A 243793-nucleotide genomic window follows, 5' to 3' on the forward strand; every position below is an offset into this window, starting at 1 on the left:
GACTATTTCATGGTACTTGGTGGTATAGAAGTTGTTTCATACATTTTTTGGCCCTTGCCCAAACACTTTCTGACGTTCAGTAAGAACTCAATAAACCTTTGTCACTGGGGGCTATCCTGCTGCCTCACGTACATTGGCTCCTTTCAGTATCATTTCTATCTTCAACAAAAAATTCTACCTATGATGTTAGCCAGGACATCAGGAAGTAATACATATGAACTATAGCAACAAAAATCTTTTGAACCCCAGACACACCTATTGTATTCATCTTAAAAGACATACCTATATTATGTAATCCATTGCCAAAAAATCTATATGTTGCAGTGAATTGCCTATAAAGGTAAATGATATTTTAAACAGTGATCATTGAAAAAAATTTTAGAATAAATTCATTTGTAAAGGAAATAACCATCTCTCATTCACTTCCTTGTAGATTTGTAGTGTCTCTTTAGCAGGTTTGCAGAAAGGCAACAGCACAGCAGAGTGAGAAAAAACTATGGGTTTAAAATAAAAAAGACTGGGGCACCTGGGTGGCTCAGCCCATTAAGCATCTGCCTTCAGCTCGGGTCATGATCGCAGGGTCCTGGGATCGAGACCTGCCTCAGGCTCCCTGCTCAGCAGGAATCCTACTTCTCTCTCTCTTTCACTCCCCCTGCTTGTGTTCCCTCTCTCACTGTGTTTCTCTCTGTCAGATAAATAAAATCTTTTAAAAAAATAAATAAATAAACAATAAAATCAAATAAAAAAGACTAATAAATAAGTAAGTAAATGAATAAATCAAACAAAATCAAAAAGACTAAGAATCCATCTTTATCTCCATTAACTAGCTGTGCGACCTTAAACTGCTTTCTTAGATTTGTTAAGCCTTAGTTTCCTATCTGTAAAGAAGGGCCATTGCTGATCTCACAACTTACTCTGAGGAACCATGTAAAGAACTTGTACATAACAGCTGCTCATAAACAATATGGTATGCTTTTATGTGTGTGTAGGTACACATACACACACATATTACTAAACTTACATACTATACATATATGTGTATGATACCCACATTTTTTTTTGTTTCTGAAGGAAATAGTATTTCTAGAATTCTTAAAGTATATATAGAAAATCAAAAGTTAGAGAAATTTGTAACAAGGTAAGCAATTACAACTCTTCAATGTTCTGGATAAGAACTATGAAATTTACACTTTTAAATTTTACTGAAATTAACATGTTGGTATATTATTTTATTACTGCTAGATAAAGTTGACTGTTTCACCTCAGTTCCTACTAAATGAAAAAATAAGTGAATGAGATGACCTTTTCTATATTTGTTGCCTCCATCTGTATGAAAACCCCAGCCAACTGATCAGTCAGTACCTGCCTTGGGCATAGGACTGTATCCAGGTAAGATCTTACTAAGTACTCTCTTACCATTGGAATGATGCACCTGGCATCCCCCCAAATCTTATTTTTTTAAAAGATTTTATTTATTTGTCATAAAGAAAGCACAAACAGGCAAAGTGGCAGGCAGAGGCAGAGAGAGAAGCAGGCTTCCCTCTGAGCAAGGAGTCCAATGCGGAACTCGATCCCAGAGCCCTGGGATCATGACCTGAATCGAAGGTAGCCATTAACTGACTGAGCCACCCAGGCATCCCTCAAAATCTTATTTTTGATAATTTCATTGCTCCTTTAAAATTTTGGAAAAATAGCAATGAATTCCAAGAGTCAACCTCAGGTAGTTTTTCTTCTTTTGTAACAGACATAGTCACAGAGATATCATGACCATTAGTTGCTGTTCGAGTTTCAATATTTGTATATTACAGTTGCAAAATGGGCCTCAAATATGTTCAAAACCAATGTGTTTCAATTGAAAGGTTTTCCCAAGAGAAAAATTAGAATAAATTTTGTATGGTAAAATCATTGCTTTGCATTCTGCAACCTTAGCTGATTTGTACACTAATGTGAAAGAATTATAGGAATCATTTCTGCAACACATCCGTCATTAAGTTTGCTGGAAGATATCTGTTTGAGGGCTTACAAGGCCAAAACAAGAGTTGGAATGATATGGGCCTCAGTGTTGGGAACTCTTTGTGTCAAACAAATCTATCAGTGTGTTTATTTCCACATAGGACATTAGCTCTTATTTTTAGATTCTCATTAAACCCAGTAAAGCAGGTGTCTGCATAAACTGAAATTTCATTGATATGTTTGTTCTGCATATAGATAGAAATTACATTGCTCCTTATTATTGGTAATGCTTGCCTTAAAAGCAGAATCTTAAAAAAGTATTTTAATAACTAGATTTTAAAAGCTCTTTAATTTCACTATAACTCACTTGGTCAAACCTTGTTATCACAAATGTAGCTTCAAAGAAAAAGAAATCACTATTTAGCAAAATGTTGGCTTAGCACCAGCCAGTGTGCTATGACTGATCTTAAGTGCTTCAAATCAAGTAATAAAATTTGAGATTTGGAAATGACCTTGGCCGATTATCATATTGCCCAACCTATGTATTTTATGTATTTGAATTAATGCCCAGAACTCTCTCACAGATCTTGTAGTATCAAATGTTGACATACTCAGGTTTGTGAGCAGTCTCAACTCACACGATATAAACGTGAAAGGTTTTTTTTTAATCCCGATAACCAATACTAATTGTGCTCTCATGAACACCCCACACGATTTTCCAGTCCTGGCCATTTCCCAGGCAGGGTAGTAGGCTCCCTTAAGGTAATTTATTCAGACCCCATAGCTTTGTAGCCACTTGCAGTTATTAAAAAAAAAAAAATCACCTTTTGGATCTTAACACAGTGCTATTCATTAGCTTCAGTCTCAAAGTTGATTCAAAGCCCTCCTTCTTTTCTCCCTAGCACAAGCTAAACTCATGACTCCAGAAGCTTGAGAGGAGGCTGAGGACAACAGGGGTATTGACTCCTCCCCTCTTCACCTTTCCCCATCCTATCTCCTAGTTCTCCTGTAGTGTTGACGCAGGGAGGAGGAAAGGGAGAATAAACTGTGTTTTCTTCTGTATCTGCCTTTGATGAGGTTGCCATCCCTTTCCTATGGTGGCATATCCTTTCCAGCCGAACATGCCAGCAAACCTTTCAGTGTGGTTGACACTCAAATAACACTGGACCTCTTTTTTTTATTCACACTTGATTCCTTATTGACCTCACCTAGTCTGGTAGATTTTAGTGATTTCTCTATGCCAAGAATTCCCAGTATCCAACTGCCTAACCATTGTTTCTATTTGGACAGTCCGTCGTCATCCCAAACTTCATATGTCCAAAAAACCTGCTCCAATCTTCCCCATCTCAACTAACAGCAACTTCTTCTTTCTCATTCCTCAAGCCAAAACTTGCAACCATATGATTCCTTCCTCTCTAATCCCACATCCAATCTTTCCACAGATTCCATCTCCTCTACCACCAAAATTGTATCAAAGATCCAAATCCATTTTACCATCTCCACTGCCACCCCCCATCCAAGCCATCATGAGCTCTAACCCAGATCATTGCAATGCTCTTCAAATGGATCTGCCTGCTTTCCAGTCTTCCTCAACATGGCAACCAGAGTGATCCGGTTAAAACCTGTTTCAGATTGTATCATGCCTCTGTTCAAAATCTGACAGATGGTCCCTATTTCATTTAGAATGAAAGCCAGGGGTCTTACCATGGCCTAGCTGGATTTATATGATTAATTTCATCCCCCATTCTACTTCAGCCTCCTCTGCTGCTACAGTCCTCTTCACTCACTCCACACCAACACCCTGATTCCCTGCTTGTCCTTAACAAACACTCTTGGCACATTTTTTGTTAATTGAAATATAACTTATGTACTACAGAATGTGTAAAACTTAAGTGTTCAGTTCATGGGGTTTTGAGAGTTATATTTACCCATGTAAACACCACACAAAACAAGATCTAGAACTTTTCTATCTCCTCAGAAAGTTTCCTCATGTTTTTTCCAGTCAATTCTTACCCATGCCCTTAAGAAACACTTTAATTTCTGTCACCATAGGTTTAGTTTTACCTGTTCTTGGAATTGATATAAATAGAATCAAAGGGAGGAGCAGGATGGCAGAGGAGCAGGAGACCTAAATATCATTGGGTCTCGGGAGTTCAGCTCGATAGTTATCAAATCATTATGAACACACACCTACAAACTCAACAGGAGATTGAAGAGAAGAAGAGCAGCAGTTCTAGGAACAGAAAAGTGACCACTTTCTGGAAGGTAGGACGTGCAGAGAAGTGAATCCAAAGGGACTGGAAGATAGAGCATGGGGGAAGGGGCTGGCTCCAAGTAAGCAGTAGAGCAGCAAAGCACAAAATTGGAACTTTTAGAAGTCTTCTCCATTGAGGGACATTGCTCCAGGGGCTAAGCAGGGGTGGAGTCCTTGCAGGAAGGACAATGTGGTCTCAGGACCCACAGGGTCACAAAAAGACTAGGGGTGTCTGAGTGTGGCAGAGTTCCCAGGTATCTGAGTGGGGAAGCCAACTGTAGAGACAGAGCTGAAGCATGTGCTCTGAGCTCGGGGTTTCCTTAAATCCTGATCCAAGGCACGGTTGGGCCACTGGTCTCCAAGCAGGGACCCCACAAGTGGCAGATCCAGGGAGACTCACCTTCCTCCCTGGGGAGGAGCAACGCCAGAGCATGCTGTAGGAATCTGCTGGGTTTGGAGACCCCAAACAGGACCATGCACCAGAGATAGAAATGCTTGACCACAGGCGGGATGAGCTTGGAGTGCAGCCGGAGACCAATGAGATGGGAGGAATTGACTGCTTTTCTCTGAGGGAACACTAAGGAGTGGGGCCCTGAGCTCTCGGCTACTCTGAGCCCAAGATTGGGAGGCCACCGTCTTTACTCTCTGCATCCAAAACTGTACGGAAAGCATTCAGGGAAGCTCCCAAGATTGAACTCAAGCAGATTACTTAGCCTGGCCCCTGGCAAGGGTGGTGCAATTCTGCCTCAGGCAACGACATTTGAGAATCATAGTAACAGGCTCCTCTCTCAAAAGACTAACAAGAACATCCAGCCAAGATCAAGTTCACCCATCTTTAAGAACTACAGAACCCCAGAACTAGGGGAATGCAACACATAGAATTCATGGCTTTTTTCCCCATGATTCCTTTGTCTTTCAAAGTTAAATTTTTTAATTTTATATTTTCTTATTCTATTTTTTAAATTTTTCCTCTTTCCTATTTTAACCTTTTTTAACTATTTTATCAAATCAATACCTTTTTAAAAAATCTTTTTTTAATTTTCATTGTTACAGTCATATTCTATCCCTTCATTGTATTTAACCTTAATTATTGTATACATATAGGTTTTTCTTTCTTTAAAATTTTGGATCCTATTAGCTAGGATCTTCTTGAGAATCTTGGCATCCATATTTATCAGGGATATTGGTCTGAAATTCTCCTTTTTGTTGGGGTCTTTGTCTGTTTGGGGGATCAGGGTAATGCTGGCTTCATAGAAAGAGTATAGAAGTTTTCCTTCTGTTTCTATTTTTTGAAACAACTTCAGGAGAATAGGTATTATTTCTTCTTTGAATGTTTGGTAGAATTCCCCAGGTTATCTGTCAGGTCCTGTGCTCTTGTTTGTTGGGAGGTTTTTGATCACTGCTTTTAAGCCAAAGACTATAATAAGAGATGAGAAAGGACACTATATCATACTTAAAGGGTCTGTCCAACAAGAAGATCTAACAATTTTAAATATCTATGCCCCTAACATGGAAGCAGCCAATTATATAAATCAATTAAACAAAATCAAAGAAACACATCAACAATAATACAATAATAGTAGGAGACTTTAACACCCCCTCACTGAAAGGGACAGATTATCTAAACAAAAGATCAACAAGGAAATAAAGGCTTTAAATGACACACTGAACCAGATGGACATCACAGATACATTCAGAACATTCCATCCCAAAGCAGCGGAATACACATTCTTCTCTAGTGCACCTGGAACACTCTCCAGAACAGATCACATCCTGGGTCACAAATCAGGTCTCAACCAATACCAAAAGATCAGGATCATCCCCTGCATATTTTCAGACCACAGAGCTTTGAAACCAGAACTCAACCACAAGCGGAAAGTTGGAAAGAACTCAAATACACAGAGGCTAAAGAGCATCTTACTAAAGAATGAATGGGTCAATCAGGAAATTAAAGGAGAATTGAAAAAATTCATGGAAACAAATGAAGGGGTGCCTGGGTAGTTCAGTGGGTTAAGCCTCTGCCTTCAGCTCAGGTCATGATCTCAGGGTCTTGAAACTGAGCCCCACATCAGGCTCTCTGCTCAGCAGGGAACCTGCTTCCCCCCTCTCTCTGCCTGCCTCTCTGCCTACTTGTTATCTCTCTGTGTGTGCATCAAATAAATAAATAAAATCTTTTAAAAAAAAAGAGAGGGGCTCCTGGGTTGCTCAGTGGGTTAAAGCCTCTGCCTTTGGCTCAGGTCATGATCCCAGAGTCCTGGGATTGAGCCCCACATCGGGCTCTCTGCTTAGCAGGGAGCCTGCTTCCTCCTCTCTCTCTCTCTCTGCCTGCCTTTCTGCCTACTTGTGATCTCTGTCAAATAAATAAATAAAATCTTAAAAAAAAAAAGAGAGAAACAAATGAAAATGAAACACAACTGTTCAAAATCTGAGAGGAAAGTATACACAATACAAGCCTTTCTCAAGAAACAAGAAATGTCTCAAGTACACAACCTAACCCTACACTTAAAGGAGCTGGAGAAAGAACAGCAAAGAAAGCCTAGACACGGCAGGAGAAGAGAAAAAATAAAGATCATACCAGAAATCAAAGATATAGAAACCAAAAGAACAGTAGAACAGATCAATGAAAGTAGGAGCTGATTCTTTGAAAGAATTAATATGGGTGATAAACCCCTGGTCAGATGTATCAAAAAGAAAGGAGAAAGGACCCAAATTCATAAATTCATGAATGGAAGAGGAGAGATCACAACCAACACCAAAGAAGTACAAAAAATTTTAAGAACATTTTATGAGCAGCTATACACCAGCAAATTTGACAATCTGGAAGAAATGGATGCATTCCTAGAGACATATAAACTACCAAAACTGAACCAGGAAGAAATAGAAAATCTGGACATACTCATAACCAGTAAGGAGATTGAAGCAGTCATCAAAAAATCTCCCAAGATAAAAAAGCCCAGGGCCAGACAGCTTCCTAGGGGAATTCTACCAAACAGTTAAAGAAGAATTAATACCTATTCTCCTGAAACTGTTCCAAAAAGAGAAATGGAAGGAAAACTTCCAAACTCATTTTATGAGGCCAGCATTACCTTGATCCCAAAACCAGACAAAGTCTCCATCAAAAAAGGAGAATTACAGACCAATATCCTTGATGAACATGGATGCAAAAATTCTCACCAAAATACTAGCCAATAGGATCCAACAGTGCATTAAAAGAAATAATCACCAGGACCAAGTGGGATCTATTCCTGGGCTGCAAGGATGGTTCAACATCCACAAATCAATCAATATGATACAATACTTTAATAAAAGAAAGAACAAGAACCATCTGATACTCTCAGTAGATGCTGAAAAAGCATCTTTGTACTTTGTACTTTGACAAAGTACAGCATCCTTTCTTGATCAAAACTCTTCAAAGTGTAAGGATAGGGGGTACATACCTCAATATCATAAAAGCCATCAAAGAAAAACCCACAGCAAATATCATTCTCAATGGGGAGAAACAGAGAGCTTTTCCCCTAGGGTCAGGAACATGGCAGAGCTGTCCATTATCAACACTGCTATTCAATATAGTACTAGAAGTCCTAGCCTCAGCAATCAGACAACAAAAAGAAATAAAAAGCATCCAAATCAGCAAAGAAGACATCAAACTCTACAATCTGATACTTTATATGGAAAATCCAAAAGACTCCACTCCAAAATTGCTAGAACTCATACAGGAATTCAGTAAATTGTCAGGATATAAAATCAATGCACAGCGATCAGTTGCATTTCTATATGCCAACAGCAAGACAGAAAAAAAAAAAATTAAGGAGTCTCTCCCATTTACAATTGCACCCCAAACCATAAGATACCTAGGAACAAACCTAACAAAAGATGCAAAGAATCTGTACTCAGAAACTATAAAGTACTCATGAAAGAAATCGAGGAAGATGCAAAGAGATGGAAAAGCTTTCCATGCTCATGGATTAGAAGAACAAATATTGTGAAAATGTCTATTCTACCCAAAGCAATCTACACATTTAAATCAGTCCCTATCAAAATACCATCAATTTTTTTCAAAGGAATGGAACAAATAATCCTAAAATTTATATGGAACCAGAAAAGACCCTGAATAGCCAGAGGAATGTTGAAAAAGAAAACCAAAGTTGGCGGCATCACAATTCCAGACTTCAACCTCTATTACAAAGCTGTAATTGTCAAGACAGTATGGTACTGGCACAAAAACAGACACATAGATCAGTAGAACAGAATAGAGAGCCCAGAAATGGACCCTCAACTCTATGGTCAACTGATCTTTGATAAAGTAAAGAATGTCCAATGGAAAAAGGACAGTCTTTTCAACAAATGGTGTTGGGAAGATTGGATAGCCACATGTGGAAGAATGAAACTGGACCATTTCCTTACACCACACACAAAAATAGACTCAAAATGGATGAAATACCTCAATCTGAGACAGGAATCCATCAAAATCCTTGAGAACACAGGCAGCAACCTCTTTGACCTCAGCAGTATCAACTTTTTCCTGGAAACATTGCCAAAGGCCAGGGAAGCAAGGGTAAATGAACTATTGGGACTTCATCAACATCAAAAGGTTTTACATAGCAAAGGAAACAGTCAATAAAACCAAATGGCAACCAACAGAATGAGAGAAGATATTTGCAAATGACATATCAGATAAAGGGCTAGTATCCAAAATCTAAAGAACTTACCAAACTCAACACCCAAAGAACAAATAATCCAATCAAGAAATGGGCAGAGGACATGAACAGACATTTCTACAAAGAAGACATCCAAATGGCCAACAGACACATGAAAAAGTGCACCACATCACTTGGCATCAGGGAAATGCAAATCAAAACCACAGTGAGATACCACCTCACACCAGTCAGAATGGCTAAAATTAACAAGTCAAGAAACGACAGATATTGGCAAGGATACAGAGAAAGGGGAACCCTCCTACACTGTTGGTGGGAATGCAAGCTGGTTCAGCCACTCTGGAAAACACTATGGAAGTTCCTCAAAAAGTGGAAAATAGAGCTACCCTATGACCCAGCAATTGCAATACTGGGTATTTACCCTAAAGATACAAATGTAGTGATCTGAAATGGCACGTGCACCTGAATGTTTATAGCAGCAATGTCCACAATAGCCAAACTATGGAAAGAGCCTAGATATCCATCAACAGATGAATGGATAAAGAAGATATGGTACACACACACACACACACACACACACACAATGGGATACTGTGCAGCCATCAAAAAATGAAATCTTGCCTTTTGCAACAACATGGATGGAACTAGAGGGTATTACACTAAGCAAAATAAGTCAATCAGAGAAAGATAATTATCATATGATCTCTCTGATATGAGGAATTTGAGAGGCAGTGTAGGGGGTTATGGGGGTAAGGGAGGGGGAAAAATGAAATAAGATGGAGCCAGAGAGGGAGACAACCATAAGAGATTCTTAATCATGGGAAACACAGGGTTGCTGTGAGGTAAGGGAGGGTGGCTGGATTATGGACATTGGGGAGGGTATGTGCTATGGTGAGTGTGTGAATTGTATAAGACTGAGGATTCACAGACCTGTACCCCTGAAGCAAATAATATGTTAATAAAAGTTTTTAAAAAAGAATAACTAGCCCTTAAAATGGAAGTAAGCTGTTGAAGGTATTATCAATAGATATGTTAAAAGGATTTAAATTCCCTGGTTAGTTTTCTATAAAAGACCAAGCCTAAAGACCCTCTTGGCAACCCTGTGGGGACCCCTCTCACTCTTGAGAGTTTTTCTGTATCTTCACTTAATAAACTTCTATTGCTTTACTCACTGTATAAATAAATAAATAGAATCAAATGGGATATATTCTTTTGTGTCTGGCTTCTTGGATTCAACACAACATTTTCGAGATTAATTCCTGTTGTAGCATGTATTCATAATTCTTTTTTTTTTTTAGTTGATGAGTAGTATTCTATTTAATCCATTGTATGAATATACCACAACTCATTCTCCTCTTGGATATAAGTGATGTTTTCCATTTGGGGCTAATATGAATAAAGCTGATATAAATACAAACATTAGTACACAGTCTTTGTCTGAATATTTGTTTTGTTTTGTTTTTTTTCTTTTGAGTGAATACCTAGGAGTGGGATTAGTGGGTCATAAGGTAAATATATATTTAACTTTATTGAGACAACTCTTACCTTCTGGCCTTTGATCTTACTGTTCCCTTTACCTAGAACACTCTTCCTTCAGGTATCTAATGACTCACTCCTTCACTTCCTCAAGTGGTGGGGAAGGTGAATTCATCATGGAAGAAGTGTTTAAAGGCCCATAGTTGCTATATGCTCTTCTAGGCACTTGAAATACATTAAGGAATAAACAAAGATCTCTGTCTTTGTGAGGGAGACAGACAAAAAATAAGAAGTACAACAAAGAAGCAAACTATATTATGTGTTAAGTGACAACTATGAGAGATTTAAAAATGTACTGTAGAGGGGCACCTGGGTGGCTCAGCTGGCTAAGCGTCTGATTTTGGCTCAGATCACAATCTCAGGGTCCTGGGATGGAGTCCTGCATCTGGCTCGCCACTCAGTGGGGAGCCTACTTCTCCCTCCCCCTCTGTCCCTCCACCTGCTCATGCTCTCTCAAATAATAAATAAAATCTTTTTTTTAAAAAGGCACTGTAGCACAGAGTCAACAAGATGAAACCTGCTGAGTCGGGATTGAGGAGAAGGGTAGAAGGTTTTCCCCTGACTTCTCAACAGTTGGTGAAGACATATACCTTTTCCTCTGGAACGGGGCTTCATACTGGCAAATAATAGCTTTGTTCTCTTCCCATTCAAGCAAGTAATAGAATTTTGCATGGTCACTTTGACTCTTTTAATTTCCAGATTGGATTTAGCAGAATGACATACTAGGATACCCTGGTTTCTATATCCATTATATTTCATTAGAACTAATTTGGCTTCCTCTATCTCTAAGTACTCAATCTTTCCATCTTCCCCTCACAAATAGAATAATTATTGGTTCATGTCCTTTGACGTCAAAATAGTCCAACCACTGTCAGAGCTCTACCAATTCAATCCTAAAACTTTCATTTGACTCCCTGGACCTCATGTGAACTTCCATGGGTACAAGCCTATCTTAATAAAAGACATAACCACTCTGGGCAAAGTAGTGAAGCAAGGAATGACTGGGAGGGAACTCTTCCATAACTCACTTCTGAGACTCTTAACCCATTTATTACCACACTTCTCTTCTTCTCTTCCCTTGCAATGTACAAGGCTCTGATGGAGGCTCTGACCTGCGCATATTTCCCCTGTCCAAAGCTTACCTCCTGTGTGGCATTACCTTGAAGACTTTCCATATAACAGACAAAACAATGGTTAGTAATTCACACACAGTTACTTAATCCAGGAGACTTTTTTTTTTTAAAGGGGGTGGAATTGGTTTGGCTTCATCTTATTCAGTGTTGTATCTCCATACATACATCTCAATACATATTAGTATTCAACATATTTTTAGTGAATGAATGAATGAATGAAAGAAACACATTAATACCTGAAAATGTAATCTGACAAGAAAAAAAATGTGAATTTTGTTTAAGTGGTTGAAATTGAGGCCATATTTCTCCTATAACCTTCTGTTTTATCCCTTCCTCATGTATATATACTTTCATCTCACCCTGTTTCATATGTCTGTGTGTCTGCCTGTCTCTTCCACTGAACCCTGAGCTCCTTGAAGGATGTGTTTAGCTGTTTTATATCCTGTCACTAACAACAAGGGTGGGAGAACATTTATTCCCCCACTTGTTTCCAGCCAGAGAGGAACAGGAATGTCTACTCCCTTCCTCAGAAGAGGAAAACATGGAGGAACTGATGCTGGATGGGCTAAGGCCCTGAGAGGGAGGGCCTCAGGCCCATCACTGAGAAGTTCTTAGCTTTGTGCAAGAATGAATTCAAGAGCAAGCCATTTAGAAAAAGGGACACAGGGCACCTGGGTGACTCAGTTGGTTAAGCGTCTGACTTCAGCTCGGGTCATGATCTCTAGGTCTTGGGATCAAGCCCCAAGTCTGGCTCCCTACTCAGCAGGGAGTATGCTTGTCCCTCTTCCCCTCCCCCTGTTCAGGTTCTCGCTCTCAAATAAGTAAAATCTTAAAAATCTCAAATAAGTAAAATCTTAAAAAAAAAAAAAAAAGGAAAGGAAAGGGGACAAAGATTTATTAAGTGTAGAAGTAAGAAGAGAACCACTTCATAGACAAAGTAGCAGTCTCTCCTCTCAGGTAAGGAGAAGGACCCCTTTGCCTCTTGCAAGCGTTTTATAAGTGTTTTTGTTGGTTTTTGTTTGCTTGTTTGTTTGTTTTTACTTTAGCTAACCATATAGGGAGGGACTTACTCTTGAATTTTGGGTGTGTCACTTACATTGGAAGGTTAGTTTTTCCATGGCCTAAGGTTAAGGAATTACCCACAGGGAACAATTTTAAGAACATCCAGGCTTAATGACTTTTACTGCAGGAGGAAGTGGGGTCTTGTGGTCATCCATGAGCTGGATCTTCTGACTCCTTTTAGGACCTGCTGACTTTTAGATTAAGGTTCAGCCTAAGACCAAAATGGCTTTACTTTGGTCAACTTGACTACTGAACTTTCCTTCCCTCAGAACTTCCAATGTCTGGCAAAGCCTTCTTTCACCCCTTTCTGGGATGCTTATTTAATTGGGAAATGTGGGGGAAGAAATCACACATCCCTTTCTGTCTGGCCTGCCCTCAGGATGCCCAGATGTACTGCCACCGTCATGGGGTAAGAGTATGGGGTAGGAAGCAGAGTGAGGGAGTTTTAATGCTTTTCCAGGGCCTGGGTGGGTAAGTCTGCCTAATTCATAAGTAAAGTCTTAGATGACCCATTACAGATGCCATTTCTAAACCACAGTGCGTAGTCAGCCTTCCCAACAAAGCCCGTTTTGCCTCTCTGTTAGATTCCTGCACTTATGCCTGAATCGTCTCTGAATGCCACAGCTAAGCAGAGGGCCTGGCTCATGCTATGCACTCAGAAGTGAGTAAGCTTACTGAACTAACATTGTCAGGGATTTTGTGATGCTTGAATAGAAATGCGAAGAATGACCTAGATAAGCACGAGGCAATTCTTTTTTTTTTTTTTTTTTTTTTTTTTTTTTTTTGCACAAGGCAATTCTAATGCTCAGGAAAGTGGGGAGTCAGCTCTCACTCAAAAGTCCAGTAGTCATTACTTTATTTAGAACTCTAGGGAATAGGATCAGGCTAGGGTGAGTTGAAAAATGCCTAATGTTGGCTCTGTGTTTCTTTGATTCCACTCTATCATTTAAGGGTACAAGAATGTGCCCTGAGCTGGGGAACATCCCAGCAACACCTAGGTATCTTTATCCTAGAAATGCCCTTCTCAAAGTGTGATCTATGGGATTCCGTCTGAGCAAGATACTCTCTAGAAAAATAAAAAATGAAAAAGGGAGAAAATAGAGCATTATGATCAAGAGTATGGATTCTGCAGCCAAACTGCTTTAGTTCAAATCCCAGCAAAGTCGCTTGCTCATTATGACCTCAGCAAAGTTTTTTGATCACTCCAGGTCATTGTTCCAGAAAAATAAAGATGCATCATAGAATAGTTATATGGATTAAATGAAGTAATCTATGTACAATATTTAGTGTGTATTATATTTAACATACTAAATACAGGGGTGCCTGGGTGACTCAGTGGGTTAAAGCCTCTGCCTTTGGCTCAGTTCATGATCCCAGGGTCCTGGGATCGAGCCCCACATCGGGCTCTCTGCTCAGCAAGGAGCCTGCTTCTTCCTCTCTCTCTGCCTGCCTCTCCGCCTACTTGTGATCTCTGTCAAATAAATAAATAAAATCTTTTTAAAAAAACATACTAAATACATAGTTGCTCGAAAAATTCTGGCTTCCTTATGAACATTTGACAATTGTATTACCTCCTACTCTTTGATATTTTCTTTTTTTTTATGTTCTTTTTTCAGTGTTCCAAGAATCATTGTTTATGCACCACACCCAGATTTTCAACGCACACATGTATACTTGGGGCTCTGCACTAAAGAAACACATGAATATGTTCAATACAGGACTTCCTAAGTCTATTTCACCATGAACTCTTTTCTTGATGGGTTTTAAAATTATTCTTAACATCCCATGCAAAAACTTTAGGCAACGTTGCCATAGGACTGCGAATATAGCCAGTGGCCACACACACACCCCTGGTGACCATTAAACCCTAAAAAAAGTAGATGTAATTCAGAAATACCCCCCATTTGGCCAGTGAGTCATTTCCAAAGCCTAACAGTATAGCTTCCCTTTGCCATCTGCCTCTTCATGACCAGCGCTGTGCACAGGCTTTAGTTAATTGAACATGCAAAGAGCCACCCGCAGGCAGTGATCTCAGTATATATTTTGACTCATCATCCACCAAAATCAGAGATGAAAGCAACATCTAATGGCTGAGAATACATAAATAGCCATTTCCATTCACTTTCAATTACCCTGCAGAGGAATCTGGTCACAGATGAGCTCAGTAAATTCACAATATGTTATTCTCAATAGCCAAGCTGAGCAAAATCACCTAATTTGTTAGAACATTAATCCTCTAAAAGTGTGCCAACCCTAATCATTTTATGGCTTCAGATTGCTTAATGGCAAAGCTAAGAGGACCCCCAGGGATGCCCAGGTGTGACCTTCAGTTAGTCAAGTGCAGACAGTCTCCTGAAAACATGGACACATGAGTGTGGCAGGTGCCCTTCACCAAGTTATCTTGGAAAAATGTCCAGTCTTTCGAGAGCGAGGATTACATTGTGTTTATTTTTGAATCCCCAGTGATGGGCATATTATCAGGCACATAGAGGTTGCTTGACATATATCCATTAAACAAAAGATAAAAAAGTGATTGGCAGTTAGCTCCAGTGAAGAAGAGAGAGAGAGAGAGAGACCGAGAAAGATGGAGAAAGGTTTGTTCGTTTGTTTGTTTGTTGTTTGTTTGTTTTACACTTCTCAATCTGAAGATGGAGGTGAAGGCTCTCTTTGCTTGAAGGTATTTGTGAGGAAGAACTCTGAAATGCTGATAACTTCAGAGCACAACTGGTAGAATATCCTAACAATTGAAAGCACGCATTCTGCACCATCCTCTATGGGATTAAATCTTGGATCTGCCTCTTAGTAGCTGTGTGACCTTAGGCTAGTTAGCTAACCTCTCTGTGTCTTAATTACTAAATTATGAGACAGGGATAATAATGAAGATTGTCACAAGTAAATAGATTTTATATATCTATATCTACCTATCTCTGTATCCTTATCTATTTACCTACCTACCTATCAAAGTTCTGGTACACAGTAAACACTATGCAAACTTGCACCATTACTATTTGGGGGTGCCGAGGTGACTAAGTCAGTTAAATATCTGACCATTGATTTCTGCTCAGGTCATGATCCCAGCGTCATGAGATCAAGCCCCACATCAGGCTCCATGTTGGGCGTGGAATCTGCTTGAGATTCTCTCTCTCCCTCTCCCTCTGCCCTTAGTCTCTCCTCCTCCCTCTCCCTCTCTAAAAACAAAAACAAACACCTGTGCCATGACTATGTGAAGGACAAGTAGTAGAGCAGTACCAAGTTTATGAACACTTTCTCCCATGTAAATTGCCCTTTCTTAACCTTTTCTGCATCTCTTAGTATCCATTTCTCACAAGGCTGATACAGCATGAAAGCCCAAAAGCCTGGAAAGGAATAGTATATATTTCTTTGGCCTTGCTCCCTATTCAGATCTCTCTCTGGAACCTAGTTGAAGGGATGTCAAGGACACCATTAATCACATGGCAGCCTTGTGCACTTTAGTCTTCCCTGTTCTTTGCCTTGGTGTCTTTCCCTCTTACCTTCCACCATCCAGATCTCATGATAAATTTCAGCCATGCAAAACCCCATAGCTGTACCAAGGGAGCTATATCCACATTCTAGCTTGGATGTCGAGTCAGTGTAAACTGGCTGACCAGCGGTCATCTCGAAGAATCATGCTTCATCATGGCCTTCCCTTTTCCCAACGATGCCTTTTTAAAAGTCAACTGAATTGAGGTATAAATTACATATAATAAAATGCTCCCATTTTTAAGTCTTCAGTTTAGTGAGATTTGAAAAATGGACACACCTATACAACTACCACCTCTTCAATACATTTCTGTCACCCCCAAAATCTCCCTTGTGCCCTTTGGTGATAATTTACCCCTACCCCAGTCCTAGGCAACAACTCGTCTACCACTGTAGGTGAGTTTTGCCATTACAAGAATTTTCTATAAATTTGCTGTGTATTTTCTTGTATGCAACGTGTTTTTAAGGGCTATCCATATTGTTGCATGTTCCAGTTTTCTTTTTTTTTCTTTTTTTTGTGCTAAGTAGTATTCCAATGTATGAATAATTGCTTTATTCATTCGTCTGTTGATGGACATTTGAACTGTTTTCATTTTTTTTTTACCATTATGATAAAGCTTCTATGAACATTTATGGACAGCTTTTCATGTAGACGTATGTTTTTATTTCTTTTAAGTAGATTTTCTGGGCATGATTGCTGGTCCAATGGGAATTTAGTGTTTAACTCTGTAAGAATCTGCCAGACTGTTTTCCAAAGTGTTTTACCATTTTATATCCTCACAAATAATTTACAAGGGTTTCAATTATTCCACCTTCTTGCCAATACTTGATATTGCCAATCATTCTAATTTTAGTAAGACTAGTGAGTGTGTGATTATATCTCATTGTATTTTAATTTTCACTCCCTGATGATTAGTGATGTTGAGCATCTGTTCCTGTGTTTATTGGTTATATGTCTTCTTTGGAGGAATATCTGTTCAAATCTTTTGCCTATTTTCAGCTTGGCTTTCTTTATCTTATTATTGAATTCTGAGAGTTCTTTATGTGTTTAGGATAGATACCCAGTTTCTTGTAGTGTCTTAGTCTGGTTTTGTCATTGGAGTAAGACTGGCTTCATAAAATGAGAGTAAGAAGTATGTCCTCCTCTACAGTTTTCAAAAAATGTTCATGTAGAATTTGTATTATTTCTTCCATAAGCATTCAGTGGAATTCACCACTGAAGCAGTCTAGAAAATACGTAGCTTTCTTTGTGACAGATCTTTTAACTTTATACACAATATATTTTGTAGATATAGGGCTATTTAAATATTCTATTTTTACCTATGTTAGTTTTGATAATTTGTGCTATTCAAGAAATGCTTATTTCATCCAAGTTCTCAATTTTTTTAGCATTAAGTTGTTCATAATATTTCCTTTTTTTCTTTTTAATTTATGGTGCTAAATCCTGTTTTGTTCTTGATATTTGTAAGTTGTGTGTTCTTTTTTTTTTTTTTTTTTTTTCTGATCAGCCTGACTACAGGCTTACCAATTTTAGCCATCTTTTTAAAAAATCAGCTTTGGGGCGCCTGCGTGGCTCAGTGACCTGCCTTCGGCTCAGGTCATGATCCCGGGATCCTGGGATCGAGCCCCACATCAGGCTTTCTGCTCAGCGGGGAGCCTGCTTCCCCCTCTCTCTCTGCCTGCCTCTCTGCCTACTTGTGATCTCTGTCTGTTAAATAAATAAATGTTTAAAAAAAATCAGCTTTTTGTTTTATTGATTTTTCTGTTGGTCCACTTTCTATTTAATTACTTTCATTCCTTTCTTTTTAAAAACCAATTAATTAACATATAATTTATTATTGGTTTCAGAGGTAGACCGCAGATGTCCACTGACAGATGAATGGGTAAAGATGATGTGGTATGTATGTATGTATATATACATACATACAGTGGAGTATTACTCAGCCATAAAAAATTCCCTCTTATCTATTATTTTCTTTGTTTATGTGGGGGTTATTTCCTCTGTGGTATACAATAGTATCTTCTTAATGTGGAAGCCTAGATAATGTCCGTGTTCATTGTGGAGTATTCCTTGTTCTCAGTCTAATAGAGCCACTCTTTCTTTTGATTTTTTTTTTTCTTGGTAGTTTTTCATGCTTTTACTTTTAGCCTAGGTCTTGATATTTAAGGTAGATTTCTTGTTGAGTTGAGCATTGCTTTTTTTAAATCCAATTTGACTGTCTTGGTCTTTTGTTTAGTGACTTTAGTCCATCTACATATCATGAATTATTGACGCAACTGGCTTTAAATACACAATATGAAATGTGCTGTTTGTGTTTGAATAAATCTTTTTCTCACCTTCATTTCTGAAAAATATTTTTGTTTATTATAGAATTCTAGGTTAACGGGTTTTTTTTTTCTTTTTTTTTGGTAGCTTAAATCTATTTTCCTAGTATGCATTGGCTTATATTGTTTTGGAAAGACGTTTGACATTTTTATCTGTGTTCTCTTTTATGCAAAATGATAATTTTCTTTTCCTTTAGCTGTTTTAGGATCATTGATTTTCAGCACTTTGTTTAAAAGATACCTTGGTGGGGTTTTTTAATTGTTTATCTGATAATTTTGGGTTGCCTTTTTTTTTTTTTTCAGTGTCTCTCCAGACTTTATTCTATGCAAATACAAATACATATATTTTAAAATGAGATCATGATACAAATTCTGTTCATTTTTACAAAAGAAAGTAGCTACATAGTTTATTTTTTTTATTTTAGAAGTAATACCTGTTCACTTTACATCATTAGAAAGATATATCTGTTTGTTACTTTTGGTTGGCATTAGTTGAGTTTCTTGGATTTATAATTTTGTGGATTTTATCAAATCTAGAAGTGTTTTTCCTTTATTTCATCAAATACTTATCCTACCGCCTTTCTTTCTTCTTGGATTCCAATTATATGTATGTGGACTACTTGAAATCTTTACAAAGATTGCTGAAGCTGTGTTCATTTATTGTAGTCTTTTTTGATCTCTCTGTTTCCACTTGGATAGTTTCTATTCCTATATCTTCAACTTCATTAATCTTCCCTTCTACACTATCTACTCTCCCGTTATCTTCATCCTGTAACATGTTTATTTTATTATTTTTTAAGATTTTATTTATTTATTTAACAGAGACAGAAAGAGCATGAGTAAGGGGAAGACAAAGAGGGAAAAGTAGACTCCCTGCTGGGCAGGAAGCCAGGTGTGGGACTCGATCCCAGGACCCTGGGATCATGACCTGAGCCAAAGGCAGACTCGCATTACCTGAGCTGAAGACAGATGCTTAACCCATTGAGCCACCCAAGTGCCTAACATGTTTATTTCAGATATTGATTTTTCATTCTTGGAAATCCCATTTGTTTTCTTTGAAATATTTTTTACTTTTTTCCTCACTAATTTCATCTTTTTTTAAAAATAATTCCTTGAGCATATTTGTTAGAGCAATTTTAAAACTATTATATGTCAATTCCTATCTTCTTTGTCATTTCTAGGTGTTACTATCGACTTTTCTTTTTCCTGGTTATGCCTCACATTTTCTTGTTTCCTTACATGTCCAGTAATTTTTATTGGATACTAGAAATTGTGATTTGTTACTTTCTGCATGCCTAAATTTTGTTGTCTTCCATGAAAGTGTGTTTTGTTCATTTTAGCAAGTAATTAAATATGAGCTTGACCATTATGAGGTTTGCTTTTATGTGTTTAGGAATGTATAGAGTAGCTTTTACTCTAGGGTTAGTTTAGCCCTACTACTAAAGTGAGAATGTTCTGGGGTCCCTTTTTAATGTTAAATGAGACCTCACTACTTTGGTTAGTTACAACTCAAATAACTTTCAGTCAAGTATGATCTTGAAATAGTATGATCTTGAAATGAAAATTGCTGATTTTATAGCTCACTAGTGGGTCTTTACTTGGCTAGGAGGAGTTTTCATGCTCTGCATGGATTAGTATTTAGCAATGGACTCAAGTGGACCTCTATGCAAGTTTCTGGTGTCCTTTCTCTGCATGGCTTCCTACTCTCCGGTTCATTGACCTACAAATTCCAACTACCTAAGCCTCCTCAACTTCAGATTTCTGTGTCCTCAACACAACAAGACCTCTGAGTTCTGCTCGGGTTCTCCCTCTATGAGCTTCCATCCAGAAAGTACAGAATACTGGAATAGTTGAAAGAGTGACCTCACATTGCTTTTTTTAAACTTTCTCTCAAGAATCATAATCCTGCACTATCTGTTGTCCAAAGTTTGAAGACAGTTTATTGTATTTTTGTCCAATTTTCTAGTGTTTATAGTGGGAGAGCGAGTCTTGTCTCAGTTACTTCATCATATTTGGAAGTGGAAGTCAAACATTGTGTTTTAAATGCTGTTATACTGTAGCCAAAATGGTTTTCCGATTTAAGTAAAATTCACATTAACCTATAAAAGACTTAACCGTCCCTTTCAAAGACCACAGTAATCCCTTTTCATCATCAAACAGATTTAAGGAAAAGCAAAGAATAAACGGTCAAAGAAATCCTCCGTTGGTTATGTTGGCAGGATTTCCATTAAAAATGTTATGTAGCCTTTTCACTTAGCAACACCTCTCTGTCTCTCCACTTTCCCTCATCTACATTCTTGGTTCTGGATTCCCCATGCAGAACATCATGCCCCTCATTCTTTCCAAAATGTCTCTCGACAGAATTTCCTGCCTAATTAGCCATCTGTTCAGAGCCCTACTCCCCATTCAGGGACCATATTTTTAGGCCACACTTCAGTGATGGTGGGAGACTAGCTCAAGGTTTATTGCTTTTGACCAAGGTAACATCTGTTCTTTTTAGCAGACCCCTTCTGGAGACAACAGTTCTGCCTTTGTTGTTTAACCCAAAAGAGTACATCTAATCAGCCTAGGTAGGAGCAAAGGCCTCTTGGCCAGTCATTGGGAGTGAACATCTTAATTAGATCAGGTCTTTAAATAATCTCCAGGTAGATAGTTAATAAAACTGGGGAACTTTTAATAACACTAAATCAAAATATATCTCCCAATTTCCAGTTTCCAGAAGAGCAATAGAGGGAAGCATTCAAAACTCTTCCGACTTAATTGACTTCCATGGGATAATACAGTTACACCTGGCAAGTATTTATATGTTAGCTTATTGTTGTTATTTTATCTTGTTTTATTTTTAATTATTTTTTTAATTATTTTAAGTAATGTGTTAAATAATATGTTTGGAGTAATTTACCTATTAATTCAGAAACACGTATGCCCTGTGTTAGCCATTCTCTAGGGTTGAGTGGATATAGTTACCATTCCCAAGGAACACACAGTCTTCTGGAAGAGCAAGATGTGTAACTAGATCATTATAATATAGGTACAATATAGATCGTTATAGATACAACTTGGATAGAGACATGCTCAGAGTGCTATAAGGACACAGAAGAGGGCATGATTCTCCATGCCTTGGGAAAAGCTACCCAGAGCAGATACCATTTCAGTAGTAGAGCATCTCAGAATCAAGAGAGTTTTGAACTAGAAACATCTAGATATACAAAGAGCATTAAGTTAAATATTACAAAACAAAATAACTTTTTCTGGGGCTGCTAATTCTGGGCTGAGTGAGGATATCCTCATGTTCAATGCATAGATCATTATCAGAGAGAAGGAGCGAAAGCAAGAGACCAGCTCTGATGTAGTTAATTGCTTGAAAAAAGAAGCCAGAACTGTGTTCGAAGGCTGGGTAATGACAGCAAATGACTGACTAACAAGCATGTTCTTCTTATAGGAGCCATGAACTTCTCCATCCCTGAAAATTCTTACATTGCTGGTTGTGTGCACATACACATTTTTCTGAGAAGAGGTTTGTTGTTTTGTTTTGTTTTTTTTTTTTCAGATTTGATCAGGTTATCAAAGTATCACCATAACCTCTAAGTGTTATGAACCACTGCTGCATAGTAAACTTTCATCTAATGACAACAAGTTATGAAGCCAGAACCTCAAGTTTAAGAGTAGGGTCCCCCATACAGTACCTGTGCGACCTTCAATATATCCCTGTATCTCCCTATAACCAAGTTCACCATTCAGCCTACCTTGTGGAATTGTTGCTAAAGTCAAAGGGTTTCATAAAATATAAAGTGCTACACTATTGTTATCTATAAAAATAAAAGTTAACATAAGTAAATGCAAATTTAGTTTATTAGAAGTTCCCGTTCTCTTTTAAATAAGACAAATCCAGGTGTGCCTGGCTGGCTCAGTTGATGAAGCATGCAACTCTTGATCTCGGGGTTGTAATTTCAAGCCCCATGTTGGGTATGGAGATTGCTTAAAAGTAAAATCTTTTAAGGGCACCTGGAGGACTCAGTCAGTTAAGTGTCTGCCTTCAGCTCAGGTCATGATCAGCAGAGAAGTCTGCTTCTCCATCTCCCTCTGCCCCTCCCTCTGCTCGTACTCTCCCTCTCTTCCCCCCCTTCTCTCTAACAAATAAATAAAATCTTTAAAATAAAATAAAATAAAATCTTTTAAATAAATAAATAAGGCAAATCTACTTTAGAGGTTAATTCCTATTTGTATGTGTATGTGCTACATACATGTGTATGTGTAAATTAAAAAAAAATTTTCAGGGCGAAAATTTTCAACCATATGCAAAAGAAAAGGAAATAGTAAAACAAACCCCCATGTACTCATTTCTGTAATTACTTAGCCAGTCTTGTTTGATCTATACTCCCATAGCCCCCTCCATTCCTTAATGGGTTATTTTGAAGTAAATCCAGTATTTCATATTATTTTATCCATATTTACATTAGCACATTTGTTAAAAAATAAGGCAACTTTTTTTAAACACAATGACATTTTAACATAACAATAATATCATTATCATACCCCAAAATTACAGTAAACCTTCAGTATTGACAATGTTCAAATTTCCCCCGTTATCTTCCTGAGTCAGGATCCAAATAAGGTCCACACTGAGCCTTGCCTTGATAGGGCTCCAGAGGTTCACCCCACACGCACCTTTCCTGATCCTTGTCTCTGGGGCCCCAGATGCCCTTCCCTTGAACCTTATGAGCCAGAGTTGATCAAGCCAGGAATGGTAGTAGCAGCTTCAGGCACCACCAGGTGGATTGGGAAATTATTTTTATTGCCATAATCCTTACCAACCAGGGCTTAGTCTGATTTGAATTTGGGCTTCTACTTTGATTTCCCTGATAAGCTACTGACTACTTGCCTACTGCTTTCATGGTTATGTGTGGTGGTTTTAAAACTTAGCAACAAAGTCTTTGACGCTCCTTCTCTTGAGATATTATGTCTACGCCCACTTGGATCTGGGGGAGTTTTGACTGCTTTGACAAATAAAGTACAGAAGAAGTGATACGATGTGACTTATAAAGCTGGGTCGTAAATGCCCAGGGAGTCTCTGTCGTTTTTTGCTGGACCAGTCCACCATGGTGTTAGGAAACTCAGTCCACATGGAGACTGCATGTGGACATTCTAGCTGACAATCCCAGTTGAGCCCAGTCCCACCATCCCACCAAGCACCATACCCAAGGTTGAAGACCTTTCTAGATGATTCCAGTCAATGGTCATTTGGGTCCCTCCAGACTTTTGAGAGTTCCCAGTTGAGACTCTGAGGTGTTATAAAGCAGAGAAACCACCACCACTTAAGTTTTATTAGAGAATACCCTATCGGAAATCCTGACCACAGAATCATTGTAAAACAAATGGTTTATGTTTTATGCCACTAAATTTTGTAGTGGTTTGTTATATATAACATTAATAATCACCCCAGGTCTCATCATGCTTGTTTCCTTTAGAGAGCTAAATTCTCCCAAACTCCTACCTCAGGGCCATACACTGACTGTCCGTGATTTGGGAGACCAGCTAAAGAAACAGACGGAAATCTTACCATCTGTTGTGAAGAATTTTATAGAATCGCTATTGCTAGAAAAGTGACCCTCTCTGACCCCAGGCTATACCTGTCGTCATTAAGTCCAGAGTGTCTTGGTTCCAATTTTTCTGGAAAATAAACCTCTAGGTGCCAGGTTTTGTGAAGATGGGAGAAGGGTTCAAGTAGCCTAAATTTCAATCTATCTTCATTAAGCTGTTCCCACCCTGCCTTCAGGTCCCCAGCCTATCCTGGATCCTGCAGAGTGAAGCCTCGTTGTTGGCACCCTGTTTTCAGGCACATCCATTTCCCCTATTGTCTCTTGGCTATGTCGGCAACCACCAGCTTTCTCCCATCTAGAGTATCTGATATGCCAACATATTACACCTGCTGTGGTTTCCTAGCCCCTTTTGTCTCTCTCGTTTTATTCATTCTCAGGCTCTGATATCCTAGAAGCAGGACAGGGAGAGTGGCTGGAAGGGAGTAGCTAGATTTTCTGAACGTGTACTCTCCCTCACTCCCTGCTTTCTTATCCATCTCTCACCCTAGCTATACACGATGTCGGATATGGCTGAGTTCTCAACTCAAATTTTCTTTTCTTGGCTAGAGACCTTCAACAGTCTTCTTATTCTCAGCCCTGTGCCTCATTCCCAACCTCCCCAGTACCTGACGTCTCCAAGTTCCGAGCCTGGTAAGATCTCTGTGGGGTGGACCCACTCAGTATTGGTGAGTATCTTCTTTTGCAGGCTCAACTCTGGTAAAATTCTGTATGGGTCTTATATAGATCTTCATTTTAGCCAGTGAAAAATGATTGGGAAAATTTGAACACGGATACTAATCACACTAAGAAGTTATAAACTTTTAATGAAAATGACATTAAGAGTTATGTTTTTCAAATCTTTTTCATTGAGAGATACATACTAAAATATTTATAAATGAAATTACATGATGATTAGGATTTGAGATTCAAGGTAATTGGGGAGAATTGGGTATAGATAGAGACAAAATAAGATTGACCTTAAACTTGAGTGAAACAGCTGGTTTCCTTTCCTTCTCCAGACTTTTCCTTTCCATGTAGCCTTTCCACATGGTCTCCTTAGCAGCATAAATAGCCTTCTTACAGAAAGGACTCCCTGAGAACACAACACTGGAAACTGCCAGAAATTCTTAAAGCTTAGGCCCAGAACTGGGAAAGAATCACTGCCTTTGCATTCTGTTACTTAAAGGGAGACATCGAACCCTCCCATAATCAGTGTAGGAGGGGAATACCCAAGGATGTGAATGCTGGAAGGTGTGATTCATGGGTTAATTTTTGGAGACAACTATCACACCTATATATATTAATGAAAACTATACAATTTTAAAGTTAACATGTCTTTTCTTCTCCAGCTGCAGACTGCTGTGGGCTAGCCATTTGCAGTCAGTAGAGAGATCATGATCCTTCTTTCCACCCTACTTAGCATTTGTCCTCTTCTGCAGCTTGCCGGGGTTTCTGACCCAGCCAGTATCCAAGCAGGGAGATACAAGGGCAATAAGCAAAGTGGGAGTTTTTAGTGTCAGCATTGTAAGACAGTCTCACTCTCTGGGCCTGGCAAATGTTTAGAGCTGATGTCTTCTTTTATAATGGGATGGGTAGCTGTGGCCAAGTTGGTGCTCTCATTAAAGTTCTTTTGAGATATCCTTCCGTGTCACTGGAACTTTTCATTGTACTTTCCACGATCTGGGCAAGGTATTTTCCTGTGGTTCACTGTGTGTCCTCAAAGATCAGGTTTTTCTTTTGACTGTTCAATGAAGAGTCTTTGCAGTCACTGCTCATCCTCCACCTACCCAAAGCAGCTCTTGTGGGCAAAATTTGGAACAGCGCCAAGCTGGCTGAATCACATTTCCCACAACTGAAAATACTACTCATACATCCTTGACCCAAGAATCTCTGAGAATGGAAATTAATCTTGATATAGCAACATTTCCTTTGTTGGTGCCATCAGAGAAGCTAGCCAAGCCAGCCATGGCTACCAGGTGTTGGAAGTCAGGCACAGATCCATTTTGTCCCCACCATGGCAGGGAACATGTCAAGCTCTTCACGTGAACTCACTAAGGATCCTCTTTTTGGGGAATTGCACACTAAAGCCCTTCCCTGGATGAAGATGAAGGGCTTTTAGCTCAGCTGTCTCCAAACAAATCTTCTTCTAGGTACTATCCTCAACCTTTCTAGACCTTCAGTGTTGGCGAGAGGTTTAAGAATTGTGTCCTGGGTTTCCAGTTATGTCCTTTTCACAAGTCCCCAAGGGTGGCCCATCTCGGTCTAGAATCTGCTATCTATCACGTCTTCATGTCTCAGTTGTGATTTTCGATCTCATGTGCTATCACAAATGATCTGTGTGCACAAGCTGAATTCATCACCCAATTCCGAATTCAAATGTTTGCATTGAGTTCCTTTGCAAATGCTTCCAAAAGGTACTTTGAGACATGTGGATTGAGAACAGTTATTTAAAGAACACACAAAACATAGAGTGCTTTACATTTTAAAAATAATTTGTATCACAATATCCTCCTATTTCTTTACTTAAAGGAGAGACTAAATACTGACAAATGCCCTTTCCTCCCTTTACTCTGTACAGCTACACAGATATTTATAGTCTAGGAACCAGGCCACTTCACCGACATAGATGATCGGGCATCGTGGGCCCATCTTGGTAACCATAGGAGCAGGCAGCCAATGACAACAGAGGCTTATATGTGGCTCCTGTTTGCTCAGTGCTATTATGTTTCAAGGAATCACAAGGTGATAAAAAGAAACATTATATAAAACGCCTTTCAGTCCTTTTAAGAAGTACTTGGGAATGATTTCTAAAAGAAGTATCTGAATTCCTACAGCCATTTTTGAGCCATCAACTTACAGTAATGAAATTTATCTTAGAAAAGAACTTAAGATAATGTGAAAATGATGTAAAGTAATAATGTAGATTCCATTAGCAGTTTAGTTGGTTGTTTTCTAGGCAAAGGAGAAATGATTTTTTTTGCTGCCTTGACAATTAAGAGTATAAAAAGAGGAGCTTTCAGTAGCTCAGCTCATATAGCCCAGCTCATATAGGTTCCTGATCACCCTTTCAAAGAAAAATCCATGTCACATGAAATGTGCAAAAATGAGCAAAATCTACAAAGAAATGATCATTTTGGAGCTATTCAACACCTGTAACAGCTCGACTTAGAGAGTCTACCATTCCAGCCCTGGGGGTACTCCAAATCCCAGCCCATCATTCACCATTGCATGGAGCCCAGAACGCTGCTGACATTGACATAGCCAAGACCATCTCCTCCGTGTCCCTGTCAAACCTCTCAGAGACACAGCTTCGTTGGTGACAGTGGGCTTTTGACTTAGAAGTTACTTTATACTGAGTGCAGGAACTTCCTTACAAGTAGGAGGAGGAAGGGCCAAACATATGTTGTGCTTAGTGCAAAAGTGGGACTGGATTTAAAGAGAAAGAGAAATGTGCACAAAAATTCAAGACAGAAATCTTTAAGCAACTCTTCTAAAAATAATACTTCTGAATTCAAAAACAGCCTGTCTAAAGACAATTTTAAACTCCTTTTGTGTGTGCGTGAGCTAATCCACTGACTGAATTAAAGAATTGTACGGTGGAATTGTGAAAAACAATTGCCTCTTATCGTATATAACAAAACTTCTTACAAAGGGTAGTTAAGGAATAATGCTTGCTCTTATCACAGGGACTCCCACCGCCTTTCCGCAATTGCGCTGTGGTATTATTTAGCAGTGAAGTGCTCCACCTAGTGGTCATAAGTAGGAATTTATTTAAGCAGAAACGGTAAAATCCTTAGTATATTTCAGTTCTTCTTTAATATTTAATTCATGGAATTAAAGAAGTAGTAACAGCTGCTTTCACTGGTGGGCGATAAAAGCTGTACTGTAGCAGAAAGACTTGTGTTAAGGTCAAAGCTTTTTAGGCCACTGTAAGAGTAGAGATGTAAAAACCATTTTAGGCTTTTGAGTGGCCCACATTTTCTCAACCTCAGTATTACTGGCATTTTAGGCTGGATAATTCTTTGTGTGTTGGGGGGGGTGATGTTCTGTGCATTGTAGGATGTTTAGCAGCATCTCTGACCTCCACTTAGTTGACATCAGGGGCACCCAACCCCACTCCCCACCACTAACCACCGGTCCTGATGATGAAAAATGTCTACAGACATTGCTAAATGTCCCCAAGGAAGCAAAACAGCACCCAGTTGAGAACCGTTGAATAGCTGACCTGACAATGACATGACATCATTTACTAGGATCGCTCTTGGCTTCTCTGTTGAGACAGGCCTGTGGGCAACAGAGACACCCAGTAGGGATGGAGATAATGAAAAGTGGTCAAATTCTCAACATACTTCAAAGTTAAAAGCTGACCAAAAGTTTGAAGGAATGGATATGGAGTGAGAGGAAAGTCAGAGGTGACATCAAGGCTTTTAGCCTGAACAACTAGAATCGAGTTGCCATGAACAGAGATGGGAAGACAGCAAGAGCAGCTGGCTGGGGATTTGTTTGGACTTAGGAGTGTAGATCAGGAACACACAATTTGGGCATGTTACATTCTTGAGAGGCTTTTTAGATACCTGAATGAGATGCCAAGCTGCGTTGGATATATATAGTCTGGGAAGTTAGGAGAGAGACCCAGGCTGTTCATATGGATTTGGGAGTCATTAGCTTATAAATAGTATTCTATGTGCTTATCTAGGAAGTGAAGGGTGGAAACAGGAATCAAAATTATATTGTAGGGGCGCCTGGGTGGCTCAGTGGGTTAAAGCCTCTGCCTTCGGCTCAGGTCATGATCCCAGGGTCCTGAGATCGAGCCCCGCATCGGGCTCTCTGCTCAGCAGGGAGCCTGCTTCCCCCCTCTCTCTCTGCCTGCCTCTCTGCCTACTTGTGATCTCTGTCTGTCAAATAAATAAAATCTTTAAAAAAATTATATTGTAAAGTGATAGTAGCCATTACTCATGAATAATGCCAAAAGAAATGTACAAAAGAGAATTCGGTAGAATTGTGAGTGGGTGGTCTTTTTTCCCCTTTATTTCTACTCTTTTTTTGTACCGCCCCTATTTTTTTCTTTTTCTAGTGAGCAGTATACATATGTTTTAAAGATTTTATTTATTTAACACAGAGAGAGAGAACAAGCAGGGAGAGTGGTAGGCAGAGGGAGAGGAAAAAGCAGGCTTCCCGCTGAGCGGGGATCATGACCTGAGTCACCCAGGCACCCATAGTGAGCCTGTGTTTTTAAGGTGAGCTATAATTTGGCAGGGGTGATGGTGTTGGAGATGTTACTTTTCATTATGAAAAGAACTTACATAAAGTTGAACTGAATAGTGTAATGAACTGCCATATACTGATTCCTCAGTTCCAATAACCACTCACAGCCAATCCTGTTTCATTTATAGTCCCAACCACCTTCCTCCCTATATTATTTTGAATAATATCGACATCACGATATTCCATTGTATTTTCGTAGGTGTCTCTAGGACTGCTTAAACAATTAAACATATTTGCAATTATACAAATATCAAATTATGTTGTATAACAGAAACTGGTATTATATGCTAATTATATGTCAATAAAAAATTATACATAGCTACACCACCATTATTCAAAAGTTAGTAATTCCTTAATGTCATTAAAGAAACAGCATTTAAATTTCCAGTTGCGTCATAAATGATTAAAAATATTTTTCTTCTGTTTTCAAATTTCTTCGATTCAAGGTCCACACATTGAGAATGGTCGGCAGCCCCTAAGTCCCTCTTGCTCCATCACTTTTTTCCCCCTTGCAACTTACTGAAGAAACAATATGCCAAATTGCGTGCCTTTGGTGTCATTCATCATGATCTCTGTCCTATTTCCTGTAAACTGGTACATGTTTGATCAGATCTAGGTTTGATTTTTTCCTGGAAAAGAATATGGGTAGCAGTAGTTCCTCGATCAGAAAGCATGGGATATTAAGAATGCGTCTGTGTATTTTTAGCAGCTGCCCTAAGCATGGGCAATGCTTATTATTCCATCAACTCATTAGAAGTTGCACAATGGAGATATTGTAATTTCACCATTCCTTTTTCACTTATTAGCTGGGAATGCTTTTTCAGAGCGATTGTATCTCTCATTTACTGCTCACTTACCCAGAGATACAGTTTGTATGAAAACCATAGGAAATACTGATTCTTCTCTGTTTATTTACCAATTTTTAAAATAACGAGTTAGCTCACTAGCATCCTCTAATGGTGAGCAATTAGTGCTTTGTTTTTCATGTGGTGTATTTGTCTATTAAGTAACATTTTGAGTTCAGGTATTTAAAACATATTCAATGTTTCAATGCATTGCAGTTAGGATTTTCTATACTGACGTTCAAACTGTACAATCTTCCAATTGCCTTATGGGTCTTTTTGAGAGCGTACTAAATAGTCCTTGAAAGCTTTCTTACTATCTGGCATAAGATGGTACATACTTTTCCCACTAAATATGTACATTTTTTTTTCTTAGAGAAAATATCTTGAGTTTATACTGATAACTCTAATTAAGAACATGACACAGATTTTACTAAATGTACCTCTTTTCTCTTTAGCCAAGAATCCCAGGCCTGAGTGACAAATGAAATAATAGAATATCACATAATATCACCTAACTTTTCACTTGCTTTATCCCACACCATAATTACAGAATAACAATATTGACACTGCCACCAACACTGTGATTATTGTCAACAGTATAAGATTATTCTTGCAGGGTTTTTTTTTTTTTTTTTTAAACCTTAGAACATATCCCACTAAGGAGGTACAAACTATTGCATTTTATGGCAATTAGAATAATCCTCTTTGTGGTTATGGCACCAATTGGCTGCCTTAGGTACATTTGTTTCATTTCTTTCTTTCTTTCTTTTTTTTTTTTTTTTTTTTTTTTTAAGATTTTTACTTCATGAGTGAAGGGAAGGAGAGGATACAGGTTTCCAGTTCTGGAATGAGTAAGTCATGGAACTAAAAGGCACAGCATGGGGAATATAGTCCATGATATTGTGATAGTGTTGGATGGTGACAGATGGTAGCTACAGTTGTGGCGAGGATAGATAGCATAATGCATAAACTTTTCAAACTACTATGCCATATACCTGAAACTAATGTAACATCGTGTCAACTATACTCAAATAGAAAAAAATAAATTTAAAGATTGTTTTATTTTATAATTTTTAACATAGCTCAATGACTTCAAAGTCAAATCAATAAAACATATGTTCAAAGATCTCTAATTTCTAAGTGTCCCCTCCAACATATTTTCTCCCTCACCCTTTATTGGTAACCATTTTTAAACAATTATGGTTGAGTTTTCAATTTTTAAAAACTATAAGCAGATACTTTTGTGTACGTAAGTGGGTGTAGCCCTCCCCTTAACATGCTATGGCATACTTTCTTCTCCTTTGCTTTTCTCATTTCAACAAATGTACTGTGAGGAGTAGCTGAGTCAATTCTATGGCTAAATAGATTCATTATATGGATGTCCCAAAGTTTTTTTGCCAACCCCTTAATCTCAACTGTTTTGTTTCTGCTATTCCAAATAATTTTGAGTTGTGCATATGTCCTTGCATTTTTGTTAAGAGTATGTTTGGGACAAATTCCTAGACATTGGATTGCTAGATCAAAGCATAAATGTATATGTAATGCTGTCAGTTATTAAAACTCCACAGGACTATTTGGCAATGGCCATCAGGAATGTCAGAGAGTGTCTGTTTCCCCACAACTGTGTCAACAAAGTATGTTGTCAGATTTGGAATATTGCAAACGTATAGGTGACAAATAGTTAACTCCATACACTTTTAATTTTTTCTTAATTTTCTTTTATTATGAGTAAGGTCATTTTTTCACATGGTTAAAAACCATCTGCACTTACCCTATGAATGATCTACTTATTCCTCTGGCCCAGTTTCTTTAGTTGTTGGTTTTTTCTTATTTTAGAAACAAGTCAATCATTTTAGTCAAAATACAGTTTTCAACACTCTAATCATTTAACTTCTCAGATTGCATTTTTCTTGAGAAGTGGTGACTAGCACAACAATTTCAAATGCAGTCATGGCAGCATCAAACATGAGAGAAAAACCACAGGGCTTGTCATCTACTATCCCCTTGTCAATTAAAAAACAAATTCTGCACCTTATATACTAAGACATTGTTTAGAATGGAAGTTTTTCTCGGCCCATAAGCTTGTCCTATCCAATTGACAACCAATTGATGATTCTCATCATCCTCAACCTCTTGGCTACGTCTGAGAGGACGACTATACACACACACCTCCTTAATACTGATTTTGTGTGGCAATCTATCTAGGCACAAGTCACTTGAACCAAGGTACCTCAATTCTTTTTGGAAAATGGCAGGGCGTTAATAAAAGTCAATACTCATTTACCACTTCCAGCTCTACTTCCTTGGCTACAAAATAAAGCAGTTGGAGAAAATGGCCTGTAGTGCTCTTCTCAACATGTTCAGTATTTGGTCTTACATCATTTCCTTTTCAAAACTCTAGTAGTCTACCCAAACTGCCTTTAAAATATAGCTCCAAATAATTTTTCCAAGTTCACTCCCCAGTTCTTCTCAAAATAGCCTCTACTCTTTAGCCCTTCAGTCTTTCATGCCTTTTTTTATATCCCACTTGTTCTCAGAGTATGTGCTTTGGGCCAGAAGCAATAGCATTACCTGGGAAATGAGAGATGCAGATTCTTGGGACCAATTCCAAACTCATGCACTCAAGACATTGGGGCAGAGGCCCAGTTACATGTGCCTCATGAGATCCTCCATAACGCCCTATGACTGATGCATGCTCAAGTTTGAGAAAGCAATGACTTAGACTAACATTTCCCACAATTCTTAGGATGCCCTTGCTAAAAGCTATCAGCTTCTTATTGCACTTTTTAATACCAAAGTTCCAGATATTTTTTCATGTATATGGTCTCCCCAACTAGACTATAAAGGTCTAGGTCTATAGACCATAAAGGTCTATAAATCAGGTCTTTAACTCATTTTATCAAACAACATAGTATTTAGTCATGTTCCAAAGTTTGTAAAAACAAAACTACATCTAGATTGATTTGCTTTATTATTGCTTTGAAATATCTCAATAGCTCATGAAAGCAGTCTTAATGAACACGTAGTAAAACGGAATGTGTTTGCCAAATCTGTTAACTTCAAAGCCTCATACTGGGAAAATGTAGATGAAGCTTATGAGAGGCTCAGTAATGGTCCCCCAAAATGTCCACGTTCTAATCTCTATGAATAGGTTACCTTATGTGACAACAGATGTGACTAAGAATTTGAGATATGAGGACTCCTGATCATCCAGGTGGGCCCAATAACGTCCTTATTAGAGGGAGCAGAGGGAGATACCATGACCAAAGAGAGAAGACCATATGATTACAGAGCTAGAGAGACTTGAAGATGCTACATTTTTTTTAGCTCTGAAGATGGAGGAAGGGGCAAGGAGCTAAAGAATGCAAGGAATGCAGCTCCAAAAGCTGGAAAAGGCAAGAAAGCAGATTCTCCCCAGAGCCTCCAGAAGGAACCAGCTCTGCCAACTTTGACATTAGCTTAGTAAAACTGACTTTGGACTTCTGGTCTCCAGAACTATCAGAGAATTAACCTATGCTGTTTTAAGCCACTAAGCTTATGGAATTTGTTGCAGAAGCAATAGAAAACTAGTAGAAAAATTTTGACAAGTTTTTATTGTGAAATACTGGATTTAGAAAAAAGTACAAAATGTCAACAGTCAGATGTGTACAAGTACAGTATTTCAATAGTCTATACATGTGAACAGCTTACCAGGTTCACCAGAAAATGCATATTTAGACCAATACAATCTAAAAAGAACTGCAATATTCACAGGCTATTAATACATAAATAACTTGAGCCAAAATGACCCTCACTGGTAAATGCTAATTAATAGCTGAAAACGGGCTAAAAAGCACAATACGGCACACCATAGTATCTCCTTACAGGTCCACATTTAAATATCAGCTCATTATGTCAATACACTACAGATCCAGGACTGGGACTCAATTACTAGTTTATACAATTGCAAAAAAATTAAGTTATAAAATAAGGTCATGGAATAACGAGAGGGCATTTAATTAGGACTAAATACTGTGAAGCCCCTAAAAAGTTTTAGTCTTAGAATTTACAAAGCTTAATGACTGAGACTGAGTTTTCAATTTTTAATCTGTTTCCTAAAAAAGGGGGAAGGGGCACCTTGGTTTTTAGTAGCAGCTCCAACATGTTATAAGAACTATTACACAATTTATTTTAAAACTATAATGAGCACTGTGGATTGATAAATGGTTATGAAACCAGAATATAAAACTATAAATTTCAAAGAAAGGTAATGACTACCTTACGAATTTAGCAAATCCTGCAAACATTAAAATCTGTGTTAAGAAGGCATTATCTATCATTGTTGAGAGTACTAAATTTAGGAAGATTATTGCATGAAGAGCTCATAAAAATAAACTGGTTTAATTTTTCCAAGTCAAGTATGATTAATTCAATCTTTTGCTATATTACTTCAAAATTACCCTAGATAATGTTTTCAAATTGGACAAAGAATTATTTGATATCAACATATAATGAAAAACTGCAGGAATCATCTCCTGAAACATCGATTATATTAAAAACAATTATTGTAACCATCCTGTGTTGAGAAAAGATGATCTTTGACCTGACATTTATAATCAGTTTAAAAACAACTTAAAAACTAATAAATTTATCAACAGTTTACTTAAATTTAATCCTTGCCCATAAATTCCTAAGAGAAGGAAATCTCTCCCACTCTATACAGTGTATCTAGCATTGCCTGATGCTTTACAATTGAACTGAAAGTTTGAACTTGCATTTATTAAGGAGATCAATTGCATTAAAGGCTGAAAACCAATGGATCAGAAAATAATTAGTCAATAACTTTACATAACTTATCCCAACCTACTTAACCTTTTATAGACAATTTTAAAGACTCTGATATAATTTTCTTATAAATAGTGCCTGTATCTTACAGTAGATTCCAATTTATTCAAAGATACTCATGGATTGATTTAAGTTATTTAAATTTTTCCAGATTTGCTTTAAAATTACAAATCAAATATGGTGTACATAAATATTAACTTAGATAACCACATATTATAGGGAAAGCAGATATATGGACCACTGCAGAAAAATTATAAATTTTTAAAAACTTCTATAAAAGAAAAATAAAGAACATGTAACTCACGAAATATGAACATGAAGCCATATGACATAAAAAATAAAATTACTCTATCAGAAATGATTTAAAATTAAATCTTTGGGGAAGTATTTTTACATAATTCAATGAATTCAGTGACCAACAGCTTCTCATATCACACAGAAACAAACCACAAAATCATCTAGAGTCTATATGCATTATCAGTTCTTAATGGAATCTCAAACATTTTACTAACAACTTTGATTTCCTTTTGAAATAGGCTTCTGTACATATGCATTTATATACAAACATTTATTAAACATGATTTTAAAACAAACTGTATGTACAAAAGATTGGCATTCCTATAAATAAAAACATTAGGTGGCAAAAAGGCACTTGTAAGTAAAAATCTACAGTAGTTTGTACAAAACAGAACACATTTTACCTTGGATACTGTACAATAAACATTAATTCCTATACCAATAATGAAAATACTAGTTTACTAACTAATGTTAATGATGTAACTTTTAAAAACATATTTACATATACTCTGAAGTTCATTTAGTAAAAGCACCATGATTTTCTCCTATATTCATGTTGATGCAAAGTAAAAACAATTACCAAAAAAAAACCAGTGTTTACCATTTTCCTTGTTTAAAAGTTTTTGTATTTCTAAATTGAAAACTGTTTATCTGAAATCCGCATAGTGTAAAAACAAAACCAAAACAAACCGAAAGCCCTGCTTCTCTGACTTCTGAACACCATCATCCACTCTATTATTGCATGTTGCATTTTATAAAGGGCACGATTCATGCACTCCTTTACAAGTGTTTAATACTATTGCTGGCAGAAAAGTTCCTGGATATCAAATCATTAAAAAGTAACTTCAAGCCAGTTGAAGTTTTATTTGAATGTTTTACAACTTAAAAAATGCTGTATATCAGTTACAAAAGTGAATAGGAAACACGCCAATTCATTTGGTGTGCAAAAATATTTCTCCACTACACAGAATTTAAGGGCTTCACAGAATTTTTCTCAAATTTACATTTTCAGCAGAAACACTACATGAATAACTACTTTCTCAAGGGGATGTTAGTATGCTTCCACTTTTGTCAAACTTTTTACCCTTTGACAATGCTGCGACCTGTTTGAGTAGTTCTCTGTTTTTGGCCTGTGGGAGACAAAAACATTTAAAATGAAAAATGCTTGAAATACCAGGTCATGTTGAAGAATACTACTCATTTAATGCTGTTCTCTCCACTTACACAACAAGATTTCATTGAAACCCTAAGACCAGATGAGTTGGTATATTAAGGTTTATCTTTTTAATGCTGTATATGGAGAAGGAAAATTCTAGATTGGTTTATCAGCCCCCTTTGTAGATGCTGATATTAATGTAACTGTTGTCCAAAGATACAATCAATGAGAAAAAAGGCAACTTAGGCAATCCATTTAAGAATGGGTCAAATTTTAAATAAGCAAAAAAAAAAAAATCTGGCTCTTTAACTTAAAAACATAAAATGAAAATAAGTTTTCTAACTAATGACCCAAATGATGATTTGGGAGGAATACTGCCCAACAAAATGTACAAAGTCTTCTATTTGATATTTACCTATTTATAGAATAAGCAAAAGAGGCCTGTTTTGTAAAAATATTCACACTTTATCACTTTGCCAAAGGGACCCTGTCAATTTAATGTTATTCAACTAATTGTTTTTGAAGCCCCCATCAGAAATGTCCTTCCTCTCTGATTGTATTTTTGTTTAATTGCCACAGCAGTCATAAGGTACTGCCTTTGATGTAATTTGAACATCTACACATCATCGTTTTCAGATCTGTGAAAGGATGAAATTATTTTTCAAAGATTCCAAGTTTCACTTTGCCATTGATCTGAACTGAATGTCTCCTTCATTCAAATGTTCCACCTGCCAAAGACACTGTCTTTGAGCCAAAGCACTAGGACAATCACCAGTGTTTAGTGAAAAGGAAGGTGTAAAGAGGGACCTTCAAGTGAGTACTTTCATATTTTGACTGCCTTTGTCTCCCTATGTGATCTCTTAACTGTGGAAACCCAGGTAATAAGAACCCTCCATATATACAAAAATATTAATGACCAAACACTTCTGTTGGAGTTTTTGAGCCAAAATGGGGAAAGTATTGAGAACAGACTAGAATCTGAGTGCTACTAAAAGGAACAAATTTTTTTCCTCTTGTTTATGTAGGAAAACCATTTATTTTCCTTCACAAGTTTCAACATTTTTTATTATCTAGATAATACTTTTTTTTTTTTTTTTTAACCTCAGTGTTTCATCTTCTATTCTAATTTTGGCCTTTGTATGGCAAGATAACACCCTGCCTTCTCTGTACAACATCTTAAACAGTTTCATGAAACATAAACCTTTTTTCAAAGCTTTGTACTTCTACTCCCCTACCTTTCTTCAACCAAACTCTCCCCAATACCCATACCTCCTAAATGCAAATATTCTTAGAACAATTTCACATTTGCAAACCTAAGCATGTTTATGTTTGTCTGCCTGATTAACAGCATTTCTTTATTCAATAGTCGTTAAATAAGGGGGTAATTAAAAGTTTCAATTTCAGGGGTTGCTTGGATGGTTTAGTCACTTAAGTGTCCGACTCTTAATTTCAGTTCAGGTCATGATCTCGGGGTCATGAGATACAGCCCCATGTCGGACTCTGCTGGGCATGGAGCCTGCTTATGGTTCTCGTCACCCTCTCCCTCTGTCTCTCTGTCCCCAGCCCTCTTTAAAAAAAAAAAAAAAATTTTTAATTTCAAATTTGATTTCAATTTTAAATCTAGAAAATCACAAAGAATTTAACAGGATTTTGTTTTCCTTTAAAAATTAAAAAGTCCGAAAACCCAGAAGACAAATAATGTGAATGCCGGCAGTTAGTATTAAGTCAAGTGAGTGCACTTATGATCAACTGGTTTATTACTCAGCTGACCAATCCTAGTCAGTGTAATAGTTTTAAATTGTTTTCTTTTTATTGTTAGCTCCATTAGCTCCATGTTATTTAATTTATAACTACCATAGACTCTCTTTGCCAAAAACAAATCTTAACAGAAATTTTAAAATATAGATTAATGAAGGGCATAAAAAAATGGTATCTTTGCAAATGTGCCTCAAAGAGATTGTCATCGGATCTGTAAATTATATTTATTCAAAACCTTTTATATTGATAACATTCAAATTATCTTTTCTCAGTCATCAATAAGAAGCAACCATAAAAATCAAAGTTTATAATTTTCATAGTCTAAGTATGAAACACAAGAACTCAAACATTCGGTGTTGAGAGCAGTTTCCCCTTTATTTAGCAGCTAATTTTCAATCTGCATTTATATATTCTCTCCTAACTGCAACACTAATAAATTTATTTGCTGATAAATTATGTAAGAAAAAAGCCCTTACGAAAAACAAATGTATCAGCTGTTAAATGGAGATAAGTCCAAATGTGTGTTACTCTAATTTAGGTACATTAAAAATGTATTTTACAATGCAATACTTAAATACGTATGTACTTAAAATTTTTATCCTAATGTTACTTCTTTATTACACACCCTGCAAAAATCAAATAATTTAAAACTCTTAACAAGTTAAGCTAAAAATGTTTAGAAACAGTGACCTAAAGGAAAGACTACCTGGAGTAACACAGATCCTGCTGTGCAACCTGGAGTCTATGTTCTCATACGTAAGACAGAAACCTCACCACCACCTCAAAAGGAGTTGAAAGAACTAATCAAATAAATAGAACACTTAGCCTAACACAGAGGCTGATTCATAGCAGGCACTCAAATCTTAATCCCCTCTCCCCCTTCATTAACTTCACTCCTAAAAAAAAAAAAGTAGACTTTTTATTTGGTGTTCTTGTTAGACAACTTAAGTTGTTTGTTTACTTTGGTATTTTGCACAATTTTTTCTTGTGATGCTCACTGCTTATTTCTCAGGTTTAACAGTTTAAAATGTTTTGAGAACTATTAGAACATAGTAAATTTTCTGCTACAGGGTTGTTTGTTATAACAAAAAGGTAAGAAAAATAGTTAACTGTTTACTCAACTAAATGGAAAACCCTACTAGTATATGGTTGAAGGGACTACAGTTAAAAGAGGATATACAACTATAACAGAATGTCTCCCACTATTAACACAAAAGATATAGGGAAGTGGTCTGATAACAAGGAACAGAAACCTGAGTGACCTGAGGTGGTGGGAACACAAGAGAAAGTACAGTTTAATGAGTCACAAGATGTAGGTTTCTATGTCAGTTCTGATTAATTATGTGACCACCATTTCATCTGTAAAATGGGAACTCAAAGTTATCGTAAAGAACAAATAAGACAGCCTACGTAAAATCATGTTAGAAATGTCATACTTCTATCTAAACATTAGTTGCTATTCTATTACATGGAAGTTCAGCTACTGACCAAGAGTTATTAGGCTAAGATACCAATCAGGATAAGATGTCAAAGAGAAGGTCCCCAACAAAATAAAACACACTGCTCTTTTCGACAGTGAGTCATACTAAGTTTTATCATAAACTTCAGTATTGCTCACAGTTTTTCTGTTACCTCGATTCTGGATTTACTCCAGAGTTTTGGTTACACCACTCTAAATCAGAGATCATGAGGCAGAAGATTCTGTTGCCAGGTAATCATTCAGCAATAATAATTGAATGAGAAAAATGAGAAAATCATAAAGCAAATATATACTGGTAGATGATAATGTCCAAGAACGACAATTATATGGGCAATTTCTCAGGACAGAAGGCAGATGGACACTTCCATAAATCAACACTCATTCAACAAATTATTTGAGTGCTTACTATGTGCCAGGTTCTACACAAAGTTTCTCTTTAAAACTCTTTGTAAGACCAATGTTAAGACTTGGGCTGTAACTGAAATTCAGGTTCCTAAATCCATTTTACAATTTCATGCAATTTAAGCTACCTTCAAAGATGTATGAGTAATACAAACCAAAAGGCAGGAATAGCACATATACCCTGGTTTTACAATGAAAAAAACAAACAAAAACTCAGGGCAGTATTACTCCCTTCCTTCCCAAGCTACACTCCCCCATGAAGTCTAAACTCTATGTGCTGGTACGCACCCTCTATGCCTTTAAGACTTAAAATTACTAAAGTTTAAAAGCCCTATTACCCAAAGATTAATTCCTCAGATGTGAGAATGTGTATCGACAGAACATGTAATTAATTTAGTGTGGTTTGATTTCTAAATTTATGAAACCGAGGTGGAAAAGGCTTAAATAAGGGAGTAATGTCTATCCCTGCTGGATGCTCTCCATCTCTGCATGCCGGACATCAGATACTGCCCTCTCTGTCACTATGGTGACTCTTGGCTTCACCATTCAGTTGTTCTGTATATTGGAATCCTCCTGAGTATACCTTGCAGTACTCTTGGGAGACTGGCCTTGGCCTTGATCACTAGAGGCTCCCTGCTGCAGCACACAGAATCCTATTTGGCACCTTGAAAATCACAGTACAAAGGTTAAAGTGCACTCCTTTGCCTTTCATCACTGCATGTAGCATAAATTTCCTCCACTTGAGGTCCCTGAGAATTGGCTTTGTACACCCACCTCCCTTCCCATAATCTGGAAAGAAACAAGAATGACTGTACAATGTACTAAAGACCTTATTTTCATTAGTTTCATGAATCCGATCTTTAATTTTTTGTTTTTCATGCAATGATCAACCAAATGTACTCCACTGGTATCCTCCTCTGAAAACCCCATAACAAGTTTAGGCAAAAGTTTTCAGAATATACTCAATTCCCTTACCAAGTGATTTCAAGCATTAACTCTTAATGGGAAAAGGATTAAGAAATGGTAAAAAATCAAAATCGGGGTGGCCTGGTGGCTCAGCAGGTTAAGTGTCTCCCTCCAGCTCAGGTCATGATCTCAGGGTCCTGGGATCAAGCCCAGCAATGGGCTCCCCACTCAGCAGGGAGTCTGCTTCTCCCCATGCCCCTGGTTCCTGCTTTCCCTCTCTCAAATGAATAAAAAAAAAAATCTTTAAAAAGTCAAAATTAAAGCTGAAAATGCACCAAATACACATAAAATAGAGATACCAATACCAGTCTAAGACAGTATTATTTACAATTAAGCAAGGTTAGCTTTCCTTGCATAACAGTACATGTAAACAATGTCATTTACCTGAAGTTGTTCCACAGTTTCTTTGTGAGCTTTTTCCATACTGTTCATCTTTGTTCTCAAATTTGACTCTTGGTACTGAAAGTCCGCCTTTAGTTCAGTTAGCTAAGGAACAGAAAAATAAGCATATAAATTTACATATGTGCATATGTAAAAAAACACATGCACAAACATCATTTTAAACATCCTTCATTATAAATTCACAATTCATAATAGAAGTGGAAGATGTTAGCAGCTTCCTGAGTTTTACAACTTATTTAGAATTTGTTTTTTGAAATGAAATTCTATTTTATTATAGTATATTTTATTTTATTTTATTTTATTTTATTTTTTTTTAAGATTTTATTTATTTATTTGACAGAGAGAGATCACAAATAGGCAGAGAGGCAGGCAGAGAGAGAGAGGAGGAAGCAGGCTCCCTGCTGAGCAGATAGCCTGATGCGGGGCTCGATCCCAGGACCCTGAGATCATGACCTGAGCTGAAGGCAGAGGCTTTACCCACTGAGCCATCCAGGTGCCCCTATTATAGTATATTTTAAAGTTAAGATAATACTGAACTGTCAGTAAAACTTTTGAGAAGATGCCTTTTTTTGCTTCAATTTAAAAATGGCTTTGCTGGACACAGAGTTTGGCAACTGGTATGCCAACAGGAAAGTTTAATGGCTTATACCACAGAAAAATGCTTCATTTACAATATACTTCACATTATATATAAACAAAGTAAATGTTAACGGTGATTTCAGGTTAAAATAATCTTTTAATGACAAAAGAGGAAAATGTCATAATGGGAAAGTACAAAGAGGAGTGGTTTTATCAACCATGAGCTACAATGCTTTTACTTTAAAATTTACATCCAGTATTATGTATCCGGTATCACCTAAGACTTGAGGTAAAATGGAGAACAAAGTACAGAAATAAAACTAACATGGAATGAGAAAGAAAAGGGAGTTAATTTAAAATTTTTGCTAACTTAGACAAATGTAAGGAAAAAAAATCAGTGGTTTGAGGAAGCTACATTTTCTTCTTAAATATCAGTGACATAGAGGCGCCTGGGTGGCTCAGTGGGTTAAAGCCTCTGCCTTCGGCCCGGGTCATGATCCCAGGGTCCTGGGATCGAGCCCCTGCATCGGGCTCTCTGCTCAGCAGGGAGCCTGCTTCCTTCCCTCTCTCTGCCTGTCTCTCTGCCTACTTGTGATAAATAATAAAATCTTTATAAAAAAAAAATCAATGACATACATAAAAATACAAAATCCTTATGACCTTGAACTAAAAAATAAGTTGATATTATATAATTTCATTATCAGAACCATGGAGAAAAAAGCTTCTGGTTATTTTTAAATGGTTTTCATTACATATAAACTTTAAAGGTTTGTTCGTTTTTTGTTTTGTTTTAAGATTTTATTTATTCATTTGAGAGAGATACAGAGATAGAGAAAGAGCACAAGCAGGGGGAGAGGCAGAGGGAGAGGGAGAAGCATACTCCCCACTGTGCTGGGAGCCTGACATGGGGCTCAATCCCAGGACCTGGAGATCATGACCTGAGCTGGAGGCAGATGCTTAACCATCTGAGCCACCCAGGCGCCCCTGCATGTTCTTTTTGTATAGATATATAACAGCAAAAAGAGAAAGGAAGTCATGGTGTATTATATTCTTATTGTCCAAATAAAAGTCCTTTCTTTTGCCAAATTCAAAGAATAACTGAATTCTCTGTTTATTACAATACAAAGGAATTCCTGTTCTGAAATGTCAATTCACATCAGATCAACTAAGATAATTATTCTTGTCACTCCACTGTGTGTTGCCTTCAGATTATGAATTTCTGGAAGATAAGGATCGTGTCCAATTTATTTACTCATTTTTGTATCCTCATGATCACTAGAGGATACATGGCTAGCTCTAGAAGTCACTGAATAAAGTGAAATAAATTTAAAAAAATATCTTGGATGCCTTAGATTTACATTATAAGAAAAAATAGCAAATATGTAGCATTTTAGGCTTAGAATTATTATTTTTCTTACAACACTGCTTATTTCCAGCCCCATTACTTTTTTTTTAAAGGAACACTAACAAAAGTAGAAAACTTTCAACAAACTGCACCATAACAGATGAGTCATGCTATAAAAAAAAACCCAAAAAACTAATAAAGTTAAAATTCCACAATGCATTACTATTTGGTTTTGGAATTACTACTTTATAGCAAATTTACTATGTTATTCCATTTTACCTAGATTTCCTAGGCTAATATAGGTAAATCTTTGTGCAATAGATATGTCTCGAAAATTTTGTGCATAAAACAAATTTCCATAAAAGTTCATTAATTCAAAAAATTCTGCTAATCAAAAAGAACCATAAAAAGTAAGATGCTCCTAACTATTCTATTTTTATGTCAATCCTCAATTTCATATACTGAATTTGCTTAAACTAAGATACAAATGTATTAAAATAAATTTAAATCTATTTAAATCATCAAGGCACGGGAAAATTTAACACAAAAGTTGTTAAATGCCAAGCTCAGATTCAAGCACCACTATGGATACTCAGAAACAGAGATAATTCATTATAATAAAGTCTTATTCATAGTTTTAAAAGGAATATTTTTAATGTTTTCCTACTGCAGAAGGCATTTAAAATAAATCAAATTAGAATAGTTTATAGTCTAAGACTATAAACAAGTACAAAAGTTGGCTCTACCCTCAAAGATGACCCAACATCAGAAATAGCAGCTATGAGCACTATATACATGGGAGGAGCTGTAGTAAGTACTTTATATTTCATGTAATCCTAATAACCACCTCCTGAGATGGTATTAATTCTTCCATTTTTAAAAAACTAAGGACCAAATATGTGAAAACATTCTGCTCCAGTTTACACAGAAAGTGTTAGAACTTTTCACTAAATTGACAACATATTTGACACTCCTAATCTAACTGACAAAGTCCTCAGAAGTATACTTGGTTCCTACAAAATGATCTTAGACACCTACTGCTAATCACAGACTACCACACAGGAAATTCCCATAACACTACTTTTCACCAGTTATTTGATCTGGATTGAAATACACGATTGGCATGTCAAAGACTAAATTCAACTATTTTCTCAAATCTCAAGAATTTACATAGTGGATATTCCGTTTATATGTCATTTTTAAATTAAGACATTAGGCTTATTTTTAAGCTACAGGTTTGCTGAAAACTAATGTTCAGAAATTATTACAATTCTAATTAGCTCTCAGTTAATTCTTAAAACTAAAATTCTGAAAGACTATTTTCACCTATAATGTGTCTTGTCTTATATGAATTACCCACAAAATTACCAAATTACTGAAGTCTAATAAAACTTGCATTTTCAAGCATAACTTAAGATGTAAATCTTAGCAGGCTTCAATGAACCATGTTCTTACCTTTTTATCTTTTTCTAAAATGGTCTGGTCTCTCTGCTGTAAGAGACGTTTAAGTGACATCACTTCTTCTTTCAGTTGACTTATAAGGACAAAATTGTCTGTTCCCCCACTATCTGCTGACTGATTTATAGAGCTACTAAAAAGAAAAAAGTAAAACACAGTTAAATGAAGTAGAAGGAAAATTAGCAGGTGTTCAAATTGCATAAATTAGACAATTCCACAAACATCCTTAAGGCTAATGCAAAAAAATATGTACCTGACAGAAATGGATGCAACTGGCAAATTACCTTACTAATGGCACACATTACATACACCTGCAGAAATATAATTCAGTATTAGCTTTTAGGGGGTCAATACTTCTAGTGTAAAGCAATAGGCAGCCAATTTGTACAGTAACATCAGCAAACTTTTGGCTAATGAACTAAAAACAAACTCACGCTCATAATACTTTAAATACATTTTCCAAGCAGGTCAATTTAAAACATAACAATTAGATTTTTAGATTTGTGTTTCACTGAAGAATAATTAAGATCAAGAGAATGTTCTATTCAGATTTGTTCTCCTTTTTTCAAAACCCAATGTATTCCCCAAATAGAACAACAGTTCAGTGCCACTTGCTCATTGCCAAAATTAAGTTAAAACTGTTAACTAATTATGGTTACTCTTCTAGGTGACTCAAAAAGGTCAATGCAGAAGATAAATGTTTCTATTCTTTTACCTAGCCATAACTGGCAATCAACTGTAACTATTCAACTAACTTGAATTTTCGTAGCGCTAAAGGAATTCATTTTTACCTATCTCCATTAGATGGCTTAGATTCCAATTTGGGCTTTTTCTTTGGAGTTTCATTCTGAATTGCTGCAGAGGATTTATGGCTGAAACCAAACATTAATAAGAATAATTAGAGTAAAAAGGGCAGAGCCACCAAGTGATAAGTTATTCTTTTTCCCCTAAAATATTACTGAATATCACTGATTTTTTAAAAGCCTAAGTAATAAAGTTAAAGGGATGGCACATTAAAAGAATATATATGTATCAAAATACTTCGGAAAATATGTTAACATATTTACCTCTGTTTCCACAGTCCCTGCTCTTGTTCTGGACTCAGATTGCTGATTCTGAAAAATATATAAATGACATCTAACAACAACATTTATTTAATACATATGTTTAACAACATTCTTTCCAATGGACTCAAATTGCATAGAGAATGAATATTCAATTAAGTGTTTGAACTAAGCTAACATATTCTAAAGAAATCACATTGTATGGAGATAAATTCAAATCAAGTAAGTGCTAGGCAATTGCTACTAAGTTCTTTAACAAAGGTATAGTGATAGAGATCAAATTCTCTCTTTTATCAGATCATTTTCCAAAAGCCAATTTAATATCATACTAAAAGTTGGGGTATATAAGCACGAAACCCACCAGGCTCTACTAATTATGAAGTATGACAATCTTCATATTTAGGCTGCCCCTACTATTTCAGACAGAAAATGTTTGATCTTTAAAGGCCTTCCTAATAATCCTCCTTTAGAGTAATTCCAGTTGCTCAGAATAGTGTGTCAAGTTGAACCAGGAAATAATCTTGTTTCTTTCCTAGTTTTCCTAAGAACCCTCTCCAAAGTCTCTTGATGTTTCTTGAGTCAGGACTATAGAAGAGACATACTGAAAATACTGGGAATTTTATAGTAAGAACTGATTTTACTTTTACTTATAATTAAATGCTTTATCACTAATTCTTTTCCATTATGCCATAACACTAATAATGACTTTATAATTTACTATGAACCCTACAAGTTTTCCTGCAGTTACATATCAGCCAATCCTGCATTAACCCCTAATTTATTGATTCAACATGTACAGAGCATCTTCCACGTACCAGGCGCCACATATTTATACAATAAAAGATGTTAAAAGACCTAAGCTGTGTGACCTTTTTGCCAGTTACTCTTAAAATTCCTGAGCTTTAGTTCCCTCATCTGTGAAATGGGTATAATTTATACCTTATAGGAATATCAAACTTAAGTTGAGTTCATATACATAAAAACACATCATACATTACTAGTAGCATACACAATAAATAAAAATACATACATACAGTTGCAAGAATAAAATTTACTATTGTAGCTTTGAAATTTTCAAGCAAAAAAAACAAAACAAAACAATCAGATCATGTTCTTAAAAATCAGCTGTAAATAAATACCTAGTTGGGGGAAAATGCTGTAATTCTATAAACCTGAGTTATTCTCTATTTATGGCAATAAATTGCAACATGACTGCGGAATTCAGTTGCTCTTTCTTTTACAAATTTCATCATAACCATCAGCAAGCCATATAATCACACATGAATTAACAGCACTATCCGGCTCTCAAAGTGAGAACAATCACATTTTAAAGGCTTAACAAAAACGCTTGGAATTCACATCTTTGCTTTCTGAGGTGGCCATTCCTGGATCCAGATTGACTTGCTTTTGCTCTCCTCCACCCCACCCACCACTATGTATCATAGTATGTACACTCCTCCTAACTGTTCTAACCTACTAAAATTAAAATAGAACTTCACAAATGGGTTGCCTACTCACTAAATGGTCTATATCCATCAAATACAAAACAGTATTTCTATTTCTTAAGCAATAAAAAGGAAAAAAAATTAAGGGTCAATACCATCCTTATTCCTTTTACTTTTGACACCTGTTATTCTAAAGATGAAGTTACTGTCACAGAATTTGATCTTTATAAACATACTCCGTGTCCTATCACACACTAACAAAAATTTGTAAAGGACAGGAGAAAAGGACACTTCAGTTGAGTTTCAGGAATAGGTCTGTGATAGTTACTTAGTCAGTTTTTCTTAAAAAGGCAAAAACAAGAAAGATTTATGTTCTTCTGTTCCTTGGGATATTGACAGAAGCACCACAAGATTTCTTCACAAGAGCCAGATTAGAAGTCACTATGCACTCCACAACTACGGCATGCAGAAAGTACAACAGGGTAAGGCAAGTGGAAAAATTGCTAAGTGAACATCACTACCTCAATAAAACTTCATAATATGTGCTTGCCTATAATTTAGAATCAGATCTTATTAGCACTACATTATATTCTAAAAACCTGTTCTTAATATTATAGGCATCAATTTTCTATAAATGAAATTATGTTTTATCTACCTAAAATATTAAAGACTCAGAGAAATTTGGGGAAAAAACAAATTCTTCTGAAAACTGGTTATCATGTCCCTGGTTTTGTCCATTTTGTGTTTAATATATTCTTGATTTTTCCATGAAGACTAAAACCACAATTCAAAAACTTGATATCACACACATACTACCACTATATAACTTTTTCCTCCCAAGGCACTTTAAAAATCAAGTAATTGTTTAGATTTGAATAGAATTCCTGTCTATGTATTTTAAAATAAGTAGCAAAATACTGCTAGTTTAAAAGATTATTTTTCACACTTTTGGAAACTTCAAAATTTAAAATACTTCTATTATGAGCTACAAAAACACTGAATGTATATACCCTAGTCACTAGTAAATATAACTATGCATATGACTATAATTTGTATTTCTAACTGTAAATATAACTTTTATAAGTAAAATCCTACCGATTATTTAAACAAAAGAAGAATATTGAGGCCTTTAATAACATAAAACCAATGAAGTATTAACTCTGGTGTACTTGTATTTTTACTTCATATGATCATAATTTTATGTAATTCCCTAAAGGTCCTATCTTTATTTTTGTGGTAAACAGCTAAACACACTCCAGGTGTATAATTTTATACAGGCTTACCTCAAAGACACTTTGGGTTGGGTTCTAGACCACGTAATAAAAATAATACTGCAATAAAGCAAGTCAAATACATTTCTGGTTTCCCAGTGCACCTAACTTATATTTATACTATACTATAGTCTACTAAAGTGTGCAAAAGCATTATACCTAAAACAACTAGATACCTTAACAAAGTAATTAAAAAATTGCTAAAAAAATGTTCATGTCATCCGAGCTTTCAGCAAGTCATGAATCACTGATCACAGATCACCATAACAAATTTAATAAAGAAAAAGTTTGAAATATTGTTGAGAATCACCAAAACGTGATACAGAAATGTGAAGTGAGTAAATGCTGTTGGAAAATGGTGCCCGCAGGGGCGGCTGGGTGACTCAATCGGTTAAGTGGCTGCCTTCAGCTCACCTCATGATCTCAGGGTTCTGGGATTGAGTCCTGCATCGGGCTCTCTGCTCAGCAGGTAGCCTGCTTCCCCCACTCTCTCTGCCTGCCTCTCTGCCTACTTGTGATCTCTGTCTGTATCTCTCTCTCTGTCAAATAAATACATAAATAATATTTTAAAAAAATGGTGCCCACAGACTTGCTCAACACAGGGTTACCAAAACCCTTCAATTTGTTAAAAAATGAGTATCTGTGAAGCACAATAAAGGAAAAAAATGTGATAAAATAAGGCGCACCTGTATACTGAATAAAGTAGGGAAAAGGCCCCTAACACTCAAGATGCTTACCATGTACAACAGAAACCAGACTTGTACAAAAGTAGTATTTGCAAAAAGTTAAACATCAATACATGGCATTAAGTGCCAAGAGGATTTTAGAAAACCTGATTTGGAAGTACTTACTTGTGATGGCTACTGCTGTGACGATGGTGATGGTGATGATGGTGGTGGTGATGTTTTGAATGATGCTGGTCTTTCTCGGTAAGAGATGAAGAAGATGAGTTTGAATGTGAAGATCCCAGGCTCTTCCTTTGTTCTTTTGTCTTCTGCAAAACTCTCTTGTATGATAAAGTACAGAGCCAGCATAATAACTTTCCGTCAACCTTTTTAAAGAAAATATTTGTATTAGATTCAATGTACCTATAAACTGAGTTTAAGTGAAAAATAAACTATTCAAGTTCTAGCGCAGACGCAGACTCGTGCACGCTCTCTCACACACACATGCACACACACACACAGATCATTACAAAATAGAAATAAAATAAGACTTTCATGAAACTTGGGAAAATGCTCATCTGGTCATAAAATTGGTGAGGATGATCTATGGACTTCCATTAGTTTTGAGGTTTTTTTTAATTTTGAGAGAAAAGTTTATTTTCTTATTACAGGGAATTAAGCATAAATTGACATATTTCAAAGAATCTTACCTAAGCACCGGCCTGAATTCTTAAGTCACTGTGTAATTACTAAAATGACAAAGTAATTCCCACTACAGTGAAAATTGTTAGAAATAAGGAGAGCTTGAGTAACATATATACATATGTTTCAAATATATACATTTGATTCTCATTATTCCCAGGTTTCCCATTTGCAAATTCACCACCTTCTTGCTAAAATTTATCTGTAACCCCTAAATCAACTTGCAGCACTTTCATGATCATTCACGAACATGCACGCGGCAGCAAAACATTTCTGTAGATGGACAGCAGACATTCCCTGCAGAGGTTTAACAAGGTGACACTGTGGTCTTCTTCTTTCAGCTCTTACACCATAAACAAGTGTTCTTTTCACAGTCTATTTAGTGCCATGTTTTCTACATTTGTGCTTTCTTAACGGTGATTCCACTGCTTATAACAGTCCCCAAGTGTACTGCTGAAGTGATGTATAGTGTTCTTTAGCACAAGAAAGCTGTGATATACCTTATGCAGAAAATACATATCTCAGGTAAGTTCCGTCAGGCATATAGTGCTGTTTGCCATGACTTCAATGGAACTGAACAATTTATGTTACGTAAGATGTCTCTGAAGAGAAACATGCACAAAACAAGATTAAGTATTGATCAAATGATTACCATGTTGTGACCAGAGCAAGAATCTAATCCTATAGTGCCCCTTTAGAAGCAATACTTCAATATTCACTAATTCAGTGTTCACTGCAACTTTATAGAACCTATCCACCACGAATAATGAGGATCAATTGTACATTTGTCAAGAGGAAGGAAAAGAGCCTTCCTTCCAGAATTAAGACTAAGCCCTAAAAAAATAAAACAAAGTTTCTTTCTTCTACTTGTTCACACAAGAACTGCTGGAGGGACATGTCTCACAACTAGGGTACATATACTGCTGTTGAAGAACCTGGGGAGCTTCTCAAAGAGACAGTCATCCTCCAACTCAACAGAACTGACAGACAACAGGAGGCTTATATGAATGCCGACCAGCAGAGGAATGCCACAGACACACACATACTTTTTAAGTCACTGTAGGCAGAGAAAAACAAACAATGGTTGAAAACATGAGCCCCAAGTCAAAAGGCACAAGACTAACTTTGAATTATACGTGTTAATGTGCCATCAGGTATTTTTTCACACCAGCGACTTCAAGTAACGAGCAAAAGGGTAAGTAGCTGAAAGGATTTAAAAGCAGTTAGTAATTTTCCTGAACAAAATGTTAGATTTTGTTCTAACAATGGTTAGAACAAATGGTGCGGAATAGCTACCACAGAGTATTTTTTTAAAATATAATAATCTCAATTGATCAACGTAAATCTATGTATGATGCAAACATGGAGAAAATGCACTGTTCCTGCACTTCCATCTAACCATTTTCAGGGACCCAAAGGATACATCATGTAGCATTAGTGTAGTCATTAAAGTAACTCTCAACCTGTGTGTTTCATTTAATTTCCAGAAGATATCATAATATAAATACCTTTCTTCTTCCTTCCTCCTTTCGATCAAAAGCACATTGTTGTTTGCACTGTTCACAGGTCTGAGGTGGTCCGTATTTTTTTTCTGAATTTGTACAACGCTGACACTTTGTACCAATAAATGCAGCAATTATGTTACAGTACTGACAAGGCTTAGGCTGAAAAGCAGATACACATTTTAACTGAGACATTTAAAAATTAATTAAAAATTTGCTGCATAAAACATATACCTGTATACAGACATATTTCTAGGACTAATTAAGGAGATAAAAAAGCTTTCTGTTAAATATGTTACCCTGTCACATTTAATGACATTCTTCATGTTCCTATTCATTTACTAACATTTATTTCTAGAGTCATGCAACTTTTTGTTAACTCTCTTAAATAACGTCATGAGAAACGTATTTATGATTGGATAGTATGTTATATAAAAGCTATATGTGAAAAAGTTCTCAAAGGATTAAAATAAAGGTACACACTGATAGAAAAGTTTCATGCATCCAGTATTTAGGAGCATGAACTAATTTAATAACCTAGTTACTCTTATTACTGTTTCATTTATTAAAAAAACATTTAACAGTTTTTTTTTTTTATCACATACAGGTATCGATGATGAAATGAATATACATTACCCGTGAGCTTTCACCTTAAGAATTGCCACAAGCATATTCAACCTAAACTATAACAAACATACCTTGATTTTCTTTGATACTCAAAAGACAATTCAGGATTTTACAGAACCTTAAGGCCAGCACTTTGACCAATCATAACAGTACTATACCAATAATGACTGTCCTATACATGTGAGAAAAAAATTATACTAGCATAATGTCCTGACTTTTAAGAATAAGTGCCTGAACTGTGCTACTACATAAAAGCTGTTAGAGGTTCTGAAGGGGGGGGGGGGAGTGTGATTATGCAAATTTTATAGATAAGGAGGTTCTCCATAACCAGGAGTTTGTTATATTTGAGCCTTTGAAGAATAAAATCATACACTTCACACTGAAATTCAATATACACAAAACATGCGCATAATAGTACTGTTTTTAAACGTTGTCATCCTCTGACTGGACTGTCATCCAATCAGACAGTCTACAGAAAATTTCTTTCCTGGAATATTTTAACATCTTAACTATTTAAGGACATAACCATATATATTTTTTACAAAGTCCATTTTGTGAAAAACACTAGTAACAATAACATGAAATAAAAATGTAAAACATACTTACCGTGCCAAATTGCTTCACATTTTGAGCACACTTCTTACAAATTGTATTAGTTTTGCTGAAAAGGAAATTGAATATAGATGATCAAATTTACATAGCTTTCTGAGGTAATTAGCACACTGTCGAACTAAAGCAAATACAGTTTATATTTGACATTTGCTTTAGTAGTTCCTAAAACTTCCTCTAATACAGACCAAGGATCTTCTTAGGGATGTGTATTGTATACATTTTCTCCTCTTTCATTAACTTTAAATATATGATAAATGTTTTTACACATTTTTATTGTGTATCTTTTAGTAAAGGAAAAAAAAAAAACCAAAGGGGAAAAAAATCCTAATGTTTCCTATCTAGTTCCAAAATCTTCACATTTACCATTGTTTATGCACAGCCTTATATCTCAGTGCCTACCTAACCTTCCTCTGGGCCTTCCCCACTATTATGATGCCAGTAATCTACTTATGAAGAAATACTTTGTTCTTCTCCTTAGGCTACTCTCTTATAAGAGCTCTGATCCTTTAACAAGAAATCACCCTGTTAAAAAGTATGTGCTCTTCTTCCACTGGTAACAAGTTACTAGATTTCACCTTGGAAGATAATTGGTAACAATACAGACCTTTCTTGAGGTCCATGTCAGCACTAATGTTTTGTCATTTTTACAGCTTAACAGTAACTTTATGTCTGCGTTTTTAGTCCACAAGACTAAACTGGTCTAATTGTAAAACAGCCACTAATTTTGTGTCAACATAGTCTCTCCCAGCACATATAAAAGGTTTACAACTTAAAATTTAAGAGAATAAACCATATTTATGAATATTTCACCACAAATACGGGATGACAACCCCCCAGTATTCCTTACAGACAACTGTGTCTTTAACAATCAAAAACTGTTCAGTATACAAACCTCTCTTGTTGAAATTCTGATCTGCAGTAAGTACATTTTACAATAGGATGCGCAATCCGACATTCCTGTAATAAGACAATATATTAGTATCTATCTCAAAGTCCCCAATTTCACTTTTCTGGTAGAAAACTATTACACAACCTAGTCAAATTCCTAAAACATCAGTAGTACCTATCCCCCAACGTACACAATTGAGTAATTTATCATATAAGTGGCCAATTACAGCATATTTCCTTAGGGAAAGCATAGGTGTCTTTGTCTTTACTTGATGTGGGGGGTATGCTACAAATTAAGAAAGCTGTCAGGGCCGATTTCAAGGGTTGGTTAAATGCGAAACTACTTAAAATTTTGCACCGTTGTTCACAGACAGCATCCTGGCTTTAATAGGATGGGAGGAGCTCCAAATCATAGAGCATTCTGTCCCCAAACCAGTCGCTTCGCTTTCCTGGACAGGGAAGAAGGATGCCATCAGCTTTGCGGCTTCAGGTTCCTAGCAAGAAAGTGCAAAAACCGTCCCCTGCCTCCCGGTGGAAGGAGAGGACAGTCCAGGCAGAAAACCGAGGTGAAAACATCTCCACCCCAGGGTTTCTGCGGCATAGACAGGTGGCTGCCGCCTCACTCAGCCCCACCCCTGAGACCCCTGAATGTTGGTGGGGCCCGGCCCCCTCCTGGGCCGCCTGGAAGAGGGCAGAATCTTGTCTTCTCTCAGGGGCCCCTCCCATCTGATGCCCACGTCCTCGATAAAGGGGTCCCGAGTGAGGAGGCAAGAAAGAGCTCCAAGCGCCCAAGGCGCGGGCGAAGAGAGCCGGGCTGCAGCGCAGCAGACACCCAGCTTCCCTCGGGCTCCGGCCGAGGAAACCCCGCCCGCCCGCCGCCCAGCGCCCACGGACCTTGCAGAGCTGCTGGCCCTGGGAGAGCTCCTCGAAGGGATAGCGCTGGGTACACTTGGTGCAGGCGTACAGGGCCGAGGCCGCCATCCTGCTCTTCAGTCTCCTCCTCCACCGCCGCCCGCTCCGAGGCGGGGCCCTACGGGGAACTCGGGCGCCGCCGCCGCCGCCGCCGCCGCCCGGGCCGCGGGCTCCTCCCCCTCCCCTGCCTCGCGCCCACCAGAACCTCGCCGCTAAGGCCCAAAGGCCCTGCGGTCTGCACCGTCTCCCTCCGCCTCCACTTCCGCCCCCAGCCCTCCCGGCTGACGCCGTCCCAGCCGCTCCCGCTTAGGCCCCTATAGCGGCGGAGGGAGACGAAGAGGATAGCTCGATGCGGTTTAGCTGCGCGGCAGTGGATCCGCTTCCTTCTCGGCCTCGCTTCCCCATCTCTGATTGGCTGGGATGGCTACTGCGTCAGTCAGTCGCTCCTCCCAACCCCTAACGCCGACTATGCTGGGAGCTCCCACAAAGGGAGGAAGTTGCTGGCCAATGAAGGACCGACGCTCTCTGCGCGCGAAATCCGCTTCAAACTCGCCCCGCCCAAAGGCGCCAGTAGCGCCTGTGTGTAGCAGCCAGTCTTAGGTTTCACTGAGAACGCCCCAATCCAATTGGGCAAGTGTTCGTGAAGGTTTACTCTCTGCCTCCACTCTTTTTTTCCCCTTGACTGCTATTGGACCAAATCACTAAAGTCCCTCCTGATTCTATTTGTTATTGGTCAAAAGCTAAGTACTTCACCTGGAGAGGCGTCTCCGACTCCAGCTGACGCTCTCTCCGGCGTCTAGTCCAAGGGAACGGATGGAGTGTTGGAACTTCTCATTTTATTCTGTTTCAGTCATTCTATTCAATTGCCACTGGAGACAACACAACCCGTGGCCCACGTTTCCTCCTCGATGTGGCCCGCCCTTTTGTAGAGTACCCTCAGAGCCGTGGGGTAGCCCTCAGCGTTAGCTTCGCCCGCGGTTTCAGCGATGCGCTACCTTGTGACGTCAGCGAGGGAAGAGGCGGAATCTCTCCTACTACCGGAAGACGTCCGCTTTTTTGATTGGCTACTCAAGACGTCCGTTAGGACGTGTTGCTTTTTCCGTGTGCACTCTGAGCGTGGGTGTCCCTGTGGGGGTGTGTGCAGGGGTTTCTAGACCGGGCACCAGGACCCCAACCCCTTCCATCAGGGGTTCGGCTTAGGGTCGCCCCTGGTGGGCGGCTCTCGAATCTGAAGGAAGAGCTCGAGAACCCGGACCCCCCCAGGGCTGCGGAGGTCCTCTCGGTAGGCAGGAAGATGGCGGCAGCATCGGTCTCTGCGACCTCTGGTTCTCAAATCTCGGTAAGAAGTGGCTCAGGTTCGAATAGGCTCGGTCCTGGCGCCTCTCTGCTTTTCCTCACCCTTCAAAGCACTCTGCGCCCAGAGTCTCACCCCATCCTGGGGAATGGCCGGGGATGCGTGGTCGCCCTGTGCTCTCCAGACGCCCCGTGCTCCCCTGTCGAGGCTGCACCCTTACCTCGAAACAGGCCTGGCCCGCCTCCATCCCCTGTTCATTCACCTTCCGGCCTAGAAGCGCAGGTTACCGAACTTTGCCAGGATTCGCTAGGGTGTCTACCCACGCCCTGGCCTTGCGAAAACATTGCAGCTTTGGTCACGTGTGTGTAACGGCCCCTCTTGGAAACTTGCCGAGACCAGGTGGGCTCAAGAGTTGGCTTAATTGGCAGCTGTTGAATAGTCCTCAGTCTGAAGCGCTTACTAGTTGCTGCTTGTGCTGATTCCATTGCGTACAGGGCCTCCCCTCGCGTATTCCCAGGGACTTTGTTCTTGCTTGTACCCAGAGCGCGCGCTTTCCACCTTCGGTATTACTTTGCAACGTGTACATGCCGTTCTAGAGAGGCGACAGGGACAATTGAACCTAAACATTGTTTTCGCCTCTCCTAGGGCCCCCAGCCAGTTCAGTCACTATTATTTGTCGAATGTCGGTGCTTAGTATTTGGGGATCCGGCACTTTGGGAATACGCAGAAAATGGGAGGAGTCTCAAGTAAGAGCCATTATAGCCTTTTTTTCCCCCCAGATAAAGCGGAGTGCCTGCATACTTCGAGGATCTAAGATGACACAGGTGAATGAGGTAGAATCCCTGCGCTGAAGACACTGAGGAGAAACTGCATGTAATCAGGCTGTTACAGAGTTCAGATTGCTAAATGTTGCTCTCCTAGCATAACCAAGGCATGAGTGGCTAGCAGTTCTTGATAGGCTAGAAACAGTTTCCTGGTAGGGAAGATGGAGCTAGCTAGGTGAGCTGTATGGGGAAGGAGTTGTAAATGCTTGTCACAAGAACTGAAAAGAAGAAAAAGGCACCAATGGCATTTCTAGGTATATGCCAAGACAAGAGGAGCTTTCAGGAAACTAGGAATGAGCAAAAGTCGTGTGGTGGTAAGGTTGGGTTAGATAAATTGTGGAAGTAGGTAAAAACGTGAAAAAAGAGCGATCGGGAAGAAAACAGGGAACTATCAGGGTAAAGTTATGTTGTAGACACTAAGAGGGAGAAGTTTAGGGAGCATTAAGAACAGAGTCACCTCGGGAAGACAGTTTTCCTCAGTTTCAGCTTTTGGTGACTTAAGGTTTATGATAATGAGGCCCGAAATAACTCGGAGTTTCTGCAGAATGGGAGTAGAGTTTGCAGAGCAGTCATGGAAGATGGAGGAGAAGGAATGAATGAAGCACATAGAGTTTATTCCGGAATTAGGTCAGTGAAAGGGAATATAAAAAGAGGAACTATTAGGAGGAAGTGTCTCTAAGTAGATGGTTGAGATTATATAGGAGTTGAGATTAATTAAATTTAATGGGAGAAGAAGGCTTTTCACTGCTTTCAAAACTTAGCACTTGGAGACTGAGGAGACTGAGCAAGAAGTACTCCTACAAATGTTAATTGAGCTATACTCTGCCAAGTCCACTTAGCTGAGCACTGGTACTGGGATGTGCTGTCAACCCTTATTTTGTGAGATAGCCAGATCATAAATTTCCTGGAGTGTTTAATAGGAAAGCATATATATTTGTATATACTAAGCTCAGCTTTAATTGGATTCTAAATATCAAGAATACACTTTTCAAATATCTAAGATCTTTGGGAAATCAAAAGTATAACGATCTTCTTAATTTGACTTGCTACATCAAACTGTCTAATTTGGAAGTCAGTTTCAAAGCAAAAATGACTAAATTTAGATTATTAGTGTATCAGAAATGACCCTCCTCAAACAGTTTAACTGTCCTGTCAGAAATAAGGCTGACATTTCCAACAAAATGTAAAACATTCAGCTTAGCAAATAGCCAATCATAAAATAACACATGCACACACACACACAAAACCCTTTGAAAACTACAGCATAAACTCGGAGCCTACTCATACTCAGATTTTAGGATTGTATTAACTATTCATATAAAAAAAACAATTCCTATTTATTCAATACTCATAAACCCAGCTTGGAGCATGCTATATAAATAGAGATGCTTTTACTAGGTAAGGATTTTTAACAGGTAAATTCACAAATAGCATTTTTGAGAAAGCAGCTATTATGTAAATCTCAAATGTGAATAAGATGGAAGCAGGTGATACATTCAGGTTTTTTTGTTTTGTTTTGTTTTTTAAGTATTTTTTGAAACAGCAGTAAGAAGAGTAACAACAGCAGGTAACATGTAACATGATTGCTATGTATCTTTTCCGTAGTGGCTGCCTCAGGAAAGCAGCTATGACTGGGCACAGTGACATTAAGTAGAAGTATAGGCAGCATAGTATTGAAATAGAGGAGTATCTTTCCTGTCAGTCCTTTTTTATTTTCCCAGTATCCATAGTCAGAACTCTTATGTCACTTTGGACTTAATAAACTAATCTAACTGGTCTCTGTGCCTTTTTAACCAGACCCTGTAATTAACATGCTCCGTATTTTTTTCTCTTAAGTTTTATGAATATATCATAGATTTTTTAATACTAAATATATAAAAGATTTATCTTTGAGATTAATAAAATGAACCCTTTTATGTTTCTTCATGCATCTTCCTGCTTTGCTCTCACATACATACCACCAGCATATGTTTTGAGATTATAAAATATATAGTATTATATGGCAGTCGTGGTTTTAAGTGCTTTTCATATATTAACTAATTAGTATTTCCATTTTTGAATGAGCCAGATGAGGCACAGAGGTTAAATCAAGTTTACACAACTAGTAAATGGCAGAGCCAGTTTTGTTACTCACTAGTTTGCCAGCCATTCAAAAATAGTTCTCTTATGATCATCCTTAGATGTTCTACAAGTGAAAGAATTTCTCTAAAGTAGCAGTTTTCAGAGCATGGTCTGAAGACCTTTGGGGGTCCCTGAGGCCCTCCCAAGAGGGTCTACAGTTATCTTCCTTACCTAGCCACTTTGTGGGAGACCAGATTTTCTTGTGTGTCAGCCAAAATAGTGTATTCAGTAGAGTGAATGCAGAAGCAAATATACGAATCCAGCAGCCTTCTTTTAAATTAAGAATTAAAGAGATCTGTAAAAATGTGTAAAAAATTCTTCATTAAATATTTTGGGTGGCTGTTAGTTTTCATTCAAGAATTATATTTATGGTAACATCATGGGTGTATTATTTTTAAATTAGTAAGTATGTTAACATCTAGATATAACCCACATGAACAAAAAGCTCTTTGGGATCTTCAGTAATTTTTAAGAGTATAAAGGAGCCCCCAAACCCAAAATGTTTGAGAGGGGCAACAGTGGTTTAACCTGCCAGTTGGGCTGTGGGTTCCACTCGGTGGTGGGTTGTGGAATATGTTTAGTGACTAAGGACATAATCATTAAAAAAAAAAGAAGAAGAAGAAGAAAGAGAAAATAGTTCAGCAAATAGAGTTGTGATTGAAATGGCAGGATCATAGAGGGTGATCTTTGGCTTTCTTTGATAATGCTGAATTGTTTTCCAAAGCAGTTGTACCAATATGTTCCCACCAACTATTCCCTTTAATCCATGTCCTCTTGAACATGTAGTATTGTCTCACTTTTGAATTTTTGCCAGGAAGGGAGTGTGAAATGCTATCCTGTTCTTGTTCTCACTTGTGTTCCTCTTATCGATGTAGACGATGCACCTTTTATTTTTTCATAACTTTACTCGTAGTTTTTTTCTTGTATGAAATGCTTGTCTTTTGCCTTTCTTTAATTGGTTTGTCTTTTTCTGTTGATTTATACTCATTTATGCATTGTGGAAGTTAATGCTTGCCTGTTTAGCTTTATTCTAATTACTCTTCAACTTGTCTAAGATACCTTTTGATGGGAGTTCCTGATGTTCATGGATAAAATTTATTAGTCTTTCCTTTTTATGTTTAGTGCTTTTTGGTTAAGAAATTCTTGAAGCAAAGGACATTAATGACATTCTTATGTGTTTTTCTATACAGGTTTTAAAGTTGGGGCCTTTTAAGTCCTTAATATGCTTGAAGTTAATTTGTGTGCTGTGAGGTAGGGATCTAGTTTAACCTTTCTACTTAAGATACACAATTTCTCAGGGCACCTGGCTGGCTCAGTGGGTTAAAGCCTCTGTCTTCAGCTCAGGTCATGATCACAGGGTCCTGGGATGGAGCCCCACATAGGGGTCTGGAGCCTGCTTCCCTCCCCCACCCTCCCCCGCTTCTCTGCCTACTTGTGATCTCTGTCTGTCAAATAAATAAATAAAATCTTAAAAAAAAAAAAGATGCACAATTTCTTCAACATTGCTTATTAGATATATCTTTCCCCAATGGTTTGCATTTGTAGCTATCAGTATATTTCCATCTGTGTATGTTTGTTTTCCTGGGCTCTTTGTTCCATGATTGTATTTGTCTCTCCCTATATACTCACTGTATTAATGATTCTCCTTTATATATTTCTGAGAGAGTACCTTCCTGTCTTCCTTGTTCCTTCAAGAGAAATGTTAGCTATCCTTGGTCCTTCACTGTTCTTTAATAGAAATTATAAATTATATATTATAAATTATATCAGCTATTGAAATTTCAATTGAAACTGCTTTGAATTTCTAGTTTAATTTGGGAGTAACCAATGTCTTTAAGATAGTCTTCTGTTTGTGTCTTCTTACTCTAGTTTTTTTTTAACTTTAACATTTTTCCGTAAAATTTTATAATTTCAGGTCTTGTACATCATTTATTAAATTTATTTTTAGCTTATTTTTATATATTTTCACAAGTTGTATTTTCTGATATACAGAACTGTTATATACATTTTTTCATATCAATTTTTTCAACAGTTTTTCCTAAACTCTAATTCTTATAATTGAGGTTTTTTTGGTATTTTCTGTTTAGATGATCTTAACCTGTGAAATTTTGATTCTTTGTTTTCAGTCTTAATGTTTATTATTTCCTTTCCTTATCTTAATATGCAGGCTAGGAAATGCAGCACATTTACTAGTTGCCTTGTAGATATCTTTGACTTGCTCCTGAATTTAAAAGGAATGTTTTAAATTTTGTACCATTAAAAATGTTGTCATGGTTTTTTGTAAACTTGCTTACTACTGTAAGAAAATAGTTCTTTAGTAATGGCTGGGTATTGAATTTTATTGATTACTTTACAGATGATCATACGGATTTTCACATTAAAGTGAAATGGATATTCTAATGTTCACTCATTCATAAACATTCCTGGAATGATCCCATTTTGATCATACTGTATTTTTTTGTTTAGTTGAGTATGATTTGCTAAATTGTATTTAAGTTTTTTGTACCTGATTTCTTCCAGCTCATTTCTTCCTGCACATTCCATTTGAAAAGAAGGCAAATAATACACATTTCTTACCATCTTTCATACTTAATGCAGTGCCATAAATACTTGAATCATAAGTGTTCCTAAGTAGGAGCTAAAGTTACCAAGCAAGAAAGTGGTCAGGTTAAACATTTTGCCTTTAATCCTGAAAGTTTCTCTTAGAATCCTGTCATTTTAGTTGGAAAAATATTTATTGAATGCTTGGGGTCTTGGAAAGCATACTGATTAGGAGTAAGACTCAGGCTCCTTAGTAGCTGTGTGTGGTTTAACTTTTCTTAACCTGTTTTTTTTTTTTTTACCTGCAGTGGGGACCATAATATTTGCTACTTTCAGGGGTTCTTGTAATAACTACAGGATAATATGAATGTGCTTGGAAAAAATATGTGACAAATCTAAGATTCTATGTTCAGTGTCCTGAAAAATCCCAAATACATTTTTCTGAACTCTAAAGTGAAGATACTTTCTTACTTGTCAGGATTGTTATGAGGATCAACGAAGATAATGGAAACGTAAATTTTAAAGTACCACGCAAGTTTGAGGTTTGTGTTGTTTTTATTTTACATATGTAGGTGTATGTTACATGTATATGTAATATATATGGGGGAGCCTAATTCAACTTGAAAGATCCTTTGCCTTTCAGTAGTTCTCAGTTATGCATGGTCAAGTGGCATGTGGCACTGAAAGCAAGAAGAATTCACTTGAAATCTTCTATCATCTCAGATCAATCTGCTATCTTTAGAAAGGTCTATTGGCAGGGTTAGTTCTTGGTAGGCAGCTGTGGACTTAAATGGTAAACAATTTCATACACTAACATAAAACTTTAAATGATGAGTACTTCACCCTGCCTAAACTGTTTGTACAGACAGTGTGGTTTATGCTGAACACCTGCTTTCTTTCTGGGAGTAAGGAATGTTAACAGCCCCAGTGAAAACCTTGGCCACTGAGTCTAAGGGGCCTTGGTGAAAAAACACTTCACAGAAGTTGTCACTATTAGTTGCTGGAGGAATTAAGCACATCCTTTAAGCAGCTAGAGAGGGATTTTGAAAGCTTGTGCCTGGTATCTTACAGACTTCACCCCCATGGGTCTTTTGCTGATTTTGCTTATGAATCCTTTTGCTATAATAAATCCTAGTGATGAGTATAACTATAAGCTGAGTCCTTTCAGTCCATCTAGCAAATCACTGAACCTTGGGCTGGTCCTGGGGACTGCTGACAATCATGGCGACAGTAGTTGGAACCTTCCCAAAATTCAGGTTCCCAGGTACCAGCCAAAAACCACCTCATAAGCAGACATCTTTAAGTACAGCAGTCTCATGTCTGCTATGTTAATCCTTTCTGCACAGTCTTTCTATGATATTTGTGCTCTCTGTTGTTTTGCATAAAGGAAATTATATTTTGTAATTTATATTTTATAAATATATATAATACTATAATTTATATACTTGAGTAGAATAGTTTAGTTTTATGGACAGTGAAGTTTTCCTGTTTTGCAGGGGAATTATATAATGAATTCATTCAACAGATTTATTAAATACCTTTATCGGGTGTTTTTATTGGAACTCAAACTTTATTCCCACTTAAACAGTGGGAATGACTGTGTTTTTCCAACATCAGTTCTCCTTTGTCAACTGGGTGTCCTACAGTCAATTCAGTTCTGCTGCTAACTAGCTGGAGATAGTGTAGGCCCCATAGGTTAAGGAACTAACACCCACATGACTGCCCCTACTTCAGTCCCAGGTGTGCTGAAGGTAGGTTTTTGCACTTCTGCCCAGTCAACTACAAATGAAGGAGTTCTACTGATTTCATCATACATACATATTAGTCTACTAATACCATATTAGTATATAAATCATATAAAATTTAGTCAGTCATTGGCCATTAGTAATTGAACTCAGTCTCCAGCCTCTCCCTTCTTCTGAGGTCAGGGTGTGGGGCTGAAATTTCTAATGCTAGTCACTTGGTTGGGTTTCTGGCTACTAGCTCTCATCCCGAAGCTGTCTAGAGGGTCCCACTCTTTGTATAACAAAGACAGCCACCACTTAAGAAATTCCCAGAGTTTTTGAATCTCTGTGTTAGGAACCAAAGACAAAAACTTTTTTTTTTTTTTTAATTCCACAGGGCATAGAAATACTAAATATATCAAGTAGGGATAAGCATTTTTTAAAAAGAATAAAGGCAGCAGACAGAGTGACAGAATGGTGCTACCTTAGGTACAATAGTCAGGGAAAGCCTTTTTGACAAGACTTTTGAGCAGATGACTGAGTGGCATGAGAAAGGGAGCTTTCCAGGCAGGTAAACTTAGAAAAGAAAACAGTGTGCTGTGCCTTTTAGAAATCCAAAAGTAGGTCAGTATAGCTGGGAAATAATGAGGGGACAGAAGGGTGTGGAGAAAGAGTGGGAGGGAATGAAGTCAGAGTTAGCCTGAGATATGTGCGTGGGGCCATAAAAGCCATGGTAAGGAGACATCTGGGTGGCTCAGTCAGTTGAGCTTCTGACTCTTGATTTCATCTCAGGTCATGATCTCCGGTAGTGAGATGGAGCCCCATGTCAGGCTGTGCACAGAGTCTGCTGGAGGTTCTCCCTCTGCCCCTTCCCCTGCTCGTGTGCCTGCACATGCACTCTTACACTCATTCACTCACTCTCAAATAAGCAAACCATGGTGAGAATTTTGGATTTTATTCTGTGATGGAAATCTGTTGGCGGGTTTTAATTAGAGGTATTACTCTAATATACTTTTTTTTTTAAGCAATCATAATGATTACTACTTGGAGACAGGCTAAGGGGATGTGGACAGGAGTGATTAGGAGGCTATTAATGCAGTCCAGACAACAGATCACAGTGGTGTCAACCAGGACATTAGTAGTGGAATTAGTGAGAAATTGGAGAGTTTCTGGACATATTTTGAAGACAGAGACCCAACAAGATATAGTGAAAAATTGGATATGGAGTGTATGAGAAATGACTTCATCCAAGGGTTTTGACCTGAGCAGCTAGCTGGGTGCATAGTGGTGCCAGTTTTTGTGGTATGCTGGGAGAGGAACAGGTTTGGGGAGTTAGCTCAAGAATTTGTTATAGGCATGTAAAATTTGAGGTGCCCATCCAAGTGGAAATAATGAGTAGGAAGGTTAATGTGAATATAAAATTTGAGAGTGAGAGAGCCCTGGATTCCATATTTAAATTTGAAAGTCTCAGCTTTTCAAAGGGCTTTTCAAAGCCCTACAAGTAGAAAAGAAAACAGTGTACTTTGATGAGATCAAAGGAATTCATGTAGAAGAAAACCAGAAGTAGAAGGACTAAGCTTTGGAGCACTTCAGCATTTAGGAAGAGAAAAGAAGAGAGTCAAGGAGATTCTTAGGAAGAGGCTTGTGTTGATAGGAAAACCAGAGTGTGGTCCATCTTCTAAGTAAAGTGTTGGGATGAAGTGATCTGTTTCCCATGTTTTTGGGAGGTCTTGAAAGTCAGGAATGTAAAAGTCCCTGGTGAGCTTGCTGAGCTGTTTGTGTGAACTGGTGAAGACTCAAGTCTGATTGGAGAGGGTAAGAGGTGGGGTGATTAAGAGATTGCAGCAACTACAAACAATTATTTTAAGGGCCTTTGTTGTAAGGGCAGGGAAATGAGGCAGGAGCTGGAGGAGAGTCCTAAAGTTCAGGAAAGCTTTTGTTTATTTTGTCCTTAATGACAATGTGAGAGATCTAGTAGAGAGACATAGTGTCAGGAGGGGAAGGGGTTTTATAGGAACCAAGGCTTTGAACAGGTAGGAGGAGATAGGTCCATTAAACAAACCCTGTTCCTTGTTTCAGCGCAGGGAAGGTGAAATGTATGAACAGGTGTAGATAAGCTGGTGGTTCTCTTTTGAGAACTAGATACTTGTTCAGTTAACCACCTCTGATTCTATAGGGAATGGAGATTGGCTTGGGAGTGGGATAGGCAAGTCTACTGTTTTGAACCTCCTTTTTTCTTTTATAAAACAAGGAGAGTATACTAGATTGTTTCTGTGGTTCTTCTCAACCCTGAAGTTTCTAACTTATCCCCAATTGTTTTTCTCGCTTAGAAGGACCTGACTATTGAGAACACATACTGTTTTTTTCTTTCTGTATTATTCTTCTTAGGTGTTTACCTAACACTTTTCCATCTTAACCATTTTTAAATATATGGTTCAGTAATGTTAAGTATAATAATACATACTGTGGTGAAACATCTTTAGACTTTTCATCTTACAGAACTCTGTCCATTTAACAGCGCTCCTTTGCAATCTCCCTCATCCTGGTAACCAACATTCTACTTTCAGTTTCTATGAATTTGACTACTTTAGACACTATATAAGTAGAATCGTAAAGTATTTCTTTTTTTGACTAGCTTATTTCACCGACCATAAGTCCTCAGGTTTATCCATTATGTCACATGTAATGGGATTTCCCTCCTTAAGGCTGAATAATACTATATGTATATACAATATTTTATCCTCTACTGTTTTTATTATATACATTTGTGTGTATATGTTAAGAGTTGCCAGTTTTGTATTTCTTGGTTTAATTTTATTTCAAAATAGTTCTTGTAAATAATTTTTATAGGCCATTTTATTTTCTGTTTTGCTTTTGATTTATGTATTCTTCCTATGATTTAAACTGCTGGTAGCAAATGAGGACACTGACTCAACACATTTGAAATAACAATGACTTTCATTGCTTAAACCCAAAAATTCAAAATGATATGGCTGACTTGAAAAATGGACTACATTTAGAAAAGCTTTTTTTAAAAAAATCTCATTGTATGCTTAGATTTTTACGTAGAGTTTCATAATTTGTCTGCTGACTCAACCTAAGCAATATTTTGGTGATATATATGTGACAAATTTTGTTGAAAGATAAATCTCTCCCCCTGCCCAGTTTTATTGAGAAATAATTGACATATATCACCATCCAGATTTGAGGCATACAGCATGATGGTTTGATTTACATATATTATGAATCAGTTACCAAAATAGGTTTAGCTAACATTCATCTTCTCATATGAACACAAAGAAAAGAACTTTTTTCCTTATGATGAAAACCTGTAGGATATCCTGCCTTCACAACTCCCCTATATATCATACAGTAGTGTTGGCTGTAGTTGTCATGTTGTACATTACATCCCTACTAATTATTTATTTTATAACTGGAAGTTTGTGCCTTTTGACCACCTTCCTCCAACTCCCTTTTCCCCCCATTTTTCAACTCTGGTAACCACAAGTCTGATCTTTTTCCATAGAGTATGGTTTTTTGTTTTAGATTCCACATGTGAGTGAGTTCATATGGTGACTTCATTTAATATAATGCCTTCAGGGTCCAGCTGTGCTTTTGTAAATGGTGGGATTTTCTTTTTCTTTTTCTTTTTTTTTTTAAATGGCTGAATTAATACTCCATTGTATATGTCACAACTTCTTTACCCATTCCTCTATCTACAGACACACATTGCTTCCATGTCTTGGCTCTTATAAGTAATGCTGCTATGATCTGAACACGGAGATGCTAATAACTCTTCAAGTTAGTGTTTTCATTTCTTTTGTATATACACCCATTGCTGGATTATGTCGTAGTTCTATTTGTAATTTTTTGAGGATCCTCCATACTGTTTTCTGTAGTGGCTCTATCAGTTTACAGTTCCACAAACAGTGCCCAAAGGGTTCCCTTTTCTCTGTATCTATGACAGCTTTTGTAATCTCTTGTCTTTTTGATGATGGTTAGTCTTAACAGGTGTGAGATGATCTCTCATTGTGGTTTTAAAGCAATTTTTTTAAAAATTTACCTATTTAACAGAGAGAAAGAGTGCCCACAAGCAGGGGGAACAGTGGGTAGAGGGAGAGGGAAAAGCAGGCTCCCCGCTGAGCAGAGATCCCAATGTGGGGCAGGATCCCAAGATTCTGAGATCATGACCTGAGCCAGAAAGCATGCGTTTAACCAGCTGAGCCACCCAGGTGCCCCTCTCATTGTGGTTTTAATTTGCATTTTCCTAATGACTAATGAATATTGAGCATCTTTTCAATGTACCTGTTGGCTTTGGAAAAATGTTTCAAAAAGGATAAATTTTGAACTGGTAGTTTTTATAGGAGCTAGCAAGCAGTGAGTTTAATGAAGATGGTTTCTTTTCTTTTCTTTTCTTTTTTTTTTTTCTTTTTTTGGTTTGGGTTTTTCGAAGGTAAATTATTTATGCATAGCCCTGTTAGTATCTGTGCAGTATTCAGTAATTCTAATAAAAATTGTTTTTAAAATCTTAGGTAAATTTACAGGCATTTTATGTTCGTACATATATATTGATAAGGAATATTCCTGGCCAGTTACTTTGAATGGTAGCTGTTAAATGATAGGATTCTAGTAGGTTGTATGAAAACCTAAGGTTCTCTGGGAAGAATCATATTTGAAATTAAGCTAAGTGATAATTCATGGTGCTTTGTAAGAGCTTTGGCAGTATAATATATTTTAAGAATTGAAAACTCACCCTGTTTTCTAGCCACCTCCAAAAACCTGATGTCAGTTTGCCAGAAAGTTTGAAAAATGTCAATTCAGTCCTGTTGCATGTGAACACACTTTTTACTGTTGATTTAACATCAGTTTACTTGAGTACCACTTTCAGACTTACCTCTATCTTTTCCAAGTCTTTACTCTCTTCTTTAGTTTTCATAGCCATAATTTAGTTTTGTATTTGCTTTCTTAAATCGATTGGAAAATTATATGGTTTTACATGGAAACAGTCTTTGATTTTTAATAAGATTTAGATACTGTGTGGTTTTCTCGATTGCCTTCATTTATTCCAGGAGGTTGTTTACCATTATTGTTCTTTATGTACAATAAAGTACAGTACACTATTATACTGTCCCTTTCTGCTTTTCTGGACACAGATTGTTCTGTGCTGTCTAGTGTAGTTCTCCAGAGGTAAGAGTTGAGAACTGATTTTGCTGTGGTTATTTGAATAAGAAAAATAAATGAGAATTTTGAGCAGCGAGCAGTTGTATCTTCCACCTTAGCTTTCAGTTTCTCCATTACTTTCCCCACTTTAGGTCTCTCTACCAATAGGAAATCATCTACAACTAACAATATACTACAGTTAGCATCCCTGAAACTGAAATCATGTGGAACATAATCCCTAATTGAACAGAATCTCATTCATAGTAGTGTTTGTTTGGAATTAAAATTTATATTTGGAGGGCGCCTGGGTGTCTCAGTTGGTTGGGCGACTGCCTTCAGCTCAGGTCATGATCCCGGAGTTCTGGGATCGAGTTCCACGTCAGGCTCCCAGCTCCATGGGGAGTCTGCTTTTCCCTCTGACCTTTTCCCCCCTCATGCTCTCTCTCAAATAAATAAAGCAAATCTTTAAAAAAAAAAAATTATACTTGGGTATTTGGTATTTCTAATCTCCCCCACCTCTAAATATAAATTTTTTGGAGCAAGAACATGCCTTTCTTTCTGTATACCACAGAGTCTTGGACATTTGATAAATATTCAAGAATTACTTACTTGATTGGAGAGAGGTTAACTCAGTCATTTTTTAGCAGTTTCATATACTGTAGAAAGACAGTATTTACTTTTCTGAATGTATATTTTACACTACATATTTTTAAGTAAAACATTACATTTATTATGAGTATCATATTCAAGTGTTTCTGTCCAGCATTTCTATTCAGGTTGTTTGAACATTGTTTCCTTTTTACAGTGTTTGTCATATGGCTATATTTAGGCACATAAGAAACACTGAAAAGTTTTATTATTTTAAAATAATGATTTAATTCTGTTGTGTATGGTCAGTGGGCTCTCTTTTTTCTGTTGTCTCCATCGATGGAACATGGGCTGTACAGTTCTCAGGAACAAATTGTGTGTGTGTGTGTATGTGTGTATTTACATCCTATTTGCAGTGTAAATTTTTGAAAGGTAATTTCTATATTTTATTTTTCAGAACATCGTAGTCGAACCCTCAAGGTCTGATGGAAGTATGGTTCGCCATTCCTCATCTCCGTATGTAGTATATCCACCTGATAAGCCTTTCCTTAATAGTGATCTACGACGCTCCCCAAATAAGCCTACATTTGCCTATCCAGAAAGTAACAGCAGAGGTAATAGAGCCTGACAAAATAGATGTTTTTTTTTTGGTTTGTTCATCCACTGCTTTAAAACTTTTGTGTCTTCTAGGTATTTTAAAATTAGAAGAGTGGCACATGGGTGGCTCAGTCAGTTAAGCATCCAAATCCTGATTTTGGCTCAGGTCATGATCTCCCAACCGCCCCCCCCCACCCCCCCCACAACATACACGTCCTCACTTTCTCTCAAAAAAAAAAAAAAAATGAGTATCTCTTTTCCCTTTTCCTATTTTTAACCTTGTCAAAATATAGTGCTTTTCTTTTGTTAACTGATTAAACAGTATTGTCCACCAAATCATCAAGGCTAAATACTTTGAGAAATCCAGGACTGTTCTGTCATATGCAGTATGAGTCACGAACCAAAAATCAGTATTTATGCCTCTGAAATATCCCAAAGATGTATTGGTTATATCTCTTCATTCTTACTGCTTTGGCTCAGACTTTCATCATCTATTGCATAGATAATTGTGATATACTCCTAAATAAGTGCTTTACCTGTGGTTTCTCTCTCATCCCCATTTAAACAACATTCTGTCATCATCTCTCCTACTTTAAACAGATTTTAACACCTCTCCATGGCTTATATAACAAAGTCCTAGGGTTTTTTTGGTTTGTTTGTTTGTTTTTTTTTTTTAATCTGGACTCTACCTGCCTTACCAATTTCATCCCTATCTTCTCTTCTGTTTTTCCTTACCCACACATCCTTTGCTCTGGCTACTTAGAAATATATCTGTTCCCAGAACTTGCCATCTTTATTAGCTTTCTTACTGTTTTAACAAATTACCGCAGCTCAGCAACTTTAACACAACTTTAAATTGCCATCACAGTTGCTATAGAGCAGAAATCTGGATGGGCTTAGCAGGGTCTTCTGTTTAGTGTTTGAGGCTGAAATCAAGGTGTTGACTGGGCTCTGTTCCTTACTAGAGAGTCTAGGGAAGAATCTGTTAGCTCATTCAGATTTTTGGCCGCATTCAGTTACCTGTGGTGATAGAGCTGAGGTTCCATTGTCTTGCTAACTTTTAGTCAGGGCCATCTTTCTTCCTAGAGGCTGTCTGCATTCCTTCCTTTGCTTTCTTTATGGCTCCCTTCAGGAGTCCTGGGTCACGGGTCTGTCATGCTTCATATCTCTCTGTTTAGGGTCCTTTCCCAAAGTCCTTTTTGCGATGTAACAGGTATTCAAGAGTTTGAAGGATTAGGACATAGGTGTTCTCAGGTGTCCATTCTGGCTATCACACCAGCCATGTCAAGCTTATAAGTCTTTCTCTTGCTGTGCCCTCTTACTGAAATCTTTCTGTTATGGAATTATACTCTTTAAAACCCACATTATGTATTACTTATTTTGAGACGTCTTCTTCTCTACCAGCTTCCCCAACACATAACCTCTTCCTGCTCTTCTCAGATATCTCTTCTAAATTCTGTTGGTCCTTTACCCACCATCCAGAGCCTTCATTTTTTTGTCATGGGAAAGCAGGTAGTGGTTTCCTTATCTGGCCATCCCATACTGAAAGTAGATATCATTGGATTGATATTAAAAATACTATAAAAGCATAATGGATCATAATGAATGTCCTGAGGCATTGCTTAAACAGTTCACAACACCATGCTCTAAAGGGATAAGAGATCTGATTTACTGTTTACACATTATTTTTTCTTTTGCTTACTTTCCTCTTCATCTCCTTTTTCCCTCTTCTCTCACAGGTTCTTTAAAACCATTAGTGACACACAAGCAGAATGTAGCATTATCACTCACACACTGGGCTAAACATTTGCTGACTTTCTCCTCTATGAATAAATCTGCCCCATTTCACTTTTCTTATTCTTTTCATTCTTTAGTAATTACTTTTCTCTGAACTTTTTTTTAAGTTTCTTTCGATAGAGTTGAAGATCAGAACTAGATGTAATATTGCAGTGGAAGGATTGATATCTGATTCCTAGACCTTGTATTCCTGCTAGAACATTGTTGCATGATTATTTTTGTGTGTGCTTATTTTTTAAATAATAATTACTAAATCTTAACAGATTTTTATCCACTGTGGGCTTCAGTTATTTATTCTTTGCTTTTTTACCATATGTTGTTTGTATGTTACACAGCTTGTATTTTTCTAAATCACCAAAAACTTTAGCTGCTATGTTCAGATGAGTAGCATTTTATTACTTGTTTTATTAACCATTTAATTAATTAACATTTTCTTTATTATCTTCATCTTTGAGACACTATATCCTGTAAGAGGTTTTTAGTTAGTAAGTTGAGCATTGAAGAAAGATATTTGTGCAAAACACCAGACTTCTGTTTGAATGACTGAAGTCTTAATTTGAATAGATACTCTGTATGATAAACTTTTCTTTACATGTAATAAATGCTTTTTTTGTACTAATACAATAAAGACTTATTCTTCTTTAGTTCTAGTTTAATATACTTTCATTTGATAAATTACCATTTAACTTGGCTATCTAATAATCACATTGAAAACATAGCCTGATTAATGCCATTGAAAGATAATAAAATTATGTTTTTTGTAATTCTCATTTTCATATTCATTTTGAGTTTTAGAAAAGAGATGAGCAAGAAATTGGAAGTTATTACTACCTTCAAAAAAGTGTATTGTCCTTGGAACCACTTTTTTTCCCTGCCCCTTGGAGCCCTTTAAAAAAAAATGGTAACTAATGTCAATCCAAAGAAGTTTAACCCATTATTCATGTTATTTAATACATTTCAAATGACAGTAGTGTGCAGAATGGCTTGAACACTTGAAGCAAGGTAACTATGAGGCAATTCTGTTAGGCCAGTGCTTTCTAAACCTTTCACTTAGCCTAGTCCGTGTGGAAAATGAAATTGTAACACATGTACAGCACATGGAGATAAACCGATGGGGCTGCTGGGAACTAGTCTGGGTGTTTCCACTGTGCCAGGCCACTCATGGCCCCTATAAAAGCTAAGAGATGGATCTATTACAAATTTGTATCACACCTGTTGGAAAAAGCTCAGCATTATTGTGACCAGTGAGAGAAGTCAAGTTATAGCTAGTGTGCTAGGTAGGTGTTGATAACAATTTACTGCCCATCTGTTCTTCTAAAGCACTGGTTCTCCAATTTTTTAAATTCAGGGAACCCTAATTAACCTACTGCATATTTATATAATATGTTAATGAAGAATAACTGTTTTCCAGATTTAAAAAATATACTACAAAGAGTGACATTGTTTTATTTTATACTTTGTAAATCCCTTATTTCTAGCTTAATAGAAAACTGCTTGATTCTCATCTATTTTTGCATTCCATTTGTGTTTGTTTTGATAATTGTTTTGATTGTTTTGATTGAAGTATGTGAAAAAAACCTGGCCTTACATGGATATGTAGATGGAAAAGAAGTAATACTTTAGTATTCTTTCCAGCAATTTGTGGATATTTTTATTTGATATTACACCAAAACTTAGCAAGTGGTTTCTTAAAATTCAGTTGTGTTGTGGAATCTGAAAGCATTATCGAATATTTCATATTCTGGGACCTCAGGACCACCTACATGGTGGAAGATTAACTAGAGGATTCACAAGTTTCAGAAGTGGTTGTGATTATGACTGAGGCTGAATACAGTAGAATCTAGAGAAACCAAGATGCAGGCTTCCAAATTTCTCCCTCATGAAGGTCACACAGAAAAACACTTCTTCCTCCAGCAATAAACTGCATGACATGTGTAGTGTTTCTGCTCAGGAAAGCCCACTTAAGTGTCAGACACTATGGCTTTTATTTGGGCTGGTCACACAAAACACTTTGTGCCTGCACAGTCATGATATTCACCATAAAACACTTTTGTTTATGCAATCAAAGCAGACTTGTGCAGCAGGATATAGTGCCTTAGGCATACAAAACCTTATTGATTAGTAACTTAGGGAACATTTCAAGAGCCTAGTTTCCAGAGGGTAGACAAGGTTCAGGCCTGCTGTATAAACTTCTTTGGTAAGAATTAATCAATTTGTTTATTTTTATTTATTCATTTGAGAGAGACAGTGAGAGCGGGGGGGGAACATAAGCAGGGAGAGGGGAGAGAGAGAAGCAGGCTTCCTGATGAGCAGGGAGCCCAATGAGGGGCTCCATCCCAAATCATGACCCGAGCCGGAGGCAGCCACTTAACCAACTGAGCCACCCAGGTGCCCCAAGGACTTATTTTTTTTTGAAGGATAGTTGACATACACTGTTACATTAGTTTCAGGTATACAGCATAGTGATTTGACAATCCTATATATTATACTCTTCTCACCACAATAAATGTAGTCTACTGTCACCATTCAGTGTTATTGCGGTATTATTGGCTGTGTTGCCAGTGTTGTACTTTTTATCCCTGTGACTTATTATAACTGGAGTTTGTACCTCTTAATCCCCTTCACATATTCTGCCTATCTCCCACTCTCCTCCCTTCTGGCAACCACCAGTTCCCTGTGTTTATGAGTCTGTTTCTGTTTTGTTTGTTTATTAGGGTTTGTTTTTGTTTTGACTCCATATACAAGTGAAATCATGTGGTATCTGTCTTTCTCTGGCTTATGCATTTAGCATAAAACCCTCTAAGTTGACCCATCTTGTCATGTATGGCAAGATTTCGTTCTTTTTTATGGCTGAGTAATATTCCATTGTGTATATATGTGTGGCATATCTAATACTCCATTATATATATCATATCTTTATCTGTGGATGTGCGCTTAGATTGGTTATTATAAATAATGCTGCAATAAACATAGGAGTGCATGTGTCTTTTCAAATTAGTGTATTTTCTTTGGGTAATCAGTAGTGGAATTACTATTGCTGGATCATATGGTATTCCCTTTCCTTTTTTTTTTTTTTTTGAGGAATCTCCTTAATGTTTCCACAGTGACTTCCCCAGTTTATACTTTCACCAACAGTGCATAAGCGATCCTTTTTTACATCCTTGTCAACACTTGTCATTTCTTATCTTTTTGATACTAGCTGTTCTTACTAGTGTGAAGTGATAACTCATAGTGGTTTTGACTTGCATATCCTGGTGATTAGCGTGTTGAACATCTGTTCATGTGTCTTTTGGCCATCTAGATACATCTTCTTTGGAAAAATGTCTATTCATGTCTTCTCCGTTTGATTGGATTATTTGTGGATTTTTTTGGTGTTATGTTTTAGGAGTTCTTTGTCTGTTTTGGACATTAACCCCTTATCAGCATACATGATTTGTTTTTTTTTTTTAATTAATTAATTTATTTATTTATTTTTAGCATACATGATTTGTAAATATTCTGCCATTCAGTAGGTTGCCTTTTTGTTTTGTTGATGTCTTCATTTGCTGTGTAAAAGCTTTTTAGTTTGATACAGTCCCAGTAGTTTATTTCTGCTTTTGTTTCCCTGGCATAAGGAGACATATCTATAAAAGTGTTGCTAAGGCCAATGTCCAAGAGATTACTGCTTATATTTTCTTTTAGGAATTTTATGGGTTCATGTTTCACATTTAGGTCTTTAATCCATTTTGAGTTTATTTTTGTGTATGGTGTAAGAAAGTGGTCCAATTTCATTCTTTTGCATATAGCTGTCTAGTTTTCCCAATACCACTTATTAAAGAGTCTGTCTTTTCCCCAGTGTATGTTCTCACCTCCTTTGTCACAGATTAACTGATCATATAAGTTTATTTCTGGGCTTTCCATCCTGTTGCATTGATCTTTGTGTTTATGTGCCAGTACCATACTGTTTTGATTATGGTAGCTTTGCTGCAGTCTTGGAATCTGGGATTGTGATACCTTAGGGTCTTTTATGGTTCCTCTTTGGAGCCTATAACATTCTAGGCTCTAAAAATTTGGCAAATGAATGAATTACATTAATAAACAGAAAAGTGTGCCTTGTTTTGAGTAAGGAGCCTCGATTTTTACAAGATGACAGTTATTCCTATGTATTATATGGTTTACATAACGTTTCATGTAAGTCATTGTTTAGGCGAAATGTTTCTGAATATGTTAATTGTTAGAATAAATTTGAAATGTTTTAAGGATTTCTGTAATGTGGGAGACTGGCAGTATCAATGTTTATAAAGTTTTAATAGTTAAAATACTAGAATAATAATAACGAAATCAGAATAAAAGTCCTGAAACTGTGGTTTCCGGTATGTGTGTGTGAAACTGAGTGGGTACATGTGTGTGAGTAGTAATTACATCATATATATATTGGTACCTGTGTGAATTTAGTGTATGATACAGATGCCATTTAAAGTTCTTCCTTCAATGCAAAAGTAACTTTTATTTCACTTAAAGAATTAAATGTAAACATATGTGAAACTACACGTACAATAAAGGAAAATATAAAGTTTATATATTCTTGAAGTTACAGAAGAATGTTCTTCCTATATAAAGAACTTGATATTAAAGTTGTTATTATATGAAAAATCAGAACATCTTTATGCCAAAACTAACAACATCTAAACTGGCAGGTATATTTTCTGGAATTAAGGACCAATAATAAAGTGATAGAGGGGACTTCAGAAGAAAATTGGCCAGTTTTATTTATATATATATATACACATATACACACACACACACACACACACACACATATATATTATATATATAAATACATTTGTAATAGAAATCCAAAGTGAAATAACCAGAAGGAGCTTTTGTTTCTTAATCAAAATAACAGAAATACTGTAATTAATTGTGGTATGTGTTGCCAAAGACACATACATCTGATGAAAGTATAAATTGATACAGCCTTTTATGAAGGTACTATATTTCAAAAATCTTTCAAATATGGATTTTTTGACCCAGCAACTTAATTTTTCAATTTTTAGTTATCGACTATGAGGAAGTAATCTTTTAAGATTATCTGATTGTATGAGGGAATGCTCACAGTTTCATAGTGCTAACGTCAAAAAGAAAACATAAATTTTGATTTAAATTTATTTTATTCATATCAAAAAAGATTGAAAGCAATAACCAAAAGTGATAGTCATTACCTCTTCGTAGTAAGAGTATAAGTTCTTTTTGTTGTATTTTCCTGTGCCTTCTATAGAGACCATGTATTACTTTTATAATCAGAAACTTTTGGTGGGGGGACAGTTTAAAGAATGAATAGAATTTTTCCTATATAATGAACAATTGAGATTTTAAAAAATAGTCCTTTTGTGCTTGAGTTCTGTAACTCAACAGTTGGAATCTGCATGTGATCCTATTAATAAAACAGAAAGCAGATTGGTAGTTAATGTACTTTTGGACAGTTAATGAATTTTATATGATTAGCTAAATATTTTTACCATTTTGTAAAATCTTCAAAATGTTTTACCGTAATTTGGTTTTTGAGTATCTAGTGTATTTCAGAGACTCAGAGTATGTCTTTAAATGGATTTTTTAAAATGGATTTTTTTAAAAAACAATTATGTGGCAGTAATAAGCATTTCATTTTTCCCAAAGAGTGTGTCTCCCCTGGGCCCACCCATGTTTTACTTTTTATTTAGATGAGTTGTTTTTTTTTTTTTTTTCATAGAACTTTCTCTGTATATTTATATTATGCATGTTTGGATTTGGCAGCTATATTTTCTGCTCTGAAGAATCTTCAAGATAAGATTCGACGCTTAGAACTTGAAAGAATTCAGGCAGAAGAAAGTGTGAAAACCTTGTCTAGAGAAACAATTGAGTATAAGAAAGTATTGGATGAACAGATACAAGAAAGAGAGAATTCAAAGAATGAAGAGTCAAAGCACAATCAAGGTTTGTTTAATTATGAAGGAAATAAAACCTGCAAATACACAAAATACATAATGAAATACACAAAATGTCTTGTAAAATTATTCTGAAAGCAATTTCACATTAGTATTTTCTATTAGTCAGTGTCTTTGGGCACTCCAGAATTGCATTATACTCAGGTGCATTTCGAAGAGCACATGCTGATGGTCCTGCATTATATTTACTGATTGAATTCAAGACAGATTGGACTAGCATATAGAAAGAGAATGACTTAAGTCATCTGAATAGGCTTCTAGAGCTACTGGAAAGTGTTCGTTGTATACATAGTAGAATTAATTCCCATTAAATAGCTTGTTAAAACTTCCCATGAGTGAGCTAATTTCTCCTTTTGTTACGTATTCTTTTTAGAACTGACATCTCAGTTGTTAGCTGCAGAAAATAAGTGTAATCTTTTAGAAAAACAGTTGGAATACATGCGCAATATGATAAAGCATGCAGAAATGGAAAGGACATCTGTCTTAGAAAAACAGGTATGGTGTATCACAGATTCGTTTTCAAGAATGTTAGTTATGGGGAAAATTAGACTGACCTAAAGATCTTTTTTCTCAGGAAAGACTAACAGTTCTGTTATGAAAATCATTTCTCCTTTTATCCTAATCACTGATAGTAGTACAAGTAGTTCATCTTGAGAATCAGCTCAGGTAGGCTTTGGGGGAAAATGTGATTTGTTTTTTCAGCATAGCTATAAAGAGGTTTCCTTTTTCCATGACCCTCACACACCCTGCCATATCCTCTGCTTACAACTTCGATAGCTTCTGGCTTTTGAACAGTATAACAGCCCAAGACTGAAATTACTTGAATCGTTTATACATAGGGGAAAGGGGTGGTCAGTTCAATCTGCCACATGATTGGAAATGGGAAACATTATATATAGTAATATAGCAGTTCTTTCATTTGGGGTATTCCAGTTCTTAGGTTAGAAAGAATCTTTAAGAGAAGAGTAAAATGTTTTGATTAGTATATCTATTAGGCATATATAATAAATGTCTTTGAATTAATAACCTTTTTTCATTAGTAAATTTCAAAAATAGACCATTTCTTAAGATTGGTACTGGAAATAAAATATGATTTATGCCAGTTTTTAACAGTGTATTTTTTAAGGGCATTAACTGTCCACTAGCCTAGCCTAGTTTAATGGTTTACTCTGTGACTGTCAGATGGTAGTCTTTTCAACACCTTGACACTAAACCTAAAAATATAATACTAGATATTTTGCATAGAATTCAGAGACAGTATAAACGATAGATACAAAAAACATAATTATTGCCTTAATTAAGAGATTAACTGTGTAAGTGAACCAGACTCATTGAAAGTATTAGTCTGTGTGTATCTAATAAATCCCCGCTACCCCAGAGTATAATGAAAGTCTCAGTATATGGAACCAAATGTTGTAATAGTATATGGTGAAAACAGGATTCCACTTGTTTTCCCTCTGTGGTTTGATTTTAATATGTTCTCCTAGAATTTCTCTGTAGTATTTAAGTAGTTCTATGAAAGGCCAGACAAATATAGTATGTAGTATATGCCCAGTTGTCAGTTGCTTTTTGTTTCGTCAAATTATCGTGCTGTTTATTCCTGTTCCCTAGGTTTCCCTCGAAAGAGAACGACAACATGATCAAACACATGTGCAGAGCCAGCTTGAAAAGTTGGATCTTCTGGAGCAGGAGTATAACAAACTTACCACAATGCAGGCCCTGGCAGAAGTCAGTGAATGTTTCTTTCACTCCTCAGTGCATAATATTGGTTCTTTTGTAAAACTGATCATTTTATAATACTGGATATTCATAGGAAGAAAAGTGACCTTGTAGCAAAGAACCAGGAATTTTTAAAGGGCAAAAGTGTAAATTTGGAGAAAGTGTTCACATTTTATAATCTTGATGTACATAAGGAAATGGTTCTTTTTGAAAATGTTGGAAGTATAAATGTTTTTGATCATCCTTAAGGCTTGTATTACTTGGTTTAAGCTGTTCTCTTTAGTTTTAATTGGTTCACTTGGGAAATATTTTTACTACTGAGATTAAGTTCCCAGTTTAGCTTCCGTGTACCCTATATGCCCTCGTTCAGAGCTGTGCGCTTTGGCCATAGATTTTACCCATAATTCTGTTCAACTGCCTCACAGCTACTTCACAAATGACTAATCACAAAGAGTGTCATGGTTACTGGCAACCACAGTCCCATTACTAGAGTGAACTAACAAGCATATATTTACTGTGCTAAAATTTTATAGTAGATTACTATGTTGCTGTTTTAAATTTTACATAAAGACACTAAATCTTTCACTAACCACTTTTAATATTTTTATCACTAGAAAAAAATGCAAGAGTTAGAAGCAAAGCTCCGTGAAGAAGAACAGGAAAGGAAACGTATGCAAACTAAGGCAGCCCAGGTAAGTTGCGGTGTCAGCAGGTAGGCTCCTCATATTTCATACTTTTCTTAATACGAAATATTAAATGTGGACTTCTTAAATTATTTATATTTTGGAATAACCCAATATATTAATTGTCAGACATAGCTTGATATGGAAAATAAACCTGTATTTTTACAGGGAGAGGGTAAAAGTTGAGCAGTTTTTTAGAGTTGTTTAAATTATGGTGTTCCAATCAGCATTTAAAAAAAATCAATAGACAAAAACATCAGAGATAATATATATAATGTAATACGTAACTACGTAAAATTTCTCACATGGGACACTACTGGAAATGTTTGAAAGCCATCATGTAGTTTCCATCTTACACATTTTCCTTTTCCTTAGTGGCTTCAAAACACCAGGACAAAAATTGAGGTAATAGGCTGCCCCACTGTATAGTGACCCATACTAACTCACAAAAGCTACCATAAAGGGAAAGTGAGCTCTGTTTGCTCCTAGTCTTTTTTTTTTTTTTCCAAAGATTTTATTTATTTATTTGACAAACAGAGATCACAAGTAGGCAGAGAGGTAGGCAGAGAGAGAGAGGAGGAAGCAGGCTCCCTGCTGAGCAGAGAGCCCAATGCGGGGCTCGATCCCAGGACCCTGAGATCATGACCTGAGCCAAAGGCAGAGGCTTTAACCCACTGAGCCACCCAGACACCCCTGCTCCTAGTCTTTGATTTTATCCTGTGCATTGGCTACAAAATAGAATAGGTGGGGCAGTGTGAATTCACAGAAACACTGAGTTTGTGTAAGCCAACCAGAACTTCCATTTCTTAAAGATACAGTAATACTTTTGTACCCTGTAAGTCTTAGAAATAAAAACCTTGTTTGTAACTGAAGACTCTCTTACGAGCTTATTTGTTTAAATACCTCCCGTATATTGCCCTCCCACTTCCAAAATCTTTAAGTTTTATAAATTTGTATGTATCTCTTCCCATCATATAAACACAAGAAGCAGGTCTTGGTTCCAAAAACAGTTAGGAATGGTGGCTCTGCAGTTCAGGCTGTGGTCAGATGCTAGTGGTGTCCTGATCTTAGTTCATATGTGGGCTTGCAAGACTGTAAACATTCTGTTCTCTTTGTCATCTTGTCTGCTTCTTCATTACTTCCCAGAATTCATTGAATTAACATAATCTCTATTAAACCTGATGTATTTTCTTTCTCCATTTCCTCACTTATAACATGCAAACTCGTGGACTGTGCTTTATATACATTGTGGCATTGTGGTGGTGAGTGCTATTGTACATGAAGTAAAAATTAAGCAGGTTCATTATTTAAATTTTAATTTACAGTATTTTTGCTTTCTTTTTTCATTTCTCGGGCATAAAGAAGGGGCCAAATATTTATTACTGATAATATAGTAAATTTTTTTTAAGATTATATTTATTTATTTGACAGATCACAAGTAGGCAGAGAGGCAGGGGGAGGCAGGCTCCCTGCTGAGCAGAGAGCCCGATGCGAGGCTTGATCCCAGGACCCTGAGATCATGACCTGAGCTGAAGGCAGAGGCTTAACCCACTGAGCCACCCTGAAAAGGTTTTGAGTTCTGATAGTGAACACTATTATAGTGGAATAACAATGACCAGGGATTGTACATGGTTCCAAGTCAAGCTAACTTTTTTTTTTTTTTTAAGAGATTTTATTTATTTGAGAGCATATGAGCACATGGTTGGGGAGAGTTGTAGAGGAGAGAGATAGGAAGAAGCAGACTCCCCAGTGAGCAGGGAGCCAGATGCCAGGCTCAATCTTAGAACCCGGGGAATCATGACCCTGAGCCAAAGGCAGACACTTAACCAACTGAGCCACCCAAGAACCCCCAAGTCAAGTTAACCTTAACTTTCCTAGTCTCGGGCAAGGTATTTAACCATTCAGAGCGTGGGTTTTAACATGATGAAGTAGTCTTCATATTATATCTTCCAAGTATTGGAGAGCTCAAACAAGAGAAAAGACAATTAAAGTATTCAAATGGTAAAATTCTGCCACACAAATAGATAACCACTACCAAGAAGAAATAAATAAACTGGAAGTTAAAACATTCAGAAAAAAATTGTTCTTTTTATGCTGTTCAAGCTCGTTGGCTTCATAGGTATTCCAGAGAGTAATTTTATGTTCAGTGAATTCTATCTATTCAGTTTACTATATATAAAGCATTGTTAGATGCTTAATGTAGATGCTCCTGAGGGTAAGCATCCCTCTCTTGCTTTGTCTCTGAACAGATTCTCTGCCTAATGAATGCAGTCATTGTAGGAATTATTAGTATTCTATTTCTTTAATCCATTGGTTCTGAGTGTTTGTTCCAGCTCCATCATAATTTCCTGGGGAACTTTAAAGTACTTTTTAAACAGTGAGGTCCAGAGAAAATCATTACAATCTGAATGTTTCTCATAAACTCCAAATGAGTTTGTTACACAGGCTGGTTTGAAAAACCACTGTTGTAGACAAATACACACGTGTGTGTGTATATTTATGTTTTTATTGTTGTTGTTGTTTTAGGAAATCTGAAAGTTGGTTTAGGGATGGCACCAGTCCTTATTTGATATCCCTAGAAATTGGTTATGGAATTTCTACCATGTGCAAAGGAAATTATTTTTAAATTTAAATTTAAATTAATTTTAAATTAATGTAGTCACTAAGCTACTAGAGAAAAGGGCATCTGCTGTTCTTTACCATACCTTTCAGTTCTTTTGGACATAAATTTCCAGTTTCTTTTTCTTTAAATTATAAGAATATGAATTTTCTAAAGAGGAAGAAATGTATTTTGCTCTCCAACTGCTTTGTGCCTGGAACTGATGTGGTTGCCATGTGTTAAAAAGAAGATACTGAAACAATGGTTTCGAATTAGATATATTGCATTTAACTCATTAGGTCTAATTTATGGAACAACTACAAATGATGGAGCTTAAGTGATCCAAGCTAAAAAAAAAAAATACAGACAAATGATAACACGGCACTTCAAGATAAAATGACAGACTTGTAATTGATTTAAAATATTGGTAAATGTTGAAAGATTGATTCAAGACAGGTTATACAGCTGTGATGTGTTTTCCAGTCAGATACTACTATATGTTTTTATAGGTCTTTACATGGCAAATCTCAGATTTAAATAATAGCTTTTATCCCTATAGCATTAAATTTATGCTGTCCTGTTTTTTTTTTTAGTTGCAGACTGGTCTAGAAACAAATAGAATTGTCTTTGAAGATAAGGCAACTCCATGTATTCCCACTGCAAGAAGAGTTAAAAAAAAGAAGTCAAAACCACCAGAAAAGGTACGAAAACAGGACCAGTAAGTCAAAGTGCTGATTATCACTTAACGTAATTTATGTGAAAATACTCAAAACAGTGTGGTACATCAACCTTTGATCTCTTTCATTCAGTTTCTTCATTGGGAAAATGGGGGTAATAATTACATTTAAATTTTTACCTTAGTAGATAACATACATGAAAGCATTTTAGAACTGCAAAACACTATGCAAATCTTAATTATTCAGTATTTCATTAATGACCTTTTACTCAAGTGTTTTTAGGTGTATCTGACTATACGTGCATCATATAGTTACACACACAGTTTCTTTACTGAGACTGTAATTGCTGTTTTGGCACATACTGTTTTCTCCTTCCTAGCGTTTCTTAGGCAAGGATGCATATTGTCAAGTATTATTAGGGGCTTGAGAACATTCCAGTATCGATAAAGCAAGTAGTAGCCAAGCAGTAAGCTGAAATTTCAGGTTAGTGGTATATGGTCAGCTTTTATCATGTAAGTAAACTTGTTTTTCTTTCCTTTCCATTCAGAAAGGTTCTAGGAACTATTTTGCTGCACAACCACATTATAGATTATGCTTGGGGGATATGCCTTTTGTAGCTGGAAAGGTGAGTTGGTCAAAGTCTGGATTTTTTTTTTCTTTACAACATAGCTCTTTGAATTAAGTCAGCTCATACACCTGTATGCCTAGAAATGCTGAAAACATTCTTCTGCCCCTTTACCAGCATGGATCATAGGGATGTGAGAACAAGATAGAAGAAGGTATTATGGGATTGGGAAAGCAGGGCTGAGACTAGGGGGACTTTAAAGCAGGTAAAACATGTACAAGGAAAGTTACAAACAAAATCCGACACCCTGGTTTGGAGAAGGAGTGGTTGCAGACAGTAGTAAATGAAATAGGAAATAGTATATTTGTAGCATTGGATTTTTAGGATCAACCTTGTTCATTTATATTTAAATATAGGTAGATATTTTAATAAATAGAAATCATATACTGTTTGTCCTCACATGCATATTACTTAAGAACTCATTCTCCAAGAGACAGTCAGAAATAGACCTGAATCTTCTGTTCCTTCAGTGTTTGTTTATTTTTTATTTTTTAATTTTTTTTTAAAGATTTTATTTATTTGACAGAGAAACATAAGCAGGGGGAGTGGGAGACAGAGAAACAGGCCTCCCAATGAGCAGGGAGCCCGGATGCGGAGCTAGATCCCAGGATCCTGGGATCATAACCTGAGCTGCAGACACTTAACAACTGAGCCACCCAGGAGCCCCTCCTTTAGTGTTTAAATGTAGAGATGATAATTTTGTCAAATATCAGCAAGTACTAGGTCATTTCTAGTAAGTGCTTAACTCTGTGTTAGTTTAGGGGCCCCTGGGTGGCTCGGTTGGTTGAACAGCTGACTCTTGATTTCAGCTCAGGTCATGATCTCAGGGTCCTGGGATCAAACCCCAAGTCCTGCTTTGCACTCAGCAGGGAATCTACTTGAGATTCTCTCTCCCCCTGCCTTTCTCCCCATTACTCCCTAAAATACTCTTTTTTTTTTTTTTAATACATCTAATGAGACCTCATTGATAACATTTCTAGACCACTTTATTTGAAAGTTCCTAAGTAAGTTAAAATCTTTCACTGTAAATTATCTTTGTTCTTTTTTTGCTCTCAGGGATTCATGTAGAACAAATGAGCCCTTGACTGTAGGGTAATATAAAATTTTTGAAAATAACTATCTTTATTCTCACCTTCTTATTCTATTCTCGGTTATAAACACGTTTTCTTCAGCTATTCAGGATGTGTTTTAATGAGTTTCTTTACCTCCTTATCATTCTCTTCCTTTCTAAATGTGGTATGACTAACACAGAATAGAGACTGTCACTTCTGGTGACAAAACTCGGCCTAGCATCATATTAATGTTCTGGCAGAAGCCACATGATCAATCCCTGTCATGAATTTTAGAGTCAACTGAAGTAACAGGTGTTTTCCTAAATCTTTGCATTAGCTTCTATAGTGTAGGTCCTATACTTGTAGATCTAATTATTTTATACAGAATTTGTAAGTAAATGAAACTCTATAGGAATAGATTCACTCTGTCCCACGTTACATTAGAATCTAGTTCATTATTTGTATTATCTCCAAGTATTTCCTATCATTAATAATTCTCATTGAAGTCAAAATGTCTAAACTCTGCTTCTGAAGTTATTTGTACTCTTTGTGAAATATTATTCAAATAGGGGTGTCTGAGTGGCTCAGTTGGTTAAGCGTCTGCCTTCAGCTGAGTTCGGGATCCTGGAGTCCTGGGATTGAGCCCCTCGTCAGGCTCCCTGCTTAGCAGGGAATCCGCCTCTCCCTCTGCTCCTCCCCGCTCATGCTTTCTCTCACTCGTTCACTCTCAAATAAATAAAATCTTTGAAAGAAAATTATTCAAATAGCCAAGAATGTGCTGTCACCTAGCCAAGTGTTCTCAAACTGTCTATTGTGAAGGATCAGTTTTGTTTTTTTTTTTAAGATTTTATTTATTTATTTGACAGACAGAGATCACAAGTAGGCAGAGAGGCAGACAGAGAGAGAGGAGGAAGCAGGCCCCCCACTGAGCAGAGAGCCAGATGTGGGGCTTGATCCCAGGACCCTGGGATTATGACCTGAGCTGAAGGCAGAGGCTTTAACCCACTGAGCCACCCAGGTGCCCCAGTTTTTTTTTTTTTTTTTTTTTAAAGATTTTATTTATTTATTTGACAGAGATCACAAGTAGGCAGAGAGGCAGGCAGAGAGAGAGGAGGAAGCAGGCTCCCCGCTGAGCAGAGTGAGCAGAGAGCCTGACACCGGGCTCAATCCCAGGACCCCAGGATCACAACCTGAACCAAAGGCAGAGGCCCAACCCACTGAGCCACCCAGGCACCCCTCAGTTTTTCTTTTTAATTAGATGTTGTCATAGACCAATACACTTGTAAAAGGCAATAAAAATGAATTATTACTAGAAAAATGAAATTTAAAAAAACATAAAGTACATGTCCTAAGTTTTAAATTACAGATTGAACAAACAAAAAATTAATAAATACAATCAGCAAAATAACAGGAAAAAGAGTTTTAAAAACTGCATAATGCTTATTGAAAGTATACATAGACAATTAGTATCACCAGCACAAGTTACGAGCAGAATAATGATTTCACATACTCACATATTTTCACACTCTAAATGATTACTATGTATATCAGCATTTAAATTGTTAACGAGAGAGGCGCCTGGGTGGCTCAGTGGGTTAAGCCTCTGCCTTCGGCTCAGGTCATGATCTCAGGGTCTTGGGATCGAGCCCCGCATCAGGCCCTCTGCTCAGCAGGGAGCCTGCTCCCCCCTCTCCTTCTGTCTGCCTCTGCCTACTTGTGATCTCTGTCAAATAAATAAGTAAATAAAATCTTTAAAAAAGAATAAAAATGAATTGTTAACGAGACAAATGAATTTGGTTCTTGATAATCAAGGTTGTATTGATGACTGCAGAGTTGCAAGGGAGAATGTCTAAACTATTTTAATTGTAGGTGAATTTAAATCATCTTGATAAAAACATAGACTAACTTTTTTAATTTTGAAAAGGTTATAGATTTATAGGAAGCTGCAAAAATAATAAAGGGCCCCTGTACCCTTTATCTGGTGTACCGCAGCAGCGGTACATTACGTAACATAGTACAGTTTCACGACCAGGATATTAACATTGGTACAATCCATAGACCTAAGTCAGATCTCTCTAGTTTCACATGTCCTTGTGGGTGTGTATGTGTGCACATGCACGTGTGGATTTAGGTCAGTGTGAATTTATCACATATTCGTACAACCACCACCAGCACTCCATGCCTACAGTTTTGCCATTTCAAAAACAGGAACAATCATGTGGAATGTGACCTTTTTGATATTGACCTTTTCACTCAGTATAAATCCCTTAAGGTTCATCAAATTATTGTGTGTATCCATAGTTCCTTCTTTCTCTTCGCTGAATATCCCATGGTGTGAATATACCACAGTTTAATGATTCACCCGCTTAAGGACCTTTGGGTTGCTCCCAGTTTTGGTGTTCACAAACAAAACCAGTATAAACATCGTGTACAGGTTTTTGTGTGAACATAAGTATTCATTTCTATGGGATAAATTGTCCAGGAATGTGATCACTGGGTTGTATGGTAAGTGTATATTTTCTTTTTAAAATATCCACTTATTTTTGAATGATTGTAACATTTTTCATTCCTAGTAGCAGTGCCCAAGAGATGAAATTTTTCCCTATCCTTACCAGCATTTGGTATTGTCACTTTTTATTTTAGCCGTTCTGAGTGTATGATATCTCACTGTGCTTTTAATTTATATTACAGTAATGATGGTAGTCCTGTTTTCATGTGCTTATTTACCATCCATATATCCTCTAATGAAATATCTACCTACATTTCTTGCCCTTTTTTAATTGGGCTGGTTATGGGTTTTTTTGTTTGTTTTTTTGTTTTTACTGTTAGGCTTTAAGAGTTCTGTATGTTGATAAAAGTCATATATCAGATACTTAGTTTGTGAGTATATTCTCCCAGTCTTTCTTCCTCTTAGAGTGTTTCAAAGAGCAGCTTTTTGTTGTGATGAAATCCAGTTAATTGATTTTTGCTTTTTATGGATCATGCTTTTGCTGTCAGGTCTAAGAACTCTTTTCCAGGACCGACATCCTGTAGATTTTCACTTACATTTCGTATGTATTTTATAGTTTCATATTTTACATCTAAATCCTGTGATCTACTTGAAATAATTTTTGTGTACAGCATGAGGCTTGTTAGGTCAAGGTTTATTTTTTATTCTGTTCCATTGATATATGTGTTTACCTCTTTGCCAGTATCACACTGCCTTGATTACTGTGGCTTTTTTTTTTTAAAGATTTTATTTATATGTTTGACAGAAAGAGAGTGAGACAGGTAACAAGCAGGAGGAGTGGGAGAGGGAGAAGCAGCCTCTGCACTGAGCAGGGAGCCCTATGCGGGGTTCAATCCCAGGACCCTGGGATCATGATCTGAGCCGAAGGCAGACGTTTAACAACTGAGCCATCCAGGCACCCCGTACTGTGGCTTTTTATAGTAAGTCTCAGGCAGAGTGATTCTTTTCTCTATTCTTTTTCAAAATTGTTTTAGCTCTTCTAGTTTCTTTGAGTCTTTATAAGAATTCTAGAATAAGTTTGTCTACAAAAAAAATGTCATAATGTTGGTTGGAATTACATTATACCTATAGATCAGCTTAGGGGAGTTGATGTCCTTGTTATGTTGAGTCTTCCAGACCATGAGTACAGTATAGCTTTTATTTATTTATTTAGATCTTTAATTTCTTTCATCAGTATTTTGTGGTTTCCAGCGGATTGGTCCCATGTCTGTTTTATTAGATTTAAACTCACATATTTTTTTTGGAGCAAGTATAAGTTGTATTTAGTTTTAATGTAGTTTCTGTGTTACCATTGCTATTATATTTAGTTTTTGTATGTTGAGCTTACATTCAGTGATTTCACTGAATTACTTTCTAGTCCTAGGAATTGTTTTTCAGATTGGTTTGGATTTTCTGTGTAGAGAAGTATGTCATCTGTGAATAGGGACAGTTTTATTTCTTTTTAATTTGCACACCTTTTATTTCCTGTTTTGCCTTAATGCATTAGCTAGAATTTCTAATATTACATTAAGCAGGAGTGATGAGAGTGGACATCCTTGCCTTTTGTCTGATCTTGAGTGGGGGGAGAACATTACCATTCAGTCTCACCAGTAAGTAAGATGTTAGCTGTAGGTTCTTTATCAATCCTCTTTATCAACTAGAGGATATTTCCTTCTGTTTCTACTTTGCTGAGAGTACCTGATTGGGCGTTGGATATTTTCAGATGCTTTTCTTTATTAAATAATATGGTTATGTGCTTTTTTCCTTTATACTGTTGATGCGCTACATTACATTGATCAATTTTTAAAATAGTTGAACTAGTCTCGAATTCCTAGAACAAACCCTACTTGGATATGGTATACAAACTTCTTCGTATATAATGCTGGATTCAGTTTGCTACCTAACAATAGAAAGTAAGAAAAAAGATACTATCTGTTAGCTTAGTACAGTGATTTTCAAACCTGGCTGGTCAGAATCAACTGGCAATCTTAAAAATACACATTTCCATAAAATTTTCTTTAAATCAAAAAAATATATATATATATATATACACACACACACACATTTCCAAGCCTTGACACCACACTGGTTGAGTTTGGAGTGTTATGTAGGAATCTGCATTTTAAACAAGCTGTCTAGATGATGCTCATGGAGCCAAGTTCGTCCAGCCATCTGTTTGTAAATTGAAATAGCATATGGAGATTATTGTTTAACATTCAAAACCAGAAATTTTGAGAAGGATACCAGGTTTCTCCTGTTGTTTATGTGACAAGGATGAACTTGGTGCATCTTACTATTTGAGGATAGTGAAATGAATTTGACCACAGTCCTTCCTACCTGGAAGTACATACACTGTTTAGTAGATGAAATAAATATGCAAACACAATTGTAATATATTGTGATAAACACTGTGATAGACATAAGTGCTGTAGGTGATCTGAGAATGGACTACTTAATTGGACCAATTCATTACCTGGAGGTTTTAAGGAAGTCTTTAAAAGTTAATATGTTTGAACTGAATTTTAAAGAATGGTAAAAATGTTGGCCACACAAAAGAAATGGCATGTGCAAATATAGTGTATTTAAATAATGCAGATTTTCAGAGCTAGTTCAGTGATTCATGAGTTGCATACACCACCTGGTGCTCATTACTTCCAAGTGCCCTCCTTAATGCCTGTCACCCAGTTACTCCATCCCCCATTCCCGTTCCCTCCAGCAACCCTGTTTGTTTCCTAGAGTTGAGAGTCTGTTATGGTTTGCCTCCCTCTCTGTTTTCTTTTTTTTTTTTTTTCTGTTTTCATCTTACTTTATTTTTCCTTCCCTTCCTCTCTGTTCATCTGTTTTGTTTCTTAAATTCTACATATGAGTGAAATCATATGGTATTTGTCTTTCTGTGACCAACTTATTTCGCTTAGCATTGTACCTTCTAGTTCCATCCATGTTGTTATATGTTAATTTGAATCTAGATAAAAAATTCAAGCAAGCAGAGAAATTAAGGGATGGTGGGATATAAGGCCAGTGGGGTATCAGTTGCAGTTCAATGATAGAAGACTTTTTTCCTATGCTAAGGAGTTTGGACATTAAAGTTAGTGGGCTTAACATCAAATATTTCAAGTAGGAGAACAACCTGATATTCCTATTACAGTAATATTTTAGGAGGAGAGCCTTTAGCACTATGGAGTTAAAGACTGAACACAGGGACAGGGAGGCCAAATGGAATCTTCCTGTAGCAAGTAGTAGGGGTAGTTGCAAGGGAATGACAAGGAGGGTGGAGACAAGAGGAGGTTTGGAGATATTTCAGAGGTTCAGTGTGACTCGGTACTTGGATTTACTCTAGGAGATTTATATTAACTCTTCGTGGGTGGGGGTCTTTTTATTCCACTTAGGGAGTAAGCAAGAAAACAGATTTAGGGGATGTGGCTTCAGTTAATTCTCATTTTTCTTCAGTCCACCAGTCCTAGTCATGCTGTGGTAGCCAATGTTCAGCATGTCTTGCATCTAATGAAGCAACACAGTAAAGTCCTGTGCAACGATCGAGTGGTCAACAATGTTCCTTTGACAAAGCAAGGTTCTTCACGAAGTGGTAATAAAAGTAAGAAGTTGTCAGTAACGCCTTCCTCCTCCAACAGCATTAATGAAGAGTTGTCAGACGTCTTACAGACTTTACAGGATGAATTTGGGCAAATGAGCTTGTGAGTTTTAGTTTTTGTTTCTTGTTTTTTGGGTTTTTTTTTTTAAGTTATATTTAGTTCTGGGGTGCCTGGTGGCTCAGTCAGTTAAGCATCTGCCTTCTGCTCAGGTCATGATCCCAGGGGTCCTGGGATTGAGCCCTGCATTGGGCTCCCCGCTTAGCAGGGAGTCTGGTTCTCCCTCTCCCTCTGCTCCTCCCCGCTGCTTGTGCTCTCTCCCTCTCAAATAAATAAAAAATTTTTTTAAAAAGATTACAGTTCTGAAACTTCATTTTAACTTCTTGGTGACATCATTAATTGTATTGTTAATTTGTTCAGCAAATATCTGAGCACAGTCCTTGAACCAATCACTAAGACCTTAACAAATAGAACTGTTCTGGGGGAAATCTCTCCCTTTTTTAATACTGTTAAATGTTTTCATGACCAAGGTTTACATTTAAGTTTTATTTTCTTATCAGGAGCTTGATATACATGGAGTTTAGTTCAACTTAAATGATAAGTTAGGATATATTTGAAGAACAAGATCCTCCCTGTCTTTCTAGGCTTTTCTTTTCAATATACATGTATATGTATACTGTTCCGGGGGAGGAAGGAATATAAATAATTAGGTCTTTGAAATTAAGAACTCCTTTTGTGTATTTGCCTCCAGTGCCTTTCTTGAGCCTTTAAACCATCTTGTTGCTCTGTTTAAGAAATTGAGTCATTTTTTACTGCACAGACCAGTGGCCCTATGGTGAGTGGGTTGTGGTGGACCTAACTATGAAACCAGACACTTAACCAAGCCTTGCTTTTATTTTTTATATAGTGACCACCAGCAGCTTGCGAAACTTATCCAAGAATCCCCAACTGTTGAACTGAAGGACAACTTAGAGTGTGAACTGGAGGCATTGGTGGGGAGGATGGAGGCCAAAGCCAACCAAATAACTAAAGTTCGAAAATACCAAGCCCAGGTAACTCCAACTCAGTTTCCCTTTCCCTGTTTCTAATGATTAAAAAGAACAAAGCAGAACCAAAAGTCCTTTTCCTCAAATACATTAAGTGATGACATTGAAATGTATCACAGATAGGGAGCTATAGGGAGCATTTCTCTAATGTAGACACTAATTCAGTCCTTTCGTACTAAGGATTGGTGCCCAGTGGGCTAGGAAGGAAGACACTGTCTTGTAATCTGTGAGAGTCGATTTCATCATCTAAGATACATGTTTCAAATACTGAGTATATTTAATCTTACCTTTATATGAACAAACTTAAACTTCCCTGATGAATTTAAATGGTTCTAAATGGTTCTAAGTCTTTTGAAAGCACTTGGAAATTCTTGATTCCCAAAGGAGTAAGTCAGATATAAATATGTGAAAAAAAACTTGTTATATTTCTATTGCTAATTAAATTAATAGAAGAGCCATGTATTTAATATCTACTAAGTACAGTGGGAGGACACACTCTAGGGTTTCATCTGGAGAGAAACATAGTGATTCACGGCTTAGGCAATTGCTGTGACTGCTGAGAGCGGGCTAGAGACCAGCTGGGCAGGGGGAAGCTCTTCTCTGTCAGAGGTCATCACTGACTGCAGTGGGGGAGAAGCAGACAGATTGGAAGTGTGCTTTGGAAGTAGAAAGATCAGGGCAGCTTGCTGCTGAATATCATTTGAGGGAGAGGGCAGCCATACCACTGATGGAAATGGAGAAAGACTAGAAGCAGAATAGGCTTGGCTGACATTTACTGATTGGTGGCTATGTAAGGGGCATGATGCTAAGTGCTTTTAAATATGTCCTCTTATTTGATTTTCATGGATCACCTATGAAATGGGTGTCTTGTCTTATTCTGTAGATGAGGAAACTGGGCTCTTTCCTGGGAGGTAGGCACATCCTAAAGTGAAAATAAGTAACTTCTGTGCAAGGACATACTAGCCTACTGGTAAATGGCAGAGCTGGCATGCAGACGTGGGTCTTTTCAACTCCAAAACCTGAGATTTTAAGTATTTTTGTAAAGTTCATGTTTAAAAAAGATTAAATATAAGCAAATGATTGCTATAGGAGTAATGGTCTAATTTGGTTTTTGTACATTCGATTTAACTTTATTCTCGCTAATGGAACACCAGCTTGGCAGCAGCTTAAAGTACAAGTAAAGCTCTCTAAAAATTTAAATTATTCTAAAATAGTGAAACAATTAAAAATCTTTTTTTTAATATTTTATTAATTTATTTGACAGAGTGAGATCACAAGTAGGCAGAGAGGCAGGCAGAAAGAGAGGGAGAATCAGGCTTCCTGCTGAGCAGAGAGCCCCATGTGGAGCTCGATCCCAGGACCCTGAGATCATGACCTGAGCCGAAGGCAGAGGCTTAACCCCCAGAGCCACCCAGGCGCCCCTAAAAATCTTTTGTATTAATACATTACCATTACATCTCTTTGTCCATCTAGAATGTTTCATTGCTCCTCAAACTAGTTTCTAGAACCACTCTTCTCTTCTTCACCTTTAGTATCTATCCTATCCTTCACTTACCATGTCAGATTTTTTTGTCTTCTCCATGACACCTTCCCCCAGCCCCTCTTCTTTCTCACTCTATTCTGCACTAGGGCAGCACTGCCTTACCTTCTGAAACAGCCCCAGTGTTGATGTTTACTCTTGTTCACTTGTTTGTGTGTCCCTTTATATTTTGACACACGGTGTTCAGTGACTGGTACAGTAAGTTTTTGAAGGCTTTAAAACAGTAAAACCAGAATATATGATCTGCATTTTAGTTTGTGTGAGAGTTTAAAATACCAGTTGTCTGAAGAGAATGTTTTCATTGAATGCTCCTTTTTCCCTGCCTTCGTTATTTGCTATAGCTGGAGAAACAGAAGGTAGAGAAGCAGAAGAGGGACTTGCGAACCACCAGAAAGACTCTTGATGAAGAAGGAAACAGCAGCAGTCGTTCTTCTGGAATCACAGGGACCACAAGCAAGAAGGACGTTGTCAAACTGAGACCTGGTGAAAAAAGCAGGAAAAATCTTCAGTTATTGAAGGACATGCAAACCATACAGAGTTCATTACAAAGCAATAGTTTATGTTGGGATTACTAACTGGTACCAGGTTATAAATTTTATTCAGATAATCTGTACCTCATCAATCAGATTTTGACAATTTACTCTCCAGGTCTCATACTCTCTTACATTGGAATTAATGAATAGCAGGTGTTAAGGGGCCCAAGCTTCATTACACAGGCTTCTTGTGTTACGCATCATGACTAAATGTTAAACCACCTAAGTGGAAACCGGGGGAGTTTTAAAGGCCAGGAAGTCACACACACTGCTTCTTTGAGATGAATTTGCTGTACTGAAATACTGCACTTTTGTAAACAAATTACCAGTTGTTTACTTGTGGGTATGATTTTTTTTTAACAGTTCCTTACATATCTAAGTAAAATTAGGTTTAAATTATCAAAATGCGAGGCTGTCCTGTAGGCAGTGTTTGCTTAAAAAGTCTTTCTAAATGTTCCCCTGACACAAATCACCCCTTTCTCCTTTCCAATACAACCATTAAATATACTTTGTTTCGACTATTGGTGGAGCTTTTCTATATTTAAATATTTATACATATTTAAAAGGATTGCTTTGTTTTATTTTTTGACATTCCAGACATCGATCAGTATTAAATACACTTGTATTGATGTTATCCACCATTAAAAAATTTTTAAAGACCCAGCATTCATTTTAAGTCCATTCACTGCAAAAATTTTAAAAGCATTTTTTGAAGTATAAGCAAAATACTAATGAAGTAAATGAGCTTTTAGAATGAAGAGAGAAGAGGAAATGTAAAGCATATATGTTTGTTGTTTTTAAATAATACCTGTTTGTAATCATGCTATTCAGTTCGAGGCATTGTGTTTTTTAATCTTGAAACTTAGAGAAGAGCCCCTTGGACATGTTATCGGTGTGCAGTATGAGTGCATTAGCTATACACGTGTAACTCATTATGTTAATAATGTGAATCATAATTCTGCATAGATCAAGACATGTGAACTTTTTATAAATTTGCCACTGAAGTCAATAAAGCAGCTTTTTTAAGGAAACACTGAAATTTTCCTTAACAGCCTGTTAATAAAGGCTTTATTTGTTGTAATCTCTCTAAAAAATGCATTTCTAAATAGGACATTAACATATTTTGAGAAACAATAAGAATATATAATTACATACTTTGCCTTTCTCATGCTTACACAGAAGCTAAGCCCAACAAGACTGAACTGTCTCATGGCATGTGATGAGATATTCTGGAGACTACTAAAGGACACATTAACCACATGTCAGATTTTTTATGCCTCCCCTGGGATCCAGATGGAAGTTCCGGGATTTTATCTGGGTATAATCAGCATGAAATGTAGTGCCCATCTGGGCACTAAGCTTATTAGGCCCCTTACTTGAATTAATTTTTTTACAGAGTTCTTGATTTAGGTTCCTTGAATTTGGATCTGTTTGTGAATGTTCTAAAATTGTATGTAAACTTTTGCTTGCGTGCACAGTTTTGTATTCTCTTGATGTCACAACAGTGAGTCCACAGACCCAAAGAATCACTGCTCTGGTGACATGGAAAATATTTTCTTGTGTCTCGACCACCATTTCAACTATTCAACTTTTGTTATTGCTGTGTTTGAATTTCAGGTCATTAAACCGTGTGACATTTGGCATGGTAATGGCTCTTAAGTCCTAATTAGGGGAAGTTTAACGGTGCTAAAATCCACCCCATCCCTCAGATAGGAGTCAAACTCTCTTCTTCGGCTTTTAATACCGTCAGGTGAGAGTTGAAAACAAGGATACCAAAACTGCCTCATTCTTGTTATCTGAGAGTTTACAGCGGAGGGGTTTGCTGTTAGCCACCTAGTTTGTTGCGAGAGCACTGGTGCAGTGCACTTCCTTATACAAGTGTCTTCTGTATGTGAGATGCTGAAATGAATACCAGGCTAAGAAGGGTATGCATGCAAGGTAGGTGGTAGACATCTGAATTATTTCAGCATTTGTGTGGTGAACGCAGTGGTGACAGCACGAGCGCAGTACAGTGAGGGCACAGAGGAGGGAGTTAACATCCTGGAGGAGGAAGTGATGCCTAGACTCTGGAAGAACTGGAATTAGCCAGAAAAGCGAAGCATTCCAGGTCAATGGGATAAAATAAAAAGGGAAAAGGCCAGATTCTGCAGTTGACTTGGGAGAGTTGTGACTAGCTGAGTGGTACTGGTACCTAAGAGTCGAGATACGCAAGTGAGACTAGAAGAGTAAGCCAACAAGTTACAGGAGGCTAAAGAGCTATGACGTAACCACATGGGTCTCTGTTTTGTATCCCAGATCATAAAGGGAAGAGTGCACCTGCACAACCGCTAGTCATAGATATAAAGTTATAAAACAGCTCTCAACTCGAATATGAAAGTTACATAAGCTTCTGAATTTGATGTAGTCCCACTTGTTAATTCTTCCTTTTCTTATTTGTGCTTTTGGCATTAATGTCCAAAAAATGATTGAGGAGACCAACATCAGGGAGCTTCCTCCTATGTTTCCTTTAGGAACTTTATGGCATCTGGTCTTCTGTTTAAGTCTTTGATATATTTTGAGTTAATTCTTGTGAGTGGTGTGAGGTAGGGGTCCACTTCCATTATTCTCCGCCTGTATTTCTCCAGTTTTCCCAGCACCACTTGTTGAAGACTGTCCTCTCCCCAGCAGGTGTTCTTCGCTCCCTTGTCGAGTATTAGTTGACCACATATGCCAGGATTTCATTCTGGCCTCTCTCCTGTTCTATTTTTGTGCTAGTACCATACTGTTTTTATTACTGTGGCTTTGCTAGTGTACAACTGACCCTTGAACAACATGAGTTTGAACTGTGTAGGACCACTTACATGAATTTTTTACAGTATTGCAAATGTATTTTCCTTATGATCTCAACACTTTCTAAGCTTACTTTAAAAATACAGTATATGATACATATACAAAATGTGGGGTTTTTTTTTTTCAAGATTTTATTTATTGGAGAAGGAGAGCATAAGCAGGGGAAACAGCAGAGGGGGAGAGGCAGTCTTCCCGCTGAGCAGGAAGCCTGATGTGGAACTCGATCCCAGGACCCTGGGATCATGACCTGAGTGGAATGCAGATGCTTAACTGACTGAGCCACCCAGGTGCCCCCAAAATACGTGTTTTTTTACTCTCTTACTGGTAAGGTTTCTGGTCAGCAGTAGGCTATTAGTAGCTAAGTATTGGGGGAGTCAAAGTTATACTAGGATTTTAAACTATGAAGAGTCTATACCCATGTTGTTTAAGGGTACCTCTGGTGGTGGCCTTTTTTCTTGGGATTGCTTTGGATATTTGGGGCCATTTGTGATTCCACAAAAAATTTTGGATTGTTCTATTTCTGTGAAGAATGGCTTTGATATTTTGATGGGTATTGTGTTACATAATTTTTTGGCACATAATTGTTCATATTTGTAATGATCCTATGTATTTCTGTAGTATCAGTTGTAATGTCTTCTCTTTCATTTCTAATTTTGAGTTTTCTTTTTCTTAATTTAGCTAAAAGTTTGTCAGTTTTATCTTTTCAAAGAACCAGCTCTTTTTTAGTTGACTCTTTTTTCTTGTTTCTCTGGTCTCTCATTTATTTCTTTTCTGGTCTTTATTAATTTCCTTCTGCTAACTTTAGGCTTAATCTGTTCTTTCTCTTTTTGAGATAAAATGTTAGGTCATTTGAGATCTAATTTCTTAACATCTGTGTTTATTACCATAAACTTCTTTCCCTTTTGATTTCTTCTTTGATCTATTTGTTGTTTAGAAATGTGTTGTTTAGGCTCCACATATTTGTAGATTTTTTCATTTCTCTCTTGTTGATTTCTAGTTTCATACCATGGTGGCCAGAAAAGATAGTATGATTTCAATCTAAATTTGCTAAGATTTGTTTGGTGTCCTATCCTATGATCTGTTCTGGAGAATGTTCATGTGCACTTAAGAACAATGTGTATTTTGCTGTTTGATGAATTCTGTGTATTACTGATAGGTTTATTTAGGGTTCAATTCCAGTGTTTATGTTGTTGATTTTCTGTCAGGATAATCTTCCCATTGGATAGGGGGTATTGATGTCCCCTACTCTACTGTTACTGTTTTTTTCTCCCTTAAGATCTGTTAGTATTTGCTTAATGTATTTTTGGTGCTCAGGTGTTAGCATACATATTTACAACTGTTATATTTTCGTGATGTATGGACCTTTTTATCATTATATGACCTTTGCCAGTTTTATGATTTTTGGCCTGAAGCCTGTGTTGTGTAAGTAGGCAATGCCTACCTTGTTTTGGTTTCCACTGGCTTTGAATGTCATTTTCCATCCTTTCACCTTGAGCCTGTGTATGTCTTTAGAGCTGAAATGAAAATTCTATAGAGAGCATATAGATGGGCCTTGGGTATTTTCCTGTTTGTTTGTTGTTTGTTTTTACCCATCCAGCCACTAGTGTGCCTTTTGGTAAACCCAGTCCATTTTACATGTAGGGTCATTATTGGTATGTGAGGAATTACTACAGCCATTTTATCTTTTGCCTTTTAGTTACTTATCTCTCCTTTGTTTCTTTTTCCTTCTGTTTCTGTCTACCTTTGTAAGCTGGTGTTTGTCCTTGGTGACTTGCTCAGTCTTCTTTTTTTTGTTTTGGGTCTTTGCTCTAGATTTTTGTTTTATGGTTACCAGAAGGTTTAGTAAATAAAACATCTCATAGAGGAAAATAAAAGTCATTTTTTGCTGATAAAAGCTTATCTTCATTTACTTCATTTCATTCTTTTATACTTTAGATGTCACAAAGGATCTCGTTATGCTGTGAATTGTTAGGATTTAATAGCTATCATTTTTAATGCTCTTTAACCTTTATGCTGCAATTATTTTATATTCTCAAGAGTTACAGTTTTCTGTCTGTCGATCACTTTAATAAAAATGTTGTGTATTGAGATCTTTTCACCTGGAATATCTACTTCCAGCATTTCTTCTAAGGCAGTGTTAGGGGGTGTAAACTCTCATATTTTATTGGTTTGGGAAATCCTTTATTTCCCTTTCATATCAAGGATAACTTTGCCACTTAGAGTATTTTTGCCTGGCAGTTTTTCTTTCAGCTCGTTGAATCGGTCATTCCATTCTCTCCTGGCTTGTAGAAATTGTGCTGAGAAATCTGATAGCCTAATGGGGGAGGGGCGGGGAGGTGTTCCCTTATAGGTTTTTTCCCCCTGGCTTTTGACAGTTTCATTACAGTGTGTCTTGGAGAAGGTGTATTAGCTTCGTATTCTTGTATATCCAGTTCTTTCCTCCAGGTTAGGAAGTTCTCAACCATTTTTTCTTTCTATAAACACTCTGCCTCCTTCTCTTTCTGATATACCCATTAATCTTATGTTAGCTTTTCTGTTGGAGTCTGATAATTGTTATAGGTTGTATCCACTTTTTAAGTATCTTAGTTCTCTCTCCTCTTCCTCCTGAGTCATTTCTAAACCCTTATCTTCCAGCTTGCTTATTCTCTCTTCCATCTTATCTGCTCCATTTCCAGTGCTTTCTAATACTCAGCTTTAGATTTTCATTTTAATTCTTTTTTAGAATTTCAATTTCTTTGGCAAAGTACTTCTTAATGTTCATTAATTTTATTCCTAAGTTCATTGAATTGCCCTTCTGAGTTTTCTTGGAGCTTCTTGAATTTTGTCCTGTTACTTTGAATTCTAAGTTAGATTGCAGTAGTCCATGTCTTTGGGTACAGTTACTGGAGAATCGTCATTGCCTTTTTGTGATCCTATATTACCGTGATTTTTCATGGTATACAATGAAATGGGCCTCTGCCACCACATTTAAAGTAGCAAACACCTTTCTTATTTACATAAGGCTTTGTTTGATTTTAATTATTCATCAGGTTGGCAGTTAGAAGCCTTTCTTTTATTTCCCAGAAGGTGGTGCTATAGCACAAGCTTTTGGGTTTTCTTACTAAGGGTGACTTCCTGCTAAAGTTTGATGTGTGCACATAAAAGGTGGTAAAAAGAAGAACACACTGGGGACACCTGTGTAGCTTAGTGGGTTGGGTGTCTTCTGGTTTAAGCTCAGGTGATGATCTCAGGTTCTTGAGATCCAGCCCCACCTCGGCTCTGTGGGGGGCACACGGTGCAGAGTCCTTGAAACTCCCTCTCCCTCTGCCCCTCCCCCCCATGCATGCACACCCATCAGCTCTCTCAAATAAAATCTTTGGTTTTGTTTTTTAAAGGCTGGACGCAGAGTAGGGGGAGGTGTATGCTTAGCACTTGGGGCTTTAGGTGTGCCATGGCCTGGTAGGGCAATCCTTGAGTGGGGGATTCCCAAAGGCACATGGATGGACCTCTTGCTGGAATCCCAGAGCTTATGGCAGGAAACATGGCCCTTCAGCTCTCTTTGGCTTGTTTTTTCTTTCCCACTACCCAGTCATGGAAGTCTCTCCTCAGAAATCTAGGTGTTCCTGAAAAGCAATAGAACCCTCCAACTGCAGCCCATTGCCGCTGAGCACTTCCGGGTACCCCGTTCTCGTTCTACCACCTCCACTAAGGTCACCACAGTCAACTGCCACTGTAACTCCCCTGGCTCCATAACTTCCTTGGACTTGTGCAGAGGCACTTCTATTCAGTCATGGATGTCCAGCTGGTTCTAAGTTGAGGGGGGAGGAAAGAGGAATGTCTCACAAGGCCATCAGGGAATTCTCTTAAATGCACTCCACCTTAAAAGACTCCTGCCATGGTGAAAAAGGAAACCCCTGGAAAAGTCTTAAAACGTTAAGTGATAGATTTGCATTTCCATTGCTCTGGCCTTTGAATGGAATTTAAAGTGGATGTGTAGGGTACTGAAACAAAGTCTGAAACTCTTGATCTCTTCAGTCATCCGTATTTTTATGTGGTATCAGACCAAAATGATCAAGGCTTAAATGAGGAAAATGATAGAATGGACATCAATGGATTTGTAAAATATCTGGAAGAGAAAACTTAGCTTCAGTTGATGGGCTGACCGCTCAAAAAATACCCTGACGGCTTTTTTTTTTTAAATGTGTATCATACAAAGACCAAATCATCCTGGTACTGATTTTGCTAATATTGGAGGTAGTAGGAGAAATTACAGTTCCTCACCACCAGACCCAACAACAAGGCTGAGGTCACAAGTGAAAGAACACTGCATTGTTTAGTACTGCTTGATTTGGGTATTAGAAGCAAAATGGGTTGAAAGTGAACACTTCAATCTGGAGCAGGTGCTAAGCCACCCTTCTTCAAAAACATTTCTACAAGACATTTAAGGCAAACAGGATAAGGACAACGTTTTAAAAGTCAGTTGAAATTTCCTTTTAATTAAAGAACCAAGGGACAAGAAGCTCCTTTGTTACAGTACATAACATATGGCTCTTAAGGTATCAGGGAGTCAAATGTTTACACCAGTGCTGAACTGTTACTGGCAGGTGAACAGTGAAGCAGTATCTCCTTTACTGGCGTTGAGATTGTAACATATTTGTACATGCAGTAAGTTCTTTGGTAGACTTAATCTTTCAGTGGAATTACAGAATTTGCGAACTAAAGTAGTAAAATATCTCATGTAAAATTTGAGCATATTTCCCACCCATAAGCTATTTATACAGACTTCAGGAAAAAAGTCAATCCTAGTAAACTTTTAAAATATTGCCTCAAAACTCAGCCAATTAACTTCTGTGTTCAGACACACACCAAAAAACCATAAATGCAATAAAGGAAGGGAATAATGAATTTGTAAATATGTTTCATTATGTTTCTAGTAACTGGGCAAATGGAAACTAATCTGAAGGGTGTGGAATTCTTTGAAGTCCTGGGCAGCTACTGCTTCCGCCTCTCAATCCCGCGCCCGCCCCCAAGCACATCTCTAAGGCATCCATTCGGACAGCTATCTACTACAACTTAAATACATATGCCAGTAATGACAGCAATAATTTTCAACTACTACTATGCCATAATATCCTCAGATCTTTGCCATATCATATATGAAGAGTGTGGGTGCAGAAAGGTGATGAAAGTAAATCACTACTACAGAAAAGAAAAACCCACGACGGGGGAAGGGAGTATCATGTGATTCTGAGCTTTCGTGCCGTTGAGGCTCAACATGTGTCATGGCAGGGAACTGCAGTGTCGGTGCGCTGAGATTAACAGGGATGCTCCTTCCCTCTGTGCAGCCAGTTCTCTTCCAGCCGGAGGTGTGTTTCCGAAGTGTCTGTATTTTGATTTTAAAATCAGAAACTTGCTCCCACTGTGGATCTGGTAATGAAGCATCTAAATATTCTTTGGGTGACTCAAAAGATTAGTGTCATAATCGTGGAATTACATAGGGGGTTATTTCACGTACGCCACCTGCACTGCCACAGTTCTAAACCCCTCCTGGAGAGATTTAAAATAAATAAAGCAACTGCACTTCTCCCAGGGCTGGGTTCTAACTTCAGAAGACTCCTAAAGCTGCCACTGTAATGCGGAGTTCATGGCCATGCCGGCCCCCCTTGGACAGTCCCCTCACACAACAGTTTGGACAGGAGTGACACACTGTGCAGGAGAACTGGCCCTCTCAGAGGATGAGGTTGATCGGTTGGAAATCTCTCTCTGTAGTTCCTCTACTTTTTTCTGAAGCTCTGCTCGTTTAGCAAGAAGTTCTTTATATCTGTTGTGAATGGGCTCCTACAAGAGCAAAACACCATAATGTCATTCAATGAGGCAGGCATAAACAAACCCAAAGTCCAATCGTGCTGGTATATAGTTCTTTCCCTAAGTGCTGTCATGGGCATTTTCTTGGCTCTGGGGACCAGGCCAACCTTTCCGGCACAATGGTGATAATTAACTGGACTACTGACAGCACCGTTCTTCCAGTGACTTTCCCAGGGCCCCCGAGTACTTCCACAGGTATACCCTGCAGCTGTTACTTAAAAAACAACCAAGTAACAAGACAATAAGTAAAAGCCAAAACTCACAGATTTCCTGTCACTTAGCTGCATATTTTTAGTCTTTTAAACAGTTCTAAGTAGTATATATTCTATAACAAATTTCAGAATGGACCAGAATCGGTCAGGCTTTTAATTTTCTTAAAGTTATTTCCTCAAACCTATTAAAATGACCTGCAGAAGTCATCCAATCCCCCACACTCATTTTCCCGAGAAGGGAAGAAAAGTGATTCATCCAGGACCATACAAGCAAAGACAAGGCGCGAACCCAGTTCATTGATGACCCCCATGTAGTGCTTTTTCTACTATACAATTATAAATGTTAACAGGAAAAAAGGAAAGTTTTAAATATACCTAAATTTTCTAGTAGCTTTAAAGGTGATGAACCTAACTGATAGAACTGCCTGCATGAAACCTCGGGCTGTCTGCCCGAGAGCACTCATACCTGCGGTTTCATCCGGGGATTCCACCTGACGTAATAGCCCACCCAGAGCTCTAGGTGGCGCATGCTGGCTACCGGGTAAAGGACATGATTGGAGTAGCTGCCGTAGAGAGGATTAGTGAAGTCTTCCAGCTGGCTATTTATGTAAGACCACAGTGACACAGTCCTCTTAGGAAGATTCTGTAAGAAGGAAACAGGCATTTTCAATTATTAAATATCTCTAAGGAGGGAGAGGACATGGACACTTCAGTGACAGCCCTACTTTCATTCAAATCAGAGAGTACTAGAAAACACTGCAGTTAATTCATTAAAAATTTAAACAAGTTCTCATACTAGCAATTCCACTCAGGTATATACACCAAGAGAACAGAAACATATGTACACAAAAATCTGCACACAGATGTTCAAATGGGCATTACTCATAAGAGCAAAAGGAAGAAACAACCCAAAAGTCCATCAACTGATAAAATGGATAAAATGCAGTCTATTTATATAATGGAATAATATTTCACCATGAAAAGGAATAAAGTATAAAGTGCATACTACAAATTGAACCCTGGAAACACGCTAAGTGAAAGAAGCCAGACACAAAGGTCTCATCTTGAATGATTCCATTTATAGGACATATCCAGAAGGGGCAAATCCAGAGAGTAGTGATGGCCAAGGGACCAGGAGAGGAGACCAGGGAGAAACTGCAAACCGGGACACGGTTACTTCTCAATGTTCTAAAGTCAGCAGTGGTGACAGTTGTACAACTCTAGATAACTGAAAACTACTAAATTATACACTTTTAACACTTTTAACAAAAGAAGATTGACTGTTCCAGGGTCCTTATTAAGGTAAAGCAAAGGATATTTCCACCATTGATCTACCAATGAATTAGATGGAGTATTTGGGTTCTTTACTTTGACCACTTAGGTCCCATCATCTCTGTGAATTCCTGTGTTTGTGTCATCTGTTCCTAAAAGTTACTCTGCCTTGGCTTTGTGTCATCTCAGTCACCTGACTTAGAAAGTGCCCTTCAAAAGACCCTGTTCACTGCTGCACTTTCAACAAATTAAAATTTATTTCTGTTAAAAAAAAGGGGGGGGGCGCCTGGAAGGCTCAGTGGGTTAAGCCTCTGCCTTCGGCTCAGGTCATGATCTCAGGGTCCTGGGATCGAGCCCTGCATCGGGCTCTCTGCTCGGCAGGGAGCCTGTTTCCCCCTCTCTCTCTGCCTGCCTCTCTGCCTACTTGTGATCTCTCTCTGTCAAATAAATAAACAAAATCTTTAGAAAAAAAAAGATTATGGACTGAAAATTACAGCTCAGCAAAAAAGATTATTTTCTTAAAATCAAGATATAGTTAAATCCTACTCAAGCCTCTCAAAAGATAAGGAAAAAAGTATCTTTGGAACTTAGGTGGTTTTAGTTATTTAACATCCGGTAAGTTCTTAAAGCACCTTCTCTGTATGGGAATGCTGACTGCAGGCTGGCCACTGAAGAGATGGTTTTTTCAAAATTTCCTGGGGCACCTGCATGGCTCAGTCGGTTTAGCGTCTGCCTTCAACTCGGGTCATGATCTCGGGATCCTGGGATGAAGTCCCACGTGGTGGGGCTCCCTGCTCAGTGGGGAGCCTGCTTTCTCCTCTCCTTTCTGCTGCTCCCTACCTCTCATGTGCTTCCTCTCAAATAAATATAATCTTTAAAAAAATTTTTTTAATACCTGCTTTCAAAGAATGTACAGTCTGTTACATGGCAGTTACTATGGTGTTCTGTAGTTTATTTTATTGAACCACGCAATAGTACTATGTTTCCCCATTTACCAAAGCAGAAATGAATTTTCCCAAGGTTACAAGACAAGGGATAGATCCGGGATTTCATCCCAGGCAGCCTGGCCCCAGAGCAAGCACTCCCTGCCATGATGCTTTATAGAAGAGCATGAATAAACCGGTTGGCAACCACATTTTTGGAATGAAAACTGATGCAGAGGGAAACACCCAATCAAGAGGATTTGGAATTTCATACATAGGATACATGTATTTCAAGGTCAGAAGTAAAACTTGAAATGTCATCTTTACACGGTGTCTTCTAAATACCAACCACTTACCAGTGATCTCTCTGGGGAAGCAGAGAAGATTAGTGTCATAATGGTGGAATTACACATGGGGTTATTTCTTTCTACACAGTATCTCTTCAGAGTTCGGTGGTTTTATGGTATTATTTTGCAATTTAAAAAAAAAAAAAACACCTAAAATGGCTCATACATATGCACCATGTATCTGGGGATCTCTTCATTCGTATGTGTATTTTTCTTGCTAATTAGATGTTTCTGCACCTGCTCTGAAGGATTTCCATCCCGCAAGGACTGGTGCGCCTGAGAGCACACAGACTTCAGTTCTCTTTAGCAGACACTACTTTTCAGCCGTAAACACACCTGCACCTGACAGCTAGCTGGTACCTTCAGCCTCGCAACAGAGGTACTTGAAAACCAATCAGGCTCAGATATATGGAAAGAAGCCATCGTATTACACTACATGGGAATAAAACATGACCAAAGAAATCACCCAAGAGGACTGTTAGGTTGAAATCTATCAGAGAATGCACCGTCGCAGGGAACATCACATATATTGGGAGTAGAAGAGGGAAGGGTCATGGCTCACATTTTACCTCTTTTCCTCTCTGAAGTTCACTGTTACAGAGGAATGTTCCAAATAAACAGCTATATAGATGGTCCAAAATGGTAATGAGAAAATATTCATTGAATTCAAATGCTGTAGGAAACTGAAAATTGAATATCACAAACACAAAATTATTAACATTTTTTCAAGCATATTCATCCCCATATATGGGTAGGTTCTTTGTAATACTTCTTAAAATAAGGTTAAACAATGTTCAAAACTATGTATTTCTAAGCCATTATCTGCTTCGTTCTCTGTTCAAAAATCACTCTACCACTTTTCTGAGATTTCTCCCCAAGAGAAATCCTTTCCTTGTGCAGCAAGAGTTCGAATGGTGTGACCTTGGTGTTTCTGTATCTCCCTGTATCTGTTAATCCTAACCTTGGAGAGGGATGAATTTTGACTTTGGCAATTCTGACAACTCTTGGCCTTTCTTTGCCAAAAATGACCATAAACAACATAGTAAGATTTTCTTTAAATTTTCAGCAACATAGTTTTGGTTTCAGGGATTACACAAAAAATATCACTGTCTCCAGATAATGTCAGCAATGCACAAAAAATAAAGATCCAAGGCAGATGTGCAGATCATTTAAAAGCCAGCCTAGTCAAACCTGGGATCAGCAGTTCAGCAGCCTCTTTCTAACAAAAAGAAAATGCACTTCCTCTTTAACCTAGGACAAGAGCTTGACCAGGTATTTTAATATTACCTAAACAACAAATCTGGGGTGGAGGTGTACTTATCAAGGATGGAGGACAGATCCGAGGAAGGGAAAGAGTTCGTATAATCCACCCTTATCCAGCTAATACTTCAAAATTTTTGAATAGTCTCCGTGAAAATTGTACCAATTGCAGGACTGTGAAAAAGAAAGTCCACGAATATCCGGACTACAGATTTGGGGAATAAATATTGGTTCTAAGTCTTTCTTAGAATGATCCCAACCTAGTAGTGCAAAAAAACAGCCTGAACTGCATGCACAAGGGATAGGAAAGAAACCACCTTTGTCTCCACATTTCCTAAATTTAGAAGCAGGTAACACAGCAAATTCCTCGAACAAGGAAGGCTAACTAGCCTGCCCTAAATGATCATTTCTGTGGCTGTGAAGCTGAACCAGGTGATTCGGAGCACATGTCAACAAAAAGCCAATTACCCGTAAGAAACCCGGTCAAATCACAGTCACTCATGTACAAAATAAATCCCATCCCCTGTACTGTTACACACTCTTAACAGCCTTATCAGCCAACCGTGAATGCATTCTGACTCATTACACAGCCATCTGAAGGAGCTAAGCCTGTGATCAGTTTCTCATCTTTTCAACAAAAGCACATGCTCAGTCATGAGAAGAGAAGAGAGCTGCACTCGCAGGCAGGTCCTTACCCCAAACGGAGGCGGCGGAGCAGGAACTTCCGAGAGCAGAGGAGGAATATTTTCTCCTCCTAACGGCTTTAGAATTGGAAGGGCCCTTCACCAACTGCTTCCTGACCCAGGAGTGAGGGGCTGGGGCCAAGGGTGGGGGGACAGGTAGAATCTGGCCAATCACCACATAACCGATGTCACTTTCACAAGTGTGCTTGCTTAAGTCTCTGCACAAAAGTTCAATTATTTACAAAACCAGTGATGGCCCATAAACATGCCTAACATGTTCTATGTTCCAGAATATCATACAGGAAAACAGAACTGGATGTCTAAGATAAAGACACATCACTATATGACGTATTTTCAGTTCCATCAGAGAAATGTAAGATGAAACTGATTTTCTATGCAGTAACTTAAGCTCAAAATTGGAGTGAAGCTGCTTTTAGGTCTACAGTGTATAGTAAGTTAGTGAGGCAAGTACTTACCGCGTACTCTTCTATGCAAACAGCTGGCAAATGGGATTTTGTTTCTAACAAACATACCAGAACTAATATATTCGCACATGCTGCCCCTTTAGGGTAATTCCCCTGGGAGAGCAGTGCTCAGCCATCAACGCTGTCATGGCTTCAAACCACTTTTCAAGCCTTTTCAGAGGGCATATTTAATTTTCGCCAAGAGTCAAATATTATTTAAAAATCAAATATGGTAATGGTCAATAGTGGCTCTTCCTGTTTTTGGTCAAACACCCAAAAAAGGACTGTCAAGGATTTGCAGAGCTGCCATACAAACTCAAGGGCAATTCCAAAGGAAAAATTCAAACCTCGTCCAAGAAGTAGTAAACACCATTAAACTCTACAGTTGTTTCTCCCCTTCTCCCAACACACCAAGAGCCTTTTATAGAACAAAACTCTAAGTGTCATACACATCAGCAGGTTATATTTTAAATTCCAGCCTCATCATTCCATCATCATATCGACTACAACACGGCATTTAACCCAGCAGCTTTCAAAATAATCCACCCAAACTCATATGCCATTGGGGGAAATGCTTATATAATTGGTGTATTTCATCTGAAGATCACCTTTCGTTTTCTTTTAATGAAATAATAGTGTTTTCTTGAAGCTAAAATGTAATCCTAAAGCAAAGCAGAGACAGCAACTGCCCTATTTTATATTCATGTGGCGGTCTCACTAAAAACAAACCAGACTCCTAGTTGTCTAAGGTCTAATAAACCCTTGGGCAAATAATTAGCTGACATAGCAGTGACCTGTAGCCAAGCTCTGAGATGATTTTTCTTGAGTTCAATATGTTTAAGACACCAACCCCTCGCCTCACTAGTGCAGTGATCCCATAGCAAAGCAGGTGTTTTTCAGTCTCCCCCGATATCTTTCCAAATGACTACATCCATTACCATTAATATTTCAAACCAGTTTGTTAGAAAGTTAATAGAAGGTCTAAAAAACAATCTCTCTATGCCCAAGAACAAGAAGAACTGAATCTATTACACATTTACCTACTCATAATTCCCACGTAAACGTATTTTTCCATTCCTTAAAAGAGGACTTTATTTTGCTCCAGTGAACTAGCCTATTGCTCATTTCTTCACCTCTACCTTCTCTAGCAATGTATAGACAACCTTCCGGGGAGATATATGACAGTTAACTACTTGTCCAAAACGAAGGAGGAAACCTCTCAGGTTATTATTAATGCCACTGGTTGAAATGCTAATGGATCAAATTGTCAAGTGTTTAATATGATCTCCAAATAATGTCCTTTAACTTAGTTCATAATGTAACAAGTAATAGTTCTATTACCAAGAAATCTTCCAAGAATTTCCATTTTACCTGCAATGTAGGATAATAACTGACCACACCTTCCAACTCTGAATGCCTTAAAAGAAAGATGTAAGAATGACTATCCCAGATAAGTTACCTGTCTTGTCATTTGCCAGACACAGTCAATAAACTGAAGGAAAACAGGCGATCTGTCTGCATCTGCATGGTTCTTATCTCCATGGCCAAGTCTCTGGAGCAAAAAGAGTGAAAATCTGTATGAGCTTTGTGGAATTTTTCTTTTTCATGGAAATAATTTTATTTTCTAATTAAAGTAATATCTTCCAGTAGTTTTTAAAGTTCAAAAGTCTTTTTAAAAGAGCATAGGGGGGCACCTGGGTGGCTCAGTGGGTTAAAGCCTCTGCCTTCGGCTCAGGTCATGATCCCAGGGTCCTGGGCTCGAGCCCCGCATCAGTGTCCATGCTCAGTGGGGAGCCTGCTTCTCCCTCTGTCCCACTCTCTCGCCCACTCATTCTTTCTCTCTCTTTCAAAAATAAACAAAATCTTTAAGAAATTAATTAAATAAAAGAGCACAGCAAGGAAAACAGAAACCACTCATAGCCTTACCAAGCAGAAGTCTCTGTTACCATTTTGATGTACAAACTGCCATATTATTTACTGACATGAGATGCTTATAATAGGAAATTACAACTTTAACAAGAGGAACCCAGATCTTAAGAGGTTGATAATGGAAGACAGGAGCAGTCAGACCTCAGAACCCCAGATTGTTTGTCCCAGAGATTTACTATTCCCTAAATATTAACAGACACCGGTCCAACAGCCTCAGGAAGCACCCGTCTCCTTTAACAATGTGGCCAGGGTGTGCAGGGGGGTCCTGTCATATCTTACCTCATATGTCTTTATCAAGAAGAATCACATCGGCACAAACCCTTGAAAACCTCTAAAGAATGCTTGACATCTGCCTTCCAAGCATGTACTCACCTCCTTCCTCAGTTTTTTTCTCTTCTAAGGGCCTTTGCCCCAGATGACTGTAACAGACTCTCCACACTCCAAAACAATGATTCTAAATGTCTGGTCCACAGATTACCAGGGGCCGGGGGGTGGGAGTGGGGGGTAGGGGTGGGGGAGGGAGAGGGGTCTGTGATGTCAAAACTATTTTCAAAATAATACTAAAACGTTATTTGCCTTTTTCAATGCACTAACATTTACGCTGAGAGTGCAAAAGTGACGAAGGATAAAACTCTGGGTTCCTTCGGAGAAATCAAGCAAGGCACTGGAATCCAGCTGCACAAGTCGTGTCAGACCCTGCCTTGCCACACACTCGCAGTCAAATGAAAGGGTGGAAAGAGCCAGTTTCCTTGATGAAGCAGTAAAAATTAATCCTGCTAAGTCTCTCCCCTTAAGGACAGCCTGTGTAACAAAATGGGAAATACACATAATGTTCTGCAGCTGCAAACCTTAGCTGATGGTACAAAACACCACGTTTTCATGGAAGATCATTTTGACTTGAAAGAACAACTGATATATATATATAAACTATGGTTATTAAGACTTGAAAGTCTTGCAGACTTTTTTTTTTAAATGTACAAAGCAAATGTGTCATTTCAAGGAAAACTGGTAAAATTCAAGCTTTCAAGCTTTGAATGCACATTAGATTTTTGGGAAACTACCTGTCACAATAAGCTTGATAATAGACGTTTCTGATAAAATCACTGGTGATGCTCACAAATTAGATGATAGTCTGTAAGGAAATGCATTAATACTGGAAGAGCTGTGTAAGTCAGTAAGCCAGTATTTTTCAAATAACCAACACCTGATGTTACAGAATCACGCATGGGTAAAAGTTCTATTCAAAACTCAAGACAGACCAATGGAATTTAATAGAAAGGACAATGAAAACCTCATTGATCTAGTTTTGGATTCCACATTACAAGTAACCTCAATGAAATCAGCATTTGTTAAATTTAGGCACAGTATGAAAGAATATCCACAATTCCCTGAAAAAAGCTATCAAGACACTCCTGATTTCAACCTGCATATCTGTGTATGGTCAGATTTTCCTCATTTACGTCAAGCAACAGCACACATTGCAATAAAATGAATGCAGAAGTAGTTGTGAAATTTGGCTGTCTTCTAATAAGCCAGACGTGAAAGGAATTTGCAAAAAATGTAAAACAATGCCACCCTTCACACTAACATTTTTATTGTTGTTGTTTTAGAAAATACAATTCGTTTTCTTTAAAATGCTCTTTAGGCTAATATACAGTAGTACTATGTCCTGAATGTTTGTGTCCCCCCCAAAAAAAATTCACATTGAAATCCTAATGTCAGATGTAATGGCAGGAGTCATCATCTGGGAGCTGCTAGTCATGAGGGTTTCAGAAGCCCAGCAGAGGGGATTAGCGCTCTCATCAAAAGACCCTACAGGGGCACCTGGGTGACTCAGTGGGTTAAAGCCTCTGCCTTCAGCTCAGGTCACGATCCCAGGGTCTTGGGATCGAAGCCCCATGTCGGGCTCTCTGCTCGGCAGGGAGCCTGCTTCCCCCTCTCTCTCTGCCTGCCTCTCTGCCTGCCTCTCTGCCTACTTGTGATCTCTGTCTGTCAAATAAATAAATAAAATCTTTAAAAAAAAAAAAAAAAAAAAGACCCTACAGAGGGTGCCCGGGTGGCTCAGTGGGTTAAGCCTCTGTCTTCCACTCAGGTCATGGTCTCGGGGTCCTGAGATCGAGTTCCGCATCGGGCTTTCTGGTCAGCAGAGAGCCTGCTTCCTCCTCTCTCTCTCTCTGCCTGCTTCTCTGCCTACTTGTGATCTCTGTCTGTCAAACAGATGAATAAAATCTTTAAAAAAATAAAGACCCCACAGAGCTCTTTGGTTCTCTTCACCACATGAGGACACAGAGAGAGGTTGACAATCTACAGCCTTCCACAGAACCTGACTATGCTAACACCCTGACCCTGGATTTCCAGCCTTCAAAACCGCGAGAAATAAATTTCTATTGAAATTTTACAAGCCACCCAGTTTGTGGTATGATGTTAACAGCAACCCAAAAAGACTAAGACATATTATTATTTCATTAATATTTATACATTTTTAAAAATTTAATTTCTTCGGCTCCCTCTCTCTCTCTCTCTGCCTGTCTCTCTGCCTACTTGTGATCCCTCTCTGTCAAATAAATAAATAAATAAATTTTAAAAAAATTTTAATTTCTAAATTGACACACATTGGTAGATATAAACCATATAAACGAAGTTCTCTGGGGTCACCAATAATTGTTAAGAATGGAAAGAGATCCTGACAATGAAAAGTTTGAGACTCACTGCCCTTCATTAACCAGGTGAATGTACCCTCTTGACCAGCTGTCCTTTAACTGTCAAATTCTGCTTTCAGATAAACTGGGGGAGGAGGGGGATGGAGTAGGGAACCAGAGTTAGCAATCTAGGAATCCACAGCTATTTCCAATGGTCTTAAATGTTTACTATTTTGATCACACTGATATAAACACGTGCAGCTCTGGATGACTAAAACTTCATTCTTTGAAGTAAGAGGGTTTTTGTAATGTGTTTTTTCATCATAAGTATATTTTAGAACTGAAAAATGTGAGTCATCTGAAAAGATCCTCCAAAAGCCCAGTTTTATTCAACAGTTCAAGTTAAAAAAAAGCAAACTACCTTTAAATTTGTCTGCTTCTTTCAAGTTAACTCTTGAACTCTTGAACAGCACAAATGGGCCAAGTGAGTTCACTTAAATGTGGATTTTTTTTTTTTTTACAGAACTGTAGAAGTGTTTTCTCTTCCTTATGATTTTCTTAGTAACATTTCCTTTTGTCAGCTTCCTTTATTATAAGAATACAGTATGTCATACACACAACATACAAAATAGGTATTAATCATTCATCTTATTGGGAAGGCTTCCATCAACCACAGACTACAGGGAGTTAGGTTCCAGGGAGGAGTCAACAGTTACATGTGGAGTTTTGATTGCACCCCTCTCCCCCACACTGTGCGTTGTGCAAGGGTCATCTGTATTTGTAAACACTGCTGGTGCGGCCTGGTAACTACAGAATAGTACAGGTTAACATTCCAGACAGCATCTGGGTAAATATCTTTCAGAAAGTCTTTCAGCTACTCTAGGAATGTGCTGCCAGGAGCCACGCACACTCTCAGTGGCTCCAACGTCTCTGACAATCTAACTCTCCCCCTCCATGATTCTCTAACCCCACCCTTCCCTCAACTCTACTCTTGCCAAGCTCAATGTCATCTAGACTTTTGCTCACCCTGTTCCTCCTTTTGGGGAAAATATTCCTACTCCTCACTCTTTAAAATCTGTGATTACAACTAACACAGATGAATAATACATGAAAAACAAGGCCTACACACTTACTGTTCTCAAGTTTTCTGATTGCAAATTTAGTGTTTAGCAGAAACACAGCTAAAAACCACATGAATGTTTATTTAATTAAAAGGTGCATGATTCCAAATTATGATGTAGCAAAAAAGCAAAACTGAAAGCTGAATGACCTTTGAAAGGGACATAATAAACCCATTCCTCTATTTTAGGAACGATGATTAGTTCTGGGTACCACACTTGGTGAAAGACATGACCAAAGTCCAGAGGACAAGTGGGGTGAAGAGGGGATTGAGATGGGAAAACAATGAAGAAAATTAATGTTTAGCCAGAAGAACTGAAGTTACGCATGACATGGGTACACACCTACTTCTGAATATTTGAAGGGCTATCTCATTTGGCTAAGTAGTCATATCTGTTCTTGTCTTCAAAGGGGAAATGGGAAGTAAATTTTGGTTCACTATGAGAAAGAACTTTCTAGAGGGTAGACTTTCTGAAGTGAGACTGGATAGCCTGAGGAAAAGCCTGGCTGCTGATTTCTGGAGGTGTTAATGCAGAAACTATACAATCATTTCATGGGGATACCACAGAAGACATTCAACACTGAATGCCTGGACACTGAGGTCCTGTCAACTCAGATTTGAGATGAACGACAACATCAAAATAAATTCTGAGGCAAAGAGAGGGCAGGAAAATGTGTCATTCCCATAAAACCAACTGCAGCACTCTCCATATGTATACTCATGACAGTGTTAGTGCTTTAGGAGGATAATGAAAAAGCTGTTTTATTTCCCACTCAGGGAAATTTTTCGTTTTTTTCTCTGATAGCCTGATTTTTTTTTTTAAAAACCCTGTTCCTGTGTGAGCACTGCTACTTGGAAGTGTTCTTAAATTAAGAATAATAATTAAGCCATCCTTGGCTCCTTTTGCACGAGATCAGAAGTGGCCTGTAATTCTGCAACCATGCCTGCTAATCTGCATTTGAAGGCAGAGATACGCGCACAGATAAAGGAATGGTATCTAATGTCTCCCCCAGCAGAGATCACAGAAGAGACCGAGCCAGACACATGTCCCGACAGCCCTGGTCAGACTGCACACCCATAAGAGGCTATCCTAACGCTTTCTACAACTAACAAGAACATTCTCTCTAGAAGTTTACCCCTTTAGTATGAAGGAGTGGTTTTCAGTGAGTATCTAGTGAATAAAAGGCCTTGTTTTCACACGCCTCATGTAGGATGCATGTGACGCTGCAAGTCAAGGTTCTATACTCACAAGCTGAAATCGATGTCCAAAGCTCAGCCACTCTTTCTCCACAAGGACCTCAAAGCCTCGGATGCTTCGATAGTAGCCATCCAGCATGAGCATGGCCAGGGACGTCAGCTGGGCCGTGCGGTCCCAGCCGTCGCTGCAGTGCACCACCACAGACGTCTTCCCGGACTCGACTTTGTCAGCGATCCGAAGAGCCCCCGCGAGAATGAGCTGCAAAATAGAGTTTTCAGTGAAATTTTTAAAAAATTAAGTGCTTCCTTCTTCAAAAGTAACAAATTCAGTTTTATTACGGACAACTGTCTCAATAACACATGGAGAAAAAAGCCCCTTCCTAAACAGAATTCTTGTAAGTGGCAGAAGATTTTGCCTTTATCACAAGAAAAACCTCATAAATGCAGGCTCCTATTAATCCGCACAATGAAAGAGCCAAATGAAGGGTACATTTTGGTTCTGTACAAATCAAAAGTATGAGTGAGAGAAAAGGATTCGGTTTTAAAGAGATCTGTTTCTAAGAATCTTCAAATATTCCAACATCATCTATTTAAATAAAAAAATATGCCAAGTGAAGTCATACACATTACTTACACAATCCCTACCTACCAAAACAATAAAGAGGAAAGCACTAAAATTGGATCTTTTACCTATAGCTTCTAGAGCATTTATTTTACTATTTTTATATATGTCACATAGCTTACAGCAAGCCCAGTATAAAACTTGAAGCTACTTTTCTGTATTAATATGAATGAAAAATTCTCATCAGATCAATATATTACTGTGTCAACTTAACTGGTATTTAAAATAATTTCAGATTTTTTTAAAAATATGCAGACACTGCAAAATAATTTTTTCTGAAGCTGAACTTGAGTTAAAACTAGACAGAATTAGATACAGCCAAATAAGCAGCACAAAAGCACAATATTCTTTAAAATGAATAATACAGTTCTCTTCTTCTCTGCAATGGCTAGACGATCCATACTCAGAGAACAGTGTGGGTCCACAAACATGGATCAGAATGAAAGAAAGTAGATTCACTAGGGTTGGACAATCTCATGACGACCTCCTTTTGATTGTAACTATAGGCATATTCTGGAAATGGGGTACTCCGAAGCAATGTCAATCTTGACTATGCATCAGAGTCACCTGTGAGCAATTTTTTAAGTGTCTGGGTCCCATCTTCAGTAGTCCTAGCTTACTACTTTATAAATGTCTCCGCTTGTAATTCAGTGGATTTTGAGACTTATGAATCACTGACCCAAAGTATTAAAACAGCCGGAAAGTTAAGACCATGGTCACCATCCCACCTTCCCTCCCTCCTTCCTTCCCTTATAAAATAAACATTTTGGAGCCCCTTTCCATGTGGCAGGTTCTGCTCCAGGTGCTAGAGACAGAGCAGTGAACCGAACAGAAAAAGGGCTAGTACATGCTACTCAGGTGAGGCCAGCCAGCTGCATGTAAATAAGAAAATACAGACTGTGCGGGAGGGCAGGAAGTGAGAGCACCCTGCCAGTGGAGCTGTTATTTGTAAGGTGTGGTGGGGAAAGACCTTTCTGAGAAGGTGGTATTTGAGCAGAGCTCTGAAGAAGGTGAGGAGGTGGAGAAGGCAGGCCAGGCACAGCCGGATCTCCTCTGCCGCTAAGGGGACCTGTTCGTTGTCAGAGGGAGCTTTCTGGAGAGGCTGTTATATGCGCAGGGGGAACGCCCTGCCATTTACAGATGCCGACACTGCAATTTATGTTCGCTTCAAATCAAGTGTCCCTGTTTTCTATTTACACTTCCCGCGCTGCAACAGATGGGCCCCCGGGAACATGCTCCCTGCCTGAGGAGAGTGTGCACTCTGCCACATTCAAGCTTCTAAGTGTCTAGAAGAGAAAGAATAAAATTGATCTCTAATTCTCAGTTAGATCAAATTGGCCTTCTCTTCAGTTCTGTCCAAATTTGAGAGATTCTAGTGTGAGCACGTGTCTGCTCCTTACCCTTTATTTCGCAGTATGAACGTGTGTAGGGCTAGAGTCTCCATCCTGGGACGCTGTGTTACTGAGATTCAGACCACGTCTGAGAAAAGTATGTAACTGTACAAAGTGCAATCACACCTGCTGCTCCAAACATGACAGTGACAGGCTGGGCACACTAGCGTTCACGGGGTAGACTCCACATCATTTAGCCTCATACCCCCATTCAACCACTGCGCCTCCCTCACACACATGGTGCTGCCCTAGCTCCTGAGGGGTCCAAAAACATTAACAAATTATCCAGCCCCAGGTTTCCACGAATTAGGAATATACACTGACTGACACAAGACCATTAAATGAAGTGCAAGGTCGTACCTGATGAGCTGGAAAGAGAAAGCAAAGTGACAGTGCAGAGAAAACGGAAGAGAAGAAGCCAGAACTGGGGTCTGAAGGACGAGAAGAATTCAGACAGAGCGGGGCAGGGAGGGGGAGAGAAAACCACGAGAGAACCAAAGGCGCAGTACAGGAAACTAATTCATTCAAGCAACACACCTTAGAAGTACTCACATTTTCAAAGCAGTTATCCATTTCTCATCATATAGAAAGATACCTTCATCTTACAGTTCAATTGTAAGAAGAGTATGGAAATAGAGGGGCAGAGAAACCCCTTGTCTGATACTCTGTAATAATATAAGGGAATAATAACAAATACTGAACCTTAATATGTTCAAGCCAGTGAGTAGATTCCAAGTTAGACAGCCAGTGAGTCTCCTCAATGTTAGGGTACACAATCTCCTTAAGTTTTCGTAAAGATTCTCTCATAACATGAATATTGTGGATATCCAGAAAAACTAGTTCTGCATTTTGATAGGCATCTTCGCTCTCATAACCTCCACCCTTCGCCTGGAAAAAAAGCAAACACCACAGGAAATCATAAATGAAGGTACACCCACTGTACGTAAACATGTGAACAGGTGCCATAAAATATTCAATAGCATGACAGATACATATTTTTTTTTTAAGATCTTATTTATTTGAGAGAAAGAGCAACAGAGAGCACGAACAGAGGAGGGGGAACGGCAGGGACAGAGGGAGAGGGAGAAGCAGACTCCCTGCTAAGCAGGGAGCCTGACGCGGGGCTCGATCCCAGGAACGCGGGATGACAACCTGAGCCGAAGTCAGATGCTTAACCGACTGTGCCACCCTGGCACCCCAGTGATACATATTACTGATGAACAGGAAAACTCCATGGGAAAATGTCAACAGGTCAGGACATCGTAACACAGCCACTCTCACTACACATTTTTCTTTATAAAACAGGAATATACACTCTTACTCTGACTTTCTTATGTGGTTGTTATAAAATTTAAATGTGATACCATATATGAAGGTCCTTCAACATGTTAAAGCATTAAACTTTTCCCACCAATATTTCCAGTTCTACCCAAACATAATTTATTAGAGAAGGCTGAAATCACTGACTCTGTGTGCAGAGACATCTAGTTGGTTTCATACTGGCCCATGATTCTTCACCTCCCGTCCTCGTCACCTCATTTTAATCAGAATATTTGCAAAATGCCTTGCAATCATAGTGACTTGCCTCTTTTTCAACCACATAATTATTTCCAAATAAAAAGAAGAGGTATAAAAGCATAGAATACCATAGTATATTAGTATTTCTATCCTCAAATACTTAAATCTACGTCCACAGAACAGGATGAGAAATATTTGGTGTTCAAAATATGCTGTGGCTGAAAAGAACTCATTTATTTATTTATTTTGAGGGGCTGAAACTTTTTTTATTAATTATTTTTATTAACATATAATGTATTATTTGACCCAGGGGTATAGGTCTGTGAACTGTCAGGCTTACACAATTTATAGCACTCACCATATCACGTACCATCCCCAATGTCCACAACCCAACCACCCTCTCCATACACTCCCTCCCCACAGCAACCCTCAGTTTGTTTTGTGAGATTAAGAATTCCTTACGGTTTGTCTCCCTCCTGATCCAAACTTGTTTCATTTTTTCCTTCCCTACCCCCCAAACCCCCAACCTGCCTCTCAAGTTCCTCATATCAGGGACTTCAAATGATAATTGTCCTTCTCTGATTGACTTATTTCGCTCAGCATAATACCCACTAGTTCCAACCATGTCCTTCCAAATGGCAAAATTTCATTTCTTTTGATGGCTGCATAGTATCCCATTGTATATATATACCACATCTTCTTTATCCATTCATCTGTTGATGGACATCTAGGTTCTTTCCATAGTTTGGCTATTGTGGATGTTGCTACCACAAACATTCGGGTGCATGCGCCCCTTCGGATCACTACATTTTTATCTTTAGGGTAGATACCCAGTAGTGCGATTGCTGGGTCATAGGGTAGCTCTATTTTCAACTTTTTGAGGAACCTCCATGCTGTTTGCCAGAGTGGCTCACCAGCTTGCATTCCCACCAACAGTGTAGGAGGGTTCCCCTTTCTCTGCATCCTCACCAACTTCTGTTGTTTCCTGATTTGTTAATTTTAGCCATTCTGACTGGTGTGAGGTGGTATCTCATTGTGGTTTTGATTTGTATTTCCCTGATACCAAGTGATGTGGAGCACTTTTTCATGTGTCTGTTGGCCATCCAGATGTCTTCTTTGCAGAAATGTCTGTTCATGTCCTCTGCCCACTTCTTGATTGGATTCTTTGTTCTTTGGGTGTGAGTTTGATAAGTTCTTTATAGATTTTGGATACTAGCCCTTTATCTGATATGCCATTTGCAAGTATCTCTCCCACTCTGTCAGCTGTTTTTTAGTTTTTTAACTGTTTCCTTTGCTGTGCAAAAGCTTTTGTTCTTGATGAAGTCCCAATAGTTCATTTTTGCCCTTGCTTCCCTTGCCCCTAGCAATGTTTCTAGGAAGAAGTTGCTGTGGCTGAGGTCGAAGAGGTTGCTGCCTGTGTTCTCAAGGATTTTGATGGATTCCTATCTCACATTGAGGTTTTTCATCAATTTTGAGTATATTTTTGTGTGCGGTGTAAGGAAATGGTCCAGTTTCATTTTTCTGCATGTGGCTGTCCAATTTTTCCAACAACATTTGTTGAAAAGACTGTCTTTTTTCCATTGGACATTCTCTCCTGCTTTGTCAAAGATTAGTTAACCATACAGTTGAGGGTCTATTTCTGGGCTCTCCATTCTGTTCCATTGATCTATGTGTCTGTTTTTGTGCCAGTACCATACTGTCTTGATGATGACAGCTTTGCAATAGAGCTTGAAGTCTGGAATTGTGATTCCACCAATTTTGGCTTTCTTTTTCAACATTCCTCGCTATTCAGGGTCTCTTCTGGTTCCATATAAATTTCAGGATTATTTGTTCCATTTCTTTGAAAAAAATTAATGGTATTTTGATAGGGATTGCATTAAATGTGAAGATTGCTATGGGTAGCTTAGACATTTTCACAATATTTATTTTCCCAATCCATGAGCATGGAGTGTTTTTCCATTTCTTTGCATCTTCCTCAAATTCTTTCATGAGTACTTTATAGTTTTCTGAGTACAGATTCTTTGTCTCTTTGGTTAGGTTTATTCCTAGGTATCTTATGGTTTGGGGTGCAATTGTAAATGGGATAGACTCCTTAATTTCTCTGTCTTCTGTCTTGCTGTTGGTATATAGAAATGCAACTGATTTCTGTGCATTGATTTTAATCCTGACACTTTACTGAATTCCTATAGGAGTTCTAGCAGTTTTGGAGTGGAGTGTTTTGGGTTTTCCACATAAGGTATCATATCATCTGCAAAGAGTGAGAGTTTGACTTCTTCTTTGCCGATTCAGATGCCTTTTATTTCTTTTTGTTGTCTGATTGCTGAGGCTAGGACTTCTAGTACTATGTTGAATAGCAGTGGTGATAGTGGACATCCCTGCCATGTTCCCGATCTTAGCAGAAAAGCTCTCAGTTTTTCCCCACTGAGAATGATATTCACTGTGGGTGTTTCATACATGGCTTTGAGGATATTGAGGCATGTACCCTCTATCCCTACACTTTGAAGAGTTTTGATCAAGAAAGGATGCTGTAGGGGAGGAGTCAAGATGGCGGAGAAGTAGCAGGCTGAGACGACATCGGGTAGCAGGAGATCAGCTAGATAGCTTATCTAACCATTGTGAACACCTATAAATCCAACGGGAAATCGAAGAGAAGAAGAGCAACAATCCCAGAAACAGAAAATCGATCACTTTCTGAAAGGTAGGACCTGCGGAGAAGTGAATCCAAAGCGACGGGAAGATAGACCCCGGGGGGAGGGGCTGGCACCCGGCAAGCGGTGGAGCGACGGAGCACAAAACCGGGACTTTTAAAAGTCGGCTCCACTGGGAGACATCGCTCCAGAGGCTAAACTGGGGGGAAACCCAGGCGGGGTCAGCATAACCCCAGGACCCGCGGGGTCACAGAAGGACTGGGGGTGTCTGAGTGCCGCAGAGCTCGCAGGTATTAGAGCGGGGAAGCCGGCTATAGCGACAAAGCCGAGGAGTGAGCTCTAAGCCCGGGGTTACCTTGTGCCGGTCGCAGGCTGGGTGGGCTCGGAGCGCGGCCGGAGGCCACGGAGACAAAAGCGACCCGGCGCTTTTCTCCAGCTCCAACAATTGACTGCTTTCCTCGAGGCGCGACCGCAAGCCAGGGAGGCGGGGCTATTGGGCGCTTTGCTCTGAGAGCGCAGTGAGGAGCGGAACCCCAAGCTCTCGGTTCCTCTGGGCCGAGAGATTGGGAGGCCGCCATCTTCATTCCCGTCCTCCGGAACTCTACGGAAAGCGCTCAGGGAACAAAAGCTCCCGAAAGCGAACCCGAGTGGATTACTTAGCCCGGCCCCTGGCAAGGGCGGTGCAATTCCGCCTGCGGCAAAGACACTTGAGAATCACTACAACAGGCCCCTCCCCCAGAAGATCAACAAGAAACCATCCAAAACCAACTTCAGTCACCAAGAACAGCGGAATTCCACAGCAGGAGAAAGCAAATCCTACCTGGACAAAATGACAAGGCGGAAAAACTCACCTCAAAAAAAAGAACAAGAGGCCGTACCGAAGGCTGGAGACCTAATCAATACAGACATAGGTAGCATGACAGATCTAGAGTTCAGAATGACAATTCTCAAGGTTCTAGCCGGGCTCGAAAAAGGCATAGAAGATATTAGAGAAACCCTCTCCGGAGAGATAAAAGCCCTTTCTGGAGAAATAAAAGAACTAAAATCTAACCAAGTTGAAATCAAAAAGGCTATTCATGAGGTGCAATCAAAAATGGAAGCTCTCACTGCTCGGATAAATGAGGCAGAAGAAAGAATTAGTGACATAGAAGACCAAATGACAGAGAATAAAGAAGCTGAGCAAAAGAGAGACAAACAACTACTGGAACACGAGGAGAGGATTCGAGAGATAAGTGACACCATAAGACGACACAACATTAGAATAATTGGGATTCCAGAAGAAGAAGAAAGAGAGAGGGGAGCAGAAGGTATATTGGAGACAATTATTGGAGAGAATTTCCCTAATATGGCAAAGGGAACAAACATCAAAATCCAGGAGATGCTAAGAACGCCCCTCAAAATCAATAAAAATAGGTCCACACCTCGTCACCTGATAGTAAAATTTACAAGTCTTAGCGACAAAGAGAAAATCCTGAAAGCAGCCCGGGAAAAGAAGTCTGTAACATACAAGGGTAAAAACATTAGATTGGCAGCGGACCTATCCACAGAGACCTGGCAGGCCAGAAAGAACTGGCATGATATATTCAGAGCACTAAACGAGAAAAACATGCAGCCAAGAATACTATATCCGGCTAGGCTATCATTGAAAATAGAAGGAGAGATAAAGAGCTTCCAGGACAAACAAAAGCTGAAAGAATTTGCAAACACCAAACCAGCTCTACAGGAAATATTGAAAGGGGTCCTCTAAGCAAAGAGAGACCCTAAAAGTAGTAGATCAGAAAGAAACAGAAACAATATACAGTAACAATCATCTTACAGGCAATACAATGGCACTAAATTCATATCTCTCAATAGTTACCCTGAATGTTAATGGGCTAAATGCCCCAATCAAAAGACACAGGGTATCAGAATGGATAAAAAAACAAAACCCATCAATATGCTGCCTACAAGAAACTCATTTTAGACCCGAAGACACCTCCAGATTTAAAGTGAGGGGGTGGAAAACAATGTACCATGCTAATGGACATCAGAAGAAAGCTGGGGTGGCAATCCTTATATCAGATCAATTAGATTTTAAGCCAAAGACTATAATAAGAGATGAGGAAGGACACTATATCATACTCAAAGGGTCTGTCCAACGAGAAGATCTAACAATCTTAAATATCTATGCCCCTAACATGGGAGCAGCCAACTATATAAGCCAATTAATAACAAAATCAAAGAAATACATCGACAGTAATACAATAATAGCAGGGGACTTTAACACTCCCCTCACTGAAATGGACAGATCATCTAAGCAAAAGATCAATAAGGAAATAAAGGCCTTAAATGACACACTGGACCAGATGGACATCACAGATCTATTCAGAACATTCCATCCCAAAGCAACAGAATATACATTCTTCTCTAGTGCACATGGAACATTCTCCAGAATAGACCACATCCTGGGTCATAAATCAGGTCTCAATCGGTACCAAAAGATCGAGATCATTCCCTGCATATTTTCAGACCACAATGCTCTGAAGCTCGAACTCAATCACAAGAGGAAATTTGGAAAGAACGCAAATACATGGAGACTAAACAGCATCCTTCTAAAAAATGAATGGGTCAACCAGGAAATTAAAGAAGAATTGAAAAAATTCATGGAAACAAATGATAATCAAAACACAACAGTTCAAAATCTGTGGGACACAACAAAGGCAGTCCTGAGAGGAAAATATATAGCAGTGCAAGCCTTTCTCAAGAAACAAGAAAGGTCTCAAATACACAACCTAACCCTACACCTAAAGGAGCTGGAGAGAGAACAACAAAGAAAGCCTAAACCCAGCAGGAGAAGAGAAATCATAAAGATCAGAGCAGAAATCAATGAAATAGAAACTAAAAAAACAATAGAACAAATCAACAAAACTAGGAGCTGGTTCTTTGAAAGAATTAATAAGATTGATAAGCCCCTGGCCAGACTTATCAAAAAGAAAAGAGAAAGGACCCAAATAAATAAAATCATGAATGAAAGAGGAGAGATCACAACCAACACCAAAGAAATACAAACAATTATAAGAACATACTACGAGCAACTCTATGGCAACAAATTTGACAACCTGGAAGAAATGGATACATTTCTAGAGATGTATAAACTACCACAACTGAACCAGGAAGAAATAGATAACCTGAACAGACCCATAACCAGTAAGGAGATTGAAACAGTCATCAAAAATCTCCAAACAAACAAAAGTCCAGGACCAGACGGCTTCCCAGGGGAATTCTACCAAACATTTAAAGAAGAATTAATTCCTATTCTCCTGAAACTGTTCCAAAAAATAGAAATGGAAGGAAAACTTCCAAACTCATTCTATGAGGCCAGCATCACCTTGATCCCAAAACCAGACAAGGATCCCACCAAAAAAGAGAATTACAGACCAATATCCTTGATGAACACAGATGCGAAAATTCTCACCAAAATACTGGCCAATAGGATCCAACAGTACATTAAAAGGATTATTCACCACGACCAAGTGGGATTTATTCCAGGGCTGCAAGGTTGGTTCAACATCCGCAAATCCATCAATGTGATACAATACATTAATAAAAGAAAGAGTAAGAACCATATGATACTCTCAATAGATGCTGAAAAAGCGTTTGACAAAGTGCAGCATCCCTTCCTGATTAAAACTCTTCAAAGTGTAGGGATAGAAGGCACATACCTCAACATTATCAAAGCCATCTATGAAAAACCCACCGCAAATATCATTCTCAATGGAGAAAAACTGAAAGCTTTTCCGCTAAGGTCAGGAACACGGCAAGGATGTCCGTTATCACCACTGCTGTTCAATATAGTACTAGAAGTCCTAGCCTCAGCAATCAGACAACAAAAAGAAATTAAAGGCATCCAAATCGGCAAAGAAGAAGTCAAACTATCACTCTTTGCAGATGATATGATACTATATGTGGAAAACCCAAAAGGCTCCACTCCAAAACTGCTAGAACTTATACAGGAATTCAGTAAAGTGTCAGGATATAAAGTCAATGCACAGAAATCAGTCGCATTTCTTTACACTAACAACAAGACAGAAGAAAGAGAAATTGAGGAGTCAGTCCCATTTACAATCGTACCCAAAACCATAAGATACCTAGGAATAAATCTAACCAAAGAGGTAAAGAATCTATACTCAGAAAACTATAAAGTACTCATGAAAGAAATTGAGGAAGACACAAAGAAATGGAAAAATATTCCATGCTCATGGATTGGAAGAACAAATATTGTGAAAATGTCTATTTTACCTAAAGCAATCTACACATTTAATGCAATCCCTATCAAAATCCCATCCATTTTTTTTAAAGAAATAGAACAAATAATCCTAAAATTTATATGGAACCAGAAAAGACCTCGAATAGCCAAAGGAATATTGAAAAAGAAAGCCAAAGTCGGTGGTATCACAATTCCAGACTTCAAGCTCTATTACAAAGCTGTCATCATCAAGACAGTATGGTACTGGCACAAAAACAGACATATAGACCAATGGAACAGAATAGAGAGCCCGGAAATAGACCCTCAACTCTATGGTCAACTAATCTTCGACAAAGCAGGAAAGAATATCCAATGGAAAAAAGACAGCCTCTTCAACAAATGGTGCTGGGAAAATTGGACAGCCACATGCAGAAAAATGAAATTGGACTATTTCCTTACACCACACACGAAAATAGACTCAAAGTGGATGAAGGACCTCAATGTGCGAAAGGAATCTATCAAAATCCTTGAGGACAATGCAGGCAGCAACCTCTTTGACCTCCACCGCAGCAACTTCTTCCTAGGAACATCGCCAAAGGCAACAGAAGCAAGGGCAAAAATGAACTATTGGGATTTCATCAAGATCAAAAGCTTTTGCACAGCAAAGGAAACAGTTAACAAAACCAAAAGACAACTGACAGAATGGGAGAAGATATTTGCAAACGACATATCAGATAAAGGGCTCGTATCCAAAATCTATAAAGAGCTTATCAAACTCAATACCCAAAGAACAAATAATCCAGTCAAGAAATGGGCAGAGGACATGAACAGACATTTCTGCAAGGAAGACATCCAGATGGCCAACAGACACATGAAAAAATGCTCCACATCACTCGGCATCAGGGAAATACAAATCAAAACCACAATGAGATACCACCTCACACCAGTCAGAATGGCTAAAATTAACAAGTCAAGAAATGACAGATGCTGGCGAGGATGCGGAGAGAGGGGAACCCTCCTACACTGTTGGTGGGAATGCAAGCTGGTGCAACCACTCTGGAAAACAGTGTGGAGGTTCCTCAAAAAACTGAAAATAGAGCTACCCTACGACCCAGCAATTGCACTCCTGGGTATATATCCTAAAGATACAAACGTGGTGCTCCGAAGGGGCACGTGCACCCGAATGTTTATAGCAGCAATGTCCACAATAGCCAAACTGTGGAAAGCGCCTAGATGTCCATCAACAGATGAATGGATAAAGAAGATGTGGTATATATACACAATGGAATACTATGCAGCCATCAAAAGACATGAAATCTTGCCATTTGCGACGACGTGGATGGAACTAGAGGGTATCATGCTTAGCGAAATAAGTCAATCGGAGAAATATAACTATCATATGATCTCTTTGATATGAGGAAGTGGAGATGCAAGGTGGGGGGGTTTGGGGGGAGGTAGGAAAAGAAAAAATGAAAAGATGGGATTGGGAGGGAGACAAACCATAAAAGACTCAATCTCAAGAAACAGACTGAGGGTTGCGGGGGGGAAGGGGGATGGGAGAGGGTGGTGGGGAAATGGACATTGGGGAGGGTATGTGCTATGATGAGTGCTGTGAAATGTGTAAACCAGACGATTCACAGACCTGTACCCCTGGGGATAAAAATACATTATATGTTTATTGAAATAAAAAAAAAAAAAAAAAAAAAAAAAAGAAAGGATGCTGTACTTTGTCAAATGCTTTTTCAGCATCTACTGAGAGTATCATATGGTTCTTGTTCTTTCTTTTATTAATGTATTGTATCACACTGATTGATTTGCGGATGTTGAACCAAACTTACAGCCCAGGGATAAATCCCACTTGGTCGTGATGAATAATCCTTTTAATGTACTGTTGGATCCTACTGGCTAGTATTTTGGTGAGAATTTTTGCATCTGTGTTCATCAAGGATATTGGTCTGTAATTCTCCTTTTTGATGGGGTCTTTGGTTTGGGGATCAAAGTAATGCTGGCATAAAATGAGTTTGGAATTTTCCCCTCCATTTCTATTTCTTGGAACAGTTTCAGGGGAACAGGTATTAATTCTTCTTTACAGGTTTGGTAGAATTCCCTTGGGAAGCTGTCTGGCCTTGGGCTCTTGTTCCTTAGGAGATTTTTGATGACTGCTTCAATCTCCTTACTGGTTATGGGTCTTTCCAGGATTTCTATTTCTGGTTCAGATTCGATAGTTTATATGTCTCTAGGAATGCATCCATTTCTTCCAGATTGTCAAATTTGCTGGCGTAGAGAGGCTCATAGTGTGTTCTTATAATTGTTTGTATTTCTTTGGTGTTGGTTGTGATCTCTCCTCTTTCATTCATGATTTTATTTATTTTGGTCCTTTCTCTTGTCTTTTTGATAAGTCTGGCCAGGGGTTTATCAATTTTATTAATTCTTTCAGTAAAACAGTTCCTAGTTTCGTTGACCTGTCCTACTGTTCTTTTGGTTTCTATATCATTTCTGCTCTGATCTTTATGATTTCTCTTCTCCTGCTGGGTTTAGGCTTTCTTTGTTGTTCTTTCTCCAGCTCCTTTATGTGTAGGGTTAGGTTGTGTACTTGAGACCTTTTTTGTTTCTTGAGAAAGGCTTGTATCGCTATATACTTTCCTCTCAGGCCCACCTTTGCTGTGTCCCACAGATTTTGAACAGTTGTTTTTTCATCTTCATATGTTTCTATGAATTTTTTCAATTCTTCTTTAATTTCCTGGTTGACCCATTCATTCTTTAGTAGGATGCTCTTTAGCCTTCATGTATTTGAGTGCTTTCCATCTTTCCTCTTGTGACTGAGTTCTAGCTTCAGAGCATTGTGGTCTGAAAATATGCAAGGAATGATCCCAATCTTTTGGTACTGGTTGAGACCTGATGTGTGACCCAGGACATGATCTATTCTGGAGAATGTCCCATGTGCACTAGAGAAGAATGTGTGTTCTGTTCCTCTGGGATGGAATGTTCTGAATATATCTGTGATGTCCATCTGGTCCAGTGTGTCATTTAAGGCCTTTATTTCCTTGTTGATCTTTTTCTTGGATGATCTGTCCATTTCAGTGAGGGGGGGGTGTTAAAGTCCCCTACTATTACTGTATTATTGTCTATGTGTTTCTTTGATTTCATTATTAATCGGTTTATATAGTTGGCTGCTCCCATGTTAGGGGCATAGATATTTAAAATTGTTAGATCTTCTTATTGGACAGACCCTTTAAGTATGACATAGTGTCCTTTCTCATCTTTATTTTAGTCTTTGGCTTAAAATCTAATTTATCTGATATAAGGATTGCCACCCCAGCTTTCTTTTGATGTCCATTAGCATGGTAAATTGTTTTCCACCCTCTTGTCTTGGCTGGATGTTCTTGCTGATCTTCTAGGGGAGGGGCCTGTTGCAGTGAGTATCAGATGTCTTTGCCCGAGGAGGAATTGCACTGCCCTGCCCTTGCCAGGGGCAAGGCTAAGTAATCTGCTTGGGTTTGCTCTTGGTAGCTTTTATTCCCTGAATGCTTTCCATAGAGTTCTGGAGGACGGAAATGAAAATGACAGTCTCCCAATCTCCGGTCCAGAGAAGCCAAGAGCGTGGTGCCCCACTCCTCAGTGCACCCTCAGGGAAAAGCAGTCAATCCCTCCCATCTCCCTGGTCTCTGGTCACACTCCAGGCTCACCCAGCTTGCAACTAACCGTTTCTATCTCTGGTGCACAGCCCCGTTTGTGGAGTCTCCAAACTGAGCAGATTCCTGCCACGCATTCCTGTGCCACTCCTCCTGGAGGAGGAAGGAGAGGTTCGCTCCAGATCTGCCATTTGTGGGGGTCCCTGCTCAAAGAGCAGTGGTCCAGTTGTGCCTTGGATCACGGTTTAAGGTAACCCCGATCTGCAAGCTCACTCCTTGGCTCCGTCTCTGTAGCTGGCTTCCCTGCTCCGATACCAGGAAGCTTTGCCACACTCAGACACCCCTGGTTTTTCTGTGACCCAACGGGTCCTGACACCACATTGTCCCCGAGAGGGCCCCAACCCCACTTAGCCTCTGGAGCTATGTCCCTCAGTGGAGTGAACTTCTAAACATTTTGATTTTCTGCTCTGCTGCTCCACCGCTTTCCAGGAGCCAGCCCCTCCCCCCACAGTCTATCTTCCCGTTGCTTCAGATTTCACTTCTCCACATGTCCCACCTTCCAGAAAGTGGTCATTTTTCTGTTCCTAGAATTGATGCTCTTTTTCTCTTCTATCTCCTGTTGAATTTGTAGGTGTTTGGAATGGTTTGATAACTATCTAGCTGAACTCCTGGAACCTGATGTCATTTCAGTCTGCCACTCCTCTGCCATCTTGGCCCCGCTCCTTTCCTTTTTTTTTCTTTTTGTTAATGAAATATTCTCCTATCTCCTAACTATCATGCATAAAGTCAAGCTTCTTAGAGAAATAATGGGGAAAAACTTAGAAAAATACTAGGATAGTCATTGTAGCTACAGAAAAATTAAGTACTCATATGACTCACACCACTGAAAACTACAAAACCCACTAACTCCTAACCAACAACAAACTACCAAAAAACAGAAGGTCTGTTTCTGACACTGACAGTCTGAGAAATAGTTTGGATTCAAGACTGGCACAGGTACAAAGTTAACAGTGTTTCAGTGGGTACCTGTTAACAAGGATTATTCCTGGAACATGGGAACTGAACAGGTCAGGGGTAAGAGACACTTTTAATTCAAATTGGTTGCAACAAATTCTAGAAAGATGGTAGTGGATACTACACAGGACCAGTCACAAAAACAAGCAGAAAGAAAATGTTCTGTGATCAGACAGCTGTAGAACTTTGTTAGCATACTAAAAATGCTGAAATACACACTTGAAAAGAGTGTATTTTTTGGCATGTGTATTATATTTCAAAAGAAAATGACATTTAAAGAAAATTGAGCAACTAGACAGTAAAACCAAAAACAAACAAATCATTTAAAACAGAAATGGGGACAAAGCATTCTGTGAAACCCCAAAACCACCCACAGCCACAAGATCTGAATGTCGTCAGTAAATGCGTGGGAAGAAGCAGAGGAAGTAATGGGTATAAAAGGACTGGAGAAACGGAGAAGCACAAGAGAGCCTTATACTTTTTAGTGTTTGTTCTGCTTTCCATGTTGGCCTTCATCTTCTGGAACTACAGGAAGTCCAACAGGTCAATTTAAGAAGTGCAGCTGAAACCAGGAAGGGTTCTGTCCATTCTAACAGCCCATGAATCTAAGAGATCTACAGTAGATCTAAAAGGGCCGAAGCAGTCTAACCTTTCTGAACTCTCCTAACCGACCAGCCAGGGATGGCTTCTGCTAAGCACATCATCAAAATTGAGCAGGACAGAGTCAACAGAAGTGAAGAGAGGGTCCAGAGAAATAAGACAAAGAAAAAGAAGTTTCAGATAAGGGATAGGGGGAAGGTATTAGATGGGAGAGACAGGACAGAGCCAGCAAATTCCAGAAAGTAAGACTTCATAGTTTTTAATGCTACATGCAAACAATAAAAGAGGCAGCTCAGTGAAATTAGCTCTTCTCACTTCTGGGTACACCTAACTTCTGAGCCATGGCTTCTAACTGAACCAACATCCTGAAGATTCAGGAAAACTAATTTCATGTAAAAATGAATAACAGAAAAGGATCAAGGCTAAGTCCCATAGGAACTACCCTAAAAAGAGAATGACCAGCATTCATAACATATCCACTGAAAAGGCCTCTCAACACTGAAATCTCTTTCCAAGCAAGCTAAAGACATTAAAAAATAATAGCAGGCATGAAAAACAAAATAAATTGGAATTAGAAAACTCAAAAATGAAGTGACAGAACTTGGGGAGAAATTAGAAATAAAAGGAAAAAAAATCAGGAAGACTAAAGAAAAAGAAACACAAGAATAAATAATATAGCAGATATCAAGTTAAAAGAATAGAGCAAAGGAAAATATTTAAAGCCAAAATGAAATTAGGAAGACATAAGACGGAGTCAAGAGAAAGCGACAAATGATGAAAAAAGGCGAAGAAGAGCCAACACGGGAGTCCTGAAGAGCAAGTCAGAACAAGGAAACAGAATGCTAAGAACTGTGATTAAAGAAAACCGCATGACATTTTTTTATTGGAAATTACATATTGAGACAGCACACACGCATACCTAAGAATACGGACCCAGAACACATATCATGAAGACATATTCTGGCAATAACTGCACTTCAAAGGAAAAAAGTCCTCCAAATATCCAAGTAAAGAGTAACTTAGAAGGTAAAGAAATTTAGTTTATCATTAGCCTTTGAAGCTTTATGCCAAAAGAAAATAAGCAACGTATTTAAGAAACTCAGGAAAATCACATGTAAGCTAAGGGTTTTATGTCTAGCCAAACTAACTTTCAAACAAGAAGCTGCTATTAGCAAGCAAACACAGAATATTGTTCCCATGAGTCCCTGCTGAAATATTCAGAGGAGAACAACATCAGACAATAAGAAGAATCATAATAATGTCTAGAAATCATTCACATACAAATTGCTTGTGAGCACGAAATAAATAGCTACTTGTGGAAGTCAGAGGTGAATGGGAGAGTATGTGTTCAAAAGGGAGAATGTGTTAAGCCTGTATGCTCTGACAATGTCAATATAATACAATGTATTTTTAAAATGGGGGAGAACGGGGAGAGCAAATGAAAAAAAAATTAACTTTCCAGTAAGCACTGATGATGGGGGTATTAATATTGTTAGTCTGAGACTGGTGGGATAAAGCACACAAATAATTATGGAACATACTTAATCGTTCCCTGAGTCTTTGAGAACTGGGGTTGCTGGTGTGGAAGAAAGGAATTTAGAAGAAGTTATATAAAAACTATTTAACACTGAATTTACATTGAAAGCACCACTATGAAATCCCAAGGTACTTTATCTTTAAAAATATGTAAATATTCCCTAATCCTATTTTCACTGGAAAGACCCTGAAACAGTACCAATCCAGGAAAAATATCCTCAGCACCCCAGATGATGGTTTGCAACACCATTTGGTACTAACAGGAATGAGAACTTCTTGGAGAAATCGCTGTTTCGAGTCTGGGGCTAGGCAATGCACAAGACTTCCTGACGAGTCTGGTATATCTCCCTACACCAGATAGCGAACATTACTACAGTTATGTCAAAAAAAAAAACCTCAGGAGATAACTTGAAAAGCCTCTCTCTGACCAAAGATGAGAAATTTTAACTTCAAAAAAATATTATCTGCGATGGATTAGAAAATGTTGAGTATGTTTAAATACACAGACTTATAATGATACTTTAAAAAATTCGTCACCTTCATGGGATGATAAGAAATAAGCTCATCCCTGGGAAAATGGACCTAAATTGCTGGTTAACCAAAATACAGTTAAAAGAAAGTGTTTCTTTATAGAAAGAGCTCAACCAATAGCTGAAAGAGATCATTTTAATTCTTGACACAGATCATGACTGCAAATGACATGACTGTCATTTTCGTATTGATTAAGTTATTAAAAACGTTCTGAGAGTTCAGGTTACAAATATCTGTTGCAACAAGGATATATACTTTTGCAAATTAAAAAGGGGGGGGCAGATGTGGAGATTGGGTAAAGGTGGTCAAAAGGTATAAACTTCCACTTAAAAGATAAGTTCTGATGACAATAGTTAGCCATACTATGTTGCATATTTGAAAGTTGCTAAGGAAACAGATCTTACAAATTCTCATCACAAGGGAAAAAAAATTTGTAATTATATGAGGTGACGGATGTCAACTAAACTTATTGCAGTGATCATTTCATAATATATACACATATCAAATCATATTGTACACCTTAAACTTGTGCAATGTTCTACATCAATTATATCTCAATAAAACCAGAGGGAAAGACATCAGGCTGGTAAATTGAATGAACTTTCCTGAAGAATATTGACCGTATGTAACAATACTCTTAAAAAACACATATTTTAAATTTTAGTACAGTCACTGTATATCTAGGGTACTTTTTTAAGGAAATAAAGATGCCAACAAAAGATATTTATTTCAGTGATATTTGAAATACTAAATACTTAAACACTCAATATGAGAAAAATGACTAAAATAAATGACACAGCTATAACAACTACTATTAAAGTATTTTTCATGAATATTGTACTAGAAGAAATAATTCCTATAGTATTAAGAGGAAAAACAAAGAAACAAAATTATCAACATGTAAGTGTGCCAAAAAAAATAATGAAGAAAATATAGCAAAATATTAGTGGATATGGGTAGATTTTTATTTCCTTTCTTTTTCTATGCCTGCTGAGTTTTCCTATATTGTCTAGTACATCTTGTAACCAGCAAAACATGCCAATAAACAAAATATATCAGTCTTTAAAAAAAGAGGGGATTTCCATATTAAAATAAGTATCAGAATGTTTTAAAAAATAAGATAAAAAATGTAAGACTTTGCCGTACCACCATTTTTGCATTACATTTCTCTTTCCTTCTCCTCTTATGCTAGAAAACATACTAAGTCTCTCTCCTGCTAATTCAGAGTAAAGTTCTGGAAGGGGAACAAGTAATTACTAGAAAAATACATGTTAGTCCCTGTACTGCAAGCTTCACATAGACATTATCTCATTTCTCCTTTATGAGGAAACATTTACAGTTTAACAGAGAATGCCTGCAATTCACAATGCCCTCAAAACACTAAATAGGATGGAAATAATCAGGCACAGGAACCATTATTTAATTAAAAGGATGATCATCCCAGCATTGTTTATAAAAGCAAAAAAAAAAATAACCTAAATATCCAGTAACAGTTGATATTATTAGTTATTGCACCATTAAAATAATGTTTTGGATAAATGTTTATTGGCACAGAAAGGTACAGTGTCAATGTTTTATTTATTTATTTATTTATTTATTTATTTATTAGGATTTTTAAAATTCATTTTATTTGACAGAGAGAGAGATCACAAGTAGGCAGAGAGGCAGGCAGAGAGAGAGGAGGAAGCAGGCTTCCTGCTAAGCAGAGAGCCCGATGTGGGGCTCGAGCCCAGGACGCTGGGACCATGACCTGAGCCTAAGGCAGAGGCTTTAATCCGCTGAGCCACCTAGGCTCCCCCAGTGTCAATATTTTAAAAAGGAAGTTATAATTATCCCACTGTTTCAAATATGTGTGTGCATGCAAATACTCATAGAAAGTCTGGAAGAACAAGCAACCCTTGGTGTTAAAGGATTTAGAGTGTTTTAAAATATGTTCTTCTTTTTGCTTATCTGCATTAGTTGATTCTATAAAATAGATACATTGCTTCCTGGGGGTTAAAAGGTAACTTACTAAAGCTAAATTACATCCCTTCTCTCTCCTTCTCTTATGGTAGATTTTGTCAACTGGACAAAAATGTTTATTTCCACAATGTAAATATTTGTTCTACAGCAGAAAGCAGGGCTACTACTCCAGCTAACTGCAAGTCCTCAGGGTGAATAACTTGATTAGGTGGAGGGCAGTGAGAAGAGGGCACCACTGGTCGCTGAGAACACTGCTTTCCAATTCCTACAGCCATGCTGTGCAGACTTCAGTCAGTCATAAGCTCAGTTAGCTGTCAAGTATGGAGAAGGGAGAAGGAAACTAGTAATTGCTGAATAGTTATTTACTATGTACGTGAGCACGGGGTTATGCACTACTTTTTATTAGGTGTGTTTTGTCCCCAAAACAACCCTGTTAGCTATTATTAGTCCCATTTTACAAATGAGCAAATTAAGGTCTAAGACGATTAAGTAACCCATCCCATATGCCACTTCATTTTGGCCCCAACGAAGCCAGCTGGTGCATGTGTGTAGCCCACAGAGAGGACACTCACTGAGGGCCCAGCTCTGGTGGCCAAGGGGGATTATGTTTCTGGGCCCTGAGGGTCTGAAACAATTGGAGATGCAGCTCTTGGCAGACTACCAGCCTTGGGGCATTGTACAGTCAGTATACTTCAATATATCTCAGTCTTTCCTCTGAAAATGGTTTACCTACTAGATCTGGAGCTTCAGCCTGAGGCATAGCCTTCAGATTTGTAACACATCTAGGGTCTATGGAAATGCTCTCAGAAAACATAAGCTGAGAGGATACTATTTACCTATGAGCTCTCACTGTGCCCTGCTATAGCTCACCAGTACCTCCAGAAAAAAAAGCCCAAATACTTGTCCAAAGCCTCAAATTTTGCAATTGTCACTAAGGGGACACCTCCAGGTCACTTGGTCTGGAGGCCAGCAAGATCTGTAACTGGAGTCCCATAGGACTGTATGTATTTGCCTATCTTAAATGCTCCTGCCTGAGGGTCTAGGTTCCAATCAGCCTGAAACTAGGAGATGACTAAGATCCCTCCCCCTGGAATACTTAAGGTTTTGCTTGGTACACCCTCAACCATTGGGACCCACCCAAAAAACAACAGGCTGCTTAGACAACCGCCATTATTTGAAAGACAACCAAAAACTAGGCCAAGGTGAAATGATAAGGCTTACCTCCCAAGCAATGCCACTCCGGCAAGACCAGGACACTTACCTATTTTTTCACCTAAAACACAGGAACAGAGGCTCGAGCAAGATGAGGCAAAAGATAAATATGTTCCACATGAAAAAATAAACTAACACAACAGAAAAAAACTTTAATAAAATGGAGATGAATAATTAACCAGATAAAGAATTCAAAGTAATGGTCATTAAAGGTGCTCACCAAACTTGAAGAATGGATGAACACAGTAAGAACTACCACAAAGATACAGAAAATTTTAGGAAGTACCAAACAGAAGTCGCAGAACTGAAGAATACAATAATTAAACCGAAAAATGCAAGAGGAGTTCAAAAGCAGACCAGATGAAACAGAAGACAGAAAGGGGCAGAAAACTTATTTGAAGAAATAATGGCTAAAACTTCCCTAGAAAAAGAAATAGACATTTCAGTCCAGGAAGTCCAGAGAGTTGCAAATAAGATAAACACAAAAGAGCCATACCAAGTCACATTATAATTTAAATGTCAAAAGTTAAGGATAAGGAGAGAATCTTAAAAACAGCAAGAGAAAATCAACTTGTTACATACAAAGAAACCTCTATAAAACAATCAGCAGTATTTTTAGAAGAAACTGTGTAGGCCAGAGAGTGGCATGATATATTCGAAGTACTGAAAGGAAACACTTCCTACCAAGAATATTCTTTCTGGAAAGGTTATCATTCAGAATTGAAGAAGAGATTAAGAGCTTTCCAGACAAACAAAAGCTAAAAGAGTTTGTCAGACTTAGAAAAAATGTTAAGGGGACTTCTTTAAGCAGAAAAGAAAGGGCACTAATTAATAACAAAGAAATATGAAAGTAAAAATTTCACTTGTAAAAACAAATCTATAATAAACATAGTGCATTAATAACTTACATAGTACGAAGGTTGAAAAAAAATACTGAAAATAACTATAACCACAATAAACAGTTAAAGGATACACAAAATAAAAAGTTGTAAATGTGACATCAAAAACATAAAATGTGTTGGGGGGAGTAAAAGTGTAGACTTTTAAAATGCATTCAAACAATCTGCTATCATCTTAACATAGACTTTTACATATAAAGGCAGTAATATATGAGCCGCATAATAACCACAAAGCAAAAACTTAGTACTGAATAACCCATGGGTCAACAAAGAAATCAAAGAAGAAATGTAAAATACCTTGAGACGAATGAAATGGAAATAAAACACACTATAATCTATAGGAAGCAGCAAAAACATCTTTTAAGAGGCAAATTTCTAGCAATACAGGCCTACCTGAAGAAACAAGAAAATATTAAATAAACAATCTCATTCTACATCTAAATAAAATAACCCCTAAATTACTAGAAAGAAGAAACTAATAAAGATCAGAGTAGAAATAAATGAAACAGAAACTAAAAACATAAAATAGAAAAGATCAATGAAACTAAGCCAGATTGATAAAATCAATAAACTTTAGATAGACACACTAAGAAAAATAGAGGGAGGGCTCAAATAAATAAAATCAGAAGTAAAAGAGAATAAGTCCCAACTGATACTGAAGAAATAAATACAAAGGATCATAAGAGACTACTATGGCAATAAACTGGACAACCTAGGGAAAAAAATGGATAAATTCCTAGTAACAGAATCTTCTAAGACTGAATCAGGAAGAAAACAGAAAATCTGGATAGATGGATTACAAGTAAGGAAATTATATCCGTAATCGAAAGCTCCCAACAAACAAAAGTCCAGGACCGGACAGCTTCACCAGTGAATTCTACCAAATATTCAAAGAAGATTTAATACCTATCCTTTTCAAACACCTACAAAACTGAAGAGGCAGGAACAATACCATACTCATTTTATGAGACCAGCACTATGCTGACACCAAAAACAGATGACCAAAAAAAAAAAAAAAAAAAAAAAATTACAGGCCAATATCCCTAATGAACATAGATGTGAAAATCTTCAACAGAATATTACCACATTCAACAATACATTAAAAGGATCATAGACCATGATCAAGTAGGATTTCTTCCAGGGATGTAAGGATGGTTCAACATCTACAGAACAATGAATGTGACATGTTAACAAAATGAAGAATAAAATTTATTTTTTTTTAAATAGAGGATTTGAGTAGACATTTTTCCAAAGACAATGGATGGCCAACAAGCACACAAAAAGATGCTCAACATCACTAATTATCAGGAATTGCAAATTATAACCACAATGAGATATAACCTCATATCTGACAAAATGGGTATTATCACAAAAATAAACATGATGGAAAAGAGCATGAAGTTTCCTCAAAAGCTTAAAAATAGAACCACTAGTCATTTATTGAAAGAAAACAACACTAATCCAAAAAGATCTGTGCACTCCATGTTCACTGCAGCATTGTTTACAATAGTCAAGCTATGGAAAGAATCTACGTGTCCATCAGTGGATAAACATACAAAGATGTGCTGCGTATGTGTGTATACTACTCACCATCAAAAGAAATGAAATCTTGCCATTTATAACAATACAGTTGGGTCTCAAGAGCATCATGTTAAGTGAAATAAGTAAGACAGAGAAAAACAAATACAGACTCATTTCACTTATATATGGAATCTAAAAAACAAAAAAAATGAACAAACAAGACTCAGAGATTCAGAGAACAGACTGGTGGTCATAGGGTGGAGGGTTTGTCTGGGAACAAAATTGATGGAGATAAGGAGGCACACCTTTCCAGTTATAAAATAAATGTCATGAGAATGCAACATACTACACGGGGACTATAGTCAGTAATACCATTATGAATTTGAAAACTGCTAAGAAGGTAAATCTCACAAGTGTTCATTATATGGAGAATATGTTGTAAATTCTGTATGGTGACAGATGGTAAACACACTTAATGTGATCATTTCACAATCTATACAAATACTGAAATATGTTATAAACCAATAATTAGTATAATGTTGTAGCTCAATTGTATTTCAACAAAAAGTGGACAAATAAAAAATGAAAAGATTAAGCAACTAACTAGGGGCACCTGGGTGGCTCAGCCGGTTAAGCGGTCAACTCTTGATTTTGACTCAGGTCATGATCTCAGGAACGTGAGATCAACCCCACATTGGGTGACGCACTCAGTAGGGTGTCTGCTAGAGATTCTCTGTCCCTCCTCCTGCTCGCTTTCACTCTCTAAAATAAATAAATAAATCTTTAAAAAAAGAGAGAAAGATTAAATAACTAACTCAAAGTCATACCATAAGTAGGAGAGCCAGTATTAGAATCTACATCTCTATCACTGGCGAGCCTGAAACCAATGAAACACATTGTGGCTCCCATCAATCTCAGCCAATGCATGAACCTATAACTGTAATCTTAATTACTCACCTTATTGGCAACAGCATTGACACTTGGCCGGGCATCAAATATAAAGATTTTATGAGACTGGGCATTGGAGTCCATGATAGCTTGAAGGTATTTTTCATCTTCTTTGCTTCTCTTTCCACTCACTCCTACCATGGGCTGGCTACACCGAGTGATAGTGGCTTGACTTTCAGGATGAATCCATGATAAAACCTTAATGGGGTTAAAAATAGTAACATACTCTTTATATATTTCTGTTTATAATTCTTCTCCAAAACATTACTCTATAAAATTCTACTTTCTGATTGGTTCCAAAGCCTAGACACCAAAGTCCATTCAAGGCTGCTATAAAAATCATCACCCTTCTTTCAAGCCAACTCTGGCATATGGAAAATTTGGTCTAATCCTTTAATCAGGTATTGATTTATGGAAGTCATGCTTATTCAGAAGTCTCTAGACTCAAAATACATTAAAAGGGGATTAAGTAAACCCTTTAAAGTTTTATTACTAAAGCAACAGACTGTCCAACTATAAAGTCTTCAGAAGCTATGACTTTTGTACCTAAAATTGAGCTGATCTTTCTAAAACACAGTAATTCATCATAAATTTGTAAAGTTTTCTTCTTTCTAGGATTTAAAGGAAAAGAGTATTGCCATGATTAAATAATACATAATAAAATAAAGAAATAGTGAATAATAGAGAGTCAACTTTGTTTTCGAGTTAAGAGTCACTATTCTGTGCAGTTCTCTCCTACCAATGGCAGACTCTCCAGAAACTTCCTTAATCTAAGTCTTTCCTCCAGTTTTAATTTTACTAAATAAGTCATTCTTTCAAATCCCCATAAGAGACATGTTGCTGTAGCTATTTTTATTCTGCATCCATTCTCCCATTCATTAACCTCAGTGTTATATACAGTACAAAAGCATTTGTGAAGTCGCATCAAAGCTTCACACTTACTGGGATACGGCCCCTTGACCTGAAGGATGCCACTCTTTTCAATTCTTCATCAGGAATATTTGCTGGCACAACCAAGAGGGCAGGGTATGTATCACAAAGCTCATAGCGTTCATTTATCTTTGTTATTCTCCAGCTTTCATTTGGAATTCCCTACATGGGAAATAGAACGTAAGGCAAATTATCACCTAAAATATTAAAAGCTACTGAAACAAAAGCCATCTTATTTAACCCCTCTTATCTCCACTAACCATTTCTTAAGTTGCTGGAATAGTTACTGTCTACCTGTAGTGACCAGGCTTTTAGGATGAGCTATTCTAATGTAGGGATCTGTGTTCATTTTGATGCTAAATATACATTGAAAGATTTCTTAAGTCACTAAATACTGATAGACTGCTGGGTCTGTGTTAAACATATGCAATAGGGGGGCGCCTGGGTGGCTCAGTGGGTTAAAGCCTCTGCCTTCGGCTCAGGTCATGATCCCAGGGTCCTGGGATCGAGCCCCGCATCGGGCTCTCTGCTCAGCGGGGAGCCTGCTTCCTCCCTCTCTCTCTGCCTGCATCTCTGCCTACTTGTGATCTCTGTCTGTGAAATAAATAAATAAAATCTTTAAAAAAAAAAAAAAAAAAAAAACATATGCAATAGGAAGGAAGGACACAGTAGGACTGCGAATGTTCCCTGTCTTAAAAACAAAAAGTCTCACTGTGGTTGATTGGATGGTTGATTTTGCTGCCATTCATCTACATAAAGAAATTTCAGGGAGCAGGTACTCAGTATCCAGCAGAACACCATACATATATTTATCATTCACATAACTAAACTGAATTTTTCCCTTTAAATTATAGTACTAATGGGAATGTTGCTAATCTAAAACATATTTGAAAAGTAAGGGAGTAACAAAAGCCAAGAGACAAGAAATACTTTAACTTTTTAAAAACACATGAATTATTAAACTCTCATTTGATCTTCAGTATTAGCTATAACTAGTCTACTGCTTCACATAAATGGTATGTGAAGTAGTAGATATGTAAAGAAGCAGATACTTAAAATTTTTTCATCTTTCATTCTAAAGAAAATAAAGCCATGAAATTAACTGGAACTAAGAAAATATATATATTTAAAATTTTATGGCCTCCAACAACTCACTAAATCAATCAGAAAAAGAACTGAAAGAAACCAAACTGTAGTTAAAAAAAAAAAAAAAAAAAAACTATTGAGCACCTATTAGGTGCCAGTACATGTCAGCAGCCTCTTTACACACACCCACATGCACATATTATTGTACCCAGGTTTTGTTAACTACATTTGATAGATGAAGAAACAAAGGAGGTAATAAAGAACTCCATGTACATTGCACATCTATCCCTTTTATTTAAAAGTACATTGTTCCTGAAAAAAAAGAAAAAATTGCTATAAAAGTCTGAAATGAAAGGGAAGAATGTACTCTCCTTTAAAAGGTATTTCTCAAGTGCCTGCCAGTCACCCAAGAGGGTATTAACATTAAGGAATGAGAGAAAATTCCCTCCCGGTAATCATAGGGTAAATAGAGTTTCCATGAATTCCGAGCCATGGTCTGGTTCTTTATCGGTGCCTTATACTTTATACCCTATTTAATTAGCCTTGTCCCAACCTGCTTCATATGATATACATAACCCCCTCCCTCTTGCTTTCCTCAACTTTTTTATACAGCAAACAACTGTTTAGGTAAGATCCTTATTTATTTTTAGAAATAAAAGAAAGACTGGATTAAAGGCTTAAAAATATATTTCCATGCTATAGCAAAAAAGTAGAGTGAACTGGTAAATTTATAAAGCTGATACTCAAACAAAAACCTCAGATACCATCTTTAATTCATCCCTTTGCCTAACTCCCTTACATCCAATCAATGACCAATTTCTATGATTTTTGTCCATCTAAAAGTACCAAAAGAAAACTCTGCTCACTATCATCCATCCTCAATGCAACTTGCCTAATTCAAGCCATTACCACATCTCTCCTGTCCCTCTGCAATCCATTCTCCATGCTGTCTCCATAATATTCGTCTAAGAAGCAAGTTATCATGCCATTCCTCTAAGAGCTATCAGTGGTTACCTAGTCCTTTTCACATGAAGCATAACTCCTTCATGAGGAGGAGTGATGTCACCAAGATGACAACACAAGTGTTCCTGACTTTGCTTCCCCTCACAAGCACTACTGACAACTATTCAAGAACAAGACAGCACTGAGTGAATCCTCGAACACGGGACTGAAGCAGCTCCTGCACTTCAGAGACCCAGAAAGATTGCATTAGAAGGGTAATGTCCCTCCCCTCCAGGCCAGCCCAGCACCACACAGAGAGGTGTTCCCTAAGCCAGGGGAGACAACCAGCTCCTCGCCAGCACTGTGGGTCACCTTGCGGGAGCCGCTACGCTGATCTTGCCGCCCAGGAACAGCAGGGGAATCTGTGGGGCTCAAGCACTGGGAATCTGACTGTGATGGAGAAGTGGGGAAGGACTTACAGCAACTGGCACATGGATCTTGACAAACAATTCATACGTCCTGGGGTGAAGGAGGAACCTGTATGGGTGGTTTTGCTCACCTGCAGACCAGAGTCAAGGGCGCACACACTCTGACCAGGGAACTCAGGAGGGTCCAGAACTCCCTAATTTGGACCCTCAAACGAGGAGTTTTGCCAGCTCTAGAATTCAGTTTGCCCACCCCCAGGCCAGAAGCTAAATCATAGCCCCACACACTGCAAAGTCTTCCCACCCCATCTGACCAGAAGGACTGGCAAAAACTGGAAGCAGTGTGGACCGGCAGCACTCAAGCAGGGAGACAGGAGAGAAGAGCTGACTGTCCCCAGAGCAAAGCCAGTCCTAGGAATGCAGCATTCCCAAACAGGGGAATTAATTCTGGGGCTGAGGGTAGTTCCAGGCCATTCCCAACTGCTGAGCCTGCTTGGGAAATTGAGAATAACTAGGGAGGCCCCAACCCCTCTCACCAAGGCAAGGAGGCTAAAACACAGACTAACCAGTTGTGGATGGAGCGTGTCTTCTAGCCCCATCTGACCAGAAATGGCTGGCAACAACTCATGGTAGCACTGTACTCCAATGGTACTCAGGCCAAGAAGTGGACAGATGGCCAAGACTTTACAGAACAAAGCTAGTGACCCTGTTTGGTCAGGGAACTTGAGATCTAAATCATCTTGAGTTAATACAGCAAAGAGTTTTACTGGCTTTAGAGCTGTTTCTCCTGCCGCACCCAAGAAGGGAACCGAACTCACTGTCCTGCTCATTGCTGAATATAGCTCTCAGCCTGTCTGGTCAGGGACCCTAACTAGGGAAGACAAGAAGCTCCACAGCCCATGAAACAGCCCTATGTACAGTGATACATGAACAGAGCACACAGCCTGTGGCCTCTCCAGGGTGCAGAGTAAAACCAGTGGCCTTGCTCGACCAGGGAATTCGGTGACAGGCCTAATTTGGGTCCCCAAACAATGAGGCCTGGGTCCCATCATGCTGTCCTGCCATTAACAGCCCCGTCTACAACTAAACACAGTACCCAGTCCCAGCAATCTAGTACACCTGACCTGACCGGAGAATCCAGGTTACTGTAGGGCCCATCCTACATGCTCACTTGGGTAGGGAACCAAGCCAGCAATCCCATTCAACTGCTCTCAACCAGTAGCACACCCTTCCCAATCTCTGTCCTCTGAGTTCAAACAGTTGCCTTGCCCCAAAACAGACTATACTAATAGTATAATAATATACTATAGTATAATATAGTAATAGGCCTGCCAAAGGACAGTACCAGCAGACATTCCCAGACACCCAAACAGAACTGATCAGTGAAGAATGGTCTCTGCCAAAGAAAACCTATAAATTCTGGAAGAAATGCCCAATCACTCAAATGTGCAGATACCAATTTAAGGAATCAAGAATCATGAAAAATCAGGTAAATATGAAACCACCAAAGGAAACTAACAAAGCTCCAATAATGGACCCTAAAGAAATGGAAATATATGAACTGTCAGGCAAAGAATTCAGAATAATCCTCTTAATGAAATTTAATGAGCTGTAAGAACACACAATTAAAATTAGGAAAATAATGACGAGCAAAACAAGAAGTTCCACAAGAAAATACCAAGCATAAAAAAACAAAACAAACAAAACCCCAGAAATCCTAGAGTGAAAAATACAGTAACTGAGTTGAAGAATTCAACAGTTTCAAAAGCAGACTCAAGGGGCACATGGGTGGCTCAGTAAGTTAAAGCCTCTGCCTTTGGCTCAGGTCATGATCTCAGGGTCCTGGAATCGAGTCCCGCATCGGGCTCTCTGCTCGGCAGGGAGCAGAGAGCCCGCTTCCCCCCAACTCTCTGCCTGCCTCTCCGCCTACTTGTGATCTCTGTCTGTCAAATAAATAAATAAAATCTTAAAATAAATAAATAAATAAATAAAATCTTAAAAAAAAAAAAAAAGGCAGATTCATCTATACAAAATAATCAGGGACCTGGAGGATAAGTATTAGAAATTAACCAGTCAGAGATGCCTGGTTGGCTCAGTCAGTTAAGCATCTCCCTTCAGCTGAGGTCATGATCCCAGGGTCCTGGGATTGAGTCCTGCACCAGGGTCCTTGCTCAGTGGGAAGCCTGCTCCTCCCTCTGCCTGCAGCTCTCCTTGCTTGTGCTCTCTCACTCTCTCTCTGCCATATAAATAAAATCTTGGAAAAAAAAAAAACAGAATAACAAAAAGAAAAAAAAAGAATGAAAACAATGATGAAGAAAGCCTACAGGAATACATACAGGACATAACGTAAAGAAACAATATTCACATTATGCGAATTCCAGAAGAAAAGAAAGAGAATGGGATAGAAAGCATGTTTAAAACAATAATGACTGAAAATGCCCTGAATCTGGTAAAAGAAAGGGACATCCAGATCCATAAGGTCCAAAGTACCCCAAATATGTTGAATTTAAACAGGGATACACTGAGACACACTACAATTAACATCATAAGTCAGGGCACCTGGATGGCTCAGTCAGTCAAGCGGCTGCCTTCAGCTCAGGTCAGGATCCCACAGTCCTGGGATCAAGCCCTGCATCCAGCTCCTTGCTCAGCGGGGAGCCTGCTTCTCCCTCTCCCTCTGTCTGCCTCTGCTTCCTCCTCCTTCTGCTTGCTGCTCCCCATGCTTGTGCACACACACTCTCTCTCGCTCCCTCTCTCTCTGTCAAATAACTAAATAAATAAACCTAAAAAGCAAAACAAACAAACAACAACAAAAAAAAAACATCAAAAGTCAAAGAATTTTAAGAGCAACAAGAGTGGGCTTTCATTCAAGAATACTGGCAGATTGTAAGAATACTGGCAGATTTCTCAACAGAAATATTTTAGGCCAGAGAGAATGGGAAGGCATACTCAAAATAGTCAAAGAAAATAACTAAGCCAAGAATTCAATAGCCAGTGAAACTGTCTTTCTGAACTGAAGGAAGGGTAGACTTTCCCAAACAAAAGTAGAGGGAGTTCATTATTACCAGACCTGCCTTATAAGAAATGCTAAATATTGAGTACAAGTGAAAGAATGCTAATTAGCATCATAAAAACACAGAAAGGTAGTATAAACTTCACTGGTAACAATCATAGTTAGATTCTGCAATACGGTAGCAGTGGCATGTAATTCACCTACAACTCTAGTTGGCAAGTTAAAAAAAACAACATAGTAAAAATAACCGTAACTACAATAATCTGTTATTAGTTATACAATATAAAAAACATGTAATTTATAACAGTAATAACCTAAAAATAAGGGGGAACAGCAGTAAAAATATAAAGTTTATAAACTCTATTGACATTAACGTGTTATCAGTTTAAAAGTGGGATGTTCTGAGTGCAGGATATTTATGTAACCTTATGGTAGCCACATGGAAAATTCTGTAGTAATTACAAAAAACATGATAAAGAAGTCAAAGTGTTATTGAGACCAAAAGACATCAAAACACACACACACAAAGAGAGGAGGATAAGAAACAAGGAACAATGATTCTATAAAACAACCAGAATTGATTTGTTAATTAATTAACAAAGTGGCAACAGTAAGTCCTACTAATAACTACTCTAAACATAAACCAATTAAATTCTCCAAATAAAAGATGCAGTATGGCTAAATGGATAAAAAAATAAGATCCAACCATATGCTGCCTATAAGAGACTCACTTTAGCCTCTAAGACTCACATAGACTGGGAAGGAAAAGATGGAAAAAGACAATGCAGGCAAATGATAAACAAAAAAAGCAGGGTTATTTACACTTAGCAAAATAGATTTCAAACAATAATAGTATAGAGAGAATAAGAAAGTCATGATATAATGAGGAAAAGGACAATACATTAATAAGATAAAACAACTATAAATATTTGTGTGCTCAACTTTGGAGCTCCTAAACATATAAAGCAAAAACTAACAGAAGAAGTAAAAATAAACAGTAATATAGTAATAGTTGGGGATGTCAATACCCCATTGTCAACAATAGATAAATAATCTAGACAGAAAATCATTAAGAAATCAATACATGGATTTGAGCACTATGGTCAAAACAGACCTAATAGGTTCCTAGAGAACATGCTATCCAACAACAGCAGAATATACATTGTTCGGAAGTGCACATGGAACATTTTCTACTATAGGCCACATGTTAGGTCTCAGCAAATTCAAGAAGACTAAAACCATACTAGGTATCTTCTCTGTCTATAATGGCCTAAAACTAGAAACCACTAACAGGAAGAAAACTGAAAAAAATCACAAACAGGGCACCTGGGTGGCTCAGTTGGTTAAGCGACTGCCTTCGGCTCAGGTCATGATCCTGGAGTCCCAGGATCGAGTCCCACATCGGGCTCCCAGCTTGGCAGGGAGTCTGCTTCTCCCACTGACCTCTCTCCTCTCATGCTCTCTCTCTCTCTCATGCTCTCTCTCTCTCTCAAATAAATAAATAAAGTCTTTAAAAAAAAAAAAAAAAAAGATTTTAAAAAATCACAAACAAAGAAATTAAACAACATTGTCCTGAATAACCACCAACAACCATTTGGTCAGAAAACAAATTAAAGGAGAAGTAAAGTTTGTACAAACAGATGTGGAAATACAACATACCAGAATTTGCAGGGTGTTTCAGAAGCACTTCTAAAAGGGAAGTTAGAGCAATAAAAGCATACATTAAGATGCAAGAAAAATCTGGGGCACCTGGGCGGCACAGTTGGTTAGGCATCCAACTCTTGGGTTTCTGCTCAGGTTGTGATCTCAGGGTTGTGAGTTTGAACCCTGTGTCAGGCTCCACGCTCAACATGGAGTCTGCTTGGGATTCTCTCTCCCTCTCCCTCTGCCCTTCCCCAACCCCTCTAATAAATAAAATCTTTTTTTTTTTAAAAAAAAGGCAAGAAAAATCCCCAAATTAACAACATAAGTGTATATCTTAACTAAAAGAAGAACAAACTGAGTCCAAATTTACTGGAAGAAAGGAAACTATAAAGACTAGAGTGGAAATAAATGAAACAGAAAAGAAGGGGGGAAGGAAATTAACCAAACTAAGAGTTAGTTCCCTGAAAAGATAAGTAAAGTTGGCAAACTCTTAGACTAACCAAGGAAAAAAGGGAAAGGGTCTAAATCAAAATTATAAATGAAAAAGGAGACATTACAACTGTTAATACAGAAATTCAAATACTTTTAAACTGTATATCTAATAAGGGGTTAATATCCAAAATATATAAAGAACTCATGCAACATAGCAGCAAAAAACAAATCATGATTTTGTACACCTGAAACTGATGTAACACAATATGGCAGCTATACTCAAAAAAATAAATAAATAAATAAAAAATAATGGTCAAAGGACCTGAATGAACATTTCTGCAAAAAAGAAATATAAAAGGCCAATAGACACATGAAAAGATTCCCAATATAGTCATTAAGTAAATGCAAATTAAAACCACAATGAGATCTCATCTCAGACCTGTCAGAATGGCCATAATAAAATAAGAAATAAAAATAAATTTAAAAAATAGAGAGATGACAGAAGCTAGAGTGGATGTGGAGAAAGAAAACTCTGTGGGTGCAATTGTAAACTGGTTCAGCTGCTATGGAAAACGGTGTGAGGATGCTCAGAAAATCAAACCCAGAACTACAGTATTATAACAATTCCACTTCTGCAGATATATCCAAAGGAAATGAAAACAGTAACTGGAAAAGATACCTGAATGGCCCATAACCAGGTCAGCATTGTTTACAACAGCCAAGACATGGACATGAGTGTCCACTGGTGGAGGAATGGATAATGGGATATTATTCTGCCCTGAAAAGCAAGCAAATCTTAACCGTTTGCAACAACACGGGAGGACCCGGAGGATAGTGTGCTTAGTGAAATAAGCCAGACAGAAAAAGACAAATACTATATGATCTCGCTTATATGCAGAATGTTAAAAAAAAAAAAAAAAAACCTCACAGAAAATGACAGAAAAAGAACAGACTTGTGGTTGGGGGAGAGAAAACGGGAGGAAAGTGGTCAGGTGACAAAAAGGTACAAACCTCCATTGTAAGAGAAGTAACTGCTTGGGACGTCATGGACAACATGATGACTACAGCTCACACTGCTATATGATATACAGGAAAGCTGCTGAGAGCAAATCCTATGCATTCTCCTCAAAAGGAGAAAATTGTTTCCTTTTTTTCTTTGTTTTTATTCTGTCTATATGAAAAGATGGATATTAGCTGAACCTATTCTGGCAATCATTTCACAATGCACGCAAATCAAACCATCATGTCATGTACCTTAAACTTACACAGTGATGTATGTCAATTATTTCTCAATAAAACTGTGAAAGAAACTCCTTTATGGGACTTAGCAAAGCCCAGCCCTTCACACTTCAGCTTTCCCCAGTCTGATCTCTTGCCACTCCAGTCTTTAGTCAAGCCTATACCAATACTTTCAGTTCCCAAAGGGCTTCGTATTCTCTCACTGGAGTACCTTGCTTTACCAGTCACTGTATTCATCACTGTGTATTTTAATTAACAGCTTACCTCTTTGAATCCTCCACTAAGTATATGCTCTTTGGAAGTCAGGATTGTGTCTTCCGGTTTCATAGACTTAGCCACTAGAATATGTAGTGTCAGATAAATTGGATGGATGGATGGATGGATGAGTGAAGGAAGGAATGATTAATGACGAAATCAATGACCCACAAGGAAGCCTTCACAAAAAGCGACAGTAGTTTCTCAAGTTTTCTAGGAAACATGGAGTCAGAGCTAAGACTGCCGGATCACCGGAGAGGCATACCTCACCTGAGATCCTGATGAACCATCCCCAACCCAGGGAGTACTCTCATCTCTCAATCCCTTCTCATATCCTTGAAAAATCACTCTCAGGGAGAACCACTATTACCAGTGGGACTGTGTCACATTCTCCAGGAAATTGGCAGGGTGGGGGTAGAACCACTGACTTAAGTTACATTAATGGCTGTTGTGTTCCTATTCTTAGATAAGGTGGTATACTGACCTCCACTAAAGGAACTGCCTTCCAAACCGACAAGTGGAGTTGCCCAGTCAGCACATATTCTTTGTAGACAGTACTAAAGACATTCTGACAGCTACTGATCCTTGGCATACATTTTTATAATCTCCCTGCAAATCACTGTCCTTCAGTTAATGTATCCGTTTGTCAGTGTCAAGTTACAACCCAATTAACCGGATGATAGCTTTCCTTAGTCATTTACATTCCAATGCTGAGGATAAATTCTGTTTTCCTTGACTGGACTTGAGTGTTTTCCAAATTTGCTAAGCAATACATCTATCTACCGTGTGACTGAATATTTTTGCAGAAGACCATGTTCATTTCCTTAAGACTGATTTTCACTGTTTTAGCAACTTGATGATTTTTCTTGATCTTATTCACAAATTTCAAGAGTCCTCTGTATAATCGCTATATGTATTCATCAAGAATAAATTAAAGAAACATCCCCTTACATAACAAATTTAAATAGTTATTAATAATTTTGTTCATTAAAAATAACATATGATCAGCACTATAATGTACAGGTCTACAGAATTAATGTGACTTTCCTTTCGTGTTTTAGTGGCTACACACAATGAATCTCACCACCAGTCATGATTTCTGTTTTTAGAGCTCTACAAAGTAATAAAAACAGTAATAATCACTTGGATAGATTTCTTTGGTTAATAAAATACCTTTCATATGTTACTAATCCTTCAAACATTCCTATAAAGTAGTTCCTATGACCATGTGAAAAAATAAAAGCTCTGTGACATAATGACTCATTCAGGAACACATACCTAAGATTGAGAACTAAGTAAGAACTAAAGATATGATTCAAACTCAGTCTTCTAAATGCTCTGGAATTTGTGGTAAGAGCTGCACAACTTTGTGCATATGTTAAAAGCCAGTGGACTATACATTAAAGTGATACATTTTATGGTATGTGCGTTATACCTCGACCTAAAAGAAAAAAAGAATAGGCAGGTCTGTATGTTCTGAGATGGTATGTAACCTCCAAAACACATTAAATGAAAAAGAAGGCATAAAAATCTCTGGAGGCATACATAGGTAACCAACAACATTATTTCCTTAAGAGAGAGGAACTGGAGTGGCTAGGGGACAAGGCTGTCCGGGAAGGGAAACCTACTTTTCAACTCAAATTCAACTTCTAAATTTTATGCAGAGTGCAAGTGTTACCACTTTTAATTTTAATTGAAAAGAAAAAAAGGAATAATCTGATGCATTATCTTTAGTCTTAAGGTTTATATTAAAAGATTACCTTCATTTTCTTCTGTAATAAACTTAATATACATCAAAATCCACCCCTGAACCTGAGTCTTCCAACCACAAGAAATACACAGTTCTCTACACTATACTTCAGTTCAGCTGCCTCAGAGACAAAGTGTCTAGCTTTGCTGGAAAAAAAGTCAAAAATTCACCTAGTAAATCAAAGATCATAAAGCATCTGCATTACTTCATGTAGAGTTCAATGCTCTATTCTGACAGCCACATTTCCTAATCTCTTAATTCTCCTTCTATAGGGGTATAGTTGGGGTTTTTTTGTTTTTTGTTGTTGTTGTTGAAGATTTTATTTATTTATTTGACAGAGAGAGAGATCAGAAGTAGGCAGAAAGAAAGGCAGAAGTGGGGCTCAAACCCAGGACCCCAAGATCATGACCTGAGCTGAAGGCAGACACTTAACCATCTGAGCCACCCAGGCGCCCCAGGGAAATAGTTGTTTATTTACTCTTTAACTTATTCTCTTTTCCATAATAACTTACTTCTTTTCTGTGGACACAGTTATCCACCTGCTTTCCAAAGTTCTATGTTGATGGCAATTTTTGCCTAGATTCCTAGAGAATATTTCTCATCTTAACAATTCTCAGGACATGGTTAGATCTTCTGATTGCTTTCCCACCTAATTCTGACACTGGCTTTTTGAATTAGCAAAAATCTTGCAATGTTAACTTGTACACTCATGATTTCTAGTTGATTCACTTATTGCATATTCTGCTTCATACTTTGCCAATCTGATGGCTTTATAACTGACTAAGAAATTTTATTTTACTGACTACATGCTATTGAGCAACAAATGATACTTCAAACCATTTGGGTATCTTTAGTTCTCTGGTGGTGGATTTTTACTCTTCCTTGCTTTGTGAAACAAACTTAAATAAATTAGAAGCTCTATAATTCAAACACAATGTCTGAAATCTAAATACAAAAATCACAGCTTATTTTCATATCTGAATTCTAGAGTAATCTGGATCTCAAATTTAATGATCACCAAAGAAACAACCAATGTGTCCTAACTTAAATTCTCAAGAAAGCAGAGTGAACATGCAGAACGTTAAAGACTGGTTTTAGGCAGAGTTTAAATATTCAGTAAAGGGCTCTGGGAAGTGGTGTCCTGAGAGAGAACAGGGAGGATGACAGACTGTCACACAGATGTCCAGACTGAATTCTGCTTTCATCTCTTACTATGGTATATCATGCTGATAGGTTTCTCATAGTAAACCAACCCACCTTAGTCATGATGTATTATCTCTTTTGTATACTATAAGATTTGATTTGATAACATTTTATGTATAAGTGTGTCCTCTATGAAGACCTAAAACTTTCAAAATTTCACAGGGGCTATGTTATAAGCAGAACTACTATGAAATTTTTTCAGAATTATATTATAGGATCTCCAGAAGAGAAAAAGGTGAGTGAATAATGTTGAATGGTACATAAGAATATTAAAATGTAAGTATATTTACCATTTAATTTTTACTATTAAACATTTTTTAGAAGCTGATTTACTTATTATTTCTTAGATAAGTAAATTAATAAAAGATCACTAAAACAGTCTCAAACAGTTTAGAGAAACTGAAAGGTAGACAAAGAGTCAGGATTAGCCTTCATTAAAACAACACAACCCACACAACTATATAAAGCTATATACCTCTACCCTTAAGTTTTTTGTTGTAATGAAAATAATGCAAAATATTAAAACTGAAAGAATAAAAGTACATACCTGTCTTCTATACTCTAAAAGAGAGTCATATAGCTTCCACCCATTTTCAGGGAATACTTCTTTATACTCAAAAGCAAAAAGAGGCTACAAAACAGTAAACAGAGTTAATAGCTATAAAAAGACATTTCAGAGGGTCATGAATCAGAAATGAATCCTTATCATACCCAAAGTTTTCATTTACTCGTCTGCAAGGATATTTTGTAGTGGTATCTTTTTTTTTTTTTTTTCATATTGTTGTTTTGGCTCTTGCTTTGTAATTTTGAAAATGTTTTTTTTTTTTTCATATTTTTCAAACACATAGAAAAGCACAGAGGCCCACCACCAAGATGTATCAAATGTTAACATATCACCATATTTCCTTCAGATATAAGCTGTTTAGGTTACAAAAGACATCTTCTGGTAAAATTAAGTTTGACATCACAGATGTCAGCAGTTAAGCAGCTGAAGTTAATGCTACATTTTCTAAAACATACTGAATAAACATATTGTTTTTTGGCATGTGATCAGTGTACCAAAAAAGAAAATCTAATTTATCATCTTTGTAGACAGAAGGACGGAAACAACTATGTTTTTCACCATACAAGAGTCAAAAAACCAGTTCTGATTACAAATATTACTCCCTACTAGCTGTACCCTTGAGTTAATTGCTTACCTGCCCCTGGTTTCAACTCTAAAATAGGGATAAATAATATTTACCACCACGGGGCTAATGTGGAAGTTAGATTATATAACGTTAATGAGGGAGCACCATTGCTAGCAGGTAGCAGGAACTCCGCTAAGATTTGCTCACTCTTTCCTCCTAAAATTGCTAGACTTAACTCTCAGCTCCTAATTAAAAAGATTTCAAATAAATAAGTAAAATATTTTAAAAAAATAATAAAAAGGAGATTTCAAATCCTAATGAAGACCACAGATAGCTTTTCATCGTGGGAACGCCCTCTATAGAAAGATCATATAATTATAGAACAAGCAAGCAGGAATGGACCTCAGAAATCTGCTAGTCCAGCCTCCTCATTTTCATACCTAAAAGAAACTGCTCCAAGAGGTTAGATTAAACCTAAATTATGCATCTGGTTTAATGACAAAGTAGGATCACAAATGTGGATTCTAGGTAGCCTAGACAAGTTTCTTTACACTACACCAAAAATTACAATACACATTTTTCAAAGACAAAGACAAAAAACATCTCACCAGGTTATTAGAGACAGGAAATGCGTATTTCATTAGATTCTCAAAAATGGATCTTCTTGTTCGCCCCTCAGGTTTATGAGCAAACCGTAAATTCCGAATATCCTAGAAAAGATTTAGGATCCAAGTCATCGATCCCTGTTCAACTTTTATTTAATGAACACATAAGGGTAACTCGGAACTACCTTGTAGAATATTAAGATCTGTGTATGTGGGATACAAAAATAAGACAACTCCTGGAGGAAGGGAAATCACAATGCCTAATTGAAAGGAAAAAAAAAAAAAACCACACACACACAAAAGGCACTCTAACACAAGGCAAAATTCAGAGGACAGAAATTTTATTTCTGCTTATTTACTAACAATAGGCCAGTAAAGGAGATACCACCTGATAAGAGATACTGTATCTGAAGCTCACTATCATGACTGATAGATACACAGCTCAGTGTATATCCTTTCCCTGTGAAAGCCCATTTTTTGTCATGGATTTCCCTACTAAAAACCTGATTAGCTCTTGTTATAATTCATAAGTGCCCTTGTTCCCATTATGCCTGGTGATAATTTTCCTATTTATGATCCCTTCACAGGGCTCATTTTCACTGGATCTTCCTAAGTTTTCTGCTACTGGACTGATAGAATCAAACTCTACTTAAATCTCTTCCTCCTCTCCAGGTCCAAGCTCTTCAAACACCTCCTGGCAGATAAACTCCCAAATGTTTGGTTGATGTCATCCTGCCTCTACAGTCAGATCTAAAGTCCTAGGCTCCCTTTTGTTATTTGTCCTCAAGCAATTTTCTATCCTCAGTCTTAATATAGATATTCATGTTCTGGTTTACGGACATCTTAACAGCACTAAGAAAAACTTAGGGATTAAGAATAATTTCAAGACTACCCATTTTATCTAAGTGTTTTAATCTAAGCAGAATTCAAAATAGCTTTATTATATTTATTCTATAAAACTGAATACAGGAACACTGCACTCTAATGCATCTGCAGTACACAAACAAGTAGGACATTTTATCACAGATCTGATCCAAAACTAGGACGCTAGCTTTACCTTAATTTAAAACAAACATGTGCAGAAACCTAAGCTGATACCTTGTTTCTTCCTCAGTAAATATATTTACAACTAGTAGAGATGTTCATAATCACTCTTGTTCATTGGAGGGTTATCTAAAAGTGCCACAGACGGGGCCCTACAAATGCGTCTGTTGATAAGGGTCTTGCTCCATGGAAAAAACTGTATTTAAAATGATCAAGATTTCAAAGTCTCCCTCTTTCATGTCCTCTCATATTCTATGCTCCATTTACTATTAGATTACAATAAAGTGATTAGGAGACAATGTGCTTGACACATTTTTCACAGCTATTATACTCTTAGAGCCCTTCTGACTATGAAGGAAAATGTATAAAAATAATTACTAGTCATTACCTTTACCACTAGATTTACAGAACTACTAAGATTAGCATAAGAAAGTAACTTGAGGGGCACCTGGGTGGCTAAGTGGGTTAGGCCTCTGCCTTCAGCTCAGGTCATGCTCTCAGGGTCCGGGAACCAAGCCCCACATCGGGCTCTCTGCTCAGCAGGGATCTTGCTCCCTCCTCTCTCTCTGTCTGCCTCTCTACCTACTTGTGATCTTTCTGCCAAATAAATAAATAAAATCTTTAAAAAAAAAAAAAGAAAGAAAGAAAGTAACTTGAAATTTATGCATGTGCTGTTGCTTTTACTTTTGGCACTGGCAGAAAAGCAGGGGAAAAAGTTAGGTGATCTAGAACTGCAATGTGCACGAGTATTAATCAGGCCATAATGAGAACAGCTACCTACTGAAATGGCACCAGAGATGAAATGTCTATGACTGAACAGAATGATGAAAGCGTAAAAATCTTAAGTTTCATTCAAGTGTCAATGCAGTTAATACAAGTTAGACATCTCCAAATCAAAACCACAATGGGGTCATTCCTCACACCTGTCAGAATGGCTAAAATCAAAAACTCAAGAAACAAGTGTTAGTGAGGATGTGGAGAAAAAGAAACCCTCCTGCACTCTTCGTGGAAATGCAAAATGGTGCAACCACCGTGGAAAACAATATGGAGGTTCCTCAAAAAATTAATAATTAATAATAGAACTACCCTACAATCCAGTAATCATGTTACTGGATATTTACCCAAAAAATACAAAAAACACTAATTTGAGTGGATACATGCATTCCTATGTTTACTGCAGCATTATTTGCAATAGCCAAACTATGGAAGCAGTGTCCATCAGTAGATGAATGGAAAAGAAGATGAGGTGTGTATATATACACACATATATAAATATATATACATGAAATAATCAATGTCAAAGTACCTTGTACTTGGTCCAAAAGAATTCAAGCCTAATTCATGATAGATCATCTTTTATTACTCTTAAATGTTGTTATTGTCTTCTAGAATGATGTTACAGCATGAAATGTACTTGACAGTTTGGAAACCAGTTTCTGCACATAGGCTCTATTTAATAGAAAGCTTTTCAAAGGGGCGCCTGGGTGGCTCAGTGGGTTAAAGCCTCTGCCTTCGGCTCAGGTCATGATCTCAGGATCCTGGGATCGAGCCCCGAATCGGGCTCTCTGCTCGGCGGGGAGCCTGCTTCCTCCTCTCTCTGCCTGCCTCTCTGCCTACTTGTGATCTCTGTCTGTCAAATAAATAAATTAAATAAAATAAAAAAAAGAAAGCTTTTCAAACCAAATAAAATCGTGTAAGTATAACATTTACCTTACACACAGTTTCTAGTCCATAAGAATTTTCACCTCGACTAGAAGCACCACCAATTTTTTCTACTCTACTTATCACACCAAGAGAGGCATCTAAAACAAATGGGGGATCCTAAAGGAAGGAAAGAAAAAAAAACAATTAAAACTAAGAAATCGATACTGTATAATTATTTTAATTAGAAATGCCTTAATTTAAAATGATCAAAAATGAACAAAACTGCAAAGAACATACAGATGTACATATAAAAATCTAATCCAACAAGTCTTACCCGTTCCATGCTTTTAAAATACAACCTGTAATTCGTGACAGTCAGAGTTCCTCGGACAGCACCAGTGAATGGACATATATAAGTTACATCTTTGGCTGCAAAAGCAAAGAGTCCACAATTTACTAAACAACATGCACTATTAAAAAGCACTCTCATCTTTTCACAAGTGAAATTTACTAAAATTCTGACTGCTGTTCTAACCTATGCTCCAAAATGACAGAATCAGTGTTCCAACAGAACCGAGAAGCCATATCCAGGCTTCCAACCATGCAGAAATCTGGGAGGGACTGAAGAGGTAGAGATGACCCCTCCCCTCTGAGAGGAGACAAGGCTAGCCTCTATCCCTGCTGGATAAAATACGTGGGGAAGCTAGAGTAGTGGGTGGCAGGGTAGTAGTGATTCAGTTAATGACTGCAGATGTCTCAAGCCACAGTCACCAGTCAGCATAGTTTCCAGGTCACCTCATCAATCTGCTGGTTGTCTTCTGGGCTAATGTATCAACATTCCCCTAAAAATATATCGGAAATATATAAGAGAAACTCCTGACCTGATTACACTTATGGGGAAAGTACTGTAGGAGAAATGCAATGTATATGAAACATTATCTCTTAGAAAGATAATAGTAAAATAAGAGGATATTATATTCCTGACCAAGCAACTGATGTCAAATTCTGGAAAGAAACAATCACAAGCATTGTTTTATTAAATGATAAATAATGGATCTGCACAGTATAATGCTTTTTAAAACATTCATTAATTAAGCAGGATAACTCAGCTACCACTAGCTCAAAATAGTATTTGATATGGTAGAGTTCATAATGCTCACTACAAACTTTTTTACATCTTAACATATTCATAAATCCCTGGTATGTCATTATAGCAGCAAATGAGCAAATAAAGGAGTATCTTCATCACTCCAGAAAGTAAGGCACAACTAGGAGCAACAAATTGCTAAGAACTTTCCAAAGGGCTTCTGGGAAAATGCAGGGACATAAAATACATTTAATAAGGTTTTACAACTTCCTGACTTTGCTTTTTACTCACCACTCTGAAGGACTGAACATTTTGTATGGAATCTGAAATGAGACTGATCTTACAACAAACATTTCTAACCTTCAAAGTAGTTCCCTCAGGAATGTTCAAGTATGAGCTACATTTTTTAAATTGCTGTTTCCAATGCATGTTGCATTTAGAGGGGTACTTTTAAAATTAAATAAACCCATCATTATGGAAAGATACACAAACTTGCCTTGCCATATACTTTCTTGCTCTTACAAATTTTTACCTCAAGTAGAAAGGCTTTATTCAATGTTACTAAAACATTTCTGGATTCTTTCCAGAGCCAGTTTTCTTACTTACACAAGAAAATCAACCTCATTATTCTATAAGCTGCCTCAAGATATGTCCCTCTTAGCCCCATGTTTTTGTTACATCTTACCTTTTATTCTAAAATCATGAGATAATATTCATGAAAGTACTACACATACAAAACGGTTTATATCTATGCTACTATTATCACTGATCATTTGTTCTGCCCCCTTTATCCTTCCTTCTCAGTCTGGTGGTAGCTAAATCACACTGAAGAAAGAATTTGTGCTTAGCAGGATTTGCGCCAAATAGATGAGAGATTATGACCAGGAACCACACCAGAGCAAATGACAGTAGGAACACCCAGTACTGATGGCCTTGCACTGCAGAGTTTATAAAGTATTTTTCACCTGAGTACTTCCTTTAACCTTCATAACAAACCTGTATATAAGACCTATAATTACACCTACAAATTTTAAATGAGAATACCAGCGCTGAGAGAAGTATAACGAAAGCCTAATATTTCAGAACCAGGAACTGCTAAGATTAAGACTTGAAAGCAGATCCTCTGACTACAAATTTCAAAACTCTTTCCATCATGTCATGCAAAGCTAAGCCACTAAAATAGCACCATCTGACCCCCTGTTAAAGGTTGAAATACTGTAGTTTGGGGCTATCTCTATTTCTGATATGCCCAGACCACAATACTCTGAGACTGTTACTTGCTTAAAGCGTGCCGTTGATGTTCCTAACACTACTCTAACTTAAAAAACTACACTGAAGATTCACATTAGGCCAACTAAAAATCAAATGACTCTTCTAGAGGAATTAATATATTCAAGGTTATTCTAGCCTTACGCTTTACATTCAATGTCACTTTTGCATATAATCAAGTCTAGATAGATAATTTTCAACCAGAATATTTAATATATTAGGTATTCCTCTAAATTTTACAATACTGATACTGCCTGGTGGTACCCAAAGAGCTTAGATTTACTAACCCTCTCAAATTTTCACTGAGTTCACAGGGGAAGAAGCCATATTTTCGGTGAGGTAGACTAAAATGACCTTGAAAATACCTGTCTGTAAGGATATAAAATATATACAAACAAATGTAATAGATGAGAGCATGCAATCTGTACAGAAAGAGACACAAAAATATATGCTAAGTAATACAATGAAGGGGCAGTCCATTCTGCTGTGGGATGAGAAACGTTCAAGGAATGGAGAGGCGTTGAGTTGTGCCCCAATGGCAGGTATCCATTAGATGGGCAGAGATGGTGAGATGGCACCCGGTGCACAGGAAGAATCAAATCCAAAATACAGAAGGGGAGAAGTAAAGGACCTACCTGGACAAAGGTAAGTATACAGTCTGGCTCTCTCTAGCTCACACTGTATCACACTCTCTTCACTCCTCAATTTCCTTCCCTGGTTCCTCTTCCACCCCATGTTGTAAATTGACAATAAAATGAAAGGTGATGTTTCTCTGGCTAAGAAGCCATTTGTTCTCCTAACACATTACTTCATTCCTCAAAAGCTATGTATTTTTTAGATTACCACACAGATTTAATGAAGTAAAAGCATGAGGACAAAAAAAAAAAAAAAGTCCATACAATCAGTTACTGCTTAGTTCTTTAGGCTGCAGAAGAAAATCACCTACATGCAAACAGCTTGCTTTGCAATGGAGATGAAATACCTTCATCCAAAAACTGACACGAGTTTATTCTGTACAGATGAAATAAAGGAAACAGAAAGAAAGAATGTGTTTTAAGAAAAATCACTTGTACAAAGTGACAATCCAATGTTTTATCTAGGCAAACCAATTTCTTACTGCAGTCATTCAAAATAATGAAATACTCTTGAGAATTCAGCAAGAGTTAAAAAAAAATAATAAAAGGCCCCTACTTTCAATGAATGTAGAGCAAACCAGAAAAGAAGCAGAATATAACTCAATCTGCATGTTACCCCATAGTCCAACTACAAAACCAGCAGGTGTAATGGCTCTAGGCACAGAGGACACACCAGATATTGGGAAGGGTGGCAGTAATGAGTGCTGCCAGACAGGAGGTGTCTTGGACAATGAACCTATTCTCTCTACACTGAGAGTACTGAATAGTCTGTGCACTCAGAAAAGAGAAGGAAATTCAACAAAAAATACCATTACAGACCCATGTCTTTAATATTTTCTCCTGGAAGCAAGGGTGGTTCTTCCATTTCTGCTAATTTGTTAGATTCCCTCAGGACCTAGATTGGAAAGGGGAGGAGGGAGCAAGAAAAGAAACATGTTTTATTCAAAGGCTACTTTTTCACTCCAATTTCAATTGAGCATACTTGCTCTTATTTAAAGTTACAACATTATATCACACATACTACTTTAAATTAAATTATAGAGATTGTGATGTTAGCAGGTATAACATATGAAGCTTCAGTTTTTCTACCCAGCATTGACTGAGTGCCTACTTCGTGTAAGGTGCTGTACAAAACATTTGACATTTTTCTCAGTGAATTCCACAACAGCCCCATAAAGGGTAAATATGTTATTATCCTCATTTCCTAAATGAAGAAAAACAGGTCAGATGTGACAATTAACTTGTTCAAGATCACACAGTAACAAGTCAGAATCTAGATATGAATTATAGTTTAGTGGACTGCAAAGCCCATGTTCCTTCCATTAAGCCATGCCCAGGGTCCTTAGTGCATTTAAACCCAGATAAAATCAGGCTCTTATGTAGATTTAATGTTTAGAGAATTTGGAAATGATGGTAATAAAGTATCTTGTTGAAGAGAGATCTTAAATAGATTAAAATCATGATCAACACTATACTGGATTCCAAGAATGGATAGATACAGAAAATGGCTATATAATAGATTTACATCCCAAACCACCACCACCACCACCACACACACACACACACACACACACACACACACACACACACGTTGTCATATACTAAATATAAATATGTCATCCTAGCTATCACGAGCCTCCCCACCTCTTCCTCTTTCACTACCAAACAATAATCTTCATTGTCTCCAGTTTTTTTTTTTAGCTCCCATTAATTCTTCAACATTCTGCAATCTGGCTTTGCCCCAACCCTTCCAGGGAACCTACTTTCCTCCCAATCACCTACTCATTACTAAAGATAATGAACATTTCTCAGTCTTTATTTATTTTTATCTCTTAACTACATTTGACACTATCTACACTTGCCTGCTTCTTGAAAGCATATTGTCCTGTCAAACTCTTCCTTCTCTGACCATTCTTTTTCAATGACCTTTATTCCCTTTCCTCAACCTTCCCCATTCCCCAGAGGTTTGTCTGTATCTCACTTTACTCACTTCCTGATATCTCATACCTTATCTGTGACTTCACCTAACTTCAATCTATGCTGCCAGCCAAGATTTTTCTTGGACTCTAAATTCCATTGATCCCACTGCTAATGTTCCTCCCCAACCAGATGTCCCCCAGACTCCGTGAACTCAACAGATCTCAAATTGACCTGTGTTCCATACTTAGCAAAGGACACCAGCATCAATTTGGTTGTCTAAGCCAGTTCTGGGGGAGGGTGGAACAGTGGTCTCTGTGCACCCTCAGGACTTCTGCTTCAACCCTGACTCATTCCATTAGACTGAGAACCAATACCACTAGAAAAAAGATGCTCACTTTTTAAAGTAGCTTTTGACTCTTATTTCCTTCAATCCAAAAAGTAGATTTAGAGACTTCAAAAGAAGGTAAAAAGGAAGGAAAAAACCACTGCTCTTTTAAAGGTCACCTTCTCCAGGCCCCTCAAACTCGGTTAGAGGTCTCTTCTGCATGAGCTCCTATCTAGCACTTACCACACCACTCTGCTTATCTGCTTTCTTGATACCAGACTCTGAAAGAAGAGGTATCATATCTGAGACACTTCAGAATACCGAACAGAAATATAACATAACCCATATATGTAATTTTTAATTTTCTAGTAGTCACATTAAAAAAGTAAAAAGGAACAGGAAAAATGGATTCTAATATATTTTATTTAATCCAATAAATAAATAAAAGTATTGTCCTTTCAATATGAAGTATTTTTAAAGTATTAATGAGATATTTTACATTCTTTTATTCATACTACGCCTTTGAAACCCAGAGTGTATTTTCTACTTAGAGCATATCTCAATCTAGAGTAGCCACATTTCAAGTGTTCAACAGGCATATTTCTAGTGGTGCCCATATTGGGCAGTACTAATCTAATGAATCTAATTCTTCTTGATAATTAAGTCATTCCTTACTTTAAGTTAGATGCTTAGGGAGGATTAGACAAAATGGTTAGACACTATTGCCAGAGCCCAGTGTTTACCTAAGGCCAATAACCTAAGAACTACAAAGAACAAATTAATTGTGTTTAATAAACTTGCAACCTAAACAAATAATATCATTCTTTTGAAAGCTTAATTATTTGTTTCATAAAGTAACCTTAATGCAATACCTAAAGAACTAAAACATACACAAACATATAATTTTTTATATTCTGCATTCTGAATTTTATAAAACGTCCTATTTTTGAATGGCATCTAGTTGCCAGTTCATGATACAGCCTTTTAGGAAGTCAGAGAAAGAGAGCAGGAGGAAGGAAAGAAGGAGAGAGGAAGAATGAGCCTGTGAAAATGCAGAAAAACAGGATATAAACTTGCAATATGCAAATATATATATACTTTTCCTGGGTTCAAATCCTGACCATGCCACATGCTAAGTCCTCTTGGGTAGAGTACTCAACTTCTTTATGCCTCTATAAAATGGTAATAATCATACTACTCCACCAAAGTGTTAAATGAGTTAATACATTTACACCAGTGTTATCACGTAATATATACTTTAAAAGTGTTTTCTCTTGAGCACAATAAAAATTTAGACTAATAACTGATGAATAGAATCTGGTAAGAACTTCTACTAATTATGAAAATAACAGAATTAGATTGAAAGACATAAAAACAACTAAAACAGTACAAAAAGAACAAAAATCAAACATGCTGCCCATGTGAAAAATCATTTGAAATGCTTTATCCTGGGGGCACCTGGGAGGCTCAGTCAGTCAGAGGTCTGCCTTCAGCTCAGGTCATGATCCTGGGGTCCAGGGACTGAGTCCCAAGTCGGAATCCCTGCTCAGGGGGAGTCTGCTCCTCCCTCTGCCCCTCCCCCTGCTCATGCTCTTTCTCTCTCTCAAATAAATAAATAAGATCTTTAAAAAATAAAAAAAATAAAATGCTTTACCCTTTGCCTATCATCTACCACCTGACTTGGAAATACAGAGATTATGTCCCTTACAAAGCCACAGGAGTTCCCGCACTGCACAGGTATACATCCTTGTGACTGCTACAGTGTTGTTTCCCAGGACCTACTGTCTCTCTGTATTTCTACACTCTGAAGAAAACTGCAAAGCCCAGAAAATGTGTGTTGTATGTAGGAAGAGAGGAAGGCAGTTCCGGCACAAACACAGGGTAGAACAGGAGGCATAATCTTCATAAGTAAAGCTTTTTTTTTTTTTTTTAAGATTTTATTTATTTATTTGTCAGAGAGAGAGAGTACAAGCAGGCAGAGTGGCAGGCAGAGGCAGTGGGAGAAGCAGGCTCCCTGCAGAGCAAGGAGCCCGATGTGGGACTTGATCCCAGGACGCTGGGATCATGACCTGAGCCGAAGGCAGCCGTTTAACCGACTGAGCCACCCAGGCATCCCCATAAGTAAAGCTTTATAAAGTGAGAAAAGAGACATGCAAGTCATGCATGTTGAGACCCATAGGCTCTCTTATATTTGCTCTGACCAGAATGTCACAGAGCAAGGCAAAGAGAAGCCAGTCAAGATCCAGCATCTGCCCAGAAAAGCTGCCCCAGGTGGCGGAGTTTTAACAATATGCACACACCAGAGGATATACATAAACAACTCACTTCAGAACTGAAGATATAAAAGGAACTCAAAAGAGTGAACAGAGCAGGGCCAAGGGCAATACAGATCCTTTGTTGGCAAACACTGATTATGAACAAATCTATCCTTACACAGAAGAGGAAAAAAAAAACACAGGGTCTATAAAAAAAGATTCTTTGACAAGGAAAAGGAGGTATCAGCCTGAGGCTCAACAAAAAAGGCAATCTTCTGAAAAGAATTATCTATAGGCATTAGCTGAAACATAAGCTATTTGGAAATCAACCATATTCCCTAAGAAATAAAAACAGAAAGTCATAAGGAGAGACACAGTGATACTAAGAAAAATGGGTAAGATAAAGAATGATTGCAAAAATTTTAAATGTAGCAACAAAATTTGTGTTGGAATAAAAAACTGAACCGATTAATCAGAAAACAGCATTTATGTTGAGGGCAAACATGAAACTGTTCTAAGAATTTGTGGGAAAAAGGCAAATCAAAACATAAAGGAAGATGATAAAGAGCCAATGAAAGAATTCTATTTCCCAAAAGAAAAAATCAAAACAGAATACAAGCAAAAATCCAAGATACATGTGAAGAACATGCTTTTGAAATGAATAAAGATTTTCTAAGTTCGCTGATCAAAATAGTTTGCTATGTTCCACATAAAAATCAATGAACAGGGATGCCTGGGTGGCTCAGTCTGTTAAGCATCTGACTCTTGATTTCAGCTCAGGTTCTGGTCTCAGGATTGTGAGATCAAGAGTCCCACATCAGGGCTAACCATGGAACCTGCTTAAGACTCTTTACCTCTTCCTCTGCCTCCACCCCCTCTAAAAAAAAAAAAAAAAATCAATGAACAGAGGTATATATAAGTGAATTGTAGCAAATGTTTTTGAACTATAAGAATTAAAAGACAACCCATGAGGCTACAGGCCAAAAGAGAGAGGGGTCTGGGGGAAGCTGTATACAAAAGCAAGATCAGGCCAGCTTCAACTGATCTCTCTAACTATACTCCAGAAAAGAGTAAAAAAATGTAACTAGATCTTTGAAAGAAAATGCTGTGACCTCTCTGACACGTTTGATGGCAACAGGAAGTTATTCTCAGATATGCTGTCACCAAAAATATAACCCACATGTCCTGCTATTAAAAAAGAAAAAAAGGGGGGGGGGCGCCTGGGTGGCTCAGTGGGTTAAAGCCTCTGCCTTCAGCTCAGGTCATGATCCCAGGGTCCTGGGATCAAGCCCCACATCAGGCTCTCTGCTCCGCAGGGAGCCTGCTTCCTCTTCTCTCTCTGTCTGCCTCTCTGCCTACTTGTGATCTCTGTCAAATAAATATATAAAATCTTAAAATAAATAAATAAGAAAAAAGAAAAAAAAAATTACCTGAGGCAATAATTAAGCTGAAAAGGGGAATTAAAACTTATATATAAGAAAATTCTTCAATTTCTTTCATGAGTTTTCTGTAGTTCCTTGAGTACAGATCCTTTACCTCTTTGGTTAGGTTTATTCCCAAGTGTCTTATGGTTCTTGGTGCTATAGTAAATGGAACTGATTCTCTAATTTCCCTTTCTGTATTTTCATTGTTAGTGTGTAGAAAGCAACTGATTTCTGTACACTGATTTTGTATCCTGCCACAGTACTGAATTGCTGTATGAGTTCTAGTAGTTTGGGGGTGGAGTCTTTTGGGTTTTCCATATAAAGTATCAGACACAAAAAGATGGAAGACCACTCCATGCTCATGGATCAGAAGAATAAACATTGTTAAAATGTCTGTACTGCCTAAAGCAATATATACTTTCAATGCCATCCTGATCAAAATTACACCAGTATTTTTCAAAGAGCTGGAACAAACAATTCTAAAATTTGTATGGAACCAGAAGAGACCCTGAATTGCTAAGGAAATGTTGAAAAAGAAAAACAAAACTGGGAGCATCATGTTGCCTGATTTCAAGCTTTACTACAAAGTTGTGATCACCAAGACAGAATGGTACTGGCACACAAACAGACACATAGACCAGTGGAACAGAGTAGAGAGCCCAAATATGGACCCTCAACTCTATGGTCAAATAATCTTCAATAAAGCAGGAAAAATATACAGTGGGAAAAAGACAGTCTCTTCAATAAATGGTGCTGGGAAAATTGGACAGCTATGTGTAGAAGAATAAACTTGACCATTCTCTTACACCATACACAAAGATAAACTTGAAATGGATAAAAGACCTCAACGTGAGGCAGGATCTACCAAAATCATAGAGGAGAACAAAAGCAATAACCTCTTCAACATCAGCCACAGAAACTTCTTTCAAGACATGTCTCCAAAGGCAAAGGAAACCAAAGTGAAAATGAACTTTTAGGACTTCATCAAGATCAAAAGCTTCTGCAGAGCCAAGGAAACAGTCAACAAAACAAAGAGGCAACCCACGGAATGGGAGAAGATATTCACAAATGACAGTATAAACAAAGGGCTCATATCCAAGATCTATAAAGAACACCTCAAACTCAACACACAAAAAACAGATAATCACATCAAATAATGGGACAGAAAACATGAACAGACACTTCTCCAATGAAGACATACAAATGGCTAACAGACACATGAAAAAATGTTCACCATCATTAGCTATCAGGGAGATTCAAATTAAAACCACATTGCGATACCACCTTACACCAGTTAGAATGGCCAAAATTAACAAGACAGGAAACAAGTGTTGGAGAGGATGTGGAGAAAGGGGAACCCTCTTACACTGCTGATGGGAATGCAAGTTGGTGCAGCCACTTTGGAAAACAGTGTGGAGACTCCTTTAGAAATTAAAAATAGAGCTACCCTATGACTCTGCCATCGCACTACTGGGTATTTACCCCAAAGATATAGATGTACTGAAAAGAAGGGCCATCTGTACCCCAATGTTCATAGCAGCAATGGCCACAGTTGCCAAACCGTGGAAAGAACCAAGATGTCCTTCAACGGACGAATGGATAAAGAAGATATGGCCCATATATACAATGGAGTATTATGCCTCCATCAGAAAGGATGAATACCCAAGTTTTGTATCAACACGGACAGGACTGGAGGAGATTATGCTGAGTGAAATAAGTCAAGCAGAGAGAGTCAATTATCATATGGTTTCACTTACTTGTGGAGCATAAGGAATAACACGGAGGACACTGGGAGATGGAGAGGAGAAGTGAGCTGGGGGAAATCAGAGGGAGAGAAAAACCATGAGAAACTGTGGACTCTGAGAAACAAACTGAGGGTTTTGGGGGGGGGGGGGTTGGGTGAACCTGGTGGTGGGTATTAAGGAGGGCAGGTATTACACAGAGCACTGGTTGAGGTGCATAAACAATGACTTTTGGAACACACACACACCAAAATAATTTAATTTAATTTAGTTTAAAAAAAAAAAAAGAAATTTGTGATGTATAGCAAAGACTTAAGTTTTACATCTTAACTACCTTCCTGCCCTTCCCCCCCCCCCAAAATCCACTTACTGCCACCCTACTAAACTCTCTGAATCCTAGTTTCATCATTTATATTATCAAGAAAGATTTTATCTTACAGGTTTGCAAATATGAAATGAGATAGCTGCATCATAAAGGGCTTTGTAAGGTGCTAGTAAAATGTAAAAAATACTTATTATTCTTAGCAGCATCAAGTTAAGTTTTTACTGTCTCTTTCCACCATGGCCCTAATCACATGATGCTTTGTCCCTCTGCTCCAAAATAGACAGATATTAATATTTGAGACTGCATGTCATAAATCTCTCTCACCCCTGAAAATTTAGCTACAAAATAGCAAGCATCTTACTATTTCTACTATTACAAGGAAAGCAGCAAGAAGAGTGATGTCAACATCATGGCACCCTAAGATGGCCCTCATTTTTGTTGTCCCTTCACATGTAAAATTTGGCACCTCTCCACGAACCCAAGTGCCTCCACAGGAGCTCTGGAATCAAGGGACCCAGGAGGAGTCTCACCCACTTGTCCAGCACGTAACAGGCAGGCAGATCCCGGTACAGGCTATGGAAACAGTAGGAAGCTATGAACAGCCTCCAAACCTTCTTGGCTACAGCACCTGGAAAACGCTAACTTGGGCAGATCCCCATGGATGAGAAAGCCTTTACAGAAGTCCAGGTTTCTAGAGAAGAAGTTCCAGCATGCCACTAGCAGGAAGAAAAAAAAAAGTCTGGACACAGGAGAGTGGGTAAGAGGAGCTTGGCCATCATCACCCCTCCCCACAAGGTTCCACAGCCCAGAGAAAAAGCAGGTTGGGGATCCTTCCCATGGGGGAAAGGGAGTGCAGTGAGTCAGTGCTCAGCTCAAGAAACCCATCTCTCTTCCACAGTACCTAAAGTATTAAAACAAGAGCTCCGTGATGGGGGGAAAGGAGCAGCTCAGGAAAGAGACAGGTAAGAATTTCAGAGATAAAGGGATGCAGTTCTCCACTCTGTACTCCAACAGGAAGCCCACCCATGAGTCACTGGGAAAACCTCATCTAAAGGATGCCCTCCTCTGAGCCACAGAAACCCTCAACATCTCAAGCACCAAACCCACACCCTCCTCACTCTGCAGCCTACAAAGGAACCTCCATCATCAGGCTATCAGCAGATTTTTCAGCAGTAACCTGGCCAGGAGAGAAGGAAATGAGATATTCAAAGTACTGAAAGGAAAAAAACCTGCTAGCCATGAATATTTTATCCAGCAAAGGTATCCTTCAGAAAGATAGGACTGAAGGACAGGACTGAAGAAGCAATAAAGACTTTCCCAGAAAAACAAATGCGGAGGGAGTTCTCCACCACAAAGTCTCCCTTGCAAAAAATGCTGAAAGACTTCTTCAAACTGAAATGAAAAAAAAAAAAAAATACTAATAGAAACATAAAAACATATGAAAATATACATCTCACTGGTAAAGGTAACAGTATCACCAGATTCAGAAAACAGATTCTGAAATAGGATGGCATATTAAACCCTTAACTGTATTACAAAGGTTAAAGGAAAAGAAGATTAAAAATAACTGTAGCCAGTATAATTTCTTCATGAATACACAATATAAAAAGAGGTAAACTGTGGCATCAAAAACATAAAAGGTTCAATGCACTATCAAAATCCCAATGACATTTTTCACAGCAATAGAACAAAAAAATCCTAAAATTTACATGGAACCACAAAAAATCCCAAATAGCCAAAGCGATCTTGAAAAAGAACAAAGCTAGAGGGATCACACTTCTTGATTGTAAACTATATTACAAAGCCATAGTAATCAAAAGAGTATGGTACTGTCATAAAAACAGACATGAAGATCAGTAGAATACAGAGCTCAGAAATAAGTCCACATACATATGGCCAATTAATTACAACGAAGTTGCCAAGAATATACAATGGGGAAAGGATAGTCTCTTCAATAAATGGTGCTGGGAAAACCGGACAGCTATGTGCAAGAGTGAAACCAGACCCCTATCTTATACCATACACAAAAATCAACTCAAAATACATTAAGGATTTGAAAATAATACCTGAAACAAGTTAAAACTCCTAGATGAAAACACAGAGGGTAAGTTCCTTGACATTGGTCTAGGCAATGGTTTTTTGGATTTGACACCAAAACCAAAGGCAACGAAAGCAAAAATAAACACATGGAACTATACCAAACTAAAAAGTTCTGGACAGCAAAGGAAACCAGCAACAAAATGAAAAGGCAACCTACTTGAATGGGAGAATATATCTGCAAATCTGGTAGGGGGTTAATTTCTAAAATATATTTTTAAAAAAACAATTCCTACAACTCAATAGCATATTTGGAAATTTTTATAATAAAATATTGGGTGGGCAGGGGAGGAGTAAGGATTTTAAAATTGACTGGTCAAGTAAAGGAAAATCACTGGAGGCCTCTGAGAGAGGTAAATGACATTGTTAGGGAGGTATAAAAAACTAAATATGATAAAGATGAAATTATAATAATCAGAAATAACAAAATCCTGGATTACTCTGTGGTAGCAGAAATAAAAGAGGAATATTTGATACTTGGAAGAAGTGATCAGATTTGACCCTAAGCTTATGATACAAATGTAAGCAATTATTTGAGTAACACTTGATGATTTTTACTTCAGAAGAACTGCATTTCAGATATTTCAGTAATAAAGAAGAAATAGAGATTCAACAAAACAAGAGGACAACTCAAAAACACCAGGGCCTACCTTCCTAAAATGGGGTCTGAAGAATGAAGACAGCAAACCCAGACTGATTCATTAGATCTTTCTGCATTAACATGGAAATATCTTTAGTGTAGAAAAAGTCTTAGGACTCTCAGATATGAGAGGAGGAAAGAAGTCCCCTGGAATACATAAAACATGACACAGATACAAGAGATCCTTGCCTGCCTCTGGAACTCTGACTGTATCAGTAGATAAGATGATATAAGGTCTGTCCTTTGATAACATTTTATACAATATTTAATCCTTTTCTTATTGTCAAGAAGTTTATTCATCATATTAAATTCTTACTGATGAAAAAAACCCTGCCATACAGACTGATATTTATAATTCTTTTATACCTAAAACATAATTCACTTTTGCTCTCTCCCCAATGAAAATGTTCCCCATTTTCTTCCACACCCTCTTGATCAAACTATTTTAAAACTGCTCAGTAACTTTCCATGTGACTTTAAGCTACCTCCCTTTCTCTCCCTCTCTGTCCCTTTCACTCTAATCAGGAAATTACTATATAGGAAATTCAAAAACCTTGTCTAGAAACAATGATCTGAATGTGAGCAAGTTTATGGGTCAGTTTTCACATGGAATGTCAGATGACAGAAAAACAGGAAAGAGTGTTTTGGAAATCTGCAAAACCCTACATTATAATCACCTGAAAGGGAAAAATGAGTCTGTAGAAGTTACAAATTATCTCCACAGTTTCTTTATATACTAAAAACTGTGAAGGAAAAAAATTAAGTACTCATTCTTCATTGGATAATTCCAACAAAAAAATTGTTAACATCAATTTAACTTTTTTATACAACTTCACTGACAAACCATGAAGTAGGCAAATGAACCATACAAACAAACAGAACAGGGTAGAGCCACAAACTGGCATCTGGGTAAATCTTATTGGTTATATATTTGAAAGCACAAATTTGAGCATAGGAACACCGTTTTTTATAACACTGCCAAGGACAATTTGGTTTTCAGTTGAAACCACACCTACCAAAGGTTGAATAACATTACATCACTATCAATGATTCAAGAACAAAAAAGAGTAAGTATAGAAAGAAGAACAGCCTGGAAAGCATCACTGCATGCTATGAGTTAACTGTGCCTTCCTCCCTTGAATAAAGATAGGTTGAAGTCCTGACAGTATCTGGGAATGTGGTCTAATTTGGAAATAGGGTCACTGTAGATGTAATTAGTAAAGATGAGGATATAGTGGAGTCAGATGGGCCCTAACCTGATGTAACTGCTGTCCGTTTAGGAAGAGGACCCTATGAAGACACAGAGATACAGGGAGAATGCCATGTGAAGACAGAGGCACAGATTCAAGTGATGGATCTATAAGCCTAAGAACACCAAGGATCACTGGACTTCCCAGCAGCTAAGGGAGAAGTATAGACCAATCTTCCCACCTTGATTTCAGATTCTAACCTCCTAACAGAAAAACAGTTTTCCACTCTCTACTCTCAACATTTCTGATAACTGAACATGGTGGGATTTTCCATAGGAAACAATTCTTTAATTCTCAGTGGACACTAGCTGGCTGGGTGTCCTACAATTCAATAATTACACTAACACCCACAAGTTGTACAAACTCTACAATGTAGGGTCCCTCAGTCCACACAACTGATCCCCACTTCAAGCACCAATCTCAAGTCCTAGATTGTCACCTGTACATCTGACCAACCATCCATAAGTCACGTTCCCATGACTCCCCTCCCAAGTTCAATAATTTGCTAGAATGGCTCACAAAACTCAGGGCCACACTTTATCCACATTACCTATTTATTGTAAAGGATATAACTCAGAAACAGCCAGCTGGGAGAGCCTGGAGGGCAAGGTACAAGGTAAGAGGGTGTATGGAATTTCCATGCCCTCTCTGGGCAGGCATATCACCCTCCCAGTACCACCAAGGATTCACCAGACCAATAGCTCTCCAAACCCTTTCAGTTAGGATGTTTTTATGGAAACTTCAATACTCAGATATGATTGATTCAATCATTGACCATTAATGATTAAGTCAAAGTCTGGGCTGAAAGTTCCAAACCTCTAGTCACAAGGGTGGTTCCCCTGACAACCAGGTCCCCATTCTTAGAGGCTTTCCAAAGGTCACCTCATTAACATAAACTCAGGTAAGATTGAAAGGTGTGTGCTATAACAAAGATGTTTATTTCGCTTTTATCACTCTGGAACTGTCAGGAGTCAGGAACCAAAATCAAATATTGTATCAAAAGATCCTCCTACGGGCCTTATCACTTGATAAAATTACAAAGGTTTTAGGAGCTCTGGCCAGGAGCTGAGGATGAAGACCAAAACATACATGTCTTATTATATCACAATATCACACTCCAGAACTATGAGAGAATAAATTCCTGTGTTCTATGCCACTCAGTTCACAGCACTCTGTTACAGCAGCCTGGGAAATGAATATAGCTAATAGCAAGAAAAGTTTTCAGATCTGAATCTTGAATAATTTTAAATGCAAGCTGTTCTTCACTGTGAAAACTTGGAAGCAACCAAAAAGTCTTTCAATGAATGGATAAACAAACTGTGGTACATCCCTACAAAGGAGTATTTTTCAGCAATAGAGAGAAATGTTTTCAAGACAAAAAAAGAAATGGAGGGACTCTAAAGGTATACCATTAAGTGAAAGAAGCCAATCTGGCTATGTACTAGACGATTCCACCTATACGACATTCTGGAAAAGGCAAATCTATGTAGACAGTAAAGAGATGAGTGGTTGCCAGGGTTCAGTGAAAGGGAGGGAGAGACAAACAGGCAGAGCACAGAGGATTTTCAGGGCAATTAAACTATATGCATGATACAGTAATGGTGGAAACATGGCATTATACTTTTGTCAAAACCCACAAAATGTACAACACAAAGAGTGAACCCTTAATGTAAACTATAGGTTTTAACTAATAATAATGTGTTGGTACTGGTTCATCAACCATAACAAGTGCACCTCACTAATACAAGATATAAATAGGAGAAACTGTGGGGGTCATGAAAGGGGAACATAGGGCTGCAGACTTTTTATTTTCTAATAACTGAGTACATTAAAATAACCATAATAATGACTACTATCTATGAGAGGTATTATTTTATAATAGAAAGAAGATCTTTATTTTTTTTTTGAAGATTTTATTTATTTATTAGAGAGAGAGAAACAGAGAGCGAGCGCACAAGCAGAGGGAAGGGCAGATGCATGGGGAGAAGCAGGCTCCCTGCTCAGCAGGGAGTCGGATGAGGGACTTGATCCCAGGACACTGAGATCAGGACCTGAACTGAAGGCAGACGCTTAACCGACTGAGCCACCCAGCCATCCCAGAAATAAGATCTTTAAAACCAAAAAGTTAGGAGGTGTACTCTTGTGATACAGAACAGTCCTACCTTGATAAAAGATGGCTCAAAACAGAATATCTGCCAATAAACGAAATAGAAGTGGATAGGTAGACAGATGAAATATTATCTCAATTACTTCCATTTCACCCCACACCAAGGAAAATATCATCATGAACTAGCCTCGTTAATGCACCGCTCTTTGATCATTATTCATTTAGTGCTTACAATATCCCTGAAAGAGTAGAAGTAGTAGTGCTATTCCTATTTACAAATGGGGTAACTGACCCTTACAGAAGTTGAGCAACTTTTCCAAGGTGACATATACCTTGCAAGGGCAACTGAACTTGCACTGTATAACTGTACTAAGATTATGCTCATGACATGATAGCATTCTAGTGCAACTGTAGAGCAGGCAACGACATGAGGGCTGCGAGGCTGAGAAAGAGATCAGGACCAGAGGTAAGAGGTGGAACTCATTCGTAAAGAAACAACAGCTAAAGCTATGAGGGGGCAAAAAAGAGCATAAGGAACAAAGAAGGGAGTTAGGGAGTGAGCAAGGACTGAAGGACATGTTAAGGTCATCTCTTTTGGCTGTGTACAAAGTGTACAACGGAGAGGCAGTCAGAAAACTGAACCAAAAGTTGTCACCAGGTCTGAAATTGGGGGCCATCATCTTTGACCCTGCTCTCCCCCTAATCTACAACATTCAGGCAGCTTTAATGCATTACGTCCACACACGTTTTCAAATCTGTCCTTCACTTTGCATTATGTCACTACCCTAGTTCATGTCTTTTATCAATTTTTACTTGGAATTGTTCAGAGCCTCCAAACACGTCTCCTTGTCTCCATCCTACCTGCCTCTAAGTAATACTACCTGTTTGTGTATCCAAGTTTTTTACTCCTCCCTCGCAATTCCCAACAAATGGGAACTTACACACATTGTTCAATTCTTGATTGTTTTTAACTGTCTTGAACATATTTTTATATTCATGTGTGGAGATCCGCCTCTTCCTTCCAAAGACTGCGCAGTATTCAATTATAAGCATAAAACCATCCCCCAAAACACATTTCTCTTATTTCCAGACTTCTGTCATTACAAATTCTAGCATCAACTTGTCAAGTTTGAACCATATTTTTACAGAACAAGCAAGAACTAAAATCTGAACAATATTGAGCACTTCAATTTCATATCAAACAAGGTATGTCTTTCTAATTATTTAAGTGTTCTTTTATATTATTCATCAGAGATTTAAAATTTCTTCATAAAATTTCTGCATATATCTTAAGTTTATTTTTGGATATTTTATATTTTCAATTGTTATTATAAATAGGATCTTTCCCTCCCTTAAGTATATATATTTAAGTACCTAAGTATACTTAAAATACTTAAAAGTATTTTCATAATAGGAAGCTATTAATTCTTATATATCAAACTTGGCTTTTAGTATGCCTTGTAATTTTTTTTGTTGAAAGTTGCACATGACATACTAGGTAAAAAGAACTGAAATAAGCAGGCCTTTAGTGATATCATGGTTAAGGTGTGGCGGTGGGAGCAGAAGTGTTCTATAGTCCTATGACTAAGTCCTACAGTCCTCAGTCTTTTAAGGAGCTTGTGCCCCTGGGCCCTGACACCCACAAGTGCTTCTTAGTCTCCACCCTCAAGGTGGGACAAGATGGCTGGATGATACTGAAGTTTATATTTCTACTTCTCTTCCCCTAGACAGAAGACTAGAGGAGGCTAGAATTGGGTATTTCCCTTCTCCCAGGTCAGGCAGGCTCTGACAAAACCAGGTAGGATAGGCGAGTAAAATAGTTTCTCTCAAGGGTAGGCCTTACCAAGGAGAACAGAATGTTTTCAACATATTTCAAAAACTGGCCAATTTTCCCCTCCTTCTGCCAGAAAAGAGATTTTTCTCACTCTTCTCTGTATGAACCTCGTAGGGTTTTTGTTGGTAAAACTCATTAAAGTACAAAGACCTCCTAGATGTGGGGTCTCCTGGAGTTATATCTCTCAGACTTGTCCATTCTGAGCCTCCAGAAATGCATCAATTACAGTTCCTATGCTGATACCCCATCCTGGTTCCTGAGAAGGTTTCTGCTTGTGGGTTTCTGCTCTACCTGTCTGTCCAATGTGGAGGGCAGCCATTTGCCATGTGACCTCAGTTCTCTGACGGATCTAAGAGTTGTTGACTTTCAACTTGTTCTGCTTTTTTTTTTTTAAGATTTTTTTTATTTATTTGACAGACAGAGATCACAAGTAGGCAGAGAGGCAGGCAGAGAGAGAGAGGAGGAAGCAGGCTAAGCAGAGACCCCAATGAGGGGCTCGATCCCAGAACACTGGGACCATGACCCGAGCCGAAGGCAGAGGCTTTAACCCACTGAAGCCACCCAGGCGCCCCCTTGTTCTGCCTTTTTTTTTTTTTTAAATTTTATTTATTTGACAGAGATCACAAGTAGGCAGAGAGGCAGACAGAGAGAGAGAGGAGGAAGCAGGCTAAGCAGAGACCCCAATGAGGGGCTTGATCCCAGGACACTGGGACCATGACCCGAGCCGAAGGCAGAGGCTTTAACCCACTGAGCCACCCAGGCGCCCCCCTCCCTTGTTCTGCTTTTTATTTGTTAGAATAGAGTGAGGACTTCCAAGCTCCTTCTTATAACCAGTCATCTAATTACTTTGTTTCTAATAATATTCATTTGATTTTCTTGATTTCCAGGTAAAAATATGCTTATTTTGCCTGTTCCTTTTCAATAATATGCCTACCATGTATTTCTTTTTACCTAATTGCACCGGACAGTACCTATAAACAATGATAAATAACACAGGCATGATAGTAGGTAACCCTATCTTGTTCTTTAGTGGGACTACTTGTACTGTTTTAATACCGTACTATTAAGTAAGATGCTTACATAAGCATTTACCCATTCCTTTCTAATTAAAAAGTTCTAAAAATCTGAAAGACATGTTGAATTTTGTCAAATATCTTTCATTATGTGCCTTTTCTGTATATATGAAGATGATTATATGGAATCATGTGTGGGTTGTAATAGCAATTATATCAACAGCCCTTTATGCTCAGTTTTGAAGTCTGAAACACTTTTTGTCTTCTCTAGAATTATCATGTTAATTAGTATTCCACCTAATTAAATAACCTTTAGGCACATATACTATTCCTTATCTCCTTACTATGAATTGAATGCAGTCAGTATTATTCCTGTTGCATCATGAATTTATGCTTTCACTTTATCATTTTTTCATACTTTCTAATTTTTAAATAATCTTTATTTATGATTCTCTATTGTACTGATTTGGCTCTTTTTACTAATCTTAACACATTCAGGCTTTTTTTCTTTTAAGCATTAAGGGGGTTAATAATATCTTCAAATCACATCAAATTAATTACAGACCCAACAGAATGGTGGGCAAGACATTACTTACTAGAGCCTAGTCAACTGCTGACATCATGAGCTTGTGGTGAGCAGAGCTGAGGAGCTTTTATTCTGGTACCCAACCTTATAACTGTCAAAGGAGAAATTTGGGGGGGGAGGGGAGGTCTAACTTTTTATTTTTTAATTTTTTTAAGTTTTTTATGTTTATTTAAATTATATTAGTCACCATACAGTACATGATGAGTTTTTGATGCAGTGTTCCATGATTCATTGTTTGTGTATAACACCCAGTGTTCCATGTAATATGTGCCCTCCTTAATACCCATCAACCGGGCTAACCCATTCCCCCACCCAAAGGAGAATTTTTTTTTTTTTTAAGATTTTATTTATTCATTCGACACAGAGAAGGAGATCACAAGTAGGCAGAGAGGCGGGCAGAGAGAGAGGAGGAAGCAGGCTCCCCGCTGTGCAGAGAGCCCGATGCGGGGCTCGATCCCAGGACCCTGATATCATGACCTGAGCCAAAGGCAGAGGCTTATTAACCCACTGAGCCACCCAGGCGCCCCCAAAGGAGAAATTTTTAAGGAGGAGTTTCTATGTACCAAATACTAAGAGTAAGAGTAGTAAAAGTGCTGGTAATTTTTTTCCTTAATTCTATTTCTATTTGCCACAAATTTTTATATCATTGTATTACTTTCATAAAAAAAAAACTAGCATTGTTATAAACAATAAAATCTTATAAAAGAGAGTTAATGGTAACTTGGGAGAAAAATATTTCAGTAAAACAGAAATCATGAGAGTTTGGACTGAAATCATTTCCCTAATGAGGTGGGATATGAGACAACTGTGAACATTTTCAAATGGATTTTTGTGGCTCTTCGATGACAGAAATGAATTAGTGACCACCTCTGTCTCTTTTCCAAATTTTCCTCATATAATTTCTTCAAAGTTTGTTTTTTTTTAACATTATCTCTCTGATTATTATCCATATATCTTCTATCAGGAAAAAAGATCACAATGCACTGGAATCACCTGATGGGGCTGAGTCTATTATTAACATACCATGATTTGTTTCACTGAAGAGCAGAAGGAAGTACATTCCAGATGCGTGAGCCAGCATGAATGGAAGCTGAAATGAGCACATGACATTTAAGGGACTATTGAAAAAAAACAAAAACAAAAAAACCTATCTATAGATGTGGGGTTATGTTCTGGAAAAGATGGACATACTCTGTGATAGCTTTGATGCAACCAAACATCGAGAACCCTGAACACAAGGCTTAGAAGTCTACACTTTCTGTAAGAAACAGGGATCCCCTGGAAGGATTTTTTTTTTAAGATTTTTTTTTTTTTTCTAAAATTTATTCCAGAGAGAGAGAGAAAGAGAGTGAGAAAGTGGGGTGAGGGGCAGAGGGAGATAACCAGACTCCCCACTGAGCAGGAGTGCAACACAGGGCTCAATCCCAGGACCCTGAGTCATGCTCTGAGCTGAAACCAGGAGTCAGACACTTAACCAACTGAGCCATGCAGGCAGCCCTCCTCCCTGACGAATTTTTAAATAGGGATATCACATTATGAAAGTGATTTCAGAGGAAGATTAGCTTTATGATGATGCATTAACTGAATCAGAGAAAGGCAAGCCTACCACACAAAATACTTAGGGGACTATTAAGAAAGAAAGACCTATGGGGTGCCTGAGTAGCTTAGTCGGTTAGGCATCTGCCTTCAGTTTAGGGTACAATCCCAGGGTCCTGCTCAGTGAGGACTCTGCTTCTCCCCCAGCTTGTGCTCTCTGTCAAAATAAATAAATAAAATCTTAAAAAAAAAATGAATGAAAGGAAAATGAGCAAACAAACTTGGTATTCCTCATTCTTTTCTACTGATTCAGTCAACAAAATTTTCCTGAGTACCTTTCACATTCTAGATACTGATCTCTAAGGATACAACAGGGAATAAGACAAGTATATCTGCCCTTAAGGGGTTTACAGCCATAGCCCTTCTTTTTACCCAATGAATTTATTTTTATGAACTTTAGAATGTTCTGCTTTAGAATGTTTTAGAATGTTCTGTCCTCTTTGCTTCCATAGTATACCTTTTTCATAGTATCTATCATGCAATAATCACTGATTTGCTTACCTCCTTTTCCACTACATGACTCCAAGCTTCATGTTGGCAGAAATCATGTCTTATTGGACACTGTTTCCTCAGAACACCCAGGAAATTTCAAGAGTGCAGTGACTTAGTGAGTAAATATATAGATTTTATTTGGAACTATGAATAAAATACAGAATTTCTTCTTCCATTTTCCAGATATGGCTAAAAAGTAGTTTCAGGAGTCACTTGATTAGGAGTATTCCTCAAACTTTTCCACCAACTAAACAAAGCAAATGAGAGGACAAATGTTTCCAGTGCTGCAACTGGCCACAAGTATGAAAGAGCTTTTAAGTCACATTCATTCAGGTACTGTTCTGTGAACTAGGGATATAACTAAGGGTAGAGCTTAAGACGAGAGAGGTCAGATGAACAGTAATCAATAAGCAAGAAAGGTCCTTACTTACCATTTTAGCACAATAAAACCTTTTTATTTTTTTATAAATAAAGCTTTTTAAATTCATTATTTAATAATCATTTTTATGGTTAATATCTATTAGGTCTCATTTAATAATTCCTGCCTGATGCAAGTAATAAAGATATTATCACATAATTTCTTCTAAAATTTTAATATTCTGATTTTCAATTTTAGGTTTTTAATCTAATGAATTCATTGTTTGTGTATATGTGAATTAGGAACTCAACTTTTTTTTTTTTAATTTCAATATGGCTAACCCAGCACTGATTACCATAGTTCATTCTTTCTCCACCGATTTGTTATACCAACTCTGTCATACACAGAGTCCCTACAAATATCAGTCATTCTTGAACTCTGCCATGTGCCTCCTTGATCTATTTCCGTTCCAATTACTTTAGCTCTACAAACCAATTAAGTGAACTCCCCCTTCATTTTTCCTCTTAAATAATCTTGACCTTTTACCTTTCCATATAAATTTTAGGATCAACTTGCCAAGTTCTACAAGACAAACTTTTGAATTTGGTTTGAAATTATATTGCATTGGGACGCCTGGGTGGCTCAGTGGTTTAAAGCTTCTGCCTTCGGCTCAGGTCATGATCCCAGGGTCCTGGGATCAAGCCCCACATCGGGCTCTCTGCTCCACGGGGAGACTGCTTCCTCCTCTCTCTGCCTGCCTCTCCGCCTACTTGTAATCTCTGTCTGTCAAATAAATAAATAAAATCTTTAAAAAAAAAAAAAAGAAAGAAAGAAATTATATTGCATTAACAGATACATACTGAAAATATTTGACATCTCCAGGCGGTTGTGTCTACTCATCTATTTATTTAGATTTAAGTTCTTTAATAAAGTTTATAACCTTCCCCATACAGTTCTTAAATATCTTTTATTACATGCATCCCTGAGTAATGTCATTTCGTTGCTCTTGTGACTGGAAATCTTTTTAAAATCACACTGTCTAAACATTTTTGTTAAGGTACAAAAGCATTATTTATCTTTTTAAAGTTATCTTGTATCCAGCAACAGTGCTGATAGTTTGCATATAGATTTTCCTTATATTTTCCATATAGACAATCATCTGTAAATTAAAAAAGCTTTCTTTCTTCCTTTCATTTCTTATACTATTTATTCTTTTTTATTTTACTGTGTAGGAATTATAGCATCATGTTCCTAAGTTTAAAGGCTATGCTTCTAACATTTCCCCATTTAGTGTAAGACTTATTGAAGAGTTTTGATGGATATCCTTTACCTGGCTAAAGTTGTTCTTTTCATTTCTTAGGCTCTCAAGAATTGATGCTGGTGTGAGCAGTAGTGGTATTAACTTCTGCTAATGAGTGCTACCTTCAACCATTTTTCCTCTGACTATTGAAATGATTATGTGTAATAGACAATGTTCACTATCTAATACCTGCACAATAAGTCTTAATTCATTCTGACTATATTTACATATTTTCAGAACATGTCAACATTCATGTACACACTCTAGATAAGAAATAATCCAATTATCTCTGACCTTTGTTTCATAAAGAAAATATAAATAATATAAAAAGACAAGCAAATTTACTTGATTTAAGCCTATCAACTATTACAAGATAAGGGCAGATGGCTAAAAACAAAACTGAAAATATTACAAATTTTATCTCATATATATATTTATATATACATAAATTACACGTCATATAACATATATTCCAAGATCAAAAAGGCCTTATAAAATAGAGATAAAAGACATAAAATACAATTCCATTCTAATATTTGATTCTGAATTATAGACAAACATTGGTATAAATGCCTTATCACAGATACCACAAAGGAAATGTTGCATAGTACAACTTCTAATTTATCTTTTAGTCACCACCATTTAAGGAACTTACTTTAATTAAAACCCAACACTATACAAATTACACTTTATAAACAAATAGAGCTGTGTGCATCTGAATTTTCAAATCCTGCATTTCATGGAAATTATTTCAGTCAGCAAATAAACCAACCAGACACTAGTTCCTTAGGTTCTTAATTCCACTAAGTGCTAAACTTTAAAAATATGTTCTTATTAAAGAAAGTCTGATTTTAAAAACTGCAGATTTATAAAAAAGATAAACGCATTTGCGTTAAAAGTTTTATATGAAAGGGGGCAGGGAGAAAGAAGAGGGGGGAGGGGGGAATTTTGAAAGGATTTTTTTTGAAAAATTTTAATGAAATTACATAAGTTTCTCTACCACATGAAGAGGAAAAGAAGCAAACAAACACTCTGCATTTATTCACTGAGGAAACACGACTGAATTTACCAATGCCGAATTTGTGCTCAGTTTTTCAGAAACACATGTATGGATTTTACCTGTATATGACTCCGCAACAAGCAATGCTGAAAAGATGAAAAATATAAAAAGAACTCCACTTGAATAAATACAAGTCTCAAGTATCTAGCATAGTTCCATCTTGTTTCAATAGGAAATCCTCAACACAAGATTTCACATTCAGCTGTTAATCAACTAACACACTATCTTCTCAGGAAAAGGGTCACTGCACAACACCTGTAGCAGAAAATTTTTACAATTTGATTTAAGATTTCTAATGAAATTGGATTAGCTTTCCAATGCATGGTGCTTTTCATACTTCCATTTAAAAGCTGTTACTAAAGGAGCTTTAAAAGGTTAAGGCTCAGGGCAGGGATAAACAGCTGAGGCTATGCGGAGAACTCAAAGCCTGGAGGCTAACCAACTTCAAATCATCTGTGAATGATGATTTTCACAACCACCAACCATACCAAGCCCCTCATCTCAAGCATAGAGCCAAACCACGATCAGGCAGAAAACAACACACAGCTGTCTGCAGTTGGGCCCACCTATAATTAACTAGCACACTTATATTTTAGGGCTACTGAAGGTATACACACTATACGCACTAACTATCAACAACTAACAAAACTGAGAGATCAAACCTTTACTACAAAAAGCCTCTTTTTCTGATTATTTAGAAAAGGAATTTTATTAAGGAAGTAATGTTGAAAACGGCTATTGCTACCTCAAAAAATGTATTAGGATATTCTTTGTCCCTTCAGAAAAGCTCACTACATGTCTGAAAACAACAGCCAAGTCACAGAAGGCCAGTCACTCTGGGTAATGTGCTATACCGGGACACACCCACCTGAGACCAAGTAAGGCGAACACGGCGCTGCGTGCCTTTAAGCACGGGATTTAATTAATCTCTTCTGAATACCAGGTTTCTCACTAGTCACATGGAGTCACAGTATCTGTCTCACAGGACTGTTGTGGAAGTTAAGTGAGATGAGGCTTATATAGCAATAATTGGACCTCGGATAAACCTCACTGGCTACGATACTGCTGCCGTACAAAACTGAGATGAGGCATATATGTTTAAAAGTAGCAAGATTTTTTTCAACTATTAGAAGCACATTCTTCCCATCTCACCTCTGAAGAGAGCAAATATTTGAAATTAGGCGGCATTTTTAAAAGGATACTAACATTTAGTGTAATGTTAATCATTCATCTCCCTTCCACAACTGAAAAAAATACTAGGAATCAAAGGTAACTTTAAAAATGAGGGAATGGGGTAACAGGCAGCCTACACACTACTATGGAAAGTAAAATTAACCTTTGTTGCCCCAAATCATCTTCTCTTCAGTTTAACATTTAACAACTGTCTCTTCATTCATCTCATAAAGATTTTCCGAGGGACCCTCTAAGCTGTGAAAGATGCTAAATTCATAAGGCACTAATGGAGAGAATCCCAACAGTCATGGAGCTGATACGTAATTTCAGAAGATTCCCTTGGTACTTCAGAGTGCTAAGAAAGTCAATAATCTGGTACGTTTTTGTAACTGATGTTAAACCTAAAGGGACAACGGGCATAAAATAAGACTACTCCAGACTAATGTGCATATATGATCACCCTACCCATGATACCACCTCCAAATAAAATGCATGCAAATGACATTTTGCTTCAGAAGTAAAATAACTTTGTTCCTTTTTGGTGAAAGGAAGGAAGGGAGGGGAGGAAAGAGGTGGGGTGGGGAAGGAGGGAGGGAGGAGAAGAGAGGGAAGAAAGGGAGGGAAAAGGAAGGGAGGGAAGGGAGTAAAGAGAAAGAGAAGGAAGGAAGGGAGGGAGAGAGGGAAGAGAGAAAGGGAGGGATGGAGGAAAGAAGAAAGAGAGAGGGAGGGAGGGAGGGAGAGGGGGAGGAAGGGAGAAAGGAAGAAAGCCTAGTGCCCAGATCTTGGTTTCTAATACCATTCTCCAATAAAAGAAACCGGGCTCCTTGAGAAATGGATGATGATTTTAAAGCTCAGGCAGGAAATATCAAGATGAGGCTGGACTATCCTGTAGTGCTTACTTAGTAAAGGAACACAGGGCTGGAACAAAACAGAACAAACACAATGATGGGAATACATCAAAGGGACAGATGATCTGACTGAAGTAACTCTCAATTTGGAGTTGGAACAATCTGAGCAACAAGGTAGTACTGAATTAAAATCCAAAATATAGCGGGGGAGACAAGATGGCGGGGAAGTAGGAGGCGGCGCTGTTTCAACCTATACCCTAAAGTGAGCTGATGACCTACCAAAGAACTCCGATCACCCATGAAATCAGCCTGAGATGAGAATTATACACGTCTGGATCTCTAACAGGGGCAGAAGATGCCAGTGGGCAGGAAAAGTGGAATGGGAACGTCGGACTGATATCGGAAGATAAACAAAAGGGGGAGGGAGCCACCAGAGGCGACCCATTGGAAAGTAATACCCCAATACGAGAGTGCCCTGCGTCTGGGGACCAGCATTAACTTGGAGTCTGGTTGAAAGCACTCAAAAAGAGCAAAGGACCGTGGGGGGAAATTGTGGGAATCGGGGCAGTTGGGGACAGGGGCTTAAGTCCCTGGACCCAGGACAGCCACCCCTGGCGCTGAGCCAGAGAGAGTGTGGCGGAGAAACCAGGTCTCAGTCCCTGAGCCGCCAGTGTGCCTGAGAGCATGTGGAGTCCGGCTCCCGTGAGGGGCTGGGAGCCTCACCAGCCGGCAGAAGCACAGCATTTTTCCAGTTTCCATGCGAATGCCATGCCACGCTATCAGTGTCTTGAGTTGCACCCCGCACCCTCCCCTGAGAGAGGTGCACGCAGGCGCCAGCCCGGTGCTCTTGGACCCAGAAAGACCAGGCACTCCCAGCCTGGGCCAGCGGGAAAATCTCAGTGTGCGATCATTGCTTGGAACCTCTCTGGCGGTCTGGAGCTACCCAGACAGCCGCCGCTGTCATGGTTTGGGTACAAGCAGGAGTTCCTGCGTCCCCAGGGACCACGACTCGGAACGTGCTCTGCCAGTGGCCGAGGAGGAACTTATGTGCTCTGGAGCACCCAGCGGGGAATAGACTGAGGCTTCTCTCTGAGAGGGAGGTCCGGGTGAAGTTTGCTTTCCTCCAAACCTCCAAAAACCATCAAAAGCTGTCAAGGCAAGAGAAAAAAAAAAACGAACAAACAAACATAAAGACCTCCAGAGAACAAAAGCCTGAAAAACCGGTTTCCTCAGAGCCCAAACTCTTGAGGGGGCAGGAGGACTTAACTCAGGGAACATTGCCTAAAAACCCACGTGGCAGACCCCTCCCCCAGAAAGCCAACCAGGGAAAAAAAAAAAGACAACAAGAGAACAAACACCACTACTTCATAGATACAACTTTTATTTGTAATTCGTTCCCACTATTCTGGTTCTTTTTTTTTTTTTTTTTGTATGGATAATTTTTTAACCTATTTACCATCACAGTGAGATGTCCAGTACATCAAATTCCATAATAACCTTTTAACCTGAACTTTGATACATATACCCGTGTTTTTCTTTTGCTTTTCTATTTTTTTTATTTTAGTTTAGTTTACTTTATTCTTTTATTTTTATTTGTTAACATTCAAATAGAGTTAAACTTCAAGGTAATCCCGTTTCCCCAATCAATGCTACCCCTATAGGTAAACCAATTTTTAATTGCCCTTTATCTTAGGAAAGTTGAGTCCTTTAACAAAGATATCAAGATACATCCAGGAAGAATCAAAATAACCTTCCTCGCCCACACTGAGAATTTATAACCACTCTCCCATCTTTTTCTTCCACCAGTGTTTCTGTGTATTTGAGTTTGTCCTGAGAGTATATAAATCTTATTCTTGGGGTTCTTTTTGACGAGGTTCTTTTTTTTTTTTCTTTTGCCTATATATATATATATATATATATATATATATATATATATATACATACACACACACATACATACATATATATATATATTTTTTCCCCTCTTGTCATATACTTTTATCAGTCTTTTTGTTTGTATACATCATAAATCTTACCTTGGGGCCCATATGGGCTGAGCCTTCTCTTTTATCTTTTTTTTCCTGTGTCTCTCTTTTTTCTTTTTCTTTTCTTTTTTCTTTCTTTTTTCCTTCATTTGGGTGGGGACTCGTGATTGCTCAGAAGCGTTCCAGGGTGCACCCTGACTGCACCATGGTCAATACATCCAGCTACATCCATTCAGCCATCTCTCACCAAAATGACTAGGAGAAGGAATGCCCAACAGAAGAAAAATACAGAGGATGGGCCTTCTGCAACAGAGCTAATGGCTATCGACATAGACAATATGTCAGAAAGGGAATTCAGGCTAACAATTATCCAGGCAATAGCTAGGTTGGAAAAAGCCATGGATGACCAAATGGAATTGATTAGGGCAGAACTGAAAGCCACCAGGGATGATGTTCACAATGTTAGGGCAGAACTGAAAGCCACCAGGGATGATGTTCACAATGCTCTCAATGAGTTCCAATCTAATCTAAATTCTCTAAAAGCTAGGGTAACTGAGACAGAAGATAGAATTAGTGATCTGGAGGACAAACAGAAAGAGAGAAAGGATCAGGAGGAAGCCTGGAACAAACAGCTTAGAAGCCACGAAAACAGAATCACGGAAATAAATGATGCCATGAAACGTTCCAACGTCAGAATTATTGGAATCCCTAAAGGGAAGGAGAAAGAAAGAAGTCTAGAAGATATAGTGGAACAAGTTCTCCATGAAAATTTTCCCAATCTCGCGAATGGAACCAGCGTTCATGTACTAGAGGCAGAATGGTCTCCCCCCAAGATTATAGATTCTCTAAAGTCCTCGAGACACCTAATAGTAATAATGAAGAATTATAATTGTAGGCAGGCCCTCTTGAAGGGAGCTAGGACAAAGAAGCTCCTTACGTACAGAGGAAAGCCCATCAGAATAACGTCAGACCTGTCCACAGAAACCTGGCAAGCCAGAAAGGACTGGCAAGATATATTCAGGGCACTAAATGAGAAGAACATGCAGCCAAGAATACTTTATCCAGCAAGACTGACATTCAAAATAGATGGAGAGATAAAGAGTTTCCAAGACCAGCAAGGCTTAAAAGAGTATGCGACCACCAAGCCGACACTGCAGGAAATATTAAGGGCGGGTTCTATAAAAGAGGAAAAATCCTAAGAATACCATTGAACAGAAATATAGAGACAATCTACAGAAAGAAAGACTTCAAAGGTAACACGATGTCAATAAAAACATATCTATCAGTAATCACTCTCAATGTGAATGGCCTACATGCGCCCATAAAACGACACAGGGTTGCAGACTGGATAAAACGACAGGACCTATCCATATGTTGTCTACAAGAGACCCATTTTGAATCTAAAGATACACCCAGACTGAAAGTGAAGGGATGGAGAAGCATCTTTCATGCCAATGGGCCTCAAAAGAAGGCCGGGGTAGTGATTCTCATATCAGATAAATTAGATTTTAAACTAAAGACTGTAGTCAGAGATACAGAAGGACACTACATAATTCTTAAAGGGACTATCCACCAAGATGATCTAACAATTGTAAATATCTACGCCCCCAATATGGGAGCAGCCAATTACATAAGAAAACTATTAATCAAGATAAAGAGTCATATTGATATGAATACATTAATAGTAGGAGATCTTAACACGCCTCTCTTAGTAATAGACAGATCATCCAAGCAGAAAATCAATAAAGAAACAAGAGAATTGAATGACACATCGGACCAGATGGGCCTCATAGATATATACAGAACATTCCACCCTAAAACAACAGAATACTCATTCTTCTCAAGTGCACATGGAACCTTCTCCAGAATAGACCACATACTGGGTCACAAATCAGGGCTCAAGTGATATCAAAAGACTGAGATTATTCCCTGCATATTCTCAGATCACAATGCTTTGAAACTGGAGCTCAATCACAAGGAAAAGTTTGGAAGGAACTCGAACACCTGGAAGCTAAAGACCACCTTGCTTAAGAATGCTTGGATCAACCAGAAGATCAAAGAAGAACTTAAACAATTCATGGAAACCAATGAGAATGAAGACACTTCAGTCCAAAACCTATGGGATACAGCAAAGGCGGTCCTAAGGGGGAAATACATAGCCATCCAAGCCTCCATCAAAAAAATTGAAAAATCCAGAATACACCAGCTGTCTCTACACCTTAAAGAACTGGAGAATCAACAACAAATTAAACCAACTCCACACATAAGAAGGGAAATAATCAAGATTAGAGCAGAGATCAATGAGGTAGAAACTAGAGATACAGTAGAATGTATCAATGAAACTAGAAGCTGGTTTTTTGAAATAATCAGTAAGATCGATAAACCATTGGCCACACTAATCCAAAAGAAAAGAGAGAAAGCTCAAATTAATAAAATTATGAATGAAAAGGGAGAGATCACAACTAACACCAAGGAAGTAGAAACAATCATCAGAAGTTATTATCAACACTTATATGCCAATAAGTTAAGCAACCTAGATGAAATGGATGCATTCCTGGAAAACTATAAACTCCCAAAATTGAACCAGGAAGAAATTGACAACCTGAATAGACCGATATCTAGTAATGAGATTGAAGCAGTGATCAAAAACCTCCCAAAAAACAAGAGCCCAGGACCTGGCGGATTCCCTGGGGAATTCTACCAAACTTTCAAAGAAGAAATAACACCTGTTCTCCTGAAGCTGTTTCCAAAAATTGAAGCAGAAGGAAAACTTCCAGACTCTTTGTATGAAGCCAGCATTAGCCTGATTCCCAAACCAGGCAAAGACCCTACCAAAAAGGAGAATTTCAGACCAATATCACTGATGAACATGGATGCTAAGATTCTCAACAAGATCTTAGCAAACAGGATCCAACAGCACATTAAAAAGATTATCCACCATGACCAGGTGGGATTCATCCCTGGGTTATAAGGATGGTTCAACATTCGCAAATCAATCAATGTGATAGAACAAATCAATAAGAGAAGAGAGAAGAACCACATGGTCCTCTCAATTGATGCAGAAAAAGCGTTTGACAAAATCCAGCATCTGTTCCTGATTAAAACAGTTCAAAGTATAGGGATAGAGGGAACATTCCTGAGCTTCATAAAATCTATCTATGAAAGACCCACAGTAAATATCATCCTCAATGGGAAAAAGCTCACAGCCTTCCCGTTGAGATCAGGAACACGACAAGGATGCCCACTTTCACCACTTTTGTTGAACATAGTATTAGAAGTCCTAGCAACAGCAATCAGACAACAAAGAGAAATAAAAGGTATCCAAATTGGCAATGAAGTCAAACTCTCTCTCTTCGCAGATGACATGATTCTTTATATGGAAAAGCCTAAAGACTCCACCCCCAAACTACTAGAACTCATATAGCAATTCAGTAACGTGGCAGGATACAAAGTCAATGTACAGAAATCGGTGGCTTTCTTATACACTAACAATGAAAATACAGAAAGGGAAATTAGAGAATCGATTCCATTTACTAGAGCACCAAGAACCATAAGATACCTGGGAATAAACCTAACCAAAAAGGTAAAGGATCTGTACTCGAGGAACTACAGAACACTCATGAAAGAAATTGAAGAAGACACAAAAAGATGGAAGACCATTCCATGCTCTTGGATCAGAAGAATAAACATTGTTAAAATGTCTATACTGCCTAGAGCAATCTATACTTTTAATGCCATTCCGATTAAAATTCCACTGGTATTTTTCAAATAGCTGGAGCAAATAATCCTAAAATTTATATGGAACCAGAAGAGACCCCCAATTTTGGGAAATGTTGAAAAACAAAAATAAAACTGGCTACATCACATTACCTGATTTCAAGCTTTACTACAAAGTTGTGATCACCAAGACAGCATGGTACTGGCATAAAAACAGACACACAGACCAGTGGAACAGAGTAGAGAGCCCAAATATGGACCCTCAACTCTATGGTCAAATAATCTTCGACAAAGCAGGAAAAAATATCCAGTGGAAAAAAGACAAAAAAAGACCAAAAGTCTCTTCAACAAATGGTGCTGGGAAAACTGGGCAGCTATATGTAGAAGAATGAAACTTGACCATTCTCTTAGACCGTACACAAAGATAAACTCGAAATGGATAAAAGACCTCAACGTGAGACAGGAATCCATCAGAATCCTAGAGGAGAACATAGGCAGTAACCTCTTCAATATCACCCACAGCAACTTCTTTCAAGATATGTCTCCAAAGACGAAGGAAACAAAAGCAAAAATGAACTTTTAGGACTTCATCAAGATCAAAAGCTTCTGCACAGCAAAGGAAACAGTCAACAAAACAAAGAGGCAACCCACAGAATGGGAGAAGATATTTGCAAATGACAGTGCAGACAAAAGGTTGATATCCAAGATCTATAAAGAACTTCTCAAACTCAACACACACAAAACAGATAATCATATCAAAAAAATGGGCAGAAGATATGAACAGACACTTCTCCAATGAAGACACACAAATGGCTACCAGACACATGAAAAAATGTTCATCATCACTAGCCATCAGGGAGATTCAAATTAAAACCACATTGAGATACCACCTTACACCAGTTAGAATGGCCAAAATTAGCAAGACAGGAAACGTGTGTTAGAGAGGATGTGGAGAAAGGGGAACCCTCTTCCAGTGTTGGTGGGAATGCAAGTTGGTGCAGCCACTTTGGAGAACAGTGTGGAGATTCCTCAAGAAATTAAAAATAGAGCTTCCCTATGACCCTGCAATTGCACTACTGGGTATTTACCCCAAAGAAAGACATGTAGTGAAAAGAAGGGCCATCTGTACCCCAATGTTTATAGCAGCAATGGCCACGGTCGCCAAACTGTGGAAAGAACCAAGATGCCCTTCAATGGACGAATGGATAAGGAAGATGTGGTCCATATACACTATGGAGTATTATGCCTCCATCAGAAAGGATGAATACCCAACTTTTATAGCAACATGGACTGGACTGGAGGAGATTATGCTGAGTGAAATAAGTCAAGCAGAGAGAGTCAATTATCATACAGTTTCACTTATTTGTGGAGCATAAGAAATAACATGGAGAACATAGGGAGATGGAGAGGAGATGGGAGTTGAGGGAAATTGGAAGGGGAGGTGAACCATGAGAGACTATGGACTCCGAAAAACAATCTGAGGGTTCTGAAGGGGCAGGGGTGGGAGGTTGGGGGAGCCAGGTGGTGGGTATTAAGGAGGGCACGTATTGCACAGAGCACTGGGTGTGGTGCAAAAACAATGAATTCTGTTATGCTGAAAAGAAATTAAAAAAAGAAAAAAAAATCCAAAATATAAAATAGATATTCGTGGGACGCCTGGGTGGCTCAGTTGGTTGAACAACTGCCTTCGGCTCAGGTCATGATCCCGGAGTCTCAGGATCGAGTCCCGCATCGGGCTCCCAGCTCCACCGGGAGTCTGCTTCTCCTCTGACCTTCTCCTCACTCACGCTCTCTCTCACTGCCTTTCTCTCAAATAAATAAATTTTTAAAAAATAAATAAATAAATAATAAAATAAAATAAAATAGATATTCGTAAGTAAATACTGATATAAATAAATGTCTGCATAAAGTGATAAATGAGAGAGAAGAGACAAATCTCCAGGCAGAGGAATTACAAAAAATTTTATGTAGAAGTTTCACTCTCAACAAGATGGGCTTAAATTCGTGCTGTGCATAGCCACTTCCTTCCAGAGACTACAGTATAAAAAGGAAGGGGAGAACAAAAAAAAGTATTTTGCATTGAAAACCCCTAACCCTACCTCCACCAAATGATTAAGGTTAACATTCACAGTGATAAATCATGTCAACAGTATGTACCCTTGACAAGATGTGATGAAGATGGCTCTTTACCTCTGCGGTCTTCTTCCCCAAAAGACGTAACCCCAGTCTATGGGTAAAATATCAGACATCCTACAAAACACCTGATGAGTGCTCTTTAAAACTGTCAGGATCACCAAAAACAAAGAGTCTAAAAGCCTGTCACAGCCAAGAGATACCTAAGGAGACATGACTGCTAAATGTGATATGATGTCCTAGATGGGATCCTAGAACAAAAACAAGGAAATCAGGTAAAGACTAAGGACACTTGAAAAAAGTGTGGGCTATAGTTAATTGTATCATGGGTTCATTATTTTTGAGAGATGTATCATACAAATCTAAGACATTAATAATAGGGGAAAGTGGAGGTCGAGTACATAGGAACCCCATACTATCTTTGCAATTTTTCTGTAAATCAAAAAGTATTCTAAATTTTTAAAAATATCTAGTAAGAAATAAATTATGATGTTTAATATACAAATTAAAATTATGACCCTCATTTTGTCCCAATGTAAGTCAGTCACTCTTTTTAAAGTCTGGTGTCCCAAGGAAATGAAGGAGACCTGCCTTCAAAAAAGCTGAGAGCAGAGGCCACCTTTCAGCTGTGATTCACAGGTGTGTGTAGTTAAGTAGTTTAACTAACTTAACCCTCACAAGAACACAAAAATGGTTTGTTTTGAACCGTTTACTTATATTTTATTTCAGGCAAGAAACGGCAGATTGAATATTAATAATGCAGGCATAGCCAGAATCAAAAGTGACATTTCTCCCATTACTAGTAGGAGTTCTTTATCATCACAACACGAAGTTAAAAGCAAACGATGTGGGGCACCTGGCTGGCTCAGTCTGTTGGGCATCCAACCCTTGGCTTTGGCTGAGGTCATGATCTCAGGGTTGAGGTGCTGTGCCCCACACCAGGCTCTACGCTCAACAAGAAGTCTGCTTGTCCCTCTCCCTCTGCTTCCCCCCCGACCTTGCTCACTTGCTCTCTCTTTCTCAAATAAGCAAGTAAATAAATAAAATCTTTATAAAATATGATGTTTTTAACTAATGTAATCTGCCTAGAAGTAGCTCAAAAAAATTCACAGGCCTCCAGTGGATTTGTATTAACATAATAAACAGAAGTTAGATACATATATAAAAGACAGGTTTTGTTTTGTTTTTTTAAGATTTTATTTATTTGAGAGAGAGAGAGTGAGAAAGAATAAGGAGGGGGGGGCGGTCAGAGGGAGAAGCAAACTCCCTGCTGAGCAGGGAGCCCAATGCGGGACTCTATCCTGGGACTCCAGGATCCTGACCTAAGCCAAAGGCTGTGTCTTAACCAACTGAGACCCAGGTGCCCCAAAAGATAAATTTTTAAATAGCAATGAATTAAGGAGAGGGAACGATGGATTTATATCCATCATTATTAATGATGAACCCTGCCCTTAATGTATATTATGCAACAAAATAATAGCTAAAGATATTATGAAGCCTTCATAATTAGCACAATATATCCAGACTATAAAGATAAATCTTTATTATTTTTAATAATGTTTAAAGTCAGGTTATACCCAAACAATTATTTTATGACATTTCACAACACACAAGAACAAAAAAGAGGAAGACTTTACAGATGTTTGTAATCTGTATTCTTACATCTGTTGGATTGTTTTGAAAATGTAACACAAAAAAAGATACAGTCTCAGTATATGCTTAACAGCAAATGACTTCATTAATATAAACAATGTTCTCATTAAAATTGTGGAAGTATAACCACTGGGAAAGCAGCCACTTGGTCAGGATAAAAAGACTCCAAGGTTTAAGGGTTAGCACTGCACATGAAATTCATTTTCTCCATCATTCAAAGATAAGCAGTTGTAGAAAGGCCGATGAATCCAAAAACAATCAAAGCACTACAGGATATCACTGGTGTGGTTAATTTCATAGCAATAAGACCTTGAACAAATACAAGAATATTTAAACTATAATGAGATGCATAGCAACTACAACACTATATTTAGGTGACTTAGCTCCAGAACTGGACTACATGAGCTAGACGAGCCAGAGAATTTATTAGTGATGAGACTTTGGACGTGGTGTTAAGCTCTATGAGTTATTATTATCCCTAGAATAGTGATGAAATAGTCTCTACCTCACAGAATTAGAAGTAGTATTACAAGAGATATTTCATTACAGGACGTAGAACAACAATCGGGATATGGTAAGTACTCAAAAAAGGTTAGCTATTATTGGCCACCATTATGGGAATAATTGTGAACATCTTTGACATGACAACCAAACCCACTAATTATCTTTTTGCAAAGAACTTCAAAGTTATCAAACTCAGAAATGAATTACACATTTTTCTTTTACAAATAAATAAGATTTCCAGATCTGGGGCCTGTTCTGAGATATACTACAAAGACAGAGGTCTTGGGAGACTACTCCATCAAGATCTCCTGCTTACTTGGTGCAAGGTTATACTCATAGTGTTGGCCACAAACAGCTAACAAAAAATACATCAAAATACCTCAAAAAAATGGCATACATACCCTCAAATCAGGAGAAAAGTTGTCTGCAGAAGTCGAAATGGAATCCGATGATACTACAGAAGCTGATTTTGTATGCACTGAATTCTCTGAATGAGAAGTGGAAGCACTACAAAATACAAAAGCACAGTACATTTCAAAAATGAGGGCTTTAAGACACACTTTCAGAAATTCTACTAATTATAACTCCATTATTTACTAAAACTTCCATTGCCAACCAGTCCTACTTTGTCTATTCAAGCCTGTCTTCAAATACTGATAAATTACAAACTCCCTGTACCTGCAGGGTTAAGTATTCTTACCACAGTCCCTCTGGACTGACCCCCAGTACTCCTGAATAAACTTGGGGCTAATTCTTTTTGTTCAACCATCCACTCCTTCATCCATCCAATGAACACTCACTGAATGATCCAATATACAAAACCATTACACTAGGCTCTAAGATTTGGAGATGAATAGGATAAAAGCCTCACGTTCACAAAGTTCACAAACTGTAGCAGAGACAGACAAGTAAATAAATGGCGTGTTGTGATGACAATACTAACCCCTGTGAAACTGAAAAAGGAAGCCCCCTTTAAAATAGTCAGGAGGCAAGAAGTGAGGGATCTCTCACGCCCTACCATTCTCTGCAGTCCTCTGCATTCCCAATAGGAAGAAGCCTCCATTTTACCACCCCAGGAGGAAGAAGATTTTCTCCTTGCCTGGCAAAAGCCCTGCCAAAGAGAAGCTGTCACAACTCAGCCAACTAAAGCCACTACACTTCAAACACCAGTTTAGTCCAATGAGCTTTGTGTTTCTAACACAAAGTTTATAACTGCTCCTCTGTATCCCCCATTTCCACATAAAAGAGCATCCCTCTCCTTTGTTCTCTGGACTTGCCTATGGTTGTGCCATAATGCTCATGTCTCAAACTGCAATTCTGTTATTCCTGATAAATCCATTTTGCTGGTAATATAACTGAAAGCTTTATTTTCGAGGTTAACACACTACGAACACAGAGAGAAACACAGAGGCAGAGACAGAGAAAATGGACCGTGGGGGAAAGGCAAAGGAAGAACCCAACTTTCCCCAGGAACTTCAAGGAAGATTTCACAGAAAAGATATTCTTTGAACCGAGTCTTGAAAGACAGGAAATTGCCAAGCTGACAAACAAGTAAGGGAACTCCAAAAACATACAAACCAAAAGCACTGCAAAGATCCTGAATGATCGAAGAGCCCAGAACACTTGAGAATCTACAAAAAGTTCACAGGGCTAGAGAAGTGGAACAGATATAGGTGCCTGTCTTTCCACCTGTATCTTTCCACTAAATCAAATTCTATATAAGCCTGTCTTAAATATCTACTTCTTCCATTACATTAAGTAATCACAATTTAATTAATTTAACTACCCCAAAAGGAAGAACTGTCTTCATTTTCCACAAAATCCACCTCATTGCCTACATATACTGTTAACATGTATTATTTTTGTTAAATTCTAAAACACAGTGACAATATGCCTATACCACAAACTGAATGATTTACATCATTTCCTTTATCAGTAAAACAAAGTTAAAATCATTTAAAGTAAAAAAAAAAAAAAATGGTGGAAAAATCTCAGACACTTTGAATTGAAGCTAAAGGTTCTGATTAAAAAATATATTTTTCTAAAGCTCCACTCCCAACATATTGAATGGCTTCCTCCCACAGAAAGTCAAAATTTTTTCATCAGATTTTGATAAAATAAACCATCCTGAGATGTGAAACTAAAAACCAGATTTTTATTTTAAAATTTGTTCACCATAAACCTGCCTGTAACAATAACTAAGTTATTTCTACAATGTGAAAACCATCTTCTCCAAAAGAAACTGTCACTTCATTTTCTTGTTATATTTTTAGGCCTTACTGAGGAGTGACTATTAAAGGAGAACTATGTAGGACACGTTAAGGTGTACAACATGATGTTTTGATATATGTACACACCTTGAAATGTGAAATGAATACCACAATCAAGCCAACATAAACACCCATCACCTCACATTATTATTATTATTATTATTTTTTTTTTTTTTTTTTTTTGGTGGGGAGAAAATTTGAGATCTACCCTTTTGGCAATTTCAAGAGTATACGGTACAGTATTACTCACAACAGTCACCATGCTATACATTAGGTCCCTGGAACTATTCACATTATATCTAACACTTCTTCCCTTTTGCTCAGTATCTCCCCATCCCCCTCTTTTCAGATCTATGGTCTGAAAATACTTGCTCATATTCTGCAGGTCCCTTTTTCATTTTGTTACTTCGTTTGCTATAGAGAAATTTTTTAGTCTGATAGAGTCCCACTAGTTTATTTTTGCTCTTGTTGTGCCTGTGCTAGTGGTGTCAAGTCCAAGAAACCGTTCTAAAGCCAATGCTAAGGAGATTTTCCCTTGTTTCCTTCTAGGATTTTTAAATATTCAGGCCTCACATTTAAATGTTTAATCCATTTTGGTTTGATTATTGTATATAGTGTAACATCAGGGTTCAATTTCATCCTTTTGCATGTGGGATATCCATTTTTACCAAAACCACTGTACATTCTTGGCACCCTTTTCAAAGACAAGCTGACTATATTTGTGTGGTTTTATTTCTGGGCTCTCCATCCTGTTCTGTTGATCTATGTGTCTCTTTTTTATGCCAGGACCATACTGTTTTGATAACTACAGCTTTGCAATACAGTTTGAAGATAGGAAGTATGATGCCTCCAGCTTTGTTCTTCATGTTCAAGATTGCTTTAGCTATTTGGGGCCTTCTGTGGTACCACAGTGATTTCAGGATTGTTTTTCTATGAAAATTGCTACTGGAATTATTAGAGAATGTGTTGAATCTGTAGACCACTTTGGTCAGCATGGACATCTTAGGATTAATTCTTCTAATCCAGTTTTCTCCATCATAGTTTTACAGTTTGTACAAGTCTTTACCCTCCTTGGTTAAATTTGCTCCTAAGTATTTTACTCTTGTCAATGCTACCACAATGGAATTATTTTAATTTCTTTCTTGGAGAGTTGTTAGTGTATAGAAACACAACTGATTTTTTGCATGTTGATTTTGTATCCTGCAACTTTCCTGAATTTGTTTATTAGTTTTAACAGTTTCTTGGTAGAGCCTTTACAATTCTCCATTTGTAAGATCATGCCATCTACAAAATGTTTGGGTTTTTTAAAGATTATTTATTTATTTATTTGACACAGAGAGAGAGAGAGAGAGAGAGAGAGAGAGAGAGGACAAGCAAAGAGAGCAGCAGGCAAAAGACAGAGGAAGAAGCAGGCACCCCACAGAGCAGGGAGCCCTATGTGGGGCTCGATCCCAGGACCCGGAGACAATGACCTGAGCTGAAGGCAGACACAGAACTGACTTAGCCAACCAGGTGCCCTGAAAATGTTTGTATATATTCACACAATGGGAAAAGCATCTCTCCCAAAATAAATTCACTTAAATGGATTAAAAACGTATTCTAGTAGGAACACTTCATAACATTTTTTTCAAATGCAAACATGTATTTATTTTATTAACCATTTCAAGGTATGAGTGTAGTTGTTACTTGTTTAGACCCAACAACTTATAATATTACACAAAGGAGTAGTCACAAGAAATTCTATTATCTAATTTTATAACGTAAAGATAGAGAAACTGACAGAGAAATGTTTTCTTCCTTTCTTCTTTTTTCTTTTCTGTTGTTGTAGCCAACTTCTCACTAATTAAATGCCATCTGTGTTAAAATAACAGGTAAAATAATCAAACTTTAGGCCCAGTACTTTGAGAGACATTATTTGTTGCCTACTCCATATACATACATAACTCTTTTTTTCCTGACTTTGATTAGGGCAGTTTGTGCTCAGCCTAATATGACATGCTTGCTTTTGGCTCCCTTGTGGCCAGGAGAACCATGTGACACAACTTCGGTCAATGAGATTTAAGAGGAACTATGTTAATAGTTACAAAAATCAAAGGTTTCATAATAAAGGTGAGCAGGAACAGCAGGACAGCCCTTAACCTTTCCCATTTTCTCTCGGCTGGAACAAGAATGTAAAGCTTAGAAATACTGTAGCCATCTTGTATACATAACCAACATGCTGGCCTGCTATGAACTGGGACCCAAATAACAGGAAGAACATAAAGTCCTCATGGCATCACTGAGCAGCTGAATCCACACCAACTCCCTACTTATCGAATTTTTGTTATATAAAAAAATGAAGTTCATTTTTTTAAGATTTATTTATTTATTTGAGAGAGAGAGAGGGCATGTGCAGCAGAGAGAGGGTGCAGAGGGAGAGAATCTTCAAGCAGACTCCCCACTGAGCACGGAGCCCAATGTAGGGCTTGATCTCACAACCTATGAGATCATGACCTGAGCCAAAACAAGGGTCAGAAGCCCCCCAGGTGCCCCTGAAGTTCAATTTTTAAAAACACTGTAATGGAGTTTTTTATTCTGTACAGCCAAACACAATTCTAAATGATATGGCAATCAGCACCTCATAAAGTCTGTTTTGGACAAGTTCAAATGTGCAATACTACTTTTTAAACATATGACCTTCTGAGAGAAGATAAAATTAAAGGCAATAAAACACAATTTGGAATTATGGGTAGTGTATTACTTAGAAAAAATGATTTTGACAGAGAAGATACAATAGCATGTGCCACTGAGAAACCAAAGGGCTGTTTAAAGTCAAAGTATAAAGTAAATATATCTAACGGACATAAAATAACAAACAAAACTAGGTTCTATAACTAATAACTTGCAGTCTCAGATTCAAAGAATCAGTCCTTCAAGCAGAAGTATGGCAAATAGCTTTTAATTATTAACTTCTCTTTCCAGACATGCATAAACATGGGTAGTAGATATTATGACCCACCATGTTATATGTGAAGCAGCACTGATGTGTAGTTCTACGTGACCAGTTTACAAGAGGTTTAAAACCCCAAGCAAGCAAGTAGAGGCTGAAAGAGACAGGGGTAGAGTATATCCTAGTGCTGTTCTTGTGATGACGGCAGACACACACATGCCCATACACACAACAGAACTATTCAATGTTCTCCCAGTATAAACAGGAAGTGCTGCCCTTTATGGCCACTCAGACTGGAGATGGTCACAGACACCCTAAAATGCAGAGCTCTATTTTCAGTGTTTTTCTTTTCTTCTGTCAGATGGGCTCTGTGCATGCTTCTAGTCATCACAGGCCACTGGTATAATACAATCTAATGTCCGCTGCTCTTTTCCATTGCTCCCTTGCTTCTGTTGAGGTCAAACTCTTTATGTTGATCTTTTATGAACTATTCCACAAGCAAGCTCTGTATTTCCCTGAATTCACATCTTTGCTCATGCCATTCCAAAACAGAATGCCTCTTTATCCCCATCTATTTATTGACATCCTACCAACTCTTTAAGACCCAGTTAAAAAGCAAGCTTTCCAAGAAGTCCTCCCCTGGTGTTCCAGCTGGAGCTAAACTCTCATTCCTCTGCACTTTCACAGACTTCTGCCTATACTCTATAATTACACCTAACACTTTCCACATTAGACCAGAGTTCTTTGGTTACATGGCGTCCTCTTTTTTAAATTATAAACTGCTAGAGGATAAGAATTCTGTAACTGGCAAGGCATTTGAACTTGGAGCAAAGACTGCAGTCTGTTAACCTCATTAAGTAACCAATACCACTTTGGTCCTCACTTTTCCAAGGCCCAAAAACTTCACTGCCATCAGTCCAAACATTCCCGCCATCCTTGTCATCCTGAGCCTCTCTGCAAAAATGCCAGACCTTCCTCTCTATGTGTTTCCTCCAACCATTTGCCCTGCTCAGGTCTTCTTTCAGCTACTAACTGGTCCTAACCTTGACACCAGAGTCTATTTTAGAGTGACTCAAATGCCTCACATCTTCAACGGAATTTTCCCTCCACCTCTCTGCCTCAGCTGACCCCTCTTCCTGGGAACCCACTCCCCTGTAGCGTTTTCTAAAGGAGACTCTTCTCCACCACCTAACAAAACCCAAAGGCGAAACCAGCACTTCCCCAGCTCCACTCTCACGTTTCCACACTAGTATGACTTTTCCATTTTCACATGTAAAAGACTTCTTCCTCTTCTGGCATTGGTGTCTACAGCTTCCCTATTACTGTCATCCACCTACCTTTTAATTACTGCTTGCTCACTGAGGACTTTTTCAGTTGTCTGACCTTCTCCTCTCCAAAGCTGCTCTCTGCTCCAAAGCCATCAGGACAATTTTAACGTGGACAAGGATAAACCAGCAACAACCTACTGCAAAATTCCTCAGTTCCTACACCCCTCACCCACACTCCCACTTCAGCAATGTGCTTCTGTGGTCAACACCCGGACTTCATCACTCTGGGAACACTCAGTGTCTACAATCTTAAACTCAAGGAAACCAATCTCTGTCTACCGACAGAGGTATCCTATCCAAATATCTCACTTTCTTAACCTTTCCTTCATCTAATCTTCAACACCCTGGAGACAAATCATCTCTCAGCCCCTCCATTGGTCATTATCCTTCATGCTTCTTTGCTCTTCTTCTCCCACTCACTTCTCTCCCTATCTGGCCTGAAATGTATACTAATATTTTATAATCTCTTTGGCAAACCTTCAGCATCCTTATATCTTATCCATTGGCCATCACTGCTTTGCTAATCCCTAAATTTGGATCGATATAACTAACTGTCTTCTCTGTGCTGCAGTGTAGCTATTATGGCAGAAATCTTCAAACTGGGGTCCCTTAAGACTCAGTTAGAAATGTGAGTTAGGCCCAAGGCAGTGTTGGCATCGCATGTGTGCAACGCATCACATCCAATCAATCCAAAGTCCTATAGTGTCCACCTCCCCATCACCTCAAATGCATCCATTTTTCCATCCTAATTTTTACTGCTTTAATTCAACACCTCTTAACTGGACTATAGCAAATCACCCATCTCCTTTCTTCTACTCACCCAATATATCACCGCAAACTAATGCCAAAGCGATCCTTCAAAAACAGAGATCTTATCATATCATTCCCCTAACTTAAATTTTCAGTGATTCCTCAATCCCTCCCAAATTGAGCCCAAACTCCTTAGCATAGCATGGAAGCCTGAAGTCTTCCATGATCTGGCCCTTGTTCTGTGTAACTAGCTGTAGCTTTAACTCATCTGAAGCCATTGGGAATGGCTTACAGAGTGCCTATATCTTCTAGCCATTTCACGCCTCTGTTCCTTTGCTACCCCTGCTGATATTGCCTGCAACGTCCTTCACAGACTTCCATGCCCTCTTTGCCCCTATTCATCTTGTAGGCATGACTCTTTCTTCCTTTACTGTACACTGGATGTATTCTTATCAAAATACCTGTATACTTTATTGCCTTTAATCATCTGCAAGCTCTTCCTCTCAGATATTTTTGTTATTGTATACTATTCCAAGATTCTGTCTTTACCACAGATCATTTCCCCTCCTTGTTCTCAATAAAACACAGAAAGTGTCAAGAAAAGAATACCTGGCACATGTGTTAGTTATTATTTATGACAAATGAATATTACTGCACATGTATTATCCTCCAAGTCAGATTAGCTGCATAAATACAATTATAATGGCAAAGCTACTGTGTCACCTCTTATTAATATTATTTCTGCTCTGACATATTACAAGTAAGAATATAAATTTCCCAGTGACTGTAACCAAAGAGTTACTAAGGCCGAAAAAATAGCAAGAACTACAACTAAAGACCTAGTATTTACAAAATAAAAAGTAATTATATCTTTTGGACAGAATTAGGTTAAAAGTATTAGGAAAAATGACTATCATCATCACTATAGAAGCATGCATGTTGGTGCAATAAATGCCATTTTTTTTAAGTAGGTTCCACAGCCAGTGTGGAGCCCAATGTGGGGCCTTCAACTCATGATGCTGAGATCAAGAACTGAGCTGAGATCAAGAATCAAGGACACTTAACCAACTGAGCCCCTAGGTGTCTGTCCCACTGTGAATACCATTTAAAAATGAAGTCTGTCATTGCTATGGACTAAATTGTGCCCCCACCCCAAATTCTTTTTTTAAGATTTTATTTATTTATTTGAGAGAGACAGAGCACAAGTGGGTAGAGAGGGAGAAGGAGGCTCCCTGCTAAGCAGGAGCCTGACATGGGTTAGATCCCAGGACCCTGATCTCATGACCTGAGCTGAAGGCAGATGCTTAACTGACTAAGCCATCCGGGTGCCCCCTAACCCAAATTCTTATATTGAAGTTCTAACCCCCAATGTGACTATAACTGGAGACAAGGCTTTTAGGAGGTAATTAAGATCAAATGAGGTCATAATGTTGGAGACTTAACCCATTAAGATTAGTGGCCCTATAGGAAAAGAGAGAAAGCCCGCCTCTTCCTTTCCCCCAATTCCTTCCCTCCCCAATCCTCCCCCACCCCCAACAATGAATGTACCCAGGAAAGAGGAAAGGCCATGCGAGGACATAGCAAGAAGACAAAAACAGTCAAAGAAAGCCCTCATTAGGAATGGAATTGTCTGGCAACTTGATTTTGGACTTCCCAGCTGCCAGAACTACAAGAAATAAATTACTGTTCGTTAAGCCATCCAGGGGTATGCAGGAGCATTACATAATAAAAAGAACTGTTCCTAATTCTATCAGGTGTGATTATGAGATTATGTGAAAAAAAATGTTTTTACTTTTAAAGATGTGCACTGAAGTATGAAGGAATGAAAAGACATGATTTGCTTCAAAATAGTTCAGGAAAAAAAAAGAATGAGAAAAAGAGATGAAGCAAATATGACAAATTCTTCTAACTATTTAGTGTGGGTGGTGGGTCATCAGAGAATTATTGTACAACTCTCTCTTTTCTGTATACTTGAAAATTTCTTTAAAAATATAATAGCTTAAGAATCTTAAAAAAAAAAGAAAAGAAAAGAAAAAAATACTAGTAATTTTAAGATCTCAGTATTTATTGGAACTCAACGACCAAACTTTGACAAGCAGCAGTCTTAAAAACAGTGGGGGGGGGGGGGGGAGTGGGGAGCGGTGCAGAGCAGTGGTGGATGATGGAAATATCACTAGATGAAAAATACAATTGGCCTAGATTATAGTTCTGACATCATCAAATAAGAAATGTGCGACACTGGGCCTTTCTCCCAATTTCTTAAAAACAGCTTTTCCCAATGTCTTAAAAATAGCTTTAAGTGCTCTAGAAAGAGAATGTTGAGTAATTTGCCCAAAGTCACACAGCTAGTAAGTGAAAAGCCAGCACTGTCCAGATCCAGAGTAGGCAAATAAGAAGAAGAAGAAGAAAAACAGTTATCTGAGAAAACTGTGAATAAATGAATATTCATTCATTTGGCCTGTTTTTGTTTTCCCAGAACTGTTTACCTCAACTTAATAGATACTCCAATGAACAAACTAATTTCCAATTTCCAAGAAGAAACAGTTTGTACCTTTCTTCCTCCCTTCTTTTCTTTCACACTGAATATAATTTTAATTTCCTATTTTCGTGTCTCATTCTAGCAATAAAGCTTGGCTGCAAAAGCCAGAACAAGCTCATACCTACATTTATCTCAGAGATGTTAGTCTCAGCTGTCCCTATTATATTTTCAAATCTATAAGCATAATTTTTCTCAAGCATCACTCCAATAATTCCTTAGCACTTGCATTTATTATGACAAAGGTGCTTAGACAGGCACCCAACTGCCTCCAAATCAAATTAAATCTCATCATCACAGCTTTCGGAGTGTCAGAGTTCTCCACCATACCTAATTCTAGCTCATGCTTACATTCACTAAAGCTATACAAACCTGTTCGTTAACACTGGTCATGAGAATCAGACTCTTCCTACTTTCTACTTTGAACAACTTTTAATTTACTCTCCAAATGTCTTTTCTGACCAACTGTGGGGTTGTTTTTGTTTTTTGTTTTTTAAGATTTCATTTATTTATTTGACAGACAGAGATCACAAGTAGGCAGAGAGGCAGGTAGAGAAAGAGAGAGGGGGAAGTAGGCTCCCTGCTGAGCAGAGAGTCGGATGCGGGACTCGATCCCAGGACCCTGAGATCATGACCTGAGCCGAAGGCAGAGGCTTAACCCACTGAGCCACCCAGGCACCCCCACAACTGTGGTTTTTAACTACCTAAGTCTTCTGTTGAAAGTTCATTTTCCACAAGAAACTTCCTAAGTTATTCTTACAGGATCTAGGCATTCCAACATCTTTGCATGCAGATTCAGTTATAGTTACGTATATTGGATATACTACATTTATATTGATTCATTTTGTTCATACGGATTCATTATATAGTATACATACTCCTTTTAAAGAGAGTTAACAATGATCAAACCCTATGTACAAAACACTGGGCTATAGAATAGCCTCCGCCCTTGAGATTTCAGCCCTGTAAGAGACACTGTACCACATCAGCACATCAATAATACCATGAAGGTACAAACAAGTACTAGGAGAAAAAGCTCAAAGGAAATGGAAATAATTTCAGGATTAGAGGAAATCAAGAAATACATTAAAATGAAGCATTCGAAATTGCTACTTCTACGGGTAAAATGGTCAAGAATCAACTATTCCGGGACGCCTGGGTGGCTCAGTGGGTTAAGGCCTCTGCCTTCGACTCAGGTCATGATCTCGGGGTCCTGGGATCGAGCCCCGCATCGGGCTCTCTGCTCAGCGGGGAGTCTGCATCCTCCTCTCTCTCTGCCTGCCTCTCTGCCTACTTGTGATCTCTGTCTGTCAAATAAATAAATAAAATCTAAAAAAAAAAAAAAAAGAATCAACTATTCCATAGGGCTCAATGCGATAAAATGAAGAAGACAGGAAAAAACCTAGTTGGGTCTTCAAAGACTGTGAGGCACAGATCCGGGCACTGCATATTACAAGCATATGCATACATGAAAAGAAATTTCCAAAAACAGCTTGGGAAAGTATAGGGCACGTTTTGTGGACAATGAGTAGTTTATTCAAACTAAGTGGATAAAAGGGCAAGGCTTAAAAAGCCTTGCTAGGAAAAGGCAAGCAGTTCACAGTAAGATACCACTCCATGCCGTCTAAGGTGGCTACAGTCAAAAAGATAGGCAATAACAAACGTCAGGAAAGATATGGAGAAATTGGACCCTCCTACACTGCTGGTGGGGCTGTAAAATGATAAGAGCCACTTTGGAGAACAGACTGGCATTTCTTTAAAATGTGAAACAGAATTTCCAAATGACCCAGCAATTCCACTCCTAAATATATTCCCAAGAGTAATAAAAACGTATGTCTATACAAAACAACACATGAATACACACAAATGTATGTGAATGTTCACAGCAGCATTATTCATAATGGCCAGAAAGTCCAGCCCAGTCAATGTCATTCCCCTGCTTGAAATCCTCCAATGACGTTCCACTTCCTCTTACCTCAAATAGCCCTCAAATCATCACAGGATCTGCTCCCCATGTCCTTCTTCAGCTTCCTCTTGTGCATCAATCTTTCCCTTGCTTTTCCTCAGCTCAATCCCACTGGTTCTCTGAGCTCCTTAAATATGCTGGCTTTGCTGCTCGGAGCATGGTCATGCCAAACTCCTTCTTGACTTAAGTTTTCAACTGAAACATCACCTCTTCAGGGAAATCTGATCAGATGCCTCGGATCAGATCCCTCAGTAGTTGTTGGCTCATAGCTCTTTGTGTTTTTAGTTCTTTCTTACCTAGGAAGTCCTATTCTTACATTTCCTCACAAATGCTTGATTAACATCTATGTCCCCTAAGACCACACACTTCAAGAAAGAAGGAACCATGTCAATTTTGCTCACCATTCTGTTCCCAGGACCACAGAGCAGGCGATCAGGAAATATTTCCTGAATTAACTGATAAGTGAAAGAATGAATGAGAATGATCAAAAGATTGGATTATTCTAATCAAAATCATCAGAGGCCATAACTAGAATATCCAAGACAAAATTAAAAAGAGACCTGGTAAAGGGAGGGAGGAGGCAGAACAAGGACAGAGGAAGATAAATGGTCTCATTTGGCTTCTGGAGTTACTGTGTATATATTATTGTATACATCATAGTGTCGCATTTCCATTTAAACATTTCTTAACACACTTGGGCAAACATTTCTTTAAAGAGATTATCTCTTAAGTGAATGACAAATAATCCTAAACTGCTGAGAATTGGTTTTGGGCTATGTGTTATTTCCATTGGGATGGTTAAAAAAAAAAATGGTTGGGAACTGAAAAACCAGGATTTTAAAAGTATCGAGCTAACAGCAGTATTCTTGGCCAAATGAGTTATTCCCCATTCCCCATTACAATTAGACTATTTTAGGGGTGTTTTTGATGGTCCAATACCTCTTTGACAATCTCAAAGCTATTCTCTGATTTGTTTACAATGTCAGGGACTTTAAGGTTAAGAATCCTGGTCTAGATGATCCCCCTATTTTTTTTTTCTTCCCAAAAAGATTTTATTTATTTGACAGAAAGAGGTCACAAGTAGGCAGAGAGGCAGGCAGAGAGAGAGGGGGAAGCAGGCTCCCCGTCTAGCAGAGAGCCTGATGCAGGACTCGATCCCAGGACCCTGAGATCATGACCTGAGCTGAAGGCAGAGGGTCAACCCACTGAGCCACCGAGGCACCCCCCCACCTTTTATTTTAAAGAATTTATACACATGCACATGAGCAGGTGCAGGGGCAGAGGGAGAGAGAGAAAGAGAGAGAGAAGCAGACTCCCCGCTGAGCAGGGAGCCCAACACAGGGCTCAGTCCCAGGACCCTCAGATGACCTGAGCCCAAGGAAGATGCTTAACCGACTAAGCCATCAAGGCACCCCTTTTAGTTCAATGTAGTCTAGGGCTTCCGAAATGAGTACTACCTTTCATTATAACCATACAGTACCTAAACAAATACTGAAAAATTAAATTGTCCACAAAGTGTATGTGTTTGTATCTATCTCTATTTTCTAATTCTATAATCACAGCCTTAGTCTTAAATACGAAGACTCAGACTAAATAGAAATATTCTAATATTTTATTTCTTACAATAAAGTCTTTAAGAGAATATTTGTGTATAATAAAATCAAAGGAAAACTAAACCCAATAGCTACACTTATTTCAGGAGCTTCTGGGCTATCACTGTGTAAATTCAACACCCCTGCTTATAGGTAAACATTAATGATATCCTATCAAGAAATATAAGCTATAATTTCTTTAAATATTTTTATTGTTTTCATATTAAGTGATTTTACTAGAAACTAGATCTTTTAAAATGAGTTGGAAAGATATTCTAATTTAGCTATGCAATGATTCTTTTCCAAATTTATTACATTTAAAATACATGTGCTTAATAATTAAGGAAAGAGACCCTCTAAATATATATATATATGACCAGCTCAGTAACTCTTCTCTTCTAAATAATTTCATAACATTGAACTGGAACAGAGGAACATAAACTCAATTGACTCAGGAACATCACCCTTGCCAGTGCCCTACACGGTTATATTTACACGCCTTCTTACTCTACGGTGCGGACATTTACTCTAACCTTGTGACCTCAGGCCACTGCAACATGGTATTAGCTTCATAGACCTGACTCATTCGGAGCAGTCCTCCGCAGAGGGGAAAAATGAAAACGTATGATTTGGAAGAATTCTGACACTTGGGGGTTTCCAACAGCACACTCATTTTTCTTTCAAACACCACCTGTGGTTTTCCTTCACAAGTCTCTTTCCAAATCTACAGACCATATTCCATTTCTTACAAGGTTTGCCACCTTCCACATCACAACAGCGTGTCTATTCTCACTGGCTCCATTTTCTCAATACCCACTCACTCCTTAATCCCTAGCCATCTGGCTTCTGCATCTAATGAATTCTGTAAAATGGCTCTTTCTGTGATTACTAATGACCCAACTGTAAGAAAAAAAACAATAAAATACTTTTAAAGTTCTTTTCTCAGTTCTGATACTATAAATTCTCATCTTTCAGTAGCATATGGTGTTGGTTATCTCATATCTCAGGTGAAGAGTAATCAGTACTCTTGAGCACCCACTATACTCCAGGTCCTACTGTTTTAGGAACTCCTCAAGATACAGAGATAAATAACGGGCTTTCTGCCTCTGCTGACTTTTCACTCCTAGATATTTAATTCAAGTACACACACACGCGTGCGCACACACACACACACACACACATCACAATGCAGAATATGAAAAATGAATGAGAGGGATGCCTCAGTGGCTCAGTTGGTTAAGCATCTGCCTTCAGCTCAGGTCATGATCCCAGTATCCTGGGATCAAGTCCTGAATCAGGATCCTTGCTCAGCAGGGAAACTGCTTCTCCCTCTGCCTGCTGCTCCCCTTGCTTGTGCACTCACTCACTCTCTTTCTCTCTCTGTGTCAAATAAACAAAATATTTTTAAAAAGAAAAATGAGTGAAAGAGAAATAAAGCACTTAGAGGTTTGGAACTGAAAAGTGCATATATAGCTTTAATTTATGGGCTTGAGAAAGATTTTATGAAAGAAATGGTTGGTATCTGAGGTGAGCCAAAATACAGAAGAGGTTCAATACCTTCTCAACAATTTCACTAAGCAAAACAAAAAAAAGCATGAAAAAACAAACAAACAAATAAGTGAGAAATTAGGGGATATTAAAGCTATTGCAACTTTGGTTGGAGTGCAGGATATTTATAACACACAATCAGAGATAAGCCTGAAACAGTAGGTTTTGATTAGACTGTAGAAGGTCATAACAAATAAGTGGATATTTAGATATCTAGTTCTGAAAGCATGAGAAGCTACTGAAAGTTTCTGTGTTTTAGAAAGATTATTTTAAGAACAGGTCAAAGAACCCATGATAAGGGCAGGAAAATCTATTAGGAGACCTCCCCAAGCAGAGGAACTAAGGGCCTAACCTAGCAGTAAAAATGAAACACAAGTGGATGCAAGGGACACCATGGAGACAGAATCAATAGAACTTGGCAAAGAACTCAACATGATGACAAAGGGAGAGGAAAGGGTCAGAATATGATTCCAAGTCTTGCTGACTCAGAAACCAGTGTGCCAAAATAGCAACAAAGAAAAGGAGGTACTATGGGCAGCTGAGAGTTCCAGCTTGAAATCGTTAAGACTGACGTGGCCTCAAGACATCCACAGGGAAAATATGCAGCCCCTCATACATTAATAGACCCAAAGATTTCAGATTTTACCTGGTCATGAATTTGTTCATTTGTTTGTTCATTCATTCATTCATTCATTCACTCTCTTGGGCAGGGCTGAGCTACTGCTTACTCAGGTTTGAATGAGTGCACTGTGACAACACATGTGATTCAGCAGTCTTCCATGTGCTCCCAAACTGCAGCCTCATGGGAAAGACAAACTCCTATTTTCCTAGGAATTGATCATGATGAATGCTGTAAGGGCAGTTAAAAAATACTATAGGAGAAAAAAGGAAGAAAAGATACAATGTGACTGGGAAAGGTTGAGGCCGACCTGAGAGATATGTCATTTCTGAGGGTCTGTTAGTAGATTTTGATGGTAAAGCGGAAGAGGGAAAACATCCAAGACAAGGAACAGCGTAAACAGATGATTGGGAAGGCCAATGTGACTGGCTCTGTGGGTCACGGCAGGCGTGGAAGTTTCATGAAGAAACTGCAGACTCCATTCTAGACATTAGATGGGAGGCCATCTAACATTTGTAAGAATGGTTATATATTCTGCTGGAGTTAGGGAGCACTGATTGGAGGGTAAAGATTCTACAGAAACTTAGTTAAGGTTATTGAATTAGGCCTTAATGAACAACTGAAATAGGCCACAAAAAGATAAAAAAAATAGGACAGAAGAAAAAGTTTGAATAATGAGGTATGTGGAAACATCCATTAGAATTTGATGTTGATGATGCTGTTGAATCTGAAGTTCTCACAAAATACCCACATGAATGTGTTTATCAAGTAAGTAGCAACACAGAACTTTTCCAGTTTTCACATTCACTGGATATGTTACAGCTACATTTATTTAGCTAAATCCACGAAACTGAATCGTGTAGCCTAGGAACAGCATATACAGCAAAAAGAGACATGAGATTTAATGAATGGAATTACATTCATTTTCACAGAATAGAGACTGGAGAAGTAGAAGTATAAAAAAATATGGAAAAATTAAAAGAAAAGTTTAGTGAGAGCCAAGAAGAGTGTTTTAAAACCAATAGTTAATAGCATGCAACACTACAGAGCAGTAAAGGATAGTAAGAGAAAAATCCAACGGATTTATTAACATATGTTAAATCAATTACTATGCCAACATGATCTATATAATGTTTTAGCAACAATAACCTAGTATGAATAAAAAAAACTGAGATAGTGAGGCACAAATTGTCTCAACTTCTTGACCGTTTCTCAGTAAATTTATCTATATCCAAACCAACTCTTTCTTCCTTAGATGATGGATGGCATGTCTCTTCTCAGGTTCAGGCCAGTCTTTCCTCCCCTGATCTTTACTCTATCCCATCTGGTCTCCTTTGGAAAGCAAGTGTGCATGTGCATGCATGCATGTGTGTGTGTACACACACAGGCTTTACACAACACTGGACAGTTAGCAGGAACTAAATGGTGAGTGGCTGAATCTATGTTGGCATCATTAACAACATACTTAGTGCTACTTTAACTACTCTATTGATGCCACTCTCCCAATGTCATTACTGACCTCAGGAACTAAGGCGGGGCGCCTTGCTCCTCTCAGTTCTCACCCTCCGTAACCTGTCCACAGGATTTGATACTGTATCACTGCATCCCTCTTGCGATGCTTTTCTCTCTAAACTTCCTTTGTCATTAAAATTTACTGGTGTTCTCTATACTCAAATATTCTTCTCTGGGTTCTTCCAGTCACCCTCTAAATATAGATTCTCTTGAAAGTTCTAACCTTGGCTCTGTTCTCCATACTCCATCTCTCAGAAATACAGACTTCCACAGCTTCACTTGTCACCTCTGTGCAGAAGATTTTCAAACATATCCTCTGTCTTCTCAGTCCTGCATCCACAAATACTTGCTACTGGAACCATCTGGCCCCACCTTCTCTCCAGGCTTACTTCTCATTCTGATCCTGCTTGTGACTGCCTGTACCTTACAATGACATTAAGCTGTGTAGTAAGTAACTAGAATTACATGAGATAATATTTTTCAAATGTTTCTTTCAAATACAAGGAGAGGCATCAGTTAACCAACTATTCTGATAGCCAGCCAATGAATTATAGGATATTATCACTTCCAAAGACCTCTGAGATCATTCTAGTAAAACTCCTCTCATTTACACAGATAAAGTGAAGCCCAGATAAGATAAAGATATAAAAATAAAGCCCAGAAAAGTGAAGGGAAAGGTCTGAAATATCTTATCATATTAGTGGCTGAGCCAGCTATAAAATCAGATCCCCTTTTGACCAAATCACATTGCTTCTTTTTTTTTTTTTTAAGATTTTACTTATTTATTTGACAGAGAGAGATCACAAGTAGGCAGAGAGGCAGGCAGAGAGAGGGGGGTGGGGGGAAGCAGGCTCCCTGCCGAGCAGAGAGCCCAACACGGGGCTCGATCCCAGGACCCTGAGATCCCAGGACCCTGAGCCGAAGGCAGAGGCCCAACCCACTGAGCCACCCAGGCGCCCCAATCACATTACTTCTTATACGGAGTATAGAACCAAAATAAGAAATCCCTCAGGGTGCTTAATTCTCTAACTGGGGAGATAAAACACTGATCCCATCTTCCATTCACCCCCAATTCCTATACTTTGGATTTTCAAGGTCAAATATCAGCAAAATTTCTTCTACTCTCTCTCCAATGGCCTCTTTCACTCTAACTAAAGCCTGGTCTTCCCAAGGTCACTGCTCTCCCCATAGATTTTTCAAATGTAAAAATACGGCCTCACTTTCTGTCCTGTACCCCCTTTCCCACCACTGTGTCTGCAAACTGGGCCTTGTTCCAATTTGCAGATTACTCTTCCTGTCTAGCAGGGCAGCCAAGCTACTCATATACCCTTGACCTAAGAAGAATGCTCCTCCTCTATCAGGGAAGGTCATCCTCTTTAACCGAGCAAACAGCTTTGGGAGGGATGCAGATGGAGTGGTGAGGGAGGAAAGCGACACCTGCCTGGGCAGCCTGATCACCCTCGTATCCCATCCCAGTTTGTTCTTCACCCAGCAACCAGAGTGATCCTTTTTGAAACATCTGATATTGTCACTCCTCTGCAAAAAAACCTTCTACTACCTTGCCATCCCACTCAGAATAAAAGCCAAAGTTCTTACAATGGCCTATAAGGCCTTTCACAATCTGCTCCCACACCCTGATCTTAACTTCTACTATTCTTCCTTCTGCCCCCTTGCACTATAACAGACCCCTTGCTGGTCCTCAAACACACCAGGCAATTTCCTACTTGAAGACCTTTATTCCTTCAGTTATCTCTAACTCTCTTCTCCCATATTTCCCATTTTTTCCTTCACTTCCTTCAGCTTCTTTGCTCAAATGCTGCCTTCTTTAGTATGACCTTCCCTGGTCAATTTACTTAAAAGTGCAAACCACTCTAAACTCATTCTCTATTCCCTTCCTGCTTTATTTTTCCTACAGTACTTATTACCATCTGACATACTTTGTGTTTTACTTATTTATTTTATATCTCCTCCATTTAGTTAATAATTACTGACTGCTTACCCTATGTAAGCTATTTTTACCTAATGGAGACTAGAATAGGACTCCCCCTACTGGCATCAGAGAATGCTAGTTTATCAGAATAAGGTCAAACAGAGGATTAGAGTAAAACAAATGAGCCTCTAATAATTTGATCCTTTTTTTTTTTTTTAAGATTTTCTTTATTTATTTGACAGAGAGAGAGAGGGAGAGATCAAAAGTAGGCTGGCGGTGGGGGTGTGGGGTGGGAAGCAGGCCCCCTGCTGAGCAGAGAGCCCCCATGCGGGGCTTGATCCCAGGACCCTGAAATCATGATCTGAGCAGAAGCCAGAGGCTTATCCCACTGAGCCACCCAGGTGCCCCTAATAATTTGATCCTTAAGGAATCAAGGAACTAAATTGCCCAAAATCAGTCTTTGCCACAGAAAACTTAAGACAACTCATTTAAAACAAAAGAAGCAGAGGCGCCTGGGTGACTCAATCTAAGTGTCTCACTTTTTTTTTTTTTTAAGATTTTATTTACTTATTTGACAGACAGAGATCACAAGTAGGCAGAGAGGTAGGCAGAGAGAGAGAGGAAGGGAAGCAGGCTCTGTACTGAGCAGGGAGCCCGATGCGGGGCTCGATCCCAGGACCCTGGGATCACGACCCGAGCTGAAGGCAGAGGCTTTAACCCACTGAGCCACCCAGGTGCCCCTAAGTGTCTCACTCTTGATTTTGGCTCAGGTCATGATCTCGGGGCTAGGAGATAAAGCCCTGTGTCAGGCTCCACACTCAGCATGGAGTCTGTTTGTCCCTCTCCCTCTGTTCTTCCCCCCATTCACATTCTTTCTCAAATAAATAAATAAATAAAATCTTTAAAAGAAAAAGACAAGCAAACAAAAATAACCTCTAGAGAAGGAAATTTTATATTTCCCTTTTAGCACTCCATTCCACTTATTAAATCATTGTTGGAAACAGATTCTACTTCCATCACAAATGTCATGTACTATTTTATTTCATAACCAAAAAAGGATGTCTACAGTTAAGCATTCAGTAGTGGATTGTATTATCAAACTAAAAAAGTATCTTCACAATATGGAGCAAGGGACACTTTGGCAAATGCTAGCACAGATAAGCTACTCTCCCACTCCAACCGGGACATGTGAGTTTAAAACTCCAAGAAGAGAAAGAAAAAAAACTGGTCTCATAAATCATGGAAAGTCGACTAACCTTTCAGAGCCTTGACTTCATATTACGAGTAGAAATAAAAATACTTGCTCCTCTTACCTCACTGGGTAGCTATAAAAAACAATTGAAAATGCTATCTGTATTGTAAAATTCTTTTCTAGGTAAATCCCACTGCTAAAAAAGGGGGATTGGGGTGGGAATCCTGCAACTGATAATGTGCCAAAACATGGAAAATGAAGTTATTGTTAAAATGTTTAAGAATTAAGTTTAAAGCAAAAGCAAGTATGTATGGGGCTGTCTAAGAAACAAGACATCCTTTCAGGAACACTTTCCAGATTCATTCAGCACTTCATAGCTATTTCTTATTGGTTCTTTGCTAATGTTGTCAAGCAAATGTACGTTTTCTAGTTTGATGAAATGTACAAACTCAATAAACGCTTATTCACCAAGAAAACTTCCCAAATGAAAATCAGAACCCTTTAGAGATTAGGATTTATAACATATCAGCTGCATTAAAAATGGCATCAATAAAATAATAGGCCCAATCCATTTACACTAAAATAACTTACAGGAAAAATTTATTTATAGGAAAAAAAACATTAAATAAATATTTGAGATGATCAAGTCTATCATTACAAAGAATAAAAGAATGGGGGGAAATGCCATAAAATATGAAAAAAAAAATCATGTCATCTCATTTTTAACAAAAGCCAACTTAGCATTTGGGCACACAAATGAAAAGATGATATACAGATTCATAGGTGAGTGATCCAAATACATTTCTTTTTTTTTTTTTAAGATTTTATTTATTTATTTGACAGAGAGAGAGAGAGAGAGAGGGAACACAAGCAGGGGGAGTAGGAGTGGGTGAAGCAGGCTCCCCGACGAGCAGGGAGCCCGATGCGGGACTCAATCCGAGGACCCTGAGATCATGACCTGAGCTAAAGGCAGACGCCTAACGCCTGAGCCACCCAGGTGCCCCTCCAAATACATTTCTAAATGGCTCTTATTCTGTAACAGTTTCATAGAAAGATTTCAGTCAAGATTAGAAGCACTGTGTTGTTACTATTTAACTAGAATTATATCCATTGCATAGTACCTGCTTTAATCAGTAAATGCCTCAGCCCCTGCCCCTACACACACAGATTTTTCCCAATGCATGCCTAACTGAAAAATACAATTATGTATCCAAACTAAGCCATCATTCTCCATTATCCATATTCCATTTAATTGGCTGGCTACAAAAAGCCGCATTTCTTATAACCAAGTCCTCTTTTCATCATGAGAGTGGTCTTCCAAACCGAGCAGGAAGTGTTAAAGACGTGAGGGCTTTGTGAATGATGTTATTCGATGACATTCAAAAGAATTCAACTCAATGGTGACATTCAAGTCATAAGGAAGACTAAAGGGTTGAGTTGCACTACAAGACGGTCTCAAAGTTCAAATCTAAGATTCTATGATTCAGAGCAAAGACATAAAAATCTGGGATCACAAATGAGTTGAAGAGTTACAGTTCTAAATACTAGAAATATGAGCTAAACTGCGTTTTACCATTTTTTATAACCCTTCATCTCTTAATAGTTAAAATGCCCCAACTTCTCCCTCCCACACACCCACATGCATACATGCATACAAATGAACCATTGTCCCACTTGTAAATGTGATTCAAAGACGTGTCCTTCCACATATTTCTTAGCTGTACTGCATAAACTCTCCCATTGGAAAGACCCTCACCCAACTGCAGCAACATGAGATTTTTTTTCCTCATTTTTAATTAGTGTGAGCACTTTTCTGCCGAAATCTCTAGTCCATGATCTGATTAATAAATAAAATTAAGAGGTGCCTGGGTGGCGCAGTCGGTTAAGCATCTGCCTTTGGCTCAGGTCATGATCCGAGGGTCCTCTCTGCTCAGAGAAGCAGGGAGAGCCTGCTTCTCCCTCTCCCTCTGTTGCTCCCCCTACTTGTGCTCTCTCTCCTTCTGTCAAATAAATAAATAAAATATTTTTTAAAAATAAAATTGAATTAAATTATAATCATGACTCCCTTCTATTCCTATCAGTCCTTCAATGGAGGTACAAAAAAAAAAAAAACCATTGACAAGATTAAATCTATAAACCATACATGAGAAAATTCACAGGCCCTGAATAATGTATTACTGAGCCATCAAAAAACAAAACAAAACAAAACAAAACAAAAAAAACATGAACTTTTGCCATTTGCAATGATGTGGATGGAACTAGAGGGTACTATGCTAAGCAAAATAATTCAATCAGAGAAAGACAATTGTTATATGATTTCACTCATATGTGGAATTTAAGAAAACAGAAGCATAGAGAAAGGGCAGGAAAAATAAAAGAAGACATACTCAGAGAGGGAGATAAACCATAAGAGGCTCTTAACCATAGGAAACAAACCAAGGGTTGCTGGAGGGAAGGGAGGGGTTGGGGATGGGGAAATAGGATGATGGGCATTAAGGAGGGCACGTGATATAATGAGCACTGGGACCTATATACAACTGATGAATCACTAACTTTACCTCTGAAAATAATAATACACTATGTGTTAACTGAATTTAAATTTTTTAAAAAGTTGAAGAAAAAAAGATTCAGAATAATGGAGGGTTAAGTGTACTTTGAAACAAAAACAATCATAGTGTCTCTAAGGTAGGTAAAACATATTCCTGCCCTCAAGAACATGAATACCTTTATTCAGATAAGTGTGCCATGTTTAAATAAATAAATAAATAAAACACACTTTAGAAATTAATCAAATTGCTATAGAAAGAATATTTTCTCAAAAGCCAAACTGATCTAAAGATAACTAGCACTGTGGAATACGCATGTTAATAATACCAGTTACTCTTTATATTTATTCATAGATAGACTCCGTTTCCTAAGAGGCTCAAAATACCTCTGAGAATAAAACTATAATTGTAGTCTAATATACTAAATTCTGATTGGTTATCAAGTCTTAGGAAGAGCAGTTAAAGACTACACCAACACGCAAACAAGTTACTTCACAAATGCATTTACCCAAATTTGCAGAGCGATGGCCCTTGTGAATGGAAAGTCACTCTCACCAGAATTCCTCCCCCTTTAACCCACTCCTCACTCCATCCTAAACCAGATTGTTCTCTTTACTCCTAATTAAAAAGATTCAAATCAATCTTATTTAAATGTTAACTTCTGGTTCCACAAAATAACCAAATGAACACACATTCACACAGAATAACAGAACTTAGGTTTACAGTGAGTAAGAATGGGACAATACAGAACATCACTAGTCATACTCTGTTTTTTAATAGCCCTGCCACTGTCTTAGCCAGAGTGACACAGTTTTCCTTCCACCGCAAGATCAAAACAGAAATCCCATCATCTGACTCTTAGTCATTCCCACACATTTACTGGTTGTTGTTGTAACAGAACGTCTTTTTCCTTTGCTACGCTAATCCTAAGAACAGCTAATCCTAAGAACAACGCTTCACCCTTTCGGTCTCAAAAGTTCTACTATTTCAAAGTACAGCATTTAGGTGAACAGAGTTATACAAACTAATTATTGGTAGGGGGACAGGAATTACTCTCTAGGTGCTTTTCAAATGAGTAACATTACATAAGATAAAGTCCTCTGCATTTTCTAAATTTTTTGTTTCAGCTGGGAGATTTTTAAAAAAAAATTAATCAAGCTAAAAACTTGCAAATTAAGACAGTTATGTCCAAACAAATGAATTCTGGTACCAATACTACTAAACTTACAAGTATCACTGTTAATTCTGCAGAAGTAGAGATTCTGCAGAAGTAGAGAAATCTGCCTCCAGAGAGCAGGGTTCACCTCTAACCTCCAAATAGTCCCCTGTCTCAAAGTACCCTTCAGCTTCCTTGGAAGGATGGACACTGAAAATGTCTACCTCCAACTGGAGGCCTCTTAGCCATCTGCCCTCCTGCTCTTCCCGTGTCTCCGCTCCATTTGGGGAGCAGGAACCTCCTGCGTCTCCCTTATCACAGCCCCCCATCTATCTCTTCCACAGACGTTCACTAACATCAACAATGTATTATGTACTGGGGATAGAGCTGAAAACAGATTCATTTTCTTCAAGGGACTTATAGTCTAATAATGAAGGTATCAGATCTGTAAGTATCTCGCATAGTACAGTATAGAAATGTAGGACTATAAAGGACACAACAGATATACAGAAGAGGACATAACACACAGAACAAGATGTTGAAGTGCTTAGTGGCCAAAAACATAAGCTTTAGGGTCACAGAGACTTGGTTTCATCACTTAGCAAATAGCAATTCAGGTAAGTTACTTAATTTCTGTTCTTTCTTTATAAGATAAAATAATGATACTTTCTAAAACTAAGCAAAAAACATGATCTATATGAAGCTATTCATGCTAAATAACTGGTAGTGGTAGAAAGAACTCAACAAATAGCATTGTGGAAATAGAAGAGTATCCTCTTCAGAAGGGAAAACAAGATGGGATAAGAAGTAAGGGTCTCCTTTTAAGAAGGAATCCACTAATTAAATTAAAATAGAGCAAAAGCACCTGGCCCTAAAAGTACTTTTCACTTAGATCTGTACTATAAACTGTCCTCATTTGATTAAGATAACTGAATGTACAAAATTTTAACTTAAAAACAGAGTTTGATGACTCACTTAACAAATATCAAAGTGAAGTTTTTAATATATGTATACATATGTTAATTTATGCTTTTGTATTTGGTTTTTATATACATACAAATACATCACATTTAGGTTTTCAAATTTTATATATTTATATGTATACACATATTACACACATACACAGAGACACACCTTATGTAACTTCAGATATAACCAAACAGAAGACTGCCAAAAGCTTCAATCACAAAACCGTTACCTGTATTTTTCAATGTAACCATTAGCAAAGCTAATGAACCCCTCTAGCTCTACTGGTTTGCTGGACTATTAATGGAATTATCATTACTCTACTGTCATTCACAGTACACTTGGAGGTATTTCACAATAATGAATAGAAATATAAAATCCAAGCCCTGACAGAAGCCATAAATGTATTTATATTACTCTTACCTTTCCTGATCTAGTATTTCAAAATCCAATAAAAACATTTCTTCCAAAAGTGAAAAAGTATGTCTGAAAACTAAAGGTGCAGATAAACATACCAAGCATTTTCACTCTTAATTCAAAACAACCTGAAAACAAGTCACCTATCTTTTCATATATACTAGTAAACAAATGCCTCCAGAGGATTTGTAAGAGGTTGCATGTCTTTTATTTCCAGTTATTAACGATCATAGTCATTACAATAAAATCTAAACCACTTGCCTTAAACTGCTTCACTCCTTCCGCCAATTTAACTTTTCTTCAGTATTCCATGGAAAGAAAAGGTTCTTTTTGAAAGGTATTCTCTTGTAAGTCATGTCCTGAGCACATACATAACATGTTTGTCCAAGAACATTAAAGAATGTGGTCTATATTCTGATTGTGAACAAGCTTTTCGAGGAATGCAAATTTGCTTTCAGTACTTACACAATGGACTACAGTGTCATAACCACTGTTCATGCTCTATTAGTCATTCTGTTCAAAACTTTATTTAAAAAATAATAAAAGGCCTGCAGTGTGTATATAACATTGAGACACAAAAGACTTATTGTCAGAATATTTGCAGGATCCCCAAAATAGAAAAACAATTACCAAAAACGAATTAATTTACAGCTTACAACGATTTTTTTAAATGCTACACCAGAACCCTAAATTTCTTAACCAGTCTTTAGAATAAAAGACAAGACAAAAATGGTCTTATCATCATGGCATCTGACTGACAGAGATGAGAGAGTACATTTCACATTCTTCAGACAAACAAAGAGGATTTGAGCTCTGGGACAGTTGGCTCATGTTGGCATTTAGTCTGGAAAATCCCAAGGTTCTAAGGTACATGTGACCTTGGGTACAGTTTAATTTGCATTTTTGTTTTCAGATCAACCATATTTCCCAAAATAAAAGTCAGGGCATGTTAACTTGGTAATCCAGCAGCAAGTGCAAAAAACCACACTGTAAAGGAAATGCCTTACATATTTCTCTTTTTTCTGCAGAGTAGTGTTTCTTCAAAGCTCTTATCTGGAAACATAAATAAATTAAAAAAGCAAAAGCCAAAGCATTCTAGCCAAAATGAGTGTGTCTGTAGGGGATGGGGTAAAAATGGAGTAAGAGGCACCTTGAGTCCCAGTGCCAATCCCTACACCCTCAGTAACCTCTTAAAAAATTTCTCAGAACTTCTAAATCTGATTCAAACTCAGACAAGAGCTAAAATTAAAAACTTATATGGATTCATAAGTAGCCTAGAGGGGGAAAGTTATTTATATTTCAGCTTAGCTGAGAAAATGTCATACTAAACTGAAAATTGGTCACATCATTAGAACTCAAAGCACAGGACTCTGAAATTACATTTCCTTTTAGAAACAAACATTTCCATTCCAAATTAAAATATAAGGTCAGAAATACTAAAAAAGGAGAGCTGACCTATGCAATAAATGCCTGCTCAAAAACACTTTTACCTGGACAAATGGAAAACACACACGGAATTCATGCCTTGATAAATGACTTCACATGTAATTCTCTTACCCTAACATGCTAATCTGAATTCAGTATTAAAATCAGAAAGTCACATATCCATTCTTCAAGTTATCTAGAGAGATTTTTTTTTAATCCTAGAGAGAGAAAAACTAATTATTACTATTATTTGGTCACTCCTACAGTGTAATGAAATAAAACTTTTCTGCACAAACTTCAAAATCCCATAAATTAACACAGGTATTTTGTTTTGTAGTCATTAAGTTAAAACATTCAGTAGGAAAAGCATTCAATATCTCTTGTTCTAGTCTAAAAAGGTTAAACTACAAATCAAATGTATAAGCATCATTCAGTCATGCATCTCTCCATAATTTTGAGGACGCTTCCAAATTTATGAGATCGGTCAATTGTTAAAAATCATAAATCATAACAAGACACTTTTTTCTTACTTGTTTTTGCCTTTTTTCCCCTCTATCTGTGTAATAAGGATGAGGAACACATCTCTCTTTTTAAACATCTTTTTTAAATATTAGTACCGAACATCAGCATAGTCCTTTACAAATGTCAAAGTGCTCTCATCCATACATTATCTTTCATACACACTACCAACTCTAGGGCTACCTTGCCTGATACTAAATTCTGGTTCAATCAACCTGTATGACCTTGAGGAAGTTATTTCACCTCTCAGTTTCCTCATCTACAAAGTGGGAATAATGGTAATTCCTATACTTCACAGGACCGTTATGAGAATTAGTGAACTAATATATATAAAACACTTAAAACAGTGCCTACCACATGGTACACACTACATAGCTGTTAGCTGGTTTTTTTTTTTTTCTTATTGTCATCTTCAATCCTCATATTTAGGCCTCACAACAATCCTGCAAAGGCAGGATTCATTTCACTGTATCATTTTACCCTTTTCCCAGATAAGGGAATCAGACACACAGAAATCAAGTGACACATCCAGAGTCACAGTCCAGAAGTAGAATTTAAAAATTAAAGAACCAAGGACTGTGTTCTATCATATCACAGTATATTTTTTGAGTTTATATAGTTCAACATAGTTCTAAAGGCTATAATTACTACCGTTTTAAACATTTAAATACTCAAAAATTTTAAGCAGCACACACTGGTAACCATGTAAACCATGTAAACCATGATGAGTCTTTGATCCAAAAGATACCTGCATCTCTTACTAGTACTTCAAGAGTAGCGACATGAGTCAGACTTCTAAAGAGAAGCATGCACTAAATAATTAGGCTGGCTGGGCCAGATGAACCTGTCATCAATTTTCCAATATTCAGAATTTCCTTTAAAGAGCAAGATGTATACCCCATGAAACTTCAAGAGTTCCATGTTATGATTCATGCTGGGCAGTGGAAAGAGAATGGCATCTACAGTTAAAGTTCCAGTTACATCTCTTATAAGCAGGAGACAGTGGACAGTCATGTCACTTCTCTGAGCTTCAGTTACTCATCTGTCAAATGAAGATGTACCTCACAAAGCTGTTATGAGAAACAATGGAGCTGATGTAGGTCAAACAGCGTTATAACTACAAAAACTATACCAAAGTGTTAACAGGACTATCAGCTACTTTGATTACACTGAGGGATAATACTGAGCATTCATTCATTCTTCCATGGAAAATGGCTGAGAGAACTCTTCCAATACAGAAACATCACCCTGAGTGTGTAATTTTACAAGGTGACAATCTGGATTAGATTAACACAGTGAAAGAGAAATTTAGGTAACCTGCAAAGTATCTATTCTAAAACCATGTGCTTAAAGGAGACTTAGTAAAGTCTGACCACAGGAAACAAGAGAAGAGACCAAGAAACGAACATACGTATTTCTCTGTCTGATTTTAAACTGAGTGATAGTGACTATTTTCAATTAAGTCACAAGGAAACTCAGCAGACATATGATCATCACAGCAGCAATCATAGTACATTATATTTATGTGACATTTTACAGTTCTGAAAGCATTTCACTTATATCAGCAAAGAAATATCATGTTGTTCTGTTCATAAATATATGTTAACATTCATAAAACTTTCACTCTCACTCTTCAGTGTCTGAACATAAAAAATGAAAGCGTTAGACTACATAAAAAAAGTTCCCTTTTAGAGCTTTCATATTTATGATTTTGGGTCTGTGGTTAAAAAAGAGCAAAAAACATTTAATGGAAAGAAAATTCATAATATTTAAACTTATTAAAAATGAGTAAGTGACTTTAAAATATCTCTTTTCTTAAATCTTATCATTAAAACATGTCTCAAAATATCCGGAAAATTGGGTAATGGCATTTTATAGTTAAACTTACTAATAAATTTGAGAATTACAGAATATCTCCCAAAAACTGGATAACTACTTTTACTAATATAAGATTATAATTCAGTAACTATCAGTATACCATACACAATACAACATAAACTATACACAATATTAAAACTAAGTTGAACTCTACGGTTCAGAAAATAATTTAGACTATTTCAGTCACTCGGAGATACTATGACTATCAGCCATAATAATTCAGTATTAAAAATATAAAATAATTTCAATGCTTAATGTCTCTGGCTTGGTATATGAAGCATCAGATTCTGAACCAAGAAAATAAAACCACCTCTAAAAGTATCTCACAGAATCCAAGGAGAGGAAAACAAAGTTTTAACATTAAATTACTCATATTACAGTGGAGCAAGCACCTATTTACAATGCACTAGGCTAGCTACTATCATTTAAAAATTAAATCAAATCATGAAACTTCAAGGCCAAGTTGGAATAGTATCATGGTGGAGGAGAGGGGTAAGTGAATGGGATTACTGGATTGGATTACTTGGATTACTGGGGTATTCCTGGACTACTAGGGCATTTTTCTACCCAGCGATTTCAAAATCAGAACAAGTAACATATCTACTAAAGAAATAGTCCATATTTTTCATGCACAAAACTCATATAAGCATTCAGTTAATTTTTTCTTTTTTTTTCTTTTTTTTTTAAGATTTTATTTATTTCTTTGACAGAGATCACAAGTAGGCAGAGAGGCAGGCAGAGAGAGAGAGGAGGAGGAAGCAGGCTCCCTGCTGAGCAGAGAGCCTGATGCGGGGCTCGATCCCAGGACCCTGGGATCATGACCTGAGCTGAAGGCATGGGTTAAAGGCATGGTCATGGATCATGACCTGAGCTGAAGGCATGGGTTAAAGCAGAGGCTTTAACCCACTGAGCCACCCAGGCGCCCCTCAGTTAATTTTACAGTTAAAGGCATGGTCATGGATCATGACCTGAGCTGAAGGCATGGGTTAAAGGCATGGTCATGGATCATGACCTGAGCTGAAGGCATGGGTTAAAGCAGAGGCTTTAACCCACTGAGCCACCCAGGCGCCCCTCAGTTAATTTTGTCAATAAGAGTAACGGATTCATTGCGATTTTATATATATACAGGAAAGCTGCCTGGCCCAACAAAAGTCACTGTGTGATTTAGTGAAGTCTAGAACTGGGAGTCAGGAGATCACTGCTAACGCTAATTAGCTCTGTGACTTTGGAGGAAACAACACCAATCGTCTCTGGCCTTCTAATACATACTATACCTTTGGGTAAGTTATTAAATTTCTCCAGGTCTCTTCCTGCATCTACAAACCTATAGAGTCCAAAAAGTACCTGGAATGAAGATTATCACTTTAAGTGCAGACTCTTGGGCCCACTCCCAGTGGTTCAGAATGTCTGCGCCGGAAGCTAGAAAGCTAAATGTCTCCTAAGCACCACAGGTTACTGAAATATGCAGGTGGTCCTTAGCCACACTTAAGGTCATCACAAGTCCTAGTCACACCAGATGATCTCTAATGTCTCTAAATGTATAAAAAAGATGACACAACTCATTTCAGCACCAAGGTCTTAGGAATTCTGAATCTAGCATAATGTGCAGGCCATAGTAGATGCTAAACAAATACTTCTGGAGAGGAAGAAAGGGAGGGAGGGAGGAGGCTAGGTAGCTAAGTGTTCATATTTTTGGCTAAGAAACATACAAAATGATAGTAAAATTAAAACTGAGTAAAACATCAGCAGCCAAAGAACAAAGACCTCAGTCTCTACACACATACAATTTTAAATATAGCACGAGCCATTGTCGAACAGCAAACTACTAAAGAGAAAAAGAGAAAAAACAGTACACAGAAGACAAAAGAATTTTAATGGAAAATTACTGGTGACTAAAAAATGGCAACTGTTTACTTCGGGTAGAAGAGAAGACAGAATTTTAAGGACTGGGAGTTGGAATTGGGACTAAAGTTTGAAGTTACTGGTTACTCAAAGGCATAAATTTCATTTGGGATAAAAGTATGTGGATTCCAGAAATATTGGTGACAATATTAACTTTTGTCCATTTTTGAATTCCATTTTCCCATTCACTTACATTATAATTTTTGAGATGTTTTATCTTCACTTCTGATGGTCTTCAAATGTCAATGGCTCTTAACACATTAACTGTAAACAAACATACAAAGGAACTTAGGGGAATTCAGATACTTAAGGAACCCTAAAGTAAAGTATTCTAAATTATTCTGTAAAGCCTGTGGGGGAGGGAGAAGAGGGAGGGCTTTCGTACCAGGTTTACCTGCTTCTTAATGTATAAAACTTAGTATCCTTCTAATGACACTATCCTCTTACTCATCAAGCAAAGAAAAAAAAGTTATCCTATCTTCTGTCAGAAGCAAAAAACATTCAAAGCCAGAGAAAGTTCTCTCCAAATATGGACACTCTGAACTCACTGATGTATTGTGTCTACATTAACCTTTTCCTGCTCAGCAGTGCAGCCAATCAAAGAAACTCATTTCCTTGCCACTACAACCCAACCATCTTGCCCTGGGACTGCCCTCTATGTACCAATTTTGGGCCTAGACCTACAACCCGGTTTGGGCCTGGACCTAGGTCTTCAGGCATGATCAGGTCTTTACAAAGACCCTGACGTTAAACAGACTTGGGTCCAAATGTCAAACTGCTCTCCCTAATCTTCAGTTTTCTCATCTGTAAAATGGAAATAATACTGTTTATTTTATATAATTATGATGATAATATGAGAAAATGCATATTAAGGGATTTAGCACCATGCCCAGCAAGCACTCAAAAATGTTAAATGCCATTATTTATATTAGTATTAACAATCACAACAATGATATTAATTTACTTCTAGAACAACTGTCTACCACTTGAAAAGCAAAGTTTATCCTAGGTATTTCTATTTTTATGTACTGCCTTTGCTTATAATGGAAGAATATTATCCAATACCAGTAACAGAGGACATCTGTATCATATAAAATTTTATTTTTTACCTTGGTGGGCATCCTGGCTCAGCTCAAGAAAATTAAGGCTTGAAATCACTAGCCTGTCTTCAGCCAAAGTTATTATTCCTTTTGATAATACACAACCTTCTAATAAAGTTCTACTTGCAGTGATCTGTGAAGGCAATTTTTCTATGAAAGGAGATTGACATATTTGTGACTCATTCCTTTTAAACCCTCTGAGCCCAAAGAATAATGCCATCCCAATCCAGAGGAGACATCTCTATCCTCTTCTATCCACTCCCAAATGAGTCAACACTTATGTCTGACATTACATGCTTAAAATATTAATATTTAAGCTCAGAAACAAAAATGCATAAACACAAATTTCTCTGAATTTTCAAATTTTTAGGTCAAAGATACAAAAGCACACACAAAATATTGGCAACAGCATGCATAAACTAACATGGCCCCAAATGGCCAGCTTTATTTCCCCTAAGCAGACCAAACCTTTAGAACTAAAATGAGAGAAAATACCTAAGTGGAACCTGAGGCATATCTTCAGGGGGAGATAAAACATATGGATACAAGACTGGAAGCAAACTGGAAACAGCAGAAAAGTAAGCAGTGTTGGCCACCATCCTCATTACCACCACTACTTTACACACAATTCCTTGAGCTCTTCAAATGAAATAAAAAATGAAATAGCACAGTTGATCATTCTTCATTTGATTTCCATTTGCCTTTCACTTAATAAGTTGACAATTATGGAATGTATCCCTTTTATGTTATGGTCCCCGGTTAGGATTATAAAAATCTGGCCCAAGATAATACACAAGAAAAAGTATAAAGTTAAAAAAGTTGAGTTTAGAGTGTTCCAAGATACAGTTTTCTTTTCTGGTCTGCCACAATATATCATGTCTCTCAGAGCATTTTCTACTTTGGTCACTGCTCTTGCAAGTCTAACAATGTCTCTGCTGTAAGTGAAGTATTGTCTACTTTAACCAGAAAATGTCTTCCTTGCTAAAATGATTCATTAATATGCTATGGAGAAGCTGCGGTCTCCAGTACCCATTCTTTACTATTTCCTACAGACAGAACCTCCAATTTTTAGCTCAGCACAGGCTTCCCAGAAGAGACTACACATCCTAGCCTTCCCTGTGGCTAAGTATGGCCATGGAACGATGTTCTTGACAACTAGATGTAATCTTAAAAGACTATAACCTCAAAAAATATCCCTTAAGAAAGAAAACATCACTTTCCTCTTCCCTTCATCCTTCCTTCTGACTACAATGAATGCAACGGTTAGAGCTCCAACAGCAATTCTGGTTCATGAGGTAAACTTGAAAAACGATTCTGTGTTCTCGATACTTCAGGTCCACTATATCAGATCAGTATGAACTGTCTCTGGGCTTTTGTATGGGAGAAAAACTAAAATCATCTATTTTATGCCACAGTTGGCTTGGATTTTCTCTTATAATCTGTTAAAGCTAAAACCTAACTTCAAAAACAATAAAATAAGAGTTTTCCAAGTATCAGTATTTAGGGGTTTTGAAGTATATAATTCAAAACATATTTTAAAAGTGAGTTATTATATTGAAAACATAGCATCTGCCCTTATTTAATCTAGGCTTAAAAGTATTTAAAGAGTCCAATAGTTAATTTCATCCAATAAGAGTCTTTGAAAAGTCATCAGCGATGGCTGCCACAAGTAACGACGAAGCACATAGCAGGGAAAGAGCTGTGAAGGTGGCCCATTCATGGTCTATAGTGAGGACACATTTGTGGTCTATAGTGATGACACCAGTGGCACACACACAGAAGCACAGTAAGAGGGACAGCACAATTAGTTCTATCTAATAAAATTACAGGAAAGGGAACAAGAGATTATTATTTTCATTAAGAGGGCATCTTCTCTAGTCCTTTTGATTTTAATAACTTTGTACCAATCTTTTTTTTTTCAATAGTTCCATTTTTAACCTGACTTCCTGTGGGAAGCAGGCTTATAAAATCACTCCCTATCCTTGACCAACAACTCTCAATAGTTTTTAATCCTATCCACAGATTTAACTAAATCAAACAATGGGACAGAGCTAGCAAGTGCTTTACCTATTCAAAACTAATTTTCTTAAAAAGAAAAACTATTCTCTACTAAAATCTGCAGAATTTACACTGGTCAAGTCCTGAATCACATGCAACCTTTGGCCCTAGTGATTTTGAATACAATAGCATGAACTTGGCAGCTTTACAAAATAAGCTTACTGATTTCTCGACATCTGTATCTGGGTTATTTCCTTCCCTTGGGCGTAATCCAGACTTTACTGGTTCAGGTGATGGCTTCCTGGAATTACTTATTTATAATATATTTTTTTAATTTGTTACCACTAATGGATTTCACCAAGGACCTTTAAAAAAAAAATTATTTATTTGAGAGAGGGTGGGCACGTGTGAGTGGGGGAGAGGCAAAGGGAAAGAAAGAATGGCAAACAGACTCCCTGCTGAGCACAGAGTCCCACACAGGGCTCAATCTCATGACCCTAAGATCATGATCCCAGCTGAAACTGAGAGTTGGGACACTTAACCGACTTAGTCACCCAGGCGCTCCAAGGACCAATTTTTAAGAAAGGACCTAAAACATGTATCCTGATGTGTTACTCATAGCTGAGAAAGAAAAAAAACCTCAGGAAATTTCCTAAAGCTCAGATATCATAAATCCCTAAAAGATAACTTTGACCTTTTACTACTTCAATATTTCTACCAAAATGCTTTCAAGTAATAGGCTAATGGTAGATTTAACACAGACCTTAAATGAGTCTGTTTCAACAAATATTGATGGAGATACTAGAAAAAAATTAGTAAAAGACCTAAGGCAGTGGTTCTCAAACTCTAATTTTAGTTTAGGATCACTTGGAGGACTTGTTAAAACAAACTGCAGGCTCCACTGCCAGAGTGTTTTATCCAACTGCATCTGAGGCAGGACCAGGGAATCTGCATTTTTAACAAACCCCAAAGGATGCTGATGCTACTGATCTGGGAACTACTGAACTACATTAATAGAAGACTACTGATGACAGCATAAAAAGGAAAGAAAAAAACACGTATGGGACCCAATCTCAGTTTCAGTACCCTTGTATACTTTTGACTAGTAATTAATCTTTTTAAATTTTCTTTCAGAAAAATCTACACAGTTATTACTCAAGTTCACAATAATACTGGCTCTTACCTGACAAAACTTGAAAGTTCTTTTAGGGTCCTGGAATAATGAAATACAAAATAACTAAGTATGTCCAATGTCTGACGCAAGGTCCTAATTATACTGCCAGGGTTGGAAATTCAACCTGTAAGTTTCATTTAGTTCCATAATTAGTTTCTACCACTAATTCTGGCCAGCTGCCTCAGAAGATATGCCAAGAGTCACAAAGGGAGTAGGTAAGAATGTGTGATTGGACACAAATCCATCACCACTACTGGAAAACAACCCAAAAGCACATTTCCTACCAACATATCAGCTCTAAGTGACCTTGAGGCTGAAACTAGAGATGAAACCTTACAAAAAATGTGATTCAGAAATCTTAAAAACTCTTCTTCCTTTTCAGATGATAAGTACTATCAAAATTCATGGAAACAACCAGGATTTGCTGTTTTCAGATGATAATTTTAAAGGAAGACATTAACTTAAAAATGTAATTAGCTAAAGACTACTTTTTTGAGTATATTCAGCATACCACACTCTGATTGTTTTGTCTAAGTTAAATGTAAGTATGTACATATAAACAAGTTAATATAAATGTAAAGAATTTATAGACTAGAAATCAACTGATAAACCAAAATAATCTTGAGACAAACAAGTGGTGCCCAGAATAACTGCAGCATATGAGGGTATATAAAAGATGAAAGAAACAGGTATTACACTTGATCTTAGCGAAAAGGCCGAGAAGCAAAGAGAGAAACAGCTATTAAATAAAAGTCTGACAAGATAAGTTAGACAGAGACCAAAATAATCAAGAGTAGCAGATGGAAAAGTAGGCAGGCTAAAGGAACACAATGTTGTGAAAATACATTCCTGGGCACAGAAAAGATAATGTAGCCAATAAAATCAGCTCAGTGTATCAACAGGCTTCATGCAAGATGAGCTTTAACTTGAAGCTGTGTATTTATGGGCCAAATTCAACATAGGAAAACCTTTTTTAATCCTTTGAATGGAGACTGCAAATAAGAGAGCAATGAACATTGAACATGTCTTTATTCAACACTTACTAGACACCTATTTGGCACTAGATATATTAGCATGTGATTATGCAGAGTAAAAAATTATCAAGAAACCCACTCAAGCAGTACATTTTATAACACTGTGCAAACCAAAAAAAAAAAAAAAAAAAAAGGAAAACCAGACTAAGAAGACAGAAATAGTACCAATATACTGACAAATCCTGCTGTAGAACTTACACAATTCTAAGGCTCAGGCCTACCCTAGCTATCATACCTAGCCTACAGTACTGTTTTATCTCTATCCTATATAAATCATACTTATGTCAAGAATCAGAGTCAGGGCAACAAGAATTAAATTATGGAATACAGCCAGATTATCAGTGTGCTGAAGTAAATTTTTTCACAACTCTCTCTCTCTGGGGCTGGATGCACTGAAGGACAGACAACACTGGATACACAAGAGGGGCTGCATAGCTCACTGAAGTAGACTAACACCAAGTAAGATTCACCAAAGAAAATTACTTTTTTTAAGGATGCAGGATGACAGGAGAGCCTGGGTGGCTCAGTGGGTTAAAGCCTCTGCCTTCGCTTCAGGTCACGATCCCAGGGTCCTGGGATTGAGCCCCGCGACTGGGCTCTCTGCTCGACAGGGAGCCTGCTTCCTCCTCTCTCCCTGCCTGCCTCTCTGCCTACTTGTGACCTCTGTCTGTCAAATAAATAAACAAATAATTTTAAAAAGGATGCAGGATGACATAACTATAGCTGATTAGGAAACTGCTATCTGGATATCATATAAAAAAAAAATAAAATCACTCTTTCCTGACCAAAAGCATTAAGCTTATGATGACCTAGAACGCAAAGCCAGAAGCAACAGCAACTCTGAGACGACCACAAATATAGACACATAGATACACTGACAGACATACCAAGACTCAATATATATTTAAAAATGTTATTTATTTATTTGAGAGAGAGAGAGCGTGTGTGCCCTGGGGGGAGGGACAGAGGGAGAGGGAGGAGAGAATCTCAAGCAGACTCTAATGAGCATGGAGCCTGACTCCAGGCTCAATCCCAAGACCCCAAGATCATGACCTGAGCTGAAACCAAGAGCCAGACATTCAACTGACGGAGCCACCCAGGTGCCACAAGCCTCAACTTAAGTTTAGTGTGAACTACAGACCCCACAAAAGCCTGTCACCCAACTTCAATGGAGTGTGTCCTTTTCAAAAAAACAACAGGCAACCAGAAGGATTAGTGTATAATTTTTCACTTATATTCTTCTTATTTCCCAGAAAAGTATAAAACAACTTACAAATTAGCACATTTAAATATAATATTTAAACTGAATTAATCTAATAGAAGTACTTGAAGAAATTAGATAGGCATATGTTACCAACTTCAGTCATATATTTGACTGAAGTCTTTTTGTTAAATTGAAGAGAAACATGCAGATACATAGTTTGTATTTTCAAACAAATAGGAAGCACGCTTTTTTGCATAAACAATTTTTCTTGGAGCTAAACACAGCAGAAATTTTGTCAATCTAGTGTGTAAAAGACATATGGGAACACACTGAACATACTATTATTGTATAGTTAGTATTGAAACAAATTCACATGGCAATTTCCTAATTGAAAAATTGAAAATTTGAAATTGAAAATTTCCTAATTGTAAAAAACAGAAGGGATAAAAATAAACTACAATTTAAGAACATTTCCACAAAAGGCTGAGACAATACAATCCAAACATCGATATTTTGCTTTATCATAGACTATCAAAGTAAAAACTCAAACAACTGGATAGCCACTTAGCATAGCTATTAGAATCATGGTTGTCTACCCTGCCTCTGCATTAGAATCCTCTATAATTGATTGTTTGCCTAAATTAATTTTAAATTTAAGGTAACAAGTGCCTACAATGCAGCTATTCTATACTGTTGATCAGCCAGGTGTAATGATTCATAAAATAAAAGACATGAAAAAATTCAGCAGGGTGAATTCTACATAGCAGACATTCAATAAGTGTAGTTTTTTCTACCTTCCAGAGGAAAGGAATGAAAGCTGGCATTCTCCTATGGAAAGTAGATCATACTTATTTTTTTGTACAGAGAGGATGAGGCTAACATGTTCTAGTGAAAACTCTTTCAAGGAGTTATTTTTTTCAAATTCATATGTTAGTAATGTAATTTTTTAATTAAGAATTAGAAAGCATATATAAACTTTAAAGTTACTGGGCTTTCTTGGGGGGAATTAAATGTGCTTAGGTGGCACAATTAGGAACGTTAATTTGTAATAACAGACATTTATTTAGTATAATTTCAAAAATCTATAAAGGGAATATCTTAGTAATTGATAAGAATATATCATAATCACTATTGTCATTGAATAGTCTAGAATGATAGAACTTTAGAGCACCAAGGGACCTTACAGATCCCTCAAAGATCTGTATAAAGATCAACTTCTTTATTTTGAAAGATGAGAAAACTGCAGACTAGAAAGGTTCAAAGATGCAAGCCAAAAAGCTAGCAGAGCCAGGGACTTTTAGGAGCCTGAGCCTCTCAACTTCCAGGACCTTCTTCATTCTAAAAGACTATGCTGCCTCCTGTGGTTCCAAATTCTATTGCTTGGATGAGATTACTGGCTCCTTCATTTGTTTTCTTTACATTCTATTCTGAACCATAGCTGCCATTCGTAACTTTGCTATAAAATTACAATTCCAACCTGTTTTCTGCATAATTTTACAGCTGAGAATGTAAATCCTCCGCTTTCTAAATTTCAGAGTAATAAACATAAAATTTTTTAAATACCTAAAACAAATGTACAGTATATGTGATTGAATGCAAAGAAAAATTCTCCTCCCCTGGATAATTACATCTACAGATTCAAAAAGATTTTTATTTAGCACTCTAACATGCAGGGTCTTTGTTAAATGCTGAACATAGAAGATAAGATATAGTCCTTGTCCTCAAGTAGAAAAGTCAATTGAACCAACAATTACACTGTGTTTGTTAAGAACTCTGAAAAAGGTGTGGGCAGTTTGCTATGAGTGCTTTAGGAAGAGAATCTAATTTATAATGACAGAATCAGCTAATTTCCCATAAGGTCTGAGCAGTAATAGGAAAACATAGCTGTGTCACCCAAATTTTGTGGGGTCCAAAATGAATTAAAAGAGAGAAACTTCTCTTTATTCAGAGGAAAATGAAATTTGTGTTTTCACACAGTTTAGTATCCAATAACTCTTTAATAATAATTGACTATTTTTTGATGGGAAAGAACCTGATTTCATTGTGGCTACATAACAAATACAGGTTCTCTATTATTTCTTCCTAAAATTTTACATCACTATTTTAAAACCAAAGGGAAAATATTCATCTAAAACATGTCTAGTTAATATTCACAACAGCTGTCTACAAAACTGCATACTAAAGTCCTTCTCAACATTGCGGGGGGGGGGGGGGGGGGGAGGTACATCTGGTACAAGAGAAATAACCAGGAGAATCAGTAGCCGAAGAAGGAAGAAAACTACCACTCATTATTCACTCGGGGTTAAGGACTGCTCAGATTCCTAGATAATTATTTTCAGCTGGAAGATCTGGAAAAAAAGACGTACAGTGGGCATTTTTATTTACATTTTTAAGGCGAAATGGGGGGAAGGGGTCAGAGTATAGGGAAAATCATTAAAGACATAAGGAAGTGAAGTGATGGAAAAAAGAGGAAAGGGTGGGCAAGAATCCCAAAATCAAAGGCACACGGACAGATGGAACAAAGACTGGAGAACTGTTTGGAAAAGTGTATAGTAAAGAAAGGCAGAGAGGAAATGAGGGGTGGTGGCTGGGGGGAAGGGCTGTCCAAAAAAATAATCCGAGAGGTAATGAGAAACAAGAGAAACCAATGAACTGGGGCTGCCTCAACCAGGGATAAACCAAGACCGTTGTAAGTAGAGTCACCGATAAAGCAGCAGTGAGTTTTAACCTCCCGTTTTCCCAGCCCCTAAACCCCGAAGAGGGAGGAAGAAGTGGCTCCCAAGTCGCAGGAAAGGAATTTCGGCGCAGCCTTCGGGAAGCAAGTCCAAGAGTTGGGGCACCATCCAGTGGGTCCCCGGCCCCTCTCCATCCCTCTCGGGCGCTGGGCGGGGCCCTGGGCATCCTGGTTACCTGGACAGGGAGTCCACGCTGGGCGGCCGTGCTGCGGCCGGCTGGGAGCCAAGACTCTCGCAGCTGGAGCTCTTCTCCATGGCGCGGCGGGGGCAGCAGGAGGGAAAGGCTGAAGCGACCTCCGCGACTGCGGGGCGGGAGCAGCGGAGGGCGGAGTGCGCCGGGCCGAGGCCGCGGTCAGGCTAGCGCCGGCCCGGGAGGGACACCGGAAGCGGCCATGTTCCCCCAGACTGCACCGCGCCCGGGGGCTGCCGAGGAGCGGGAGGACCCCGCGGCTCCCCTCCGACTACAGCCCCGGCGCGCTGCGCTCCCTACGTGCGCTCGCTGCGTGCCCCGCGCTGCCTCTGGGCTCCGGGAAAGGGAGGTCCCTTTCCCGGCGTGAGAGGTTCCCCTGCTGCTGGGGTCGGGGCCTGGGGGAGTGCGGTCGAGGACCCCACAGGAGGAGGGGGAATTTCAGAAGTAGAGAGAAATAGGGAATACTAGGGACGACGGTCTCAAAAAAAAAAAGGAAAGAAAGGGACAAGGATCTTAGAGATGGGAATGATTGAGATAGGAATGGGGGAGAAGACAGGGTAGTAGAGGAGTGCGGGCGAACCGTAGGATGAAGGGGCGGAAAGGACATGGGGTGGGGCACGAAGAGGGGAAGAGAACCTAGGGGAACACGACGGATGAGGGTCCTAGAGATGGCAAAGTGTTCACCAGATTTGGGGCTGAAAATAATAATAATTATCATTGTGATTAAAAGTTGCTTTAACCAGTCAGACACGAATTCAAATCCTGCCTCTGCCGGTTCCTTGCAGCATAACCCAAGGTATTGAACATCAGCTTCCTTATCTGTAAAATAGGAAAAATAATAACTTCACAGATTAGATGAAATAATACATGTAAAATGCTTAAATTTTGGCTCATAGTAAGAACGCAAATATTAGCTGTTAGTATTACTACCTACTTCATAAGGGTTGTTAGGATGTGATGTGTTAATTCATATAAACGGTTTCTAATACAACTTCAAAAAATGATAGGTATAGGGCAGGAATATATAGGAAGGGTGGCAGAGAAGTAAAAAGTGATTGGTATGGGAAAGGTAGTGGAGAAAGTACAAGACAGGTAGGAAAAAAATTAATGCTTCTCATAATATCTTCATTACATCACTGGCCCAGCATTGTAGAAAGGACACTAGAAAAGCAGAAATTTTCAGTCCTGCTCTGATTCAGATGGAAGTCTCTGTGACTTGGCAGTGTGCAGGGGCAAAGCACTTTGGCGTTAGTCCATTGAACACAAGGAGGTATGGAAGAGGAAAATGGGAACTAATATGCAAACAGAATTAGACACATATACTGTTGCATGTTGTGGTATTGGATGGAGAACAAACTCTAGCACTCTTTCCCTGCCCTCTCAAATTCCCCTGCAGAGCAGGAAGGGAGGGTAGAGAGAGAGAACTGTGATAAGAATAGGAATTGGGTGAAGGGGAAATGCTTCTGCTGGTAATTTTCTGTTATGGAAGACATAGGAAGGACAAAAGGAGAGCATAAAGAAATTTTTCTGAGACTGAATCACGGTTACCTCATGTCTGAAGTATAAAATGATGCAAAAATTATCTCTATTAAAAAAACAATGAATCGTTTACAAAAAAAAACCTAAGATAAGTAGAATTATGTTCATTTAAACTAGATTTAATGATGTTTTAAGAAAATGTTAAAATATAGGGTCAGTGAAATATTGACTTGCCAGTACATTCCCCAAAAGAACGACCTAACCTAGTTTTGTTCAGCATATTTATTAAAATGTTTTTAAGCACAAAAGTCTTTGCCTTTCCACTCCATTCTCCAGCTTGGCAAGGATAGGATGGCAGCTGATAGTCTTTATTTATACAGTTTTTAAAGAGGCCTTTAACTGTACTCCTCTAATAGGCAAAGACAATAGGCAGTCAGAAACACTTAACAAGCATAAACATCTACAATGATTCATAAAGAATTTGCTTATTGATTCCTGATTTCTACCTGCCTTCCAAAATGCTGACTCACTGTCACCTGATACTATGACATAGATTTTTCTAGGCTAGGTTTGGTGAAGACTGATAGGGGAGACCCAAGCGCTCTCTACAGACCAGCTGTTTCTAGGACTGTGTTAATAGAGCACTTGAAATCATCTGCCTAATGATGTAATAATTTGTATATGAGTCTATCTGGGGATTAATAACAATAATGCAGGGCACCTGGCTGGTTCAGTTAGTAGAGCATGTGACTCTTGGTCTCGGGGTTGTGAGTTCGAGCCCCACATTGGGTGAGGCGATTACTTAAAAATAAAAATCAAATAAAGTTAGCGTAGAGATTTTAGAACCAGACAAATCTGAATTGAGATTCTGACTCTGTCACATACTTGCTCTATGATTTCAATTAAGTTGCTTCTCCAACACTGCTTTCTCATCCCTAAAATGGGAATAAAAATATCCACATAAAATAATTGTTTTTCCCTGTACAGAGTTGGTTGCACAGAAGGATCTCAGTCAATGGATCTGTTGCTATTATTATTTGTTCTTCCTCTGAACTTACTGTTTTATATTTCTGAGAGTAATTTCTGAGAGTGTGAACAACAAGCAATGAACACTCTCAGGTGAAAGTTAAATTAGTGCTTAATTCTTTTTCTGACATGTTGGCTGCTGTGTCATTTACCCAAGAGAAATCACCTTGATTAGGACTTTCTTCACCTCAGTTTTCTTATCTTTTAAAAGAACAAGGTCTTCAGGAACTTTTGCTAAAATTAAATTACAACACAAGTTTATCGTGTACCCTGGGGCACAGGTGCGCAAGATCACTGGCTCCAGGGATTCCCAAACAGACCAGGTGCAGCCACTCCCAGCTGACAAAATCCAAAGAGAAAACTAGTGGTGGGGAAACAAGAAAGGAATGTATTTCAGTGAGGTCAACACTGGGAAAACAGCACACTATCCTCTCAACTATCTCCAAAGTGCTGAAAATACTTCTAAGTTTAGGGGCGCCTGGGTGGCTCAGTGGGTTAAAGCCTTCGGCTCAGGTCATGATCTCAGAGTCCTGGGATCGAGCCCCACATCATAGGGCTCTCTGCTCTGGCGGGAGCCTGCTTCCCCCTCTCTCTCTGCCTACTTGTGATCTCTCTCTCTCTCTGTCAAATAAATAAATAAAATGTTAAAAAAAATACTTCTAAGTTTATAAAAGGAAAATGTGGGGCCAAAGTCTGTGGGTATGTGCAGGTGGGCAGTAAAGGTTAAACTGATCATTATGTCAGAGTCAGTCATGGACCATGAGTGGAGTCTTGCGGGCTCAGGGCAGTCCTTACTGCTTGAGGGGGTAGTTTCTGTTCCCAATCCGGGGATGCTTTGCCCACAGGTTCTTTTGCCTGAGTTAAGAAATAAGCTAGAAAAACGAACTTAATCAACTAAAAGGTATAAACTGAGGTAAAAACGGAGGTAGTTGAAGTCCTCTTTCAATCTCTCCTATTAAATGGTTAACTTAAAGACCTTCCAAAAAGTAATTTTCTTATTTGAAATCTGGGCCAGCGTTTCTCAAATGATCTGTGGGAAGAACCAGTGTTTTATTTTTAATTTCCAAGCTATTATCAACCAATGCTTTTTTAAAATATAAAAACTAGTTACTAAATAAATGAAACTTAAACAAAAACTGAAGGCAGGCAAAATGCAAGACCAATTTTTTATTTCTTATATGTGAGGGATCTAAAATGACTTCATGAAAGTTACATGAAGGTTTCTAAGCACATATTCAAAATTCTGCTCTCATCTCATCAGGGACAGGCAATAAACAGTTCATGTATAGGCACTGATTGGCAAACCACAGTCTGAATAGCACCGACTTGGATCTATAGGTTTGTTGCCTATCAGCTTATTAAAGGGTGCTTATTAGACAATCTTAAACAGAATAAGAAAATAAACTTCTCTTATGATAGTAACATGGTGTAAGGACCTATTTAGCCAGAGCGACTCCATCTTGGTTAAAAGCCATTTTGTTATTTGTGCAGTAAAACTTAAACTGACCCTGCCCCCCCCCCCAGAGAAACTTACTTAGAAGCAAGTCTGGGAAACCAGTAAAATATGGTCAGCTAGTCCCTAATAACAGAGCCCAGAATACAAGGCCAGGTCGGCCAGTTCTTGATAACAGAGCCCAGAATACAAGGACTAGTCCGGCCAGGTGGAGACATCCAATCAGTAAGAAACACACATACTTTTCCCCTAACCACCAAAAAATGTAAACCCCGCCATTTGGGCGCCAACCTTGAGCACCAATTCTGACCAGAGTAATAGGTTAGTTCAAACAGCTACTAAAGGGTAAATTGTAATTCAATTGGCCACCTGCGTGTGACCTAACATGACTACAATCTCATTGGCCACCTATGTGTGGCCAGACTTTTGCTCTATAAAAGGTAGTCTGTAAGATGGGGAGGGGTCGCCCTCTTCGGAGGCGGCCCTAACCAGTCAGTCAGTCAATTCTTGAGCCTGTAAGCTGGGGGTGGTCGCTCTCCTCGGAGCAGCCCTGGCCGGTAGAGCTTTGCATAACTTTCACCTTGTCTCAGTCTCGTTCCCCTGGCCAATCAGTCTAACTTCTAATACTTATCAGAAAATAAAGCTTTAAATAACTTTCACTTTGTCTCAGTCTCATTTCGTTTAATAATGGACCTAACAATGGTGGCTAGGAAAGAAACACGGTAGAGGGAAATTTCCCTTAAACACATGCCAAAAACAAAATCCTTAGATCAAGCATGCATGCGTTTTTGTTTTTGTTTTTGTTTTTGAGAGAGAGAGTGTGGGGCAGGGGGACTGGGGCAGGGGGAAAGGGGAAATCTTAAGCAGGCTCCGTGCCAGCACAGAGCCAGATGCAGGGCTTAATCTCACGACCCTGAGATCATGACCTGAGCTGCCAAAATCAAGAGTCAGATGCTTAACCGACCAAGCCACCCAGGCCTCCCCCGTCCCTTTTTTATGTAGGCTCCAAGCCCAGTGTGGAACCCAACACAGGACTTGAACTATTGACCCTGAGAAGGAGACCTGAGCCAAGACCAAGAGTGGGATACTTAACTGACTGAGCTACCCAGGCACCTCAAGCGTACATAATTCTTATAATTCATTATTTATATGCAAAAAGATAATTTTTTGATTACTTTGGTTTGGAGAGTTCCTCTTCTAGTATGGAGAAGTAGACTTACAACAAATTGACCTTTCCACAGGTAACAATTGGAAACTCCAGACAGTAAAACAACAACCTGACGAGTCAAGAGAATAGACAGAAGCACACAGAATTATGTAGGAAGTTACCAACACAGAATGCATGTCCCATCTTGAGTGGCTTTGACCTATCGACAGACAAAAATTGTGGTGTGGTACAAGGGGCAAAAACCTACACAGAATGCCTGCTATCTTTCTAGCCTGAGGAACCAAGAGAAGGGAGTCCAGGGCAGCTAGAGAATGAGGGAGGAATTCCAAAAAAGAGAACCAGAGAACTCTAAACTCTGTATATGTACTCTGACAATTTCTGTCTAAACCCTAATTCAATTAAAATAACAAAGACAGAATACGAACAGCTCAGATAAAAGAACTCAAAATAGAATTTCCTTCTACTCATCCAGATAAAAGAACTGAAACAAGATTCAAGCTGTTATCCACTATATGCAAGACAAAATTTTCAGTTTCAAATTAAGTTAATTTCTTGCTAACCAAAAGCATCACCTCCTTAGAGGGGAATAAAACAGAATCCAGAGACTCCAAAACAATGTTCATAATGTCAAGGATAAAATTTAGAATTACTTGGCATAAAAACTAATGGGAAAATGGGGTGTATTCTTTTTCTTTTTAAGATTTTATTTATTTAGGGGCACCTGGGTGGCTCAGTGGGTTAAGCCTCTGCCTTTGGCTTGGGTCATGATCTCAGGGTCCCAGGATCGAGCCCCACATCAGGCTCTCTGCTCAGCGGGGAGCCTGCTTCCCCCTCTCTCTCTGCCTCTCTGCCTACTTGTGGTCTCTGTCTGTCAAATAAATAAATAAAATCTTTAAAAAAAAGATTTTATTTATTTATTTGACAAAGAGAAACAAAGCAAGGGAGGGAACACAGCAGGAGAGAGTGGGAGAGGGAGCAGCAGATTTCCCGCTGAGCAGGGAGCCAGATGTGGGACTCGATCCTAGGACCATGGGATCATGACCTGAACTGAAGGCAGGTGCTTAAGGACTTAGCCATCCAGGTGCCCCAATGGAATGTATTCCTTAAGGAAAAGATAATAAGAAGAGGCTAAATTCCTGATGACACAGGTGTTGGAATTATCAGATAATGACTCAAAAGCAACTAATATAACTATATTCAATGAGGTAAAGGAAACTATACTGCAATCAATGAAAAGATAGTAAAACTCAGCAGGGGAATCAAATAGAAAGAAAAGATTAAAAAAAAAAAAAAACCTAGGAAAAGTACAATACCTAAATAAAAAGACTTACTGGATGGGCCTAATGTCAAAATGGATTTAACATATAAAAACATAAGAACATGAAGGCAAATCAATAGAAATTGTCCAATATGAAAAAGAGAAAAAATATTTTGAAAACATCATCGGGGGTGCCTGGGTGGCTCAATCGGTTGAACATCTTGCCTTCGGCTCAGGTCGTGATCCCAGGGTCCTGAGATTGAGTCCTGCATTGGGCTCCCTGCTCAGCGGGAAGCCTGCTTCTCCCTCTCCCACTCCCCCTGCTTATGTTCCCTCTCTCACTGTCTCTCTCTGTCAAATAAATAAATAAAATATTTAAAAGAAAAAAAAAGTTATCGGGAAAAAAAAATATTGTCAGAGCCCAAGGGACATACAGGACAATATCAAAAGACCTAATATGCAAATAACTGGAATCCTAGAAGAAGTAGAAATAAATTAGGCAGAGAAAACTATTTAAAAACTACAGCCAAAAACTTACCAAGTATGTCCAACAGCATAAATTTGTAAATTCAAGATGTTCAGCAAACACAAAACAGGATAAATACAAAGAAAACCATACCCACACACATCATGAAAACCAAAGATAAAGAGAAAATCGTCAAAGCAGCAAGAGAGAAATGACACATTACATGTAGGGGAACCACAGTTCTAAAAGTCACAGATTTCTCAGCAGACATTATGGATTATAAAAAAACAGTAAAACAACATCTTTAAAGTGCTTAAAGATAAAAGTCAAAACTTAATATATATATTACGTGAAGGACGGGGGTCCCTGGATGAATCAGCTGGTAGAGAATGTGACACTTGATCAAGGGTTGTGAGTTCAAGTCCCTCATTGGGCATAGAGTTTACTTGGAAAAAAAAAATAGATGAAGAACAATTAAGATAATGTGTTGCCAACAGAAACACAAAATTTTCTAAAGGAAATTCTTCAGGCCAAAGAGAAATGATACCAAAGTTGGACATTAAGGATAAAGATTAAGAATGGGAAATATGGGGCACCTGGGTGGCTCCAGCGAATTAACTGTTAGACTCTCGATTTCAGCTCAAATCATGTTTTCATGAGATCAAGCCCTGTGTCAGGCTGAACCCTCAGCAGGGAGTTTGTGTGAGAATCTCTCTCTTCCTCTGCCCCTCCCCTGACTCATGTTCTTTCTCTTTATCTAAATAAATAAATAAATAAATCAGAAATATCTGGGTAAATGTAAAATTATTTCCTCTCTTAATTTCTTCAAAATACATAAGACTTTTTAAAGCAAACATTACTATATTTTCTGTGGAGTTTATAGTGTATGTGTATGTAATATACATGAAAATTAGAGCAAAGCGTTTGTCAGGGATTCATTGTAAATGGGACTATATAATTGCAAAGTTTGTATATTTTATGTGAAATGGTTCAACATGAATTCTAAGAATCTTATTGTTAAAATATCATTATTATCCCTATTTTATAGATGAAAAAAGTTCTGAAGCCTAGGGAGTTTAAAAATCCCAAGGTCACAGGAAGCAGATAAGGGACTAGAGTTTAGGTCAAATTCACTTTGATGCCCATCTTCTTAATCACTATGCTGTGATTCTCCGTGAATAATTCATGCAGTTCTCACAAGCCTTTGAGTTAAATGTTGATTGGGGATTGGCCACAAAGTGTATACTTTTCTATAGGAGTCTCAGTTAAATTCCTCTTTGGTCTGGAAGTCCCCTAACACTCACCCACCAAAATTTAATGATCCTCTCCCAGATTCCAGAAAACAAATGATGTTGGCAAATTATGCTAGTATACTTCAATAAATCACTCTACAATCTGTGCATTTTTCCAAGAAAGCTCTATTTCAAACTTATTGCAGCAATAAAATATGCTTATAAACAGTGTTCGTCCTTTCCTTTCCTTTCCTTTCCTTTCCTTTCCTTTCCTTTCCTTTCCTTTCCTTTCCTTTCCTTTTAATTTTAATTCCAGTACAGTTAGCATACAATGTTATTTTAGTTTGAGGTGTACATATAGTGATTCAACAATTCTATACATAACCCAGTGCTTATCATGATAGTAGCACTCATAATCACTTTTGCTTATTTTACCCATCCCCACTGACCCTCTTTTTTGGTAACCATCAGCTTTTTTCTCTAAGAGTCTGCTTTTTGGTTTGTCTCTTTTTTCTTTGTTCATTTGTTTTCTTCCTTAAATTCCACAAATGAGTGAAATAATATGGTATTTGTCTTTGACTTATTTCATTTACCATTACACTCTCTAGGTCTGTCTATGTCGTTGCAAGATTTCATTCTTTTTATGGCTGAGTAATATTCCATTCCATATATAGAGCACATCTTTTTTTTAACTTTTCAGGAAGATTTGATTTATTTATTTGACAGAGAGAGATAGAGGACAAGAGAGGTAACACAAGCAGGGGAAGTAGGAGGGGTAGAAGCAGGCTTCCCAATGAGCAGGGAGCCTTCCCGATGTAGGGCTCAATCCCAGGACCCCAAGACCATGACTCAAGCTGAAGGCAGATGCTTAATGACTGAGCCACCCAGGCACCCCAGGAAATAGCTTAACTATCCATTATAGAGTATTACACTACTACATAGCTATTCAAGGTCTCCAGAACACATTGTTAAGCAAAAACAAACAAACAAAAATGTCAAGTAAGATATATTTGATTGATATGTATTTGAAAAAAATTAAATACATTTACATTCTTGAATATATATGCATATTAAAAGATCTGCAAGAACAAGTATCAAATTAGTAATCATTATCATCTCTTGGAAAGGAAAATTAGTTGGGTTGAGGAAGGTAAGTATGAAATGAAATTTTAACTTTCTTCTCCATATATTTTGATATGTTCTAAACTTTTAATATCAAGCATGTGTTTATATAAGTTGAAAAGCAATAAAGAGGCAAATATAAAGATATCTATAAATAATCTTTAATAATAATCATCATTAATATAAAACATTATTATTATAACAAACAATTCTGAAAGTTCTTTTATATTACATTATCTTTGTATTGATTGTATGTATATTTATTTTATACGATATTAGCACACTGTGTCTTTACAACAATCCTGTGAGGTAGGTAAATAGGTAGATACGATTATCCTCATTTTATTGTGGAGGAAATATCCTTGAGTAATTTGTCATGCTTTGCATTATTGTATTTACTGAAAATTCAGTCTTTTGTAATCATAAGATAGAGGCAATCTAATGAGTCTGTCATATAAGTGGAGTTTATAATTGTTCTTACACAAAAGACAGGCATGTGGCTTTTGTACATTCTTCAGGGTTTTCAAAGTTTTATCAGTCCTATAGACTGATAATTTTCAAGAAAACCAAGATAATTAGAATGATCTTAGGGAATCATGATATAATTAAACAAATAAAATATAAACATACTTTATCAACAATACGATGCTACGCAAATAGTAATTTTCAGAGTGGCCTCTCTGAAGTAGCAGATGGCTCAACAGAGCTACAAAACCTGAGCAGAGAATCCTGGCTTTACTTCTTCCTATGTGTGTGTGGATTTTGAGCAGTCATCCTCCCTGAGCTCCTGTAAAAGGTCACTCAGATTCCATGTTCTCCCCCCGACTTCCTCCATGCTGAGCACACATACATATCAGAACGTGAGAATGAAGTGAGATGATCCGTGTAAAAACGTCTGGGATGG

The 243793-nt window shown here is 37.9% G+C and overlaps 3 protein-coding genes across 5 annotated transcripts; 1 reads left to right on the forward strand and 2 right to left on the reverse strand.

Annotated features, from left to right (window-relative positions):
* Window positions 1–33682: 33682 nt before the first annotated feature.
* On the reverse strand, window positions 33683–54671 carry FAM76B (family with sequence similarity 76 member B). Of its 2 annotated transcripts, none has more exons than XM_080815168.1 (10): window positions 54446–54671; window positions 53556–53620; window positions 52658–52712; window positions 51431–51586; window positions 49407–49606; window positions 45843–45890; window positions 45567–45647; window positions 44773–44908; window positions 41376–41477; window positions 33683–36359 (listed from the first exon to the last, which is right to left on the reverse strand). In XM_080815168.1, the coding sequence occupies exons 1-10, from the start codon at window positions 54530–54532 to the stop codon at window positions 36270–36272; spliced, it is 1020 nt and encodes a 339-aa protein (XP_080671294.1). In that variant the 5' UTR covers window positions 54533–54671; the 3' UTR covers window positions 33683–36269. The 2 variants fall into 2 exon arrangements, with proteins under 2 accessions (XP_080671294.1, XP_080671295.1); XM_080815169.1 differs by having other exon boundaries at window positions 35483–36359; window positions 44773–44905.
* An 854-nt stretch (window positions 54672–55525) lies between these two features.
* CEP57 (centrosomal protein 57) lies at window positions 55526–95268 on the forward strand. 2 transcript variants are annotated; one of them, XM_080816059.1, is made up of 12 exons: window positions 55526–55802; window positions 61722–61785; window positions 69173–69329; window positions 76882–77061; window positions 77446–77567; window positions 78684–78800; window positions 79406–79483; window positions 82667–82774; window positions 83298–83375; window positions 90363–90607; window positions 91410–91554; window positions 93430–95268. In XM_080816059.1, the coding sequence occupies exons 2-12, from the start codon at window positions 61729–61731 to the stop codon at window positions 93661–93663; spliced, it is 1521 nt and encodes a 506-aa protein (XP_080672185.1). In that variant the 5' UTR covers window positions 55526–55802; window positions 61722–61728; the 3' UTR covers window positions 93664–95268. The 2 variants fall into 2 exon arrangements, with proteins under 2 accessions (XP_080672185.1, XP_080672186.1); XM_080816060.1 differs by lacking the exon at window positions 61722–61785 and having other exon boundaries at window positions 55536–55802.
* A 5632-nt stretch (window positions 95269–100900) lies between these two features.
* Window positions 100901–233993, reverse strand: MTMR2 (myotubularin related protein 2). The gene is made up of 15 exons (XM_080816167.1): window positions 233671–233993; window positions 193671–193776; window positions 159752–159827; window positions 156276–156370; window positions 156008–156118; window positions 153257–153358; window positions 152066–152149; window positions 139542–139691; window positions 138609–138797; window positions 117056–117241; window positions 114393–114599; window positions 108915–109007; window positions 105618–105731; window positions 102973–103149; window positions 100901–102267 (listed from the first exon to the last, which is right to left on the reverse strand). Exons 1-15 carry the CDS (start codon window positions 233748–233750, stop codon window positions 102106–102108), a joined length of 1932 nt encoding a protein of 643 aa, XP_080672293.1. The 5' UTR covers window positions 233751–233993; the 3' UTR covers window positions 100901–102105.
* Window positions 233994–243793: the final 9800 nt, after the last annotated feature.

The sequence above is a fragment of the Martes martes genome, assembly GCF_963455335.1.
Source record: "Martes martes genome assembly, chromosome: 10".
In the NCBI taxonomy this organism is placed as follows: domain Eukaryota; kingdom Metazoa; phylum Chordata; class Mammalia; order Carnivora; family Mustelidae; genus Martes; species Martes martes.

Bases quoted from the DNA above. Each gene is read 5' to 3' on its own strand.
- FAM76B (XM_080815168.1), bottom strand. From the start codon at position 54,532: ATGGCGGCCTCGGCCCTGTACGCCTGCACCAAGTGTACCCAGCGCTAT. The intron at 52,713-53,555 runs GTTTGTATACTG...TTTCCTTTTCAG, and splicing joins TCAGAATTTCAACAAGAGAG to CAAAACTAATACAATTTGTA. The intron at 45,891-49,406 runs GTAAGTACTTCC...TATATTTTTCAG, and splicing joins CACAGCAGTAGCCATCACAA to AATCAGCAATCTGAGTCCAG.
- MTMR2 (XM_080816167.1), bottom strand. From the start codon at position 233,750: ATGGAGAAGAGCTCCAGCTGCGAGAGTCTTGGCTCCCAGCCGGCCGCA. The intron at 159,828-193,670 runs GTATGTATGCCA...TTTCCAATCTAG, and splicing joins ACTTTTCTCCTGATTTGAGG to GTCCTGAGGGAATCTAACAA. The intron at 139,692-152,065 runs GTATGTACTTTT...TTTCCCATGTAG, and splicing joins TTTTAGAGTATAGAAGACAG to GGAATTCCAAATGAAAGCTG.
- CEP57 (XM_080816059.1), top strand. From the start codon at position 61,729: ATGAGGATCAACGAAGATAATGGAAACGTAAATTTTAAAGTACCACGC. The intron at 77,062-77,445 runs GTTTGTTTAATT...TATTCTTTTTAG, and splicing joins AGAGTCAAAGCACAATCAAG to AACTGACATCTCAGTTGTTA. The intron at 78,801-79,405 runs GTCAGTGAATGT...TTTTATCACTAG, and splicing joins CAATGCAGGCCCTGGCAGAA to AAAAAAATGCAAGAGTTAGA.